The sequence below is a fragment of the Neodiprion pinetum genome, chromosome 1 (assembly GCF_021155775.2).
Source record: "Neodiprion pinetum isolate iyNeoPine1 chromosome 1, iyNeoPine1.2, whole genome shotgun sequence".
Taxonomy (NCBI): Eukaryota; Metazoa; Arthropoda; class Insecta; order Hymenoptera; family Diprionidae; genus Neodiprion; species Neodiprion pinetum.
In genome coordinates this window covers 22501536-22789893 of record NC_060232.1, presented here as the reverse complement: position 1 = coordinate 22789893, position 288358 = coordinate 22501536, and the positions used below count along the sequence as shown (strand labels likewise).

At 38.6% G+C, this 288358-nt stretch overlaps 5 protein-coding genes and 4 long non-coding RNA genes across 14 annotated transcripts in view; 5 read left to right on the top strand and 4 right to left on the bottom strand.

The window, feature by feature from the left end:
- Positions 1-1340, top strand: part of Osi20 (DUF1676 domain-containing protein Osi20) — a 2033-nt gene extending 693 nt beyond the window's left edge. The window contains exons 1-2 of the mRNA XM_046631354.1: positions 1-19; positions 300-1340. The exon at positions 1-19 is cut by the window's left edge and continues 693 nt beyond it. Coding sequence (XP_046487310.1) covers positions 1-19; positions 300-550 — 270 coding nt within the window. The 3' untranslated portion in view covers positions 551-1340. The remainder of the gene's footprint in view (positions 20-299) is intronic.
- Positions 1341-122538: 121198 nt separating this feature from the next.
- Positions 122539-123033, bottom strand: LOC138191412 (putative uncharacterized protein DDB_G0290521). Its single transcript, XM_069138166.1, has one exon. The coding sequence runs from the start codon at positions 123031-123033 to the stop codon at positions 122539-122541; it is 495 nt and encodes a 164-aa protein (XP_068994267.1).
- A 21-nt stretch (positions 123034-123054) lies between these two features.
- LOC124224797 (furin-like protease 2) lies at positions 123055-127049 on the top strand. Its single transcript, XM_069138165.1, has 8 exons — positions 123055-123073; positions 123305-123438; positions 124382-124580; positions 124713-125184; positions 125308-125507; positions 125604-125885; positions 125983-126170; positions 126389-127049. The coding sequence occupies exons 1-8, from the start codon at positions 123055-123057 to the stop codon at positions 126473-126475; spliced, it is 1581 nt and encodes a 526-aa protein (XP_068994266.1). The 3' UTR covers positions 126476-127049.
- A 5175-nt stretch (positions 127050-132224) lies between these two features.
- On the bottom strand, positions 132225-134978 carry LOC138190409 (uncharacterized). Its single transcript, XR_011176308.1, has 5 exons — positions 134909-134978; positions 134024-134131; positions 133660-133783; positions 132998-133121; positions 132225-132310 (listed from the first exon to the last, which is right to left on the bottom strand). It is a non-coding gene; the product is annotated as an uncharacterized lncRNA (long non-coding RNA).
- A 4160-nt stretch (positions 134979-139138) lies between these two features.
- On the bottom strand, positions 139139-186927 carry Dip-B (Dipeptidase B). 3 transcript variants are annotated; one of them, XM_046625388.2, is made up of 9 exons: positions 186682-186927; positions 186395-186503; positions 165981-166262; positions 161350-161458; positions 147677-147824; positions 142557-142909; positions 141254-141532; positions 140510-140749; positions 139139-140416 (listed from the first exon to the last, which is right to left on the bottom strand). In XM_046625388.2, the coding sequence occupies exons 2-9, from the start codon at positions 186409-186411 to the stop codon at positions 140237-140239; spliced, it is 1608 nt and encodes a 535-aa protein (XP_046481344.1). In that variant the 5' UTR covers positions 186412-186503; positions 186682-186927; the 3' UTR covers positions 139139-140236. The 3 variants fall into 3 exon arrangements, with proteins under 3 accessions (XP_046481344.1, XP_046481259.1, XP_068989378.1); XM_046625303.2 differs by having other exon boundaries at positions 186395-186927; XM_069133277.1 differs by lacking the exons at positions 186395-186503; positions 186682-186927 and adding an exon at positions 183221-183297.
- On the top strand, positions 186829-188876 carry LOC124218783 (uncharacterized). The gene is made up of 3 exons (XR_006883185.2): positions 186829-187535; positions 188246-188357; positions 188733-188876. It is a non-coding gene; the product is annotated as an uncharacterized lncRNA (long non-coding RNA).
- A 3852-nt stretch (positions 188877-192728) lies between these two features.
- LOC124218484 (sodium-coupled monocarboxylate transporter 1) lies at positions 192729-270628 on the bottom strand. 4 transcript variants are annotated; one of them, XM_046625023.2, is made up of 6 exons: positions 270106-270628; positions 199023-199394; positions 197584-197758; positions 195859-196013; positions 194970-195110; positions 192729-194779 (listed from the first exon to the last, which is right to left on the bottom strand). In XM_046625023.2, the coding sequence occupies exons 2-6, from the start codon at positions 199376-199378 to the stop codon at positions 193651-193653; spliced, it is 1956 nt and encodes a 651-aa protein (XP_046480979.1). In that variant the 5' UTR covers positions 199379-199394; positions 270106-270628; the 3' UTR covers positions 192729-193650. The 4 variants fall into 4 exon arrangements, with proteins under 4 accessions (XP_046480979.1, XP_046481144.1, XP_068989359.1 ...); XM_046625188.2 differs by lacking the exon at positions 270106-270628 and adding an exon at positions 266044-266146; XM_069133258.1 differs by lacking the exon at positions 270106-270628 and adding an exon at positions 252680-252698.
- On the top strand, positions 202714-203455 carry LOC138190410 (uncharacterized). Its single transcript, XR_011176309.1, has 2 exons — positions 202714-202851; positions 203227-203455. It is a non-coding gene; the product is annotated as an uncharacterized lncRNA (long non-coding RNA).
- A 16145-nt stretch (positions 270629-286773) lies between the features above and the next one.
- LOC124215495 (uncharacterized) overlaps positions 286774-288358 on the top strand; it is a 9627-nt gene continuing 8042 nt past the window's right edge. The window contains exon 1 of the long non-coding RNA XR_006882366.2: positions 286774-286869. This is a non-coding gene — a long non-coding RNA (uncharacterized lncRNA). The remainder of the gene's footprint in view (positions 286870-288358) is intronic.

Genomic DNA, 288358 nt, shown 5'->3' with positions numbered 1-288358 from the left:
GGCATGGCTATGCCGATGGGTAAGTAACGAGAAATGAGTCTCGATTTACTAGCTTAGAACACACAAAGTCTTTATTTGAACCCGTGAAATCTAGAGTAGAATTATTATACCTGTAATTTGCAAACCCATACACGTAATACACAGTTCGATGACAACGATAAAACTCCAACATCAAAAAATTAATCGTGATTAACAGAAAGATATCCACAACGTATGAAACAATCGATTACTCAATGCATGTTGAAACCTGACGCATCAATGAGTTAGTTGTGCGAAAAACTCATTATTGACTTTTGCAGGTATGTCAATGGATCCAGCTTCGGTCTTGTACGGAGCTCCCGCCACCCCATCAACGACCTCAAGTTACGACCCCGCGAACACGTGGGACGGAAACGGGCCCTATTCCCGAGTGTGGACCCCAACCAGTGGAGTAGAAGCACAGAACCTGGCGTACAACTACTACTCCGGAAGTGGTTCATCAGGTGCACAATCGTCCTACGGATCGCCGTCAAGCTCCTCTAGCTCGTCGTCGAGCTCGACTAACTATTAAGGAACTGTTAGCAAATCGGCGCTTGTTTGGAACCGGTGAACGGTGTGTTTAAAATTGATTATTATCAACGAACGATGCCTTCGATTATACAATTATTGCTCAAACAATATGATAGCCGCTGAGAAATGCGGATATCGCCAAAGATACCGGTAACACATTGCAGAGGGTTCAGGTCCATTGGTTTTGTAACAAAAAAAAAAATACCAAAAATATTTACTATTAGAGACACGCTAGACGCGATCCCGATTTTCTATCGAACCAAAGAATATCAAGTCAAAACTATCCGATGTGTTGGATTTTTCGTATTACATATTTCTATCAACTACGATAAGTATAGATGCCGATCCCTTATCGACCAAGGCGCTGAGAGGCCTATTCGTGTTGCAGATAGATCGGTATCAGATCGCTCACTGTTATACCGACGGCTGCCGGTAACCTGTAGAAAGGCGCAAAGCGAGATACTTGACCATCGATAAGAAAGAACACACCTTTCAGAGTTATAATATCCGATGAGTTAGGGTACCGACGGAGATCCGTGGGACACAATCGGCATCTGTATCCTGCGGTCAATGAAATAACTGGTTCATAATGAAGAGTCGTATAAAAAAAAAAATTTAAAAAAAGGGATATGAGTATAGAAAAGCAGGAAAGTGAAAAAAAAAGTAGGAAAACTTTCAGCAAATTGTACGTATTTAGCGATCTATCACTGTTCTTCCTCTGATCTTGTGTGTAAGTTATACATGTATATTTATTATTCTTTAAAAAAATATATATTTATTTGATTGTTTAATGGATCGTTGATCGAAACAAACGAAGTATTCTTTCCCAAGATTGTTGTGTGTAGATCTGACCGTTCTTTCGGCTGCTTGCGCTAGGTTTGACTAGAGTATCTGGGCCTTATGCGACGAGCCTGTACGTCGATGGGTATAATAGCTCTGTGTGATCCTTAATTACATATATCCACCTTACAGACTGTTAAGCAAATAGAAGTTATCCAAGGTACTCTCGTGGCCGAGGGTAACGACCCACGCGTTTTAAAAAAGGGACCAATCAGAGTACGAGTTCGAGAAGTTTTATTCCATTTTTATACTTCACTATGAAATTCCTAGGCTAACCACTCCTGGCTTAGTATAGGGCGCTCACGACGCTTCGCTGGGCCCCAAAGTAAAAGCGCTGTCATCATGCGATAAGTACACTTACCTACGCTACTATCACAACGTCACGATGAGGCGCTATCGGCCGATATGCCGATAAGACTGTGTTCCAAATTGACGGTATCAGAGATCAACGTTCGTGGATCGAAGCGGTGATAGCGATTCGCGTTGAAAAATCGTCAATGCTCACGAGGATATCCTGCAGCTCGATTCCACGCTCGATTTAGGCAAAAGGTGAACCTCGTTTACCGATAAAAAGTTGCAGATGCGAGACATTCATCGCGCAAAAAACGTGATTGGAGCAGGCGGAGATAAGGCGGCGATAAAACTTTAATCAGGTCTTATTCACCGGCAGCTTGTATTCAGCCTCAATCCGCGGTTCGGGCAGCTCCACCTGCAGCGGATGTAATTGCATCGGGATCGCAAGCTTACGCGTCACTCGAGAGTTTATAACAAAATAAATCGTGTTATTTACGTCGGTGACCGACGCTTATAAAGTGAGTACGCTTTATGGTATTTTCTGAAATAAACGACCTTAACTCGGTCCCCGCAACTCTGCAGCCTTGGCGAGGTGCGAGTCCGTTTTTTGGTCAGTGAACCAACGCGGTATGCGCATTTTCCAGTCGAAAGTAAACCCTGCCTCACCACCATACAAAATCCAGTATCCCCAACCGAGCCCAAAGTATTATATGGCCTCGACCCAGCTATATTCGAGAAAACTGTAACCCTTTCTATCCATTGCTTGCAATTCCACCTTTCTTCGGTTGAAAGGCGGCAAAAAACCGCAGCGTAGAAAGCCGTTGGTGAAATTTTACGACTCGTAGACAATTGGGAAATTGTGCATAATATTCGGATGTATACTCTGCGTTATACTGCCGCACGGGAAGATCGCGCGGAAAGGGTTAAGCTGTCGGTTGACCTATGCCCTATGGTCAACGCCACGTAAGACCCGGCGACCTGACGTAAGCCGCTTAGGATAAAGTCTATTGCTTTGTCGTCGAGTCTCTGCACCTTTCGCAGATATTTGTTTTACGCCCCTCGAGCAAATTTCCAATGCCGTTTATGGCAGCTCGCGCGGTGTTGATTGCCGACTAGATCATCTGCTGTCTATTATTTTGATGTTTTGTCGGATTTGTAATAAATTCGAAGATAAATAAAAGACTGCAGGCGGGGAATTTCCCACGGAACGGGATGTTCGACGAGTCAAGGAAAATCGGTAAAAAAAATAAATTACGAATTTTTCGGACAGCTTGCATCAATGCCGGAGCGAACGTGCGACGCGCATGATGTTTTGTCAAAATATTGCGTGAGGACGTGTGTCGATTATTGTTGTGTCGCCTTGATATTGAGAGGGAATAAGGAAGAAAAGATAAAGAGAGAGAGAGGAGATGAAAGTGAGAGAAAAGCCGAGGTCATCGACGAATGCAGAAATACAGCTAAGCTTATAATTCATCCGAGGAATGCGCTTACGGTCTTTTAGGTTCGTACCGATCGTACAGGGACTAGAAAATTTCCGGCAATCTGCGACGAAGGCGACGAGGAATAGTTTGACAGTTCCGCTTCAGTGAATTCCGAAATTATTGGTGATCACCTTGGTATTAATATGGTAATTACTGGCGCCACGCTAAGTCGACCCACCTAATTACTGCTGTAACGTACGTACCTTTATAACTGTAATTAACGAGGGAAACAAAAATACTTCGCTTTGTTCACATTGCGGGAATGCAGAGAAGTTGTTTACCTTAAATTTCGAAGGGTTTAAAGCAAAAGATCGTACGAGTTTTCCAACTTTCACACCCCCAGGTATACGAGTAATCGATGTATTTTTAATTATTTTTCCGTAACGATTCATTCATGTCAGTTGAATCTCGAGTTTTGGTGAACAGTTATTCAAATTTTATCGTTCGATTGGTAACTATGAAGAGAAAATTAGTATATTATACTTCGGTAGAATATATTTAGTCAACCTTTGAATTTATAAATCTTGGATACCTAATTTTCAGTGGGAATTTGGCCATTTCAAAATGTTGTAAATTTACGTGTTTTAAGATTTTGATTCTCCAATTCTGGGGTTTCAAATATTGATATCGCGCAAAAAGTTTAAAGCGTTGTCAAATATTTTTTTCCAGAATATCGTAATATTTGTAATCATATAAAATAAGTACCTGGATACGTTCGTGATTTAATACCCACAGTTTCTAAGCTATAAATAAATATAAGTGGCCACTGGTGAGTGAATAAATACAATATGTGGGAATTTGAAGAAAAAAACGATCCGCAATTAATGAAAATTACCATGCGTATTCGAATAAAAAATTGCCAGTAATTGAAGTCAGTAAAAATACAATGTATTCTTATACAAAATGACGTCGCGATTGCAGCTGAGCTTTGGTTTCACCTAAAGTTTAAAAACTTGTCCAAATTTCGAAAACACATTTTACTATTTTCTCAAAATATTGATGATTTAAAAATTTAAAGACTCGGTTGAAATAATTCAATCAAAAGCAGGTTAGGTCAACTTCCCTCATTATTCTATACACTCATTTAATCAGAACGGCAAGTTTGAAGAATTAATTAATTCGCTTGACAACTTTAATGATCTACCAAATTATGTTAAGATATAATCTCATTCGTCGAAGTATCATTCTATAACGAATTTCCAGAATCGATTTTTTTTCAAGGTGAGAACAAACTGCACCTTATAATATACCGTCAATAAATTATTCCTCAAATTTGCATACAACCTTGAAGGATCATTCATTACACATACACCTAAGCTTATTTTTCTCAGAAACGCATCAATTTTTCAAGAGTCCTCGATAGTACTATTTTTATCGGCAACAGTGAAACAATTTTTGTTAAGCATATAATTTGAACCATACGCAAGTAAAATTTGAGTGCCTGAGTCGCATGCATAAATAAAAAGTTGCGAACATGATGCGTACTTACAAAAAACACGGGTCCCCAACTCGGTAACGCGGATACGAGAATGTCTTTCTTCTTCCTCTGCGATCCCTTCCCCGCAACAAGTAAAAATCCACGATCCACAACTCACCGTGTGGCCGTGGCTGAAAAATAAGGATCGAGACTCGTCCGTCTAGCTTGGAAAGATCGTGTCTGATTTGGAGCCAAGCGAGGAGGAAGCGGAAGGGGAGGTGACGTCATGGCAGATTCGTGCGAGGGAAATGCTATTGCCTAATATCTTGTCGGGATCTTCTATAACTACGTTACCTGCGGTCCCGAATATATTCCGCAACCCTTCCAGCTCCGACACCCATCATCCCCCGGGAACCGCTTATTCCTGATCCTCTCCCACCGCAGCCTCTCCTCCCCTATTCTCACATAATCACTACGTTCTCACGGCGCGGACTTCGATCCTGCCGATCTTACGTGAAAAATCAGACACAAAAAATCACCTTATTACGATCCCGACGAGTTTCGTCCAAGAAGAACAAATTAGTCGCCCACCTTTCACGAGTATCCGTCATTAACTTACACCACATAACAGTTCGCACGCATGCATTCAACTCTGGCTGTCAGATCGGGAACGTGAAATCGAATTTCGAAAATATTATTGCATTTTATGGATTTATTAGGCGTACAGTCGGGTTGAAAAAATGTTGAAACAATAACGTGACCAAACAAAGCTTCAAATAGCCTCACTCAAGCTAATCTAGTTGCATTCGACTATGAAATTTCACGCGATGGAGGCGAAAATGTTGAGATACTGAGATCTGACTGTGAACACCTCGTTATCTAAACTGCATCATAGGAATCTCATCATTCCACTGTTCACGAAAAAATTCATATTGTTTATTGATTCGCGTGAACTATAGCTGATTTTATTCGTAACTGAATTCTCCACAGATCGTTTAATTGTAATTAAAAATCAAACTTTCTTCAAATGCTTCTAGTTTGTGAAAAATTTAATAGATAAAACGACGTTTTCAGAGAAGGTCCATAATCACTTAAGCTTTGCGTGTGGCAATAAATGTAGAAATTGCTTTGTTTATTTATACAACAAATATGCGATTCTTTGAAACAAATAGTATCTACGAAAAGTGGACCGCTCTAAGACCGTTTTTTCAATGATTAAAATGTTCTTCATAGTCCATGGAATATCTCATAACAATTTCAGAGTGGACCGTCTAATAGTTTTTTAGGATACGATTAAATACAACATACGCGGCGTTCCCGAGCGCAAAAAAACCCGCCGTTCATTCCAAGTGCGCGACTCCGTTTCTATGAGTTTTCTCCGATATTTCATTGAAGAATTAAATTTTCAAAATTTGTGAGTGATGTTATGGTTGTTTAGAGAGAATGTCGATTATCAAATTAGTGGTGTCACAATTGAAGCTCAACATACGAACATAAGATGTGGCTTGAAAGGAAAAGAAAACAATGAGATAAAATCTTCAAAACACCAATTTTGTTTCATTGTTTTCCTCTGCCGAAAAATTTTCCTTAATTTTCTTCGTTGTGGCAGATCCAGCCATATAAAAATCAGTTAAATCTGCAAAAATACGTTTCATCCACAGGGAATATAGTACAAAAGTGTCTCGAAAGTTTTCAACACTGCTCTAACAAAGTAAATTTCTTAAATCGTATACGCGTAATTGAGGAACTATTTTTTTTAGTCTGTAAGTACCAGATACTGTGGGGTGACCAATTTGACCAATGAATAATTGAATATTCCCTAAATAAACTTTGAATATTGTCTGTGGTCTGAGTTGCAATATACTAATCTGTTTCATCAAGACACGAAAAGCAATAATTTAATAACCATTGGCTTTCATGACATCCGTCATATTTTTCATATATGCCCACGCTAAAAATTCAGACATTGATTAATAATGAAAACTGTTGAAAACGAATAAAAGTCTTCCATGCTGCTCAAACACATGTCCATAGTCTTACGTAATATTTATTTTTCTTAGTTTTTCTCATTACTTTGTTAGCGCAATCGCCCTATTTAGTACATTTGAATTTTCGTCTTGCCATAAATTCTATAACATAAATCAGCCCCAATCCAGACTTCATTACCAAAGGTGAATAATTCTTTTCATATTTATTTATAGCCGTACGTACATTGTCGAAACGAGGCTGCAAATTTACAAAATTCGGTGTAGCGACGTAAATCACTATGTATTTGTATTGAATTTACAATGAAAATGTTTGATTTAAATAAAATTGATGGAAAAAACATGAAAAAAGTAATTTAAATTTACTAAATTGCGTAGGAAGTTTATTGTACTTGTAAATTGAATAATCGGTAAATGTGTGGTGAATTCACTCTTCCGTGTCCGAATAAACCTTCCAATACAGCGTAGAAAGTTCCATACGGAAATTTTTAACAGTGTACGAACGCTTTACTCAGATGTTCGTGGAACTAAATGCAGCAGTATCAACAGCATGCCGCACGCACAACTCCCCATCATCTGCAATTGGCCTTCGTCTATTTATATTGCACAAAAACAATCCTGATATTTGTTTAGCCACAAGCTGAGTATCTCTACGTATTTTATTTTCTTCCTTTTCCTTTTCCCTTTTTTTTTTTTTCTTTCCATTTCCCCGATCCTTATTTTACCGACCGCACAAAGCTATTAAACGCGTTTTACGGAAAAGCAGAAGTCCCGTTAATAATAAGTCAAAAAAGAAGGATACGGTGCTGGGAAAAAATGGTGGAAAAAAATTATAACCGGTGCAAAAAAAAAAAAAAAAAAAAGAGGGAAACACGGAAGCGCGCGCTCGAGCTGCCCCGTCACATGTCCGGAAGCGATTCTGCTATGGGGAGAATTCCTTCCCCTTCCTTCTTTCTCTTTCTCATCTTTCCACCGCGCACGTTGGCCCCCCTCGTCGCACGGATGCTTTCGATATCAAAGAATAGACTGCCGCACTCGGTGCACCAGGATCCTATTTCTATTACATATTTATGCTGTTTTTTGGCTTACGTGTATTTTTTTTTTTTTTTTTTGTTTTTTTATTTGTTTTTTCTCCTTCGCAGTTCCGCGCAGCATCCTCGAAGATATGTCGAAGAGGGTGGATGGCACTCACATAAGGCCAGATTCACCGCCTCCCTCTCGTCTTTTCATCCCTTCCGTGTATGGTGCGCGGATCTTTGCTCGCTTAAAAAAAAAAAAAAGACGAGAGAAGTATAACACCGCGGGGAAGAGGACTGTAGAAGAAAAAAAAAAAAAAAAAAAAAACGACAATAAAAGCAGAATAAAAGGGAAAAAAAACCACAGCATCAGTTTTTCAGCCACGTATCCCCTGCGTTTTGTCCGCCGTTTGATGTCTGATCAATCACCGTTTGCGTGATAAATCAAAAAATTTAACTTAAAAATTTCTACTCCCAAGACCCAAGGCTCGTCCTCAGCATTTTTGACAGATCTTCGCTACGCTGATCGGATATGAAGATTTGGTCGAAGAGCGGCGATTCAAGTCTCACATGTATAACTCGGCTTGAATACATGAAAACCAGGGTGACGAGATGGAAGGCGGTGGAGAGATCCGGGAGAAATTCGGACGGCGAATAGCGCCGCAGATGGTCCCAAGTAAATATTTTTTCAGCGCTCTTCTATCTCCTTCTCTCCTCTCCTTGCACCCCAAGCTCTAAGCTCTGCTCGACTGAATGCAATTTAATTCTAACATATGATCCGGTTCCGTGCGTGAAAAAATGCATATAGCAAAGAAGCGTTGAAATGGTGCTGCGGCAGAGTGCAAGGATAGGGAAAGAGGACGAGGAGGTGGAGGAGAAGGAGGAGGAGGAGAAGGAGGTGGATTGAAAGCTGCATGGAACTAGGAGGATATTATATATTATACGTGTACGAGGAAAAGAAAAGTCCCATAGTGAAAAAAAACTTATATACGTATAAAAACGCTCGTGTATACACACAGAAAATCCAGGAAGAATCGGAGCAGTCCGCGGTTCACATTGTCTCGATCTTTTATATAATCGCCTGGTGCAGTGTCCCGCATAGAAGAAAGCTTCGCAGGTAAGAATTTCGGATCCGTAAAAACTAGCATGACCCAGACCGTGTAGAATTTTATACGCGCAACAATCCAGCCGAAGGATATCATGTAAATAAATAAAACGTACTACGTTAGTAATGATTTTTTTTTTTTTTTTTAACATTTTTATTTTCATCGTCCACAGTCCTTGATTAAGTTTTACCTGCACGACGTTGCTCTTTGCTCTTTCAGCAAATGTCACAGTGACGAAAATTCTGACAGATAAAAAGTAGCTGGCATTCTAAAGACTGAACAGCGGTATGTGACAAACGGTTGAGATTAGGAACGCATAAAATCCAAAAAAAGCATTATCGGTATAAGTCGGTATATCTGTGATCACGGCATTTATCTGCTGTACAGCAATCATACACGGACCATTGAACTTTATGTATTTTTAATCCTAATTTCTGGTCGCATACCACTGTCCAGGACCTGCCACCTTTTCTTTATATGTTCGCCGTATAATATCCCGAGTCTGAGGATAAATCGTGCGTAAGGAATTTGGTGCGCCACGACTTAAGGCTCGGTGTTTTGGGGTGAGGCAAACGAGTCATACAAAGTGGGAAATAGAACAACGGATGACTTATATGTAAAAGAGCATGCGATCCGAATTTTATAAAGAACAACATCGTGACAACTTGATGACGAATTTGGAAGTGTTTATAGACGGGAATGTTTGTGGATATTAAAAAAATGGTATATCCAGAAGACACGTTTCCGTATAAAGTGGATGGTAAATAAAATTCCTTCACACCAATGGGTAGAGCATCAGTGGCACACTGAATGAGGAAAAACTGGGAAAGGTCCGAAGAAAGCTGCGCGTGGCCCTTCGTCGAAGGGTTCCTCATAAAGCACCACGTTTCGCGTTACGAAAAATCAAGACCGACAATAAACTAGCGCAAGCGGAAAGGAATTATTGAGATGTCCAGGCAGCCGCGCCGCCCGAAGCAAGGATGAAAGAGAAATGGAGACCATTTCTCTGAATGTTATCACGTCGTGTATCTACAGCATCTCCGAAGGAATTTGTTGTACCATTTAACAAGTAGCGTATTGTTCTGAGACCCCCTCGACCTTTCTCTCGCGATTATAATCGCCGACTCTGTCGCCCGACTTCCCAGCCACTGCTCCGCAGGCCATTCGATTTATCGGCGAACCTGAAGCCCCGTGCGAAACGCACCTTCGCCTGCTTGAGCGACTCCATCCGTCTGTTATCATGAAAACTGAGTGAAAAATACAGCCACGGAAACGGCGCGTTGAAAAAGTTAGGAACCGCAATTGAAACGGGACAATTCCAGTTCCAGCGACTTTTCCAGGCTACGTTACTGCGGTCGACCAGCGGCGCGCATCCTTGCAGTTTTTTAAATGATCCTTATTTCGAAAGCTGCAAACGCTTCCTAGCAATGGAAGTGTCGATCTGCGGGGGTGAATGATGAATGAATTCAACAAGGTCATCCAGTTTATCCATTGGAGACGTCTAGACACAGCACTTTGTGCCGTACGCACGATTAGCAGGAACGTTAATAATTAATGGGTTGCGTATTAGTGAAATGGAGCTCTCGGACCACCAATAGAGCGGGATATCCGTCGATCGGTCAGGATGTGTTAGCGCTGGCTGTGACAGGTTCAACCGCTCAAATGACATAGATTGATGGTTTGGGAGAAGCACTTTGCCTCGCAAGGTTTCAGTCCCGCATCTCTTCCCTTTCCCACCTCCCGGTCATTTCTGACCCTTGTTTTCCTTTGTCGCGTGTAAGCCGTGGATACATTGTTTCAAGAACCGATCGTCGCATGGTCAAACGAGCTGCTTTCAACAGTTTTCCTGAGTAACCAGAGTCATCAACGGACCGTGACGCTATGGGACAATTTCTATGCAGATAAAGGAGGAAAAATAAAGCTATAAACATGGTCCATGGATTCCGTGAATAGATAAACGCGACGTATCGTACATAATAATGGACACAGAATCTCTAATTGTATTATTATCTGCTATGATTACAGGTAACTGTTTTCACAGGTACACCAACATCGTTATTGTTACTGAGGAATTGTTGCATTAGTGACTAAAATGCTTTGAGAAACTCGAATGTTCCGGGTACAACAAGTCCGTGTGCAAACGGAATATTTGATTGACTGTAACAGTTTTTGTGACTAGTTGTAGATATGGCAAAGATTTTACCAAACCGATGTTCTGTATCAACTACGATATTATTATCATTCGATAATATTAGATCACGTAAAAATTCTTCGCGCAAAGTTGCATCCGGGTTATGAAAACCGAAAATGACGTCCTGCAGAAAGATTCGTAGGTCGTAACGCTTTCAGGAATTATCCAAACGGTACAACGGCACGGTGCAACCTTCCGGTATTCAAAAGACATTACAAACCGGTGTAGACGCGGGTTTTCCAAACATGAATCCACCGCCCCGATAACCAGCCTGGAACTCGCTCTTATCTCGTCTCCGCTCTCCGTTCGTATGGAGGAAATTTTTAACATTTTTCGAGGATCGACGTGCGGGACGAAGGCGTGTGACGTGGCGAGAACCGTGAGGGCGCGCGGGTTCAGAGGGGGACACAGGAAACGAGTAGTCGGGTGGGAAGGCGAATTCTGATTTTCAGTCTCCCGGGAAGGCCTGGGAACCTCGATCCTCGGGTCCAAGGATCTCTAGCGGGAGTGGCAACAGACGGGTTGAATTAGAGGTGGCCTTTCTCCAAATGGCCATCGCTGGCATGCGGAAGGGTTGAAGGTATTCTTGGCGCTTTTCTTTTTTCGGTATAGTTTTTTTCATCCCATTTTTTATACCCGTCTGATGCAGGGGCGCTGGTGGTGGTGATTTCTAGGATCCCGTTAGGACCGGCTCTGCGCGCATCGGCAAGCTGCTTTTCTTTTGTCTTTTTCTTCTTCGTCCTCCTTTTTTCCGTCGTTTTTTTTTTTTTCTCGTATACACGAATTTTTCAGCCCCCTTTCTAACTGTGGGCCCCGTATAGCCGAGCCAACAACTTCCGCATTCGAGATCGGCCCGATCTAAGATACTCAATTTGTATTTTCATTAGCCTCACCTCGTAACCCGAAAGGGAAAACCCATTAGCGAGGTTCCCTGGGCAACGTGCTGTTTTCAATTATACTCGGTTGCCGGCGATCAAGTCCGAGAAGGAAAGGGGAAAACTGGATGGCAATGCATGCGGATGTCATTTTGCCGCAAAGGTGTTATTCGATCATTGAATACTCAAATGATTGTACGTTTTTAATCCATTCGCTTTTTTCTACACTATAATGTACAGTCTTGATTTTCGTTTTTTACGATTTTCTTGAGATATACTGCATATTAAATAATTGTCGACTTTATGAAATGGGGGTGAAATTTTCTAACGAATCAATTTCCGTTATTAATTTTGTAGAACTGTCCTGACATTGCGAGAAGTACGCAATGTTGAAAAAAAAATCAATTTCGGAAACACGTCCACAACATTTCAAAATCGTCCAAAAAGTGTTTCTTTACTAAAATAAAGGCATTCTGAGTCAATATTTTAAGTCAAAGTGAACGGGTTGGGTTCCATTCTTCAAAAAAATCAATCCGCCTGTCTTCTACTGTTAATTAAAGACCTCAGTTTCTTTTATTACCTCTCATCTTAATCTTATTATTTTTCTGTAGGTCACTTGTCAAAGAGGTGAAATTCTCAGCAATAGTTGAATTCAGGTTGTTTGAAACGTTTGTTTTTTTCTTGGTACTTCATTTGACAAATTCGTGGAAAGTTAAATTAATTACATTTCAGCTATTACTAACGGCACTAAATTTGTACAAATGAGTTTTAACAGGTACATATTTTTCAAATACTCCGGTATGATTTATCTATTTTGTCCGAAATTCTAAATATTTGGTCATTACTAAACTTTCGGTTCATGATCATTCAATTTTAACTTTTTTTTTTTACACCTAGAACAACCGATTTCAAAAAAAGCCCAATAACATCCCGTTTAAAATTAAACATGTAATGTAAATGAATGAAGTTGTGCTAATTGAATTTCATGGTATGTGGAATTTTTTTAAAGCTTACGTTTCAAATAAATCATAATTTTTCGTCTTACAGTTATATTCTATTTTTGTATATGCAAAATTGTTGGTCATATAATTATGATTGGAAAGATCGTGAATTATTTTCCAGTGCCAAAAGCTTCTGTTGAACAGTCGACAGGTGTGGTTCCAAAATCGAGTGACCTACTTGGCATCGACCCAACAAGTCATCTGCAATCAAGGGTAGACCAAAAGCGTGAATTTACGATGAAGTTCAGCCGAGAGGTGGAAAAGGAAACATTTAAATTCGAAGAATCGGAGTACGGTTCAAGAAATTGAAAAAATGTACATCGTAAACCCGAATTTTGTTTTATTGAGGTTTTACGCCTCGATTGCCCGTCAATAATAAGAAACGTGGGCGACTCATCCTCGTCCATATTAACCTGATCGAATTAGGTTTTTTCCGTGTGACTATTTAGAGTCCTTTTCGTGCGCAAATATTGGAAGCAATTAGTGGGTTATATTCGCAGCAAGGGACTCCGTCGGACCCTCGAACCTCGACCCTATGTATGCCTGTCGTAAAGTAATTATACCGCGGACGTTTTCGCTCATTGTTAACTTTATTACCTGCGTACAGCCGGGGACCGAGTGATCGTAAAAATGTGGCAAATTTTACCTTATCGTTTAAAATTGTCACCTGGGATTTGCAGACTTTACCTAATAAAAACATTTCTGGGAGAAGTTTGTCGCAGGCGCTACTTCCGAATTTATAATCGACAGTCTGAGCTCTTTGGTAGACACGAAGAACGCATTTCTGTTACTAATGTATTTCCACCAAATGGTGATTGTGAAATATTTACCTTCTACCACACCCAATAACTTGTACAGTAAGAATCAGGACAAAACATTGCAGCCGAGTGTGAATATCAGCAAATTTTCCAGCGAAATTGCCGCTGATCTTCGTCCGAATTTAAGTTGCCAAACACAGATTATGTATAAGACGATACTGTGATCGGAAAAAAATTAATACATTTCGATTGCAAATTACTAGGTAAGATTATCATTTTTCAGGTAGTCGAAATAGCTCGTAGAAATCGTACTGATATACTTCAAGTACTATTCGGAATTATATAAATTGTATACATTGAGAGAAATTTTGAGTTCCGGTTACCGCTCAGTCCTTAACTATTTTCATTTTTACCACAATCAAAAAATATAGTTCTAGGTACAAAATGAAAATTAGTTTTCTAACTGTTACCAGAAAGTCTAGTATCCGTTACTATTATTTCTCATTACGTTCGCTATTACTATATTTTCTTGTAACTGTTGCGAAAATTTAATGCTTGTGCAACAATAAATTGACGTTAAAGTCTTATTTAACTAAAAAAGTAGAGTAAACCTCACAAACTAATTTTGCGTTGCAATTACCAAAAAAGAATCGACAATAGCGTAAAATGGTTACGCGTACCTCGTTTCCCGTAATTCCAACAATATTCAAACAGTTTTTTTAACGATACCTGTTTTACTGAATTTTTCTAGTTACCATAAGAAGTGAAATTTTTCTCAGTGTATTAAGTTGAAATTTAAACCAAAGCCTATCTGAGAGACAGATCGAAAAATCAGGACATATTGTGAAGTATAGTTTGCTTGGGTCTTCGTATAGTTATCACCATTCTAAAGTGGGATATTTCACACATAACAGTTGCTTAAACTGACCAGTATTATGCGTTTAGTGACCGTTGCCAATGATTTTATCCGAATTACGGATACTTTTTGAACACTCGTGCTGATATATTCACGGATTAACGATTAACGCTATGTACCTAGACGTATGGATACAGAATGCTGAACAACTTTAATTTCACGGCATGTGTGCAGACCGGGAGAAATTTTTAATTGTTCATAATACCCAGTTCATAATGATTTGGATTTTCTACCATAACCAAATAATATAGTTCCAGAGTGGAAAATGAAAATTAGTTCTGTAACTGTAACCAGAAAATTTATTATACAAGTATGAGTTCTTATTATTTTTGATTATGGTCACTGGTGGTATATTTTCTTGTAAATGTTGGAAGAATTTGATATTGATGCAACAATGAATTCATGCCAAAGCCTTACTCGACTGAAAAAAAATTTGTAAACGGAACAAACAGATTTCACGTTACATTAACCAAAAATTTTGGTATCGACAACTATAATCACACTCAATAATTACTTGTATCACATTTCCTTGTGTTGTACAATAGTATTTTACAGTTCTTATGCCGATATATTAGTACATGTAAAGTGTAGTCACGCTGACATTTAAATTGCACAATTGACATGCCTCCAACTTTCGACCTCCTGGTAGAGCTAATTGAATTACCTTCTTGATACGCAATCTATTATTTTTCAATTAATTGATTCCAATTCTCGGGTTGTATTATTAAATGGTTGTTACTAATTGTAAGTTTGTTAACTGCAGATATATTCGACACAAACCGAGACGTATAGCTTAGTTATAAATTTCGACCCTCATCGAAAACTATTCCAAGCGCAAAAGTTAGAACGTTTCGTAGAACCTTTTAATTAAACTACACCAACGATAAGTTTCATCTTTCGCAATTACTCTGATAAGTGAATCTCAGTACAACATCTGAAGTACATCGAAGCGATTGCGTACATACTCAGACAATTTCCGGTTTACGTATATTGCTATGACTACTACTTAGGAAATGCAACACACGGCATCGATGATTTCCAATTTTTAATCCTTGGCAGGCAGTGATACAAGGAAATACTGGTTCTTTACGCATGAATAATACATATTCAGCAATTTTATATTATTTGATTTAACGCTGTGGAATTAGCATAGTTCATTAAATCATCCGCAACTCTCAGTGTCATTTGCCTCCTATAATCACCGCGCACCGTTCGATGGGTGATGCTGTAAGTTTTACTCTGATGCATCGCAATGTCGGACTTTCTCATAGTTCTGTGATTGCTCAAATTATAACCATCGTAACAGGCAGCAAAATGTCAAATGAATCAGTTCTCCGCCTGCAATCGTTTGGATTACTTACCGCTTGTCCACTTTCATGAACGATGAAGACAAATTTCTACAATCCAAGCTCTACCGTTCTTACGAATGTGTCTGCACTTGGGGTTAGAAAAATTTAATATCTTACTTTTACCCGCGTATATTTTTTTTTCACAGTGACCACTTGTTGTGTAAATACCAGTACATTCCCATTAACTCACTGTCAAATTCCGCAGGCTACATGCTTGCAGCTATTGAAGCATTACATAAATTCCTCTACCGGAAGTACTTAGCCTTTTCAAACGTTTCGTACTCTGTTGCATAATCATCTCAATATGCACAGGCAACATCGAAATATCGATCCAATTGCAGGTACATGTTTTTTGAAATTTTTGAACTTTCGCTCAGTAATTCCATTGACTTGGAAAACTGCACGATCTATTCACATGGCTAGATGGTATCGGTGCGATCCTTCTTAGTTCTTTCTCTCTATCTCCGTACGTTGAACAAAGCAGATGCGACAGGAATGAGCCGTAAGTAAAATGAGGGGAACAGAGAGACGGTCACGACGAGTTACCTCGAGAAGCTAGAGGTGGCATCAGCAGGGAGCCACAAGGTTCCGGGAAAAGCAGATCCAATTTATTCACAGCACTTGCTGATACACTTGGTCCCAAAAAATATTCGCCAAGGTCTTGAACCGTAATAACAGTTTGCCAATTTTTAAAGACCTTTTTTCGCAGAGCGTAGGTTATATTTATGAGTTTATAGGGGTCCACATTCCGTTCCGAAAAAATTTTCGAGGTCAGCGAATTGTTACGAATCTTCATCCCTAACGGTACATCACCGTAGATTCCCTCGCGTTACCTGCTCCAAACCTGCATCAGAGGATCCGTTGAAACGGAAGGCATTTGCATTCCCGCGTTTCTGCACGCGCAACGGCTTCTTTATTCTTCCGGTCTTTCAATCACGTAACTCTTTTCGCGAGGTTTACGTTTGAAGAGTGAACGACTGGTTGTAGTAGCCAACGATACGGTCACGATTGGCTCTCATAACAACGGTCAAATACTTGTAAAGTCGCACAAGTATTGACCTGCGAATATACCGATACGATTCGTCGTACGCCGATGATTTCTTCGCACAAAGATCAATCAGCGTCTTTTCAATTACCGCTACGCAGTGTGGCGACTGCGATTATGCTGTGCTGAATCGCATGTTGGGTAACCGAATAGCTTTGCATTTGAATTCGAACTGATTCTACGAGGTCCGGTACTGGATAATTATCTTTTGAAATCAGAATCAATAAAGTAACGTCCGGGGATGCTATGATAAAAATCACCCATACCAGATACAGGTGAGGATCGATAGGTGGGGATCCTTTACCTTCACGTTACTTCATCATCGTACCTTGCGCTCGTTGTTTCGATGAACTGATAACTCGCCTTTATATTTACAATTCGACTGATCGTTTCTCTTTTTCACTAATAGTGAGCCTTTGGCACTGCCACTACAGTGATCCTTCCACTTTTGTGTTCAAATTTTTATTCTTTCCAAAGTGAAGCCGAGGGCACTTATAGCATAGTGATTTCCCAAAATGTACAACTGCCGAAGGTCTGGTTTGCCTCAAACCAATACTTTAACAACGCCACTAGACGTCGACTGTATTTTTTTTTTTTTTAAATATAATCAAATGAAATCACCGGATTGATGAGACATCGCTACTCATGAATAACATAGATGCAGTCAAGGTAAGAGCAGCTATCTGTTGTAAATGCATGTACCACATGTTCGTTGAGAGCCCTTGAAATTCTGTGGCTGATATTGATGAGTGACCATTTTCCGACCAAGTTTACGAATAAATCATATCATATTAGAATGAAAAAATTTTCTCACTCTTAAACAATATTCACATTAGAGATAAAAAAACGTCCACCAATCAAATGTACTATGGATTTGTATGCTAAAAAACTAACCTGTCTGAATTTTTGGCGCTCATATACGAATGGCATAACTGTGATAAAAATATTTCCACCAAATCTGTGAGATCTTCGACAAACGATGTGGTCTGTATTCTGTTACAACCACTTTGACCTGGAGTGAAGCCGCTGCTGTGAGATGCGATGTCTCACTGATGATCCTGACGTTTGATCTGATTATACTTCAAAGGAATGGTAAACTACCGTAATGCGTTTAAGCAGTGAAAAAAATCATTCGGAACACACACAAGTCCTTGAATCCGTCTTACTTCAGGGTCTGAGGTCAGCTTGTAAATTGCAAAAAAGTAGGATTGGCTTGTATGTTTGTTTCAACGATGTTACAAGTTTTTATTTCACGTTATCCCAAGTAGGAATATTCGAACTTGTGAGGAAAATGAATGAATTCGGTCAAGATTCAAAAGAATGCAGTTTTAGTACGCTAAAAAATATAAGGCACGGAGACCACGTTTCATTTTAACGGTCATACCAACCCGCAAAGACAGCAGATGCAATGGTACACCTTCGTTAATGCTACTGCAGGAGGCGACTTGGCAGACGGTCGTTGGGTTTGAAACTAAACATTGTGACGATTTGTTTTTTCATTGTTACAATTTACAGCTACGTTGGATAAACTATCGACTTTTAAGTTCTCAATAGCAAATCGTCAATCTCAAGACACATCATGAACACGTTCAACTATGAGACACATTCGTTCTCGTACCGGATAAATAAATAAATTAGGGATGTATAATGGTAAAAAAAAAAAATGAGGTGTAAAAATAAATTATTAAAAAAAAAAAAAAACACTCATTCATCCATCCATTCACTCTCAAGATTAAAATAACGAATAAATAAATCAAAGGTGTATAAATAAAATGGTAAATAGAAATCATTAAAAAATTATTCATTCATCCATCCATTCATTCGGAAGGATTAAAATACACTCCCATTCCATTTTCATCCCATTCCATTGCTTGCTATTGCGAGTCTATTCCACTTCCTCGAGTCTCCGGCCACCTTTGCTTCTTTACGTTCATCCAACTTTTGTTCTGTCTGTCGTCGTCGAAGTTCGTCTGATAATGTTCATTTTCGTAGATGTATTTTTCACTTCATGTTATTTTACCGGGATAAGAGAAAGAGAAACAATGACTACCGGACACTCTGCTATTCGTACGGCGTCTTATCGTCGAATGCTTTCTGCGTTACCGCGAATCCCGTCCCCCACATCATCGTCGTCCCAAACGCCGCGTCTGGCTTATCACCGTACTATCTTCACTATCTGACTCTCACAATATCTCGGCGAGTAAGAATCGTAGTGTTAATTTTTGAAAATGTGATTTGAACAAGATACTTTTTAATTTTAAAAGTAGTGTTGGTAGTCATTCGCGTCATCATTTCAGAGGTTTTACTGAATTTTTCTAGTTACTATAACAAATGAAATTCTTCTCAGTGCGGGCGTATATAAACCTACGTCCACCACTACTTTATTTAGTTACAGAACTTTGAAAAAACAAAAAAAAAAAGAAACCAATTTTCCACATGAACTAATGACCTGATAATTTCGCCATGTAGTTTAGTGCATATACCATGCGAATATATATTAAATACATTTCAGACAGGTGTGCTTAATCATTGACTTGATACACGCAAGTATCAATCGGTTCAAATAATAGGAACCAGATCTTAACACGTACGGAGTAAATGTCGTACAACATTATTCATCTGAATACGTGTAAAGAAATCCAAAAGAAAAGATTTTCTTGATTGCATCTCATACTTGCAATTAAACTTTCCACTTCGCACACAGTGGCAAAATTATTTAGCCAACGCAATACTAACACTGTAGTTTTTTTTATTCTTTCGCCCGTCTGGCGAATCTCTTTTTGGGTTTACCCCCTGAAGAAATCGGTCCATCGACCTCCTGTACATACTTTTTTCTCTCTTCCCTTCCTCTTCTTTCTTCATTCTTTTGGCGCGATGTCATGGTTCCATCTACCAGCGCACAGCCACACGTTCGCATCGCCGTGTCGTGTAATGTGTTCCGCCGTCTCCGAGTCCACTTCGATCGGCTTGGATTGCCGTGACGAAATGGACCGACCCGATGTACCGTGATGCTGCTGAAGAACACAGAAACGGGAACGAACATCCTAGAGAAACGTGGCGAGGGTATAAGATTTACGTAGGCGCCCCACGCCTACCGCAAAATGCGTTGAGATTGACCGACGAGACGGTGCGAAGAAACCGAGAAGCAAAGGTTCATTATTGCCGACCGTCTTGGTAATGGATCGTCTCGAGCAACCGACGAATCTCATAAATTTCAGTCCTTTTTTACACATCGTACATTGAAACAGAAAGTTGGAACGTTTATTGTAGACCTCATAGTCGACAGTTTTCTTTTGAAAAATTTTTTTCTCGTTAAGTACAAGGTACATCATACCTGTAGACTGTTGGCACTGCTCGTTCCTTTCATTTTGTACTGAAGTTGCGCTGGCTTGAAACTGCGTGTGAATATACATCCAAACACTAAGATTTTACCGCCGCTAATTACTTTGGCAGAGTTTTTACTCGATACTGACTGCCGGATACTTTGCAAAAGGTATTTCGAGCAGCGATGAGGTCTATAATGTCCATCGTGGGATCTTATTTTAGTAGAACATCGGTTCCGTTCACACGCATTGAAATTCTACATAATTTCTAACGAAACGTTAGTCGCGACTTTTTTCCACCCTGATCTATTAGTTCTAATGCACCTTAAATTTTGTCAAACTAGATATAATTAATGAGTTTGAAATATTTTCTGATTCATGCGACAGATCAAAGAATAAATTATTCGTCACCGAGCAAAATCGGGAGTATTGCTAAAAAAAATTTAGTAAAAATATCACATACTCTCAATTACTCAAGGACAAAAACGCGAAAAATGTTCGTATAGTTATTTTTTTCGTCCTTTTCTTGTAGACTATTTCCATTCACGTATCAAAATGTTTTTGCCGCGCTTACTCGCATGCTTTATGTACTTGTACAAGTAGACAAAAAGCCGGTGGTAAAAATAAGAGTCAGTCTTTTTACATGCTAGAAAAACAATTAAAGGATGACAATCAGAAATGTGTTGCAAAATGAACGACGTGACGACGAGTAATAACATTATTGTAATAACATTCGTTGCTATTTCTATACACCTTAGAGTTCGATTTATAATCTACAATCAGTTATTGATAATGTCAAGGCGATCTACGAGAAGGAAACTTCAGATTCTGACGAGGTGAACTTTCAGCTCTACAGCATTGCAAGTATGATTTATTGCTAAAATGCGTTAGAGAATATAGAATTTAATTTAATATAAATATATAAATTTAATAAAAATTTTTTTACAATGATTTTCAGTAGCATTTAGAGAGTACGGTTGCACTACACGTATAATTGCATGAACTGATAAGATTGATTCGCTTCGTTAATCAGTTTACTCAATGGTTTAAGTTTTTATCGTTATGACTAATTTTTTCACTGACTCTATGGCTTATACATTCTTATAGACTGATACGATATTTCAGAAGATATAGAATTATAGATCGAATTATGCATTTCATTATTATTGACACAATATTTTCACAGATGTATAGGATAGTTCAGAAAACTGATTGATTGAATTTTATCGATTGAATGATTATATTTGATTACAAAACTATCTGCGTATGATTTACTCAACTGTGTGTTGTTCTCGTGGAAATCAATTGATTCAAGATCCAAAAAAACGAAACTACACTGATTAAATTTTACTTCCAAGCACACAACTTCTATAGTAAGTTCATATTCGACTATGTTCTTTCTCAGGGTACAACTTTTGTGTTACAGGGACTTTGAGCACAGCCGTTGTCTTCTTTCAAATTTCTTAAAACAAGGTGATGATTTACTCAAAGAAGATACTCGTACTCGAATTTATGGATATGTGGTTCCGTCAATATTGTAACCTGGCCCAAACGAAGCTTAAAAAAACAATTGACATCCCCGATCCCGCCGTCTGACGAGAAGTTAAGCAGAAAGAAAATCAGCCCAAATTATGGAATATAATACAATACATGAAGAAAGAAAGAGAGCGACAGAGAAAGACCCGGAAATCATGTAGCCATCCAGAGTCTCTGAAAAGCGTACCCCTGACCTACCAGCCACCAGCGAATATGTAACCGTCGATAAGGATCAGGATATGCAATAAGATAGACTGAAACCTTGGAAGTGTCAAAAAAAAAAAAAAAAACGTACCGGGAAAAAAGAAGCTTTGTAAAATGATAAAAAAAAACGCGAGACGAACGAAGAAATAAAGAAAAGAAGGAAACTAAACACGATCAATAAATAAAGAGTGCCCAGCAGCCTATATGGTATGTAGCTGCAATGATCGAAAAAAAAATCTGAAGGACGAATTTGTCATCGGTAGATAGATATAACACACATTTAGACGCTACATGCATTATCGCGCCGTCACGATGTTGCAATCGAGTTGAACAATATTTAGAGATTAGTTGCTCGAAAATCCATAAAATTTATCAATTTCTGTGCTACGTAGGTACGCGGACGTTGAGTATTTATTAAATTATCATATTGGCCAGCTACGAAAATGTCGGTAAAAATGTAAAAATGGAGAATAAGGACATTATAAATAGAAGCTTGGATAACCATGACTTATTTCAAATTGCTTTGAAATATTTAAAATCTTAGTAGATTCGTTCGACTTTACGATGGCATATTTCATTCAGCAGACCGTATTTTCTACGTCTTAACTGAAACACTTTTTTTTTATCACATTGATATCGTTGAATATTTGGTTCTACAACATTGCACCAGCATTGATCATGATCAAGAAATGAAAGTATGGAATTGCTAATTACTGCTAAAAAACAGAAACCTGTTTTAGTGGTTTCATAGAAAATGGTTATCTGTTTGTGAATAAAATAAGCCATCGTGATCTGAAATGGAAAAAAATTACCAAACTTCTACTCATTTTGAAACGATTTTGAACGAAGTATCGGTATCCGGTCTTCTGTTTAAAATTCCGGTATTAATTCATATTATCACATTTTTCAATTTGTGTACATCTCAGTACCAGCTCAATATAATAATTTGATAAAAACTCGATCCATGACTATCTCGTAGTGAAATTCATTAAAGCATCGATTTCTATTCAACAAACCTCATGATTAACACGTTATCAGGCCGTAGATTAACCAGTGAAATAGTATATCGCGTTACAAGTATGGACTGGGCAATTTCCGACGAATGAGAAACTTGTAGCTTGAACCGAAGTCAAGTATTACGTTAGCACGAATACGAGTGCCGCAATCGCACAAGTATTAGTATCAACGCAGCATGGAGCGAAGGTGAGCGTTGCAGTCCTGGCTTTAATCCCGACGAGTGCGTAAAACTGAGCTATGCGAAAACGCGCATGCGCCAAATTAGGCCCCGGTGTGTAAACCCGAGCACTCCAACCGCGCGCATGCGCCAACGTCGTTCTTCCGGGCCGTTCGGAAACGTAGCGTGTTTCACGCACGCTTAGCAGACTTTGCGATCAGGTGTTGGTGAAATGAAAAAAAAAAATCCTAACAGTACGCACAGCTCGCAAATTAGACAGCACGGAATACATTCAGTGAGGAGAAATTTGTATCTTTCACCCGGAGGAACTTGTCCCAAGGGAACGAACTCTGTTTTACACTTATACTCTAATCTCTCTTAGCTTTCGCTGGCGTTGCAGCGTGCTTCACAGTTGTTAGAAGCGTGTAGTCGTAGAACGCGTGTCCTCTTCGGGGCGGCGGGCGGCGTCGTAGGCCTATGTGTAAAGGTAGGTCCCAACACCTGCAGGTAAGTCGAGTGTCGGCGGACGAGGGGGTGGGGCGAAGGAGTGGGAGTCGGGGCCCAGTAACCCAGTCTCTGGACATAACAGGCGCTCGGGGATCTGCAAAAACAAAAGAGCCGCGCGTGCCACGTGCCGATCGTCGATTGTTCTTATTTGTTTTTCGCACGAATTACGACGCCGCCGGTTTCCGAGGGTCCTGCAGCGGCGCCGACGAGACGGAGGAAACGTGCTACCTACGTAACTTAACTAAGGTTAGGAGCCACCAGCGTACCTACACGTATGGCGACCCCTCATTCTGCAGGGCCATTAAAGTCTGGAGAAGAACTGATACGATTCGGAATCTTGAGAAGGCGTCGCACTCCGTTGGGAACGATGTTAAAAAAGCTTCAAAGACACGCGGAGTCGGTATTTAACTTATTTTGTTTATTTTATAGTGATGATGATCTTATTGTTTAAAAAAAAACACACACACACACTTATTTCGTACATTCATTTATATTTATGTATGCATACCCTAGACTTCGAGAATAATTTATTTCTGCAATTCGAGAGTAAAAAGTAGGATTAATAATAATAGTAATAGTAATTATATTAATAATATTGATAATTATAGTAATAGTATGATAGTAAAAATAATAATTATAAAACAAACAAATAATATATGAGAATCTCTTTGTTTTAGTCGGGGTGACATTCAGACTTCTGCACATTTGTGTATATGTGTGTGTTTTGTGTTCGCGAGCTTGTTTGTGTGTGTGAGTGTGTGTGTGTGTGTGTGCTTTTTTGCTCAAGAATTTGAAAAAAAAGTGAAAATAAATAAATATTTCTTCCAGAAATTTTCCGAACGTGACCTCAAGTAACGTCAAAATGATTCGCCAGATCGTATGTAACGAATATAATGTATCGATGAGAATTGCGTTTCCAAAATATTATATCAGTAGTATAGAAGTCAGTTCTGCTAATGAGTTGACGATCGTCTCTTTTAACCTTTCGTTCGCTATTTATATTTTTTTCTTTTCATTCGTTGTAAGGAAACCTGCTTTCTGCATTCCAAGCGATTCACTTTGACTTCAAATGTAAGTAAAAAAATATATATCTCTTTATACATAGTCCAATGTCGAGATCAGAGCGAATCGTGAAAATCCGATCATATGCTTTCGAAAATGCAGCTTCTAGGTATGATGGCAATGAAAATAACGATTCTAATATGTAACGAAGTTCATTACTCTAATATTATCAATTAATAACTTATACAACAAGTGAACGGTGTACCTGTACATATATAGGGTAATAATTCAACGCTGGTAACTCGTCTATACACATAAACGTACATTGTACATAAAATAAAGGTATAGGTACTTGTTTGCGGAAACGTGTAGAGGATCACTATATAAGCGGTGGGTGTGTAACTTGATCGGAATTTCAAATCGGAAATATTGGGATCCAACGCGGCCGGGGAATATGGAGAATTTGATACGAATATCAAGGCACGGAATAGTATTCTTAAAAACTGCATTGCAGCCTTAATTTTTTTTTGAATTTTAAATCATACAAATTCGACAATTTGATAGCTCTCTCTTGGCGTTTTTTAATACATGCTGTCGGATCCCAATATACAAGTATATATATATATATATATATACATATGAGCGATGGTTGGGGCAAATCAGTTATTCGAACTATTGCCTTAAGAACTAGGTACTTGGAGATATGTAACAGATAACATGAAAATATCCGAATGACCAATATGATGCTGCCGTAAAGGTAGCCGAGATTAAGATGATAATAAGAATAATAATGTTATTGATTATAATAATAATAATGATGATAATTTAAAAAAAAAAAAAAATTTCAAAAATAAAATAATAATAATAATAATAATATTATCAATAATAATAGTAGTAGTAGTAATGAGAAATAATACGATAGCAACAGTAAAGAGACAAGTTTGATGATGGAATAATAGTTGTCGTAGGTTCGTGTGTCTGTGTGTGTATAGTAGTAATAATTAATAGTAACATTTTGGCTTCCGGGACGGAGCCAAATCAGCATTGAGTGAACCCATATCGGTGGCAGTTTGTTAATTATCAGTTCCTCGCAGACTTCGAGTAGTTCGTCATCCGAGAGTCGTCCCCGGCCTTTTTAAGTACAGGCTAGGTTTCGGCAGTGAATTTTTAGTCTTTATCCTCGGAGGTGACGAAGACTGACAACGTCGCCCGTTCCGTCCGCAGCTTCGAATAGGCGATTGGGTTCTGGAAAAATAAGAATAAAATGGAAACGTTAGACTATTTCATGCTGCTGAACGACTCATTTCTTTGATATTCCATCTCCGGATCAGGCGCACATGATCGAGATATACAGTTTAGATGTATGAAACAAATTTCATGGTAATCCGAGGTTGTCCAGACAAAATTTATGACCTTCGCACATCAATTCCGAATTGACAAAAAGTCACATTCATGAGGTATGCAAAGAAAAAGAATGTAATTTGTTTTGTCTCGCAAGATGGAATAACTTTCAGTCAAGTTAGACGTCACTGTGTTCTGAATTTTGATGAGTCGAGGCTGAAGTTTCCAGAAATTCTAAAATGCACGTCTACTTCCCAACTTTTTCGGATCCCACATTATTTTACAACAATTCAACGCTTCCGACATCATCTGTTGAAACTGGATAATCTGAGATGTTAAATGGTAATTAGTGTTGGGCAAACTCACTTTTGAAAAATTCTATTCTAGCGAAGTGATTTGTATTTATAATTTTACAACCGTCGTAAATATACGCTTTAGCGCACATGTATCTCTCAGAAACTGAAAATGTGTGTGCTTCAAATAATCACAATGTGCAGTATGGATATTCCAGAATTCGAAGGTGTCTCGGTGGCCTATAAATGTGTCTTAATTTAGATCGATAAGTTTACACTTTCTTCAAATGAAAAAAAAAATAAATAAAGATTAACCGTATGAGAAAATGCAGCCCTTACAAAACAACCACCTATTTGTAAATTATTATATCATTCGCGGACATAATGATATTTGCACTTGCAGCGGAACATCTCTTATCGACGGTGTTTCAACCGTGCCGCAATTTATCCGGATCTTTTAAGTATATCTAGGAAGTAGGTAGAAATGACGCGAATTTGAAGCCGATTGAATTACAGACGCGATGAAGTATATCCGAGAGTGAGACAATAACCCGAGTATCCATAATTTATCCAGGGACGATATTGCGTGTGATATTTTTTCACGAATTTGGAACGATCGGTGAGACTATCAGCCGCGCAGGGTATCCTGATCTCGGTGAAGGTCGCCAAGGTGCATTCTAGGCGCGCAAAAAACCGCACTAGGAAGCCACGCCCTGCCTGCTCAACGCAATTGCCGACGTTGTTGCTGCTACTGCTGTTGTTAGGTACTGCTGATACTGCTTCAGGGACACAACCTCGCCACTTGGCGATACCAGGGATCGTTGCTGCTCGACGCCGACTTGTACCTCGTTTATGGTACCTTGCGGTGCCATTTCCTCGAATCGCTCGATTACGCCCGATTCAACAAACGTTCAAAATCCGGAACATGACGGTTCAATTTTTCTGAGGATTGTGTCGTCCGGAAAAAGACCGTTCTTATCTGTCTTTGGTTATCGTTTCGATAATCGGCCAATTTCGCATAATCGGCAAACTGGTAACGCATGCGCATTTTTAACAACGCTTCAATTGTCGCTGCAATGGCGGTGTACGGAATAGTTGACCAGAATGAATTCGAATTCTTAAGTCGGTCTGTGCTGCGTTAGGTCAGGAATCGTTAACATGATCTCTGTGCCGTGTTACATAACGTTACAAAGTCCAAAGCATGCGGTTCACCCGGGAATCACTGGTGTGATATGAAAAATGAAAGTTAATGTGAAATGTGACACTCGGGGCATTATGTCAAAGGGATTGTCGCCCGGGATATATACGTATAAATTCACTCAAAATTCCGATACTGGCACACAAGTAATTGCCACTAAATTCATTCAGCACCCAACAAAGCCTCATCGCTGTTTTACATCAATACGATCAGCGTTGAATTATTCACCGTGAATAAGGAAGTAAAACGTAGTAATCACGATTCAACAGCCCTTATCATACCGACTCCGATTATCAAAGAATTCCATTTCAATATCCCGTTGTCTTGAAAATCCACCAACGTGCTTAAACAAAGAAAATACGCTCCAATATTTCAAACGAACACTTGACTCACAACATCAGTGAATAGCAGAACTGTTCTACGACCTTGGTGCAATTTCGTCAAGAGTGGGACGACGCAACAAATTGATTTATATATTCTCATTACCTGCTCAAGCCGATTGTGCTTAGTTCCGGCGACGCAACGTAAGTAAGTAACACGCAAGGGATATCGCAAGAGAGGGAAGGACGGAGAGGAGAAGGAGGGGAATGAGGGGGTGGGGCGGTGTCGGGGGGGAAGGGCAGAGGGGGAGGAGGGGGGGAGGGCAACGGCTCCGTCAGCGATCGATCGACCGATCGTTACCGACCGCGAAAGTGTTACCCAGGGGCAACCAGCCTAGCGCGATCGAGAGAGGCACTTGTACTTTCTTTCCCCGTTTTTCTCGCGGGCTTCTGGGCCAAGTTCAACCGAAAACGGTACACGCAAGAACTTTCTTCCGGTCGAAAGCAGACGGCGGCGAGTCCGCGCCTAGGCCAAGATCCGAGATCGCCCACGGTTAGTGCGTCTGCGTGCGAGTCGGTGAACGAGGAGGGCCCCCGGTGTGGTATAATAAAAATAGACAGCCTGAGACCGTTAGGCCAGTCGTGCCTCTGAACTTGAAGTCTTGACTCTCCGAGTCTTGTTGCCCCGTTGCCGTTGACCTACTTGGCGAGCAGGCGGCCTCGAGGAAGCGCGCCGGAGCTTTTCAACCGGACCAGTTGAATTTTTCTTTATCAAACAAGAGGAGGAGGAGGAGGAGGAGGAGGAATCCTTCCGGCTTAGTCACGCGTCCGTTAGTCGCGTGAGAAGAGGAGCATATTGAAAATTCCTTCGGAAATACCTCGGGCAGTTTAGATGGTTCTAGATTATACTTATCCTCCGCTTCGAGACCACGAGCCCGAGGATCCATGGCCGAGCATTTGCGATAATGCACAATGGAGCGCAGAGTCGATCCGATCGACGTTACGGAGACGAGGAACGCGCACGGTTCTCGGGACACCGGCTAGATAATTATTAGTTTGTATAACGAGTCATTTGCCGCGACCACGTGATCCTGGATCCAAGGCAAGCCAGTCACTCGTGATAGAACGCATATATATCCATGGTGCACCTCGGATGGAGTGTCCTAGGCATGTGGGTATGAAAGTCTCTCCGTCAAAGGATAACAAGCTTCGAAACTTTGCCGCGGATTTCGAATTCCTCCGTTTTCTCGCTATTATTCCCGCATGACTGATCACTCGAAACCGATGCTTTTTTTCCGTAATTTTTATCCGCTAAATTACATATTTTCTAAAATGTGTCTGGTGAAACATTCGGATGGAAAAGAATCGTTTTACCGTACGTCTATTTATCCTGACGATGAGTGCACGGCTTGTACTGGGAATCGATACTAGAAGCAACTATTTCTACGAGTCGTAGTCACTTTCGGTTTTGACGAAAATTTCACCAGACTACTTCGGAATACCATCGGATTTTAATACGGAAATTATAAACGTATGCGAGAATTGATCAAGTCACCTGCCAAGTGTTTTTTTTTTTTTTTTTTTCTTTCGGGTGATTAAAAACTTGAGACTAAAATCCTCTACATTGTAATTTTAAATACGATGATCAAGTATTGGAAATTCCGCGACGCAGATTTGATTCTTTATATGCTGTCGAAATATTTTCAGTCGCAGGTGAAGACAATTCTTTCATCGAGTGTTTTGGCTATTCGTACTTCTCAGCTGCAACATTCGTGTATTTATATTCCAAATTGAAACCGGTTATCGAACTGACACATCTACCGACAAAAACACATTTCAAAGGCAAATCAATTAGACAACATCGCATCGTGGTAACTTTTATTTATTCATTTCTTCCATCCAAAACATGTCCGTAGATTCAGGAATATCTCGTTGAAATTGGAGATTCGAATTAGCAAATAAATGAGAAATGAATTAATCACAGAAATCCGTTTTAGACAAAAGCTTGTCGATATATTTGAAATGGTTTTCATTAAAGCAGCCGCCGTTTGCCAAAAACGTGTAAATTTCATGACTGATGTAAAACACGAAATATGCAAAAATGGACACTTTGTCTTTAAACCGTTTTTAATTATCTCCTCTCACCAGCCGCTGCCCAGATTAAGAACCAACGGAGCATAGATCGAATATCAAATCGTCAATGGAGGCATTGTGGTAAAACTGATCTAGGAAGATGCTGAGCTAATTTCCATTATATTCCGAGGAAAAGGCAAATGGCTTGTCCCGCGGTAAATGCCACTTGTTGGCATTACCGAGGCTGGAGACCTTCGGTGGCACGCCGAGCGCATCTCAGTTGTTAATCGCCGACGGCGTGTCTCGCAACAACGGCGATCAACCTAATGGCGACATAGAGGGAATCCTCTCGCGGTGATATAGCGAGTTAGTTGTTTGCCGCTTATTATTTTCACCATTCCTGTCATCAATTAATTATTGTTTCTTGACTTCGAGGGTTTTATACATGGGAAATTCTTGTTTAATAAAGATAGTTATCAATAGATAAACTTGGTTCTACGGCGCAGTGCTGATATCGCTAAAACCGATACGATCGATAATTTTTGATCGATTAGGCACGAACATGTTTTGATTTATACTCAATTTAAGTTATTGAAAAAAAAAACGAGTCTCTGTTTCTGATTGTAGGAACAATAACTTCCGAATATCACGTGATCACGTGATCGAAGTAATGACAGCTGTTACTGGGAACGGCCTCAGATCTGCTGGTTCACGCAAAACAAGTCGAGTACAAAAGAGACATAGGTGAAAATTCCCCGACATGCCTGACTGCGAAATCCGGTTTTCCCTGACCAGACTCAACAAACGAAGGTGGTCAGAAACAACAATATTTCCGTCGCTGGCAAGATTTGACGTCGTGATACGAAACATACGAAAAGCATATCTTTGCTAACCAATGATTATTATTTCCTGAAATTTTGGGCTTTCCCCAAGCCGATGAGGATCGTGAAACAAGTCGCCGTGATGCACGTGCCCGGCGATCTGAGCGTATACAAAAATTGTCCGACGAATTCTGGCGGGTGCGAGCGTTACGTAATCGTGGAAAAAGACGGAGCGCAGTGTCCGTGTTCCAAGATATTGGTGGTGTACGTACAAATAGCGAGGATGCTGGGGAGCGCAGTCGCAGATGGACTAACCGGAGAGCCGGAGTCTCTCTGCATATACTTCGAGTCCACCTACATGCGAAGCACACAAGTGAATATTATGATTGATAGAACGTGAGAGCGATGGGCGAGTTTCTGCAGGTGGGCGAAGCCCGGACACACAAACTAGCCAGTGCTACACCTGATGAAATAAAAATTTCAGCGGTTCGACGCTTCCTTCTATCCCGCGCGTACAGAATTTTTAGAGACTCTCCTTTTACGATTCGGAGTGGGTATATACGAGACGCGAGTATGTGGCGCGTTTACTCGTGTTGAACGAGTGCGTGAGAGGTACGTAACGAAAATATTTATAGGCGCATCGAAGACGCAGATTACAGGAAACGCGGCTTTTTATGCGCGGGAATTCGCGGCCGGCGAGGATGAACGCAGAGCCGTGAGAAGTGGAGAAAAATGGGGGACCGAGTCATCGAGTCCACCGGTAAGAGATGTTGAAGATGGAAAAATGCCGATGAAAAATTTGAGGAATGTCAAATTAAATTCTGGTCTGTCCAGCCGGTGTGGTCCAGCTTGGTCCGCATCCAGCGCTCTCCAGGATAGGATAGCACCTCTCCCGATCCTAGGACCAGGCTAGGCTCTCGGAGGTTAACGAACCCCGAACCGCCTCCCAGTCGAGAAAAAAGACGAGCGCCGAAAAAAAGGATGGAGGAGGAGGAGGAGGAGGCGGCGAAGAGGAAGAGAAGTGACGGAGGAGGCAAGGAGGAGGCGAACGCGATGAGGAGAAGGAGGAGGCGGAGGTGGAGATCCACGTAGAACTCAGGTCCTCTAGACGCCCAATTGTTCCGAAGAGCGTCACCGCGGGCCTACGCCAACTACTTAGTCGAAAACTTGATACTTTTATTACAGGAATTCTCAGCTCGAAGAGACAGAGGAGGACTCGACGGCTCGTTCACGGGTTCGTCGCTCGATCCAGAACGTATAGTCCACCGGCGTGTGGGTGATTACACCTTTGGCTCCCACCCAATTCACCTTTGTTTTTTCGTTTTTATTTCTACTTTTTTCACCGCTTCATCTAGTTCTTCACTTTTTTGCCACTATTATTATACCCCGCCGATTTTTTTCTCCTTATCTTTAGTCGACCGCGAGATCCTTCAGGATTTTCAGCACGGGTAGAGCAAGAGCGATCGGAGGATAAAATATAAGATTCAAACTTATTTGGAAGATTTCACCTGGTTCCGACAGTCCTTTGACGATAGAAACGAATCTGATTACCGAAAAAGTATTCGAGTCGAACGCCTATTTGGTCATTGTGTAGTTTTAATGATCTCCGTAATATTCGATTTTAATTACGTTCCTCGTTTATTTTGGCATTTCCTGTGATTTAGTACCGTGAACTCGAAAATACCATAAACGTTTAATCTAGGAATTGACAACTAAGAAAGTAATTAGGTAAAAGGTGATTAGTAAAAGTGCTGAAAAAATTATAATTTGGAATACCCTGCACATCTTCGGTGTCTTGGATGCAAACAAAGGTGATAATTTAGTTACCAATACGTGAAAGAATCAGGAGTCGGAATAGATATGTATAATAATTCAAATGTAGCAAACTTTTGTTGTCAGCTGTTGACTATGGCAAGTGGGAATATTCTTTCCGTATTCTAACTCATTTCAAATGTACTGAATCTGATTAAAGAAATACTAAAGTTGGAATGAAACTTCGAAGTAGAATGCGCAAAAAACGAATATCTCGTGAGGCACATTCAACAAGCAATACGAAAGTCGGTATAATAACATCGGGGCAATGATAGAAGAAGGATTTAAAATCACGTTCGAAGGAGAGTTCGATCAATGATCGGCCGCAAGTATCGTCGGAAAATTTCTCGGCGCTTGCCGGGTGAAAGGAAAAGAGGGATTCTCGCGTCCCGATCGAGCGTTGCAGAAACACCGTCATTGCAGGTGCCAACACCATGCCTATGTATACGTACGTGCAATCCATCTATACCTGAGCGCGCCAAATAAAGCCCGATTTAGTTTTTCGTGCCTCGACCATCGGTCCCCGTACAAAGCCATAACCGTAGCCAAGACTTGGCGGTGTGTTATATAGCCGGGGCGAATCGCTGAGCGCGGAATCACGTCCAAAATTTAAATCTGATTCAAAATTATTGGTATGCAATACGGGCCGACAGCGCGACGAGCAGCCTGAAGCAGCCTGAAGCAGCAGAAGCAACAGCAGCAGCAGCAAGCAACTCGTCGCGGCCACGTCGCGTCGGTGTCGTCGCGATGGGGCCAAAACTTCACTGTCCCATTGCTGTTTAAAACTTGACATTTACAGCGGCGGGTTTCCGCCGTACATACGCTTTATATATTATATTATACATAAAGAGGAATGCATGCGTGTGTGTTATATATATGAGGTATTCCATGCCAACTGAGAGGACATTTTCCCTGATCCCCGCCAATTTGCTTCATTATTTTTTATATGATTCTAACACCTAAAAAAAGCACTCACAATTTTTTTCAAATTTTTCGTCCCAACCATTCCTTTTTTAAAAATATTACAAACCCTTTTATGGTCCTAAAAAAAACGCCATTTTTTACTTTTTTACAAAAATTAACATAATTTCTATGTCCCAAAACAAACATTCTGAGCCATACTTCAGAGTGGAGAATTGATTTTTGGTATTTTTTACATATTTTTTTAATGGAATAATTTTTCTCATTTTGTATGTACATATACGAAACATATGTTATGTTTATAACATTTTTTAAAAAAGAATGGTTGGGACGAAAAATCTGAAAAAAATGGTGAGTGCTTTTTTTCAGGTTCTAGAATCGTATAAAAAAATAATGAAGCAAATTGGCGGGGGTCAGGGAGAAATGTCCTCTCAGTTGGCATGGAATACCTCATATATATTTATATATCTATTATACATAAGTGCATAAACATGTATATTACATGTGTAACTACACAGCTCGTTGTTGTGCAGCGGCGTAGCTGGACTTGACTCAAAGCTCGTGAACGATCGTATAATACTCGAAGTAGCACTAAGCGTATCTGGTAATTATATTATGACTCGGTGCCGTAGATCGGTATGCGACTAGCGTGTGTATGCTCGGTTGTCCTAGGTCACGCGTGTATGTCTTTATCTCCACATCGGCGTCGTCGCGAGGATAGTTGATTTCCCCTCTCCACTCTGCCCCCACCCCTCCCGCCGCTCAGAGGAGCGTTGCGCGGATTGCTTCCGCCCCCCCCCCCCCCCTCCTTCGCCCCGCACGGTTTCGACTCTGCGCCGCTTTGCCTTTTAGCCAAATTTTCATCACCTTCGTAACCAAGAAATCGTCATTAATTAAAAAGTCAACTTACTTTTCGCGGTCCAGACAGTGATTTTGTTTGAAAATAAATTTAAAAAAAAAAAAAAAAAGAAAAAATTGGACAACTCGCAAGCAGCATTTACACGTTCGCGAGGAGTAAGCAGGTATGTGTAACGAATATATGTATAGTCATAGACCATGGTCGAAGTCTTACAGAGGCGAAAAACGACGACGAAGGAAAAGAGGGAAAAAAAGAAGAAGAACGTAAATAAAAAGAAAAACTTGAGTCGGAGGAAGAGAGGAGAGAAAAAAAGAAGAGTTTCGTGGGTATTATACCTTTTATACACACGCGTGGTCGCTTCGTTTAACTAAATTATTATACCGATTCGTGCGAGGCGCGGCGAGGCAAAGGGGAACGGGGCATATCGTACCTCGGTCGCTATATCGGTGTACCCGGTTTACTTCGTTATCGACGTTCCTGCAGTTGTGTCGCCGAGTCGTTGCTCGGCGTTGATACGGCAACGCGACAGACACACACGCTCGTATATTGTTGGCCGTAGTCGTAGCCGTAGTGACTGAAAGAACGAATCGACGTAGATGTTGTATCTCTCCCGAGACGGGACTCCGATAGGAGACGATATTTTTCTTGCCCTGTTTTTTTTTCTCAATTATTTTTTAATTTTTTTTTTTTTTTATTATTTTTTTTTTTCGGAATCTTACTCCTTATCTTGTTTCATCTTCGACTTACATGCATACACGCGTATTCGTTTTCGTTCTCTTTTTTCTACAAGTTTTGAAGATCTTCGGTGAGGTTAAAGCGAGAGCCCCACCGGGCGCACCGTGCGCGCGGGCTTATTCGGCGCCTGAGCGCATGCGGTGGTATATACCAACCAATTGGTAGTGGGAGTGGGACGAGGACGAAGACAGCCGTGCCAACCGCGGGCGCGAGAGGGACGGTAAGAGTGCCCAAAACTCAGGTAGTGTCAATGAACTCGGCCATGTGAGTCGATCCTCTGCCGCGGCACCTTCGGGGTCTTGTCTTTCCCATGAAACCGAGACCAATTTTCTTCCTTTATGACCCACGGTGGAAGGTGAAAAAGAAAAGTATATTGCACGAGAAATGGAAAAGGTCCGCGAACTGCGGTAATGGAAATGGCCAAGGGAATCCAACCCTTCGAATCGACGAACCGATTCGGCGCAGCTCCCGCTTTATTTTATCCACAACATAAATATACTCCCGACGCAAGTGTCCTCATCCCCACTCGTCGGACAGCGAATTCGTAACGCGGAACCACGTGGTTTCCAAGCAAAATAAACCGTCGCGTGCAGCTACGAGCGCGAAGAGCAGGAATCGAAAGACCTGTAGCGGAACAGAGGTTGACAATGAGAGGAGATTAAGGACGACGGTGGGGGGGGCTGAGGGAACGAAAATAACGAACAGCGACCGCGTGCCGCTGTGACGTAACTTTGAGAAATCGGATTCCCTTTTCAAATTACTCGGGCGTCGCGCGCACGCGCGCTCGTGACCTACGGGCACAGTGAGTAGTAGTGGATATCTGGTAGCCCTTGGTCGGGCGAACATAACGCGAAGCGCGACGAAGAAGGTACAAAAATACAAAGGCGAACGAAAGATGAAGGCGGTGAAAGGACAAATCGGCAGGAAAAACCCTCCGTAAAAACGCGAAACGAAAGTAAGATACGCGGAAGTGTCCGTGAGAAGAGATCAAAAAACGGAAGAAAGTTTGCCGCCTTTCAGGCGAATCGGCATCGAACTGTGTCCGAGGAAAGTGCGACGCTTTGGTGCGTGTCACGGTCGCGAAGACGGGAGGAGAGGAGAGAGAAAGAGAGAGAGAGAAACAGCCGTGACCGGCAGGGAAAGTGATTCGTCGGTGAGGTCGTCGTCAATGGACTCGGCGCCGTTTCTCACGTCGACGCGGAGACGCTTGACGCTTCCGAGCGCGTCACGCCCGCTGCCCGCCTCCGGAACCACGACGACGTCTTCGTTAGCACGCTCAATTATATCGGTATAAAATAGCGTGCGGAATTGGGACCTCTCTGTTTCTCTCTTTCTCTCTCTCTCTCTCTCTCTCTGACCGAGGGAAGCATGTTCAAAAGGCATTAAAAGTAACCAACACTCGGGACTTACCTCCTAATTAAGTGGCAGTGCAGTGAGCAGGATTCAGGGCTCGTTAGTGGTCAGGCTGAGGGTGTCTTCCCTTGCGAATATGGACCGTCCACCCCCTGCATCTTCTCAGGTTGGTGGAAGACGTCTCCTCGCGACCTCTGACGTGTCTCATCCACCCGACGCGGGTCTGCTTCTCCTCCGTCGAAGTCGCGGGCATTTTTGACAGCCGACTGTCGCCCGCCCCACCAAACGGTCCATCTACGGGGATTCCCCTCAATACTGTCCGGTCGGGTCTAGCCCAGCCATCGCTGCCAGTCGGGTACTTGCTTTGGTTACGGCTGCCTACCGCTCCAGCTTTCTCGGTTGGCTCGGTTGAGACCGATCTGTCGAACTCCCCTCGGTTAGTACTGCCCGGTAGGATCTAGTCCAGCCATTTCGATAGTAGTTATCTAAGCCTCTTAATTCACACTCCGGATTGCTAGGTCTGCTTCTCCTCCCTTTGCCTCTTCTTCTCAATTGTACAGCTTCGTTCAGGTCTATCGATTCCTGCACAAAAGTACCTTTTCACCGCCTCTAGTACAAGCCGGTCGGGTCGAGTCCACGAGCCATATCGTGAGCTAAGGTTTGTGTGCGGGGGAAAGGTAGAATCTCACTATGAGATAAAAACAAACACTGGTCAATCGCAGGGGCGGATCTCTTTCGCGAGTATGAAGAAGTATCGTGACTTGCTGGAGAACTCGGATATCGGTAAAACAACACTGGCGGCGTTCAAGGGGCGATATAGCTTCTTCAGTAGAGTCCTGTCGGGTCCAATTGACGAGCCATTTCAAGCAGTCTCCTACTCTTATGCAGTCCTTGTCACGGTCGACACGGAGGATTACAGTTGTCGGACGGAAATTTGGCAAAGTGTTGAACGTCAAGTGGATTTCAGCGGCTCGAAGAGACGGACAATCTACATGCGTGTCTGTCGGGTGTTGAGCGCGGCAGCTACTCGCAAACTGTTCGGATAGCCGAAGCTCGTCTACGTTCGCGATGTTGGACGCGTTGAACAAGTTTGTGAACCGATAGTCGGTTACCGCTGGCTACCACACGACGCTACCGGAAACTAGCTGCTGTGTGTGACCGTGCCCCACAGAGCTCTGACAGCTCCTGGCGAGAGGCCGCGCTTAAGTGTTGCTCGGCCCCCACCACGACCGCTGAGCAGGCCATCCATTGGCGCGAGCCGAGCTACAACAGAATTGGCAGGGGAGGATTTCAGGTGTCCAGCCATTGGGGAACTCCGTGGCACCAGGGGTGCCGACAACGAGAATCCTCCCCCCGACACCCGGACAAGCGGGAATTTTTACCCACCTTACATCGGCCACTCCGATCGCCGACTCGGCGTCCGATGCCCCCGCATAGATTGCACGACGTCTTAAATTCTGTCATGCCTAATGTATGATCTACGAACACGCCTTTTGTTCCACCGGCCGCGTATTACGCACAAAACGAAAGAGACGCTTCGCGGGATAGACACTCAAAGTTTGGCGATCGAAAATCATCCTCATTCGGCGGACGTGATTCTCAAATTACATGTTTGTAGTTACATTTGTACTACACGGTGCACGTATCGTTTATTACTCGTTAAACTCGATCATTTTCTTGAAATTGCTCATCAGAAGCGAATAATCGCGGCCATCATCGTTTGTTTTGAACAATAATTCGAATGCGTAGAAATGATTCGAGCTTCTATTCCTGTTTTGAACAACTCTGAGTATACCGAGATTTAAATCACTTAATCTTACCTAATTCACCTCAAAGCGCTCCCAAGATTGAATTAATTTTTAAATTCCATATCTCAAGTTTTGGCAAACTTTAATCATGCGATATGGTATACGTTTTTAGGTCGTTTATTTGCAGATTTATTTTTTTTTGATAGAATTGCTGACCTTTTTTGCTACCAAATGCTCTGGTATATCATTATATGGTATTTTATTTCATCATGTTTGACCTACAAACACATATCGAATCAAAGTTCAACTGTCGACGCCAAGCAATTATCATTATAAAAACAGTTTCGAAAACCGTAACAAATTAATTGTGGAAAATCATTTCCCCTCGCTGACATTGAAATTTTTGGAATTTCTGGCTCAAAAATTTCACCTCTGACCCATGACAATTACAATAAAGGAATGGTCCAAATATGGATTTGCCAATAGATAATAACGAATAAGTAAATGAAGTAAAATGTGCAACGAAAAACATGGTGACCTCATATTTGCATAACAGGCGCCCGTGTTCTAACGCCCAGAAAGTTTACTGACAAATATAGGGTAGTATTAGACATTTAATTGCATCACGCTAATGCATGCAGATAAATAAGTGTCGATCAAGTGAGAATTTCGGTTATACAAGCACAACTCGATACCTGCTCTAAATACTTTCACTCCTACATTCTTTCAATCCAAAGTAAAAAGCTAAGAGAAATGACTTGTTTCGGGAAGATTAGGTAACAAAACAAGTAGGTGACTGGAAATCTTAAAGAGGTGAAGAGGAAAAAAGTTTTAATCAAATCGAATCCGTATCCCAAATTTCTTCAACCAATTTCTCTCTCTCCGTCACCTGATGCATGTACAGGACGGATTCACAACGTGACTTTGACGTAATCGCAAAAATAAGAACACAAATTCATTCGTATCATTTTTGCCATTCTCCGAGTCACCAACGAGGCCGAATAAAAATCGTCCTTTGTTTTGGAGACCAAATTGTAACTGATCACGCAGAGACAAATTTGCGACAGCATCGGCCATGGGTCGAAAAATAAAAATTCTACACAAAATTTCATACGAACGAAGAATTTGCGTAAAGTGACTTCTTGAGAATCAGAACGCGATGAGAATAGTAACTATCCGATAACGGAAAATCCTTCCTTATCGTTTACAATAGCATATTTCGATCGGCAAAATTCTATATGCTCGGAAATTTTGTTCATAGATTGCTGAGCCACTTTGTACAGCAGACCGCTCTAAACAAGACTCTGGAGATACTAATTGAATGAAACGTAGGGTAACGAAATTATGACGGTGTGACAGCGAACGCGTGAGGTCTCTGACCCCTCGTCACATTTACCATTTTTGGGACCGATGGTCATCGAATTAGTTTACCAGTCGTTAAATGACGATGCTGAGAAAAAGATGCCCGACTATTTAAACAATGTGGTCCTGTTTTTATGATGATCGTTACACTGGCGAAGCATTGAAGTTCCGACCTGGTAACAGCTCGATCACCTTCTGCCAAAAATTCATCCAAACCTACCCGACCGGGTTAAATTGAGGCCAATAAAAGGCCATAAATTTTATGACAGTTTTCACGGTATCTAGGGTAGTAAAATTGGCATATGAAACTTTTTAGGAAACATCGAGTGCATCTCAGATTTTCCTTTTACAGATTCGATTTCCACCTCCAGTTCGAAATTGTTTCTTCCGATGAAACCACGCTTATTCGACAACACGTTCATTTCCAAAAATTGATCGCGCGCACCACTCACGTCTAATTGTGGCAGCAATGGGCGTATTGCAGGCTGCTTCACGACCATGCTTGGAAGGAAGGCACGTGAGGTTACTCACGTATATGCTGCAGATCTCGAACGGCACAAGCCTTGCTGCTCACGCAGTAGGTGTAAGGAGAGAATCGAATCGCTGTTTCAGGTGGGATCGGTAAAGACTTTTCGGTGACTTTTGGAATAAAGAAGCGAAGTGATTGGAAACCGAGCATCTAGAGAAAAGGGTGGCTTTTTACCGCGGTTTTCAGAAACGATTACCGATCCTATCGGCATTACCATGCGACTGTCTGGAGAATTTGTAATACCCTGAATTATCGATCTTCGGAACTGCTACTTATATGGACATTACAGTGTGACAGGCTTATAGGTTTTCCGGGAAGTCATTACTTCTCAATATGATTTGATGGCTCCTGATTAAACATATCGATAATTATCAAAGTAAATGTATCATTCCACTTCTAACACTTTCGTAAATAATTACTTTCTCAGTTTACGGATTGTTAGTAACTATTGAAGTACTTTTGATAGATGACGTTGCGTTGGCGTAAGATCAAATTTTCTTGAAATTTTTACAAGCACTGCGTGCATAGCTGCCTTAAACATGCAAACCTGTGATAGAAACCGAACCTAGAATTGAATATAAAGTTTGAATGATTTGGATATTTACATAGGCTTACAATTTTATATGATTGTGAATTCCGGAGCCGAACGGGTTATCTTGGCACAATTACTGTAATTTATAGCCCGGTCAAAGGGCTGACGTCCATTTATTGGCCAGAGCCGTAAACGCTGCTCGATCCCGTAGGTTATACGGTTGTTTGCGGCTGCGGAGTTACCGTTTATTCACGCAGCTGTAAGGCGTAAAATGCGTGTACAGCAAGGTGGCCCAGTTTTGTGAAACTGCTACCGAAGCCCCAAAACTTGCCCTGAAACCGCAACACCAAGAGGATAAAATTTATGAAATCTTTCGAAGCTTTCCATCGACGTCGACAGAAAGACAATGAGGGTCTGAGCGCCAATGATGCAAATCGACGGTACCTCCGTAAATTAGTACTGCGAAAATGTTGAGCTCGGTAAATCGGTTATCCATTAACCCTAGACAATATAGATCATTTCCGGCGATGTTATACTCAGACAAGAAATGCCATTATCATTAGGAACTATCTCGTGGCGTCATCTGCAATTATGTCAGGCTTCAAAAATGTTTGGGCAAACAAAATTGTTAGCAAAACCTAAGAATAGAACTTCGAGTAACGTACGTGTACATGTTGATATACCTGTAGGCATATCTCGATCTTGAACCACGGGTAATGCATTTCTAAAATTTCTCAAGACCTAATTCTGTGACACGTAAGGCCCCCTCTTTGCCGGATCCACGCCCGGAATTCATCCACCTGAAAATCCGGGGACGTGTCTTCACGTACTGCGACAGGTAGGCGTCACAGATATGCTCTACAAATCACTTCGCAAACGTGGGTTCTCATATAATTGTACAAGATTAAAGTTTTGATGGGATCAAAAATGCACAGCAATAAAGGTGTGCGCAATTTTTAAAACCGACTTGCCGATGATGTAATCAGACTAGGAAGTACGAAACTATTATTTTACAAGACAGAAAATAGGTTTTTATCAATTGTTCATCTATTTCACAAAATTTACAAATAAAGCTCGAGCGGAGTACGTTTTAGAAAATGGATTTTCATTCGAAAATTACTGCTTGAAGAAGTCCGCAATATACAATCAAATTCATCACAGATGAAGTTGAAACTGCAATTGTCAAGCTTTCGATTTGACAGTATGAATTGAAGAAATTCAAAACCAAACATTTTTTTTCGGTGGAGTTACAATATTTCTGAATTATGATTTCCGCGATTTCGTATGTGATTATATTTTTTAATTCGCGTTCGCTTTCAAATTTTCCGTTCGTAAGTGAAAGCTCTCTTTCGGCGACGTTTCATTATTCGATTCCAAACTAACTTATAAAATCATATATAATAATTTATATAATAATTGTAATAATATATATATATATATATATATATATATATGTATATATATATATATATATATATATATATATTAATATATTAATATATTATTATATATATTAACATATTATATATATATATATATATAATATGTATGGGTCGTTCCACGATAAAACAACGGGTCATGGACCTCACCTCCTTGAATTTTGATGTCCCATAGATTTTTGATTTGTGTCGGTCAAAAATCTCTAATTTTACAAAATTTTTCAGCCATTTTGGAAAAGTTTGGAAACTCGGAATATGCTTTTTGTCCGACCTTTTTGGAAGCTCGTCATTTTATGCATGTCAAACAGGCGCAAAATAGCGCCTTTCAGACACATTCGGAAAGCGAGCGGACAAGGAAAATCCGCCCGGCGCTGTATGACTTACTTATTGTGATTGTGAAGAAATGATTAGTTTGGATTCGGTTCATGAAACGTCGTCAAAAGAGAGCTTTTACTAACGGACGGAAGATTTGAAAATGAAGGTGAATGAAAAAATATAATCACATAAGAAGTCGCAGAAATAAAAATTCAGAAATATTGTGACTGCGAAAAAATTTTCAGGTTTTGAATTTTTTCAATTCATACTATCAAACCGAAAACTTGAAAACTGCAAACGGAACTGCAGTTTCAGCTTTCTTTGCAATGAATTTATTTGTATGTAATGGACTTCTTCAAACAGTCATTTTCGAATGATGATCGATTTTTTAAAATGCACTCCACTCGAGATTTTTTGGAGATTGAATGAAATATACGAGCATATAATAAACACCTTTTTTCTGTCATGTAAAATAATACTTCCATACCTCCTACTCTGATTACACCATTAGCTAATTAATATATATGTCATATATACATGTAATTCGGAAATGGGATGAGGAAGTTTACTTTTGACGAATCGAGAAAAATAACTCTTAAACCTGATTGTGATTGACTTCGAACCTTCTTCGAAATATATGTTAGCTACACTGTCAGTAGTGAAAGAAGCACTTTGTCCGTAAGTTTTGAATGGTTGTGATGAACAATATTTTTCTTCTCTTCAATCACATTATGCTTATAGGTTGATTATCACCTGCATCATAATTGACATTCAGACAGGTTTCTCGAGACAAGTTGCAATTTCCCTGAGAGTAGCATGTACTTCAAATTGCAAGATGATAGACTCTTCATAGAGGTGCATAGCGGGCATGTAAGTTATCATTCCGAGCCTTAGAATCGATAGATACCTACAGAAATTTTTCCAACAAAATCCGGAGCTCGTATTTGGACGAAAAAGATATTACGAAATCAACTGTTTTCATCAATACGAAAAACGTAAGCATGGAAAAGTTGTGATATTTTGATGTGCACCAGTGCAATGCAGTTATTTCGAGTAAAGTGATTAACTATTGTGTCAATGTTAATTAGCGCTCAATCAATCAAGACTCGTTAGCTTCGCCACAATATTGGCTTATCTGTATGCATACAACACTATAATGCATACCGGCATCAATCAGACCGTATGTTTACGCGCTAGTCCATTCTATTTATAACACGCATTAGTTAAAAGGTAGTAATAACTGTAAATTAAATGGTGATTATGAATCCACGACACACTGAAATATGTGTCAAGTCGCCTAATTTTCAAGCGACGTAGAGCGATATCAAGAATATCAGAAAGACGATTTTGATCAAATCATATACTACTACAAACGTATGTGTAGCACATATTTGTAAAGCTAAATTTGTTACTTACATTCCCTGAATTTTTCACGTGGGTACGTCAGAGATGTTTTGATTTTGGATTTGGTAATTCCGGCCTATTTACGATGTACTTAGTTTAATAATTTCCATTTGTATTTTCTCAAAATACCATCTGACATTGATTTGTGGGAGGTGTCTGCAAGATTACGGGTCAGTTATGTGTAATCGGCGTTACAGTTTGTCTGTTGGGTTTAGTCGCAGCGTTCGCAAGGGTTGTTGGATAGCTTGAAATTTTTAATAACCTGCTGAAAGCATTGATCTTGACTCTGGATAGACCCAAATAAGTCGCTAATCAATTGTTTTCGAGTAAGAATTCTCTTTCGATATGATATTACTTTCTATGACGCAGGTTATGACTAATTCGAGTCGAAAAACTGTACGTTTTTAGAGTAAACGTTTATGAATCACTACAAAACGCACATTTGAACAGATTAAATTTCATCCTTCTATATCCTTTTCAAGTTTGTTCAAATTTGAATTCTTATTTATTGAATTTTGGACGTTGCCGCGTTGAAAAGATTTCCAGTAATGAAACCACGTGCACCATAGTAGGCGTGTCCGTAATAATTCTCGCAGAATTTTCACCGTTAGATATTAACAACGTGTCACCCAGAATCATTGACAGAATTATGACATCTGTGTCTTTCGGTGAAATTTGTATAATCCGGGAAGGTGTGTCTGTCACACGAATGGTAATAAATTACCGAAGTACCGATTTGACGTTCTTGGGCTGAAGGGATTAATGTTTAGACTGACTGGGGATTTCCGTGCTAATTTTCGTGGCTTGTTTACCGACTTGCGAAATTTACAACGGATCAACGTTTACAGTTTCTACTGTGAATCTTCCCTGAACCACGGAAAGGGTTGGGCCTTAGGGACGGAATTAAGGGATCAGCCCAGGTGGCTTTGTGGCCGGTGGTGCGGCCCCACCGCAGTTATTGCGGGGATCCTACCGGAGACAATACGAGGAAAATAACCGATGTGACAATAACCTTGCCTGCTAAGTCGAGCTTGGGTGCCCTAAGCCTTTCATAGTCGTGAAAACTTATTCGAACTTATTTTACAAGATTGGGAATTACGAGACAACTGGCCTCAAGATAATTGCAAGGGTGAAAGATTTGAGCGAAGAAAGTAAACACTCGGTGTGAATACAGTTGTCGATACCTACCAGATATCCTGGCTGTTGGAAGATTTAACATCTGTGTATTCACGATCAGATTATATTAAATTTGTAGTTAAATTATGTCACATGTTATGTTCACATCAATTTATTGCTGTATCGCAAAATTTACCAGAAAACATAACCCCAGTAACCATGCAGATAAAGAATATTATTACATTCCAGATTTTCTGATTATATAGCTACAGAATTCATTGTCATTTCATGCCCTGAACTACTTTTACGATCATGGTAAGAAATGAAAATAGTTCAAGACTGTAATTGTAAGTAGAAATTTCTCTCAATACACGACGAACTCTATGGAAAACAATTCGTAGGTTTTATAAGTCGAGAAGAAAAATGAAAAATCGATGATCGAATCCCATCTTGCAGTTTGAAACACTTTCTACGAAAAACATTTGGGCTCGGCGGGTATGTAATCGAGTACTTGAGAACCCCTGAGTCTTATCAGGACCTGGTGAAGTCCGGGGCCCAGGGCGATGGAGGTGACTCGGCTGGACGCAACCGCGAAGCGATGGAGGGAGGTGGGAAAACATACTTTAAGTACGGATAAGGAAGCTTCTTCAAGTCCTGAGGCGTGTAGTTGCCGACCGTTGCCGTGGTGCGAGTGCGGGACGCGGTGTTACTGGGATAAAAGGTGAACGGCTTACCGAGGGTGGGGATTTGTCGCGATCCTGAGCTTTCGGCGACCGGTGAACGGTACTTCTTCCTCTTATTTTCCTGCCGCTTCTTATCACTCTCCTTATTTTTATTCATTTACTTCCACATCAAGGGACTTCGCAATCCGGATCCTTACGGCACTGGAACCGTAGCATCGGATTCGCGAATGCGTGAAGGCGTCGCAAAAACGCGAGGAGAGATGAGAAGGTGCAAGAAAGCCGAGCTCTCTCTCTCTCTCTCTCTCTGTCTCTCCCCCTCTCTCTCTCCCTCTCTCTCTTCCTCAGGTGAGAAGAGTGATCCGGTAGCTGACAACCGTGGGTTTTAGCTGGTCTGTTTACCTTCCCTGCACGTCCACACGCAGCTCGGCGTCGAACGACGAGCAGCACCGGATAACGAACGAAAAAACATCCCATGTCGCGTGATCGATCCATACACATTTGTATTTGCTCACAGCTCGTCACTGCCGCAGATATCGGAGAAATCATTCGTATTAGTGGCTGTCCAATCGGCGGGGATAAGTTAATGATAAGGTGCAGCCTCTCTTCCCGGAACTCGTGTCAACGGACGAATCCAATCCGGAGGGTATAAGCTCATCTTTGAAACGAGGTGAAGTTTCACGTCGTATATTTATGATCTCTTAGTCGTTATACTTGCGGCTTCGATGGTATCTGAAAAAAGTTCCCACGACAATGCTCGCCGTCTCAAGAATTAAAAGTCCTTGAGTATCGTGAAATGGTGGTTTCAAAGCGATGCCAATGCGTACAAAGTTTAGTCGAAACAAGAAAAATCTTTATATTTTTCAAAAGAACACCCGGCGACGTAGATTCCTATTAAAAATACAGAATTTCCACCTGATCGTGGGAATTGTTACTTGAATTTTCACGAAATTTATAACAGTGCAGTGCTGTGAGTAATGTGTATATTTTATGAAATCTATTTTTATAAATCTCATCGCCATTATACACTGATATTATCTACGACGTTGAACAAACAAGAGAACAATTAACCGGACCACTTAACGAAATTACCTTTTCTATAATAGCAGGTACCAGGATGTAATGAAAAGACAATTTTTTGTAATCATTAAAATTATTTTGGAAACAATTTTTATCACGACGGTTGGATGTTTCGTTTATTTTCATCAAAATTTCATACAAATAATTTTGAAGATCAATTCTAAAAAGTAGAGGAAACGGTACTTTCATGAGATAATTCGCTGCAGAAATTCTACGAGATCTTTAATTTTTTCAATATGTAGCAAGAATTACAAATTTCCAATTATCAGCTTGGACTTGACTCTTGTTCTTCACATGTTCAGCACTCTGTTTTCACTTTGATTCCATAAAATAAAATGATCAAAATTTTAAGAAATCGAGAATATAAATCTTTATTTGTTGAAATAATCGAGGCTTTTTCTCCAGAACATTTGAGTTGCAAATATGTTTCAGTACAGCTCGAGCATCACTGCTCATTTTTTGATACAAGTACTTACCATGCAATGACTCTAGACACTTCGTGACAATATGGCTTGCGGGCAAATGTGGCAGCTTCAAAGGATCTAGTTTGCCTTTTGATTGAAAAGTTGGAGCCAAAAACGCCTGGGGAATGTGGACAAAAAAAGACGAAAAAACAAAAAAACAGTGTTGAAACGACCGCAGATCAAGTGGCGCTTGTTTTCTATACAGTGTTTATTCGTGAAGAACGTGGGTATCATGTGTAATTGGTTTGACAAACAAAGCAAATAAAAGTATCTGTTATTCATCTTATTGTTGTAGGTTAAGGATCACTGGGTCTTAGTATCGTAGGTCAGAATTAAAGACATGAATTGAGAACCAAAGACACCACCACTTATCTAAGTTCGTATATAATTTCAATAGTCGTCTCTGCATTCCGTTTCATTCCTTATTGACGTCATATAAATAACAAAATCAAAATTCGATCTGTACAATATTCGCTCAGATATTCGTATACAGAGTGATTATCCTGACAAACTGCTGTTAAATTTTAGCGCATGCGCAATACATTGTAGTAGAGAACGGACCATTCGGCGTTAGACGATCACTCTGTATAATATGACTGAAGTGATCAGATGATTGATTACCAGTTCTGACGCCATATCAGCTTGTAGCCGCGTTTTGACCCTGCATACTTAGGGTCTAAATCGAAAAAATTACCCTCCAAATTTTGGTCGAAACACTGATTGTGAGAATCATCAAAAACTGAACCTCTATAATAACCGATTTGCGTATGTCTATTTGTCCTACGTCACTGATTAAGATAGTGTTTCCCTGAAAAACTCAACTTTTGGGAATATCAAAACAATGGGATCTGCATTTTACCAATTTATAGAGACTGATTTATGCCGGTCCGTTTAAGGTCGTGGAGACCAATTTCGGGATAGTGATGGTTCGGGACGATTGAGCAAGCCTTTCAGTCCCACGTGCGAATGCTGTATACTTTGTCGAACCTTTGGTAGTGCGGCAACCATGCCACTGCGTGGTCACAACCGGACGCACGCGTGTATGTGGCGTGCAGGTACCAATGTCCAAGAGTTGCAACATCACGTTGTAATTGTGAACGAATACACGTCCGCTACTAGTCGAATGGTAGGTACACCGGCTATTGTGGAGCGACGATGTGGGCAGGATCTATCACGGGAAATCACAATCAACTCGAAGTTCGACATCGGAATAATAAAAACAGGTTGATTAGGTACTGCCAAGGTGCTGGTACACATCACCGGCCGGTTTCGATTTCTCGTTCATGAATCACACAGCCGCCATTCCATTTAACTAATTGTAGTGAGCTCGGTGATTTATCGCATACGGATCTTCTTTCTCCAACCACATTTTTGTCGTTGACGCGAGATCGCGAGGAAAGTTCCAAGTTTGACTTCCAGATACCGAGATGAGCGTTATTCACACTCAACAAACTGCATCTCTAGAGAGTGCGACTCTTTTCGCTTTAGAATTACCTTTGAGGTCCAAAGAATTTTCAAGATATTTTTTTCCATATACTGATTTGGATACTATCAATGTTGGATCTCACATTTGATTAGCATAAAATGCGTCTCCGACTCGTCTCGACGCCGCCGCAGATCATGCAGAGATTTAAGAATTCTCGAGGCAGACGAGGTGATTTTAAAAATCGTTCAACGATATCTTAACTTCCGACAACTTTGTCTTTCCATTTAATAAAATTGGAGAAAAAAAAAAATGGCTTCTGCTCCGAGACAATTGTGGTTTTAATATCATTTAAAAATTGTCGATGAAATTAGCTCTCCCTTTTCCCGATTTACTTCTCAACCTCCATTTGTGATTCACCTCTAAGCGCCCGCTTCAATATATCATCTCCATATGGGGCTTTCCGTGTAAACTCGATCGATGTTTAACCCCGAATATCTGAAATCTGATACATATTTATTTGTGGTCTTGCTTAGCCTCTCTGGGTGCATTCGAATTTTTTCAGATTCTGTTTCTTCAATCGTTATCCATTCATAAATTCCCAAGACTGCTTTGCGCTTTGATTTCAAACGCAACTTTTCGAAACGATGTGTTTAATATATTTGTTAGAATTCTCGATAGTTTTCGAAATTGAATATTCACATTTCCTGCTCACTTATTTCGGCATTTGAGAGGGAATTTTTTTGGCAAGCTTATATGAAACAAGACACCGATCAATCTTATACCGTTGACAGTTTGAATATTCAATCTAAATTATTATTCTCTTTTCTAACAGTTTCATCTTATAAGAATATTTTTAAACTAGCAACAAGTTAATTGCATGTTGAAAATTGCTACCTAGCCACATTTTGAAAGCAGCAACGCAAGACGAGGCTTACAGAGTTATATCTGAAGAAGAAGGAGCGTTTATGACGCAGGAAGATATGATTAACTGTGTGGAATGTTTTTCAATTTTACACTTGCATAAAATCGATTTCCTTAGTGGTTCTAAAAGCGGTAAAAATAATGCTTTAAGACCGGTTATTCTAATCGACTCGAAATTACGAAAAATAATGTTTACTAACGATCCCCCTTTCACCCTGTACAAGCTAATCAATTACAAAGACGGCCTTGTTCAGATATGACGAGACTCGTAGTAACCATTGTTATTGTTATTATTTTCGTATAATTTTCCAACGGAAAATAAAATATTTGTTACTGAAATTTGATTAAAAGAAAAAAAAGACACCTCTAGATTCACGATTCAAACTTGTGAGCTTATTAAAAATTTCGAACTGATTAAATTTTTCCAAAGTCTCGACTGGAAGATTCAGCTTCCGCACATTTTTAAAAATCCTCCGCGTTTTGATGCATGTTTTATTCTTCAATGAAAGCATACTTTTGTGTTTTATTTCAGTAAGTCGGCTTCGGTGTGTCACTTTGAACAGAAGTACACCAAAAAGTTCTACAATTTCCTAACAACTTGCTTTCGGTTTCTCCAACGTAAAAACAGCTGTTCTTGTTTTAAAGTATAATCTAATTACCTGCACGAAGAGAAAATAAGTATGCTTCTCATCGTATCATTACGGAACGAAATGAAATACTTTGAATAACCTGTCGGACTTGAACTAAAAATTTTCAACTTGGCGACAAATTTTCGTAGGGTATACGCCAGTGTTTAAGCCTTGTTCCGCGAATCGAGAAAAAAAAGAAAAAAAAAACTTGACCCTAATTTGAAACGGTCCAGCTCACACGCAGATGTGGTAACAAGAAACCGCGACTCTTGGAACTCGAATTGAAATTAAATTTCGATTATACTAATCGAATGATCTTCAAGCGTGAAAATTGTGATCCCCAATAACCATAACTGAAATAAATACATTCTCCGAATAAAACATATTTTGCACCCTACGTATTGAAAAGTAAGGTAATTGCAATGCTAATTTGCTGTACAAACGAAGTTCGTAAGCGAGTAACAAGTTCGAGAAAAAAATCTTGGAAAAAAAAGAAGACACGGTCAGGGTAAGACAAGAACCGTGACGTGAGTCGGCGGGGAACGCCTCATATATCTTGTCACCTTTCGGTAAGAGTTTAGAAATTATGTATACGAGGTGCGGTAAATCTCGGCGACTCGTCCCGTCAGGTCGACGGACAATCGACGCAGTGGAGGAGGAATGGCAGGCGGGAGGCGCCCGGGCCGCGGTGCCACGGTGGCAATGTTCGGCGTCGATCTTTCCCTGACCTGACCACACCGCGGCGAACGCGGGGCCGTAGGCCCCAGCCTCTAGGTCGGGCGTTCACCCCTTCGGAGAGGAGCCTCGTCGCGGAGCGCGATAGAACGCGATCGAATTTCGACCCGGCCACGGCCGAAAAGCTCAACCTCCGCGTTTCCTCGACGTGCATTCGCGTGACTCACGCGCCGTGCTCACGGCGTCGAGTGTGCCATTTTTGATGCCGGTTGATCCATGGAGAAGGCTGATTTAATTCAGAAGGGTTTCATCTTGTGGTGAAAGTATTAACCCTTTCGTGCATACGTTCTTCCTTACGTGTGATTTGCTTGAAATTTTGCATGCGTGGGCTTTTGGGGTCGCTGATTACGAATCTGAACTCGAAATACAACAATTCAAAATGGCAAATTCGATATGGTGGACGTTAATTCAAAAATTCAAAATGGCGAATCCAATATGGCTGACGTAAATTCAAACAGTTATTTCATTTTGACAAACTTAGTACGGGATGATTTCTAAGGTCATTGATTACGAATCTGAGTTTAAAATTCGAAAATTCAAAATGGCGAATCCAATATGGCTGACGTAAATTCAAACAGTTATTTCATTTTGACAAACTTAGTACGGGATGATTTCTAAGGTCATTGATTACGAATCTGAGTTTGAAATTCGAAAATTCAAAATGGCGAATCGAATATGGCCGACGTAAATTCAAACAGTTATTCGATTTTGACTAAACTTAGTACGGGATGGTTACTAAGGTCGCCGATTACGAGACTGAGTTAAGAATTTGTAAATTCTACATGGCGGATTCAATATGGGGGGCCAAAGAGTAATTGTGTTTTTAAAATTACACAAATTTTTTTTTAGATTCGAATGCAAACAACTCTGGATATGAAAGTTATCAGTGAGTACAATTGTCAGTTTCGATTTAGTACATAAATTGTAGTATTTTTATTTTTTTAACAAAAACAATAAGAATAAAATTGTAAAAATTCTGTATAACTTTTTGGTATGTATTAAGTTTGTATATAATTGGCATTCAGATTTTTATGGTAGATAAGCAGAAAATGATTTTTTTCGTAGAAAAGTACGATTTTCGATTTTACATGTTTACATGCGTTCTTTTTGCAATAAATGAACGAACAAATTTTATATTTTCTTCGGAGTTGGAAATATTTCAGGGACCACGTGGAATGAAACAACTCGGCAGTTGTTACTAAAAAAAAGTAGTACCCCTTCATGAATTAAAGGGTTAAACATCGGCATCGTGAGCTTGAAAACTCTTGAAGATAACTTTTCTCTATCTGTTAGAGTTTAGTCAAGGTTCGCAAAAGTGCGTGATCCTCTTCCAATTTGGCTTACAAATATCGTTATATCTCCAAAACTACTGTTCTGGTTAAAACGAATTTTTTTTACTACCCACCAAATTCATCTGAATCGATGTATTTATGATTCGATTTGATAAAATATTTTACAGAATGAGTGCTAAACCGAAAAGAAACTGTGAAACTTGGCTGGTGTAGTGGTCGACTGCTCATGCGTGAAATAATCGAACTCCATTGGGCGGTGAGTTCGAGGTGCGCAGTATTTTTGTGCGCAATACAGGTAAGCAAACATACTTGAAACGGAGTGTGAAATGTCAAAATCGCCTTCGACGAGTACGAATTGAGATTATTGTTCGATGCGCCTCACCTCTTATTATCCACAAGTCATTGGTCAGCTGACAATAAAAGTTTGGCAAACTTTTTTGCATTACTGTATTACTGATTCGAAATCTGCTGGACTTAAAGAAAATTTGAATTGCCTATATAACCTCCATAAGACATGATGGGTTCGAATGAATTCCTCAAGTTCGAGTAAACTTTACTTGAACCAATATACAACTCTATTTCAAACCGTAAGATATAATTTAGTTACATAAATCGAGTAATACGGCATTACTACTTCTTACGCCTTGTTATTTAGTTTCGGTGGGCAAACCACAGATTGATAGAGCTTCATATAAAATGAGGCCCAATTACTGTTTTGTTTTTAGAATTTTAATGAAGATTCTCTTGAAATCTGTTTGTAACATCGTAGGTATTTCCTTATGTCGTACATTTTGTACATTAAATTTTGGAAGACGATCTTGCGAGTTGCGAAGTTGCTTGACAGCTCCCAAAGTGAAAGAAGGCAGTTCATAATCTTTCTCGTGTTTTTCACTTCGTTATTTTCTCTTATTTAGGTCGGACGTATGCCAGAGTATACTACATAGAAAGAGTCTACCTGTTCTTCAAGATTCTTTGGCATGCTTATATCGGATTTATTGCTTTGTTTACTGATAATCGTATAGCATCCATGATTTTTTTCTGTATGTTTCTTTTTCTTTCAGCCAGATACTGTCTCAGCGACTATGTATTTCAGTACTCAAGGTATTTAATTTTGATTCTCATTTCCTTTTAGCCAAAGTACGCGTTAATAGTGTGTTATGTATCGATCCATTTACTGACTTGATTAGAAAGCAAGAATTCCGCAGAATCCGGGACGGAGTCATTCTAGAACTCGACGGCATTCGCCGTTTGGTTAGTCATTTCAACAACTGCATCAGATTTTTAGCCTCTGCGTAGCTGAACTGAAAAAAGTGATCTTCATCACAATGAGATATGTTTTTTTTTTAAATGTATTTTTTTTAAATGTATATATATATATATTTCTGTAAAGAAAAATTTGATCGAGTATATCATATATAGATACACAGATGTCAAAAATGGTATAAGCTATGAATTTTGGCAGACTTTACGTTGTATTTTTAATATTGGAACAAATTTAAATGAGGAGCAAAATGAAAGAATTAAAAGAGCCTCGTTAGTATAAAGAAAAATAATGTGTAATCAGAAAACCTTGATCGAAAGTGATAATTTTCTTACCTTTTACAATTTTTAAGCGTCCATCAGTCGCAATCGGAACTAAAAAAGAAGAAGGAAGATATCACGATTCAAAAGTACACGCAATCTTCTTCAACCGAGAAACACGTTACAACGAATTTGATCCTTTTTTCTTAACCCAACAATGACGAGATATCGATCTGCTAAAAGTGAGCAGACTCACCATTATACAGTCCAACTCTAAGAACGGTACGTTCTCGAGGTCTAAGACCTGCGAGACCTTTTGATCCCAGTACACATTGAACGGTTTAAAATCAGACAATTTGACATTTTCCCCCGGGGTCATTTACACTGGAGAATTAATACTTGAGAAAAGAAGTCTGCGTTATGGGCAGATGAAAAAAGTTGAGAGAAAAATATGTTCGCAAAAATATTTCAATTGTAAAATGGAATCGAGGCATCGCTTCTGAAGTTGGAGTCTCGTAGTCAGAGATCCGAATTAATGAAATTACACTACATAATTAAGTCGGAGTCTTGCAACAATTGCGAGTCGTTCTCGTAAAAAATGGCCATTCGATTAATCGTATGCAATGGGAATTATGAGTTAGAGGAATTTTGTAAAATGTCAAGTACCGATCGTGACTGAAAGTTGAAATTTTAGATCCGCTATAAAATTTCATATCGGTATGAAAGTACTTGTCGGAAAACAGAACTCTATTTTAAACAAATTATTTTATTCACCCTCATCTAAGATGTGATTTAATTTGCTATTTCAGAAATAACTGTATTTTCCGAAGTCTGAAAAACTGTAGAAAATGTAATTTCCATTAAAACAAAATGAATTTTTTCATTATAACAAATTATTTACAATATGTTCGTTACTTTGTAATTCTCTTCGTGCTTTTGTTCAACCCGCATTATTCGAAACTTTTTTCATCCCTTTACGAACCTCTCAAATTTTTATTATTTTTCAAAATCATATATCTTTCTTTCCATTTTCACCAAGGGCTGAAATATTTTGTCACACTTTATTAAGCTTGTATAAAGTTTCTAAATTCCAATAAACGGGAGCTTCGGAAATGGAAAATTAAATCATATCTTAGATTGGGTTGGGTCGATGAAAAAATGTCTTCTTCCAAAACGGGTTCACGTTTGCGATCAGTACTGTCAACGCAACTCAACTTCCGATCTTAATCGATGCCCTAAGCGTACTTGATTATCCTGAAAAAAAAAAAATTATCAAAACTTGACCGAATCTGCCCACTCACTGCATTAAGAAAAAGTTAGCATACGATACATCTTTTAATCAGGAGGTAAAAGCTTGATAACTTTGGAAATAGTTTACCATAGTTCCTCGTTCCAAGCGTTCGTTTTTTCGGCCGCTCATCGTGACAGTTGAAAGAAATGCAAATCGAGGGACTCTGCAGCGCGGAATTCCTATCAGTACAAGAGAGTCCTGCTAGGTGGATGTACAATGAAGGTAGGAGAAAAAAAAGATTGAAAAAAAACGTTGTTGAATACTCGTGTATCCGAGACGTGCAAATCCAATCGCGATCTTCTAGGCCTTAGGCTGGACTCAAGTCAGCAAGAACAACCCAAGCCATGGGTATTCGACCCATTGTAGGTATGTCCGTTCGTGTGGTGCCGTCGAGCCAGATTCTCTGGTAGTAAGAGCGGTCCACGGTGATAGACAGGCACGTATGTGTGGTTGTTCGAGACCCTGCGATGTTTGGCGTGCGCGAATAGACGATGTAAAGGCGAGGTGGGCACCGATTTCGGCGAAGCTAATATGTAAGACACGGTGCCAAGTGGCGAAGCATAGGCAAGTCCGCAGGTTAGGAGCGTTGACCGGAGGCCACCGCCGGCAAACCTTAAACCCGCATCGCGTCCAAATCGGAGAGTAACAGCCGGTTTTAGATTGTAGGGAGCACTATTGGTGTCTGTATCGACAGGATCGGTGGGCAGCATCGCCGAGTCTTCGATGCGACGCGCCTCTTCTTTTTAGGCTATTGTCTTCTCACAACGGTCACCGTAAAGGCGCAGAAACATGATACGAACGGGCCAATTAAGCCGGCACGGCGGGGTTGAGGTTCCGAGTTTGAAAAGCTTCGAAAGCGCCTAATTCAGAATTATTTCGCGGAGAAACTTGAAGTAAAGAAATCTAACTTTGAAGAAACAACAAAGTTTCGAATCGTCGGAACCACCCGATGGCTCAAAGTTCCGAAATTCAAGTTACGATAGAGCGAAATTCAGAAATATAAAGCTTCGGTAGGGTAAAATTCCGAAAATTGAAATATACTCGCACAACGTGGTTCACTCAAAGGCTGGGTGTAAAAAATCAGAAAAAACGAAAATCAGAATGACCAGAATTCCAAACGTAAAAATATCGAAAATTCAAAAAAAAAAACACCAAAGTTGTAATTTTGCCAAGCCAGAAATTCATGGAACTGAACATTTTCTATCATTCGGAATTTCGATGTTCAGATACTAAAATTTTCTCATTTTCGCACTTTCTGCATTTTATCCTTTCGGAACTTTGAGCGTGGGGTTTCGGACCATTCGAAACTCTGATGCTTTGTCGAAGTTCGATTTCTATGTTCTATGATGATTTCTAAGTTTCGCTGTCAAAGAATTCGGAATTTGACGTTTGCGGAACTTTTCAAGTTCGGAATTTCAACCCCGCCCCGCCGGCACGTCACCTTCGAAACGCAACTTCAATTATCTTCATTCACCAGTGCAATCGCGCTGTAACTTTTATGTAAGGTTACACTCAAGCAATACATACATTCGGCATGCCCTCTGAGACGTCGGCATTCGCGGAAGAGAACCTTAGCATCCATCAACTTGAGAACAAATTTCTGTCGAACTTATTTATCAATCTTTCCGGTATCTAGTCAGGGTATTTTTTTTTTCAAATCGACGCAAATTTTTCGAAATAATTTTCGCAACTCTTCTATCCTCACTTCACACGAGCATCTTGTGACTGAGTGTTATTTGTTACTGCTTCGGTACTAATTTAACAAAAACAGACATCGACATCGGCCTCAGAAAAAAAATTAAATACCGCCATCAGACAATTGAATGAGAAAGGGAAAACTGGCGTAAAACCTTGCTCTCAAAATGATCGTTTGAAAGTCACGGCTTGCTGAAAATTCATTTATGGAGACGCAAAAATCTTGAAGGTCGTATATAATTGTGTCAGTTTATCGACACACCGGCGAAATCCTCAGACATCAACCTTTTGTTAGTACGCAACTTTTGCGATGCTTTGGCAATGTTGTCAATAGACAAAACTTCAGTGTCTCTTCTAGACTGGAGACAAATTCACACCGTATCAATTTCATGGTAACGAATACATATCTGTGGTCAACCAATATATCTTTCGCGACATAATATGGTGTAAGAGTATTTTAGCATTCGCAAGGCTTGATACTTTGCACTTAAAATCGTCGGTATCGTTTATTTTATTTTATTTTTTATTTTTACTTAACGATTGTCTTGTTTCAATGGTAACTAGTCTGTTAATTGTTTGATGGGCATTCAACATCCACGCTAACTGCAGCATCGTAATTCACTCGACGATGCAATTGGACTATCGCATATACAAACCCATTCACGCAGTTGTGGCGGTAACAGATTTCAACACGAGTGACCAGAATTGATATCGTATCAAGCAAGCTACACACAAAATGAACAGATGTGCTAACACCTACAAGAAAGATGTGGGATGAATTTAGTAACGCGCGAAATATAAAGGTTTTTTTGTTAATTTGTATCTTGTAGTTAATTTGACAATGTTCCAAACACGATTGATTTGCAACGTTGAGCTGTTACATGTCTATAATCAAATTGTGTCGGTGGTTTAGAAAAGTAAACAAAACGCCATTGGATTAAATATTAAGGGATATAATTCTGTCTCGAACTGGTGTCTATTTCTAGCGCACACAAATGCTCCTTCGTGTTAAGTGTTCATCCAATATCTGGTAACCTGAGTTCCGGGCAAACGCCCATGGCAGTTTAGATGCAATTTAACTTTTCCAACTCCTACTGTTTCCGGTTTCGTAATGGTGCCCACCTTAAATCTTGAAAAGTTAATACACCGTATAACGATTGCTGCGCGTTCACATGCATCGTATACCAACTACGTGCAAGTTTTTCGTAACGGTGTAGGCTATACTCTTCTAATTTTTGACCTGTCAAAATTCGTATACAAAAGCCAAACATTCAAATGTCGAAATACATTTACAGTAAATACTCGTCTGCAAAGAGCTAGCTACCGATGTCCTGGAACAGATCCACTAACAATAAAATCTACTCCAACAAAAAGAAATATGCGCGTAAACTTCACGATGTTAGATGGAACAAGAGGCGAAGTTTTGTTTTCTCCTAACTAGTCGGTAGTCAAATTAAGCTATTTACGGAGATGAATGGAACTTATAAACCGCGTTACTAACCTGATTGATACAGAATTGCAGAAACGAATCCTTGAGGTTAACGGAAAGAATTTATGGAAAATTCCAAGAGGTTACATACATTCAAAAATGTATTTTTTTCAAGGAATGAAAATTTGCTCGATAAAAAGTTTCTGATTTAGCTTCTGGCATTGCTCGTAAACTTCATACGTAACCCACTCGTTGGGACGTTATATCACGGGAACCATGAATAATTATCGATAACATCGTTGGCGTTCTAAGCTGAAAGTATACCTGAACTATGCCTGGTCAGGAATTCTTTAAACTGGTCAATCCCCACCTCGAACACTGACCGAAAGTCAAAACAAAAATATGTCAGCAAACATACCACGGGCAGGCTGAGACTTTACTCAGCACTCGAGTCCCATAACCGTTCAAGTCAGCGATGGGCTGCAGATCGTCAGACAAATTAGATTCTTCAGTGAGGTGATCCTGCCGCGTACGTTTTTGCAATTGAGTTTTCACCACAATGTAGGAAGTCAATAGGCCATTTACGCACGTTTCGGTTAAGGTCGTTTTCTTGAAAAAATTGCATTCGTCGTTACTTTTTAAACTACCAAGCTTCCATTTTTCAGGCTCAATTGAAAAATGCTGTATCCGCTTTTCGCGTGACCGGCTTATTTTCATACTTCATATACATATTTTCCAAGATTTGAAAAGTAAGAGAATCTAACAGCAAATGTTGAAACGTGTCGCGAGAGTGTCAATTTAGTCCAATATCTTCGTGGGGAGAGAAGTCTGTCTCGATATAAATAAGATTCAAAGACACGATTCTGTAACATTCGCATAAAAACTTAACAGACTTGAATTCGCCTAATTATTGCAGAAGTTACAATCTTACCTCGTCTTACGTAAGCAGTTCTTTCACTCGAGTATTCGATTCTTATTGTATTTATTTACCATCGTTACAATGAAAAAGGCAAGAGATAACCTAAACTCGCCCCTGGCGATAAGTTCCACTTCGCGTCGATCCGCGCTGATCAGTGACAGCCACGAGTTCGTCATCGGTCGGCGTGGGTGGAAAGTTTGAGAAACGGCGAGGGGAAAAAAGGAGGGAAAAAATCCAGGAAAAAACGAAGAACGTAAAATGATTGAGTATAACTGAAAATACAGACAAAAATCGAGCTGACCGTCAGTGCCGATGTGGGGCGCAGTGTCAAGTGTCCCGGGTGCATGTCAAGCAAGAAATGCTTCCCAGCAATAAGACGCAGGTTCGTGCTTCGTGAAACAACGCGGACAACTTTCACAAACTTTCTTTTGCACGGTCGGCTCTCACTTCGCAACAGTCGGCGGGGATGAGTCCTGTCGGCTTGGTTCTGCCCACGACCCACATCCGGGGTGAAAGGCAAAACGACAGGCGTGACTTTGATCGCTGCGCTAGCCGGTTGGAGCTAATTTTCTATCAAGCCCAATTATACCGAGTATTCAACGACACATGCGAATCGTTTTGCTCAGGATTCGTCGCTCCTCAGATGCCGTCTCGTGATTATCACTGCGGATGGTAGCGCGGATCCTGTACGCCTGACTTGATGGCTCATATTAGATACCTCGTACAGATGATTGGCAGCACGATTGTACCGCGTGCGTATGATTGCAGGGCGATGATGATATAGATGTTGCACAAGTATTTATATTTTACATAGTATACCTATTCCGTGTCATGTGTGTACAAGCTGAACGATTTGATGAAACAGATTTTTTTCTTTTCCTCCACATTCCTACTTCTTATAGATTTGCAGTTATAGATATTATTACACGCCTTAAAAGATCGGTTCGGTTTAGAATTTGAGAATCGTACTGAAGTTTGTAACGTTCTCTTAACGATTCTTGCCGAGGAAATACCGTTATGTCCCGATTTTGGAATTGTCTGGAATTCGGTAAACAGTAATAAAACAAAACACACTCGTACTTCGAAATCTTAGTTCCTTAAGAATCATTGTAAAGTTAAGAAAATAGTGATTTTTTCCACAATTTTTCGTTACGATACCATCACCAACTTCAACCTCGTACTTGAGAAGAAAGGATTGGTACAATTTGATTCGATAGTTGTTTTTTTTTTTTTTTTTTTACTTCACGTTATTGCAAAATAAGATTCATTTTTTTGAATGTACTTTGGATTGCAGGATTCTTTTGCCTTTACACAAACAAGAATTATGTATTCTAATAAATGAACCTGTGAGAACATTTTTAAATTTAATTTAAATGTTCAAGTTGAGTTTTTGCTATCAATGGTAGAAAAACCTTGAACCTCTCTTCGTGTAAATTGAAGAAACATTTACTCACACGGAGCAAATATTATTGATTACTGCAAAGATTTCTTATTTAGGATGGAAAAAATGCATCAACTGTTAAGAAATTTTTATCAACGAGTTCATATTCAAATCAATCATTCGTAATAAATCTAAAAGGCTCACTGTGTGTCTTTTCAAATTTTACCATGCAAAATCTGTCGGATGTTGAACCAAGTATTTTATTCAGTCAGCAATTTTGTCTCCTCCTCAAATCGTACTTTCAGCCCAGAATGTGCGGTTGGTACATGGGTTGAATTTGGGGGGCAGAAAAATGGGTAAATATTTATCGACAAGGTCGTGATCTTTGTGGCCGTACATACTTGGATTATATCCAATGTAGCTCGTTCAATGCCGAGGGGCAATTTGGTTTTTCCCAAGAGGTTGACGGATAGGCGGAAGTTTGTCATTTCGTGTTATTTTAACGTTGGCCTACATTCCGTAACAAGAGATTGGTGACTTTTTTCACATACTTATTTCTCTATCACTTTCAGTTTGGTTCCAATCATTGATTCGCAATATCCGTGAAATTTGACGTCACGGTTAAGTAATTCGGGTTAAAAATTTCTTTCCCAGAAACAAAATGACTCGTGAGAGAAATTAGAATTCAGATATTACAAATCGATAACCCGGAACAATACACTTTGTGTACTGGATAATCGACAGAACGATCGAGAATTACGTAAATTAGTCGTGAACTACATAACGTGACTTTTCAGTGTGTCAAATTTCTCGTTCAATCTTTGAGCCGCAATTTATTCACGTTCGATGTCGTGACACACAGCACAAACAAGCAAAATCATACTAGCCAACGGTTTTTTTTCCGCAATTAATTTTACTTTTCGTCAATAGTATTCGTGGAAGTTGAAGTTTGAACAAGGCAAGAACAATAATGGAATTCATTTTCTACCAGGGAATTGAACAACATTATGAGATATTAGAACCTCTGTCAAGATCATTGCAGAATTGATTGATGCGTGTAAGCTCAATTATACATAATCCAGTTTAAGATTAAACATAGATACATCATCATGCAACCGTGAGGTGCAGATTAATCCTCATTTTCATTTGAAAATATCAAGCCTGAATTCAATCTCAAAAAAGCTATTTCCGATCAAAGTCGAAACCTTGAAATCTTTCGAAATCTCGCAGCATTGTTGACATTTTATTCGCGCGCCGACAGGACGAGCGGAATGTTTGCTATTTTGTACAAGGGAACGAAGTAATTAATATCATCGTCAATCAAGATACTTACGTTGAGATGGGTAGAATAAAAACGCAATTCGTATCCGATAATAATGACATTGAGGTAAAATATTTGAATGACAACTTTGAGAAAAAACGCTTGCTTATGGAAAAGATAAGAGAATATCAACGAAACAGTCGCGATGGAAGAATAGATAAATTAAGTGGGTTGCAGTCTATCATAAATGGTTCTTTTCACCAAGGGACACGAGATTTTCACAACGTAGTAGAGGGAAGCAATGCACGGCTAACCAATAATTAAGAGATCATTTATTTATGAATGATACAGTATTTTTTGTTGCAGCAAAAAAATATGAAAAAAGAACTCCGGTTCCAGCGCGCGATGATGTGACACTAGGCGACTAAATGGCTTACTCATATGCCTACACTGTACATGTAGAAACGTCACCTTTCATGACAAAATGAATCCTCGTGTGAATCACTGTTTCGACTAAAGGAATTCTAAAAATGTGTAATTTTCAAGATGCAAATAATTTTTCTAGTATCGGTCCACTGTTTTCTAATTAACTTCGAAGTCGTTCTCGTTCTCATCCGCAGAACAGAACACCCTCTTTAACCAAAAAATACCGGCGTTCGGTTTTCAATCAACGGACTTCTTGAGAAACGCTTAATTTCGGACGTAATTAATGCGTTCTTACTGGCAGACTTAAGTTCGATGAAAATAAATTCAAGCACCGTAGATCAAGCGTCGACTGCGGCAAAAAGATTGTCCGGAGTGCGGTCAGGCTTACCTACGCAAAAGTAAGTACCCTTCGGACAAGCAGTTCGACGATTGAGACGTCTTTGCTACGTTAGAGAGAAAGTGGACTGAAAGTGGCGGCGACAGAATCCCTCGTATCTTGTCGCTTGGTTACCGGCGATTCCTGCGAGTCCTTCTAATCCTTGCAAGTTTGGCAGGATTAAAGTCCACCGTACAGACCCGAAGAACTTTTCTTGCACCCTGTCAGTTGTTTGTGGTTAAGCTTTGCTACGTTAGAGAGAAAGTGGGCTGAAAGTGGCGGCGACAGAATCCCTCGTATCTTGTCGCTTGGTTACCGGCGATTCCTGCGAGTCCTTCTAATCCTTGCAAGTTTGGCAGGATTAAAGTCCACCGTACAGACCCGAAGAACTTTTCTTGCACCCTGTCAGTTGTTTGTGGTTAAGCTTTGCTACGTTAGAGAGAAAGTGGGCTGAAAGTGGCGGCGACAGAATCCCTCGTATCTTGTCGCTTGGTTACCGGCGATTCCTGCGAATCCTTCTAATCCTTGCAAGTTTGGCAGGATTAAAGTCCACCGTACAGACCCGAAGAACTTTTCTTGCACCCGGTCAGTTGTTTGTGGTTAAGCTTTTTTCCACCCAGCCTTCCGTCAACTCTCGTTGCAAAAAAAAAGAAAAAAGAAGGGGTGCTTGTACTTGGACGACTGTGAAAAATAAGAATTTAGCGACACATTTCCCCGTTTTTATTTTCCTCTCCTGAATTAGTGCGTGAGAAAGCGTTCGCACAGCAAGCTTACAGTCACGATTCCATATATATTGGAAATGCTGGCAGCCCATTTCCAACTCCCCCTTAAGCCCTTGTGCGTCGCGTTATTTATGGACTGCCCATGACGAGGAGAAATTGTGATCTAGATTTATAAAGAGATTCTGTAATTGATTCTAGTTATACACGTGGAATCGACTATTTTTCATAAGAATTAGTTTATTCCGCTCATTAGCCTTTCAATAACTTTTCCAGGAAAAGATTGTGACTATGATAAGAATCAAAGACATCCTATTTTGTTGAAAACAACTCCAAACAAATATTCCACAAAAATTCCTTCATTTCAAATGGTTGTATAACGTGAGGAAAAAAATAGCCACAGGTTTTCTATAATTTTTTTTTTTTTATTATTTTTTGCTATGAATCATAAATTCAGGTAGGTTCCCGGAACTCCAGGAATGACGTTGGACAGTTGGTCATCTAGAGTCAGCGCGAACTCTTACCATCGCCCATCTAGTAGTCAATTATATACGATAGGTGGCTCCTCGAAGAAATCGATTCCGAGGGTTGTAGTTGGCGACTGAAAGCGTCGAAACTCCTATGCTTCCAACACGCGTCAGATTGTACAGATTAGAAGTCCGAAAAATCGACGCTAGCGCCGCAATATCCAAAGTGAAACTAACGAGTCAGGTGGGTGATAGCCAATCAGAGACGGATCCAGTCACACGGTACGACGTCGGAAAGTTTGAACGGAAATGAAACGTACAGCGAAGCACGCGATTCCTTAGTTCCATTGAGGCTATCGAAGCGCTGGTGTCGATTTTTCCAGCGTCTAATTGACTGGGGCCGAGAAGGCTGGTCAGCCATCCGGTTGGCACAGAGATCAGTGGTCGAAACGCATCGGGGCGACGAGACGCCCAGGGGTCAGCGTTTAGCGTCGGTGACTTTGGTCTTTGGTTGGGTCGAGAGTTGTAGGTGCAGCGGATGACGATGAAGACGGCGCGCGAAGCAGCGGCAAGCACTCTTGTAACCTGGTCTCGATCCGAAATGATATTCAGCCGACTGTTTCGACAGGCGCGTGTCGTTAACCTCCCGCGGATCGCGGTCGTACATCTATTGTCCAACCTAGAGATAGGGCCGTCATACCTTCGGCCCGTTTCCTTAGGGACTATTTTACAGCGTTGAGCGCTTCTGTAGGTTGCGAATTGGGCGTTGGCCTTCGTGCAGCGGGACACGTGGAGGGCCAACTGGGATCTATGCCACTTTTCCTCCCCCCCGCCTCCGACTCTCAGCGCGGCGGCGTTTAACTAACTGCGATGGGTCACTGTATACACCACTATACCCAAATTTTGGGACCACGTGGATGGCCCGGGACTCTGCCACTCATCTATAATGTAGTCTCGCGACTCGGGTGTTGCAATCTCAGTGGCACGGCGAACCAGCTCTTTCTTCTTTTTTTCCTCGTTTTCTTTCTTTCCTCCTTTCCGTCTTTCCTTCTTTCTTTATTCTCCCTTTTTTTTTTTTTTTTTCTTATATTTTATTTCTCTTTTATAGGACAGACTGCGGTGCATTCTTATACGCTGTGCGTGTATCCGTACTCTGTACCTTTGACCGCGTGCAGGGAGCTCACTGGAATATGAATTGAAATGCAGAAGGCTTCGAATGCTAACACATTGTTCGCCCGTTTCAGCCAAGCTAAGAAAATGTATATCGTTCTCATAAATAGTCAAACTCAATCCTGCGGATGAAAACCGTCGTAACGGCATTGGTGGGGCATTGAGCTTTTTATTTTACAGTATGCGGGAGGCTTGACCTACATGTTTGAAGAATAATAGAAATAAATTAAAATCAGTTTGGTATACCGTACGGCGTCCGTAGGAGTTCGAAGTCACAGTTTTGCATCTTTTCGCTCTGGCCGCGATGTGTCAAGAATCATTCCATTGGCCATGATGAAATTTTTAGGGTATCTTACTGTCAGTCGGTCCGAATCGACCTACAGGCTCCAAACCCTGGTATTTGCAACGTGAATCGTGTATTATTTTTAGTTTTTTTTTTCTCTCTCTCTCTTCTACTTGTAGCACTAGCGTATACAGATGTAATCAATCATTCTTCTTTCCCGATCATTTTATTTAATTGTTTCAGTTATTATGTTCATCATACTATAGGCTCATGGAAATAGCCGCAATCAAGTTGAACTCTGGTACTTGCAACAGATTTTACGGGTTACAATGAGATTTTCATCGTCTTAAAAATCTGTCTTTTTCTTTGAACTGGCAAACCTAATCTAGGAACTATCATACAAGGTTGTGTGAAAATTCTTCAGCTTCTTCTTTATGAACAGACAAGACACTTAAGGCAAGATGGCACTTATACAATCCGAAATTTACAAAAATTAAATTACAAAAATACAAGCATCATCGAATTATAAAGTTCAAATATCGTGAAGTTGATTAGAACAAACTCGTTATGACTAATCGGTTTCGAAATGACTCATAAAACGGTCTAACATAAGCAGCAATAAAATACGGAGAGCTTAAAAGTGTTGATTGGAGATTTTTTTGTCAATCGATCAATTCTGATGACATATGTATTTTAGTTTATAAAACTCATTTATTGGATTAAAAACTCTGGGAATGACTCGTGAACATCCTTTAATAACATATATCTTATGAATATAATCAGATGGGAAATTTAATTAGGTCAATTTCAATTTGATTGGTCGTTATGCGTTGAATACTGAAGCTCTTCAAAATTCAACTTGACTGAGGCAAATCTATCCGAACCAGGTAGTGAAAACTGGAAACACGTTAGTACGCTATGATTAATGATTAATACAGTTTTTTCTAGGTAATAGAGTCAATTTCACAAGATGTAAAAATAAATAAAATCCAAATTTCGTATGCCAGTGACTGTTTTATCATTTTGATTGATTCCTATTTCACGGTACATCACCGCAGTTCAATTAACAAATTTAACGAGAAATCGTAAAGTTTCGATTCAAATTCCTACCCAGCCTATGCCGTTGAACTGATCGTAACGTAAATACGGCGTAAATCTTTGACTCAATTCCATTCTTGTCAATTTAAGTTATCAAACACAAAGGAATTTTCATTCATAGAGGAATCAAATGCATTAACAATTATTTATATAATAAAGAAAAAAAATTAAAACTGATATTAATTGTATCGTAATGAAGAACCTCTCCTCCACCGCTTCTTTGTAGCTTATGAGTATAATAATCTGATGAATAGTCAATGTACGATCATTTCGGAATAACATAACGTACAAAGCATCGATGCTTGGACAATTAATTAACCTCCTTAAGGGGGTGCCCTAGTCGATTTTAGCGTTGTCGTATATATCTTGAAATATCGTAATCCACGTATCTCAAACGCAAAAAAGGGCATAACAGCCCCATTCTACATGCACTTCGGAACAAAAAAAAACTCCAACACATTGTCAATTAACGCAAAAATAAAGAAATGGCATGGTTTCTACGAAATTGCTATAGTAAATTCATAGAAACTATGCCATTTCTTTATCTTTACATTAAATGAAAATGTATATGTATTGGAGTGGTTTTGTTCACAATTGCACGTGTAATGGGGCTGTATGCCCTTTTTTGCATTCATATTACGTGGACTTGAATAATTTCGAGGTATATACGACAGCATCGAAATCGACTACGCCCCCCCGCCCCTTAAACTTCCACTGGCGCCTGCAGATGTCAACAATTTTTCCAATACGCATATCCATAGAGAAGTCCCATATGTTCAAGGAAGACATTCATATTCATCAATGTTGCAGTCACGCCCGATCCGACGCAACGGAAGAAGGTATGAGTTTGTTTATGTTCGATCAGGAACCTGTATCGGCATATAGATGCAGTAAATGTTACGCAACGAAAATACCCGATCCATGATCTTATTTTCATTGTCGGTAGCATAAATTTGCGGATGCACAACAAATAATCCGGTTGTTTGCTCCGCGCACACTGTTTCTGGTCCGTCCGTGTGAACTTGCGTAACCACACGTGAGTTTGGATCAGTCAGCGTTCGATGACTGCGTTTTTTTTCAATCCTTTTTTCTTCCAATCAATTTCTATTAGACTTGAGAGCACGAGTGGCGAAGGGTTGAGATCATGAAACCTGGCATGGGAAAGGAGACTGCGAGAATAGTTACACTTGCAAAAGAGTGACGAGTTCGCCTCTCAATACGTTAGGGTTATGTGCGTATAGTGAAACTAGTAACTATGCAATGTCAGTGACTCCGAGCGACGACTATATACACGATCTGGACTCCACCCACGTTGTGCTTCAGACAGCTTGTTATTTCGTATACCGACCGACGACTCGATTTGCATTTTTATTGCTAGTATATATATTATTATATGTTTCGATGCTGGGTTTAGCTTCGCGTAATCATGGGATGCAGTTTTTTTTTTTTTCTTACATGTTATACAAATTCCCACATTCGCAGACAAAATATGTTTTTCTGAATCACAGGTGGGCAACTCGTTCATGTTTATCGAAGCGGTCACATCTAGGTAAACTCGATGCCGGAACAAGTCAACAAATCCAGGTTTTCACATCATCGTGTAAATGCATAATATATAGATATGGAACTCACCTCGAGCGCAGAATTTGTTAGATCTTGAACAATGTTTTGTTGTCGAGAATTTGAGAGACATTGTCTCACGAATTTGTTACAGATTACGTGAAATGACGTACTTGTTGCGATTTACGACTATCTAATATACTGATAAAGAGGTGGTGTTATGGACCAACTTTGACGTTTTGTGCTCGGCATGTTAGAATGAATAGTAGATTCTATTTTTCATTCAAGCTCTCGATTGTACGCCTACAGAATTGTAAGTAACAGAAGCATGATTTATATATGTATTACTGAAACGTCGAAGAGAGGTGATACAATCAGGTACGACCAATGTTGAAAAACTTTGTGGAATATTTTGGACATGTAAACTATTTTCGTACTATGGTACATTAGACCTATCTTTAAGAAGGGTAAAATCGAATTTTAATGGTCTTACCCCCCAAATTGCTTCGAAATAATTTTAAAAAAATGTCCGAGTTTTTAAAAAATTTTCCCTCCATATTTACCCATGCCTAGGAAGCTTTACTTTTTCCCATAAGAAAAGTATTGGTTTTTCGGGATTCTTAATCGTTTTTTTACCGCTGCCGTAATTATCAGCTAAAAAATCGCAAATTCTCAGAAAATGTTGACAGTTATGTTACCTTTTTGTCAAATTTTTTGGAATTCGACACAAGCATTTTTGGGCAAGATCGATCGACTGTTTTGCGCGTTTTTAGAGAATAAAGATGTGATCGATTTAATAGGAAATTTCAATTAAGAAAAATAACAATTCCTTTCAATTTATCGTTTTGTTACGAATCGTGATCTTTGGATCAAATATGAATTTCAAGAAAACAATAATAATTAAAGTACTGCACCATGCCTTTTTCGCAAAATCGAAAAAACATTTTAAAAAAAGTGCAAAATCAAATGAAGACAATCTTTGACTTAACGAGAACGCCCAACTTTTCCCAGAATCTTTCTTTGGAACTAAACAAACTTTTTCGGGGTTACCGTTTTGTAAATCTGCAAATCATTTTTTTCTCACACACCTCAATGTATATTTGTGGATAACTCGCGCAATGGGGCGAAATCTTTGCATTTTTACTGAACTCGAAAATAAAAAAAAAAAATAAAAATGAAGAGTAAATTGAGATTCATGCGGGGTGTTTAAGTAGGCGTTAACAGGTCGGCCGTCTTCTCACACAGTGTCGTCTCGCACATTCCTTACAGCTAACTCTTTCTACGTTTTCGCCTCAATACTTGACTTTTGATATACATATGCACGTATCTCACAAGTATCACTCTGCGATCGATGAAGTTCATTACGAACTTTCAGACTAGCCAGTGACACACAAAAATTTTTGAAAATGTCCAAAATCAGTTTGCATTTTTTTTTTTTTTTCTTTCTATCTACCGCTGATTCTCATCACACTATTCATTTCTTCCGCCAGTCACAACATCCTCCAATATTTGGGACACAAACGGAGCATCGAATATCCTGTAGTCGAGAATATAAGCCCCGTGCAATTCTGCGAAACGGTACACCGGCTCTAGTGGCTCGTCAGACTGTAAGAAAAAAATCTGGTCTGGGAATTTGGACTTCGAAGTCCCCGGATGCTGTTTTAAGTTGCGGACTGCATTGTACCGAACGCCTGCAGAATGGTGAAACGTGTTCGCTAGTATGCGTCTGTGTGTGAATGTGCAACCACGGTCAACGGAGTTTCTGATTGGTGATTTTTTCGAGGTACACGACGAAGTTAACTGTATTTTGACTTTGTGGCCTCAATTGCCGTAACACAGTAACTGGCTGTGTGACACCCCGAGTAACGGGGCCCTCCGGCACGAAGGCCGGTGCTAGAAGGCAGTCGATGGGTTTGTACTGTTACCCACCAGAGCTGATTCTGGGTCGGGAGGCTCTCCCCGCAGTGCCAATATGAATGTCTTTCGCGAGACCCAAGAGCGAGTGAGCCGACTCGAGAGATTGTCGGTACTTGTAGGCCCATCCCTTTGGCTGTTTGGATCGTCCCGAACCTCTCGAACACGTTCGAACCGAAGATATTGCGAAACTCTGCTTCCTGGTAAAAGGCAACGATGTCATCCGATCCGGCGAAGGTGGCACAGTTCTTCTTTCCTTACGGCAAACCGAGGATAATTACCCTTTCTGAAACAGCTAGTTCCTTTTCGTGTCATTCGATGCCCCCTCTTTTCCCAACAGCATAATTTTCAATATAAATAGAAACCGCAAATTAGTCTTCAATTTTTCAGTCGTCGTATGAACGGTTCAGTTATCCCAATACAGTTTTCATGCTGTCATTAGGTTTTTACAATTCGTCTCTTTCACATGTATTTAATAAGTCACGTTATTCTGGATTACCGCGAACCTGTTGGAAATGATACACAGATATACTTCACCTCTTTGTTTCCATCACACCGTGCAGTCTTACCTTCGAACACAATTTCAATAGTACTCGAAGCTACAATGGCCCTGCGACTAAGTAAGTCGACGCGGAGTTGACAAGAAATTTCAAGATCAGAAATGCGTGAAAAAGGTTTCACAGATAAGTGTGCCACTCCGTTAAAGCCATTTAACACTCGACTGATCGTGAGCCCGTTAATTCTTCCTACGTAAGTCGACTTGCGACGATCATTTTAGCCTTATGAATAACAAGTATCATTATTGGGACAATTTTTGCATGAATATTAAATAAGACCAAGTTTCACAACGTTAACGATAGCTGATCACAAAAATTAATTATTGCGTTAAATAACGACTGCACCTTATCTGCTCCGTTAAATGGTATTTGTTTCGAATAATTGCAATCCTTCGTTGAGACACAGTGTTACCTTTTACACGATTGACAGACACCGATGGTCAAGTTCGCGGTTGAATATTTATGGATCGATAGAGTAGATTCCACACCGACAAACTCTGTATTTCTGTATATGTGACTCATTTAACGAGCGTGAAACATTGTTTCCCCCTAAAAGAAAATTCCAGATCGCAATCGTAAGAGAATTTTCCATAGCGATTCAACGCGATGAACAAATTTGTAACCACTTAACGTCAATCAAGTCATCCGATGACACGTGCCTCTCGGTTTTCGAGAATTCATAATATATCCATAGGCAATCTCGCTGCTTTCAAGACCGCTATTTCAGAAATTCGAGGGTAAATATTTTCATCGTTCAATGCAGGCCGGGTAGAAAACGACTCGACCGAAGGTAATCAGGTCAGTAGTAAAACGTTTGAGTTACTCCGTCGCATATATCGTACGTTTTAAAATTCGCACAAACTTTACGATGCAGTTTGCGTCGGCGTGGGAAGCCGCAGAGGCAGCCCGCTGGTCTACGGGTGCTGCTGTAAACGTGTTCTAGCATCCAAGAAGGGCGACTGGAACGCCGGCACATAGATCGGAATGCCACGCGTGGTTCGTGCGTGTCTGGTTCATGAACCAGGCGCATGAACATGGCACATATCGACGGCTGAGCAGAACAACGTCGTGTCTTAGAATTTGATTCAATCGCATCGTATAACCTCGAGTTAAGATTTCGCTTGAAAAAAATTCTGCAGCTGCGCCACTGCGGTGTTCACGATTTTTGGAAAGATATTTTTAACGGTAAAGAGAACTTAATAGCCGCATTCTGCGGGCAATTTTCAACAAGAATGCTCCAACAAATTTTCATTTGAGGTAGAAATAAAGAAATGGCACGGATTCTACGAATTTACCATTCCGATTTCGTAGAATCCTTGCCATTCCTTTATTACTGCATCTAAGGAAACTGTATTGGAGTGCTTTTGTTCACAATTGGGCCGTTAAGCATTTTTTGCCTTTGAGATACGTGGACTTCGATATTTGGAGATATATGGGTCAATGTCGAAATCGATCAGGGTACTCCTTCAATGCGATTACGATTTTGTATTTTTTCCCGTCTTAATTCTGGGTCGTAATTTCAAAGATTGTTACCCAACATATTCGTTCACTGTAACGAGTTACTGCCGGTCAACTGTGATCGACAAATCATTACTTTCAAGAGGAAGTAACGAATATTGATCCTAAGAAAGTATTGGAATATGCTCTGAATGCATAACATTTTTCAGCATTTTTTCGAGTCTCTATTACGTGTGGTAAGTCGACCAGTACCGATATTTTGACAAAGAAGTCATGTAACCACCAGTAGCACCGCTGTGGGAAATCTTCTTGGTATCACCATTTTATCACCAGATAACCCAAGTTTTCAACATTAATGGAGGCAAATCGTAATTATTCGTGATTCATATTACTCGTGTCACATAAATTAATTAAACATAATCATTAATATACCCGTTCTACAATCCACATGCAAAACAAACACTGTCAACGGTCAGCTGTCAGTTTGATTGCATTAGTTCCATTTTTTTTTCACCATATGACGGATCGCAGACCGACAATCCCAATTGCTGACGATTCCCTGATCAGAGTCGGCAATGGATTCCGAAGTACAACGTCGCGGTGCTTGAGGTTCGACCGTATTTACATATATTGCCAATACTTGAGCTATCGACGGAGAGCCTAGGCTCGTAGGAAATATATATATATATATATATATATATATATATATATATATATATATACATGTAATGCAGACACCGCGGGCCGTAGGTCACGAGAGTGATCCAGGGTCGACGGCTCTGTCATTCCGGGCTGTAAATCACTGCTCGTATACTCGCCGATGGCAAGCAAAAGATCAAAGAGTGAAATGTCTCATACCGCTCCCTGCAGCGTGTTTGCCGTCTCAGAGGCAACAGTCGGATACCTCGCGTATTCCCGCAGTTCGCAAACCAGCAAATCTGGAGCTGAGATTTCAGGCTCTACTCTGAGTTTCCTTTCACCTGAATTAGCAGCTTACAAATTACGATTAAGAAACTTTAGGAACCTCTTAAGTTGCACTTGAAAAAGCTCCTCGAACATGAAAATACATTTGAAAGGTTTCATTACTGAGAAACTTCTTCCTTCACATTTCTCTGGCAGATCGATAATATTGACCGCATTCTGCCGTCATAATTGTTTTTCTAATTACCTGACTTTTTATCTGATGCTTGTCGGTTATTTGGTACTTATGATGGGAATGACTTTCAGTTAACCAGTCCATCGGAGATCCAATTCTGATCTAAGTGAATATTTAATCGAAACTTTAGTAACATTTGACAAGAATTTGACACAGAGTCGTAAAAAATTTTCCAGTCGTTTTAATGATATTGGAAACAGTACGTCAGTTTAAAAATATTTTCAACTAAGTGTCCTATTTATTAACATACGAATGTTTCATTCCAACTACGGCCTGTATTATTTTCTCTGCAAATTGAAGTAGAGTCGACGATATACAGCGGTAACTAATTAGCTTTGTTCGTACCTCTGTAATTTGGAGAATTTTCAAATACCCGCCAGGTTTTTCCAGTAACACGGCTTAGAAGAAAGTCACAAACTACGAGAGTCCTACGTTTACCTCCAGAGGCAGAAAAAATATACCATTAAACTGTTTTAACTTGTCTTGAAGTACATATTTATCAGGACTTCACGATCGTCGTGCATACAATTGATCGTAGAAAAATTCTAGAGCGAACCTGTTCGAATCGATGTTACAGAATTTGACATCCGTACACATGTTCACCTATCATAGGACATATAAAAACTGAATGTACCAATCGGTTTAAAAGTATTTATTCCATGGTGGAAACTTTCATGCGCCGGCGTGTTCACATGCGTATAATTATACTCATATCACATTCTATACGGCGGTGCAGTGCGTTTGAGGTGGGTAAAAAGCGTCGGACAATTGATGCCTGTCAGCGTTCAACTGGTATTAGGTAAGCAGCATATACGTACATCCTCGCATCACCCGTCCTCACATCCGAAGTCTTCCCAGTGAGGCGACACTCGTCCTTGCTAAACTCACGAGACCCTCTCGTCAGCCGGCACGCGACACGTGACTCCGTGGCACGAGCTGAGTGCCGAGCGTGAATGAAAAAGGGCGAAGGAGAAAGAGAGAGAAAGAGAGGAGGAGGAGGGAAGGGCGAAAAAATGAATCGGATCGAACCGCAGGAAGGGTTCGAGGGCCCGTTCCTCTGAAAGAGTCCTTTCCTTTGCTGGATCGAGATGGACGCGGCCGCCCGCAGCGCGCATCCCGACATATTGTGTCCCTTTCACCCCTTTACTCTTTTTGAAAATCGGTAGCCACAGCTGGCACTTTACTCCCGCCTGAAAGCGTTTTCCGCATCGCGAAAGGACAGTCGTAAGGAGGTCCGCCTTTCTCCTTCCTGGATGTTGTAACTCGGATTGCATCATCAAAGGTTTCCGTAGAAAAAAAAAAGGATGAATGAAACGCAGAAGGGAATGAGAAAAGAATGAGAGAAAAAAATTGAAAAAAGCGAAATGTATATCTACACGAAAAAATGGATGAGCGTTGAAAAAAAAACGTGTAGACATCTTGCGCGGAGATCTTATGTGGCACGGCCCATATGGCTTGTCTCGTCTTTTTGGCATATCCTGAGCATGCGTATAATATGCCTCAGCCGTTCGTCGCTAGGCTTCGTGTATTGTCCCAGCTATGAGACCGGAGGCATTTGATCTATCCGGAACACGCCCCAATAAATCAGGATCGATCGAGACGCGTCAAGATTCTTTCTTTGATCGTCAGATCGGTAAGTATATTATTATATGTACGTACACTGTACGGGTATCCTTTTAATGAGTTGGAATTTATTTATAATCTTTCGTCAACTTTTGTCTTCTCTATTTATACGGCTGCAAAAAAGTGTTACATAAATCCTCAACCGCTGGTCTGTTCGTCCAACCTGCTACGTCCAGTTGAAAACTTTTTACAGGGTGTTAAAATGATTTATAGTTTTATTAGAAATATTACTATGAATTCTTTTACGGTCGCCTTCTTCTTCTTCTTCTCCGCCTCTTTTGTCATTTGTGCATATACGTACCTACTGAAAATTATTAACAAAGTCGTATAATTTTTTGTTCTTGAATTATAATCGAAGAAATGCTCGGATATTCGGGACTAATCGACTTTATCGATTGAACCTTATTCCGACTCAATCCGGAAGGTTTCATTCAAATGGAATTGTTTCATGTAAATCTTTAACTAATTGTGAGTAGGATACAGTACAGAGCACTATTGGCAATTTAATGTTCAGCTGCTGAAATTCTTTGTTGGTATTTTTTTTTTTAATGTTTATTAGTTCTGATAAGCTGTCAAAGTCATAGATATTTTGTGTGTTTCAATAAAGAAATACAAAGGGTACAGCCGGGTTAATATGGGAAATCTACCCCCGCGGCTTTTTTGACTCGCACTTAGAGGATTGATTTGGTGTCGAATAAAAACAATTCACCTAAATTTTCAGCTCTTTAACCCAAACGGTTTTCCAGATTTTCAAAAAAACTTGTTTTTCAGATTTTATTTGTATTTTTATAGTAAAATTCAAAATTAATCAATGATGAATTTTTTCCTAATTCTTAGGAGTGTAAGACATGAAAATCTCGAAAACCGTTTGGGTTAAAGAGTTAAAAATTTAGGTGAATTATTTTTATTCGACACCAAATCGATCCTCAAAGTGCGAGTCAAAAAAGCCGCTGGGGTAAATTTCCCATATTAACCCGGCTATACCCTTTATCAAAGAAGCAATCATTAGTCTTGCTTACACCGAGTGGGCCAAGTGAATGAAGTGGGCGAGCAAGATGGGTATAATTGAAACAGTCGAACAATTCTCACAAAAGTTCTCACATAAGTACGATTCTCAACCACAATAGAGAGAACAAGCCTTATAAGTTTGCCCGCGATGGATCTAATCGTCAATTCACAGTCCTCGTATATGGCTCTTTAGTCGTTATAACGTAAAGCGAAGGCGATCTTTTCCCTTTTCATTTCCTATATTAAATTGCGTCAGATAAAGGTAAATGCACAATCCCAACGAGAGAGAAAGGGCTCGCTTGAATTAATAAACATGTAATGCACTGTAAAAATGCAAATATCCGTCTCACCCAACTCATCGATTGTCACTCAGTGTTTTTTTTATTTTTACCAAAAAGGTAGTACCTATTTACTCCTTTCTTTCGGTACGTAAGACCTCAGTAATAAAGCAACCACAGTGAAGAACCCAAAACTTGATGATTCGGAACAACCTCGTGTACTGAATACCAGTAGGGTTTTGAACGGTATTATATCGAGCTCGACCCAGTGGCAAGGCTTGCCCGGGAGCCAGAGTCTGAAAGCCGGCGTTCAAGCAGCTCAAAATGTAAAAGAGTGTCGAATGAAAGACTCGTTGACTGACCAAAGTGGTCAAGCCCGCAAGGCGTGAGAGAGGGTTCAACAAAAAGACGTCAAGCCCGGCGGCCCCCCGTGTAGGGTACAGATGTCGAGAGGCGGTAGTCGTCCGTTTGTCGAAGAAAAATGGGCATTGAATTGGCACGACATTGAAAAGGCGCGAGGAGGCGTCGGAGGACCGATCACCCGGAGAAAAATGTGTTTTTAATTGGCAATTAGATGGGCCGTGTATCTCAGCTGGTCCCAAGCTTTTCCGCATCTCGGTCCCGACTGACCGCCACAGGCCGCTAAAAAGGCCCGGGCATTCTCCGCGCTTAATCCCTGCTCGGACGCGTGTACAACCACACGCGGACTCTCCACGTCGCCCTTTCATAAGCCTCTGTGTGCCGCAGGGTGAAAAGTGCACCGTCCATACAGCCTGCTGGCTGGGACTGATCGGTCGGCGGCGCAGATTTTCGCGGTTAATTTGACGCGGGACGAGTGAATTTGGGACAGTTTTGTTCCGCGAGTAACCACCGGCCGGGCACCCCGAGGTCCCGGTGGGCCTCACGAGACTCTCGACGCGGCCGGCCGATTCAAGAGGAGACAATGGTTCGTCGGACGAGAATCGTTCGTCAACAAGTTGCACTCGGCCTGGCGCATGGCGGCCGATGGGCCCGACGCGACGACCGATGGGCCTCAGGCCTCGCGACGCGCGAAGAAGCCAGCTGACCGAGTACGCGACGCTCGGGGATCAGCAGCAGCGCTCCGATTGTGAGTCAGGCGGAAAGCCGAGCGTCGCGTTGCGTTCTGGATGTGTTCGCCGCTTGTCATGCGGCGTGCAGAACTTGGACAACTACCCGGAAAAGCTCTGCTGTGAGCCCGTCAGAATTTTACTACATAGTATACCGGCGCGGTTACGTATGAGTACTCGGTTTACTTATTCATTCATTCGCTGCTGCGGTGTTGTGCATTTCGAGAACTTCGAGAACAGTTATTGTATATGGGAGTCTGGGTCACGAGGCGGAGCCTCAAGGGATGGGACGCGGAGTTGTTGACGGGGGGAAAAGACACTAAGAGTCATTAAGGAACCAGCTGGCGAACCGTCCGACGTAAAGTCCCATAGATCCGCGACGCTATTGGTCCCCCTCCCTTCTGCCCTGCATCAACAGCTCTCGCGAACTCGCCCGATGAGCTGTTGCGCAGTCGGGTTTACTGGTAGACCTGTGCCTGTGTGAGGAATCAAGTAAAAGTAGGCATACTGCTAATAGTCAACGTCCGCCTTCGCTTCAACTTGACCCCCTCACGACTGAATAATATTATACGTATAGTATGGTGTATTTCCATGTGCTATAGTCGTTAACTGTCTCCGATCGTTACATAGGAGGCAACCTTCACCGATGATAATGATCTAGACTTCTTTCTCGTAGTTCGAAATTGGTCAAATATCTGCTAAAGTTCGCTACCGATGAAGTTCAAGGCTACTGTCGTATCGAATCTGACGTTTTAAAAACAGAAACAATCGATAATCGAGTAAGATTAGTGATTTTGTAGGAAGTAAAAAGCGAAACAGAACTGCATTTCTTATCGCTGATCGAAACCATGACACACTTAATTAAAATAAGTGTTCAGTCTAATTGTAAGTAATGAAGTTCCATAGCAGAAAAAAACTATTGCGATACGGCACAAGATTGAATAGTATACACGACTAAAGTTGATCGAAATGCATTCAATAAGCATCTGCAATATTATCGTCGAAACGTATCTTGCGACAAATTACTTAAGTGCAATAATTGACTTGCCTCGTAAAGTAATAATACAAAAAGGTGAGTGTTATCGACATTTGAACCAATAAATTGCATCAAAGTTCAGTCCACCTCCCCCAGAAAAAAATTAGGCTTATGCAAATTGGTCAGGTGATATGCTATGAACATCTTTCAAAAGTTTTGAAAAAAATACTTTGAGACTGTTTTAGTTTGGATTTGCTATTGTGCGATTTTCTCCTTTTTTGTGTAAAATGGATTGAAACATTCCACGTGATACCGATCAAGAACAGAGGTTGAGATTTTAGATTTGCTCCAAAATCTTTTAATTCAAAGCCTATGTCTTGAATGGAGTTTTCACTGCAGCATATTGATAAATGGCAAGAATTTGATGTTCCAATATGTGAGTTACTGCGTAATTCCCTAAATGTGCGGTTTTCGATTTACAATATAAGGAACTGTTCTCTTCGTTCTGACATCAAAAATTCAGATTGATTTTTTGTTTATTTTTAATTTCTATGATTTCTTTCCAACTGTATACCTTTTACTGTAATGAAAACTCAATTTTTGAATAGCTCCGAAAATTTGATGTCTTTGGCGAAATTTTTGTGAATTTTTTGAAATTCCAGAAAATAGCCGCTTTGAAAATAGCAAAGTAAATTATTTTTCAGATGGGTGTGGGCGCAACCTTTTTTCAAATGCAGATCCGTTTACTAGCGAATATTTTCGAGTAAAAAATTCCGAAAGATGTATGAAACTTCCAAGCTACTTAGCTAATTTTAATCGGCCAAACCTAAGAATGCAGAAAATCAACAAGCAAACGAATTTTTCACCTTCTGGTTTCGAACTTCTAACTAAAATACCACATCAATAGACATTTGTCACTTAAAATTAAAGAAATTTTTGAAAATATGCGGTAAATGACTTTGAAAAGTTAACCCAAACAAGTATCACGATTTGACGGACGTTAATATTTCTTCTTAGCTTAGCTGATTATTATTGATTGATCAACTTTTTGGGAACCTTGGACAACTGGATGACAATAATTCTGTAAAGTCAACGTAATAAAACTTATTCCAGTAGCAAGTTCGAATATGAAAGGTGAAAAATTTATATGCTTGTTGATTTTGTACATTACTAGGTTTAGTCGGTTAAGATTAGCTGATTAGCTAATTTTGGCCGGTCAATTGTTTCAATCAATCAATTTTCAGCTGATTATCCCAGTTAACTGTCTTGACCGGCTGAGCCGGCCAAATCGTGCAGCGCTACTATAAACTATTACGTATCGGATACACTGTGTCCGTTTTTGGAGAAAGGCGATCATAGATGCAGTTGCACATCGTATAATAATTTCTTGAAATGTATAAGTAATGCGACCCGCTGCAGCTTGACTCGGTCATGTTTGTTTCGAAGACAATTTGACTAGGAGATGTTATCGGTCGCATCGCTGTCGCTGAAGTGGGCTCCACGTGCCTCTGCAGGAAATGTCGAAGTTTATCCGAAGCTAATCTATTGTCATGGATTCCCTCCGCGCGTATCTCGTTCGGCACCAATGCCCACATAAGTCAATCGGAGTAAATGTTTTTTTTTTCAAACTCGCACGTTTGGAATCTCACGATCGTCGATTCGTATGGAAGATCCATGATCCCGATAATCCTTCTTAGCCAACCAGAAACCGATCGTTTCTCAATAACGCATCGAGATTTTTCGGGATTTCAACCAACGTTACGCCATGCGTGACGGACACTGTAATAAACATGGTGGTGCGATCATCAGCGAAACACTTTATAACCGAGTCCGGAAGAGTTTTCACTGTTTGCATAATGACGAACTCACTATAGCAACTACTGTTCGTGCGTGCGGATTCACGTATTCTCAAACACCTGTCCAATTCTTTTTGCCTCGAACACTGCAGATGGTTACGGCCGCAGCGTTGGAGAAATGTAACGAATTCAACAAACCCGAAATAAGGTCCCCGATACTGTTTATATTGTTACAAAGGGTGAAATCACCCGTTTTGCCCCCTCTTTAATGATCTAGTAGTCAGCATAGATAAAAGACGTTTATAAACCTCTTATGTCTTCAAAAAGAATAAGGTTGCTGCGCCAACCGATATTATTGTAAAAACAGTCTTGTTTCAGACTTTAAACAAGAAACACGTATATTGCATTAAAAGCATTTATCACGATATTTTTGTTCATGCCTTTGATTTGATAATAAGTAAACTCGCGGATCCATATTTTATTAACGTAACGCCTAAATCGTTACAATATCTTAACTATTTCATACGAACGGTTTGAAAGTCCAAAACAATCATTCCAAACTATCCGCGAACTTACGTTACTTACTTTTCGCACAAGAGTTTTCACAATGTGATTCCATTCCTCCTATTAAAGTCGCTGAACTTGATTCAGGTTAATTTTTTTTTTTTTTTTTTTATATAAAAGGTGACTATCGACATTCGTTGCCTCTTTCTTGTTACTACTTACTTGTTATTTTTCTGATCATTTACCATAAAGAAACTTCAAATTAGCTGTTAAACAGCGTTAAGAAACACAGAAATAAAACTTCAGAGTTCATTGTTCGCTGTTAAGAAATGTTGTGATGAAAAGTGTGTTCAACGTGTGTTCACAACATTTCATTTTCTGTTTTTTTAATGGCTCTACAAGACGTGAAATGTATTCCGCTGCATTGAATTTGCGATTTTATAAACATACGCGTCTCTTTTTATGAATTATTATAGGGTCTCGAATTGTTTTTCAAATTTGATAGGTTGTTTGTCGAATTTGAATATCGTGCTTATTATTTTAAAACGAATTTTGCAGTATTATTTCTAAAACGTATTTATCCAAAAGTAGTATTTGGAGTGCCTATACAGAAACAGATATTACGTTTTTAATAATAACAGTTTACTTATTGCACCTTTGGGCACCATAAGTTACTCGTTGCTGATCTTGTCATCTGCACTAAAATTGGCGGCTCCTATTGATTGTTTGCTAGTGACGGCCACTAAGCTAAAAATAATCGATGCATCGATTAATCGAGTCCAAAAAATAATGGAACACAAATCTAATGAATCGATTTATCGATTGCGTCGTATTTTTTCTGAAACCAAAATTTCGTAAATTGCAGTAGGTAGTCTCAATAGCGGAAAAATTTCTTTACAATTTACAGTTTCAATCAGAATATTTTTCAATTTCAGGTTGATCTATCTTTTACTTAATGTATTAAATAGATACTAAGTAAGTTAGACAATGATAGTAATTGGTATTTTAATCACATCAATTCATACTGTATCGCATCGTTCATGGAAGTAAAAGAAACAAAAACCGATTGCGAGGAAAAATAATCGAGTCGTTCGATTAATCGAATTCGAAAAATAATCGATTATACTCGATTAAACGTAAAAAAAAAAACAATTTTATCGAAAATCGATTATTTTAGGTCATTCTTATTGTCAGTTTGCTACCGCTCGACGCAACAAATTCTGTTGGCGGTCCTATGAAACTTATACGGGGGAAGGAAATCCTTATAAGTGGACGCGATGTTACCGAACAATTTCAAACGATAGAATGTTAATCCCTCTTGCTTGACATGATAAATATTCAGGCTTGTATGTTGGGTGCATGACCTTTAATTATGTGTAAACTTACTCCATGCAGATGACAATGAATCACCGTCATGACTTTGAAAAGTGGTGACTGCAAAATTCTGTGACCCACTTTCGTTGTTAATTTGACGATTTAACAGCAATGATGTTAAATTGATACGTCAAACAATATTGGAATGACACTAAACAAATGTCAATTTACAACGAAATGCGTAGGTAACAAAATTGTGAGATTTATTTTTTTTACGGTATCGAACGTCGATACAGTTTTAAACATATTCACAGTGATTTCAGTCAGGTAAAATCAGTGTTGAAATGTGTTACGGAAAAATGGTGGAATTGAATGAAAATATTAACCGTCAAAATAACTCATAAGTTTGGTGTATTTTATAAGCTATTATGAAAATTGATGAGTGCTTTATGAATTACAGAAATTATACAGTATGTCTCATTTTAATATAACTAATGTGGTCAAGAATCTCGAAGAGAATTTTTTTTATAGAAAATCGTTCTAAAGTGAATCTATTCGATGGCTATTCTGAGCCAGGAAGTAAGTTCATCATTATTATTGCATTTCAAGCTTAGGCTTTATATCATTTCAAATCTTAAATCTTCCCGCTAAAATAAACTTCGCGCAGCCTCTTTTTCTCTGATTTGACAAGAAGAGCCAAACAGTATTTTTTCGATGAATCGAAATACTTCAAACTTGGAACACACGAAATTTGATCCTGATCTTTGATTTTTATAGATTCCACAGTAGAGGCATTCAAGTCACGAAACTGAATATTTGACATTATCGGTAGTATAGGTATAAATAAATGTCCCCTAAATTCCTTTTTTTCCACCAGTAAACCAGCTTTAAAACCTGTTGAAACTCAAAAACGCAATAATTTTGGCGTATCTAAATTAGATGCAAAAACGTTTTTTTTTTTCTTTTTGAATTTATCTCGCTGCCAAATATAATTTGATCCAAAACGCACCGAATAAGAGTAGGATTGACGGTGATAATTCCTTGAACAATACAAGTACGCGACTTATTAGCCATCCAATTACGAATAAGAAATAAGCTTATTGAATATCACTAATTGAACTAATGATAATTAATTAAAAGAAACTACATACCTACGTTAATGTTTCTTTCTGATATAACATGCTAATTGTCACTCAAGCTACAAATGCAGTTTTAATAGCGGTAATTGACAAAGCGAAAATTGAAACTGCACTGGCACAGTAATTAACCATTCACCCGCAATATGAATGTGAAATGTCAAATTCACGGTGCTTGCTTTGTGGCTTGGTGTCTGTTTATAGCTTTCGAAAATTCGAGAATACGTACGTATATACAGCTACGCCGTACCTATACGTATTTTTCCATAAGCTCATCAATTCGCTGAACCTCGAGTTTCTGGGTCACGCAAATGAGGAAGAATAAAAAAACAAAAAAATCATCAAATACGAATAACTACGTAAGCGGATAAAAATAATACAAAGAAAAAAATAAATAAACAAATAAACAAATAAAAAAGAAATGGACGTAAATTTTTTTCCTCCGTTTCGTCCAAGTCCATACGCGGTTCTTTGAAAGTATATAAATAAACATTTTCAGCGATTAAGCTCCTCAGACCGTGAGCGAGGCAAGGAGGCCGAGAAATTTAGCATGAATAAGATGGGAAGCTTGGTATATTCGGGGATAAATAATGTATCGAGAGGCTCGGGCACTTAGCTGGCGGATCCTGATTCGCAATAAAGAATTCAGCGAAATCCCATTGCCCCAGTAACAGGCTGACACTTATGGAAAGCAAATTTACAATTCAAATAATTACGTCTTACACGAAACGTGTCTGTCCACCTCGTGAGAAATGTTGAGGAGCTAAATTAGCTAATCGCTTAGTTGACCCAGAGTCGCTACAGTCGTATGTCCGGCTCCCGAAGAGGCCACGGTTCTTAGCACGCGCCATTTACGTATAAATTTACGGTTATACACACAGCGGTGACTTTTTGGCCTAAATTTTGTAACGAGCCTATATGACTATCGCGCACGCAGTCCTTGCCCGCGGTCGTTCTATTATGCTATTACAACACGACCAAAATCTTGTGGGGCATGCTTCCGCGGTCAAAGCGTCGCGTACATTTTAACTGCTCGTAAAACAGTCCCATCGCCTATTCACCCAGACTGCGTAGTTCAATTCACTGCCATCGGTTATTTTTCAACCCGGCGTGTCATTCGCCTAATTTTGCAGTATACACGCATACCGGCCAGTCAATGCGAATTCGAATCACGGAGGTGTGACGTCATTTCTGGGTATTTTCTCATCTGCCCGCAAGCGAAGGTGATGCGGCCAAAAACTAGGTTGGAACTTTCCTTTGCGTATGTCGTTCGGTCTTATAATTTGCAATATTGCTGATATTTATTCATCTGTACGTCGCTCCTGTATCGTGAAAAAAAATTCATCCCGTATGCTAATGCAGAAGAGTTTAGAAATATTTTCGTCTGAGGATAAGGTAAAACAATCCCGAGATTCGATATACTCGCGTATCAGAGTATCCGGATAAAATTTTGTACGATGAAAAAAATTGAAACTAATTATGATTCAAACACGAGTTTCATCTAACGCACTAAGATGAAAAGGGTAGAGCGCGCCAGTTTTTTATTTTTTTTTTCTTTTTTCTACTCAGCTTCTACAATAAAATATTTTTCTCGCATTTATACATAAATTTTCAGAATTTCTTTGTGGCACGGAAGATTTAAGTACTCGAATATTTATGTTAATTTATCACACGCGCACGTGTTGAGCGTGGGCGAATGAAGTGTGTTGAGAAATTAGAAAAAATAAAATAAAGTCAGACGTGTTTTTTTAGGTTTAAAGCTGTGCAAGGAGTTTTGACATTCCGGTAATTTATGCGAAGGAAAAAAAAAACTTTACGTTTGATTGAATGAAACCAATTTTTAAAATGGCTGTTATAACACTCTGTAAAGTGCATGAATTAATCAACGATCGGTCATAACGTAATGAGCTTGAAAATCAAACTAATACTTTTATTCGTAAAATGTATTACGTTATACTAATCTAGCAACGGAAACATGACTACGCGCTGAGTAAATGCCAAACACTTTCTGTTGTTTCAATCAAAACCGATTGGCGCAACCTGACTTGCCGATTATCACTTTTAAACTTTCCAACTTCTTCTCTTACGGGAGCGTTGAGCGCCAGTGACACCTGGCGGTTGCTTGTTGGACTGGCGAAAGTTCAGCTTTTGTTTGTCTCAATGTCTAGATGAGAATCTGCACGCACTTTAATTCATTATTTTTTAATCAGAAATTGAGAATTTTCGTTGTATACGTCGCTCGAGGCAAACAAAAATACGAGCTGCGTGCAATCCAAGTTTGAGGATGTGTTAAATTCAGACAAGAAAAAAGAAAAATAACCGCATGAATCGTACATCCAAAGTTGTTTACCTACCACGGGCTGCGTTTCAGTCGTTCCACATCTTATTTTTTTCCGTGCTTCTACTGCGTCTCGGGATATTCAAAAAAGGGGCCAATTCGGTGTAACGGCGTACTAGCGAGTCTCGTGTATATTCGTCGCATCGCAGAAAGAAAGGATACATAGATGTGCCGAAGGAGAGATGGATAAATAGGTAAATTTAGTCCCGCGATGCTTCTTCCCTCCTTTTCCCTAGCTCAAAGTGAAACTGGAATCGTACAGTCGAGACGACAGAGAGGGGATGAGAGGGAGGATGAAAGAGAAGATGGCCAGAGGCGGGCTTAAAGCACGCGTAGACACGTGATAAAAATAAAGAGGATGGCGTATAGTACCGGAGGTGAAAAAATACTGAATCGCGAGGGAACGTAAAAGAGGCGCATTAAAGGTGAAAGAGAAGAGAAAGAAGAACGGTGCAAGTGGGTATGAGAAAAAGAAAACGGCAGACGGACGGATGCATCGAGACGAGGGTCCGGCAGGATGGCGTGGTTTTTTGCCGCCGTATATTTCTTTTTTCTTTTCCTTTTTTTTTTTTCGAAAATATATAACGGTATCGTTCTGGAGCAAGAGGGTGCCGTAACGCACGGACGTGAACGGCATTTCGATGATGGTGTCCGGCGGCCTATCGCTCTATGGGTGTTTTCCTGGTTCCTCGAAAGAAGAAGAAGATATGTAATTTCTTTCGAGATCTCATCTTTCGGCCAGATATGACCGTTTGCCTCGGCTTAAGGAGAGCGGACGAACGTGAGGGGCACGCCTAAATATTTTCTGCATCTTAATGCGCTCCTCCCCCCGCCCACCCCCCTCACCGTTTCCTTCTCGTCCCACCTTGCAGCCTCTGCAGCTTGTCCCCATGAAATTTAGAATTTCCGCCTGGAAAATGTAACTCCAGGATATACTTCCGCCTGACGAAACGTCACGGAATCCAAAACCTCAGATGTACCGCAGTGGCTGCTCCGGCTTGCGTGCAGCTTTTTTCATTATCGTATAATGATTTTGAGGATGTGTACGGGAGGTACAGTCAGTTAAAGAATTGCCTGAAACAAGAACGTCGTAAAACAAAGGCTCAGAGTCTCGTTTGATCCAATCTAGTTAGACGTAACTAAAAAAGTTCCCGTGACGCAGGAAATATTACCGAAGCATTGTTTCACTTTGTTATTAACTTCGGAGAAATAATATTTTTACGTTGTTTTTTATCGAAAAATCCATATGGAATTTGTCCAATTCTGATTAACATGGCATTAACTAGTTTTATTCATGAGTCAATTCTTCATAGATCGTCTGACAATGAGTTAGATTTACAGTAACAGTAATGTATTTATTTTGAATCACAAGTTTGTCGTCTACTATCGATTCTCTTTAACGAACCAACGAGTTCAAGAAGAAATCTGTCTAATTGTAAGACGAATTGAGCCGTTATTTCGAATAATAATTTTAATCGACTCAAGTTTTTGGTAGTCAATAACGAAATGAATGTTTGACGAATGATTCATGAACTTTTCAAACACACGTGAAAAGCTAATTTTATTTTTTACATTGCTCAATTACGAGAATACCATGCACACGTTCACTAAAGGAATTTAAACAACTGAGCAAGACGTTGCAATAATTAGTAATTAGAAATAAGCCTCGGGTCGTTTTATCTATTCGAGTGATTTACTTACGCTTCACTGAAATACAGCTTTGATGTACTTTATTGGCATTCTTATAAGAATATTATAAGTTTCCGTATCGTTTGAGTTTTTTCTCGATCTTGCCAGCTTAACGTCAAGACAAAAAATCGTATGAATGATGTATTTCGCGAAAACGGTGATGGTTTTATATTGAATTAACATGACTAGCGACACTTGCGCCCACTTCGAATACAAGTTTCTATAATGTCTGGAATGAAGGAAAACCTGGTAAATGCACGCTGCAGATAATAGTTGATGCCTTTAGAAAAATCACGCATGTCGACTCAAGTTATTAGTCAAGATAACGGCTTAATTGTAGTGTATCGATTTATGAATGGAACATGTTGTTTTTCATTAAAATATAACTACCTGTATTGATTATTCACTAAAGGAGTATTAGAATAATGTAATTTATTTGACGATGTTATTAATAAAATGTTGATACCGTCGTAATTAAATTATTACATTTTTTCTGGATCGCGGAAACCTTTTCAAAGATATTTAGAGAACTTGGTTGACTTCAGTTTTACTTTTTAAATCTTTATTGTTTCATTTTTATTTCTACACGTTTTTAAGCTGACTGTACATCCTGTACATTTTTAAATGCTTCTCAAAACTTGCTAATGATCGCTTGTAGCATTTATCTTAAATGGCCGGTATTTTCTTAAAACGTTGAGAACAATTTTTCTAGAATTTTTTGGCCAGTCACAAGGTGGATGGCCGTTTATATCTGACGTCAGTTGGGTTAGGTCAGGTACTCTTTCTTCATACCTACATTTACAGACGAATTGTACGAGTGACATGTCTGCGGTCGAGTCGAGCTTGGATAAAAAAAATTTTAATCGTATGCAAGGAGATAAAGAAGAACCAAAATGCGGTTTCTTCTCACAGAACCGGTTATAATTTTTTTCACCGCTGCGATTCAAGGCACTAACTATCAGGTGCATCAGCATTTCGTGTTCCGAAAGAAATTGACTTATAAGCTCTATTACGTAGGTCTCGAGTGAATGTATTCGAGTAGACGGACTGTGATAAAATTTTAACGAGAAACGAAAAAAAACAACGTTTTGTGGATTCGGTATCGCCGTTTCGATAAAATCGGAGCTAAGGTTTGACTTTGGTGAGAATAAAAAATTTCTCTTCAAATTAGTATTATTATCTCGTCGACAGCTTGCGTGAGCCGACATAAAATTTATACAACTGGTGCTCCTTAGGGTGCTTCAATGCTCTCTTTGTCTGAACAAGATAACTGTATACCTTTTACGTGTCAAAAGATTATCGCGAGCGTAGGAGCAGCTTAAAATTTCACTCCGGTACATCTCACTGTTAGTATCCGTTGAAAAGTCGTCTGCAGAGTTGAAATGCAAGGTCTTGAGAAGTTGATTCGAAATTATGTTCGTAACTGGCATCGATTATATCAACCCTAGGCCGCCACACTTCTGTTCGAAACACAGAACTTTAAATCAACGATGCTAACGGACTGTTTGTCATAGAACACTGAGAAAAGTTTCATTTGTTACAGTAACTAAAAGAATTCAGCAAAACACGTATCGTTAAAAAAACTGTTTGAATATTGTTGGAATTACGATAAACGAGGTACGCGTAACCATTTTGCGCTATTGTCGAACCTTTTTTGGTAATTGCAACGAAAAATCAGTTTGTGATGTTTACTCTTCTTTTTTATCTAAACAAGGCTTTAACGTCAATTTATTGTTGTACAAGCATTAAATTTTCGCAACAGTTACAAGAAAATATAGTAACAGTGATCGTAATGAGAAAGAATAGTAACGGATACTAGACTTTCTAGTAACAACTACAAAACTAATTTTCATTTTGTACCTAGAACTATGTTTTTCAATTGTGGTAAAAAATGAAAATAGTTAAGGACTGAGCGGGTACCGGAACTAAAAATTTCTCTCAGTATAGTATCGACTGGCGTGACTCCAATGTCTGGTCGCGCTGTTGTTCCGTTTCGGTAGTGTGAAGTCATAATGGGCCCAGGTCAACACCTGACGTGATATCAGTTTCATCCGTGCCGTGGCGAACTTGGATTTAAATTATTATGCATACCGAACTGCGCTCCGTCCGATTTGGATTCTACGGTCAAAACCGGCGACCAATCTCAACTTCGATGCATTCCAACCGCTCTATTATATACTTCTAATTCATACCAAAGAAGAAGAATTAGTTGATCGTGGCCTAAGGTAAATGATCAATATCATTTATTTACCAGATGCACTTGCGTCATCGTTATTTTTTTTAAACATGCCTTCACCAAAGTGTTTGATCAATTAATATTACAAGTCGTATATAATTTATTGTTTGTCTAATGTTAGTCGTCTATGACACCAGTTATCTAAAATACCAATTAATGGATTGATAAGAGTGGAGAAATTGATCGGTTCAAAAGTTCACGTAATATCGACATACCGATTTGATCAGTTTTCGATCATTAATATCTGCACCTCCGAATCTAGCTTAGTCGTAGAAAATCAATAAATTCTTATGCCGCTAATAAATTGTTCCGGTATTAGGTTAATTGACTGTGATCATTCATAAGTGTGAAATTGTTATTTTAAATAATTTTGGGTTTGTCTTTTACCTTTGGCCAAAGATCTGATAAACTATTGTAGCTTCTTTTACTCGCGGATCATTGAAGGATGAGAAATACAATATTTCCAAAAATGCTTGTACATTGTGCTATTTTTTTCTCTTCCGAATTAAAAATATTGCATGTCATCCGTGTAGTTCCGAATTAATATCGTGTTAATTTCAATATTTTTCAAGTGCACGAGAAAGCAACTATATTCGAAGAAAACTAATCTTTCGCTTAAACATATGAAACTAAACAGGCGTTAATTTAGTTATCAACATCCTGCATCTTGAACCGTGAAAATAATCAGTATGTCAATTTATACGAGGTTGAAATATGAAATTAGCTTCCAGCTGAAATAATACTCATGTTTATCACGCAGATCTTAAGGCTTGATACTTCTAGTAATCTAGCATCAAAAATCTAAAGAAGTGCTTCACATCATTCTGGATGGAATCCGGAAGGATTTCGGGAATTCAAGCGAGACCAAAGTAATTTTTTTGTCGCAGTACGAAGGTCGCAATAAGATTCGTGTTTCGATGTAACATAATGTTAATAATAAATAATTAGTTACTAAAATGTGATCGCAAAATTTCAACAAAAATTATATCAAGTACAACTAGAATATATTCTCATGTCACGAAACTTTTTGTCGCATTCAGTTTTATGAGAAAGGAGCTTGTTCGATTGCAACACAACAAGTTTTCTTAAATTTCTGAAGCTATATCAACCAGTCGGTAGACGTTTATTTTCCAAATTTCTCCGCATCGTCTTAGTAGAAGTGCCTTAATTTTCTTAATCGTATGAATTTCAAAATCAAGATTCAACTATTTGCAATATTTCAACATGTACATACGTGAAAATCCATGAAAATATCACTGAACACTTTGGGATGAAAAAATGTTGTATTCGCATAAAGCAGAGAAACCAAAAATAGTTACATGTACATTATTTCTCTTTTCGATTACGGGAAAATTTTAGTAAGAAAACACAGCAGGTTCAAAACTACAATAATTATATTATGACATACCTATACATGTTGCAAAATCAATGAAAATCAATTGCCAGTAATATTCGCAACTATGACATTTGTGAACAAAATTAAATACACTGATTCATTTCTTTGCATTCATCTGCGCTTCGTATGTACAGAAAAATCAGATTCTTGTCTTTTATCCAAGAACCCGAGTCGAAATTTGAAACCTACTTTAAATTCTACGAAGGATTTAAAGATAGTAAAGTAGGTTCTATTTCAATTCAATATCAGACCCATCTTGACGCTAAAAGTATTCGAAATTTACCGATTTACAAAACTTAGACTCAACGTAGAGTCTATTTAGAACCTCCTTCAATCCGTCGAAGGTAGGGTTAAACTAAAATCTGCCCGCTTAAAACCCTCCTTGAAGGCTGAAAATCCTACCTCGCTAATAAATGTTCATCGATTCTGATTGATTGTGATTGAATTACAAAAAATACGATTAAAAAGTGTGAAATTAAATTAAAATCCCCATAAATAGGAATTGCTTTGCACGTTATTTATTCCTATTATCTATATATACAATCAGTTAGAAGGGATCTTCTATTCGTAAGAACTTTAAATAATTACAGTTGAGATGGAATACTTAATTTTCAAATATTCTCATTACTGAATATACACCAATACTCACTGAAACTTATCAAAATTGTATCGGAATAACATTTGGATTATTTATTGCACATACTTGAATGTTGCTGTAATAATATATCTATAGAGGAGAAGTTACAAATCCAATATATGGAGCTGTGGATTGAACCCTCGCGGAAAAAACCCCAAATTGGGTGTAAATTCGTAGCCCTAACTTTTTTCTTACAGGAAATTAACATTACCTATGAGTTGGGGGTACGAATTTACACTCAAGTGGGGGTTTTTTCCGTTAGGGAATAGCGACAAAATAGGTTCACTGAGAGTGTCGAGATAGGATTTGGTACTTTGATTTTTACACTGCGAAAAATTTCATTTGTTATAATAACTAGAAAAATTCAGTAAAACAGGTATCGTTAAAAAAAACTGTTAGAAAATCGTTGGAATGACGAAAAACGATGTACACGTAATCATTTTGCGCGATTGTCGATCCTTTTTTGGTAATTGCAACGAAAAATCAGTTTCCTCGGTTTACTCCACTTTTTTAGTTAAACGAGGCTTTAACCTCAATTTATTATTGCACAAGCATTAAATTTTCGCAACAGTTACAAGAAAATATAGTAACAGTGATCGTAATGAGAAAGAACAGTAACGGCTACTAAACTTTCTGCTAATAGCTAGAAAACTAATTTTCATTTTGTATCCAGAACTATATATTTCGATTGTGGTAAAAAATGAAAATAGTTAGGAATGAGCGGTAACCGGTACTAAAAATTTCTCTTCGTGTAGGAGTCGGAGGTTCGATGTAGGATTTCTATGATCAGTTTCCTTCAAAGAAGTTCGTACGAGCCTTGGTAGAGTCAAATGTAGGCGTTGAATTTCGACTCGGGAAGTCCTCGTGATTACCCGCGAAACGCTGCGAGCGTCCCTGGCCGTGACCGTCGTCGGCGCTCCGCACGATCCTCCAAATCCCTTCCTAACGCTCACTTCCAAATCTTACGAATCAACGCGTTCGCCTTTCTCGGCTGGTCAGCTGAGCAGCCGGCTGAGTCAGCTGATGGCTCCCGACACCGAGTCGGCACCTCTCGACCGAGGTCAACCACGTGGCCGTGGCTACGCGATTGCGCCGCTACTTATTGTCGCTGTCTGTGTTGCACCTGCGCCGATGGCTCGCCGATTGCAGTAATCACCATTGTCTTATTATCATTACATATACCCCCAAAAAGTACCTGGAAGGTGCAAAAACCACTCGCCAAGTGCACTAAAAATATCGTTATTGCCTGCAAATTACCTTCTCCGATCAAAAGTGTGTGCACGTAATCACCCGATGCAAAAAAAGATTCAAACCACATGCTAGTGCCAAGGACATGTTGGGTAATTCACAATAAAGGCATGACTGAAACTTAACCCTTAGCCTCCACATCTCTATGGAATGATACCGCTACCACAGTGAGGTCAGACTGAACCTAAACTTGTCCAACTACAAATGAATAAAAAACAAAAAATTCATACATTGATGACAATCCAGAAAAAAAAATTTTAATCACTAGGTGAAACTTGGCGGACCTCTTTCAAGGCATAGTGAGAATTTGATTTATTCCTCGAGGTATTTTTCTAAAAACGCCCGCCAAGTAGTACTTCCTTATTTAATCTTTTTTTCTAGATTTTCATCAATACATGCGTGATTTCGTTTTGTATTCGTGCTTGACTATTATTTCTAGTTGGACAAGTTTAGGGTCAGTCTGACCCCGGTGTGGCAGCAGTGTCATCGCAGAGTGATGTGAAAGCTAAGGGTCAAGTTTTAATTATGCTTTTATTGTAAATTAACAGACATGTACTTAGCAATAGTATGTGATTTAAATCTTTGTTTGTATGTTTATGTACGTACATTTTTGATCAGAGAAGGTATTTTTGTGGGTAATGACCATATTTTTAATGCACTTGACGAAAGGCTTTCGCCCCAGAGGCGCTTTTTGCGGGGATATCGCACAAATTTATTTGTTACTTGTTCTTTAGTCTTACGTATAAAATATTTTTGATGGACATTGATAACTTCGAAATGCAGAGAATTGTTATGGACCTAAATTATGGTAATTTTAAGACGGTTCCATCGGACTATCTAGTTGGTTCAAAGTTGCTATAAGTTGTTAAATTAACTTTACCCGATTATATGAGCATAAATATAGCCTTCGCAAGATTACTAGCTCTGCATTTAGTTTTATCGAGACCTCCGCTGTTCATCAAACCAATTTGAAGCAGTCTAATAATTATAACTAAATTTTATACTCTTACATAATTCTAAACCGATGAATATGAAACACACGAACAGCACTTTCTTTTATTATATTATACAAATTAAATCAGTATCCTAAAATGACATTAGCACTGTGACCAATTATATTGTTTATATTGTATCGAAACAGTTTTATTCTTGAAATTTATAAATTTCTGCTGAGTTTCATATTGCTGACTTCACTTGTTCGAAGCTCCGTGTGTCTTGTGTCACGGGAAATCAATTACGATTGGCAAGATATACTTTGTTAGTTCGCCTTTATCAACCTGATTATGTTCAATACATAAATTGAAGATGTTTAGCGTAATACTGATTTCCAAGTGATGTTCAATACTAAACTATATGTTGAATTCCAGTGATTTCCAGTGATTTTTAAACAATTCCTTGGTCCCTCGATGCTGGTATTTGATCTTGCGTTCGGTCATTCATCTTTGAAAATAAGCTATCCATGCGCATCTTATACCAATTCTGCTTCAGTGGAAGCTTTTAATGTATAAAATACGGAAAGAATGTTTTATTGTTCAGGATAGACAGAAAGTAGATTATCTCAAACAGAGCACTATACATTTCATTCGTGGTTTCACTCAAAGTTATGTCTCGAAGAATATATCAAACATTGAACAGTGTTCAAATAATTATCTGTCAACCTTATTGCTTGGCGTTGTGTAGCAGAAAAATTTCCAACCCCTATGATGATAAATGAATGAACATAAACCGAACAAGAACTGGCAACTCATAAGTTACACCGAATAGTGAACATCGTTTGCATCATGCCTTATGTAGCTAATGAATTGTTTACAAGATGCGTTGATTAATGAAAGCCCAGTTTTCCTTATATTCCAACCCTTTTCCTTCGCTTTTTGCCAGTATCAGCTGATTTTTGTAAGTGCCAGATCTACGCTTCTGCGATGAAGCCACATGAGAGAGCTAATAGTATGCTTGCCATTAATATTAATGAATAAATAATTTCTGTACACTCTCCTGGGTATGAAGAAATATATCGAAAACACAATTAATGAAACACACTGGGATTGATGTTCATTGTGAGGTTATTATGCAGTTTCGAGAACTTGAAGTGAAATATTGAAAATTTCAATGAATCGGCCAAATGTATGAAATAGAATCCACAATTTCTTGACCGAATCTCATAAATTTAGACGAAGTTGATGCATAAACTTTACCAACCTGATATTACTTACCTGCCGGCTTCAGTCCACGTCTTTCAGCTCCGGCGGAATCTTCGTTTTTTTCAACTTTGCCATTATACTCACATCAAGTTTTGGTACATTGCTGGAGGTTGCCATTTGGAAACCAATGTTGGCCATAATTTTGCAAAAACGCTACTTATACGAAGATGCGAAGAAAAATTACAAAACAATTGGGATCGCGTGTAAACAGCATGGTCTATACCGCCAATATGCCTCCGGGACGAGCTATGGGGGGAAAAAACTCGAAATACTGTTGATTAGCTTCAAATTCTATCCTTAACAAGCCTCTTCAGAAAATTTTTCAACACAAGCTCCAATATTTGTTCCTTCCGTTCGGTTGCATCATACGTCACGCAGCTGACGAATTGTTTACGAAATTTAATCGCGTACCACACTACCACGTTACTTTATTATCGACAGAGCAAGCGATCGACACGCGCTCTTTAGTGTTATCTACGTAAGCTTCTCGGAGCCATGCTCAAAGCTATTTTTAGCTTAATATGACATATACAATTCAAGCGTACGCCACATATCTAGTCTTAAAATCAGGTCTGAAAATCTACGAAAATTCTTGATCGATCTGACGATGTCGTCGATGTTGGGAATATTAAAAATGGTGTATTTATATTACCTCTGGAAGGTGACGCCGAGGAGGCATCAAGGATGGAAGAAGTGGACTAAAGTAAATGTATACTCAGATTGTTACCTAACTCCAAAGACTTTCTTGTGTTGCAAGAAGAATATAAGACTGTTACATTTCTTTGTTGGACAGTTATGTACGACTGATTACGAGAAAGAAACTGGGACACCCGGTTATGTGTAGGGTTTTTCTTTCTCTCTTATTATCTCTATCTGAAGTTTGCGTTTAGAAGATGTTGTGTGGTATGTGCCATTATGCGAGGGTCCTCTCTTCTTCCCTTTAAATTGTATTATTTTTGTACCGTTATACTCCGTTTGTCATTAATTCTCCATTTTCCCCATGCATCTATCGTATTGATATGGGGTTCTACTGAAAGCTGTTAAAATCTAAAAACGTACTAAATTTGCCGAACATAGAAATTCACCGTGAGAAAGGAGAAATGTGTGATGATATTTTTGCCGGGTAGGCCGAAGGATTTTGGTCGCGGTAAAAGATAGTGCGTGACCGATCTTGACCACCGAATCCTCGTGTTCAGGAAGGGACATGGCTGTAAGAATCATCTTTGCAATGATTGATCAGAATTTGCAAATACGTACAGATTCACGCTACTGTATTTGAATAATTTTTGAGTAATTTTCTATTTTCAACAAATAATTCGTCGAGTCGTGTGATCTTTGAGAATGATTATTACCGGTTTATCGACGAAATTGTGCGGCGTTTTAGCGAACTACCTATATTACTATTGGCAGATTGTTATCAACATCGTGTAAAGATTTCATGGTATTTGAGACGTCGTTTAAGACTCAGTCAAAGTGAGGTCGTAGTAAAAACTGCCGTATAATCGAGCCTCGCTATATTATGTGTTGGAAATGCTCAATATTTACAACTTTTGACTTCGTCCAAATTACTTGAATCACATCATTTGCAATACATCTTGCATTCTTTAACACGACTAACAGGCTCGAAGATTCGTTTGGGACATGAAACTAAAAGTAGCAAGTCGAGTCAACTATCTGCTTCACTGCTATCTACAATATCTTTCGATCAATGTGCAAAAGTCGCGATAGTAATAAAATTTTTTTCGATAAGTTTAAGTCACTCGATAAAATTCTAGGAATTGCTTATTTATGTAGTCATGTATTTATGGTATTCCCGTTTTATCTCCTCGTTTGCCGAGAACTTCTGTGGGAATATCAATGGCAGAATATGAATCAACTTAAACTATCTTCTTGTGCAACGATAACAATTTCCGATTCATCGCGCCATAAGATGTTGAGTAATGTCAAGAGAAAAGATTGTGTGAATCGAAATTGCTTGGCATGATTCTTGAAGCGTAATATGCATCTAGAAGTGCCAAAATACGAGACGTTTTAAATCGATCATGCAAAAGGTGGTCCTCTTACGGTCAAAGGTACCACAAAGAGCAGAATAATTGAATCGAACCGACTGCTTTTGCACCTTCTCACAAATCCTCCGTGCAGTTTGCAGCCGAACGATCAATCTCTCTGGTGCATATCATTTACCCTGCATCCGTTATGGAGTCGGTCGATTATTCCGCAGCATAACTGCAAGAACTGCACTTCAGCTCAGGACGCACGGTATGCCGAAGCCACGAACGTGCTTTGACCCATAACAAGAACCTGATGAAATTTTTACGAATCTTGAATACACGTGCTCGCGGCGCGTAGGAACCGCGAAGTGCGTAACGAGTGTAGGTGTTACGTGAGTAGACGGGACGCGGATCCTCACCATCGATCTTAAGTTGTATGATCCATCTATCGCGAATCAACGTTAACCTTTAATACGTTAGTTAGCCTCGAGGCGCAGGACGGATGGATGATGGATCAGTGGGAACTTGAGCCAAGGTGACTTTGGGGCAGGAGTTTCGTGGCTGGATTGAATCACGGGTATACGGTCGCATCATCGCCGGTCAATCCGTCCGATTAAATTGAAAGGGTTGTGGTGGTCTGTCGGTGAGCAGAAACGCGAAGTTGAGAGGAAGAGAGTCTGTCAACGAAGCTAGAAACAGTGAGAGAGAGAGAGAGAGAGAGAGAGAGAGAGAGAGAGAGAGAGAGGGAGAGAGAGAGAGAGAGAGAGAGAGAGAGAGAGTTCGACTGACGGTTCGGTAGGACCAGCTGGCGTTGCATACTTCGCGGCAATAGTATCATCATCAGCTCCGCGCCAATGTGTATAGCGAAGTGAACGAAACCAAGTTGGTGCGTCAGTGTGGAGTCGCGAGGACGCGAAGAAGAGGAACGAGGAGGGGGAGGAGGGGGGGGGGGGTGGTGGTGGTGGTGGTGGTGGGACTGACGGGGCATGAGCGGTGGCAGAGGCATAACGTGAGAAGGAGGAGGGGGAGAGGGCAGTTGGTATCGCGGATGGCGATGGCAGAGTCAATGTCCTGGCGCTCGCACTGGGTCACGGTAAGCTCCGGCCATCGACCCAACAACTCCTCTTTACTTCGCGCGGAACAACTCGCGTTCTATCTATACATATATCGTCCCCGCGGTGTTCGTACGTATACCAGCGAACCCCTCTTCCCGCACTTCGCGCCGCTCGCTCGCCATTCGCGCGCACACATGCGGGCCCGTAAGGCCCCAAAGATGCATTGGAGACCGATGACGTGTGCGCTAAGATTGCTTTGAATATGATTTTGTAACAAATGCCAAACGAAACTTATCATGGGACAAATGTCAGGGGAGCGATAATTCACCGAATATCTGACCTATCCAAATCGAAGTGAGACCTTGTCTGGGACATTGTTCGTTAACTTGTTGAAATGATGTAATGAACACAAAAAAAAAACGGGATTGGAGTACCACATACGCCTGATGAGTGATTTATCGAAGGACGAAATAGGGACAACTTTTTGCTTTGCACCCGCTTATATCATATGTATTGTATACTCAGGGGAAAACGAGAAAGAAAAGGGTAAAAAATTATTGATGAAAAAAATTTTTATTCCTTCAAATCCCTTTCATTAACCCGAAAACAGAATATGCTCACAGCAAACAAAGCTTTATTCATATTCGTAAAATGCGAAAAAACGCAGCTCTGCTCGTTCAAAGGATGTTAAATGTATTTTGTTCGACATAAAAAACATTTCTAGTTTCAGAATGGATCGCCTTTCGAAACGAATACCTTGCTGGATAAGTATGGCTAATGTATCTTTTTGCGGAAACAAAAAACCAGTTCATTTATGTCGAATGAAGAAGGGTCAACGGGATCTTATTTCAAGTAGAATAAGAATTTGTTCCACTGTCAAACGATGCAAAAATTTGTTTCAATTCCTGATACTCTTCTCCGAGTGTATGGATATTGCGCAACGTGTTGCGACTGACGCGAATAGATCAATGCTGATTCGTTGTTCCTGACGCGGAAGGAATCGCATCGTATGGAGATCGATGTTCGCGGTGACTAAATCCGATCGCTAGACGAGGTACCAGGCCGCGTACCGCTTGACGCGTGGTGTAAATTTTTTCGCCTATCTAATCTGCGGTATACATTTACGGATGAACTTTCGCACTTAATCGCGAGTAACTCAGTATCCCGGTATCTGTAGCACGGAAACGCGGATTAGTAAAGTGAGGCCTTGCAGCAGGCGGTGCAGGGACTGTCGCCATTAGGTAATGCCACATCCGGTTCGAGGAGGGCGCGTCTGGGACCCGGGAACTGCGCGAAGGCAGTGAACGCGGTTGCGGAAATCGCGGATTCGGTCATCTTTATCCGCAAGATACGTCTTCCGCGAATCCGAAATAGCTGTCGTGGTATATGAGCGAATCTAACGGAGTCAACGGTCCTCGTCGGAGTATTTGGGCCAAAAAATAAAACGGTACGGTACCAGAAAAAGGAGGCAACCAGGAACGAGGATCGCACGAAGAGGTCGCGAACGATGTGATCTGTGTGCGTGGGCCAGGCACGATTATATACGTGTCCATTGTATCAGCCAGGAAGACGTTTGGGCCCGAAAATTACACAGCCGGGTTTTCGGACCGTTATATCCTTGCCGCGGTGCGCCAGGCAGCGGCCCATTTTTTAAGGCCCCATGCCTCCATTTCTCATCCTCACATTCGCCACGTATCCTGCGATCAAGCCTATTACCGCATCTCTCCAGTCGGAAACGTAACGGGCCACCGTGATCTCGGTAGACCCACTTTGCTAGAGGTTTTTTTTTTTTATTTTCTCTTCCTTTTCCCTCTTTTTTACTCTTGCGCGCTCCCACCGCTCCCGACCTCCTCCACACCAGCGTCACCTGATCACTAAAGGGCCTTTGGTCCCCACACATTTGTACTGAATTAGCTCACTTCGGTCGTGGCACACTTTAAAGAAGCTGGATGGTGAGGCGAGGATTGATTTAAAAGGTTTCGATGCACGATGAAAATCGATTCGAGCGAAATTAGAGTTTGTTGAGACGTGGTAACAGAGTTCAGTCAGGTCACCTGACACCCTCACCACGAAATAACAAACACAACTATGCACCGAAATTTGCAGCTCGATACGGACTAGGGAACTGGTTGTCTCTTCGAAGCTTAAAAGACAGGAAACTTTAACAAAAAATGCACGCAGGTAGAATGACTCAATACTACATAATAAATAATTTATCAGCTGAACGGTTCCGGGCAACAAGCGGCTAACTATGGCTGTGAGGCTTTCTCGACGTGAAAAACAAGTCTTCGCTGGATAACTTTCAAGCAAGCAAGTAGTGGTCCATATTTCTACCTTTGACAATGAATTTTTCAAATCAGATATATCAAATTTAAATTCAGTGTAAAGTACAATTTCAACTGTTCATTCGCGAGCACAAATTGTTCCCAATATTCAAATTGTTACAAGAATTAAACAGCATTGCTAACCTTCTGGTTTTTTTCTGTACATCAAATAATTTCACAGATTACTAACCGTACAGATATGGTATAATTATAAATATCAATGACCATTTACCAGTCTGTAATAATTACCTTAATTACCGTCTAATGAATCTCGCCGCCGTCACAATCATCGCAGGAAAAATCTCAATATCAGAAATAATCACCGCAACGTTGCCGTACAGAACTAGTGATTTTAACGCGTTATAATTTCGCATTTTATACCTACACCGCACGGTAGACAGCTCTAGGTTTTATCACGTAATATAAATTTATTCGACTCGTTGGTAATGATTGCAATTTTAAACACACAAGTCCCGTGTATAGAGAACATAATTAGTCAATTAGTGAAAGGAGAATAATACTCGCAATATGATTCTGCGCCCATCATATTATAACTGATTTCATGTCACAGATGCAACTGATTGGGAATATTATTTCATATTTCAGATTCATAATCATGTACGGAGAATAATTGGTGGATGAATATGATATAATATAACCGGAAAAATTGGTTGCATCAATATATTTGCTGTTCGTTTTTGAAGTTATACTTCTTTAGGCGCGTTATGAAAAACTGATGAGAGTGAAATTTCAGGATGCGCGCGCATCACTGTAACACAAAATTGTAACACAAAATTAACAGGATGAAGTTGCCCACTCAACCGAATTCATTAAGTCTCGAAACAAGATGCGCGCGCATCACTGTAACACAAAATTAACAGGATGAAGTTGCCCACTCAACCGAATTCATTAAGTCTCGAAAAATTTGTGAATATTAGTGAAAAAATTGTGCTAAAATACTTTTTCAAGTGCTCCAATATAATTGAGGTTAGTTATCCGTATGTATTATTTATTGATATAAAGTAAAATATCATTATTTAATATAATTAATACTAAATATTATTAAATTATCAATGTTGAGTATTTATTATTGGTTTTTTAACATTTACAAAATAAAGAAATAAATTTAATAGAACATTTAATAAAAAGTTCGTGACAAAAATTCAATAGATTATTTAAATATAATGTAAGACATCCGTTATTTGTTTTATTGTTTTTTAATGATGCCAAAGAAGTATAACTTCTCACGCGCGTACATAAGTACACGCACCCATTTTTTTTTTTGTAACGAGAAACTGAAGAGCAGTTTTTTTTAGTAGCTTCGAAATTCTGAGATTAAAAGTATACAACCTGTGCAAAATTTCGCCAGCGTGTCCGGCGGCCGAAGGAGAGGCTTCTTCGTTCGACCCGTTCTATCCAACATAGCCACGAGAAAATTCCGTTAATGCAAAAATGACGAGGTTCTTTCTTGCCTTGTTCTTTAATAACGTTGAGTCCAATGAGCTACTACGTGACTGAATTCGGTCTAGTCGTCGAAATCGTTTTGAAAGAGCGCGGCGCTTGATCGTTTCTTGCCCCTACATAAACGGGGAACGGTGGTGGTAGCTGCAGCATTAATACGTGTTACACATACCTACACTCGCCATCTTCGAGTATAATACAATTCGGAATGACGTGTACACGTGTGCGAGAGATGTCCGGCGGTGAAAGAGGCCCGGAATTAATTTCGATCCTCAGTAACCCGCCACACTGGACAAAGCCACTAGTCTTATACACGCCCCGCACCTACACAAGCAATTTACTCATGTCTTATACACGCTTACGCCTCTCTGTGTATCCGACTGTCCGTTTTATGCACACCTACACGGCCATCGTTGTGCAAGTATAATATGTTATGTACGGGGAGACATGCTCCGTGCAATATCCCAGTGAATATCGGGTTGCATATATACGTGTGTCGGATGTAACTGTAAATCGGGGTGAGAGAGTTATGGTCACAAAGGACCATCGAGTGCATTTGTCGATAATAGAGGAGATGCAAATGCTCCTGGTTTTATCACGCGTACTTTATGCGTGTGTACGCCACACGATTTTCATCGCTTTCTTTTCACCCCTTCTGTAGGCAGCCAATTCGTACTCACTCTTCGGATGGATCTGTTATTCTTTACTTTTCTTCTTTTCGCATTCTGCTCCATACTGTATCGAAATAACCGTGAGTGGATTTTCATCTAGGATTAAGTCGAATGGGGTGAATAATTTTAACAGTCGTTCTATAATTTTAAACCGAAAAAAGACAATTGATCAATGGTGATATTTTTTTTTTACAATATCTCACGGAACTCAATATGCTGTCGTATACTATACGCTGAATAGGTTGTGGACGAAGTTACCGCTGACGACTTGTACTGCAGTTGACAACTCGTTTTGACGTGAGAATGCCGAGAACCATGGTGATATCTGACGACAATAAACCGCTCCATGCCGGCAGTGGCTCACACTATGCGTTGTTTAAAGGAAATTAGGAATTTGACAAGCTTGTAACTGCGTTGAAATTTGTGTATTACCGTTAAATCTACCATTTCACACATTTCAACAGAGTGCAGACATGAATATACAAACTGTAAAACGAACTCTGGAAACGTGATATTCTTAAGGCAAAAAATGCAATATTTCCGCAACAGTTTTAACAACTGACTGCTCGCGTCCCAGGCTATTCGACACCCATCAGGGCCTCTCCTTCCGCACCGATGATCCCGAAGCATCTCCGCGTCAGAGACAAACGAAAAGAAACTGTAAAATTTGGAAGACCCATGTAATTGAGGTGAAATCTGCGGTGAGACTTCGCACTGATGCATCAAGTCGCGGTTTGATTTCAATCTAATTCTTCATCGAATCTTGTAAATTTTAAATATCCGAGTGGAAACGGGATACTGAAGATGAGAAAAAACAGGAGGAGATGAAGATGTTGAAATATTGGAAAGTAGGGAGTTACGATGTCGAGTTTTGAAAATCGCAAAAATCTGCATTATGTAATTTCAAAATGTAGATAGTAAAAGTACAGAAAAAGGCGCTACTTATCATGAGAAAAAGAGTAGGGGATGAAGATGTCGAAATATTAGCAAAAATCTGCATTTCGTCATTTCAAAACGGAGATATTCAAAGTACAGAAAAGTCACAATGTAAAAACTCACAGCACGAAAAATCAAAGGACAAAATTTATATCGTCAGCCGTATAACGAGGGAAAGGGGTTAGAAGCAAGAGAAATAGAAGAAGAGCCGCAACTCCTCTCGTCGGAAGATAATCCCAATAAGCATAGTTTTTCCGCGGTGAACGCACCTGCGCCATTTTTCACAGCGCCTGATTTCCGCAACGTGTAGCCGATCTCGAAGCGCATGTCTCGGGTGACCTTAGAGCGGCGTGGAGAGCGCGCGCGCGCGCGCGTCGAAGGAAAGCCTCGGCAGCTTCCTGGACCGCCTACTCTGGCGTGGTGGACATAAACCGAGCGCGAGGTTCTCGAGGCCCGCTCTTGGCGCAGCGGTTCGCGTCCGCATAGATTGATTCCAGGCCAAGAGTAGCCGGTTTTCGCGAGGCAAGTGTGCGTCCATCGTCGAGCCGCGAACCCTAGGCCCCGAGATCGCGCGAGTGTGGGAAAGACGAATGAATGAAACTAAAGAGAGCCGTAAAAAGGCCGAAGCACGGCCCCTTTTCGCGAGGCTCGAGCGTATCACACGATGTAACGGGGCCCTCGGTTGAACTCTTCGTCGTCGCCGTCGCGCTTCTTCCCCGCGAATCGCGCCCGCGCAGCCGCGTCTCGACGGAGCGTGACGACTGCTATGCGCGGACTGTTCCTCCCGGCGATCGGCGTCGTCCTACGCTGGCCGGCTGCCCGCGTAGGCAAGGCCCCTCGGCTCCGGAAGGCGCGCATCGCGACGGCTAGGCGACGGCGAACGTGGGGTGCGCAGGGTGACCTCTGCGAGCGGGCCCCGAGTCGGGACTCGTCGGTGGGAGGGGAGGGGGGGGCCGAAGGGTCTGAGGACAGCGGCTTCGCCGCGCGTTTGCAAAGAAGGCGGAAGACGGAACCGGTCCTGGTCACTGGGCCACCCGCCGGCCGTCGAACTCTCCACCCCGGCGTCCATGCGCCCCCGGCCCCTCGCCTCCGCTTCCACGTCCACGACGAGCCTCTATCGTTCTCCTCTCTTTCTCTCTCTCTCTCTCTCTCTCTCTCTCTCTCTCTCTCTCTCTCTCTCTCTCTCTCTCTCTCTCTCTCTCTCTCTCTCTCTCTCTCTCTCTCTCTCTCTCTCTCCTTCTCTCCCTCTTCGCGTGGCGTCTTCTGCACCCATTCCACAGGACGTGGATGCCCGGCGTCCTCCGAGGAAAAGACGTCGCAACCTTGGGGAGGGTTTTTGTTTCTCTTATTTTTCGTTTTTTGAATATGTTCGGCATGCAGATCCGCGGAGGTGCGCGAGGGATGCGCAACAGGTACACCTTGTGTATCTTATACTCGCGCAAGTTACACCTCCCTGCGATTAGCATTATAGCGAGACGCGGAAAATTCATAGCCCTGCGGCGGGGTTTCTGCAGAAATCCGTACTTACGTAGGCGCGATTTCAAATGGCGAGGAGAAGTGAACGATCGCTGTTGACACCGGAACGACGGGTGCAGTATTTGCGCTGACTAATGCATCGGCGAAAAAGTACGCAAAACTAGAGGCGGGACTAGCCGAGCCAGTGATGCAACTAGCCACCCACTCGCGAAATTCCTTTGTTGCGGTTGCAGAGCGCCTCGGATCGAGTTCCTGTCGGCCCTAGGCGTTTGCTGCACTGTCATCTGCCGTCAGTCGAAAGAGATTTACAACACTAATACGCGTCTCGGGGCCTCGAGACTCTGCCAACTTCCAACAAAGTCACAAATCTCATTCGAACAATATTTCTATCGTAATAATTAGATACGATCAACCCTTTGATTCACGCCGGTACGCTCAGGGTTCCACTTTTTTTTTTTTGCAGCTTTTTTATTTATTAAGTTACCTTTTTGGTAACAACCGCCGAGTATTTTGGTTCCACATCGTGCCTGAAATATTTCTAAGTCTACAAAAAATGTAAAATTTATTTATTCGCTTATTGCAAAAATAGCACACGTAAACAAATGGTCGAAATTCGTACTTTTCCAAAATTATCATTTTCCGCTAATCTACCATGAAAATCCAAATGCCAATTTTTACACTAACTTAATACACATCAGAAAATACAGAATTTTTTCAAAATTTTTGGATCTCTTGGTTCACATTCGTAATCACTGATCCGAAAAACCGTGTGAAATAAAGTTTTATCAAAATCAAATAACTTTTTAAATATACGTCCGCCATATTGAATTTTCGCATTTCCAGTTCCGATTCATAATCAGTGACCTGAAGAGCCTATGGATGCAAAATTTCGAGCGAATCGCATGTAAGGAACCATGTACCTATACGTGAGTTACACTTACATCGCTAGCTTAGGTACACAGATTTAAATATCATTCCGGATGGCTGCTGAAATCATGCGCTCGTCGGAGTTCCTTCCGAATTTGCTCTACGTCACGCTTCGAATCTCATACGAAAAGTGCTTTATGTCAGGGTATTATTTCCTTCATAACGCGAATACCAACGTTGTTGCCCGCGAAATCTCCGCTTACGTACAATCGTGGATCAGTTTCAATTTTATCAAAAGGAAATTTGCGCATCTCATAAAGGTGTTACTTGCCGATGATCGCGGATGTTATACTAATCACAGGCTGACGTCATTCTTCACCCCGTGTAATTGACCCGCATACCATTAATTCGGTCGCGCCTTAAACACCTGGCAGGTAGGTACGAGGTTCAATATTCCGTATCCTTTCGCGCTGCCTTTAGTTTTTTAATAATTCCTGGGTGGATGTGAACTCGTTTTATTTGGCGACTATCCGATCGGCTCCTAATCCGTAAGTAGAATTCTGATATTTGATCTCACATTTTTCAGCATGTTCTGCGTAAGATGCATTTACACGGTAAAAATAACTTGAAAGAGCCATTTTTTCGCTATGCAGAAATTGTGCAATATTAAAAATCGTAACTGTAACATCAATTCTGATAGCGAAACTTTTCCTCAGTCAGTTGCATTCGCTGTAAGTATTGATAATTCGATGATTTACAGTATTGCAATTGCCGGACAGATTGTATTTCAGTGACTATTGTATGTTATATGTATCAGGATGATTTACTGCTGCTTCTCAGTTGTTCAACTGAGGTGACTAAAAGCATGAATAAAATATTTTAAGACGTTTGGAGAGGAGCTGTGACGCAAAAGAGATCTCCAAATCAAGCTGCAGGTTACAGGTAAGATTAGAAAAGACAGGAAAAAAAACACTTTCATCATTATAAAACTGATGAATTTGGAAAAGATGCTATTCAATCACTTGTTAAACACAATCTAGATGTTTGAACATTACATCGTATTTAATTCAAGAGGCAAAAGTATTTCGTAATAATGACCATTATAATACATATGGCTTTGATTGCTCGGTGAACTACAGTATTTGCTAGTATTTACATATTATATAATATTTGTGGCAATAACTCAGTTATTGATAGAATTTTAATCAATTAACACGAGAATAAACTTTACTGTGATTAGTTGATGCAGTGCAATAATTATTGCTAATTGGTTATTCCTTTTATTGAAAAAATTGCATCACATTTATCCAAGATTTTTGCAAAGTTGTAGTAAAAAGACCAATCACTGCATCAAACTAAAGAGAACGGCCAGATGTGCAAACTTCACGCTGGCAAAGATTGTCCGCAGGGTACGCCATTTTCAGCGAAAGGAATTTATATTTAGCCGAGTGTCGTGAGTTACCGGTTACAAAATTTGACTATTCGATCCATGCTCTTCGATTGCCATTAAAGAGTCTTTCTGTTCTTTTTGTCTCTCTCTCTCTCTTTTTCTCCCTCTTGGGCATTAAGCGTTCGTCAGGTCCATTCGGCGGTCGCCCAATGCTTCTCTCTCTCTCTCTCTCTCTCTCTCTCTCTCTCTCTCTCTCTCTCTCTCTCTCTCTCTATCTCGCGGCGATCGCTACTTTTATGCCCAATTTTGGTGCTCGTGTGGAACACCGAGTAGCGAGACATCTCGCGTGCGGCTCGGCGCAAGTCTACTATGCTATTACAACGAGGCGGGGAGTCAAGGTTATAGTAAAAAGCGGTGACAGAGGATTCACTTCACTTTCAGCCAGCCGAAGGTCCATCGCAACGGCCAGCCGTCTTCCGCCGCGTCGTCTTCACCGGCTGTCAAGCACACCGCCCAACTCCTGCGGCGCTGCAGGGCAGCCAAGGTACTCGGTTGGCACTCAGAGTGTCCCCGCATGTCCCAGTTGATCCGTGTCCAACTACCGAAGCCTCCGGTTCCGATGGTGTCGGGCTGCAGGGGGCCAGGCGGCTGCATACCCGGACAGCGGCGTAGAAGTAGAACCGAAGAAGCCCCAGGCTCGATGTTGAGGCCGTCCGCGTCCACTTGACACGAGGTGGTATCAGACGTGTACCTGCACACCCGCGTCCAGACTCTACTTTCTTCTTTCTTTCACTTTCGTACAACTCTCATGCCTCATACCCATTCATGACTCAATTCCTCAAACCTCCATTCAAGGAAGCGTAAATCATGTCCCACGTAGAGTAAATAAACGACAAACCCGGTGCTTATAACACTCGCGCACACACACCCGAGCACCAGACGTCTCTGCAGGGTCTAATGCCACTTATGTCACCGTGTGAAGGAGCTCTGTGTTTGAGGATGCCGGTCGGTAGATGCGGTCCGGATCTGTGTGTCTGTGTGTGTGTGCCGACAACATACCCGGAAGGCCGCAGCCGAGTAATTCTGGTGTAATGGGTTTTGAAAATAGTGCCGATCTGTGGAATGTGCCTCGCGGAGTCTGGAAAGCAAACTTCATGCCGTCCCTTCGCTGCGTGTCAATCTCTGCCGTAATTAACCCAATCATATCCCTCGATTCGTCTGTATAAACGAAGCCGAGTTATAAGTATTCAATATGTCGATCTCTGACATCATAATGAATAGATTTTTTGTTGGATGTATTTTATACACTGGATCCTAGCCTTCCGAAGGATCGGGCGGAACTCGTTTGGCTCAACTGCCCTATAATTTTTCTTTGAAAATTGCAAGTTTGGCTCGCGAAATGAGTTCATTGGTCGTTCTGACGAGATCAGGATCTAGTGTAGAAACAGTTTTATAATTAATACATCAGCGCGTGAAGCGTTTACAAACGAATTATGATTTAGCCTGGCATCATGACGGTTGCGTCATGGCCTTAAGAGTATATTCGTACATGCTGCTGATTTTTTTACATAAATTTATACTTACATATTTACATGCGCCCTGCGGTCTGTAGGTTCAAGAGGAAGAAGCGGACGTGTTGTACCCACGCGCATTACCCGCACCGCATGTGCAAACGTCCCCTGCATTCCCAACCGAGACTATTCGACTAAGCAGCCTGTTGACGCGACACTGACCTTCACAGCCTGTTTTAACGACGCGGTCACGTGAACTCCGGGAGTCTATTACTATACATATATCTTATCCTAGCTGGCCGTAGATTCAAATTTCTTACTCTCTCTTTGTTTCTCTACGGCTCATCGCCGCTCCGGTAAAATCTTGGTACTGTTCTTCCAGGCGTCACCCAACGATCACGTTCCGAAGTAATTATCGTGCAGAACTTGCTTCTGTCGGTACCTTTTCATTCGAGTAGAAAAAGAACTCTGCTTTGCCTACACCGCCGATAAGTAATACCATACTTCTGTTACTTGTTGCTGCGGGTGTGTTTCGGATGCAGATAGCGGATGGTAATCGACGCGTCGGTCGGTAAGGAGAGCCTAAGTGCATCGTTGTTTAGATTATGTCTTCTTTCATAACGATTATGGTAAAATAGTGAAATATCATTCGTATATTATGTAAGTATCATAATTTGAATTAGGTCTTGAATCAGCTGTAGGAAATTCTAGTTCGTCATTTGAAGTAGCCATGACCTCTAGCGTTCGAAAGTGATTCAAGTTTGAGCTTGATTCGGTGAATGTGTGAAAAATTCGGTGAAAACATTTTCGCAGAAGTGTTTTAACGTGACAAACGTGAACCCTGTTGATTGCTACGATCTCATTTTTTTGTGTATTTATAATGTTCTCTGATCGAACTTTACTGTTTGAAATATTTCATATGGTCTTTTGCAATATTAAAAAGTTCTAGATTCCTAAGTAGCCCAAAATGCAACTCGCGCTCGACATATTTCTGCCAAAATATACGTTGCCTAATATTTTGTAGTTCAATTGACAGTTTCAAGTTCAGTCGTGGATACGTGGATATAAGTAACCTTTGAGCTCAATGTCAGAAATCTTACAGTATCATAATGAAGTTTAATGTCACCCCAATATGGATATAAATTTTTATATTAATAAATTGAAATGTCTCTTCATAAAAAATCCTTGAAAAATCGCTTCTTTCGGCCACCTGAATGCGAATAACCCATTAGGGATGTTCATCAGTAACTCGAATTTCTATTGATTGACTTGAAATTTGGACCACACGCTATTTATAGTATCTCTAATGCGCTCACAAATTTTAACAACCGTGCTGGTACCAAAGTGGAGATATTCACAGTTAAAGTTTCGAGTTTGATCAAGTAAGGTATAGCCGAGTCATGAGTTAAAGGGACATTTCAATTTATAGCAGTAATAATTTTCTATTGATTTTATTCTAACTGATTGCGAGGCAAGCGCGTGTCGAACTTTTGTATCCGATTGTTACTAGAAAACGGCCTTAAGGTATGTCTAGAAACATTAACACTTCTTGCAAGGGTTGGGACAATCGCAAAAGTCCTACATCAGTCCAGCTGTGTCAAGGAAGCAACATCTACTTTTACTTTTTTTCACTTTAATGATAAGTACATATATGTTTCTGGAAAAAAATTGCTATTGTAAATTTTAGCAGATTTTTACGTTTCGTGACCTTTAGAAACTAGTATACACGGGTTTTAGCACACTGTCGGTTTATCATACTCGTCTACCAGAGGGTTTCATTACCTGAAAGTGTAATCAGGAGTAGGATCAAATTTAATTCAAGATAGGATATTTCTGTCTTGAATGATCATCCGACACACCCTAAGAATTTCAGATCTCTACCTTCAGGCGTTAAAATCGAATATTGTTCTTGAATTCATAATCAAGAATTACTTATTCTACTACGTTTTACGAATTTTTCAGTGATTATTTTGAGAATTGATCAGTTACAGATGAGCACTTTTTCCTCCATGAAGACCGTCCATGATGGAACCTCATGACAGATTCTTGGGAATAAAAAAATATATACATATTTTTTTATATGTCCTTCGGATTTTCGCCCAGACTTTATATCGACTTAATTAATAATGAAATAATATTTGGAGCGGTAACGCGTGTTCTGTCTGGGTTTCCTCAGCCTTATCGGACTTTCAGTTTACAGCTGCTTTGCGGAACAAACTGTAAAACAATTATTCCATAGATCCTCCTCTGCCATAAGACACTTCGGTTCCAAAATTTATCCATGACTATGGCTAACGTGACTGTATACATTTGTTGCGTTACTTGGGTTCAATTTTGATGAGTCACACAGTGAGGCGCTCAAATTTACGAATGACAGTACATTGAGGCTACGATTTGTTGTCGCAATAATGAAGTTATCAACATTCACTGTCACAAGTACCATTATTCTTGTTATTTTATGTTCGCATGTTTGAAATATCGATGTATCGGCCATTCGCAATATTGATTCTTCCAAGTTTTTACCCCCACCCAATTACTATACGTCATCGTGATCGTTGGCAATATACATATAGCTATAAATATATCCTCATGCGGCTGTTCAAAGAGACATTGAGAACTTGATCTTATGGAACATGATTAATAGCTCATAGATTTACGCCTCTTTACGAGTAGTACGCGACCAGACTAATATTATTTCTCTAGTTGTGGCCCTTACAATTAGTATGCTAGACGAAAATCAATTAACGTTACTTTCTGGTATTTATACAGGAGTGGCTATATCGTACCAAAAATATTGATACTGTATATTCAGCTTCGTGACATGTCCGTGAATATGTTTACAATTTCATTTTATTTCTCTGACACGGATAGTTTTGTTAGTCACGTTTGGCCGATACAATCGTAGCGGACACTAACGGGTTTGTAATGACTGTTTAACAGATGCCGCCATTATGATTTGTCGCTACGTAGAATTGGTAATAAGTTCATTGAATATTTATGGTACATAATACACTAGAAGCTGTTTTCTTGAATGAAAAACGATACATATGTACGGACGCAGCGTCGTAATTAAATTGGGGCAATTTTTTATGCAACCATTTTAATATTTTCCATAATTTGACAAATTGTGATAGTAGTTCAGAACATTTCACGAATGCTTGTATCAAATTTTTAAACTTTACCATTGTCTGTAGGACACTGATAAGTCAATTTATGTACCTACACAAAAGTTTCATTATAGAAAAAATTGTGACATTTCGAATGCAATTCCGATTTATATTCTACCAATCATATTCAAATTTATCTCAGCCAAAAATGGCGAGAGAATATTTCTGTTTATCTGCTGCAACAATTGTCATTTTTCCATAGATTTCACCAAGTTTTACTGAGTTTTGGCGAAAAGGCGCTCAACTCACGAAGATTTTTTAAACTTCTGTTTTATACAACTATCATAAATTTGCAATTTAAAAGAAGAAAGGAATCATCGGTACATTTCGAAAATTTCGACGATCATGCTAGAAGTACCAGATTGAAATAAAGTAATTAGTAAACAGCATGAATACGAGTGTGAAAGTTACAATAGAACATCTTTTGGCTATATTATAATTATACAACAGGCGAGATTGAGAATCGTTGAATTATCCAGTTCGCGTTCCAACAGAAGGGACTGACCCAGAGGTCGAGTTTCAGGTCAATGTCGCATCTCATTGGCTAATTAAGAACCGCACGCATTAATACAACAAAGTTGCAACCGCGAGCTCTTAGACCCTCAGGCCCAAGGAGCTGTATCTTTCGCATGTTAAGTCGCTAAGAGCGAGGACTTCAACCCAAATTTGCTCTTCCGAGCAGAGTAGTCTTGGAGAATCTTAATTGTGAACGGCCCAAGTCTCGTGCAAACTCGTTAGCATCCACCATTTCAATCGAAACCGTTAATTGAAAAGAAACTCGCTATCGCTTAATTTTTAAATTTACTCTTCTGTATTGTGGCACTCCGGCCACGTGCACTTTGTGAAAGAAATATGGATGTTCGGCGCCAATTGCTTTCTGCAATAATAATTAAGAACGAAGCGGAAATATCTAACGATAAATGTAAAGTGACAAGTTCCTTCTCAAGACGTTTGGACTGTACCATGGGCTCTGAAAAGATCTTGGATCAAATAAATGAGCATAAGCAATAAACTGACGAGACAAAACGGACAATTTATATGTGATAAGAAAAAATTAAGGCATTTATTCAAACAAATAACGTGGTAAGAGGGATACATATGAGTTGGAGTAAAAATTTTGGACGTGTAAAAGTTAGCACAATTTTAAGTGTGTTTGGAATGGGTGAGTACGTGGGATGATTCCATTTCCGCTAACGGAGAGCTGAAAATGTAAGGATAATACTGAACCTCCAACTTTAGAAAATTATTCATAGGATTAGCGTGGTTATTGATAATAAAACCTGCACTGTCGGATGATTAGAGAATAAATAATAATTCCGCTTTCGGTTTGTACCTGTTAATCTTTATGAGGACTTACTGACGAATAATAATTTTCTAATTGAAATTACGAAGTTAAAAAGATGTGTTTAACTCTTGATTAAATTTAACGCGACAAAACGTCGTTTCGAAAGTTATATATGGGGCATTCCATACCAAAACGATCAAGATTCTACGGCGAGGACTCAGATTTTTTAAATATTTTTTTGTATGAAAGTACATGACAAAAAACTCTTCCGCTAATGTTTTCAGAATTTTTCGACCCAGCGTATCTGAGTTATGATTTGAAAACTCGAGAAAATGATTGAACAAACATATATCATTATTATTGGACTGCATTTTTGACCAAAGAATAAATATAAAATCTCATTATAATATCTCTGAATAGAAATATTTCGGCCTGTATTATAATGAGGTTTTATGTTCATTCTTTTGTAAAAAATGCAATTCAATAATAATAATAATTTTTTATTTTTTGTTTTTCAATTTAGCGTTTTAAGTTATAAAATCTCCATCTTCTAATGAACGACAAAAATTTTTTCATATTTTATAAGATTTTGTAGAATTTTTTCAGATCTTAGAGAAGAGTTTACTACTTCAAATTCAAACGTTTACCGGCAATTTCAAACAATATTGACAGGCAGAAAGACCGAAGTACAATCTGCGATGCGTCGCCATCGAGAAAAGCTTATAAATGAATTTAAAAGCAAGGATCCTACGTTAACTCGTAGTAACAAGCCCAGGACAGGCAGGAGGACCGAAGTAAAAAATCGCGATGCGTCAACTTGACGCCTTGAGTACCAGAAGCAAGACGTTAATAAAAATATTGAGTTCTTACCGGCAGAGTTCGTGGAGCACTGTTTTGCGCCGCGCAATCATTTGTTTGCCGATAGTCGGAATAAATTAATGACATTGTGTGAATGTAGCGGGTGAGTTTCAATAAATGATAAGTGAAATAATAGTAGACGGATTCTGACACGAACATTACTAATTCTCATCGTTCCGTGAAAAAACACTGTCTGATTTTTACAATTTTTGCAACTAAATCTAAGTCCTAACCCGATTCAACAGAATCGGGCAGTGTTAGATCTTTGTACCTAATTACCTTACTGTTTGTTAATAATAATAAGTCACAATAATTAACGCTATTTTATACAATCAACTATCGGGAAAGCTAAATAACTACTGTTGAGTGGATTTTAACGAACTTTTAAACAATAACTTACGGCAATACAACACTAACTCGAAATTCCACAAGGCTAAGTGACCGGTATCGTCGTTGCCAAATTCATTAACCTATTCGATACCGAGGTGAGGCTCTTTATATCAACCACGGACCAATTATGCACATTTTAAACATAACGTGACAAGCTTCTCTTGTTACCAGTAAAAATAAAAAATGTTATCCTCTGAGCACTTTGAGGTAGAATTGGTGCCTAGCTGCAAATAATATTCTTTTGTGTATTTCGAGAGTCTCTTGTTTTCAGCTGAGCCTGTAATATCATTTTCATTATTTCAATTAATTGTTGGTTCCAGTGCAAAGTAGGTATACGTTTACATTCAATCTAAACGGAGAGATTTATAATCAACCGACCAACCGTAGAACTAGTAATCGTTCAGGATAAATTATGTTTCTTGGTACTCACTACACACGTACCTAATTTGGCTCGTAGATTACATTTGTTCAAAAGCTTAAACGGTTGAATTAAACCCTTCCTGCAGGTATCCTCTATTTGAATATTAATTCGCCCGTCGACGATACTTTCATTTACTTTGTCCTATTTTACCCATTAGAATTTTTCATCTGCTTTAAATTCAACAATTTGCTATCGTACATTTTACTCACAATTAGAATCGTTTGATGAATATACGTCATCTTTTACCAGATTCATCTATTTTTGATCATTTGTTTCAGAACGATCAGCCATCCGTTACAATTATTATTTCTCCTGAACGATTTGAACAATTTTCACAGCCCGGTACGAGACTATAGTAACACGAATCAACATACCGGCTTATCGAAAGGTAGGTCTTAGTTTTTAATTTTTATTCATTCTGGTTACGTGGGAGCAGCCTTTATCATTTATAATCATTTACAACCACCGTTCTTTCACATCTCATATCACCTCCATATCACACAAGAATTGGTGTAAAAGTGAGGTTTGTTTAAACTAATAATAAAATCAAAAAAAAAAAAATTTTTAATTTTTGAAAAATTTGAAAATTGGTAAAATACATGAAAAACAAACGAATTTTTCTTTTTAGATAATATTTATATATTTTACGAAATTTGATTGCATGAAACCTGTTACTTATAATTTGTGCATTTGTATATTTATATAATTGAACTTTTGCCAAAATTGATCTTTATAATTGCGTGTAAAGTTTTATCTGAATCTGAACATGACAGTCGACCGTGCAAATTAGAGCGGACTCCGCTCCAATGCATCTGCCTTGGATGCCAATAACGCGATGATAACATCGATGGCAGAATATTTCGCTTTACAGTTCAGCAAGTTGAATATTCCATTCTTTATCGGTAAAAATGTTTCATTAAAACACTTTTTGCGATATATGCATAATGGTTCCCTGTATGTATCACCATACTCAGAGGGTGCTTACGTAATAGAAGTGTTAGAAAAATTAGATACAGGGATCAACGCGTGAAAGTTCGTAAGGGAAAACCTTCACTACAATAAACGAATTAACAAAGCATTTGAAAACCTGTTTCGCAGCGAGAAAGACTTGTGAATACTAGAACCATGATATCACGGCAACATGAATGAAGAGAGACGATACCGTAAGTGATTTTTATGATCGACTAAACATTTTAATCAGCGGAGCGCGCGACTGTCTAGAAGATAAGTATTCAAAAATGGAAGTCGATGCAATGATGATACTATTATGCAATACCTACAACCGGCCGAGCTCTCTATCATGTAGTTAGCTATCCGATTATCTTTCCGAGTATCGTTCAAACTCGTCTGATTCAAAAATCAGAACGCGATCACCTTTCCCGCACAGAACGCCTAAAATTGCTGAATCTTTGAAGGGGCATTTACAGGAATTTCAGAAAATTCCCGGGTATTTCAGTTGGTTTTTTGTTCACACAGGAAATGTTTAAAGAATTTTAGAGATATTAGGTATGCATTACATCCTTTATAATAAATTAGCCTCACTAGATACTCATTCAAATGTATCAGGGTGATGCACAGAGAATAATTTTAATAAAGTGTAAAAAGGTAAAAATTCATTGTGAGCAAGGTTTTTCACTTGATATTTGTTGCATAGCATACAGATTTTTCTAGCGTTATTTACTTGCAAATGCCGATATCTAAACCGGAACATCGATTTTTGAAGATACGCGCGGAAACCAAAGAAAAAATCGTAATTGATGTTATCAACCGCGGCTCGAAAGGAGCATATTTGCCACGCATAAAGACTATCGATGGTGCATACATTGGAGAAGCAGACGTTTTCGGACAAGATGGCGCGTGCCACGTACTCGCCATTAATACATTGGACAGGGACATCGAGATAGAGATTGCCTTGCAAGAAGTATCCCATTTTGTCTACCACAATTTTCCGGAAGACTATGAATACCATGATTCAAGTATCTGAATATTTCAATTCAGATCCTGTAGTGATAGACCGATTCACAGAAATTCAAATAAAATTATATATAGACCATTTGAATAAAGAGGAACGCGAACACGTATTAGACCTTATCGAGAAATTTCCAGAATTATTCTATTTACCTGGAGATGAATAAAAATTTACACCCGGTATCAAGCAGCGTATTTGAACCGAGGATGACATACCGATTAATACGCGACAATACCATTTTTCTCCGGTTCACACAATTGAAGTTGAGAACCAGATTGAAATCAAAAGCAATAACTGAATCATAGCTCCATTAAATTCACCGTACACTTGACCGGTATGGACTGTACCGAAGAAACCAGATTCTTCAGGTATACCGAGATGGCGCATCGTAGTTGATTTATAAAAATTAAACGCAAAAGCAATTCGGGACGCATATCCATTACCCAACACAACGGATATTCTATTTTTATTATATTTATTATTTTTCTACTTTCGATCTTGCTATCGGTTTCCAACAAATCGAAATCGATCTACGTGAGAGATCAAAAACTGCTTTTCCAACACCTAACGGTCATTACGAATATCTTATAACGCCTCAAGGGTTTAAAAGTGCGCCCACAACACTTCAAGGATTAATGGATAGTATTTTTCGTTACATTTCCTGTTGGGATTTTTACTCAGGATAATAAAGGTGCACTTTTATTTTTAATTGAATAAACAGAAATAATAGTATTTTTTTGAATTGTGAAATAATTTGAATAGTGGTTACAGGAGAGGTTTTGTTTATGATCTTGTCCGTTACACGGCATAGAGAGTACTACCTCTCAAGAGCCTACAAATGAAAAAGAAAAAATAAAGAAAAGGAAAGATCATAACAGTGGATTATATCTCATGCCACTGGTGGCACCACTTCCTTAACTATAATTATCTTTTGCTTTCTAACGGGAACTTCTTAATACTCAATATTCCAACATTTCCAAAAAGTTGCATCGCTACGAGGCAATGTTAGCACCTTATCAAAATTTAAAATAAATTCACAAGATCTTTGTTCTTCATTCCAGTTAATTTACAACGAATTTCATGATGGATTTATTTTCAATATTCATTTTGATATTTATTCAAGCACTTGCATAGTTTTTCTCAATTAAAATACAACTACCACTTCCACATTTTTAGAAAAACTTAGAAAATAGGTTGAGCCTTCTACATATCTTCAACGTGCTTTTACTAAAGAAAGAAGTGTCTCTAAATTTTCTGGATATTTTCCACACTTGAGACATGGAATTTTTCGAAACCATAGTTTTAAAAGTGGTCGACAAATGAATAAAAAATTCTTCATAGGAACATTCTTGAAACGATTGGAACTAAAATGAAGTAATTGAAAATTATTACAAAATATTCGCAGCTCAAAGTTGACTTTGTAAAAAACATTGAGAAAATAATTGAACCATCTTAGAGATACTACTGTCGCCTATAAAAGATTTGAAGTATTCAGGTAAATATAAACGATACACGTTCATGTATTTAATTGAAATTTCTTTTTGCGTTGTACAATTTCGGCTAACATATTTCTTGTGTGAGATTTTCTCAACATTTCAATTTCACAGTGACAACGGTATGCGATTTGCACGTTTTTCAGTCACTTGGTCGATAATACGTGAAACTGCTAATACCCCGAAACCCGCCCAGACCCGTCAAAGGATTGCTGATGAAAGGTAGCATCCATGTGAAGTTGGCCTGCGACCTTCGAATTTATTAAGAACTTATAAGCCAAAAAATTGCTCCCAATTTGCTCTTAATTGCTCCGTAATTTTTATTATATGCTCCCTCATGGTTTTCGAGAAAATCCAAAAAACGTTGCAGGTACCGTGAGTTAGTAACGTTTCCAGTAAAATAGCGCCACACTCGAACCAATGTTGGTGAGAATACGTTCGTTATTGCACCGGAGCAGGATAAGCTCTCAATTGCTCCTAAATTAATCCTTGTTACTCTATTATTTTAATAAATTGCTTCTGCATTGTTTGCGAGTATATCAGAAACAAATGAAAAAACGGTTTTCTAAAGGCGAAGTATGGTCAAATTCGTTTCGATATATCTCTTTGATGAATTGAGACGTAAATGTATGAATATATTTGTATGAGAATAATTGGTCTCAATTGCTCATGCATCGCTGGTAATTCCTTGGAAAATCTCGTAATTTTCCCCCTCATATTTTTCTTTGAAACGGGAAAAACAACGCTGCATCTGATTTGTAGGTTATGTCGACGGGCGATGAATTCAAAATTCTATCCGAGACAAAAAGATGGCGATGCGGTCCGAGTGACGATCGTTCTCAATTGTTCCTCGATTGTTTATGAGGATTCTGAAAGTTAAAACATTTGCTCCTGCCTGATTATCGAAAAAACTAAAAAAAACCACAGCGTATGCCCCGTAGGTCTTGCCGTTGAATAAAGAATATAAAGTCAGTTGCCCTCTGGGCTTTGGTGTGGCAACCGAAAATCGTCGTGCGCTTGTGCCCCCTGAGATGTTCCGACGGTAGAGTTGAGAACTTATTGCAGAACATCAGAGAGTTACTGATTTCGACAGGATGCTGGCTGCGTTCACCTTCCGAGTGACACAGTCTCCGTAATGGTAAGCCCACGCCAGTACTTAGCCTGTGTGCACTTACCGACTTGCAGCGTTACAAGAAATTGATAATAAGAATAAATTTATTCCAAAATTCGTAGCAAAACAGTGATTTCATTAAAGTATAGGTAACCGAGAGAAGAATGTATACATAGATCATGAATAATAATAGATCAGATGTGATAATGATGCAGAGGCCAAGAAGTATCTACGGCGATTCTTTCTTTTAATAGGGAGAAAAAGGACAAAGCTTCTTGAAACGTAGACTGTATTTTAACACACATTTGAAAGGAACAAGCAACAATTTGTATCATCCAACTGTCGCAGAACGGCACAGTTATTAGGTGACCCGTTAAGTGAAGAATCCATCTCAAGTGAACGGCTGGCCAACGAAGGGCCTAGCTGCTTGAGTCTGGAATCGGCAGGAAAGATGAAGTGCGTATTTCTTGTTTAAAATGTGGAAACTAAAATCATAATACATCATATCATATCATCATACATCATACACAATATCTTACTTAGTATTAAAGTTCGAAACCAAAGTTGCGATGTTTGGATTTTCGGATATTCAGAAAGTGACGTCACCCAAAATTTTTTTCTCTTGACGTCATCGACCTAAAATCAGTTAGCCGGATTCCTCAGTCTGAAAACAACTGCGCAGTAGAGCGGACGTATCAGAACCGCGCTCCGCAGATTTCGAGTACCGGGTTCTCTACCTTCTGGATCCTGTGCTCCAGGTCCGCTACCAGGTGGAACTCGACTTCCAGAACAAGCGCTCCGTAGTTCTGGCTGTCCAGGTCCTTGACCTTGAGGATCTTGGCATCCAAGAAAAGCGCTCCGTAGTTCCTGCGCTTCAGGTCCGCTACCTGGTGAAACTCGACTCCAGGATAAGCGCTCCAGGTCCGCTATGTGGTGAAACTCGACTCCAGGACAAGAGCTCCGTAGTATCTGCGCTCCTGGAACGCTACCTGGTGAAACTCTACTTCCGGGACAAGCGCTCCGTGGTTCATGCGCTCCGGGTATGCTACTTGGTGAAACTCTACTTCCAGGACAAGCGCTCTGTGGTTTCTGCGCTCCAGGTACGCTACCCGGTAAAACTCTACTTCCAGGACAAGAGATCCGTAGGTTCTGTGCTCAAGGTCTACTACCTGGTAAAACTCCACTTCCGGGACAAGCGCTCCGTGGTTCCTGGGCTATGGGTACGCTACCTGGTGAAACTCTACTTACAAGACAAGCGTTCCATGGTTCCTGCGATCCAGGTACGTTACCCGGTAAAACTCTACTTACAGGACAAGCGCTCCGTGGTTCCTGCGCTCCAGGTATGCTACCTGGTGTAACTCTATTTCCAGGCCAAGCGCTTCGTGGTTCCTCCGCTCCAGGTCCACTACCTGGTGAAACTCTACTTGCAGGACAAGCGCTCCGTAGTTTTTGCGCTCCAGATCGGCTACACGGTGAAACTTGAATTCCAGGACAAGCGCTCCGTGGTTCCTACGCTCCAGGTACACTACCTAGTAGAACTTGACTCTCAGGACAAAAGCTCCGTGGTTCGTGCGCTCCAGGTACGCTACCTGGTGAAACTCCACTTACAGGACAAGCATTCTGTGGTTCCTGCGCTCCAGGTACGCTACCTGGTGAAACTCTACTTACAGGTCAAGCGCTCCGTGGTTCCTGCCCGCCAGGTCCGCTACCTGGTAAGACTCTACTTCCAGGACAAGCGCTCCGTGGCTCCTACGCTCCAGGTACACTACCTGGTACATTTACTTCCACGACAAGAGCTCCGTAGGTTCTGCGCTCAAGGTCTACTACCTGGTGAAAATCTACTTCCGGGACAAGCGCTCCGCGGTTCCTGGAATATAGGTACGCTACCTGGTAAAACTTTATTTACAGGACAAGCGTTCCGTGGTTCCTGCACTCCAGGAACGCTACCTGATGAAACTCTACTTGCAGGACAAGCGCTCCGTAGTTTCCGCGCTCAAGGTCCACTACGGGGTGGAACTTGAATTCCAGGACAAGCACTCCGTGGTTCCTGCGCTCAAGGTCTACTACCTGGTGAAAATATACTTCCGGGACAAGCGCTCCGCGGTTTCTGGAATATAGGTACGCTACCTGGTAAAACTTTATTCACAGGACAAGCGCTCCGTGGTTCCTGCTCTCCGGGTACGCTACCTGGTAAAACTCTACTGTCAGGACAAGCGCTCTGTGGTTCCTGCGCTCCAGGTCCACTACCTTGTGGAGCTCGACTTTTAGGACAAACGCTTCGTGGTTCCGGTTTCAGTTTACAATACATTATTCCAATTCATTTTTCGTGCAAGCCCAAATTCAGTAAGTGTCACTGCGCTAATGAAATTTCTATTATGATTTATAATTCTCTTATAATCTTCTTGGTAAAATGTGTTGATAGAAAAATTATAATAATCCATACACGATATTTTTGATGTGTTCTATTACTGAAAATATTTATGACTGTTCGAGGTACGAACCGAGGTCGTTGGCGGTAGTCGTTGGAGGTGGTTGGCGGTGGTTGGAGGTGGTCGAAGGTGGATAGGGCTGATTGCGGGTGATCGAGGTGGATGAGGAGGAGGACGAGGAAGACAAGGAGGACGAGGATTTGTGCCCGACGAGTATAAAATTTTTATGATATTTAACGACAATTTTATTTGTGTTTTATCTAAAATTTTTCGTACTTCTCATGTTTACAATAAATTATGTCAATTCATTTCTTGCGCAAGCCCAAATTCAACAGCTCTCAATACGCCAATAAAATTACTCTGATTTTTTATAATTTTCTCATAATATTCTTGGTAAAATAAGTTGCAAAAAAAAATTATGGTAATCCTTACGCAATACTTTTGATGTGGTCTGATACCGCAAATATTTATTAGTTATACCTCATGATTCGAGGTGGTTGGCGGTGGTCGTTGGAGGTGATTGGCGGTGGTTGCGGGTGATCAAGTTGGACTTGACGGAGGACGAGGAGGAAGAGCACGTGGATGAAGAGGATTTGTGCACTGTGGGGAAAACATATTCATAATATTCAATGGCAATTGTTATTATATTTAATCTTTATTTTTCAAACTCGTCACGTTTACAATAAATTATTTCCAATCATTTTTCGTGCAAGCACAAACTTAGTAGCTATCAATGCGTTAATGAAATTCCAATAATTTTTTATAATTTTCTCATAAATTTCTTGGCACAATGTGACAATGAAAAAATTATATTTATCCTTACACAATATTTTTCATGAGTTCTAATACTTGAAATATTTATCAGTATTCGAGGTATAATCGAAGGTCGTCGGCAGTGGTCGTTGGAGGTGGTTATCGGTAGTTGCGGGTGATCGAGGTGAACGAGGCGTAGGAGGAGAAGAAGGGGGACGTGGATGACAAGGTTTTGTGCACTGTGCGTATAACATTTTTATAATATTTAATATAGTGGGAGTAGGATCAGTAGTAGGAGTGGAAGTAGGATAAGAATCAAGAACAGGAGTAGGAGGAGGACCAGGAGTAGGAGTTGGAGTAGGATCAGACGTAGGAGTAGAAGAAGGAGTAGGAGTAGTCTCAGGAGTGCGATCAAGAGTCAGATCAGGAGTGGGATCAGCAGTAGAAGTAGAATCAGGAGTACAAGTGGAAGTAGGATCAGGAGTATAAGTAGGAGTAGGATTAGGAGTTGGATCAGGAGTACAATTTGGAGTAGGATCGGGAGTAGGATCATGGGTAGGACCAGGAGTAGGATCAAGATGGGACCAGGATTCGAATCAGGAGTAGGATCTGAAGTGGCATCAGGAGGAAGACCAGGAGTAGGATCAGAAGTGGAGGTAGGATCAGGAGAAAAAGTAGGATCAGGAGTAAAAATAGGAGTAAGATCAGAAGCAGAAGTAGGAGTAGGAGTAGCAGTAGGAATAGGAATGGAAAAAGTGAGAGTAGAAGTAGGAATAAAAGAAGTAGGGGTAGGAGTGGGAGTAGAAGTAGTAGGAGTTGGAGTGGGATGAGCAGTAGGAGTAGGAGTACTGGTAGTAGTAGTAGGAGTTACAGTAAGATTAGGAGTAGGTGTAGGATCAGGAGTAGGAGTAGCAATAGGAGTTGAAGTAAGAAAATAGAAGAAGGAGTAGGAGTAGGAGTGGGAGTAGGAGTAGGAGTAGAAGTAGGAGAAGGAGAAGGAGTAGGATCAGAAGTGGTAGTGGAAGTAGGATCAGGAGTAGGAGTAGTTTCAGGAGTAGGACCAGGTGTAGGATCAGGAGAGGGATCAGAATTGGGATCAGGAGTAGACTCAGGACTAGGATCAGGAGTAGCAGTAGGAGTCAAATCAAGAGTAGGATCTGAAGTAGAATCAGGAGTGGGACCAGGAGTAGGATCAGGAGTAGGATGAGAAGTTTGAGTGGGATCAGGAGAAGTAGGATCAGGAGTAGAAGTAGGATCAGGAGTAGAAGTAGGATCAGGAGTAGTAGTCTCAGGATCACGAGTAGGATCTGCAGTAGGATCAGGAATGGGACCAGGAGTAGGAGTGGGATCAACTGTTTTCATGTAAACCAGTAACAAAAAACTATGTTTCTATTTCTGCACGGTGAGTATAACATTTTTCTAATATTTAATGGCAATTGTAATTATATTTGATCTGAAATTTTTTAAACTTTTCACTTTTACAATGAATTATTTCAATTCATTTTTCGCGTAAGCACATATTCACTAGCTTCAAATGAGTTTATAAAATTCATTACATATTAATTAATTTTATTAATGCTTACATAATATTTTTAATGTGTTTTTATACTGAAAATATTAATTACTATTCCAGGTATAACCCAAGGTGGTTATCAGTGGTTGTTGGAGGTGGTTGGCGGTGGTTGGTGGCGGTCGGAGGTGGACGAGGAGAAGGGCGAGGAAGACGAGGAGAACAAGGTGGAAGAGGAGGACGAGGATTTTTGCACGGTGAGTTTAACATTCTTATAATATTTGATGAAGTAGGATCAAGATCAGGAGTAGAATCAAGAGTAGGTGTAGGATTAGGAGGAGAAGTAGTATCAGGTGTAAGAGTAGGTGTGGGACCAGGAGTAGGAGTGGAAGCGGTAGGAGTAGGGGTAGAAAAAAAGTAAGAATACAAGTAGGAATAGGATCAGAAGTAGTAGAAGTAGGAATAGAAGAACTAGGAATAGGAGTAGAAGTAGTAGAAGTTGAAGGAGGCGGAGAAGTAGGAGTAGAAGTAGGCGGGGCGGGAGAGAAGGTGCGAGGAGGGGGGGAAGGACAAGTGGTGAGGGGCGGGAAGGGGAGGGGCAGGAAGGGGTAGGTGGGATGGGGATAGGAGGGGCGGGACGGGGAGGGGGCAGGAGAGGGGCGGGGAGGGGAAGTGGGAGGGGGTCGGGTGGGGTAGGGTAGGGTAGAAGGTAGGGTAAAAGGTTGGGTAGGGTGGGGTAGGGTAGGAGATGGGGTAGGGTAGGGTAGGGTTGGGTTAGGTTAGGTTAGGTTACGCAGTAGTAGGACCCACCCTACAACCTACCCTTGGACTCTTGTCTTTCCTGTGATCCGGCTCATCTTCTGGTCACGGATATTGCTGTCTGCCCGCAACAGTGCCCCGAGAGATATTAAGAGAGTGGGTTTGAAAGGGATCAAAATCGGTCAACTCGTGGAAAGTGTTTTTTCGAGTTTTTCATATACTTTGGGTTAAATCTTTCATAAATTCTCGAACCGGCAAACCTCGTTAGCACGCTCAACTTTAACCTTGCACTTACACTTTCCATAGCGTTAAAATTTTTAATTAAAAATTCATACTATAATGGAATGCCGCGAGATCAGCATAATTGTCATTAACCACACAATAGCGAACCTCAGATTTAGAAAACGGAACGTGCATACCATGCGAGACAACTTGTGCTAGCTGCCCAAATCGTTGGGATCATTGCACTGCGTGCAAACACCACTTAGTCTTGCACGAAAACACGTGCTACGCTGTCCTAAAAACACGTACGAAACGATGGATTATAACTTCGAAGCCTGTCATGTATCCTGTGAAACTTGCAATGGCACCGGTGAAACTCAGTACATCGGTTGTCGGCCTGGACTTTATTTTTCCGAAGGTAAACTTTCATATATTCATTTCGTTTCTGTAGTCAAATTATTCACCTCACTTTTACTTCAATAACTTGTTAGGGTCCCAGTTAGTAGTTGCAGCATCTTTCTAACTATAAGATCAATTTTCACACCGATAGGTACGTGCCTGGCTTCTTGTCCAACGGGATTTAGCCCTGATAAGAAAAGGCGAGAGTGTGTTCAGTGTCCCACGGGATGTTTGACGTGCACATCCTCCGGTTGCACCATCTGCATCCGTGACTGGAACTTGAACGCCAACAGTTTCTGCGCCACAGCGAGTCGTACGCGGTGCGACAGTACTGCATATTACGAAAACGGACGGTGCAAGAGATGCCACTCGACATGCGAGACTTGCGCCGGGCCCACCCGTGACTCCTGCGTCTCCTGCCAAGAGACACTGCTTCTGCAGGGTCAAAAATGTGTCGCTCAATGCGAGGACGGTTACTATTCCGTCGCCCAGCCAGCTGGGAAACCTCTTTATCTACCCTGCCTTCATACATGCAGGACCTGCACCTCCACATTGAACTGTACTACTTGCAATGATGGACTTCAGCTGCAGAGTGGCGAGTGTAGATCTTTCTGTGCTGACGGGTGAGTCGCGGAATGAATTAACCTCACGCACCATATCACGCGGACACTAATTGGATAAGGCCTTGAGACAATCTACAATTTTGCTTTTATGAGTGAGGAATTCGTATAATATTGCTTTTACAGATATTACAGCGATCGTGGACAATGCGCAAAGTGTCACATGTCCTGCAGGACTTGTTCTGGACCCAGGAGAGATCAGTGTGTAACCTGCCCGAGAGGCTGGCAATTGGCTGCAGGGGAATGTCATCCGGAATGTCCCGAAGGATTCTTTAGGACCAGTTTTGGATGTCAGAAGTGTCATAATTACTGCAAAACATGTAGAGGTGGTAAAATATGAGATCATTATCTAGTCTATTACTTACGGGGAACCTATATTCGTTTGGACTTTTAACGTCATTCTAATGTCAGATTGGTTTCAGCCGAAGGGCCGCTAGGGTGCACCTTGTGTCCTGCTCACTCAATGCTGGATGGGGGCCTTTGCATAGAATGTCTCAGTAGCCAATATTACGACTCGGTGACGCAACTCTGCAAAAGCTGTGACTCAAGCTGTCCGAGATGTACCGGACCGGGAAAGTTTAGTTGCTTGTCATGCGCTGCTCCGTTGCACATCGAAAAACTGAACAATCAATGCGTCCCTTGCTGTCCAGCTGGTATCAATAATGCCAAGGATCAAGACTGTTGTATATGTAATCCAGCAACGGGTGGGTTGAACTTCTGCTTGATTCTGATAGTGAGATGTTTGATGAACCTGAATATTATTTTGTATCTCACTTACCATGTCAACATTTCATGATCCAGGTGGTTGCCGGAATAGCTCTCCAGCTGGAAAGCGGACAGTTTCCCGAGACGGATGTCGGGGGGTTTCAGATATCCTTGGCAGAACCGAGGATTCTGCATCATTGGCTGTAACAGCAGCCACTGCGTTTGCAGTTGCTATTTGCGTTGCATCAATCGCTTTGTTTGCCGCGATATTTGTCGCTCTTCAGGTTAGTCATGATTTTCATCGAATTTAGGCTTCTTGAACTGATCGTAAAATCAGAGAAGCTGTGTATGTAAAATTCATTCCATGATTATGTAACGTGAAAATCAAGCACATTTGTAATCACGAGAAAACCTAATCAGCCCTGCCTATGACACTTAAGATGCAATATTAATTACCTATTATGCATAATATTGGACTTATACTTGTCTGTTGCATGTACAGGCCATATCTAGGAGAAGAGAGTCGACTCTCGGCTACACAAAATTGGCCGTGCAGGTGGAACCTATGGATAAAAAATATTATCTCTGATAGTGAATGTAGCTAATACAGCCTTAACCGTATATTGATTATGTTAATGATCTATTGTGACAAGATCGGAATTAGATAAGCTCTCTAAACACTCTTTTCTAGTCTATTGATTTATATCATGTATACGTAAATGTATATTTCTTCAGTTTATACAATCACTGCGCTAGGATTACCCTTGCCACGTTTTATGGTGCGCTTGTGTAATTTGTATATTATTAACCTTACGTTTTACTCTATTTGCGACAAGTTGTGAGTGTTTCTAATTTCTTAATAACCATTTATCTACATGTATGTGTATATATGTATATGTATACTTATGCATGTGTATATACATATATACACATGTTTAAAACTAGATTTTTACAATAAACACAGAGGTTTTAGTATTTTCACATACGGATTTCTGTGTATAGGTATACTTGAACCAAAATATCCTTATCTCTACTACGGAGTTCTTCGTAATTCGCATTTGTTCTTGTAACCCAATGTCCTACATACGATGACAAAAATCGAGATCCAACTTGACTGAGTCTCAAAGCCCTGTTGACATAAGAGCAGCGATTTGATAGAAATTATAGTTTATAGTTTACACAGCCCTTTGCATGATATTTCATTATAAATACATATGTTTCAATGTATTTAGGAATAAGTTATCGAATATACAGAGGTCATGTGCAAATAATAAATGAATTCGACCGCAGTTTGATGTATTCATTAGAGCTTTAACAATAAATTTGAGCTTTGTTACTTCTTTTATTTTATTATGGATAATCAAAAAAATTTCCGACTATTCGTGCCGTGGAAGCATGGGGATTAAACCAAATGTAGCAAAAGATTAGAAAGAGTGTATGTAGAGTACGGGTATTTTTCTAATAATGCAAACACGTGCCGCTAGCTTAGTTTCGACATATCTAGAATATCACGCCTTGCGAATTAGCTTTCCAGACAAAGATAAATGACGAATTTTGAGGACTGCATTATCGTTGTTGGATACTCTATGCCTCGTCGAAAACGAAAATCTGTAACGATAAAATTGATGCACCGGATCATCGTCGACTTTAACTTTTGAAATGTCCTACCATTTTCGAACACCTCCTACCTCCCCCTGCCACCTCCGACCATCAATGGCCACTTTCGACCACCCCCTATCACCTTCTACCAGCGCCGACCACCTCCTACCATTTCCGAACACCTCCAACCATCCTATTTACCTATATTACTAGATTAGCTATGATTTGAAAAGAGAAGAATTATTCATTTCGAAATGGGATTCTATTCGACACGCGCTCGATGTATCCCATAACACTAATATTCAAAATTATACCAACAACTTTTCATTTGCTCTCTTGACCTTGAATTTTCATAGGCATAGAACCGAAACGCTGTTTTAGCTGGTCGCAAGTGAAGTATCTGCGTTGGGTGGAAAAGCAGAATTGTTTTTCGTAAAGTATTCGGATGGAAAAAAATTCAGAGTAACTGTAATACATCACGGATGCGCTAATTTTGAACGAGACGAAATGATTGCTTCGTATATGAGACAGTATTTAACGCTGCTTAGTGATTTAAAGACCTAAAAAGGTAATAGGGAGAGAAAGAACGAAGCTTCTTAACACTTCGAGTGTATTTTAACACACATTTGAAAGATACGAGCAAAATTTTTCATCATCCAACTGTCGCAGAACGGCAGCGTCATCAGCCGACCCGTTCACTGAAGAATATATCTTCAGTCAACGGCTGACCATCAAAGGGCCTGGCCGCTTGAGTCTGGAATCGGCAGGAGAGATAAAGTGCGTATTTCTTGTATGAAATGTGAAAACTAAAATCATTATACATCATATCATATCATCGTACATCATACATCATACATCATACATCATATCATATCATCACACATCATACATCATACATCATACATCTTATCATATCATCACACATCATACATCATACATCATACATCATCATACATAGTATCAAAGTTCGAAACCAAAGTTTGGATGTCGGATGTTCAGAAAGTGACGTCACCAATTTAAAATCAGCTAGCCGAATTCCTCAGTCTGGAAACAACCGCGCAGTAGAGCGGACGGATCAGAGTCGCGCTCCGCAAATTTCGAGTACCGGGTTCTCAACCTCCCGGATCCCGCGCTTCGGGTCCGCTACGTATTTCGAGTACCGGGTTCTCAACCTCCCCGATCCCGCGCTTCGGGTCCGCTACGCGGTGAAACTCGACTTCCAGGATAAGCGCTCCGTGGTTACTGGTTCATGTTTATAACAAATTATTTCAATTCGTTTTTCGCGCAAGCCCATATTCAGTAGCTGTCAGTCCGCTAATAAAATTTCTCGACTTCCAGGATAAACGCTCCGTGGTTCCTGGTTCACGTTTACAATAAATTATTTCAATTCGTTTTTCGCGCAACCCCAAATTCGGTAGCTGTCAGTCCGCTAACAAAATTTCTCGACTTCCAGGATAAGCGCTCCGTGGTTCCTGGTTCACGTTTAGAATAAATTATTTCAATTCGTTTTTCGCGCAACCCCAAATTCGGTAGCTGTCAGTCCGCTAACAAAATTTCTCGACTTCCAGGATAAGCGCTCCGTGGTTCCTGGTTCATGTTTGTAATAAATTATTTCAATTCGTTTGTCGCGCAACCCCAAATTCGGTAGCTGTCAGTCCGCTAATAAAATTTCTCGAGTTCTAGGATAAGCGCTCCGTGGATCCTGGTTCATGTTCACAACAAATTATTTCAATTCGTTATTCGCGCAAGCCCATATTCAGTAGCTGTCAGTCCGCTGATAAAATTTCTCGACTTCCAGGATAAGCGCTCCGTGGATCCTGGTTCATGTTCACAACAAATTATTTCAATTCGTTATTCGCGCAAGCCCATATTCAGTAGCTGTCAGTCCGCTGATAAAATTTCTCGACTTCCAGGATAAGCGCTCCGTGGTTCCTGGTTCATGTTCACAACAAATTATTTCAATTCGTTATTCGCGCAACCCCAAATTCGGTAGCTGTCAGTCCGCTAACAAAATTTCTCGACTTCCAGGATAAGCGCTCCGTGGTTCCTGGTTCATGTTTAGAATAAATTATTTCAATTCGTTTTTCGCGCAACCCCAAATTCGGTAGCTGTCAGTCCGCTAATAAAATTTCTCGAGTTCTAGGATAAGCGCTCCGTGGATCCTGGTTCATGTTCACAACAAATTATTTCAATTCGTTATTCGCGCAAGCCCATATTCAGTAGCTGTCAGTCCGCTGATAAAATTTCTCGACTTCCAGGATAAGCGCTCCGTGGATCCTGGTTCATGTTCACAACAAATTATTTCAATTCGTTATTCGCGCAAGCCCATATTCAGTAGCTGTCAGTCCGCTGATAAAATTTCTCGACTTCCAGGATAAGCGCTCCGTGGTTCCTGGTTCATGTTTAGAATAAATTATTTCAATTCGTTTTTCGCGCAACCCCAAATTCGGTAGCTGTCAGTCCGCTAACAAAATTTCTCGACTTCCAGGATAAGCGCTCCGTGGTTCCTGGTTCATGTTTAGAATAAATTATTTCAATTCGTTTTTCGCGCAACCCCAAATTCGGTAGCTGTCAGTCCGCTAACAAAATTTCTCGACTTCCAGGATAAGCGCTCCGTGGTTCCTGGTTCATGTTTACAATAAATTATTTCAATTCGTTTGTCGCGCAACCCCAAATTCGGTAGCTGTCAGTCCGCTAATAAAATTTCTCGAGTTCTAGGATAAGCGCTCCGTGGATCCTGGTTCATGTTCACAATAAATTATTTCAATTCGTTTGTCGCGCAACCCCAAATTCGGTAGCTGTCAGTCCGCTAATAAAATTTCTTGAGTTCTAGGATAAGCGCTCCGTGGTTCCTGGTTCATGTTTACAATAAATTATTTCAATTCATTTTTCGCGCAACCCCAAATTCGGTAGCTGTCAGTCCGCTAACAAAATTTCTCGACTTCCAGGATAAGCGCTCCGTGGTTCCTGGTTCATGTTTACAATAAATTATTTCAATTCGTTTTTCGCGCAAACCCAAATTCGGTAGCTGTCAGTCCGCTAACAAAATTTCTCGACTTCTAGGATCAGCGCTCCGTGGTTCCTGGTTCATGTTTACAATAAATTATTTCAATTCGTTTTTCGCGCACGCCCAAATTCAGTAGCTGTCGGTGCGCTAATAAAATTTTTATAACTTTACAATCTTCTCATAATCTTTTTGGTAAAATATGTCGATAAAAAAATTATATCAAACCTTACACATTATTTTTGATTAGTTCTCACGCTGAAAATATTTATTAGTATTCGAGGTATAACTCGAGGTGGTTGGCGGTTTTCGTTGGAGGTAGTTAGGGGTGGTTGCGGGTTATCTCGGTGATTCAGGAGGAGGGGGACGAGGATTTGTGCTCGGTGAGTAACACACTTTTATAATATTTGATAGCAATTGTAATTATATTTCATCTGAAATATTACAAACTTTCACGTTCACAATAAATTATTTCAATTCATTTTTCGTGCAAGCACATATTCAGTAGCTATGAATAATCTTGTACAATTTATTATATTAATAATTAATTAATTAGTATTCTTATAATATTTAATGGCAATTGTAATTATATTTCATCTGAAATATTAAAAACTTGTCACGTTTACAATAAGTTATTTCAATTCATTTTTCGTGCAAGTACATACTTAGTAGCTATGAATAATCTTATACAATTTATTATATTATTAATTAATTATTTAATCAATTACTCAATTATATTAATCCTCACACAATATTTTCGATGTGTTCTTATACTGAAAATATTTATTACTATTCAAGGTATAACCTGAGGTGGTTGAAGGTGGTCGGAGGTGGACGAGGAGGAGGACGAGGAGGACGAGGATTTGTGCTGGGTGAGTAAAACACTTTTATAATATTTGATGGCAATTGTAATTATATTTCATCTGAAATATTACAAACTTGTCACGTTTGCAATAAATTATTTCAATTTATTTTTTGTGCAAGCACATATTCAGTAGCTATGAATAATCTTGTACAATTTATTATATTATTAATTAATTGATTAATTACATTAATTCTTACACAAAATTTTTGATGTGTTCCTATACTAAAAATATTAATTACTATTCCAGGTATTACCCGAGGTGGTCGGAGGTGGACGAGGAGGAGGACGAGCTGGACGAGGAGGAGGACCAGGTGGACGAGGAGGAGGACGAGGTGGACGAGGAGGAGGCGGGGTGGGTCGTGGGAGAGGACCTCTCCTCTCCTCAGAGGAGGGGAGGGGGAGGGGCATGGAAGGGGGAGAGGTGGGCGGGGAGGGGGAAGGGACGGGAAGGGACGGGAAGGGAAGGGAAGGGGAGGGGAGGGGCGGGGCGGGGGAGGGAAAGGGGGAGGGAGAGGGAGGGGGGAGGGAGGGTGGGAGGTCGGGCGGGTGGGAGGGAGGGAGGGAAGGAGGGAGGGAGGGAGTGGAGGACGGATGTCGATGCAAGCCCGTTAGAGTTAATAGAGCAGTATCCCCCCCCCCCTCGCGCCCGCCCGCCCGCCCGCCCGCCCGCCCGACCGCCCACCCTCCCTCCCTCCCGCCCTCCCGCCCCTTCCATCCCCCCGCCCCCTTCCCTCCCCCTCCCCTTTGCCCTTCCCCGCCCCTTCCCTTCCCCTCCCTGCCCACCTCTCCCCCTTCCTCGCCCACCTCTGCCCCTTCCCTCCCCCGCCCCTCCTCTCCCACGACCCACCCCGCCTCCTCCTCGTCCACCTCGTCCACCTCGTCCTCCTCCTGGTCTTCGTCCTCCACCTGGTCCACCTTGTCCACCTCCGACCACCTCCAACCACCTCGGGTTATACCTGGAATAGTAATAAATATTTTCAGTATAAGAACACATCAAAAATATCGTGTAAGGATTAATATAACTAATTAATTATTTAATAATATAATAAATTGTATAAGCTTATTCATAGCTACTGAATATGTGCTTGCGCGAAAAATGAATTGAAATAATTCAATGTAAATATTTTCAATATAGGAACACATCAAAAATATTGTATGAGGATTAATATGATTAATTGATTATTTAATAATATAATAAATTGTATCAGCTTATTCATAGCTACTGAATATGTGCTTACGCGAAAAATGAATTGAAATAATTCAATGTAAATATTTTCAGTATAGGAACACATCAAAAATATTGTATAAGGATTAATATAATTAATTAATTATTTAATAATATAATAAATTGCATAAGCTCATTCATAGCTACTGAATATGTGCTTGCGCGAAAAATGAATAGAAATAATTTAATGTAAATATTTTCAGTATAGGAACACATCAAAAATATTGTATAAGGATTAATATAATTAATTAATTATTCAATAATATAATAAATTGTATAAGCTTATTCATAGCTACTGAATATGTGCTTGCGCGAAAAATGAATTGAAATAATTTAATGTAAACATGACTAGTTTGAAATATTTCAGATAAAATATAATTACAATTGCCATCAAATATTATAAAAGTGTTTTACTCACCGAGCACAAATCCTCGTCCACCTTCACCTCCTTGTCTTCCTCGTCCTCCTTCTCGTCCAACTCCAAACACCTTCAACCACCGCCAATCACCTCCAACAACCACCGATAACCACCACGGGTATACCTGCCATAATAATAAAGATTTTCAGTATAAGAACACATCAAGAATATTGTGTAAGAATTAATATAATCAATTAATTAATTGATAGTAGAATGAATTTCACTAGCGCATTTATAGCTACTGAATTTGTGCTTGCGCGAAAAATGAATTGAAATAATTCAATGTAAATATTTTCAGTATAGGAACACATCAAAAATATTGTATAAGGATTAATATAATTAATTAATTATTTAATAATATAATAAATTGCATAAGCTCATTCATAGCTACTGAATATGTGCTTGCGCGAAAAATGAATAGAAATAATTTAATGTAAATATTTTCAGTATAGGAACACATCAAAAATATTGTATAAGGATTAATATAATTAATTAATTATTCAATAATATAATAAATTGTATAAGCTTATTCATAGCTACTGAATATGTGCTTGCGCGAAAAATGAATTGAAATAATTCAATGTAAACATCACTAGTTTGAAATATTTCAGATAAAATATAATTACAATTGCCATCAAATATTATAAAAGTGTTTTACTCACCGAGCACAAATCCTCGTCCACCTTCACCTCCTTGTCTTCCTCGTCCTCCTTCTCGTCCAACTCCAAACACCTTCAACCACCGCCAATCACCTCCAACAACCACCGATAACCACCACGGGTATACCTGCCATAATAATAAAGATTTTCAGTATAAGAACACATCAAAAATATTGTGTAAGAATTAATATAATCAATTAATTAATTGATAGTAGAATGAATTTCACTAGCGCATTTATAGCTACTGAATTTGTGCTTGCGCGAAGAATGAATTGAAATAATTCATTGTAAAGATGACAAGTTTGAAAAAGATTAGATGAAATATAATTACAATTGCCATCGAATATTATAAAAACGTTAAACTCACCGAGCACAAATCCTCGTTCCCCTTCTCCGGAATCACCTTGATTACCCGCAACCACCCCTAACCACCCCCAACGACCACCGCCAACCACCTCGAGTTATACCTCGAATACTAATAAATATTTTCAGCATGAGAATAAATCAAAGATAATGTGTAAGGTTTAATATAATTTTTTTATCGACATATTTTACCAAAAAGATTATGAGAAGATTATAAAGTTATAGAAATTTTATTAGCGGACTGACAGCTACCGAATTTGGGGTTGCGCGAAAAACGAATTGAAATAATTTATTGTAAACGTGAACCAGGAACCACGGAGCGTTTATCCTGGAAGTCGAGAAATTTTATTAGCGGACTGACAGCTACTGAATATGGGCTTGCGCGAAAAACGAATTGAAATAATTTGTTATAAACATGAACCAGTAACCACGGAGCGCTTATCCTGGAAGTCGAGTTTCACCGCGTAGCGGACCCGAAGCGCGGGATCGGGGAGGTTGAGAACCCGGTACTCGAAATACGTAGCGGACCCGAAGCGCGGGATCCGGGAGGTTGAGAACCCGGTACTCGAAATTTGCGGAGCGCGACTCTGATCCGTCCGCTCTACTGCGCGGTTGTTTCCAGACTGAGGAATTCGGCTAGCTGATTTTAAATTGGTGACGTCACTTTCTGAACATCCGACATCCAAACTTTGGTTTCGAACTTTGATACTATGTATGATGATGTATGATGTATGATGTATGATGTGTGATGATATGATAAGATGTATGATGTATAATGTATGATGTGTGATGATATGATATGATGTATGATGTATGATGTATGATGTACAATGATATGATATGATGTATAATGATTTTAGTTTTCACATTTCATACAAGAAATACGCACTTTATCTCTCCTGCCGATTCCAGACTCAAGCGGCCAGGCCCTTCGATGGTCAGCCGTTGACTGAAGATATATTCTTCAGTGAACGGGTCGGCTGATAACGCTGCCGTTCTGCGACAGTTGGATGATGAAAAATTTTGCTCGTATCTTTCAAATGTGTGTTAAAATACACTCGAAGTGTTAAGAAGCCTCGTTCCTTCTCTTCCTATCACCTTCTTAGGTCTTTAAATCACTACGCTGCGTTAAATACTGTCTCATGTACGGAGAATCCATTTCATCTTAATCAAAATTAGCGCATCTGTGACGTATTACAGTTGATCTGAATTTTTTTCCATCCGAACACTTTTCGAAAAACTATTCAGCTTCTCTACCCAACGTAGATACTTCACTTGCGACTAGCTAAAACAGCGTTTCGATTCTATGCCTACGAAAATCCAAGATCGAGAGAGCAAATGAAAAGTTGTTGGAATAATTGTGAATATCAATGTTTGGAATACATGGAGGAGCAGGGGACAAAGAGGTCGAAGGTGGTTGGCGGTGCTCGGCGGTTGTTGCGGTGGTTGGCGGTGGACACGGTGGTCGTCGGAGGCGGTTGGCGGTGGACGGGATTAGGCGTTTTTTCACGGTGATGATCGAGCTGATCGACATTTCTAAGTCGCAGTCGACAAGTAATCTTACGTGCTCACTTTGTACCAACTCTATCTCAAGCTTCCATACCGACACTACTTTGGCTGCTACGAATGTCGGTGCGAGCTCGTCTGGTAGAGTCGATAGAGCAGAACCCTCCTCCGCTGCCAGACCCACCTGAGTCCACTTGCCCGCCGAAAATTGGTCACAAAAATTTATCTAGGGGTATCCGAGTTTGTATCACTAGAAATCCGCACAAATCGCGGACTGTCTTACCAATAACCGATCACTAGCTGGCCGCTCTACTTACCTGCGGAGCTGAATACCCTTCGAATACAATTAAACACGTGCACCAACTGAAAAATTGCTTTCGAATAAATGTTCATCCTTTATTCTGATTTATTAGAATTTTTATAATTCCATTTCGTTTTCTTAAACCCCAAGAGACAGCTATACGAAGTTCCTCTAAGTGCAAGAGTTAAGACCATTTCGCTTGACGTTCGGCTTGTACGTAGGTTCCATAACGCAATTCTGTTCGGCAGTTGGACACTGGTCTCCTGAACCTGGAGGCTGGGGTGGAAGTACCTGACAGCAGGGATCACAGGGTTGACAGGGTGCCGGACAGCCGGAATCATAGGGATGCTGTGGAGATCGATCCCCGTCCTCGGGTTGGGAGCATTGAGCGGGAGGCGGATTGGGGGCGCAGCAAGGATCACAGGGTACGGCGTACGGCTGGCAAGGGGGGATGCAGACTGGTTTGCAGTCGGCTTCGCACACGTACTGCATCTCGAAGGGTAGATCGTTTCTGATAGTCAGGCATTTGCCTTGGATAAGGTAGCAGTAGGCAAGTGCCAGGACCGGATTGCCGCTGTAGGGAAGGTCGTGTGGCCTCGGGATGTGGGGAGCAACGTCGATGTGGGTATACTTCAGGGGGGAGCAGCTGCAGGCACCATGCTAGAAATATTTTCACTTATTAATTTGTGCACGCGTCAGAATTGTAACAGGGAAAGTTGTGTTATCGGTTTGATCGCTTATTACCGGCTGAAAGGGATTTTCGGTTATATACCCTCCAAATGTTCTCGCCATGGAAGTCATTTTCTGACTACTTTCCACAACGTCAACTCATGCAGGAACTGTATTTTGAGACTTTATCGACTTTCCCGTTTTAACTCTTACTTGCTACGTACGAACGTAAGACCACCTAAAGCTTTTTTCCCCTAAATTTTAGGTACCCAAACGGCTTATCGTCGGCTAAAATATAAGCCCTTAATATTCAAAAATAAAAAAAAATGTATTTTTTTTTTTGTAGAAAAAGACATTTAGCTAATTTTTTTTCGATTGCATTTTGTATTTAGTGTACTTATATTTAATGTTTGACGGTATTAACTACATCATACTTTGAAGTGAGCTTTCGTTATGTTCGGAAGAAAATTTCAATTAAAAATTGTTACCAAATCATTTTTATAGTAGTTTCTTCGCTGGTGTGTGAGGCACCCTAGTCTGAGAGGTACGTAATTCTACAGAAGTGTGGCAAGTAAAGGGTTAACTCCGAACAAAGTTCATCGACTCTTGTTAAAGTTGGAGGTTACTTTCGTGATAGTTTATATATTACGACTTACATACCTATAAAGGATTTCGAATGGTTTGTGGGTATCATTATTAAGACTCTATACTTTCAAATAGCTGGTGGTCCTTTGATGTTTTTGTTCAGCTGATTTAGAAGATACGTGGTAAAACTTTTGATTGAAAAAACGACGAGATGAGAGTCAGACGATGAATGTGATTTCGTCTGCAATCAAATACTATGCACGATTTGCTTTTGCATCGGCTTCCTTATATTTTAAAATTTACATAAAAAAATTAAAAACTAACGGTTTTCAGAAGCCCTTGGAAGTGTTCATGTCATGGAAGTATGTAATTTTCAACCAGATTTTGTGTCTAAAATAGGTTAAAATAATTGCATCTAATTCAAGGGCAGCGAGGGTATCGAGAAATTTCGAATTTTGTCTTTTTTTTTTTGTTTTCTGTTACTACAATCTTTTCTAAACATTTTGGCGCAAGAAGAACTAAAAAATTCGCAAAAGTGAACTCAGGGAGATTAGTAAGGCTTTGACTGTTGAAAATGAGCTAAACAATCAATTCGCGTTTAGGAATAATTGAAAGAACATCAGGCAATTTTTGTTATTTCTAAGTTGCTTGTAACATTTTTACCAATGAAAATCAGTAGTACACGTAAACGGAATTTTAATAATGAAGCAAGATATTGAGCATTGAAGACAACCGTGCGTTCGGGTGTAATAAACGCGTCTTTCTCTAAATAACGTTTGTCATTAGTTTTGCCACGATGGTTAAGAAACGATTTAAAACAACGCCATGATTTTTTTTTGTTAAATGAATGTACACCAAATGTTTCGAACAAATGTTATTCATTTTTCGATGTTTTTCAAATTCTAGCCACCATTTTTTAAATTAATTTTTTTTTTTTTAATTCTAGGTTCAGTCAGTAAAGAAACATCCCCCCTGAGGAGAACGGCGCCTAAAAATTGCCGAAAACTCTAAGCGTTTACTCAAAATCATGGCAATAAGGGAGCAGCGCATGAGACGCTCAGTCTTCTTTATCCGCCCATGTCCTCCGTAAATACTTACATTTCTTAAGCTTTATTCACTGAATTTTATAGCCAAGACTCCAATAAAAACGTTGTAAAAAAGAAAATGTGTGTATGTCGTTTCAGTTCTTCGTAAATGCTGTTTGAATTGTATCCCATTTTTGGCCTATTTTCGCTGCCTACTCTCCTTAAATTCATGAATTTCGCAACCCATAATTGATTTTCTTTTCACATAATAAATGATACGTTGATGATGTTATCAGTTCTTACTTCCAACCCCAGTCGCAGTATTTTTTTTTTTTATTTGCTTGCTTAAGGCTTGTAATTGTATCTACTTCGGTATTATTTAAAACTAGGCGATGAATAACCGATTGTGTTGATTCATAACAAATTTAACAATTTCGAATATATAGCTGCGAGTTTTCAAACTCGACAGAAAAGTTGGTTTTACTAGCTTTTGCGGAGATCGTCTGATGAAAATTGTTGAAAGAGAAACGACGCTGTATATATAACAGTGAACACTTCAGCAAGTAGAATATATTTGTTCAGCTGTAATTAAACTCTAGACACAAATGCGCATGTTCCGGCAGAAGGCAAAAATTAATGTAATTGCGAGCACAAATACATTCACAATACTCAGAGTACTCTTAATGAATACTTAATGAATCTGACTCAACGATAATATAAAAACGCCAAAGTGAAAGTCGATTACTTTGGTCACCTTCAAAAGAAAAAAAAAAGAATTCGTGCAATGAATTAACTGAGTGAAATTTGACGCGTCGCATGAAATTTAAAATTCCGCTCCTCATCCGCGAAAATCGCGAATGCGCGGTAAACTTATGAACTTTCAGAATTTTAATTTAGTCAACCACTTAAAGTTTTTACTTCTACTCTCGATTCTTATATTTTCATTCGTGCAAAAATTTTCAATTCGGTAATACCCATTCACCACCCTGCAGTAACGGAAAAAGGACGTGGATAAAAAAAAATCTACGCTGCATCGTGATATCCCGTTTATAAAAATTTAATCTCAATATCTAAATCAATTATGGTAATAAGTAAAGTCACCTCAAAAAAATAAAAAATTATTTTAAAGAACAATAAATTCTCTGGTAAATGTTCTAAACAAACTATTAACAGTGCAAGAAATTAAGTCACTATGTTCTTAAATTTAATGAACAATCAGATTTTGATAAATCCATGTTATTGACACAACGAATTTCCTCACTAACAAGATGTAGCAGAGTCCAGTAGAATTAGCCCCTTTGATGTATTTTAGGGTAATACAAGTATTTACCTGAAGGAAAAATTATACAGTACATATACCGCAAGGCGTTCCAACAATCATGAACATGCAATCAGCTTCATACACTTAGTTAGCCAGAGTTACACAAAGATGCGAAGTAAAATCGCTCTGGAAAAGTACATCGAACTGTCAAGCTGAAAGAAATATATTTTCTTCCGTCTGAACCTGAGCTGATAATTGGTGAAACGCCTGATAAATAAATCTGACATAAAATGTATCTCCAAATTGGACAACAGATAGTAAAACCCACATAAATCTTGATCCCAGGAAAGCACACACTGTATGGGTCACGTGCTCGTCGGATTGGAAATCTGGTAATTGCGATTGCCATGAAATATACATTTCCTGCGAACGACTACGCGAGATTTTGTAAAATGCATGAGCTTCTATGGGCACGTGAACACACTGATCACGTGACCGGAGAATGAAAGGAAATGGAAGGGGAGCATTAGTAGGGTGGATGTAGACTGTGGTGGGTCTGGAATCAGGATGGTTTAGGGAGTTCGTTACGTACGGCATATCTTTTCCGAGAATGGATGATGCAAACGATCCAGCTGAAATGAATAACGTAAATAAGATAGATGATATAGAGGCCGGTGTGAAATAATTAACGGCACTAAGGCAGGGGCGAAGATTTGAAGAATCAAACTAGGGATTTGGAAAGATACGGAAGGACATGAGTAAGGTACTCGATTTCCATCAATAAAAATGTACACCAGGCTATCAGCTCTTCGAACTTTTGATGGAATCTCTGCAAAAGAACAAAAAAAAAAGCAGTCTAGTTTGATCGTATTATTTCTCAGGACTCTTTAGGTCAACTCCGTTGTCTGACTCATCTTCCGGAGAATTGAACAAGAATTTTTTAGCCAGTGCCAATATCGGAGCACCAGTCGGATGGCTGGGGAGGTCACCTGCACTCGCAGCAACATCTAGGTGAGTATACTTCAGCGGTTTTTCCGACGCAGTTCCATGCTAAAAGCCAACGCGAAATTGCATTCCATTTAAGAACGATGACTTCGTGATTAACAATACTAGTAAAATGAAATCAATTACGCATGGTCTCACCTTGTCCAACCCGGAGGTCATAATCAAGAAGGCACCTGGGCCCTGGTGGCCTCTTTCGAGTTTTACGCTTGGTTTATTTTCGGCCTGGAGAACATCGTCACCCTCCGCTCGTCCCTCGTGAAACTGGAAGTCTTCTCTTCGAAACCGTGATATCTCGAACGGATCCCCCATTGTATCACCTGATGCCTGTAACTTTTCAGCATTGCTGACCAGCCTTGCAACGGCGTTATCCATGGCGATCTGTACGGTATCGAAAAAACAGACTGAAATAAATCAACTGACGACGTAGTATTCTGAATTAAAAAATTTCATAGAAAAGAGACAATTCATGCGTTATTTCAAACTCCCATTCATCAATGATTACAATAAATTTATGTTCGACTCGCACCACAGGTACACTGAGAATGAGTTGTATATTGAAGTGGTAAATTTTATCGAACCGTGTATACTTCTATCAATACTGCATGCCTCAGAAAATTTGATCCCAAAGTAGTGATCACTTTCTCATGAATAATGCTTCGTGTAAATCGTCTAACTCAGTCAGCTATATTAGAAATAGAGACCCTTGTATTGATTCTGCCACATTCGAGATCACCGGTTTCGTGCTCTGCCACTTGTTTAAAATGGGAAACAGACGTCATCGGTAGCCTTGAATTGCTCAGAATCAATCTGAGGCTCCGCAGAAAGAAGGATGAAAGAGAAAAGATAGAAACGGAAGAAAAAAGTAAACTATGTATGATGTACCGAGTATCCTTTCCCTGCCGATAGAACTGCGTGTCCGGTGAGGGTAGCAACGGTGAGAATGTGCGGATTGACGGAACACAGAGCCATTTCTTTAATGTGGCAGAGTGCGTCAGCCATTGCCATGCGTCCTTCAGCATCTGTGTTTCCTACGCGAACTCTTACTCCGGATTTTGCGGTGACGACCTCATCAGCTACGTAGGAATTTTCACCGACACTATTCCTGACGACGCAAAGTGCAGCGACGACCTTCACCGTCGGTGGTTGGAGCAGATTTACAACCTACATATAATAAAGGAAGAATTGATTCTCTGGTTAGTTTTTTGTCTTGACGATCCAAGCCGTGGTGTGTGCCACACTTACGATGAGCATCTGACAGAATTATTTTATGATTAGTAATTTGCTAATAAATTACTGAGTTAGTTCATAGTCACTAAAAGCCAGTAAGACGCAAAATTTCTTCACTAGCTGAGTATTTCTCTAGACTAAATTAAACGACTTGTTTTCGGTTAATTACTTTCTTTTAACTGAGATTGAATCTCATCTAGCGCTTTGACGAGCACAAGGACTTGAGAGTAATTCAACAAGATTGAACACTGCTTATTTGTCGGTATCATGCATACGGTGACGATCCTTTTTCGTTACACTTCCAGCTCAGTTGAGTAATCAATATTCAATCGACGGTTTATGAGCGTACTAGTTATACTTGTAACTTGCTTTACATTAATCAAAGTTGAGTAGAAATGCCAATTTTATCACGATTGTTGAATCAACCGTCAAATCAGGATGCGAGAGAAAGGTTTTATACTCGTATTTTTCTACTGTAAATATCCAGTTTTTGTACTTTACTTGTACATCCGTGTAATGTGTTACAGTTCAGAGGTCCATGAGAATTGATTTATAATGGTGGAAACAACAGAAATCTGATTCTATTGCACTATCTCATGTTGCAGAACGATCTCGCTGCAGCAGGAGGCAAGTGTTTGGATCACGATCCCCATGACAAAGATACTTTTCATTTCAAGAGCAAGGTGACTAAGAACTGGATTTATCGCATGCAGATATGCATATAGAAGTACCTAATTCTAACCGAGATTGCACGTGTGTGAGTTACAGTATATTACAGCGATGAGAATGCAAATGTCGCACTATCAGATTGTCGAAGCTAGCAGTCATATCAAAGTAGGGTTCCACGTACCAACTTCTACGACCAGACCACACATAACAAGGGGTGCAGCACCAAGGCTATCAATATTGTGCTGCCTGTAAACAATACGTATAATGTAACGAAAACAAAGCGACGAACCTGCATAAAACCGGCACATGCAGCTGCTCCGCATTTATCTCTTGACATGCCAGACATGGAACCGCCGAATTTGATGTCCGTTCCTCCGGTGTCGTAGGTGACCCCCTTGCCGACGAGCAGAAGCGTCTCCAAGACACAGGCGGGATTCGGTGGCTCATAGGTCAGGAATACGATTCTGCCAGCGTGTCTGGGGATCACCGAAGCTGCTCTGTTCACACATGCAAACAGAGGATATTCCCGAAGCAGGGTATCCTGGTCGCATATTACTTGGACTGATACGTTGGACCCGCAGAAGAGCTCGGCTATGTATTCCTCCACCCTCGGCGGTGACATGCGCTCCGGATCTGCGCCACCTGCAGGATTCAGAATATGTAAATTGTTCTCAAATATTCCATTCAGATGCAGACAACACATACTGCGAGAATAACCAACAGCCGCAAGGAAATTTATTGAGAAGAATACGTCACTTTTGATCTTACTATATCGTATTTATAATACATTTCCAAGGAATCTGGTGTAAGATATAATAACAGATTTGCAATAGATAATTGTTGATTGTTCTATGGAACGCTTAGTGCTGCCTTTTGTAAACAGATTTTGGAAAAAGATTCGCTGTAGTAGCTTTATCACGTGTTCATTCTTTACTGCGTTAGTTGTGGGTTTCAATTTCGAATGAATTTTACACTGTACTGTCATTCTCGTATCATCATGCAAAGACATGGAAATTGTATGAAGGACAGGTATCGGAACAAATCATCTTGTCCGATTAAAAGAATTTGAATCGTCGAGTTCAATTTATTTCTCTCTACGAATTAATCTTATATCGTAAACCATCTTAAAGCTGGACAAGCAAGGGTTGTTGACCAAGCATTGACGGGTGGCTGTGACCGTGAACCTGTGGATTATTGATTTTACCTTTGAGTGAAAAATCGCTGTGCCTATTGTGTAGTGAAACGTTAGTTTCTTTTCCACAACATTGCTTATGGGAAAACGTGTGCCATTAAAATTTCCATTTCAAAGTTGGCATATCCGCTAAAGGGCTTGTACGATGTGACTCCCAGTCATTTCGTGTTTTGGTTTGGTACTGACAACCTGATCCAGCCATTCCGAAAAATTTAGCTGGATTTTGTGAGTTGTGCAGTTCTAAACTACGTTTTGTAAACAACTTTTGCTTTATCGTTACCAAAATACGAGTAAAATATTCGTGATTTAACAATGAGATTTACCCGTCCACATAATATTATATACAATATATTTCTCCGTAGAACGGTCGAGAATCCTTCAGATTTTTGTGAAAAATTCTTTGGAGTAACTTGCGGAGTGTATTTTTAAACGTACATTAAAAATAATGGAACCGACGAAACAAGAGTAAACCCGGGTAGATTTCAGGAAGTATAATTACAGACGGCTTACAGAGTTTTCAATTGGGGTGCAGCAGACTGCACCAGTACCCATTGAAACAAATCCATGTAGCTACTCTGCGATTTCATCTCTGAAAATGGAATAAAGAAACACTGGGTGTAATGTAGTGTAGCAAATCCATGACGCTCTATGAGTAGAATGGAAACCAGGGTTGATTTTTATAACGACTTCTCGGACGAAAGAAACATTTTTAATGGTACCAATCCCTGCTTTGGCTGCTTATAGTTTAAACCAGTTACCGTGACGGCGTGTCGATAGAAATTGCCAATATTTACGTAAATCAACCAACATTCATTGATACGATAGAAATACCAATGAAAGAAACTGTTTGAGGACTCAAATACAAACTTCCATTAAAAGGAAACACATGGTTTCTGTTCTGAATACGCGAAGAAACGCTTTTACAATTTTATTGTATTTTAGACGATAAGAAAGTTTAGTCGCCGCGATATTGGTACAAAGTTTGCTATGTTAAATTTCAATGCCCGCATTACCTATACTCAACGAAATACGCCATCAAAGTGATAACATTAGGATCAGAATGAAACATTCAGAGTGCTAGTTTCAACCGAATTAAAATTGGCGAGGTTGACCTCGTTAAGATGGCATGGGAGACCCTATATATTCTAATTAGTTCCATACGGATGTGTGAGTCAAACGCCACATTTTTTTCCCGTTTGTTGGTATTTGAAACCCGTTTTTTAGGGAGAGAAATCATTAAATTTACCTGTGATAGTGACATTACCCTAACTTTAAACGATATCAATTTATATGTAGTCAAAATTTTGGTGGACTCAGAGAAGAGTTTATTTACTGTTAACAAACTTATATTTGAATATGACGAAACAAATGCTTCATTGATATTATAAAATTTTATTGAAACCAAATACGATCTGCTAAGTATTAACAAAATTTCTATCGATCATTTTTTGGTTCAACTGAAATTTGATAGTAATAACAAAACATTTATTTCATCATATCCAAATATACGTTTGTTAACAGTAAATCACCTCTTTCCTCCTTATGGAACAGCATGTTGCTTCGAAAGTTCGATGTGATATCGAGGCATTGATTACACAGGTCTGCGATGAAAAAGTTTACTGAATACTTGTGCACGCATGATGCATACAGACTTTGGTTTGCTGATTCAGAATAATAACTCCGTTATTACGTATCACATTACGATTTTTTTATATTCATGTAAATATGGAGAGATACTTTACTCAGAATAAATGTGTTAAAATAAATATTTTTATCAGTTTCACAGGAGTAATCTAGTAAACTCATGTTTAATTCGCTGGTATGAAGATGCAAACTTTGAAAATGTCACGACAAGGTCAGAAAAAAATGCCTGAAATCCCTTCAAGACTATTATTTCTAAATTTTCAAGCAATGTCAACGATGTTAACCTTTAAAATTTTGTGCAAGAAATGTGAAGCAGCTATAAAAACTTAAGGTGTAATACGAGACTGAAAATTCACTTTATATTAAACTGGCGCTAGTTTTTGTGTTATTGTAGTCTTGTGGGGGGAAGGGGGGGGGGGGGGGGGGGCTCAGCGTAGAATTATTCTAATTTTTTTAAGAAGAGATGTTAGTCCTCTAGTTCACACTGTTATGATTTATATCGATATTCACTTTGCTTTACATATCTGTTTCTTCTGTTGTATGCTCTCCCTTTCAATTGTTATGATGTTGCTAAAAATGAATTTGTGTCCTTTGGTTGAGAAATGTTTATACACGGCGAACTTGTTGACATCCTAACATCGAATACTGTATTTTTTTGTACACGGTACTGTGAAAATGGACCAGAATAAGATTTTTGACATTCTGTGCCCGGAATCTTTTGAATAGCAGCAACTTGTTCACTTTGCGGAACTGGTATTTTTAACGCTGTGAGATGGTGTTTATTATTTCAACGGCGGTGCCACAATTTTATTGATGCGTTTGAAAAGTTCTTTCACTATTTTTAGAAATTGACGTGAGATTAAACTTTTCATTTGGTTCATTATTCGGCTCTGTCTGTTCGTAAATATTTAAGAAAACATATCACTTGGCGAACCTTTTTTCATTATTGTGTTTACTAAACTCTTTAGATAAGAATTGTTGTTAAAAGTGTCAGTGAAGGAGCAATTTGGAATAAAGATTACGTTGAAAGAAAACTTCTTTCCAGTTAAAACAGTAACAGTAATTCTGAAAACTTGAAGTAAAATACTTCCAAGCTAATGCTTGACGGCACCCTACGACACAGTGGATCTCAACCATTTACCTCACACAGTACGACTATTAGTTCTCGTAAGTAAACTCAGTTCCCTAAAGTCTGATCACAAAGTGTTGTTTTTCGACAAGGTTGGCTGGTCTCAATACGGTTGAGAGGCTCATGCAGGGGATTCGACGAAAGAAATTTAGGAACGTCACGATAAAATAAACAACACTCTAGAGGCACTCGGGAGGGGAGAAACAATTATGTTTCGGGGTAGATTGATGACCGGGCTTGTGGCTTTCCGGGCGAGTGACTCGAGGCCCCTGCAGAGTCAGAGGACCTTGCAGGGCGAAAGAAGAAGAAGAAGAGCTGCGAAGTGCGGACTAGCGCCATTGTTCGCCACACTCAATTAAGGAGTAAGGGAAAACTAGCTTTTTGCTCGGTTGTATCACCCGGTGAAGACAGGAGGCCGAAGGGATGGATAACGGGGCTGGAGGGTCGAAGGACAGATAACGCCCTCTTTTGTGCCGAGGATGCTTCTGGTGGCGCGGAATCGTGCCACGTTACAAACTCCCCGTGGTTCGTTCATCCGGTGGATGGTCGTCAGCCGAGGAATGCCACCCCAGTCACGTAGTGTTTTAGTGACCAGTAAACTAGAATCGCGTTGTCGAGGGCTGAGAGGAAGGAGGACGAAGAGGAGGAGGAGGAGGCCGTTCGAACTTCCCAACAGTCTAGATAATTCGACGCCATGTTTGATTGGAATGGCGGTTATTTCAAATGGAAAAAGCTGACACGTTATGATCAATTTATTCAATTGTGGAAATTAAACAAGTCTGTCGCATAAATCACAGACCCAAACTATAGCTCAATATGTTTTTTATGAGAAAATACATGTACTTTTACCTTAGAGTAATGAGGACAGTAATTTGAGTCTCGTTACATTCTTGAAACAACCTCTTAATTGGTAAGTAAATCGGTTTTTACAAATATTGTATTCTAGGTCGATCGTTGTTGTGTATATTCTAATTCAACTCTTTATTGTGATAAATTAAATGCGACTGTTACAAGTAAACAAGTGAAATCATGGTGTGAACCGTACGTCGTGGGTTAAAGGTCAGAACTTCCCTAGCGAACACCTCACTCCAAGCACACATTACTACCTTAAAAGTTTCCATTCGCGGATTAATAGCTGATAAATTGGCGAATGAAATCATAAATAATCATTCGATACGTACTGTAAAGTCAAGAAAGCAGGCGAAGGAACGGTTAAAAGTGACTTCAGATGGTACGAGTGATTCAAATTACGCGCCGATTTGATAAAAAATTGCACAGTGAATCAGGAAGATGACATGCGGTGGCCGGACCCTCTTCGTAAAGGTACCCGCTCGGTTTGAGGAAAACTTCCCTGGGAAATAGGAGGACACGGGAAGAAGGGTCAGAAGGAGGAAGGTCGATGATGCGCGATGCATGCACCCAGCTACAGCGTGTCGGCACTTACCGATATCTCTTGCAACGTATCTTCCGCTCTCCAATGCAGACGCCAACTTGACGATACCCTGGAGCTTTTTACTGCATATTGGACTCCAAACGGCCAACTGACACGCCTTGTAGCACCTATCAGGGCATATTTCTCGTACTTCCAACGGCTGTGGTATAAAAATTTCAAAACATTTATTAGACAAGATAATTAAATTACTGGGATCTTGTAGTATTGTTATTGTACCGAAACAGTGGGGGAAAAACACTATTTTCCTAATTTTACAATGATATTTAAAGAACTAGGATTTTGAAACATGAGCGCGTTTTGTTTGATTACAGTTTACTGAATTTCAGACAATTCCAAAAACACGAAATAATAGTTTTTTCTCAGGATGAATCGTTACGGTAACGTTACTAACTTCATTATAATGAAAATCTTCCAAGATCAATTGCAAGATTTCGGGATTAGAATAGTTACCTGATGCTATGAAGACAAATGAATTTAACGGGACCACGAGCAGAAAAATTACAGATAATGAATAAGCAATATTAAAGATTTGGTTTGAAGTGGTAGGTTATACTTGCTCTGACGCATCCGTAAAAATTTGATTGATAATTAGTCATCTTTAAGAATTGTGTCGAGAATAAGTTGAAATTTTTTTCTTTATTTTTTTTATCCCAATCTTTTTCATTTGTATTACAGATAAATTTCAATTTGACTTAAGGGGGGAGACCCAGTTAGAATTTTGAAAAAATCGATTTTTTTTTCCATTTTCTAAAACTACAATATTTCAAGAGTATTTTCCGTCCAATTACTGGCAAATCGGACCCTTATTCACCAAGATATATAACTTTGAAGGGCGCCGTATCTGACAAAGCTAACCGGCGCTCCCTCGAAAATACTCGAGAGGCAAGGGTAGCTCGTCGTCAACGAAAAATTGCTGCAGGTGCAGTATATGCTCCAGGAATAGACGATTCAATGTAAGTTACAAAATAAATTTTTTATCTGCATGCAGATCGTACACAAAACTTTAAACGCGTTTTTCTTGAAACCATGTTTTCAAAGTCAGTGATCATTGTAACTCGAAAACGGCTTTACCGATTGGTTTGAAATTTGTCTTATTCTATACATAGTTGTCCTCCGGATGAACGAAGGATTCTTTTTTAGACAGTTTTTTTTTTTTCTACAGCCAAAAATGTGAGTGAAATTTTGGTCAAAAGAACACTTTTGACTTTCAACGTCCGCCATTTTGTGAAAAATTAAAATTTTTCAAAACCCTTCATTCATCCACAGCATTATATCGTTAACTAAAGATCCCCCCCCCCCTTCTTTGCTGGATTCAGATGATCTATTGTAGCGCGAGAGTGATTACTGCAACACCCTTTTTTTTTGCAGACGTCTCGCCCATTGCCTCCGACCGGCTCATTTTGAAATATTTTTCTTTCAAAAAATTGTAATGTGTACTTTAAATATATATATTTCATATGGGAAAACTTTTGTTATAAATCATTTTGTCGTTTAGCAAAAAAAAAAAAATCGGAAAAAAGCCTTTTCTTGGACGTTCCAACTGGGTCTCCTCCATTAAGGGGAGCCTCCGGTGAAATTGCGAAGTCATGCATGTTTCAGTAGAACTCAATGCTCATAAAAATACTTGTCTTCGAGCCTTGAAACCCACGAAAAACCGAAATATTACATTGTGTATCAAGGGCGGGAAAGAGGCGATTAATTGAATCCACACGATACTTTTTGTCCGACCGAATTGGCTTGATACGCGTTACTTTGCACCTGTTTTACATGCATGAAATGACGAGTTTTCAAAGGGGTCGGTCAAAAAAAATATTCTTCGCAACGCTTGTTTTGGTCTTTGATAGGTTCCAGACTACCCGCTCTCATTTCTTTTGAGGAAGACGGCGGGCTGTTAGATCGATTTGTTTTTAGAATTTTTAACCTGCATACGATAATGACTAGGATTGCTGTTATTTTCATATGGTCCCGAATCTAAAGGAAAAAATTCAAACCTATATTGTGCCCTTTCTCACGCGATGCTTGTGTTATTCCCGCCAAACCAAGGATTTGTAACTTTTTCCGATTATTTGGCGGCTTCTCATGATCTTTCCCAAAAATACTCGGCATTGATAAATTGTGTTCCGATTCCTATTTCTCGAACAAACATCGCAAGAGAAACGGCAAAATATGGGATTTAAGTTTTTTTTCCGGATTTGGAGCCATGAAAGAATAAAAGCAATCCTGGGCATTCGTCGTATGGATACTAGGAATCTTAAAAATAATTTACGTGACAGCCCGACACTTTGCTCAAAAGAAATATTAGTGGGAAGTCTGGAATCTATCAAAAACCGAAACACGTATTAGCAAAAACATTTTTTCTGTTTTTAGATGGTTTTTTATGGTATTGAAGGCCAAAGAACGAGTAGCTGGAAGCATATCTATTTTTATTCAAAAAATGCCGGACTTCGCAGTTTCACTGGAATCTCCCCTTAACCATGCGACAAGACTCTAATCAAGCCTTCCACTTCAATATACATCATGTGTTACTTATTTTCATTAATTGGAGTCTTCTTTCATAATAGAGGGAACGACTTTGTGAATTGAAGCTAATTACAGTACGAGAATTCAAGATCAAGGAAATTAATCGACAATAGATTGACATTACAGAAAAGGAAAACATATTTGACTCGATTTCTTTTTCTGTTCAGAGAGACGCTCAAATCTACAAAATTCTATTTTACAAAAAACGGATTGATAAAAAATCCTTCAAAAATCATGTATGTATAAATAATGAAAATTCAGAATATAACATTTGAGAGTAAAAATTAATAAGATAAATCCATGTGAACCTGATTATTAATGAATGGCGATTTCAGAGCTACGAATGTGAATATCAAGTCAATGTTTACGGGAATAGATAGAATATTTTATCTCGATCATCTTACGCCAGTACTTGAAGAATATCAACATAAAAAGCATCGGTGCATTGTCATTCCTGTTGTTCTTAAGAAACGTCAGATGACAGTGTTAGACGGAAAGGTTATTTAGGTTCGTGAAATGGCGTCACGACACGGCGCTTCGTGCAGGTTAATTAGGTTTCAAAATTGACAAAAGGAGAGAGATAACCGGGTAGAAAGAGGAAAACAAATTGAATTTCGCCTCAGGCTAAGTTAGGATAATTATTTTCGCGCTTCCTCGACACTAGGCTGGGATGGGATGAAAAAAGACATCCGTCAGTCTCCACGATTTCCGTCGGTATACGGAGATAAGGTAAATATTCGAAACGCTTGGAATTTACCAGGGAGAGGCACTTTTATCACCGAGGACAAGTTCAGCCTTGGTATTTATATATTTCGTACGACTCGAAATCCCTCCCGTCCGGATTAGGATATTTGCCAACTAATTCCAGGCACCCAGGTCTATTTCACTCTGTCCTCGTATTTCGCTCGAGGCTACAGCACAGCAGCCCTTCGCATGACCGGGGCAGTATCTCCGGCAAATATTACCCCAGTCGTCTGCATTACGGGGGTAAATTCCGCCTTGTGTTTCTCACAGTTAGGGGAAAGCGGAACGTTGCAACATGGGAGGAGCTGATAATTGAGAACAGGTTCACCAGCTTTCGATCGGGATCACGACGAAGCTTTAAGGGGGTGCCCGGCTCGATTTTGACGTTGACGTATCGTGAAGATAATATGGAATTTCAAAAGTGCGCGCTAAACTTTACGTCACACGATCACCTAGATTCGGGTGTTAGGCGGGAGAAAAGGCCGAGAATATGAAACACTCTACGAGAAGACGCCTTCCTCGTAGTAGTGCACGATTTAATACGTCATTTCTATAATTTAAAACTAATTTCATGGGTTTTGCCCGCTCTCGTCTTTGTCACAAATAATGACACTCGTGTGACCTCCAGTCCCTCCCACCTCTCTTATTGCGACGTCACTCATTTAACAATTTTTAATTTATAACTTAGAAATAAAGTAACAATTTCTACGGCCTGAGACAATAGACAGGTAGGTACTCAAAATCGATAGAAATTTATATTCTTACATTGTCTTTGACGGGAAAAAAATTAATCATTCTGTGTCTATAGACTTTCAAACCATGCTTTTATGTTTGGATGACGACGGGCAAATGGGAAGTGTCAAGATCGTCTTCGTCAAACCATATTCGTCATGATTGTTTATCAAGCAAGAGTCTTGTATAATTTGTGTATTTTTAATGAAAAATAAATAACAGAACTTAAACAAACTGACCATCAAGGAGAGAAAGTTAGTATCGGATGAAGGCGTTATCAGGCTTTCGGTGTATGAATATTAAAAAGTGGAAATGCAAACAAATAAAATTTAATAAATAACGTATTTATACATATAACAATCATTTCACCCGTGGCCGTATTCAGTTTTATTGTTAGTTTACGTTACATGCGACGTCACGGAGCCTCCCCCCCTAATCTAGTAAAATTAGCACAATCAAATCAGTCACGGTCAAATACCGTCGAATAAGTTTCCCATTATCAGTGGCATATGATCCCTTTGCCATTGTTATTTATGGCTGCATTTTATTCATGTAGGATTAATTGCGTTATAACGATAATTTTATTAATTACAAAACTAACCGACCGGTTTGTAATCCTCACAAAATGGTATTGCTGTGAAAGTCTGATTTTTCAGAATCTTTCCGATTGAGGTTTACAACGTTTTTCCTACAGGGACTAAAATATATTTGTTTTGTGTGTTAAATTGTTCGACTCAATTTTTTGGCTGCTCCGATTCAAGGGTTTGGCAGATTGCATATTGATCCTAAGATTCACTCAAGTAACGCATACTTTGACCGTAAAAACTGAAATTTTTTTTGAGAGCAACGATGCCATTCGCAAATTCGACTGTTTGAAAATTTAATTTGATTAATGGAAAAGATTAGCCTGAGTTGCGTGAAATTTATTTACAGCAGGATTGAAAGAGACAGAAAATATGATAATCCATAAATAATACAACGGATCATCGCGGAACCAAGCCAAAACTCACAAAGGCTTTATCGATAGCTTAAACTAAGTTATAACCAAGCTTGTCTACGGATCATCGCCCTTCGAGCCCTAAGTCACGCTTTGTAGGTTTAACAAAGCATCACTTCTCGTCACTGGGGTGAAGGACTCAGTTTACAGAACTGCGCGTAACAATATTGACCAAAAGAGGAATGGACATCGTTCTCAAAGTGTGTACTTTTCAAAATCTAGTCAAGAATAATTCGATTTTTTCCGCAAGCTCTGATACTGCTGATGTAATTATAATTTTAGTTCGTCAAAAATTATTGTAAAGATACTTGAATAAATTTATTATCAGCTGATAAAGACACGTGCATAAAACTCACAAGCTTCAGGTTGTTGATTACTGTTCACTATGTGTCATAATAAATTTATCCTTAGCTTTAAGGAACGTTGGTGAAATCTAGATTCAGATATATTTTTTCATACAATCGCCGTTTGAATGACTTCACTGTACCAAAGCGTGGTGGAACACTAGGGAACAGGTTTATCTTGGCACCAGCAATTTGGGTGAAATCCCAGTGGGAGGAAAAGGAATGGGAAAGAACTTGCAATTGGGCCTTTGAGAATAGTCCACTTCAAATGGATTTCTATTCTTATATTCCGTATTCAGCTGACGGTTAGAGGAATGAGAATTATACAAACAAACACAGCTATGGTGTGGTATTGGCAAGTATGTTGGTTGGTTAAAAATCTACAGGATTCAATTATTTTATAACAAGATTGTCATATTCTCAAGATAGAATGATCTTCCCAAAAGTACATGAATATCAGATACTGGCATTATGAATAGAAATATTTCAAATCGCTTTAAAACAATTAAAAACCTGGTACATTCCATTTTATTCTATGATAGCTAATTTCATCTAGAAGAATATTTCTTACGAGGATACCTAAATGAATTTTCCTTTTTTCAAGTAGTTGATTTAACATTGACATTTACAATCATAACACTCATCTACAGTGGTTTTGCTGCCCTTAATATATGATTAGTCTTCAAAATTTGATGTCAACGACCTTAGAAATAAGCTTAGTTTTTCGAAATTGGTTGTAGTTATTTATTTCATCGACATTTTTATACATGACTCGAGAACTTTTTTTTTCAACTGCGCGTCAAAATTTCGGTAGAGCATTTCAAATAGAACATTTAAACCAAACATAAGCTCCTAATATTGATATTTAGTGGTGCCTGTTTTATTTGACCATTTTCCATTTAAATAACACGTGAAAGAAATCTGAAAATTTTCGAATTTTTTTCTCGTAAATGGCTTGACTTATCAATTCCCCATAAATTCCCGTAGCTTATGCCAGAGACACGATGGCCGTATGACCCATGCTGTTGACGCGCGATACAAAACGTTCTATAATTTTTCTTCGTATCTTCGTATAAGTAATGTTTTTGAAAAATTATGACCGACAGTGGTTTCCAAAATGCAACCTCGAACAATATGCCACAAATTCACGTGGGTATGGTGATAAAGTTTTAAAGATTTCGCCAGAGCTGAAAGACGTGGAGTAAAGCAGGCAGGTGAGTCATGTCATGCTGGTTGCGTCATTATATCACGTTGGTTTAAATGAATGAGGCTTGGTCGACAAATTGTGGATTCTCTTTCATACACATGTGTAATTCATTAAAATTTTCAATATTTTACGTCAAGTTCTCGAAAGTGCATTAGAACTCATAATGAACGTCTACCTCAGTGTGTTTCATTAATTGTGTTTTCTTTGTACTGCTTTATACCCAGGCGAGTGTACAAATAATATTTATTTGCGAATATAAATGAGGATATACATTTTCCACATACATAACCTTTCAGGTGTTGTTACCTTCTATATAATCAGGTTTGCACGAGAAAGTACGTCACTGAAATCAGTCCAGAGCACAAAGAGCGTAGCAAATCGTACGTCTTAACATCGATGGCGGACAAAGGCCAAGAGTCAATAAAATCAGCAGAATGTCGCGAGGGTGCGGTGGCAGCTGGTATATGTATACAAGGCAAAAGGTTTTAGTATAAAATATATGTCAAGTATCATCAATTTAGTATCTTGTGTGACAGGTGGATGCAAGCATGCTATTGCTTCTCTCATGTGGGTTCACCAAAGAAGCGTAGATACGGCACCTATAGAAGTCAGCTGATACTGGCAAAAAGCGAAGAACAAGGGTTGGAATATACAGAAGACTGGGTTCTCATTGAAAAACGCATTTTGTAAACAATCCGTCAACTGCATGACACATGATTCAAACGATGTTAGCCATTCTGTATGACAAATGAGTTGCCGCACAAGTATTTGCTGTTCTTGGTGTCTCCTTTTTCGGCCTTGTTACCCCGAAAAATTGATTGTATTGTATTCCGTGCGAGCTGGTCCTAAGTCTGTTCGGTTCGGCTTCTGTTCATTCCTTTTTCATCATAGGGGTTGGAAATTTTCGTGCTACACAATGCAAGCTATAAGGGTTACTTGAACGCTATTCACTGTGTGATGTATTTTTCGGATCATAACGTAGAGTGAAAACATGTATGAATTATATAGTGCTCTGTTTTACGTGTTACGTCCTCCAGACTTCATATTCCTTTCCCACACTCTCAGTTACCTTACGCTCTGTAGTCTACTCTTATCGTTCGCGAGTCAGCAGATTCTTCTGTAACTCGCGGCTAGCTTGCCTCCTACATCCCGCAAAACCCAGCAGATCCATCCTAGCGCTCAAGCAAGACACCTACCCCTCTAAACCAAGACCATACCTTTTTCCCTTGACCGACTCCGTTGCATTGACCACTAATAAACAATCATGTACTTTAAATCGTTTACCTTCCCTTAATACCGATCTCTTTCTATTCCATTCACTTCCTGCATTGGGAGTAGTAGCACGCGAGTGCATAGTCGACGTGAACGGACCCTACAATAGCCAAATAACACCTTGGCTGGGCGTGGAGTAAGCTCCGATTACCGCTCATCGGAGCCTACGCAATCTACCCCGTAACATACGTAATCTATTTTTCTGTTGATCTCGAACATTAGAACATTCTTTCTAAAGTTAAAACACTAAAAGCTTCAACTGAATCGGAATTGGCGTGCGTTGCGCAAGGACAGCTAGTTTAGCAAACTTGAACGACCGAATGCAGGATCAAAACACCAGCATCGATGGTCCATTGACTCGAGGAATTAGTTGAAAATAACTGAACATCGAGATGTACTTTGATACTGAAAATGACTTGGAAATCAGCAACGTGCCGAACATCTTCATGCGGACCTGGAGCGCGGAAACTGCGGTGCGCTCGTCCCGGAAGTCGTGTTTCACCAGGTAGCTGACCTGGAGCGCAAGATCCAGGAGGTAGAGAACCTGGTATTCGAAATCTGCGGAACGCGATTCTCGTACGTTCTCTCTACTGCGCGGTTGTTTCCGGACTGAGGAATTCGGCCATCTGATTTTCGTCGTCGACAATTACTATAGATCGATGACGTCAAGAGAGAAAAAATTTTGGGTGACGTCACTTTCTGAACATCCGAACATCTGAATATCCAAAATATGGTTTCGAACTTTAATACTATGTATGATGATTATGAGACTGGTTTAAATTGGTTCAATGAAGAGTGGAGCTTTCGATAAGACTAGACGTAGAGCTAGTAGTCTTGCGAAGCTCAAGTTTACGGTTTGACAATTCATAGTACCTTCGAATCAATTAGATGCTGCTATGAAACCGTCTTAAAATAGCCATGATTTTGTTCCAAAACAATTCTCTACAGTTCGAAGTTATTAATGTCTACCAAAATTACTTTATACATGAGAACGAGTGACCAATAAATTTATACAAAAAGGATTGATATCTCCCCAAAAAGCACTTGCGGTGCAAAAATCTTTCGTCGGGTACATTAAAAATGTGTTCGTTACCCTCAAAAATACGTTCTGTGAGCAAAAATGTATACATATTATCATCTCGTCCAAAAAAAGATTCCTCAGTCAAAGTCATTTCTCAGAAAGTTTGGAGGTCTCGAAAAATGATCAATCCATTAAAATGGGAAAACAGCTCATGCGTGGGGTATATAGTTATGTTCCATCAACTTAAATTGAAGGCGATGACGAATTTTGCGAGTAAAAATAGATGATTATTGGGTATTATATTTTCTGCTCTCCAATTAAAAGGCTAATTCTCAATTATGCTCAATACGCTTATAATGATTCGAGATTTCAAATTGCGATACCAACATCGTATGCACCTGCATAGTACAGATTTCTGCGACGTCGGTTACGTTTGCAAAAATGCTGCCAGGACTTATTAAGCTGTCAGAGCACAGGTTTCTCCATGGTAAAGTCAAAGTGCTGCTATTGAATGAATTTTTGTGCTATTTTTTTTTTTTTTTTCCATCTATATCTGCTCCACTTTTTACGCCGTACATCCAGGAGATGTACAGTCAGATATACGGGTGAGTTATATCGTTGACGAAATCAAATTACCAGTGCAACAGACATCGCGAATCCCGTATTATATACGTATATACATATATATGGTATATGTATGTATTCTTACGTACGTATGTACGTACATATACGTTTGACGCAAAGCTCGGCGTTTCCCATTTCCCGCGAGCAAATATCCAGGACTTAAGTCGAAGCGCGTCTATTATCATATAAAATCGATACGAAAACGCGCGCTGTCGGATCTGCACGTCAGGCGCAAAGTGGACCACCGCAATAGTCGACGCAAACCACCGTCGCCTTCCCTCATTCACCGCGATGCACTTCGGAGGGTATTTTATCTCACTCAACTTTGACGCGAAAAGGGACGGAAAATTGTTTAAGAAAATTTTAAGACATTGTGACAAGGATTATCACATGATTTGATTGAATCAGAAGCTCACGGTATACGGTAGCAGTGATCGCTCAACGCGATTATTATTAAATTAATTCAAAACAGTTAGGATTGAATAAATTGATTTCGTATCATGGAATCCAATCTCGCGCTCGTTATATTTCTTGTTCGATACAAGGTTGAGCGGATTTCAGAAGATTGATGCTTGTCAACTTATCGTGACAGGTTATAATTTTGAAGAAATGTCAACGTTTTGGGAAAAATACGTGATCAAATAGAACAAATCAAGTAAGCTACCGCTGAAATGATTAAAGATATAGGTCGATTATCTCAAAGAAAAAAATAAAATAAACCGTATTTCGAATTTATTACAAAAAATAACGACGTTGAAGTTCGTAACTTTGATATAACAAATACATGTACAACATTTTGTGAAATAAAAATCATTTTCGTGTAAAATGAAATCATTTGTAGTCATTTTTTATTCACAAAACGGTGTCTTTTTTGTTCGATGATTTGTAGTGCTATCATGACCAACTTTTATCTTGCCGTTGAATTTGATTATCATATCTTAATATTTGTTGCGATTCAATCATTGCAGAACAATAGTCAAGTTCGTGTAGTTACTTTTCTTTTGTTTTCCAACAATCGAATGTTATAGAAGTTATTGACATAAGATAGACTTATTTACAACATCCGAATACGATAATAATATGAGGAAACATGGTAAGTAACAAATTTTTATGAAATTTAACCCCTGTTCTGAGAGACTAATTTTATCATTTTTCGAATTAGAGGGATTCACTGATTTTCAAACAATTCATAATTTAGTCATGAAGATATCGAATGGGGTGTATAATTTTATTCAACGTGATGCAAATAGCATTATGGTGCACTCAGCATACATTACTAATTCAAGTATTTAAATCATCTGAAAAAATAATTTGACCCCTGGTAGAGTGAATTCGAATGAATTTAATAGTATTCCAAGAGCTGATAACGAATTTGGGGAAGGTATTTCAGGCAATTTGAAATTATACGAAACATTACCATATCATTCTTATTGAATCTGAAATCGAGAGTAAGAAAAGGTGTTTGCGGTTACTTATCTACTGTGCATCTTACGACATTAGAAAAAAAGAATAACAAAAAATCTGATTTAGGCTTTCTGGAATTTTTTTAATTTCATAATCTAGCCTTTAAGGAATCCAGAATCGAAAATCCCAGACTATTTGGACGGTTTTCAAGTATGACCGAACTGCCCCGAATATGTTTTATTAATATAGCCAAAAAATGTACTTTAGGCACTCTGAAATTCTTACAGCAGATTTATTAATTAATATTGTGTAATAATAATATAATATTATTAATATAAAGATTTTAAATGAGTGTGACAAAAAAGTTATATGCTGCGCATAACCGCAAACGCCCTTCCCGACCCTCAATTCCAGATTCACTGACATTGATATAGTACCTTTTTTTTAATTTTAAAGTATCTAAAATACCTCACTCAAATTCGTCATCAGCTCTCCGACTATAGGTTTTTACCAATTTGGAAGCGATTTGAAATGAAGCATATACGATATCTAACGATAAGTCTTTGTGTATAATTTCAGTATTGCCAATGTTTGCATTTTTTAAAGCTCACGATTGGAATAATTCTACAAAATACTCGATGTACGAAAATCTGAAAGTGAAACGAACAATAACGATCGCTTTTCGGCTAACCTTGGTAAAATACAAAATCATAAACAGTCTCGCTGTTTAACCTCAATAGATCAGCTCGAATTAAAGTCACGTACGTCCAAATAGACCCGAATGCCTAAAGCTGCCCCAATAGGTATGTATATCGTATACAAAGTACACGGGAAATCCCCTAGCTTATTAATGTCGAAGGTTTGCAAGCGTTTGCCGCTCAAGTTCGAGCTTAAGCTAATCCCGCGAACTCGGTTCTATATATAATTACGATTTATAGCGCAAATACGAGCCGGAGAAATCGCCGCCGCACACCGTTGACGGTTTACTCGCGAAGCAAGCACCGCCACGGGTGGTACAAATTGCGAAGTTTATTTTCATTTCTGCAAAAGGCAATAGCACGCCAAACCTTTGACGTAGAACCTATTATATTATACAAACGTTTCCAGCTTTCGTTATACGAGTCAAACGCGATTGTTATTTTTACTACGGAATAACGGATTCACAATTTATAGACTGACTAAACAGGTGGTGTTTGATTCCAATAATACTACGCTGAGAAAAATTTCATTTTTTATAAAATTCAGTGAAACAGGTATCGTTAAAAAAACTGTTTGAATATTGTTGGTATTACGAAAAACGAGTACACGTAACCGTTTTGCGCTATTGTCGATCCTTTTTTCGTAATTGCAACGCAAAATCAGTTTGTTAGGTTTACTGTACTTTTTTAGTAACATAAGGCTTGAACGTCAATTGATTGCTGTATAAGTATTAAAACAGTGATCGTAATGAGAAAGAATAGTGACGGATACTAGACTTTCCGGTAACAGCTAGAAAACTAATTTTCATTTTCTACCTAGAACTATATTTTTCGATTGTGGTAAAAAAATGAAAATAGTTAAGGACGGAGCGGTAACTGGAACTAAAAATTTCTCTCAGTGTATAAATCGTGATTTTTCACTTTCCTAAATCCGACTCGTTTAATGATTTTTAGTTTTGGTAACCTGTGTTTGCTGTTAAGACCTGACAGGTTGCCAAGTTTCAAATAACTAGAACAGTCCATTCTTTGCCTAATCGTAAGCTACAATGGATGTTCTCCTTTTTAGCAGATTGCAAAGCTATATGTTGGAACTATCACATGACCGCACATTTGTAAAGAAAAGAACGATCGGCCTGCATGTAGTGTTAAGCAGGTAAAAGTCTCTCGTTTTCTCAACAAATGCGTCCAATTTTTTTTCGTGGCACACTAACGAGGAACTCTTCGAACTCGTCGCAGCTCATGTAAGTTGTAGAATATTGAAAACTAGAAGTCGCGTATTTTTTTTTTCGGCGAAAACATGGTTCAAAGGGGAAAAACGACTTCCAAAAATGAGCGTCCAACGGGTTGCTTTCTTGATACGTTTGATGTATTTGAATAAAATCAATGCTGAAGTGTTTCATTAATCAATAGAAACATTTCCAAAAGTAAGAAACCACCGCATTGGATACATATCTTTGAGAGCCATTTTCATCCCTTTAAAACGTTTTTCCGCCGATGAAGAAGATAAAAAGTGTGTCATTTGATTTTCAATGTTCTACAACATAAATGAGCTGCAACGCAAGCGGAATAGGACACCAAACTGATGTTTCTTGTCAGAGACATGAATGACAAAATGCAATATTGTAGAGTTAAAAAAGCTGTCTTTCCCTTCAACAATTTTCGTACAATGTGCCAAACCCTGTTGCGGAGACATTTTTTTCCATCACGTTATCTTGGGCATTTGACTGTATTAGACATCATACATAATATATATTCGAAATTATCGCGTCTTTATTAGTATACAGGGAATAAGAACCTGTGAATTATTCATAACCCGCGTCCCCGTTTGTATCCATACATAAATACCTAATAATGTTCGATTTGTGAAGATTTCCTGAAATTTCTCTGCAAATTTAAAATACGTGGATGCTGACATAGTTGTTGTAAAGAAATGAAGAATGGGAATTTTCACGATCCGGAAATGGTAAAGTCCGGCATGATGACCGAATTTAAGTATCGAAGATGTGAAATCTTGACGGCAATCTGGCAGATATTTTCTCAGAATTTGATAAATACACGCAAAATACAAAGAGAATCGGAAATAAAAAAGTTTATCGCTTACCACGTAGAGGCCTTCCAAGGCTCCGAGAAGTGTGACAAGTTCCACGTTGTCGAATCGGATATCCGGGAGCAATACAAGAAGGGGACATCGGACGCCAGCTTTCAGCGCTCTGTGGAAAGAATACAGTTGAAAAAAGTAAAGAAAAAAAGATCTATGAAGTGCGGAAATCGGGTAGTGGTCAAAAAGTAGAATCACCAAACAACAAAAGGGTTCAAATTCTTCAAACAGTCGAAAATCTATCACAGTATGTCAAAATAGAGAAATGCAACGTATTGTATGAATGTCGATGCGTAGAATGATCGAAGTATAAAAAGCGAAGAATGAGAATTTATTGACCCAAAACATAGCGTCATCAGAATTTTCATTTTCTGTACTATAACTTTATATATTCTGACTTTGCTATACTTCGACTTTACATGTTTAGAAATTCTATGAAATCATTTCCACGTCTTGGAATGTTCCAATATATTCAGACCCTTTTATTACACAGCCATTCTACTTTTTGACCCCATACTCGCCAAAAATTTAAAAAAAGGACTGGCGTGTTGCAGCCGATGGGTAAAAGCTGCGCGATAAAAATCGTTCGTAATTAGTGAATCAAGAGGAAGGATTCGCCGCTGAGGCTGTTCGTCCAGTCAAAATAGGTCTGAATTAAAAATATTGGAATATGGCTGCATTTTGGTGTATAAAGGTTTTCGACCCTCAGAAACACAAACCTGAAGTCATTTTTGAGCTGCACAGACGGCCTTGCGAGAATACAGTAAAAGTTGACGTTTTTTGCATTTTCCTCAGAAATTGTTACCGGTAAATGAAAAATGACTTGACTGTCGTGCAGAGCGGAAAATTTTACGTCAAATTATGTCCTCACATTGTCGGAAATGGAGTCGGATTAATAAATTAAGAAAAAAGAAATTCTACTTATCGACGGCATCTGGGGAATTTTTATGAAATAACTTTTTTTTTTTTAATCTGTCAATTCGACTCCGCTTCTGACATATAAGGACATAATTCGATGCAAAATTGTCAGCTCTATACAATGGTCAAGTCATTTTTCATCTATAGATTGCAGTTTTTGAGGAAAACGCAAAGAACTTGAAATTTTGTGGTTTTCTCGGAACGCCGACCGTGCAGTTAAAAAGTGACTTGAGATTTGAGTACTGGAGGCTTGAGAAAAACGCAAAAATGCAGCCACTTCGCGAATATTTTTAATTAAGACCCATTTTGACTGGACTGCGAGAGCCGGCGTACGATTACAGGGGAGTGAGACGGGAGTCCGTGTAATAAAATCCAAAGAATACGACGATATCTTCGTTGGTATGAAGTATACATATACTGTATATGTATAATACATAATATGCCATGCCAGGAGCAGCGGCTGTCGGGCGCTTGGCTCCCGCAAGGATTCAGGTTTGATAATTTATGGAACTGGAGAAGATCTTCAAGTTTAAGCTTCGTGTCGTTCCGAGTCACCCCCACTCGACCAAGGTAGGTACACGATTCCACGTCTAGATACAGGTGAGCTGGCACATGCACATGCCGAAGAAGATACGACTCCACTCGCTATCTCTTGTCTTCCGCTTTCCGTCTTTCCTGCAGCTCGGCTTCCTCGTGAAGATGGACCAGGGAGCGCGGGGGATGGAAAGTACATACACATATAGATGTACATATATGCCTATATACCGGGAATGATAAGGAGGTAGTTAGAACGAAACTATATGGGGGAGTCGACTTGAACGGCGAAGCGTTCCTGGCATATTTATTAGCCCGCTGCAGTCCGAGCTGGGAAACGTCGTTAAAATATAAATACGACTAGATCCTATCCTGAGAAATATCCGCTATTAGGTGAGACAGACTAAGGTGGTGTATGAAGCAAGATTATCTACCCCACTTTGTTTGTCTGATGACTTTCGGAATGGCCACACACCTGGAAAACCTGGAAATGTCAGGGGATTTCTAATTTGGTCATGGAAAACTGAAAATATCAGTTTCTTATCATGGGAATTAGAAACGATTTTTTGAGGTAACAAGTTTACTTTTTTTCGTCGAGAAAACGAATTGGCTTAAACTAACTCTTTTGTAGATTATATTTTTCTTAGATTCGAATTGAATTTGAACCGAATATAGAGCTAATAAGCTGAATGATTAAGATTTCAGTAACTTACTAGAACTGGGAAAATGTCAGGAAAAACTGGGTTTTAGATCCTGGAAAACTTAGAGATGTCATGTAATTTTTTTCCCAAAAATTGGTGGCCATCCTGGACATTATACCTAAAGTCCCGAGTTCTTTACGCTAAGTTGTTGGTTTTGCGAAATTTTAATGGTCTTACACGCTTACCCGTGACATAGAATTACTTGCGATGGAAAATTGTAATGTAGAACAAACATCCAATTTGAATAATCTTCAAATCTGTTATATACGTCGATACTTATACTTTTTTTGAAAACTGTACCTAATATTTGAAGCATGAAATAAAAAAGTTTGACCAATAAGGACGCATATCTTATCTGCAATTATGATCGTTATACATCTGAGAACCAACATGCGAGATTTCCGATTTATTCACTATCAAAAAGTTTAATATCGTGAAAAAATAGAAGTCAAACAGAGTGGAGAGAAGACTTTAAATCGATCCCAACTGTTGCCGCAACCCTTCATTTTTGAGGTGCGCTGCCTCATGTTAAACGAAAAGAAGAAATTGCGTTCAAGTTGGAGTTTAATCTTGGAATTCCAGAAATCTGCGATTTTTGATAGTATATTTTCAAATTTTTCGACCAGACTCAAAGTAAGCACGATCCTTGACAATTAAAACATAATTGACTTGAAAGCCAGAGTAGTTTGTCTGAAAAATTGTAATTTCACGATGACTACATCGATCAATTGAAATTTGTGCTCGAAATTCTAACCGTTTTCGAATTCATGTCACTCATTTTTCGTTATCAGTCCGACGTACTGATTCAGTCGCCAATTATTACGACGTGACTGAATCTGTTTTTACCCCGCACACCGAAGCTAACTATACTCGTCCACTTGAAACACGTAACCAAAATACGCTTATGAAACTTCAGAGAAAATAGTTTTGTGTCAACAAAAATCAATGTGCATTATATTAGAAAGAAAATGTAGGATGAAGGAAATTTGTGTACTCAATTTTCAAATAAGTAGTTGAAAGAGATTCGAGATTGATGTTGATCCTAAGTTTCGTCTTCCGACTGTTTTAGTGTTGTGGCTCAGTTTAATTAAAATTAGTCAAACCAACAGAATTCTTGATCGTTTCGCGGGATGTTTATCAACTGGTATAAGAGTGAATAGCTAAAGAGTGAAGTTAACCCCTTAGTCAATTTGTCAAGCGATAAATTGACAACAACTCCCAATTGTATTTTCACGCTGAAAATATATAAAGGAAGTGAGAGAAGCTTTAGTATGAGTATAAATCAAACCTTGAAAAAATTTGAAAAAGAGATGACGTACCGGCAAAAATCAACTGTCAAAGGTGATAAATAATATTCAGCGCAAAATAATCAATCAATTCATGAGCTCAACTTCGTGAAGTCAATATAATAATGGGTAGTTATCAGATCGTGAATTTGCAACATTAGGACTATCTGAAATTCGGTGAACCGTAATTTAAATAATGTCTTATTATAACTTCAACCTCGCATATAATTTTGACCAACTACTCCTGCATGACTGCATTGGCAATGATTTGTGATACGACTCGACACTGGTTTCACGAAACTGGATGTACCTGTCTTCTGACATCTTTGATCCATATTGTTGTAGCTGTAGCAAGAATATCGTGCTATGCATCTGTAATTTGTGTAACAGTACGACGTACTCTTTGCGTAACTTTGAGAATCCATCAATTCTTGCGGAAGATAAAATGAAACATTGCTTATACCTTCAGTTCACTCCGCACCTTCCTTTATATACACAATACAGACGAACAAGGGAGGATATTTGCTGTGTGGATACGGTGGGCATGGAGCGTCTAAAGTGGTCAGCATAGTTCGCCAGTAATCAATCACCTCTCGCGAAACTTCGTGAAGGATGTTGAGAGTTGAGGAGAGTTAACATGCCTACATTTATACAACTAACTACCTATCCACCTTCCCAGTTTGCGTATATTCACAATGTACCAAGTGAAGTGGCGCCAATAGTTTGACTACTTGTACAGCGGCTTTCATTATTTACCGGTGCTAAAATCGTAATCTTATGGTCAGCTAGGTCAATTCTTCCGCCCAAGCCCTAAAAATCTTTTCATCACTTCTGCACAATTTTTCGCAAACGTATATAGGGTCAGTTTTTTTTAAATCAAAATTGAAGGTATTGTATTCTGTGAAAAAACAAATCTTTAGCCGATTTTCGTTGGAAAACAGCATGATTATAGAGATAAGACAAACCCGAAATTAGATTCATAAGTTCACAGAAAGCTGTACTATTGTATTGTGTGCATTATTCTCAATGGTTTTCTTACCAAAACGGTTGAGTTCAAAAGTCCAGAAGAAATCACGAAAGGTTATCTCGACTTTGCAGTTTGCATAAGATGTTGTTAGTCGAAAAAGTGACTGAGTTGGCAAAGACAGTCTCACATATGAGCGACGTGATTAAGAGTTCCAGACTTTTCACAAACCTTTTGACCCCCTCGGTAGCAGCCTCGGCGAAACTTCGTACGTCATGGTAGTCCATATTGAGTGGACCCGTCGGACTGTAGATCAGCCTTTTCGCTGGAAGGTTGATTGGCAGTACGGCACCGATAATCCCCAGGGCTGAGTCGATCTGGGCAGCACAGTAGAGAACAGTCTTGAAGGGCTCCGGCTCGTCGAAGCCCGGGGCGCTTCCTGAGACTAGGATGATGCCGTCGTAGTCGCAGCTGCAGAGATTTACCTCGATCTTTAGCTGACAGGGCATCCATCTGAAACAGTCGACGGAAACGGCGTAAGTTTAATTTTATATTAAATTAAGAAGAAACTTTGCCCAGGCTGAACCGGCTCGAAAATTGGAAGTTTGTATATACGTGTGTGTCTATATATATATATATATATATATATATATATATATATATATATATATATATATATATATATATACTATACTGTATATGTATGTATATACATACAGCGTAAAGTAACCTACCATCGAAAATGAGGTTCTCGAAACTTTATAACACCTTTAAAACAGAAGCCATTAGCTTTTCTTCGTTTCTTTATACCTATAGGTACTTGGATATTTTTTCGAGTTTCCAACGCGTTGGTTCGCGTAAGTTATGATCGATTCTGAGCGAAGTGGAAAGACTGCGGGATTTAACCCCCCTCCCCCTCTCTCTCTCTCACTCTCTCCCACTGCACCCCTTTTTCCTTCATCCCATCAACGTTTGGCTGGCTACAAACGTCCGTATTTCTCTCGGGACATTATCCGTACCCATAATGCACCCGTAATTCACCAATTTTTCTTTCTCTCTGAGCATTGTCCAGTCTGACAACCTGCAGGAGTAGAACTAGAGAGCCACAACTATCAATCATTTTGATGAGACAGCAGATTTCGTTAACATTACTTCTGGCAACCACGTTGGAAAATCTTTTTTTTTTCGACACTTCGGACACAAGTTCTACTTCAACGACGTCCAACGTATAAGAATTTCGAAAATTCAGTTTTCAATGTTATGATTCACATTTCAACGAGCTTCGCAGATACGGACGAAATTTCTTTCGTGAAACTGAAGAGATACGTCATCGTTTTCCACAATTGTTCTCCTTTTACAATTGACTGACAATAAACGAGTCCGAAGCTACCAGCCAGACGTCTCTAATTTTCGTTCGAATAAGGTAGTGAAGTTGGGAATCAAAATTTTGTGAAACACTTTCAATCTCCAATACTTCTGTAAAATTATGAGGATAAAACTAAATTGCATCTTTCTAATTCCAAAAAGCTTAAAAAGTTTGGCTGCTAACTTTGGCCGCTAGCTCAGCTTCATGACAATAAAATTTATTTGGGATTGACAGTGAAAGGGAATGATGGAAACGAATAAAATGAAAATGGCACTCTTTTCATACTGTCATTCATAGAATAAATGACACTGTAGCATAGTGGACAAAATGTAGCCTAGAGGTGATTACGGGTAAATCCCGAATACGCAGGAGCATTTGTTTCAGTATCTAGTTATTCGAGGAATCTGTCACTCAAGTATCGATACAAGGGTCTTTTGGTACGATGTCAACATGGGAATGGAAAGCGTGATCCATTCTGCCAACCATTCTGAAATCATCCACGGAAATATGAAACCCCCTATAACTCGACACAGACTTCTGAACTTGCACAAGACCAAATCTCACAAATAGACGGCTGAATATACCGTCGATGTTGTTCATCGATGTATCCAGTGGCGGGCAAACTGATTGCGATTATCTACACTGTAACAATGACCTGGACTTGGGTACAGAGGTTGAAAAGTTTAGGGGTATCAGACACGTACTGTTTGTGGCCTTTCATCCAACATCAAATATCAGTTAAAGTTAGGAGAAAAAAATAAACGATGAAAGCTGTCTCGCAATTACTGCCTGATTGAACCAGTTGCTCGTCAACTGTTTTCATTTTTAATATCTTTCAAGGTTCAAACGTCAAAACCATCAATTTTATTCAGCATAACATAAATGCAGTTTACGCAGTCGAAACGTATAATTTGAAACGGAGTTTACGCGATCTATCATGTCATTGCGTAAATGTGTATAAATTTTTGAGCAGCTGTTAATAGATGAAGAACTACAGGGGACTGCAATTTTTTATCAATCAATTTTCAGCAACACAAATCACCATTCAAAATACGACAATGGGAGGATTTCCTCGAAAACTGATCGTGAAATCGACTGACACGCAAACCGACCATATCAATACCGATTGCTGAATATTTGGCGGTCACTAGAAACAGGAAAAAAGCTAAAAGCATGAAGAACAAGGGTGACATTAATGATCAATGTCCATTACCACTTGAAACAATAATTTTACTCAAACCTACTTTCTATCCGACGATAATCATTGTCGACTATGGCGGTATCATCATGAATTTTGAATAACTCAGCATGTTCATGCAAAAAATGATTCCAATCATTAGATACAGAATCACAGTTTTGACGTTGGAAACGAAAATAAAACAGGCGAGTGAGCGTTTACTTGGGAATCACTTGGAAATTATCGGCGATCTGCACTTGATTACAGATGTTAAAGGAAAGCCCGAAATCCATTAATTTTCAACCGATTTCTCGTGTGAATATCTCTGCTAAAAAACTGGTCAGTTGACTTCGCTGTCTCTGTGGCGAGGCATAATCCTGACGATATGTCACAGAGACGAATCACGTGTCGCGTGATTACGACGATGTTCGTATGCTTTTCCACTCTTCCGCGCTCTACCTCAATTTGAAAGAATCTCATTAATTTTCTTCGATAATATCTTTTAGATAGGGAATTGGGGATTGAAAGAGGACGGAGGGGCGAGGCGTAAGCCATTAGGACGACTGAGAAGCAATCAGAAAGTTTTCTGTGTGACGGGCGACTGGTGGCGGTGTATAAGGGATGACGGGAAGAGGGAAGAGGGAAGAGGGAAGTGCGAGAGGACGAACGGTCGACGTCGGGACGCCAGGACGAGGTTGAAACTTATGGAGCCGAGCTGAGTCGGTCCTCAGTTCCGACAGCCGCGGACAGGTTGGGTTAAGAAGGGATCAATTATGCTCTATCCAAAGAATCTCCCAAGCATCAACGGAAGGACCTCTTCCTTCGTACTCTGGAGCTTCCACTCCAGTCTTTTCATTTCTGACGAATACGACATCCTGGGAGCGGACGTCGTTATGAAACCCAGACGTAGAAAGAATTCGGCTTCCGGCGATAAATAAATGGAATTATATGAAAAACGGCGTGTCATGATGAATGTTTTGGTAGCATCAAAATTTTACACATTTCCGGATGGTTGATTCATTCGTAAATCATGAGTCGTCTTAGCGGTAATTTTGTTTTACGGAACTTAAGAATTTATTTACCGTTGACAAAAGGATATTTGGATATGGCGAAATAAATGTTTTTTTTTTTTATTATTATCAAATTTAAGTCAAACCAAATAACGATCGATAGAAATTTGTTAATATTTCATATTTGGCTCAACTCAAATTTGACAATAACAACGAATCATTTATTTCGCAATATCCAAATATACGTTTGTTGACAGTAAATAAACTTTTTTTTCTCACTTTTTTGTCTGTTGTCAGTGTATTATCTCCGGGCGGTTGTTCAGGGTTATTGATTGATATTGAGCAAGTACTGAAATAAAGTTGGACAATTAACCGGCTGACTGGTAGGTACGAGTTATTCCAGTTTTCGTGCCAAAACTGATAGCCGCACACAACCGACCAAATTACGCTAAAATTAGTACCCAGGGTTTTCTTGGGTCCCTAATTTCATTTCAGAACAGTTTTTTTTTTTAGTTTGCCACCCCCTCAAGACGAAAATAGGGGTGCGTTGGGGTCAATTTTCAGTTTTATTATGAAATTTGTTGTTATATTCAAATTAGAAATTTGGTATACTTGTTGGAGTTTTCGGAGTCGCCGATTCCATTGCAAAAGTCATTTTTTTTGAACCTCCGCCCCCCTGAGGGTGAAAAATGATTCCCAACATGTCAAGAGACTAGTCATGGATTTACTTTACTCCTTAGTTCACCGTATATTTGCATCAGGCCGGCATTAATGAGAAAACTGGTTAGTTGGCTAGTTTTAGCTTAAATTATAGATTTAGGTATCCAGTTTTATGTAGACTATAGCTGAGTTTTCATTACTTTATGATTATTTTGTTCTTTTATATTTCAATTTTGTATTCGTAGTCAGCGACCCAAAAAACATCCGAGTGATGATTTTTAGACTAGCCGCCTAATTTTCCAAAAGTTTTAAGTATCGTCGTCGGCATTTCGAGTCCTCCATTTTGCAATTCTTCAATCTTCATAACCGATGATTCATCATCACCGATCCCAAAACCCCCGAGTAACCAGTTTCAAAAGACTTATTCCACTCTTGACTTTTTGGTATAAGGGTGCTGAAGCCTAGTCGTAATTACCGGTATTTGAAGCCGCCATTTTTGATCCCTGATATTGAGTTTTTAATTCTGCATTCAAATATGAATTTAGCGACCCCCAGAACGGTAGTGTACCAATTTTCTTCTAAATTTATTGAGGAATATCAGCCTTATTAAAAATGTACATATATGATGCATTAATTACTAGTTGTGCATTTTTTTCTGTACACATACGTTCCATTACCAGTCAAACGGTTAAGGGGAAGATCCACGCCGGCAAATCAAAAGAAACGTATTCTATTTTTTTCGGTTGTAATTAAAAAAAAAGTATTCAAAATCCCAATCAAGACATCGTACGAAATGCTTTTCTGGTCATGCTTCTTCAGAAATAATTAGATGAATAAGTGTAAGAAAAGTGGAATCTTTTTGATACTTGTTTCATTTTGGAAAAATGCATTATATCCTAAAATTTCAAAGATTGGAATCTAAATATTTTTTAACATTATCTTAGAAGCATTTTCAATTTTTAGCAATTGACGGTTTGAAATTGTCTATACAATTTTTTTTGCTTTCACGCAAGTTGAAATGAAGCATGTAACCCGCTTTCAGTATTTAAAAACTGCACCTGAGGTAGATCGAATGTAATTTTAATGAAATATTATTCTGTTGTTGCATAAAAAAAATTCGGAAGTCATCGAATCGATTTACTAGAACCAGGTTGTTGTGAAAAAAATCACAATACTTAGTCTTATATTTAATGTTCATAACTTGTTCAAGATACTCAGTAGCGTCTCGCGCCAAGTACATTGAAAGAAAAAAAAAAAGAAGAAAAAACAGAATTGAAGGAAAAAAAGTCAGAGATAATTTTGAAAAGTTTGTGAATGTAAGAAATAATGATCAACAAATAAGTAGCATCTAAACCGATTCGTATCTACAATGCACAAAATAATGTGATGCACAAATCGTAACTAGTCGCTTTGTTTTCTCAAACAACGAAGCCTCCACTCTTAAGGTATTAAAGCTAAGTTTTTGGAATAATCATAATAATCAATAAAAAAATGCGATCTGAAACGTGCATGTGAAAAATTAATCAGTTCCTTCTTACATGAAAGAAGACTTGCTCATCAGGCAGGCATGAAAAAATTTATTTGTCTAATAAAATAAATCTATACTTCTAGATTGGCATAAGAAAATGTGTGTATTAAAGAACAGCATGCTTCGTGATATGTATTTTTATTTTCTGTCACTAATTATATATTATGCGATGAGACGATGACAGAACTTAAGAAAAACAGTTATGTTAAGCTTTAGAGTGTCGGCATTTTTCCCTTGAAATTCAATATTTTTGAGATGTATGATTTATGTGTATAAATAGTAAACACGTCTAGGAGTTTTATTGATATTGAATTGACAAAAATATGCCAATTTGCAAACTTGAGACCTGTGCTAACTGATTGAAAACTAAAAAGTTGTACGTCCAGCAAAGTTATTCCTCCAATTTCTGTTCGTTAGTTTATCATGAGGGTTACAAATTTTTATTTGAATCAATATTTTAACAACAATCGTGGTCTGGATATATTCGTCGAGCTGTAACCGTGAGTGAAAATATGTGTGAAATATATAATCCCGCGTCTTATGTTATTCTATTTTCACATCAAAAGCATGGTTAAAGGTGAACGTCTCGAGAAGCAAGATGTACATGAAGTTCTAACCAAGATATTGAGATTCCCGGATAAATATTTGAAGAATTATTGGAACATGGCTAGCTTGAAACTTTGCAATTAAGCTCGATCGAACAAAACTTCAGGTACATGAGGCGAGACACGCAGCACTGAGTGCTCAATGTATGGAACATAGCGACGAGGAAAATGACGAAATCACTAGGTACGTCGTACTAAGTATAATTGATTTTCCCATAACGCTTTGAACAAGTGGAAAATTACCAGAAAAGAACTATTACTGTCTAGTTACAACACTACGGAAAATTCTTGGATACTGGAAAACCTTACAAATCAGTCATTATCATTATAGACTACACTAATTTGGTTTGATAAGGCTAGACGCATAGCTAATGGTTCCGAAGCCTAAGATTATTCGTGGGGCAGCGAGCAGAAAATTTGCAAAAATTGCAAATCAAGTGAACTTTCTGAGAGGCCCCGAGGGTGGCGTACTGTCAGATTTGCTCGCTCCAAGGACGCGTTCATTTATCTTGGGCACTGCGAGGATCATTCTTCATTTACTATAAAGACCCGTCAAATACTACTGGCTCTGAATTTTTCATTTCGTCCCTAATTGTTTATTGTTCCTGTTGATTATCTGATTTCACGGATATCTAAGTTACGTACTTGGCAATAAGGATTGATTTTTATATTTTTTGCACGTAAAGGTAATTTTGCTGGTATTCATTTACATATTTGGGAAAACGAATTTTTCGGGATTGTTATTTTGGTGGTTTCTAATCTACGCAGTGAATTTTTGCTGGTAGATTCCACCCTAAAGTACCTGGTGCAAGCTTTGTGTGGGGATAAATGAATTATTTATAGCTATATAGTGAGGTCCTCTTAAACTTCATCATTTCCTTGTATTTGCATGTTTGACGTTACAGATTTCGTGTAATTGGATAACGTGTAATTGGAAACCGAGTAAAATTTCGTAAAAAACTCTGCTTTCCAATTTGTGGCGTTCACGTTAAGATTCAACGTGTTCATGCAAGCTGATCACGTATTATTTGTCTTTTTTTCACACAGCTAAACGATTAGTGCCGAGAGAATTTCAGATTTATTGCTCACATTGTTTTAATGGTTCGTTTTACTTTTCAGCGAACTGTGGTAGCCGTCATCGAAATAACTTATACTTAAGAATGAAACATAGAAACTCGTTGAACAGAAATAGCAACCGTGCTTCCCTGTACAACCTGGGCACTCTGAACAGCTAAATGATCGCGTGTTGTTCCTTCCTATTCAATTTAAACTTATACCCTGAGTAAAATATCGCGCACGTTTCTCGAATGTATCATTGAATCTGCGCATTTCCATCAGTTCGAACGAATCTCGTATGATACGATGAAAAAAAGCTTACGTACGTCAATGACGTAGGTGTATAGACACGCGCGAATGCCGCAGTACATGCAATCGAGAAGAAATCATTTGAAAGCAGGTTGGCACAGCTGTTCCCTGTAGCGAGGAGTGGATAAGACATGTTTACGTTCACGATATTACCGTGAATTGGTCGTTGAACAAGAACGAGTGGGAGGTGTATAACTTATACCCACCGGGATGATGTATGTATACCTCGAGCGGCTCGATGTTCTCTCACAGCTTTCAATCATGCCATACTTGCCGGTGATAAAGTGTGCGTACCGTTGTTTGAAACATCAAATTTATAGATGGATTGAGATACATGGCACGCGATATGTACCCACCATTCCCAAAGACCCGCTTCACTGTCCGTCGCATGCATTTTGAAGTAAGAGTATCGTTCAATCTTCCGTTTCGGTTAATCTGGCTTCCTCTAAATCACCGTAACTATTTGTGAGTGGCATAGGCTCAGACGGCTCCGGGGGAATTCGCGAGGCTGTAGACGAGCTCGCAGCTTTGAGGAGAATTCATTAAACACAAGAGACGCAGCGTGGTGCTCGCGCGAGTCTGAACGTCAACATAGATTTAAACCCTTATGGTAATCCTCCGGCGGCCCTCACCTTTTCTCTTCCCTCGCAGCGGCGCTCCTCACCTCTCTCGTCTCCTATCGCCACTTTTCGCCTGGGCTGCCATTTCTCTCTCCGATTACCGTAATGGCTCCCCACGGACAGTTGTGGAACTGACGAATGGCCAGCTAGCTCAGTTTGCCTTTGAGTTTAGTTCAATAAAATTCGACCGACGTTCTCTCTCCCGGGCTCCGCTGTTGCCTACTTCGCTTACAATCCCTCTGCGCCCCTTACCCACCCTCGTGCTCCGACCCCATGGCACTCCTTCGATTCCATCCAACCAACCACCCACCCACCATTTGTCTCTTCCAACTTCCATCCAAGATCGACTTGACGAGATGGTTTCCGCGGAGTGGCAAAGCCGCTGCATCGCTCCGTCACTTGACTAAGAGGAATCCTGAGACCCCAACGCGGAAACGGAGAGGCGGCACATCAACCGGATTCAATCCGCGAATACACCGCCTGCACCCTGATCGGAAATGCACTGCGCTGTGCTTTACCCCAGCTTTTATAGAACAGGCAAACTTCATTGCTATATTTAGTATGTTCTGTGATCGGTTGTGCAAATTAACATCGATAATACACCGGGCAAATGTTTGTAGGTAATTATATTTGTATTGAAATATGCCCACTCCATGTCCGTTGCAACTTCGTACAACAATTATGGCCACATGTTTTAAAATGAGGTCTTGCATTGCACCCATAATAACCAGATTCGTTTACCAGTCACAAATAGTGGCTTCCAGTACCTAGCTGATCACTTCGGTATATTCTTATATCCGTATAATGAATAATTATGCTGGATCGCATTGTAGTTCTGATTGAAAACGATTATTGGTGTTTTGCAAAATAAGCTAAAGCGTAACATTATCGATTAAATGCAGTAAAAAAAAAATTTCACGGCATTAACGTTCTTTTAACCGATCCATGCTTTTTATCCATGCAACGTAATACCTGCTGGCAAACAAAGCTGATTTGATATCAGGTAATTAAAGGGAGAGGTGGCCTCTCCTTATTTGGGTTACAAGCTCGGAGCTTGTAACGCTCGATGCGTTAAACAGAAAGCGATGGCGAGTGAGGTGAGAGGGGGAGAGTGAACGCACGAAGAGAGTGCAAAACCATGGTTTACCAAACAACGTACATGCGTGGGTTTTGTATACCGCACGGATTCTGTGCGTTTCTTGAGTACGAGATACGTACGGAGGTCGATTTAATCCGATGAATTGCAAAGAACCGAACAAGCGAGAATACCGGCAAATTTCAACTTAGTGACTGAAATGATGTAGACGGGACGAAACCAAACTGAATGGAACCCCCTCGGTGAAAATGAATTATTCATTCGTGTAGGTACATCGCTTGGACGAAGTTGCTATATACGTACCATGCCATCGAGATAACGACCTTATCGCGTCCCGAAGCTCAGATCTGAAGGACTCCTCCTGAGCACGAGTGCGTTTGTAGCGGATGATTCGTTGATGTCGGAGTTTTACCATGGCCGACAATATACCCAGTTTCACACAGCTTGGATCGCATTTCCAAGGACGTAAAAAAGAGGAGCGAAAAAGATTTCACTCCATCAGAAGAGTTATGAGGTACGGGGACCGTCTTTAGGGAGAAAGAAAGGGAGTGAGCGTCAAAGGGAAATACAAAACCAGAAAAAAGATATCTGCAGAAGGGCTGATAGGCAGATGGAAGGAGTACTTGAAAAGACGAGGAACGTCTTATCTGACGTGTTGTTCAACGAGCGAAAACCGAGACGGAGGGTATCAATGATCTCGAACAACGACTATCTAGTGGCACATATAGCTCTCTCCCCTCGAACCACTGAAAAAAATCGGTGCCAAGGCGGGATAGAGATCAGGAGGAAGAGATGTACCAAAAGTGAATCCCATTTCCGCAGCCCAACTTTCCACATGCCCACCAAGTTCTACATCTATACATTAAAATCTATTATTAGTCCTGCGTCACAGACCCGTTGCGATTGTTCATTGACGCAAATTCGCAAATACATATCGGTTAGACCTGTGATGCACAGACTTGCTTGAAGATCGTCAGTTTCGAGTGATCGTTGACAAGAGTGGATGCATGAGTCAGTTCATTTAATAATGAATAACAATAATGATAATAATAATAATCTGCCACAGCACTAATCCAATACACTTGCAAAAACGGAAAACGTTTCGACCAGTTGGAACTGATTATGCCATACACGTCACTTTTATACAACTAATGCACGAACAATAAATTAGGTAACTTATACCATTCAAAGGCATTTTATGTACTGTCTACGAGCTCCATTTCCTCTAATCAGTGCTATTACATTCCAATCATGATTGCCTACTATTTTGTCCGACCATGTTTCGTTCTACGAATCCACTTTGTCTAACAATCAAATGATTATAATTTTGTCGAGAGTAAAGTTGTTCATTAGATAAATGAAGATAAGAGGATCTTATTGTTAGCTGAGACCCATGATCAGCAAATGGCATTGAGGACCAAACTGATACGCACATGGTTCAATGATAATTGTTGAAAAGTTTTCTAGCTTTGTTTTGGAAGAGCTTGAGATTCTTCCCAATTTCCGAGAGTTCCTGCAAGTCTCATAATAAAAGATTAAGGAACAGTAATCTTCTAATGTAACAAGGCAAAAGCTACAACTTCCAACACGAGGTAATATAGTTGCTAGTTCCTGTCATCTCTTGAATTCTATCTTCTGTACACGCAATGTGAAACCGAAGTGACAAACACGCTTGCGGTCGTTCCGAGTGTAATTCAAATCGCTAGGTCTTACAATCTGTGCACACCTTTCGTGCTTTTCGATGGAAACTGAAGGGATTTTATGTACTCCACTCGACTTATCTTGTCGTTCAAGACACGCTTTTGCGATGGTGAAGCATATAGACAGAGAGACACTTGACAAGTCAGGCAGCAATTGCGTCTTACGATCAGCTGCAAGCGCAGCTTTTACATGTACGCTAGATACTTGCAAATACCTTTGCCGCATGCGGATTGGTTGTTTTCTATTTGTGGAATACTTTCGGTATCTTCATAAAAAGCCAATTTGTGAAATAAGGACATTCCCTGGATTCTGCTACCGTTATTGGTTAATTCTTCACACATTCCCTACGATAGACTAAGTTCTCAACAAAAGGTGAGCTGGTGAATGTTTTTTATGCTCACGACGCATGCCAATTGAAATAAATTATGCCTTTATAAAAGTGCTCTATTTGTGACCAGCGAGAAAAATTCTTTTCACATGGTGCGATGGATAAAGTGGTTTGGAAATCTACCCGAGATACTCTCATCTATGCAGCTCGTTATAAAGAAGGGAAAAAATCAAGTGATGTTAACAACGAAATATACTTTGGAATGATTTTTCTGGACGGTGCATAAAAGAAATGAGCGTGTCTTTGGCCAATAACAACAGACTTAAAAAGTGAAAAGTAGCAAAAGAAATGAGGATTGCGAGTCGTGACAAATATGTAGAATGAAAACAATACCGAAATTGGTAATAACCTAGTTTCGGTATGATAAAACTGTTTAACATTCGAAATTCGATAACGTTGACTGCAGTCATGAATGAAACTATAATGTATGTTGAAAAAAATGGTATGGGTTATGAGTCTAATCCTCGCGTTAATGATGCCAAAAAATCCCTAGGACCGATTAACACATTGTCATTTTGCCGTAATGGAAGTGAAACTAAATCTGATATTCAAATGAATATCGTCATTAAGACGCCTCAAATAATTGAAAAACTTATAGCTGGGAACATTTTGTTTTATTTTTTGAAAAGGGTCATCAATATCTTCCACTGACACAACGTGGTCATTCTTGAAAAATTTTTTTTTTCACAAATTACAGTATTTATCCTTCAATGAAACACTTCATTCCTCCCTCTCGCAAATCATGTATCTACTGAAACAAGCTTGAATTCGCCGATTTCTTAAAACTGTAAACTATGAAGTCAGAAATATTTGCCCGTAAGGAAATTCTTACCTCATTTCTGTTCCGATTCGGACATACTGTTTTATTTTTCAACCTTGCCCCGTATTCTTTGTACAGAATAAAACAACGCGACCGGTTTTCGGCACTATTAATTGGGCGCGTGGTTCGCCTCGTAACTTTCTTGTCTGTTTCATAGTATCCTTCATGCATTCATTGATTATCAAAGCCGTGAAGAACATTATCGATTTGAAAGCTCCGATGTTAGTTTTCCCTAAGCTGCATCGTAAGGGATCCCATTTCAGGCGCGTAACCCTGATAGCATCATCCTGAGCCGAGGATGTCCTTAAATATTCATAGTATGCGAAGGTTTCGATGGGCTCGAGGATTGCAGAAGCAGAGCGAAAGCAGGCATGGAATTAGTAACAACGTGCAGGATCAATGGTGAGTGGGATCAAGCTCGGGCAATAATTATTGTTGACGTCCTTGTGTAAGAGATGAGATCTGTCAGCATAAGAGCGTTCTGTAACAATTACTACACAGGTGCTCATGCTGCTGGTCGGGCTTATCAGAGATTACAGTATACAACCTGGCATTGCTCGATTCTTCGATTATGAACCCAAGGCTGAGACCCCGCGCTGTTTGGCCGTTCAATTATGTCGCGTAAGCTAATTCCAGCATCAGAAATATTCATTTTGATTCTGCTTCCTGAACCTGTCACATATATTATGCTTCCATCTCAAAACTAATCAACGCATGTAGGTGTCAATTTCTAAAAATTTCAGCAGACAATGCAGTCGTGCCTACAGCATCATAGATGGCCCAACTCAATCGATAGGGACATCGTGATGGACGGACGTGGATACCAAAAGTCTATCAATAAGGTCGACTGCCTTAGGGGTCATCCGTTAAGGGGACTAGAGCGTAGAAACAGCCGAAAATGCAATTTTTTCGAGAACCTGTTAGGAACAAATGGATGCCAGTAAATAAATTTCCTTTTTGCACAGTATTCATTAATGGTTTGAATAGCATAAAACAAATTTTTTTAATCATATAAAATTAATAATATTGACAGGATGTGGGGTCAAAGGTTGGGCAATTTTTTTCACATATGTTTCGTTTTGTAGCGATACCCTGAATTCTACAGGACCGATTTCATTGTCAGTCAAGTCTTACTGGAATGCTTCTAGGACTAGTATTATTCGGGCCATGCTCAGAGAGAAAAAAATAAATAAAGCTCCACCATTTTCGTAAAAACATCGATTTTTCTGACTAGAAATCGAATTAATAATTAAGAAAGTGAAGTTTTTGCGGCTACTTTCGTGCACAGCCTGAAAATGACGCTCATAACGAAGATGTTGTTTTCAAGAAATCGTCTCGATTAAAAGATCCCTGCGCTATAACACGAAGTTTCTAGTGTAGCATTCTCCACCATCCTCTATTGTGCTATGATTTTTTATCTAATTCAGTCTTCTTCTGGTTGTTTTAGCTTATCAATGCACCTGGTGCGGCATCCGGATTCCACAGAAGTCGAGTTCGGCTGCCAAATTCGTAATTTTTCGAATTCTTTAAAAATTGAACGGCCAAAATACACAGAAGAGACGCCGCTCTCGGAAAAAAATGATTTTTTGACGCTCCAATCTCGGATAGGGGGGGAGGTTCAAAGTCTGACAAGACGTGACGAGGGGATAAGGTGGGGGCCTCAAGTTTCATGACGTCACATCTAATATAAAATATTGATACAACTGAGTATGGTCACGGGCTAAATAATCGCTATATAAGTATGTTATATTGAAGTTTAACATTATTTATATTATTTCCGCCCGGATTATTCATGCATCGAATGACCGTAACGCCTTCACTCGAAGCTTATTTTCGCACCTTGACAGTCATTTTGTTTTTTAGTTCTGTTATGTATTTGTCATTGAAAATAAACAAAGTGTACAAGACCTTGCTTGATAAACAATGTCGACGATTCTCCATGGTTGGACGAAAAATTGTGAGACTTCTAATTTTCTCATTGCCATTCAAAAACATAACGAAGTGGTTACTGTGTTAGTAATGTATAACGTAAAGGAACGGTTTCAAAGTCTATGAACACAAGATGATCCATTTTTTTTTTTCAGCCAAGAACAGTATAAGCATAGACAATTTTTTTCTACTGATTTGGAATACCTATGTATTGTCTGAGATCGTACAAATTGTGACTTTATTTGAAAATAATAAAAAATAACGATAATATTAGGAGTGCTGATTCAATCAAGTTCTAAATTGCAAATTACCGAATGAGTCACGTCACAACAAGGGAGGAGGTGAGTAGGGGGGGGGGGGGGGGCACAAATCATGAAATGACCCTTATGGTCAGCCAACACATTTTGGCCCGTCAGTCAAAGGCTTGTCACACGGATACTAATATTTGTAGATGAGGTAACAGAAAGTGTCAACTGCAAATCACACATGCGGACTTGAATCACGACTCCTAGAGATTTTGGTTGGTGGGTGTGTTACGGATGAAATATCAATGCGTGCTTAATTACATTCGCTGTCTTATGCCAGACAACTACTACATGGATAGAACTTAAATCACGAACACAGGTGTGACGCAAACAAAGTATCGGGAACACTTGTTACTTCATCACAGTATAATACATTCGTATGGTTTTTCCCTCACAGACAGTCATGAAATGATGCTCAAGCTATCAGATACTGATACCAAACAACCGAATCATCAAAAGTTCTCGGACGTAACGATTTCGTTCTAGCACCTACTCGAATAAATGAATTAAAATTTTGCGCTTTTGGCATTTAAACATTGACTAGAACACAATTTACTACTTTCAGATACGATTGAATTTTTCCTCAGCAGAATTCTGCGTCTTCAGCTATTCTTTCCCATTGGCGGCTAGTTCTGGCATCGTAGCCATGGATGTGCTTCAAGTCTTGGATTGATTTACATAAAACATCATTATTATTATGAATCAAGGTACAATGTTTCAAGTGATGCAGTTATCTACGTGGATATTATAAACATCTTTAAATTTTTTTCCTCCTGCATCCTGAAGCATCGGGCATGCTTGAGGAATAATACTGACATGCCTTTAATACATTTGATTGGGCACTTCATTCATTTAATATGAATCAAAATTCAACTGACATGATATTATTTCAATTTAATCATATTATTGACATCGTGAATTTGTTAAATCGTACTACTTTTGTTTGCATGCTATAAGAGGCGGAGAGCCGACAAGTTTTCAATACTTGCACCCGATCACACACTGCAGATTTGGAACCATTTTTAAAATTTTGCCATCAGAGTTTTCATGTTTGGTTGCAATCAGATTGTTTATTGCAAATGAACCATAACACGTACATCGTGCTTTATTGAGGAACTAGCTGCCAAATTCAAATTTAATATGATAAAATGAAAATTCTATTCAGAGAAAAAAATCTTACTCACAGTTAAGAATATTTGAATAAAGACTAATAATATCTGACATCACATAGAACCAAACCGAAGCTTACCTCTATCTATAAGAATTTGGTAAGTGGTCGCTCAAGTCTGCGATCCCGTTCTTACTTGGCTTACAAACATCGTTACATCTCCAAAACTGTCGATCTGGTTGTCACGAAATATAGCCTAAGACCTGGTCAGACGTTGTAACTATTCACATAAAAAAAAAAATAATCACAACCGGTTCCGTTGTTCTGTAAACTACATGAAATACGTTCATTCGTTGAAACGAATCGCGCGCCACCTACAGTGAAATCGTTATACCAATTCATATACCTTCGTAATGGCAAAGGAACGCATACAGGACAAACAAAGAAACATTCATTTCTAACCGGACAAGCACAAAAAAATTAAGTTTTATAACTCAGAGACCTTCGTGGGCTTGCGCACAACAACTCACCAAAGTCTCATCGCAATCGAATGAAGGTTATAGGAACGCATATGGGACAAACAGACAGATGTTCGTTTTCATATATATATAGATATGTGGAAATTGCTTGCAATCATTCGTTTGTCAAAACAAAATTTTCACCTTCAGTGTCCACATCTTTATGACAGAGAGGATTTCGTCATGTCAGGTATAAAGCAAGTAATGCTGAGCTATGAAATTTAATTAAACTTTCTGCCACGGGGTATAATTTGTTAAGACTCTACTAATAGTTTCCGAGTTTCGAAGTAATTAATACCCACTATAGATCCTATACGTATCCTGAACAGATTGACGAGCATTTCCAATCGTTTTAGAAGCCAGTACCTATACTATTGCTTGAAATAATGTGTTGTTCCTAAAGCACTTACAAGTTGGCAATTTAAACACTTTATACGAAGCGTTTTTGTTAACAAGATTGCTACGGTAATTAAATTGGTATTGGTATCATCACACATTTTTGTATAACGACCTTGAAGAGTTAGACACAGCAGTTGACTAAGTATTTCTGAAAGATCTGAACTATAGGGTCACGACTTTAATCCAGAATGATATTTTTCCAACACCTGCTTGGAAAGTTTGATTTTCGAAGCCTGTGGAGCGTCTTTAAAGTGCCCCATTATCGAAAAGTGCGGTAAAACAATGTTGGCGCACGCGTATGATTAAAATGCTGTACCTACCTTACACATTAGGGGTTTCTTTAACACATGCTCACTTTCAAAAAACTCACTTTTACGCGTTGTACTTTTGAACGTAAATATCCAACCCTAATTTTACGCGATATTAGTGGCAACATCCTTGCTTCTCAAATCAAACTTTCTCTGATAAATGTTGCAAGAAATATCGTTTCAGAAATCACACAATTTCCGCACTTTTGACACGATACAGTACTCCTGAATGTGTTATTACATATACCAGTGTTTGGTAACTGTACTTCAACACTCGTCAGTGGGTTCTCAATGCTAGATTGTGGTACAAGGCTTGAGGCACATCGTCGTATCCGGGTATATACGGGAAACCGGCTTTACTCCCCTTGTTAATCAATAGGTATATTGGGTGGCCGCAACTACGATACACTTATGCTCGTAACTTTGTCAGCGCTATTCCGTGACTGAGAACGCTTTTCATCGGCTGTTCAACAGTTCGCTCGAATTGTTCACTAGCTTGAAAAGAATCGTATCGATTCTTGCACAGCGTTTCAACATTCCTTCGCGCTACCGCATTCTATACGCCTACCATGCGGGTACACAGGCCATATCTCTCCTCGCTATAGTTTGCCGACGAGATGAAAGCCAGTTTGAGCAATTTGCGATGGTCTCACTCGAAAGCCCGTTGTGTGTACACGGTTTCAGACTCGAAGTGGTACGGTCAAGTACGTCAGGAGAAATAAGTTTCACAGAAAAATGTTTCAGATCAAACTTATAGGGTTCCGAGTGGGACGTGAGATGGCGTTACCAACACACTCCTTGGTGATCGTACTTGGGAGGGATCAAGGTCACCTTTAATTTTTTGATAACAAGCTCATTGTTTTTATTGATAGATGAAAAACAGATAAATCCGATTGTAAACATATTTCGTAATCAGCTTCAATGTCTCAGAACTTGCAGCAGTTTTGGATTCGAAGAGGATGCACACCAGACTTGATCTAATCTCGAGCAAAGAAATGAAGTCATAATTTTCAATTTATTTCACGCTCATAATTCATGACTCAAAATTTTGTAGAACTTGGATAATTTCAAACCATGAATTATCGACATTTTTTTTAATAAGGTTTGGTGACCTTTCATTTCCACCAATTTTGCAAGACGAGCCATATGCACGAACAGTACTTTCTTCATGAACCAAAACATTTTACATGTGAAATATACGAAACTTGATTCTGATCACTAATCATTGTGGATTATAGTGCAATAGAGGAATTCAAATCGCCAAATTTATTATTTCGCATCACCTATTATGAAAATAAATGTCTCCCCTCTGCTTCCCTCTATCACTAAACCACGTTTAAAACCACTTTGGACTCAAAAGTACTATCACTGGGGAGTCTGAAGCTAATTGCGAAATTTCGTCTTTTTGGACTCATTTGACAGTCAACTCGAATCTTATCTCATAAAGCCAACAAGTTTGGCATAGAGAAATTTGAGGCAATCTCAACTGCTTCTTACTGGATTCGCAGCAAGAAAGTTATTGATAGCATTATTTGATCTTCTCCTATAAGCCCTAACACCTTGTCACAAATATTCCACTATGAAACCAATATTCCCTCAGATATCCGACCAGTCCAGTTGAAATAAGATGTATCCAGCGTACGTATACTGCGTACATGCTTCGACCTGAGGGAGTGTCGTGTCATCGAATATTTCTATTCGTGCATCTTATGTTTCTGAAGAAACCATGTGATATTTATTAAGGAAGGCGGTTTGCTTCATTCGTAGAATTAATCAATTTAGGGAAAAGTTTTTGGTATTGAGACGAATAAAAAGAGATTTCACGACGATTCTACAGACTTTAACGAGAAATATTACAATTGCTCCTGCTATACGGTTACTGCGTCAGTGATTCGGTGGCAACCAATAACTATACGAATTACAAAAAAAAAGTATGCCTATGCATATTTATGTTACATGGCCGTTCATCCAGTGGACGCTTTTCTTCAGGCATTGATTCACCGGTGAATTTACCACAGCTTGATATTTATGTACATACATATGTAATATATGTATATTATGTACCAATTATTTAATCTAAGTTGAACCCAGTTATTTGATTTAACGAAATACCGAATAAAACATATTTAACAGTTGCTATTACTTTACTATTGCAAAGCTTTACAACGTCAGATCGGAAGTAAACAGTGAACAAGGGTTTGAATGGAGCACAATCCACGTATTCATTTTCCAGCCAGAACAAACCAATTTCAAAATTGTGAAATATCTGTTATTTGTGATTGTTTCGTTGTATTAGCACTAAAAAGTTCAACTTCATCATTATCGAGAATGGGAACGTGATTGTACAAAACATTTGCTGCAATTTGATGAAATTGGTATCGCGTTCAATTGGTCCTATGTTTGGGATTTCGAGAGGAATTTGGAATCGAACTCGGGTTCGAATTTCAAAGAGTCCCAGATTCGGTATAAAATTTTGTGCTACATGGAGATTCTATCAATTATTATAAAATTTCCTCATCGTTTCATATCCACAGAAAACACAAGGTTGATATCTGTAACGTTAATATAACAAAACATCTGAAAAAAATCCTACTATTTTGTAACTTTGAAGTGACTTTGGAATAGTTGATTATGCACAATCTGAGTATAATCATTTTCTTCAAAGTGCATCGTTACAACAACGTTACAGAGGTCAAACTTATCAAGACATTATCTTGAATCTTACTGCTGCGAAACCGCAATTATCAGGTGAATATGTATTAATTCAGGCCTGGGTTATCCATTGGTCAGCCCTTGTCGGTCACCGTTTGATGAATTTATCTATAGTCGGCAGATAAGCAACGATTCTCAATAATTTTGGTTCGTTAATTCTCTGTAAATAGCAATTCAAATTACTGTATACGTGCGTGAGCTTGAATTTTCTGATGGTACACCACATAATCATGAATGGCAAAGGAAACTCAAAATGAGAGAGATAACTGTTGAAGGAAATTTAGACCATCTAACATCGCGGTTACTTTTATGTAATTCAGATATCGATATGCACACTCTGTAATAAATGTTGTTCAAATCATCTGTAAGCGTGACTTGATTTAGTTTTTACGAAATTATTTTCTTTTATTCGACCTAAAAAACAATTTTAGATTCAATGAAACTGCTGATTATTCACGTAAAGTACCGAACAATATCGTCAGATTGAACAAAGTTTCACTGATTTTATGAAATCATCTACTACCGCGTAGCAATAATGAGCAGATTCTGTGCGTCGAATAAAGTTTTTCAGGTCTGAGCTAAACTATTTTGAAGGATCAAAGAATTACTGATAATAAATTTTCACTTTCTCTCTCTATAATAAAACGTCTCTGGTAATAAGTGAATGAATATCATTCAACTAAGAATAAATTACATTGCATTTCGTAATGTCAGTATTCTTGAAAAATCTTGCCAATTTAGTATCGTAATATTGATATCTAATAATATTATTTACAAGATTTTGTAGAAAGAGAGAGAGAGAGAGAGATTTCTAGTAATCTCAGCACTTTTATAAGCAAGGAGGAACGTCGATAAATTGGAGAAAAATCGTGAAAAGCGCACAAGGTGATATGTCCCATTTTATCAGTCGTACGAGTCGAATCCGTACCGTTAAGGAGCCGTTCAATACGCCACGGTAAAAAGACACATCAATCCGCGATAAACAGTGTACAGTATCTGCAACCAGCTAGAGAATAGCGAAGACACTCACCTTGATTCGACTGCCATGACGATGGGGTTCCGTTGTCCGAGTTGCCGGCACAGAGAAAATTGCTGACAGGTGATTCGGAGCCGCCGTGGCTTACGGCGGGTGTAAAAAACTAGTATAAAAATACAAGTAAAGAGTAAAAAAAATATGAGACAGCACACGTGGCTTTCGCTAGACCATTTCGGTATTGTGACAAATTTATTCTCGCGTTAATTCAACGGAACAAAGACGAAGAAGTCCGGCTCGCGAGGCTGCGGTCTAAAAACAATGATTTTGTTGGTTCCCGGTACCTTAGCAACGGTGGAAACTGCCGACCTAAACGGCCGTTTGTGGCGCTACGGAACCTGCGTCAGGGAACGCAAAGCGATGACGCGATGCAGGCGACGCGACGCGGCGCTCACGGCGCAAACTCGGCAACTCGGCGTCGCGGCGTTCTCGAACCAAGGGCACAAGAGCCGATTCCACTCGTCGCGTCGTCGAGAGAAAACACAAGAGCTGCTTTCGGACGCGTTCAGGAATGTTTGGTAATACGAACGGAGAGGCTGATCGTGAGCCGAATGCTTGGAACTTTGTCGGGTCGAACGGTGCGAAGCGTTAACCGCACTGCTGCCCGGATACGATAACGCAACGTAACGGGGAACGCGTGTTGCCCTGCCATGCCGACGATAACACGACCTCCGTCACGGCGTTGGGTCCGCCTGTAATTACGCTTCGTATTAATCTATCATCCTGATATTGCGCGTGGGGAAAATTTTCCAGATATCCTGCAGAAACGCGGGCCATATAGGGTTCCGCGAAAGCCCGATAGAATTACCTTAATTAATTACATCGATGGCATGTGTGTGTGTGTGTGTCCGTTTCGCGAACTGCTTTTCAGCCGGCGTGGTGGCTACGTCAACTTCCCAAAAATGCTCATCAATTTTTATCGAAATTCTAAAGGGAAACGGTAAATGAGCCAATTTCATAGCGAGCCGGGGAAAGATATGGATTCTAATGAAAATTGAAAACCTGAACAAGGATCAATTCAAAATTTGATGGAAGATGAGTAATGATGCGAAAAAAAATTTCATTCCGTCTGATAGATCGGCATAACTTCAATGATCGATGGCTGGTGATTAATGAACTAAAATCATCGTGAGTTGTAGTAAGTTCAATCTTTTATACATACCTACGTAAATATTTGAGATTTTTGGAAATAATTAGAAACTAACCGAAGCTGCGTAACGTGCGGTGTTCTTGTTGAATAAAACGCTACCTCAGGTTCGAATCTTAAGCTCAATAATCTGTAGACAAAATTCCTTAGACATGAGTCATGGGTAAGAGATACGAGAACCGCAAGCATTTCTTGGACTTTTATCATGGAAAAGATAGACAGAAAAAAAAAGGAAACAACAAAATTAAACGTGGTAATACGGTTGATATTCATTGAGAAACTATGTCAATTTGTAAGAGAGTGCAGCCACAAGTTGCAAAATTTTCCATACTTTGCAGGTTGTAGTTAATAAAAAAAAAATGGTTTTTGACTCGGTCTGTCAAATCCATTGAGAAATTACGGGCAAGTACAATCATTTTCTAAGACTTGGTGAGCTTCCAAGGCGTGAGAATTTTTAATAATGCCTCCTTTTAAGCAATATCGTATAATGACTTCGGACGATATTTGTACACGATGACCAGATTGGTTAAGGGGGGAACCCAGTTTAGATCGATCGAAAAATCGTCTTTTCTTTATTGCATGAATCGTTAGTATAACTATTCAAGAATATGTGGTCAAAATTTCAAAGCAAAATTCCCATTAGTTCGAATGCAATGAGCACTTAAGTGACCGCCCGTAATTATAACGGAGCGGTCGCCCAGGCCCTTCTTTTCCAGCTACCTGCCTCAATACCGCTGTGCTATTGAATAATAGAATGACGCATATAAGCAAGAAGAGGGATTGCTATATGGTGCTGGAATAGCTGATTAACCGGTGAGCATTTTTTATAATTAATTGCTGCCTTGAATTTCTCGTTTTCGCTACATTTTATTTCAAACGCGTTTTTCTCGAAACGACTTTTTTTCGACTTGCGTACATTCTAGCTCAAAAAGTTATCGATCAATCGTTCTGAAATTTGGTGTAGATATTCTTTATTCAATTCCACGTGATACGAACCTAATTTGGGGATTATATTGTTATTAAAAATATATGTTTTTATGCAAGAAAGATGAAAAAATATAGTATAAAAACATGACATTGTGTTCAAACACCTCAAAAACATGCAATTTTCAATTTGTTTGATCAAAATTAGGTTCATATTATTAGAAAATATGTTTTTAATGAAAAAAAAAATCCTAATAATTACAGATAAAAATTGCGACGTCAGGGATGTACGCAAGCCAAATGCTCGGATGGCAATCGCCCATGGACTGCACGCGGTAACTCCACTATTTCCGGCGGAAATCATTTGAAAAAATTTCAAAGTGTACTTGAAAACATAAGTAAAATATCCTCCAAGTTTAAACATTTTGTGATTATTCCTTCCTGGTTAAAAAAATCATGAAAAACAGCAAAATTTCGACCTCATAAACCGGTTTCCCCCCTTAAGAGAAAGACGCAACTATAATATAACGTAATACGAACCTTTTTGTTATAAATACTTCTATCATTTTTGGTATATTCCATCACTTAGAACGGGTTCACAGACTTTCATCGTAATCTCCGATAGTATTGCATACGGCAAAAAGTTTGAAACTATATTTTGCCATCGGATGTAAAATTATTTATTCATAAATCGAAGTGGAATCTCATTTATTTGAAGTTTTTCAAGGATTGTATTTTATAGGTTGGGCGTTTCACCCACGAGGGTTCTCTGTTGATTATTTTCACCCTATCTAATCAAAAGTCTGATCGGTATGGGTTTCATAATCAAAGACTACAGAGTGAAGACACTCCGAAATGATGCATGTTAACTTACAGGATCTCTCTTTATTTCTTATAGCAATTCGCTCCAGAGGTTCTGGTCAAAAAGCTACTCCTGTAGTTTCTTCTACATTTACCTTACAGTTCTAACTATCGTCTTGTTGTACCTGTTTGACTTTCATGTATTCAAAATTTACCGCGTGCTTTCGGCCTCCGATCCTCATGCTTCTGACTATCTCTGCTCTCTACTTAGACTATTAAGTAGTGTTTTTTTTCTGCCCTTATTGTTGGTTTTTGTTTTGATTCTTGGTCCTTTGGTCCTTGGTTCTTTGTCCTCTAGACAGTTTAGTTGATTCCACATTCTCGAACCATTTTTCCACCAATATTTATCTTTATGGAGCAGTTTTACGTTTTTCCGACCTGTGGCATCACTACATTTCATCCACAAGGCTCCCCCTTCCCCTTCCTTTCCCTTTGCCTTTTTGAGTATCCTCTTTTAAGTTTATCTCATTCCATTCGGACCGTCACTTCTCGATATCGTTACTTACATTGCCTAATAAGTACCAACCGTCTTTTTCTTCTTTAGCTGAAGCCTTTAGTCATTAAATTTGGGATCTGTTTTTTTTTGGTTCTTAACACAATCCCTTGTTTCTGACGTATTATTTTTTTGTAACATTTTTTGTCATTCCATAGCTATGTCGTTGTCATCCATCTCAGTGAACAGTTTGGTAGGTTTCACTGTCACTCAATTCTATCCTCTTACTGTTACATTTAGACTGTAACAACATCCAATTATATCTATTGATTGGAAAATTTTGTGACATATTGAGAGAATAAAAGAGCAGATTCTACTTAAAGCTGCAGAAAAAGATGGATACATCAGGTTTTTCGGTCAAATTTACTTTGTAAAATGCAGAATTTACTCCAAAAACGGTGAAAATCACTCTACGGTGACTAAAATCTGCTACATTTATAGTAAAAAATGTAGTTGAAATGGGTATTTTTGACCAAAAACCTTGATGTGTTTCCTCTTTTCCTGCGGTTCTGAGTAAAATCTGGTCTTTCTTTCTCGCCGCGTAGGCGCATGCAGTATCAAAATGCAAATCTCGACTGAAAGATCAGGTGCGTTTAGTATAAACGAGAAAAACGAGCCCGTGTTCACTGTACTTCGAAGACACGAAACTGAATTCAGAACATGCAATCGACGCGAATATCATATATTTTTCTTTGGGCACGCAGATATCCGGTGAGATTCCTGTTAACATTTTATCAAGTCAGCCAACATTCGAAGTTATGAAATTTTGGCAATCCAACCAGCATAATAAGGATTTGAAAGCGTTCTTATTTACGGAGAATTATTGAGTAATTTCTCCGGAGTTTCCCAAGTGTTACAAATTCAAGTCGAAGTGATTATGGCAACGTCTACTCCAAGCTGCTTGAGAATAAGATTATGATATTATGGATATTGAGACGAATAAAGACAAGGTAAATTGTTGAAAATAAATTGGAATTCTTATATTATCGATGAAATTTGAAATTTCAAGATACCTATTTGAATATTGAAACCGTATCGTCGATCGATCCTTGGAAGAAGGGCTTACGATCTGAGTGGGTGATCTTGAATCTTCTTCCGTATTCTAAGAGGGCGGGAGTTCCGTACTAGCTGGGTTTGTATGGCATTTTTGCACCTCCCTTCTTTGCAAGTCCTCGCTATTCAAATCAGATATTATCCATCGCGTCACGTCGATGCCGTCACAACCGACTACTGTTGGCAAAACTTCTTTAGCTCTATTTTTCGGATCGACAGCTTCTATCCCGAGTACGCGTAGGCATAACGGTATTATGGCTTTTTATCTGACCGTAAATGGAGAGAAAATCTTTTCGCGAACCCTTCGCACGGTCTTATACGCGTGGTTGTATATCAGCGAAAAAATTCCTCCTTCACTACCTTTCTCGCTCTTTTGTACGCTCTCGCTTCACACCTTTCGGGCAGTATCTGTCTATCCCCAGAATCTTCGGCGAACTGAAAATCCTATCCCTTGCCTAGCTCTCTTATTCCCCGCGCCACCTCGTCGAAACCAGACGTTCCCATCATCTTCGTTCGCGGGTGGTTTTGCTCTGATTTGGAAGTATCACGATGTACGTGTACGTCTTTCGTTTTTATTCACAATACATTTCTTCGCCATCGAGTAAAGCATCGTGTACTTTTCTCGCTGATTCGTTTTTTCGTGTATTTGCTCAAACACACACCCAGAGTCTGTATATAAGCTAGCAATAAATCACGTTATGAAGAACCCGATGAAATTGAGTTGTCGTTGAAAAAAGATTGAAAAAATAACAACAATAAAATTGTAACAAACGACCTGCGAGGCACCGCGGGAGGACGGATAATGCGCTTGGGAATAAATCATGCACGCCGTTGCGCATTTGCATCGAAGAGAATGAATAATATATGTATAAACCTATGTATAAATCCATGAACTAGTCAGTAACAACTCCGAATCGCTCGTAAATGTCGTCGGAAAACGTCACACGGTAAAGCTCGAGTCCGGTACGCGGGCATTTAACTCATGACGGGTGTTAACTTTTCCCCTCGCAATCAGAGGCTGGAGCATTTGAATTGTTCTGATTTGAGGGTTGCTGAAGCGATTCGTCACGGGTGTTAAGATAATACCAGAGAGGCTCGTAACACGAGTACTAAAAAACTCCGGCTCATGCCTACGTGCGTCTGTGTATAACGAGTAACGTAGTCCGCGTCAGGTACGCGAACTTGGAATCGGGGGAAAAAACGTATGAAATAACGTCACGGAAAAGATATATTACGCTGACATGTTTGAAAAATAAATTTCCTCTTTCACCTCCGCGAAGTGTGGGCGTTAACGAACCTCCGATACTGACGTGTCTCTCTCGAAGAAGAGAGAAGAGAGAAATACAACTCGCTTACACGTTGAGCGATGTAGGAAGACGCAGAGGTGACAACGAATTACTCCGGGTACGTCAAAGCGTTGCTACGACAGGCATTAAAGCGAAAGGGATCCCAAGCGTCAAAATCCGGTGAAAGATGAAAATATGTAGCGAAATTTTCCAAGTTACCCGCAGGGCTTGTGGAAATCGTTGTGTTTTTTCTTTCGGTACGTGGCGCGTGCGTAACTCATCAGCCGATGAGCCATGTGTATAAGTTGTCATTGGACGTCGTGAAAACAAAAGGCAATGAGCAGCAGTGACTCGTAGCTCAAGAGAACAACGGTCAGTGACGATCGAACCCGGTCGTGATTAGAGGCAACGCCTCTCACCGTGATAACGCGTGAAAAGTGATATGGCGATAATGTAACGCCATTACTGTGAAAGTCATACGAAGACTTTATGAAAGTATGTAATTTAATAACAATGTGATGATGTAGTCGCGTGTATGTCGTGCGAGAGAACTTGAGGCGATAATAATTAACCGTTTAGTTTTGATTAAATGAAAGATAGAAATTTATTTACAGAATATTACCCATTTGTACATGATTGATGGCGTTTAAAAGTCAAACACAGCAACTTAAACCATGATACCAACAATGTAGCCGGTGGAACAACAGCATGATTTTCATCGCCATTATATTGATTTGGGCTTAGAGGTAAACTCATTTTTTTTCATTGCTGGATTGAAATTGTTGGTGTTTGTGTGCCTAACTATAAAAAAAAGCACTGACCATATTGCACTCTTGCGAATGTGTGAAATTGAACATACTAGCCGCACATCATTAATACTACTAACATAATTCTAGTCTAGTTTTCCAAATTATTTACAAGTGTTCGCAGGCCAGATACTCAATCATGCGTTGATCGCTCACTATGGTCAGTCGCAACCGTACATAACTTTTCACAATTTCTCGTCTTTTGATCGATCGACATGCCTTTTGCATTGTTCATTGTTTTTACACATCGTTTAAGGCCTTGAGCACTTTCACACAATTGTCCGTCACAATCTTTTGCGAAACCTATCGACATGTAATACTAATTTGTTACGAAACAATACACAGTGCGCTCGTACACAGTGGTTACTTAAGTCGTTAAAGTCAGTTTGCGAACGAAAATCATTCGTGTCCATTCACTCATTTGATTCTTCGTTTGCCTCACGTTCGAAATTCACTTTTAGGGAAATCATAATCGTTATTCTTTACTCTATTGTCAAGTCACCTCTCCGTAGGCAGTTGAAATCGTGTATCTTTTTGATAACGATTCTCCAACGCAGGTATGAAGGATATGAGTTTTCAGTAATTGCCGGTTTATTTTTTGATACAAAGACCTGTTTGTCTCACGTCCATTCAAAGCGGGTCGAAGAAGCGTAAAGCACCTCTGTACTGTCAGACTCTCAACTCTACAGCTTTGTGCTCTTTGATACTTCGTTTGTCACGTCTAAGGATAAACTCTTGAGGGCATTCAATTTTTTAACGTAACTACCGTCCAGTTCGGGCCTTCCGTTGGCATCGAGCGACTCGTTGGGTCCCAGTTTTCCCCTTGGTTCCTGCACCGCTTCGTTGGACGTCGCCTGACTGCAGCCTCCAAGCCTCGAGGTGCTGGCATAAAGCCTCTTTCGGCCAGGAAGCATTCTCGAGAATTTTACCGCCAGGGGATGAAGCAAGTGCTCCTCGTACCTGTCGGCTTCGTCGTCGGCGGTAAGAAGGCTCACGACTGTTCCAACAAACACCGTAATGAAGCTACCGATGAAGGCGTAGTACATGTAGGTTATGCTGTACAAGTAAGTTAACCCATCCAACGGTTCTGATGCGAATTCACTGATCGTTGCGACGGTAGTCGTGGCGGACGTAGTGCTGATTTCTTGTGGAATAAGATCCAAAATGGCACCAGGCCTCATGATGTGATCGGAGAAGCTGTTGTTGTGGCATCCCGCGTCAGAAAGCGGAAGCGTCTCGACCGTCTTGCTGACTGTCAGACTACCGAAAGTTATCCAGAGCGTGATCACGTGGCTGGAGATCATTCCGGCTGCGGCACCCTTCCAGTTAGCACAAGGGACCAACATAGCGAGGATGAAAACTCCTAGCAATGGCCCGGAGGTCGCCGATGTCATCAGCATCGACGATTCGATTACGCCTGAAAGCATTCCCACAAGGAAACTGACTCCCATGATCACGAAGCCGTAGAGTATGCTCAAGAATTTAATGATGTTCAACTGCTGGGTGTCTTTGAGGTTGCTCAATGCGGGTATCTGGCTGAAGAAATCTTCCCAGGTGACCGTTGCCAGAGAATTGAGGTTCGATACCGCCAGGCTAAGGGCACTATTGAACAATGTCGCCATGACGAGTCCTAGGAGACCCGGAAGGTATACGAACTTGTCTTCGACATAAAAAGGCAAGATTTCGTCGAATTTTGATATGTAGCCGCGTGTCAGCGGGTCGCAGTCCGCGTAGCTCGCAAAGATAACCATTCCAACTACCCAGGACAAGGAAAAGAGTACCGTTATCACCGGAATGTTCGCCATCATTGTTCTAAAACAAAATTACGAATAAATTAGCTTCTCAAATGGCAAGTTAAAATTCAATCCAGACGAACTGCATCGACCACTACAAGTAGTTGGCTCAATATTTGGACCAGAAGTTTTTACGACCTAGTGTAAATTACCACGAAAGGGTTTGTAATTTCCGGAAATTGGCACTAGTGAGAGGCGAATGCACTTACTTGGTCACTTTTCTCTTGCTACTCATGCTGCAATATCTCTGGACGAAGTTCTGCTGGCATCCGAAAATCGATAGACTCATGAATAGCTGTCCTACCACAGCTGAAACCGTAGCCACACGTACAGTAGGGTCTAGATTGAAGCTGGAATGGACGAAGAAAAAAACATTAGAATCTTACCGTGGGGTGCACAATATTAAATACTATACAGTCTCAATGCGTCGAAAAACCCCATGCAGTATCTACAAGTCCAAGTCGTACGGCTTGAGGTGCATGACAATTTTCTGTATAACTACTCTTACGAAATTTATAATTATCGAGAACATAAGGAATTTCCATTGTTTGGCATGAATCCAAAACACAGTGGACGATTCAATTCAGTAATAAGATATTCCAAGAAAACTGTTCACGAAATTAATAGTTCAAAATAACTGGCTATTTACTAGAGGACGAACAGCAAACTCAACGGTGCATGCGAAGGGCCCAACAATTCAGCCAAACGGAATGCTTCGCTATTTCACACCATGCGATATATAAGAACTTCATTTGTCGCTTTATCGTCACAGGACTGTGATCAAGTCAAGAGTAAATATAAGCTGGAAGCCTTTATTCGATAGTGAAACATTCCACATGAAGGGCGGAAAGTTTGATGGCTGATTCTGAGACTAAGAAATGTGTGGTGTTGAATTTACTTTGTTTGTACTGGAGGTATATTCAAAATGTTTAAGTGAACTGTATAGAAATTATCTATACAGCTGGCTAGTTTCATTTATTGTTGGAATTAGGTATTTGTCAATATTGAAATGAGGCCCCATGTTGCATATCCGAATGAATCTTGTAATGTATCAAATTTTATTCTGATGTATGCAAGGGTGAGAGACAGAAAACTTACTCGAAGAAATCAAGACGTCCTCTTTCGGCGGTAATATTCAGTACAGCGCCAACTCCACCCACTTCGAAGACACCTTGCATTATCATAGCAAGGCAGATGCCAATCATCGTTAGCCCCTGAATGACGTCACTCAAAATGGCAGCCTTTAGCCCACCCTGAAATGCAAAAGAGTTGGTTATTCGGGCTTCGACTGACTGGCGTCCTAATGTTTATATTGAAGAACATTTTCCATGGTCTATTTTCTTCAATCTTAACAATGTTTATTTCCTACCATCGGCAAAATATACTCGCAGCGTTACACTTTGAATATCACGTTGACTCTCGAACAGTTTTTGACACTATATTACCATATCACGCATCAGGGGTGTTGTTAAGTCCAGACTGTATCGCGTAATTCGAATAATATTTACATGGGTAAGAACGTAATGTTGTAATTGTGTTCCTGTGGAACTAAATTGTACAATGCCAGTTTAATAGTTTTTCGTAATTTCCGTATGATTTCCTGGTAAATAAACCGGTTTTGAGCCTGAAGATATCAAAGAAAAAAAATAAAAAAAAAAATAAAAATATCGTTAGAATTATCATTCGCGTGCAAATCAACGAGGTTTGAATTTAATTGGTTCTTCCAGACGAATGAATATTACACGTGTAATCCAGATTCGACAAACGGGCGAAAACTCATACCCACTGGATCGAAATGTTCTTCGAACCGTGCAACTGGTTAGATAGTTTTTACACGTTAGCGTATATATAGTTGGGAACTGCAGCTCGATTCGTCATAAAATGAAGTCTCTTCGAACAGTCTTGCCGCTAGTACCTACGTACCTATCTACGCTACCGTCTACCCTCGACTATTCCCTGCCTTTTCGCATTCTTCGTTTTCCTTTTAACTTTCATTAAAGATCTCACTCCGTATCTACCGGTGCTTGAGTCACCCGTTCTGCATTTAACGATCAGAACATACATTTGTGTCGCGTACGTGACTTGAAATTTTCACCTTTATCTACTACATACTCCCTTGAATGAATCGTCTTCACATCGTTTCCTTCGTGACAGTGGAATCCATGCCCTTTTCTCAGAGACAATGTTGAGTTTATCGTGCATATAATAAGAGATAAGATAGCTACCGATGGTACTCGAGTAATTATCACCCTCCATCTTACAAGAAATGTATGCAACGAATCCGGAGTTAAGGCTTGTACACTCAAAAGGTAATCGTTACAAGTGTTAGGCACTGATTCTTGAGTAATTAAAACATGAACCTTGTCGTGTTTTCGCACGGATCAATTTGATTAGCGGTGTTTGCCTAGTACTTAGAATCGCTACATGTGTGAATAATCACGGTAGGCATTACAGGCTGAAACGCGTGGAACCAATTACTCATGATATGAATATTAATTTCTATGAATTTTCAGCACCGTTTACCTACGTCTATTTCAACGACGTGACGATGAACAACAAAGTCCCTAATTAGTTTTAGCCCTGAAGCTGCAGAATCCATCCTGTGACTCAGGATTCGTATATTTGAATTCTGACAGTGAGATATTCTGCACGAAAACCGCGAGTGAAGAATATTATTCTACGGTGTTGACACGAAGTGCAGGCATCTTACGTGCGTTATTACAAAGTGGGTAACACTTCAACCCTGGCACGATGTTATGTAAAAATCTGTTATATATGCAACCGAATCGGTACTGTAGAATGCAATCGATATTTCAACATTACCATGACAGTGAACACAACAGCGATCATCGTGATGGCAATTATGCTGGCCCAATAAGGAAGTCCGATGACCGTCTTCAGGGCTACACACGGAGTGAACACAGTCACTGCCAAGTTCAGTAGACTACGAATGACGTAGGAGAAGCTGGCGAGACAGCGCACTGTTTTAGAATTGAACCTGTAAGGGTAAGCATCAGTTAAAATAACTGCATCATGTACGTGAAATGATGAAGGCAGCATGATCGGTGATGAATTTGGTTGGTCGGTAAATGTTGTTGGCTTATTTCGGTTAAAACAATCGTATAGACAAGGTTATATGGATATTTGTATTTCAAATTACGCACATAGTTCCTCATCATTTAATTAATGTCGATTCAGTTAACTCATTCATAAAGTATGTGAACATCTGTCAGGTGATTGCGTAGGTGACGATACACCAGACAAAATGGGTGAGCTATTATATTCAGAATAACACTGTCTGTCAGCTGCAGAAATACATCTGTTCTAATATTACGTCTTTCAACTAGAATACTTCTTACTTGCCTAGGCTTCAAAATTCAAATACTTTGTTTACTATTCGGCTTTAATATTTACACTGACGAAAATTTCTTTACATATCGCTACTGGAAAATTCTGGATAAATGGGTATTATGACTGTAATGGTTTGAATATTGTTGAATTCACAAGAAAATATGGTACATGTAACAAATTAGTGTAATTGTAGCTACCGATTTCACATTTTCTGCTTATTGCAACGTTAAATTTGTTTGCTCACAATTAATTCAATAGATTTTTTCAGCTGGTCAAGGCATTAATATTAATCTGTTTTTACACCAACATGAAATACACCAAAATCAAATAGTAACGAGAAAATATAGTACTAGTAACCGTTATCAAAAATAAGTAGAGCACAACAAATTTTCTAGTCACAGCACAAAACTAATTGTCAGTTTATACCCAAAACTATAATTTTTTTAGCCATCGTAAAAAATGAAAACATTTAATGACTATTCGGTAATGTGAACTATAAATTTCTCATGCAATCAGTGTGGCTTTGCTGGATTTATTTCGATGTCTGGTGAAAACCGAATTTCAAATACCTGTTCCTTTATGTCTATAAAGTATTGCCTATAGTCACATCTTTAGTGCTAAATTTCAATGCGTTGAAATTGTAAATAGACATAATGCAATCTAAGTTGTGTTGGAGATTTGAGCTAGCTTTGAACGCATCAATTTGGCGAGAATTAATGGATCCCATTTTTTTCGTCACAGTCCAGACTGGATATGATACGTTGTAAAGACCCTACACATGCACTAATTGTGTAATCATGTAACTTGACAATGCTGCCAGCTGATGATGATCAGCAGCCGTCAGTGCTCAGTGTTGATAAAATGTTATTGTTGTTCGTCGCATCGCAATGGAGGAAGTGACTGCGGTTTACCTCATATCCAAGTACTGGTACACCGAAGTGATGCCAAGATTGTAGTAAACTGGTACAAAAATGAAACAGACAATGGGATATGCCAGCACCATTCCGTAAAGAGTCTCCCACATCGCGCTGCCTCGGTAGTAGAGCTCGGAAGGATATCCGAGAAAGGAGCGGACTCCGAGTGTTCCTCTTGCTATGGACAACATCATGGCTGCCATGGAGACAGTTCCAGTCGCAAACACGTAGTCAGCCTTCGTTTCCTTCTTTTTTGCACGGAATCTTCCCCACAAGGGTATGAGGAAGGAGGCAATAATACAGACGGCGAAGACCAGGTAGTCCACTACCATTGCTGATGCTTCCATCGCCATCTCTGGGATCTCTTTTCTGAAAACAGAACAAATGGGGATAATGATACGTTCTTATCAAACATTCTTTCAGGGTGTCTTCCAATTTTTTCAACAGATTTTAACAGACTACAGAATGCAGAAACGGCAAAGTTGGTGGTACACGATATTCCGTGCGGACAACAATGGCAAGAAATAATATCTGGAGTTGAGAGGTTGTTGGCTCTATTAATGTAATGGAGCCACGGAAAGCAGATATTCTTTGAACCAAGATGCAAATCGTTTCGTATATTATCACGAATGATTTCTTGGTAAAATTTAGTACCAGCTTGAAGTTTGTAATCACTTACGAAGCTTTCTTGGGCTGATCGCACGAAAGATCCCAGAAGGTACTTTTGTAACTTTTGAATAGCAATTTTCTTTACAATCTAATTCACGATGAAAGGCACGTGCTTCTGTGGTCATGTAACAGCGGTGCCCACTAATCACTTGCTTGTTGAATCGAATAAATTTTTGCCAAGTTCAAACACCAAGGGAGCTCAACGGAAATCAAATGCTAACGATGAAACTTTAAGGACATTTCAGTTCCAAGAAAATAAAAAAAAGAAGTTGGATCATTGCAATACTGATGATTTATTTCAGCTTCAAGCGATAATTTAAAGCACAAACATTTTTTTTTTTCGTGATTTTAAATTTTTTCGTGGATTTGTTCATCTCTAAAAATCACGAGAGTATATGGAAGAACAGTGTGTAAAAATTTTCATTAAACAATCACAGACTTGGGTGTTACTGATGGTATCAAATCAGTGCAATTACTTCAAATACTGCAATATTTATGGAAAACCATATTAAATTTTGAAATATATACCAGAAAAAAAAAATACGTGACAATCTATTTTTCACGAATGCTTACGGGATACATATGTAGAGACAAAGGATTCTTTGAACAGAAAATCGAGGCAGTAAAAAAATTTGAGTTGTACTCAGATTTCGTATGTGGAAATATCTAAATTCCCACAGTTATTAAAAATTGTACGTGGGAGCAAAAGGCAAGAAAACATGAAAAAATATCCACACTAGGTATATGTCGAATGAGATTCTGTCCAAATCACAATGATATATGATCACTGACCTGTTGGGTTATCAGCGACAAATAATTTTCTACGAAAATGTGGTGATTATTGGGTCTGGCGATCTGAAGTGAGACTGGGTGAAACTTGGATATAGTGGGCTGGTGATTCAATGTTTGTATATTGTATGACGTGATCAACCAAGAAATTGTAATGCCACTCGATCGAAGAGCCGTCACGAACTGGCTCCACACATGTTCGTTGCTCTTTTTATATCATTATGCTGCTCTCGCGACTCCTTATCTTAATTGTTCGTCATCTCCACTGTACAAGCGATGTGGTATAATCCTTGGGCCCTTCGATCGAGTGGAAGGGGAACGGAAAAGAATTCATGCTCCTAATTATTTACAATTTTTTCTTACGATAAAGCATCCACGTTTTTCGACATTTTTAACATTTTTAGCAAATTTATGAAGCGCCAGTCCCAAACATTCAACGCTGTTTTTCTTCTCATTAAACATTCCAAAGGAAAATTCCACTATAGTTGCGAGTGTACAACTGTACGACTCAAGAAGATCGATGCGCGTCTTATTTCGACTCTGCTTGAGTAGTTTTTTGCAACAAACGATCCACCAAGCCAATCCTCACCATTATCAAGTTAGGGATAAGTTTTACACTGTTGAAAATGTCATATCAGCAATTGCCTCTAAAAGTTCACGCGTTTCGAAGCAGAAGATTCCAATTTCTTATGGATTTGGGAACTTCTCTCCGCAACCGCAGACATGGTTTCAAGAAGACATTGATTCGCTGGTAGATCCATGTGCCATGACAATTTTGTGATGGCTTGCGTGCGCATGGCTCAGATTTTCATTGGATGAGTGTGCAAATGTTAGTTGACCAATGGACCCATCACAATGAATATTGAAGGTAAAGCTCATCACATGGGGTTTGACTCGTTTTATTAAAGTACCCAATCATGCCCAGTGTTCCCTTCCTTCCAATGCCAACGTATTTTGAAGTGGTGGCAATAGGAATTGGGCAATCTTGCGCTCAACCTGGATTAAGATTAGCCGTCGAACGCCATCGATTACGCAATGCTTATGGGGATGCTAAAGTTCGGTAACCCATAGGTTCAGAAATGTGGAATAGCTTCTGATCAAATCAAGTCCTCCAAGGCCAGACCGATTTTCGTTTCCGGGAAGTTGAAACGCGCAAGAACTGACCAATCGAACTAAAGATGAATTGGTTCAGATATTTCATGTGAAAATTACTGATACTTTCCAATGGTGATAGTATTCAGTAGACTGAGCAGAGGACACTGTTCAACTTAGCCAAGGTGATAACTGAAAAATTTATCTCGACCAAGAGGTCTGTTTCTCAAGTCACGTGCTCAGCGAGAAAAGCTGGAACTCTTTACGGGGACTTGGTGCTCTTTGACACGAAGAGCTTCCATTCTCCTGGAAGTATCTTCTGAGAAGATTTCCACGCATGCTGCATACGAATTCTGATGTGAAGGGTAGAATCTCAAAGGGGTGCCCCCTCTCTCCGCGTCGTATCTTCAAACGCTGTCATCCTCCGCCACCTTTCACCCCAATATATGCTCGAAGTTCCCCTGGGGCATCTTCGGCTAAGTTAGCTTGCTACTTAGCGAGCGCAGATCCTACACACGTGCATGCAGGATGTATCGTGTCTTCGCATCTTGAGCACCAAGAGTAGTTTTCATTCCCGCTTATATTGCCAGCGGCAACAATCATAATCGACCAAATAGTGAGCAGCTGTTCACTGAAATTGTGGGTTGATTGAATCGAGTGCGTTTGTGGTCCAATGAATTAATGGCAGCACAATATACAAGGATAAGATTACAATTTGTACATGTAATGAGTCTGTGTTACTTTTTACTCTCTGCTTTATCCCCGAGGTAAAAAATTAATTGACCTCTGCAAGATGATATGCACGTGAGTTTGTTTCTTCGATCGTACAGGTCCGGCCATCGCATACGAAAAACACTTTACGCGAGTGTTGAATTAACCGTTGATATTACTTTCAGAGTTTACTGAATTGAGGATATTGGTGGTTTACAGTTCGTTATGGGGAACCGTTACTGACGCTGAGTCTAGACAATATTATGAATTGATTATGTTTAAGGAGGGAACCCATTTTAGACCGATCGAAAAATCATCTTTTTTTTATTGCATGAATCGTTAGTATAACTATTCAAGAATATGTGGTCAAAATTTCAAAGCAAAATTCCCATTAGTTCGAATGCAATGAGCACTTAAGTGACCGCCCGTAATTATAACGGAGCGGTCGCCCAGGCCCTTCTTTTCCAGCTACCTGCCTCAATACCGCTGTGCTATTGAATAATAGAATGACGCATATGGGCAAGAAGAGGGATTGCTATATGGTGCTGGAATAGCTGATTAACCGGTGAGCATTTTTTATAATTAATTGCTGCCTTGAATTTCTCGTTTTCGCTACATTTTATTTCAAACGCGTTTTTCTCGAAACGACTTTTTTTCGACTTGCGTACATTCTAGCTCAAAAAGTTATCGATCAATCGTTCTGAAATTTGGTGTAGATATTCTTTATTCAATTCCACGTGATACGAACCTAATTCGGGGATTATATTGTTATTAAAAATATATGTTTTTATGCAAGAAAGATGAAAAAATATAGTATAAAAACATGACATTGTGTTCAAACACCTCAAAAACATGCAATTTTCAATTTGTTTGATCAAAATTAGGTTCATATTATTAGAAAATATGTTTTTAATGAAAAAAAAAATCCTGATGATTACAGATAAAAATTGCGACGTCAGGGATGTACGCAAGCCAAATGCTCGGATGGCAATCGCCCATGGACTGCACGCGGTAACTCCACTATTTCCGGCGGAAATCATTTGAAAAAATTTCAAAGTGTACTTGAAAACATAAGTAAAATATCCTCCAAGTTTAAACATTTTGTGATTATTCCTTCCTGGTTAAAAAAAATCATGAAAAACAGCAAAATTTCGACCTCATAAACCGGTTTCCCCCCTTAATGTACCACTGTAAAAATGTTGTACAAATGCATAGCATACACTAAGTCGAAGCATACTTCCAATGTTACGGATTTTTTTAAAAACACTGAACAAAATTTTTAATTTCCCTTCAGAGTGTACAGAAATCTACAGTCCTGTTTTATTTGTAAACTGATTTTGTTCCTTCGAAAAGAGCTTTTAAAAAAATAGATGTGTTTGAAATATTATTATAATAATTCCACTAGTTTCACATATTGTAACTATTTAGGCTCAAAGCAAATAAGACTGATTTTCGACGGAAACTAAAAAAAAAAACTACCGTTTATTTTTAATTTATTCTCAAAAAAATTTTAACTGAGGTATGTGTCCCCTTAATCTGCACAGGGCTACCAAACTTCATCTTTTGCACTTTTGCTGTGTGAAATGAATTCAACGTTGTTCGTACGTCACTTACTTGAGAAAATAGCGAGACTTGCCGAGGGAAAACTATTTTCTGTGACGTCACTGCGATGTTATAAATGCACGGTTCGATACACACACGAGTCAAGAAATCCCTGTACGTATACATGCCATAAATCCGTCAAAAGCCCTAATATTGTTTAGTTTTTATAAGCACAAAGTAGTCGAGTTTATGACGAAGGTAGCGCAGGTAATATATTGTTGGATTAGGCAATTTCTCTGAGTTTGGTATATCGACAGTAAATTCTGAATTTCATCAGTGATTACGTAAAATGCATCTATCGCTGATTTGTCAAATACATGTCAGTGAATCGTGAATTAAACAATCTCACCATTGCATCGTATGCAACCGTTAAAAATGCCCCTGTTTCTTGCTCGAATGTTGTGTACACAAGCAACCATTTTTTTAATATTCGTTAACACAAATTACGATTACAAGGAGAGTATCAGACTTCCGAATCAAGGATTTTTCTGAAATTCCAAGGGTTCTTTTTTGGCCAAAATGTGGAACTTCTGATGCTCAGTTCCACCCATTGGGCTTTTTTTTTGCTCAATTCACAATGAATCAGGTTGTCGAAAATTTGCATTTTAAACTTCAATATGCTTCTGAAATGATAATATATTCGTTCACAATTGAATATATGAGAGCCTGTAATCGAAACTAAAATAGAGGGCAACGAAAGTTAATATTCAAGACGAAAATACACGATAGGTTTCGTTTATTACATATAACGGCATTTGGCTCATCGAATTGCTAATTTAATAAATTTTCACTGTAATGAAGAGAGGTGGAATGGATAGAACTACAGACCAGAAGCTCTATATTTTGGGCCAAAGAAGCACGCTTAAAAGTTTCAACAGAATCCTTGATTCGAAACTCTCACACTTTCCGTGTAAGAAATTTTTTAAAATTATGAGTAAATAGTAAAACGATTGAAACAAATCCGGAGTTTCATAAAAACAAATAAAATAAAATCGATAGTAACGAAGTTCATGGTACAAAATAATCATGGTGCTCCTGATGGTTTTTATTCCTTTACACATTTGTCTTCTTTTCAACTATATACCCTGGCAGTGCAGCCAATAAACTTAGCTTAAGAACACTGCGTAATAAGAAAAAAGAAAACATTTTTGTTGATCTTGTTGTAACACGGATGAACATTTTTTAGATTATGTTCCATCCTTAGGGCGTTGCGATCTCGCAGCGAGAACTCGGTATCCTTTTGAGAAGCTTCGGGATCATAAAGCAATGCCACACGCTTGTCGTGTACAGATACCGTTTTCATACCTTTGTACACATGCCAAGAATAAGCATAAAATACTAAAAAATAACATCGATAGATCACCTCAATCCTTTAAAGATTCGCGATGAGCAAGATGAACATTTTTGCCACAAAATTCCGATCGTAGGCTAATCCAAGAGATAAAGAGAGCCGCATGTATGAAGGCAAAGCGAGTGTTTTCGAAGAGCACGTGACAGCCAAGCAGTCGCATGTTTGTCATTTGGTGTTGCAAGATAAGTGAATTAATTACACTTCATTTAGCAGAGTATTCCAGCGATAGCCTCGTAAAAAGAGGTTATCTAAACACGTCTCGGTACGATTAAATCGTTCGATTTTACAAGAAAATTTTACCATACCTTCCATCGTTAAGATTAACTCTCTGCACATAAATTTGATAGATAAAATCCGAATGCCGATCTACTTAAAGATTATCGATGATGATTGAAAGTAGATCGATTTGATGGCTGAAAATCGGCACTGCTGTTACTGAAACACTTCTGTATTCGTAGCCGTTAAAATAAATCTAAAATATTTGGCCCCCGTTCAAAAATCTCTTTTCACACATCGGCGGGAACTCTCATGCGGAATGGAATCAATCGAAAGGAATAATTCAATGCAGTTTAAAATCCGATTCGATAAACGAATTTCGAGGTTGCGCACACACAAAACTGCAGCGGCGTTTACTCAACGCCAACGATTTCACCGTCTCATATATGTATATGTATATCTATACGATGTATCACATACCTTTATACATATACGTATACATATCACCTATATTCATAATACATGTATAGTGTTTTTCAACAATCCTGAACCGTTGCCGTTCGGATCCGTGTCCCGATATCCGTGAGCGAATTGTTCGTTCGGTAATGCCAACGACGACCATAAATTTTACAGCCAAAATCTAGGTACCCGACAATGGCAACGCCGGCTCTCTCTCTCTCTCTCTCTCTCTCTCTCTCTCTCTCTCTCTCTCTCTCTCTCTCTCTCTCTCTCTCTCTCTCTCTCTCTCTCTCTCTCTCTCTCTCTTCAGCTCGCCTCGTTGTCTGCCGGTACTGGTTTACGTGCAGGTAATCAAAGTCCAATCAATGAAATCTGAAACGACAGAACTGTCCACTGCACAACTGTATATGGTTACACGTGAAATCCGAAGCAGAACACGGCAGCATCTGCATCGATTGTCCAGCAATCGATGTTCCAACCCATTTCGCGCAAGGTGATTCGGTTATACGAATTGATATTATATCGGGTAAGGTTAAATTGAATGAGGCTTGGCTCGGAGGAGAAAAATTCCGTCGTCCGTTTCACAGAGAATCCGATCGAATGTACTTCTTGATTTAACGTAACGCAAATTATAAGCCGATTACAGTCTCAACAATTCTCATCTTTCAGTTAAGCCGATCGTCAATCCATACATACGCGTATACAACGTTAGCGCTATTGCTAGAGCAAGATCTTGACTTATTTCTTAGCAAAAGATTAATCACGTTTCTCTCTTAGATACCGTGCGAGAAAATCACCACTGATCGAGTAAATTACAAAGGTATCTAACGATGCCTTTGATCATAGTCTGGCCGCATGATTACACCCTTTATGAATAACGAGTGGTAATTATCCGGTGGTGATTCCTCTCTTGCGGCTATTGTCAGCTATTTGAAAGACGGGCTTACCCAGAAACTTAGTTGTTTGCACAGGGTATAATCTCCTAACGAAACACTATTCTTGTAGTCATTCCTTAATCGACTTTTCAAGCACAACTATACGTACATGTATGCAAGATCGCAAGACATAGGATTATGTCATTTCAGTATACCTACCTATTGAATTTTACATCATTAGAGCTAAAATAGTTTCAACACAACAAGTCATATCGATTGCTACTCAAATTTTCGGTGTTAGATTATGAAATTGATCAATAAACATGCTTCGCATACGTTAATGTATAAAAAAAAAACATACGACTTGTAGACAGTGCAATTTTCAGTACATAAGAACTTTATGCGCTGGACTAGGCTTCGAGTTACTTCATGCATTCGGAAGACTAATAAACCAATACTTCAATTGACGAGACGAGCTTTATGTACGATTCCAAATGAATGCGCATGACTTCTTTTATCTTCAATTGGCTGCTTGGATGCACGTGAGTAGATTCAAATGGTTTCACATGACATCGAGTATGGTTGACCCCTTGTTCAAGAATAAAAAGACACTAACACCCAAGTCGTAATTAATTTCATCGTATAGTGGGAGTATCAGCGACAATCAGGCTATTTTCAATTAGGATCTGTTTAAAAAATAGCCCAATGCCCATCTCGGGAAGTGCTGCTAAGGTCGGTGAGGAAGAATTTTATAGCTAGGTTTTGCAAAATCTACAGGGCTACAAATCATACTGTTAAAATTGCCAAGTATGAGAGATCAAATATGAATGACACTGCCGCGCTACGGAAATTAGGAGAGTTCCAAGGATTAATTGGCGAACATTGACATCGACGAAAAAACTAGAATGTAAGTTCCTGCGAATGTTTAATTTTCAGTCATCTGCAGATTTTTTTTCCCATAAGAATCTGGTGCGCAAACTACCAAATCACATTGGTCATGTGCTTTGATCTGTCGGACTTTTGATTTCATTCAAATTAGCTGAACTGTGCGACGAATACATTATAAAGCTTGGAAAAATTATTCATGACGTTTACGCCATTGTCGCCAAATTTCTCTCCGTCTTTTTGCGACAAGGCGATTTGTAATTTCTTCTACACCCGTCTTTCTCCTATTCCAAGATTAAGACTTTGGGAATTGGTCCGCAGATATTGCGGCTGCAAAATAACTTATTGAGCCAAAGTACACTATTCGTGGTTAAGACGGTGAGTGAAAAAAGACCGAGAAAGTTCTGCAACTCGGAGAGACAAATTTCGCAGAGCACAACACCACTGGATTCACCATAAGGCAGTCGTAAGCTCAGTATAAACCAATTCCAGGGGATTCTCGTGATTAGAGGGGAGGAGCCCGCGGCTATATGATCCGATCTTCTCGCGGATCTTGGACAGAAGGGTTTATGAGGAAAGAAAGATGGAAAACATTTGGCAAAAGATTCTCAAGAAAATGGTACATTTCTGATGATTGTTAAATCAAGTTTATTGGATCGGCTGTAATTATAAGCTATTTCTTTCTTCAATTACGAATATCTATTAGATATACTGACGTTAAATTTTCTTAATTTCCCCAGGAATTGCTACACTGGACTACAGTTATTTTGTCTTACATTGAAAAATGTAAATGAAAAAATATTTTTCATGTTCAAGAACTTCCTCGAGTAGCTTGAACAATCGAAACGCTTATTCGACATTTATTAGTCAAAATTTCCCAATTCAAAGTACACTTTATGTAAGAATGTAAATTTTGTTTCTATTCACTAATAATTTATAATTTTTAAGCGTAAAAAATAGAAAAATGTTGCGACTATTAAGTATATTGCAAGCCGAAAATTTCATGTTCGTGTATTTTTTTCCTTACAATCAGCTGGCATTGCGCAAGAAAAAAACATAAAATCGCTAATACATTAGCAAATGTACAACATACTTAAAGGTATGTATACGTTGCGCTTATTTCATTGCCACAAATGAACTGCAATTTGTACAACTGCGACATTATATTTTTTCAACGTCTTTGCGATTTCTTATATTTCCATACAGTCGAACGTATTGAAACAATACAAGCTGGCCGAGTTTGTGTATTCACAACTAGATTTTGTCCTGACGTAAGTCTCGTTTGTAAAAATGTTTTGTAACAGTATCTGTAAAATTCTGTCTCGTCGCCCGCAGATGCACGGGAAACATGCATAATAACTCGGTAATGATAAGGCGATGCTAATTCGTTGTTTACATTGGTTTTACGGTGAACGATCTTACCGCAGGATCAATGCTAATGTTTGTTTCTCACTTAACGTCGGGAAACTGTTTTAACGCATGACGCACATTAGCGATAATCAAATACACGCACACATGTGTTTCGCGTAATCTTATCGGCCTACAGCTGCACCACGTGCTTCGTATGAAAAATCTTCGACGGCGAGCACGTGCTTATTGCACCGTGGCGATAAACGCCTTCGCGCTTCGCAATTCCCGTCACTGTCATATCAGGGTTGTCTCGAAATTCTGTTTGCTCAGGACACGACACATCAGCTGTATAGAAGCAGGGAATACTGTTCTACCTTGACCACAGCGAACGCTGAAACAAGTCCCTTGTTCAGAGGTGTAGTAACCATGCACGGAGAGAAATTTTTACTTCCGATTACCGCTCAGTCCTTAACTATTTTCATTTTTTACCACGATCGAAAAACATAGTTCTAGGTACAAAATGAAAATTAGTTTTCTAGCTGTTACCAGAAAGACTAGTATCCGTTACTATTCTTACTCATTACGATCACTGTTACTATATTTTCTTGTAACTGTTGCGAAATTTTAATTCTTGTGCAATAATAAATTGACGTTAAAGCCTTGTTTAACTGTTTAATTAAAAAAGTACAGTGAACCGAACAAACTGATTTTGCGTTTCAATTGCCAAAAAAGTATCGACAACAGCGCAAAATGGTTACGTGTACCTCGTTTTTCGTAATTCCAACAATATTCAAATAGTTTGTTTTTTTTTGACGATACCTGTTTTACTGAATTTTTCTAGTTACTATAACAAATGAAGTTTTTCTCAGTGTGGAGAGCCGAAATATACCATAGTTGTAATATTTCCAAGACCGTTAAAATCGGCAGTTCACTAAAAATTTCCTACAACTTTCGGATCATGGTACATATGGTGTACGCTTTATGTATACATATAGTATATATAGATAAAGAATGAGTGATACATACGGTTGTCCATATCGCTGTACTTGACCGATGGTATAAGCGATTTGTACAAGTATTAAAATGACATAAAAAATCGCTCGGCCCATACGAAGTTTATGTGAACGTGAGCACTCTATGGTGGCGAAAATCTGAATAGCCCTGTTGTGAATAAAATACCAAGCTGATTGTTATGGTGATTATTATGGACATTGGTTTCCAAATGGCAACCTTAAATAATATGTAAAAAATTGATGTGGGTATGGTAACAAAGTTTTTCAATAAAAACGAAAATTCTGCCGTAGCCGAAACTCACGAAGTGACAACCGACAGGTAATGTTGTATATGATTTGTATACTTTAGAATATGCTGCCAATGAAAATTCTTGAGACTTGGTCAATTAATCGTGGCTTCTCTCTCATATACATGGTGTCTCATTTTAATGAATCCAATCAAATAACTCTAAAACCAAAAGTGTAAGTGAAAAATGTTGCAGACAAAAGTTGCGAGGTTCAAAAGGGGAAAGAAAATGAGAGTGTCGGATTTTCCGTAAATGGACCTGCCGAGGTCAGATAAAGGTCAACTTGGTTTTTTTAAACGGAAGAGTATATTTTTTCATCAGCATCTGAAGGGGCATCAAATTCTCCATCGAAAAGTAAAGGAAGATGCTTGTTATCTTGTAAATTTTTGACCCATGTTCTAAGCTGATACATGTAATATCGCGTAGTATCCACGACCCTTTTTAGGTAAAATTTAACTATCTACAAAACGAAATCAAAAACAGCTTCCTAACTTGTATAGTTTGCGAGATATTTCGTTTAGCATTTAAAAAATTCAAACCTGATAAAGCACCTCTTAGAATTTTACAACCGAGTTACGGTTTCACGAGACTTCGTTCTGAGACTAAAAACTAAATTTTAGAAGAGTACGTAAGTAGAAAAAACAAAGTAAAAAACCGATCAAATACATATAATACATATTCCCGTATAAATGTACACAATACCCATGCAAAAAATACTTCCCTGAAAGAGAGTCAAATTCACGAAGTATTGGTGAGATTGATTTAAAAATTATGTAATAAAAGATTTGTTCAAAAAAAAAAAAAAAAAAATTATTTAATATTAGAAACATATAATGTATTATACATAAATGTTATTCCTGTCAATAGTACTTAAGATATTCTTTTTTAAATGTGTTTGGAAGAAAAGTCGACGACCGTTTCTTTCAACTTCACAGCATTATTGGGGTCCATGATGTTATTTAATTTTCGTCGGTTCCAGAAGTTCAGAAATTCGCGATGGATTGATTCCCCAGCTTGTTCAGACGAAATGTCAAAAACTCTAGAGATTGCTCAAGATGATTTATGCATACGTGAATCTTCAATATTTCAGTTACGTCTGTGGCAATGAAAGATTTTTTCAATTCAGTCAATTTTTCAACGCATATCCCTCAAATATTTTTGAAATAATTCAAAACCAATTGCCTAATTTTCCAGATTTTTAAACCAACTCTAACCCGTGCTAACAACCGGGTCTTTGTTACAATACACGTGTTTCGGACGAATTTTCAGTATGTATTTTGTTTTAAGAGTAAATCTCCCCGAACAGCAACTCTGATTCAAAAACCTTTCTCCAAGTACATACGAAATATGTTTTTATCCTTCACCAAAAAAGATTCAAATCACAAACTACTGCCAAGTACATGTCTGTTAATTCGCAATAAAAGCACGATTGAAACTTAACCCTTAGCTTCCACATGTCTCTGTAATCACACTGCTGCCACACTGGGGTAATACTGACCCTAAACTTATCCAACTACAAATGGTAATCAAGTATGCATAAAAAACAAAATAATTTACACATTAACATATCTTCAAACTACAGATAAAATAGGGCGGTATCAATCGGACCCCGGTATAGTAGTCAAAAGTTAATAAAACTTTCCGACCAAGATATAATCAGTGAATATTATCTGTGCTCTTGACGTCAAACTATAAGTGTGCTATTCAACATTCCTGTCTTTGCGTAATTACAGGCAAAGGATTGGCAAGTGCTACATAATGGTATTGAAAATCCAGGAACAAAATTTAATTATCACGTGAAACTTGGCATGCCTCTTTCAAGGTATGATGCATGCATGGAATGACAATGATAGAATTTGATTCATTCCTGAAGGCATTTTTCTAAAAAGGCCCAACGTTTATATTAGGATTTAGCTTTTGATCTTTCACTGGTTAATGAACAACTTTTTCGACCATTTATTCATAGCATGAGTCACATGTAAGTATGAGGCAAAATTTTTGTGAAATATAAATGTAACCTATAAATATGCACACCTTGCGTTTACTAAATTGCACCCTCTAGTAACTTTTGACTCATGACGAGCATTTTATACCTTCGGACACTGTTCTCATGCATAAAAGGGAATTGTTTTTTATATAGATTATTAATTCGTATTGCAGAAAAGGTGAGTGCGTCTGCTTTGATTCAGTAGATATCCGGTACATTGATTTTCGATATAATTCAGCGCGGTATTAATGAATAATCTTTATAATATTTTTGAAGACTCAACGGCTTGCAGCACAGGACTGATATTGAATCCTATTTCAACGTGTGCGTTTCAAGGTAAACGAGGCTGTTGCGGCTTGGTGCAATTTCTAGACAAAGTTTTGAAATTCCGTTATAAAAATATCACGTCTGAACAAATGAATGTCATCATGATTTGCTGTACAAAGGCTGCTCTTTGACTTAATACAACTTTCATTTGAAAGTGTTAGGAATTGGAAACCTTTCATTTCGTAGTAAAATATCGACAAGTGTCCCACCCAAGATATCAAAGTCTCCTCTACCACTACACAGCCATGGCGAATTCAATAATTCTACCAAGCGTTTGCGAGGTTTAGGAAACTGAAGACGGGGCGGAATTGAGCTAGGTAGATTAGGTGGGAGATTGAATGAGGAGAGCTCGTGGAGAGCCGGGTGGCCGAGGTACGCAGGATCCATAGATAAAGGAGCGGAGATCGGTTTCGTCCCTGACCCTGAGATGCCGTTAATTGATACACCGTGAACTTGGTATTAGAACCCACCTACAGCATCGGATACGAATAACTATCTTTGCAGGATGTCTGTGTGTGCGTCTATTGCTTAGGGTTGCGTAGTTAAGGGAAATTTTGACAACAGCCGTCGCAACTGTAGTTTGAATAGTAAGTTCTTCCGGGTCAATAAGTTGGGGAAAAGCCATTCTTCATACAAGATCATCATTACGGTGAATTCTGCAGGTGCTGTTGATTATCGATAGCTTCACCCCCGCAACGAAGGTACTCCAGGACAATCTCTCTGATTTAAATTTTTTTGTAATACGTTATGGTTGAACAAAAACTAAGCGACATATATTTTTTTTTATCTGCCATTAAACACTTTAAAGGGGTGAAACCATTCTCCGAAGTAAGGCAGGTCGAAGAGTGATTTGGCGGTCTTACCCACAAGAACATAATATTTTTTAACCAATTCAATTGGATAAGTTTTTTCATAACGAGAAATTAAACATGTAATTTTCTCAATGGAAAACAAAAAACTGCCAAATCGCTACTTGACATGCCTTGCTTTGGAGGGTGGTTTAACACCCTTAAAGTGTTTGATGGCAAATGTAAAAAATATGTGTCACCTAGTTTTTAGTCTACTATAATATGTTGCAAAAGAAATCAAATCGGAGAGATCGACCTGCGATATCTTGCTTGTCAGTATGACGTATAATATTCAATTTCTAGGTCTACTTCAAATTCTCTGTTTTACGTCATCGAATTTTTTTTAAACAAGTAAGATTTTAGGTATCGTCAAAATTACACGTCTTTCTGAATTTTCATTGGTCTTGATAATTTTGAAGATATAAGATCACATTCGGTTCTGCAGTTAAAGATCCCTGTAGTTTTTGAAAAACAAATTTTCAACAAAATCGCATAGCGTTATAATTTTTTTTATGCTTCTGCGCCACGCCTGATGGGTTATGTAATTTTAAATTCATTAAATTTTTATAGTGTAATTTATAATCAATGATCTAAATCAAGTACGTAAACCTTTCAGTAGAAATTATTTTTCCACAGCGACTATCTGATCTGTTGATAAAGTTCATATGTAATTGTAAGTATACTTTAACATCTTTACTTTCAAACTTCGATATCAATGAAGTACTTCTTCATTTTATGCCAAGTTGAGGGACATCGCTTCCGTTTAAATTCACAAATAAAATCCATATCATCACTCATGTAGTCATTATATCCAACAACTTGTACGTTCAGGATGAGGATACGATAGTTCAGAAAACTGTAGGTAATTGTTCAGTAATTGATGCTGTAATCTCCATTCTTGTTATTAGAGTAGTTACAGCAGCAAATTTTTCCATAACAACCAATAATTGTACATTTTATTCCAAGAAACAGTACGAAGCTGTATTCATTGCCTTGGAATAAAAAACTTCCATTAACCATTTTAAACCATTTACAAAATGCTTCGTAATACTTGTATAATGATAGATCAATCACAGAAATATTTCGATTGTGTGTGAAAATTATGAAATGCATCCGAAGGCTATGTTTTCGAAACCCTGAATAAATTTGTTTTCATTTCTCTTTTTCACCTTTCTTCTAATTAAGAGTTCAAACGAATCAGTTGTCTTTTGTGATAAAAATAATCGCCTGGAATTGACAATTCGTCGAATCAAACCAGGCCGAAGTTTGTAACGTTAACGTCGCGAAACATCAAGGAAAAATCATTATTGTGCAATTTGAGAATGACTGTCAAGGACTAGGCTTTTTAAAATATGTCTATATTTTGTTTATCATGATTTACAATTCTAAAAGTGCAAAGCAACGATTTTTCCTAAACATGCGTTGTTACAGTAACGCTACTAATTTCAACCTAATAGTAGTTTCAGAGAGAACGATTGTGGAAGACATAATTACCGCATTCAACGTCACAGGGAACACACATTGTTGCACGAATTCATGTTTACCCACGATTGTTTAAAAAAGAAAAACAAATAGGAATCGTAAAATCCAAGCAACTTAAAAGTAATCGGCAAATGAAATGAGAAAATTACTGTTACGTATTTCGAATGATTCAGAGATGACGCCGACGATCCATCAATTAATTACAGTAACACAGAGAACGGTTCTCGTTTATTCAGAAAGCATCTGGCGCTCTGGCTGCGAGTATAGCAAGCATAAAAATCCACTAATAAGCATCCTCACACGCGTGTATTGTTATCTCAAGAAGCTGTCTAGCACTTTGAATATGTCTCACATGAGTTACAGCTGATATCGCGTGTTTATGAATAGTAAATAATAACAACGACATTAATCGGTTGATAAAATACATCCCAATATATGGACATCGCATGCTTTATGCCTGCTCGCTTGGCCAACGATGTTATTACGAATGGTTATATTATTGCTGATTTCTACTCGGTATTTTTTGGTAAAAACAACGTCACGATCGGAGAAAAAATTGTTTGTTTCAACTTGTCAGAACCTTTTATCACGTGCTCTCGTATGTAGCTCGAGCATTCTATGTGGAATCGTACCATTTCACCCCCACTATCTCAGATTTGAGCCGTCATTTTTTTTTTTTTTTTTTACTGGCCTTGCGCTTCTGAGAAGAACTTTCGACTATTAAAAGGATTCGTTGCAAAATCATTTTTGTACTGTAGCGTATGTTTGACCTTTTTCCTGTTAGTAACCGCGGATGAGTTTTGGATAATTTAATTCTTGTATTCTGAATCACTGACGAACAATTTTCAAATGACATTTCAAATATTCGAAGTATTACTTGTCAATTAAGTATTATATCGTCAGTTAATGTTACAATCGATCTTTACCAGAATTTGAGTAACACTTAATTGAAGATCATTATTACTTACAGAGTCTCTAATGATTGTCAGATCGAAAATGTTTAGCAAGAGCATAAAAAGATTCTTCCGAGTAAGAATTGGGATTCAAAAGACGTCGAGCTGATTTTAATCCTAATATGTGACTCCTCTGAACCAGAATACCGATTCTTGATAAAACATGTGTTATGGACAAAAGCGAGTCAACAAACAGAACAGGTGGTCGTGACCGACGAAAACTCAGGTTTCTTGTTCGGCCTGACCTTGTTGAATGCAAACAAACGGCAAAGCATTCGAATCCAGCTGGTTTTCTCATAATGTAAACTGTAATATGCTTTGCACGTAAGGTAGTTCCCACTGAATAAATAGTATCTTATGTTAGAAATACAAGTATTATTATTTTAATTACTCTGTTTTGCCACATTGCCAGCAGCATGGTGTACTTTTTTGGTGGGGGCAGCTGAGCTTGAAAGGTACACTGTGCCAACCGTGATGTCATGTAAATATGTGTTCCACTGACGTCGATTAAAGTTTATGTTTTATTGTATACATGGTCCCTTACTACTTAAGGAAAAGTACAGTTTTTCAAATCGCTCGGTCATCGATATTCAAAAGTATTAAGATAACACAGACTGTTGTAGATCAGAGTTTGGATTTGGCCTATAAAAAAATTCTGCAATACATTCTACAAAATTGTTTTCGTTTGAAGAAAATCAGCGAGAACAATCAAAATTCGATAAAAAACAAAAAAAAAAAAAAAAAAAAACACTTCACATTGACAAATAGACGGCTTGAGCACAAAACTGACATTAAATAGTAATTCCAAAGATAATATCGTTGACATGCAGTCGGAACCTTAATTGAATTACATTTATTGTTAGAGCTTCGATTGAATTCCGTAGCACGTTTCATTTCCAAATTGTCGCCGTAAAAAAAAGAAGTACAAGAAAAGAAGAAATAGATGATTGTTTGAAAAAGTACGAAACTTATAATTTAATACAAGTGTAATTCTTTTAAGGATAATTTTTATCGTTAGTCCGCACAACAACAAGTATTTTTTACAGTCAATCCAAAGTAACGATTGAATGTGCTGCAATTATAAAGCCCGTAAGAACGTCGGTATCTTTGTACTAAGAAATCCCCGAAGTCGTCTACCTCTCGTGATAAATAATAAATTTCCAGTTCAAATGTTTAATCCTCAACGGAAATTAGGACAGTGTTCCAAAAGTCAAGGCTTTTGGTTTATCAGAGCCGGACAGACGATTCCGGATGGAAAAATTAATATCTAAAATGGTTAGTCTTTGTATACATAAGCAACAAGAGTAAATAAGAAATTATGCGAGTCTCACACCCGGAGGCATAATCCTCATCTGGAATGAGGGTCACGGTGGTGAAATGTCAAGGTGCCTTAGGTCACCGACTATGGCTAGATAAGTTCAAAGCGCCCAAGTTTGATGGGCGAAAAGTTTACGGAAGTTGAGTTAGGCTAAGTCGGACTGAAATCTGGTTTAGAACTCGGCTTTTACATTACGCATCAAAAGTCGAGGGAAAAATTTTTATTGTAAAATGAATTCATACGGAGCTTCCTCTGACCTACGCACGTCGCTACGTGCATGCAAAATCAAATTATGGTAGATGCGAACATCTTAAAATGACACTTGAAGAGTTTCATCGAATAGAAATTTAACTTATTCGCATGGTTATAGCAGCATTGTTCAAATTTCTCGTTCCACATTCACTCTCAAGTTAGTTCTTTGTACGACTGGCGTAAAATTGTATATAATCAGGTTCAAAGTGTGTTTAATTTTTTAATAGGTCATACTAAACTTTGCTAAAAGGCTCGATGGTTTGAAGAAAATGAAAAAACATCCGTTATCAAATCTTGGTATTGACGCTTCTTTACCCTAATTATTGTTCAAGTTTGAACCACAGCGACGTTTGATAAAGTGCACACGGCTAAGTTATCGTGCCGCGTGACTTCTAATCTCACATTGAATATATTGCGTGCAAAACATGATGCGGTTGTTATCATAATTATCGAAAAATAACGATACTCCAGTCTAAACACCATGTGAGAATGACTTGCGTCATGGCCTGATTATTCACAGTCGCGAAGGCGGCATGTTTGCATTTAGAACTACGAAAATTCATCCAAGCTTAGCAAATTTCTCTATCCAATTATTGAAATTCAATCGATTTCTGAGAAGAGTTCGATTTGAGTGGAAAATTTACAGACGTAAATTGATAGAGAAGGCTAAACTGACTAACACTCGTCGTTAGTTCAAATAAAGGAAAAAATCTATTGACTCCACCAAACATGGCAAGTGAAATGTGTGTTCAGTTTGAGCACATAAATATTTTTTTTCCATCTGTTTTTTATCATTTCCCATCAGTGGTTTCACCCGTTTGGTTTAATTAACACGTAAGAAGACCATCCGGTTGTTCAAGGATGAATTAATTCGTAACCATTCTTCAGCCATGTTCCTTCTTTAAAAACCGACATTCATTTGTACCATTATCTTTGTCACGTACAATCACACATCTACATTGTTTATCAAGTTTCATATTAGTCTCAAAATCTGAGAGTCGACTCTTTTCGGCCTCGCTTGCTTTTTCTTATAAATATCGTGATATAAGGAACCTCTCATATATCGATTCCAAAAGCATTACTTAGGATTATACTATTTTTACTGAATATGACGAACGATTCCTTGGAAGGTCGGGTAAATTATTTATAGTCGAAACAAAACTCCGGTTAAGGGGGTGCCCCGGTCGATTTCGATTTTGTCGTATGTATACCCAAATATCGAACTCCACGTATCTCGAACGTGAAAAAGGGCTTTACAATCTCATTCTATACACAATTCTGAACAAAAACACTCCGATACATTTTAATTTAACGGCGAAATAAAGAAATGGCATGGATTATAAGAAATCGCAATAACAAATTCCGTAGAATTCATACCACATGTTTTGTTGAGAATTGTGTATAGAATGGGGTTGTTGAGCCCTTTTTCACGTTTGAAATACGTAGAGTTTGATATTTGAAGATATATACGTCAACGTCGAAATGGACCAAGACATCCCCTTAACGTGAACCAATCTAGAAACAATTTTCCAGCTAAGCATTATTGGTTTCTGAAAATGACCTGCATGGCAAACAATAAAATAATGATTCAAAATATTAGGTTTATATCATCAACATTGTACAGTTCACATTATAGTTGGCATAGTAGTCGTGTACCAAATGTGGACCGCAAGTCATTTGACTTTTTCTTTACTATTTTTGCTACACGCTGAAGAATTATCCAAGTCGCATCGTTATTCGATTTCGTATTTTGTTAAGGCTGAGCTGAAAACGGCTTACCATTCGTGGTTAACGTCATTGGGAAATCGAAATAAAATGAAGTGTTTTTCCAGTCCTAGAATAACGTTCACAAACGAATTGTAGATGTATGTGCGGTACATATCGCAGACGATCATTTTGATGGAGAGTTGATTGAAAGCATTGAAAAAGTTGAGGATAAATTGAACCAAGAGTAGGGAGTAACATTAACCTTGGAGTTGAAGTGACGCTGATGTGATAATGGCGATTGTACGAGGAAGGGGAATAAATTTAACTTTTAATTAAAGTTGAGAACCGGCGTGAACATAGTAGAGCGATGATCTTAGGGAGAGGGTAGATCCAAAGCAGGGAAAGAGCAGCTCAGGGTACTGCGAATATTTTTGATGATTGGCGTCTTTCGTTACGCCCTCACGTTCGATGGCTTTTCCCGCCAATTCGCGTTCTCTGCCGTAAGATCACTGCAGGCGAATGGATCACTGGCAGTGTCATTTTTCACAGACGAGAACAAAATAGTGAAAGCATAAAACAGTAAAGGAGTACTGTTACAGGGCACAGTCTTGTTTGAACTAACAAAAGAACAACGCGCCCGAAATCCGAGTTACATTACCTGTAGACAAAAAAAAAACAATAGAACCGTAAACTCAACGTTGAGGTAGAAATAACTCATCGCGTTTTTGATACCAACATCTTTATATTCAATTTAAAAGAATTCGAGCAAACTTATTGGACATGAAAAGAAGCTGGACATCAAAGTACCTGTAACGGTCATTTTTATCTCAATTAATAATGCCTTCCTACAACTATATTAAATACCTCGAGCCTGAAACCACACTGCGGGCCTAGATGACTCAGGTAAGATTTTGGATTGAAATCTTTGAATTTAAAATAAGAGATTGCGATTTGTGTCACCATCTGTTCAGTGATACAGAGTCATATTTTTTTCAGTTTTTCAACTCTGTTTATTTCAAATTTTTGTGAATACACGTACTTTACTACCTTATTTTATTTTTAAGGATTGAAACAATGTCCCTAATTTTCATTTCGCCTGAAAACTTCGATAGTTCCGTTGTGGTAACTGTTCAAAGCCATGAGGCGAACTTGAAGGATCAGCTGAGCACTATCATCGATCTTAAGTGTTCAAAATTGAAACCTTTCACGAGCACTTGAGCTGAGGAGCTGATCCGGTATCCAAGGGCTACATTTTCATTGTAATTTATCGACTATTCAAGCTCCGCCCAACTCCAGACCTTCGTCCTTTCTGATATGGCTTCGAGAATGTTTGTGCTGGCTCGTTGAAATTTCTTGTACTTCGGAATTCGGTAAGTTATGTGTAACTGATTTTTGGTCGAGTATATAGCCAACAGATTTCGTAAAACGTTATCTTTATTTGAGAAGCTGATCAACACGCCATCGTGAAACAATCGTTTTACCCTAACTATATCAATAGTAACGACATTTATATTCCATAAGTCGAAATTCATATGACAAATACAGCCATCGAAGTAACCATCGCGTAGCTCGTGAGCTCTTAGGGTCAATGAAGTTGATAAATGCACCCTCTGGATAAACGAGTAAATTTTACGACGTAGAAACGAAGTTGATGAGTAAATACTGTGACTTTTAGCCCTCTAAGGCAAGCGCAACAACAATTCTGTTGATTTATTGATTGACATACGTTACACCAATCTTGAAAACGATCGGTTCTTCTCTGCGGTTATTAAAACCGGTTAAACCTCATAAAAAGCAGAAAAGAAGCGAGGGGAGAGTTACGTGACCGATAGAACACCGTAGACTGTTCCTAATTATTCGGAATTAAAGTTGAAAACAGATTACGTCTGAGCACGTATGAGTTAGGGACAAATTTATTCGGGTTGATTGGACAAAGCCTGGGGAGCCTTCCACCGGTTAACCAGACACACAGAAAAAGGCAAACGCGCGCTATTCTACACGCCAAAAGCCAGTCTCAAACACGTTGGGGATTTTTCGTTCGTTCGCGATAAGAAACCGGACTCAGGCCTCCTACTTTTTATTCAGAAGCTAACAAGGGCTCAACGCGTACAAACTGACCTAGAGAGAAGGCTTATCCAATTGTTTGAAGCTAACCATACTTCTGTCTCATGTTCAACCGAAGCGCAACAAACTTATGTGTAACTTCCAGTTTGGAACAGACACATTCCATTTACGGTATATCGCTTCAGGGGACGTCGTCGCCTCGGGTGTCTTCGCTCTATGACAGCTATCGTCCTAACGATCAGCTGCAAATGTTTCGGAACATTTTGACAGTTGATCAGTAACCAGCAAGTCCTGAGAATGTGCATTCTCAAGTTGTTCTCTTGCGAACAGTACGCAGCCGTTGTTCGCAGAGGGTAAACTGTTCAAACTTTCCACCCATCGGTAATAAATGATAGGATTGCAATACTCTTATTTGACGTTTTCTCGATGAATTGATTCGCTCGTACGATATCTAGATGCGTAAAAATGCATTTAAAATTAATTGAAGCATATCCACCATTATTGGAAAAATTTGTAACCGTCATATTGTATTTTTTAGTGAAATAGAAAGATAAAAAAAACAAATATAAATTTGAATGACACAAAAATTACAGTTGATATTAGTAACTATTTCTAAATGAATACAAAATGCAATTAGTGCTGCCCAACACTCATATCGGCACATAATTCTTTTGTAGCTCGTTACTAACGAATCGAGTAATGGGCGTGCATGGGTCTAACTTTACATCAAGGCTTTCACTTCTCAGAAAATCACTTCGCTTCAAAGTGCGCGGTCTCATTCGTGTGATAAAACAATCACGCTGTTTCTAGACCTCGTCATCGAAGGCCCCGAGGTGAATACCAAATCCACATGTCTAACTACATTCTGGGTTTTTTTACACTGAGAGAAAGAATTCGTTGAATCGACAAGACATACGTGATCGTTGATGTACATTTTTAATCATTGTATTGATTTGTTTCTTGGAAAAATTGCTGTTAAATTAAAATATCGCGTTTCTTCGACTGAGGAAAAAAATTATTCCGTTTCGTCACAGGAATTATTGAGAATTTAAAGATGATTTTGTAATTTTTTTTGTGAATGATCATTGAAACTTTATTATTATCGTTACAATATCCAGGTGTTTATGACGCGTAACGATCAGATGTAACAATATTTAATCACGTGATAAGTAATTCAAAAACTCACGCGTGAGATAAATATTTTTTACGCACAGATACAAACTTGTATTGCATTTAACCGATTAGAAGTTCTGTGTAGTTCGTGAATGTTGTATATAGGTTATTGATAGCCATATCTACTATGTAGTTGATAAAATATTTTCAAAGTTAGTATAATGACGAATTAAGAGTGGTGAGCAAATCTTCCCAATTTTCCTCGTTATTGGTTCCCAAGAAATAGACTCATTCAAAATCGATTTCGTTATCATTGTACAATTCTCAGCGAGCTTCAAACAGCTTGAATAATTCGTTGAATAACAATCACGAGTAATGCTAAGTTTCTCAATTGGCATACGTAAAATTACGGAAACTGAAGTGAAAACTGCAAATTTTTGTGGCAAAGCTTATCCGATTCGGAATCGACAGAGGTCCAGGCCGTTCGGTAGATATTTTTCATAACCAATCAGCGCACCTAAATCACCTTCACCTTTCGCATTTTAAAAAAACTCTATAACCCTCCTTAAATCAACTGCCGGAAGGTCTGCAGTCTCAATAAATTTTTCGAATCAACAAAAACTATCCAACTTCCTGATTAGACATTTTTTACCGTATAACCACCAAAACTATTTAACAAACTCAACTACGTGAAAAGCGAAAAAAAATTTGGCTTCCACAACAATGTCGAGAAACATAAACTACTTATCCCGAGGATTTCAACCTGCTTCAAAACAAAGTAAAACTCAAAGATAGCCATCAAAACGCAAAACGAAGAGTTATGTACGATTTCATTGGCGCTGATAAAACGATATGAGAAACAACTAGTGTAGTTGTAAATGTCGAGGAATAAAACATGTGAATTTTGGATAGAGTGCCACGTGAATAATCGTTTGAGTTTACGCAAATATTATCAACTCATTCGACCTCATCCGACAGGAATTAACTTGTTACGTAAAATAGAGACGATGGAAATCACTATGGTGATGAAAACAGGATCCGATTAGTCATGTATGAATACATTAAGTTCGTTCAGTTCTCTACGCATACAATCAGGTTTAGTGATTACGTTGTGTAACTTCCTATCCGAAGATCGCTTTCTAAAAATTAATAACTAACGGGTCGTCATCCGTACAAGTCAAGGCTCAAAATGTGACAGCGGCTGCTTTGATTAATTACACTTATAGAAATCATAAATACCTTACTACAGCTATACACACATCTATAATTATACTTGTATAACGAATACGTTGTTGATTAACTTTTCTTTCTTTAAATTCAATTTTTTTTTTTTTTTTTCTTTCTGTTACGAATTCGCTTAGTATGTACTCTGTTTGCCGGACATGGATCTCGCTTGAAAATATGCTTACGCAGGGCTCATTTCAGCGCCTGTATATCATTACGAAATATTAATATACACAGGTACGTTCCATTTAGTATTTCGTATGGAGTTACGGAGAGGAAAAAATTTTCCACGCAGCTGATGTTTAGTCAACTGACAACGAATCGAATATGTTAAATGAATACGGTGAAACACCTGTTCGAAATTCGAAACAACTTTACCTGATTGGCAATGTAAATTGACACGATTGTTCAATAAAACTGAGAAGTAGCTAAAGCAAATTATTTTTCTGACACGTGATTGCGTTTTTCGTTTTTTTGTCAGGCGCAATTATTTTATTTTATTTATTTTTTTTTTCAACCACGAAACGTCAATCAACTATTATATTTACCTGAAATAGTGATATTTTAAAAAAATAATGTGCATTGGTCTGTCTTCAAAGGAAGAAACGTGTCACATATTTTCTGCGTAAAAATAGATCAAATATGAATTGTGTCGGATTGCTTGTTGTGCATGTTATTATTTCAAATAGTTGTTTCAGAACTCGCGAAAGAATTGGGTGGTTAACCCAATATAGACACGTCGCGTCGTCTGGATTTCCTGTAAGGGTTATTCCGGATTCAGTGAGAAGACTCCCTCCGGCGTTTGGCTGCACGCAACCGGTGGTCGTCAATCGAAACGTGAAATTTATTGCCGCGAGAGTAATTAATTTAACCGGGGATTCCCTGGTAGCGATCGCAATTATCTTCGCCCTGCAGCGTGCGTGAGATGAATTCTGTATAACAGCCTAGAACATGAAGGTACAGCCATTTTGACATGATTTTAGCGCGGTTATAATTTTTGTAAACAGTTCGTTAATTTTTTTACGCTTTCAATAACTGAAGAGAAGCCAATTAGTTGCTTGAAAACAAATTGGCATCACTGTAGTTTTTATTATTATTAGGTGAATAATTACAATATCTAGCTCGGAAAATTGTTCAATACATTTTATGGCTAACGTTTCATGCTGCGTAACCGGCAATCAGTCTCTGTAGTGAAGTTTATACAATAATACAGGTACACATTATAATACATCATAAACGCGCTAATATTATTGTTGAAATAATTGTTTCCTGAAACAATGATATCCTAAGCCACCAGCGTAGAAACAATGCTGCAAATTGACAGCATAAATTAACTCCGCATTCAATGTTGTGGTTCAAAAGCATTGGACGCATGCACATTTCTTATTTTTTTTCTATTTTCGATAAAACCGGGATCATAAAAAAACATTGCAATGATATTTCATGAATGTTATTTTGTGAAAATGGGCTTTTTGCGAAGGGTTTGAAAAATCAACCAACAGCTTCAATCCACACGCAGATTTTTCTTCTCTTATTTTCTAGTATCCCGACTATTTTTTATCGTCAATTTGTGTGGCACGAAAAAAAATCAGATTAGACTGCTATTGTAAGTAAATATACGAAAAAATTATACTTGTGCAGGTTTTACCCCGTAAATGTATAATCGGAGTTTCGAATCGATTTTAACTCTAAATCGTGACTTTTGCTATCAATTATATTCAGTCATGGATCATTGTCTGGATCTAGGTTGAATAAATTGGTTTCCAGTATTGGCTGGGACTGTTTTTACGTAGGCTATAAAATCTCGACTTTTTTAAAATTTCTTTTTTTTTATTTGATGTTATTTTTTTTATTTTCAACCTTCATTTTATAATCTAGTATTATATCGACATTGCCGGTGCGCACAGCGATCGTAAAATTAATCTCCTCTACCTACTCGAATCATTGAACTGCGAAGCAGGCTGAACTACAAGCCGTGGCTTTTTTTCCCCGAGAAGCGCAAATACAAACCGGGTGGTTGGTATAAAATATAACACACTGCGCAAACTTTTGAACCATGTGTTGATTTCCCGGTTGGTTATTCAATTATTCATCGAAATTTTGAATTAACAAGGGTTTTCCTGCGTATACTATAATAAACAGGAGGCCCTTTAGACACGCTCCGGAAGCGAAGGTTTCACACGTCCGTTAGCATTGCACGCCTCGTTCACCGGGAGTTGTAACAATCCGAGGGTACCTACATCCTTGTTTTATTTACATTAAATAACAAATACTCGCAAATGCAACGAAGATTTATTTACTTGACGTTTTAACGCGGCGTTTCAACGATTCGGCACGTACGAACCACCCCGACGACGGGGCAGGATCAGGAAAAGGATTGAATTGAATCGAGAAACGACAGACGTGCGCCGGCAATCTGACAGTGGATCGTTCGATTTAATAATAATCGACTCATATCTCTTTGGAACACGCGCCTCGTTCATCTCTTTTGCGAAAATTATACTGCGCGTGTGTACAGGCACTTCCATTGGAGGTCGTACCAGGCTGTGTCGACTCGCTGCTGCGAGGAGAAGTAGGTACAGCTGACAAGGGATTGGGGAAAAAAGAAAGAAGAGATTCTAACAATAAGACGCACTTGGATAATCAAAGAAACGCCGTTTGGAATGGCATATTGTGTATCAAGGAGGAAAACTCGAGACAAATACGCAAGGCGAAAAGACCGTTGCCACCTAATTACACACGATTCTTCGTACAACAAGAGTATGTTTGGCGTGTTTTAACGGACTACGAAATTGAGGTTAAGGTTACGGAGTATCAGACTTCTTCGCGACAGCGCATGCGCGCGGTACAAATAAAACCACTTGCAACTCCTAGGACTGAAAAGTGCGTTTTCAGTACTCCGCGCATGCGCATTCGCAGACTCACGTGACTGTCGTTAGAAACGGGTACTTTGTGTACGGAAAATATGCATGGAAAACCTTTTGAAACATCCTCGCGTTCTATAAAGTACTTTTCTTCGAGGTATGGCAAGATATGCAACCTTCCGGTCTGATTTGTGGAAGGCTTGTTTACTTTTGCGTACGATATTTGAGGAATTTAAAGTGGAATATGTACGTAGTCAAATTTGATGGTATTTAAAACCAACGATTGTATTTTTTCACTTGCAAAATTTTAGATCAAGTCACTGATGAAATGTGGCAAAAGAAACTATACTAAAATTCTGATTGTGAAATACAATAAACAATGTAACAAAGACGCGCTAATTGCTGAGATCATTTGAAGTTATGCGAAAACAGTTAAGATCAGTCGCAACCTTTTACGAAACCATAGAGATTCGTGACATCACGTGAATTTACTTACAGTGACAGAATATCGATCCAGTGCAACCTCTCAATGGAGCCTTTCACGGGCATTTCTCAGAACCTCGATTTCCCAATTCTGACTACAAACGCTCGTTCTCGAGAATTAGTCCTCGAACCTATTAATAGTACCGCACAAAAAAGTGCAACTCTCGTACCTTTGTGTTCCATTTACGTATACTTGGGGACAATAAATCTGAGACGGCTAATTTTTTACACTAGACAGTTATGTTGGCAACACAGATAAACCTACAGCGCCACAGTCGGCCGAGCGCGAAACAAACTCAATCTCAATAAACAATATATATATGTATGTATATTGGGTATAGAATTTTCATTACAGAATTTGTTCAAAGGAATAATACTGGATTGCAAAAAAAGATTCTATTCACCTATTTATTATTATGTGCAACTATAATAGATTTGACGCTCTTGAATCGAAATATAGTGATGAAAAGGATGTACCACGTATACTTTTCATGAATGTTTTTTTATTAATAAAACGCTATTTTTGCTAAAAAATTATAACCAAACGCTAAAGATACCAAAAATCTTTGTAAAAAAGTTATACAGTCAAAAAGCTTGAACATCTAAATTGTCATAAAATCTATTATTATATCTACTAGTATAATTCTAGTTATTTTGTAGTTTTCTTTTTTTTCGTACTGCGTCATATGAAGTCGCAACAAAAACTGTGCAGGGGCGTTGATTGGTGTAAAAAGAACGTTAGGCGATATCTGTCTTTCCTTTTTTATCAGTTCAAACTGGTTTTGTCTGTACAGATACTATTGGAATAGATTAAAGTAGTGTAAACACAAAAACAAAACACAACAAACTCTGAATTTTGAACAATAAAAGAAAAAATCGTATCATGATATACGTGACAAAAAAAAAAAATGGAAATCAGATATAGATTCGGCGCATTAAAATCTTCATATCTATACTATTTTACTTGAAGGAGGATTTCGTTGCAGATCTGTATAATTAGACATATTCGCAGATGAAGTCACTCTAGGTACAATTCGTTATTCTTTTATTTCAAGATACATGACACCTATTATAAAATCTGTCAAACAAGTGAAACCTTAGAAAAAATATGTTTTTCATAACAAGATAATGAATTGAAGAGACATCGGCTTCAACGATGTATAGCAATATTTTTCTTCAAGTTCAGCTGCTCGGGCTTAATGATTAATTGAGTTACGAGCTTTCCAACGACGGAACAGATTGTTTCGTACTTCGTCTCGCACTACGGTATTGGTTAGTGTCTAAGGGACTTAGACTTAGTGCGCGGAACGTTCAGCCATTGAAATCGAACAATTATTGCATGGTTTGATGGCCCAGTAAAAAGTGAACGATGTCGTAAGTATTTTATATCCTTGCAATACTGCGATGGCGTCGTTAAATGTCATGGATTCGTCTTGACGGATGCTCGAGTCGTCACTTGGTCTAATGGATTTAATGGGTTAGATTCCGAAAGGTGCGACGAGGTTTTGCGTCAGGCTACTTGGGCTGCATTACGATGCTGCACACTTTTCATTTTCTGTGTAATATTGCACCGCATTAATGTGCCTCGCTGATTGTGGCGAGAAACGATTTATACCCTATTATTATCATCATCGTCTCGTTATTTTCTTTCCGCCGTATTTCACGATATACGCACGTGTGCATGTGCAGCAAAAAATTCTGCGCATTCGGTTGCATCTTCTACTTAGCATGTACGATTGCATGGCGATTGGAACAAATCGTGAATTTCAATAATAATGAATCTGAATAATACTCAACATTCGAGTGACGCAATAATTTTTTGTTTCGGTTCAATTAAATTGAATTAATGCCTTTAATAAGAATTAATTTTTCCAATGCGTTCAGTTCAAATTATTTTTCGCAGTGATTAATTCATATTTAAGTTCACATTCGATTATTTCAATTCAATTTTCACATTCCTTGTTATTTCAAATTAATCCATCCAATTTAAATTAATTTTTTTTTCAATTCACTGTCAGCTCGTTTTTTCAATTCATACAATTTAAATTAATTTTTACACCAATTCAATACAATTTAAGTTCATATTCGATTATTTTAATTCAATTTTCGTATGCGCTGTTTTTTCGAATTCATTTATTCAATTCAAATTAATTTTTTTCAATTCAACTCAACTTATCCAATTCAAATAATTTGTACCCACTAATTATCACAGTAATTTATTAAAATTCAAGTTCATATTCAATCGTTTCAACTCAATTATAATATTTCCTGTTGTTCAAATTAATTCATCCAATGCAAATTGATTTTGTCTCACGATAATCTCATCACATCAGTTATTTCTTCGTTATTTCTCATCAATGCAGTTATTTTCCGCTCAATGTAAATTATTTTAGTTATTACTCGGTTGCTTTTCATTAATTCATTCAATTCTTAATAACTCAGGTGAATTAGAATGAATTCCCGAGTTATTGACACGTCAATTCAACGGCTTATTTTCCTCTCCCTCACATGTCTGCTCTGAAAAAATTATATTAAAGAACAAAAAAACAAAGAAACAAAAAGTATCATCACCTCGTCATACAACGAACCGGGCAATAACAATATTGACAAAAAATCTTACTAGAGTTGTGGTTGATGTTGTAAAGATACGTGGTATATTAAAAAAAGACGCTTAAAAATCGACTGTAATCATTTCTTAAATTTTCATCCATTCGAGCCTCTTTATGACTATGACTGCGTAAAAATTCAATTTGCAAATCAACCGGCAGTAGTAAATCTGACATGTAAATTTGTATTTACAAGTCGTTCTTCATCGCGTGTATTTATATTACTTGTGAAATACCTATACTACGTTGATATTTGCTAAGCCATTCGCATTTTGCATGAAAAATATTAATTCTTAAATTCTTGTAGTTTTTTGTCTCTCTCTTAGACGGACGTTAAGACTTACACCTTTTTATGTACATGTACAAAAAGATGATATTTGAACACCAAGTTATGTGACTTGCAAATCTGTCTTACGCCAGGTCTTAAATTCAGATTCAGTTTTACGCAAGTTTGACAAATAGTCTTTTCTCTGCTTGATAATAGTTGAAAATATATTACCGAAGTCTTTATTCCGTGAAAAGAAGTGGGAGAGAAAAGATTCATGCAAAAGAAAATGGAATCGTAAGTCTTACGCAGCTGGTTGTAGGTTTTGGAAATTTCCAGAGGGAGGCTCATGAATTACTTCTGCGAGACATGAGCCGTGGATGTAATTTCTATTCCTTGTTTGCACGAAATACGCGGTGAAGTGGATAGATAAAGCAATTGAGTGACAATCGTGTTGTTTGCAAATAAATATTTGCCGCACTTAATCCGGCTCTTGGTTAATCTTTAAACAACTATTTCCCTAGTTTATGCGTTCCTTGGTGCAATATACTGTATAATAAATTGCAGCAGGAGCGGCACATCAGCCATGGACTCTATATTTGCTACGGGATATCCTTGTACTAGGCTAGATTAGCCTAGGTCACGTCAGAAGAAGAGACGAAGATTTTCCACGAGTAACGATTGCGAACGGCAAATGCGACACGTTCAGGTCGTCGACCGGCTTCGAACGACGTCGCGACGCCTTCGCGTTTGAAAGATGAGACGCTCGTCGCGATTACTTGCAGCTCTTCCTCGATCGATGATGTAAAATTTTTGCCAATTAATTTTCATCACTTTGCAAGTAAAGTTGACTCGAAAACGAAAGGAGATATTGAAAAATAGGGAAGGGATGTTTTTTTCTTCATCTTGAATCATAGAATTAAGAAAACTGTTAAAAAATTCGATACATACAAAATGTTTATGTCGACTATTTCTTCAGATATGCAATTTTTTTTTTTTTTTTGCCACACGTTTTACACATTGGTATTTTTTAAATGAAACACGACTCAAATTCTACGAATCGTTGTCTCTCGTACTCGTAGTTGAGATCAGGATGATTTTGAGAATTGTCAGTTCGGTTTATCGCCAGGAAGTGGTGCTCCATCGGGTTTGAGAGTTACTTATTTACTCAAAAAATAAATAAAAATACAGTGTTAACCAAGTTCAGGAGCAAATACAGGCGAAGCTTCATGAGATACAATTAACAATTTTCATTTTCATTTTCAGTTTTAATATTCAAAGATCAAAAATTGATTGACAAAGGTTGATTGAATTCAATTTTTCATTTGTAAATCAAATGATCGAATTCAGTTAATTGTTTTTGCATAGGTTAAAACATTTCTGTGGTGAGATAAAAAATTTATAGTATCATTACTTTTAATAAATACGAATAACTACATTTTCTTTCATTGTTACTAGACGTTCGTCTCATCGTTACTGAATTCAATACTGGATCCATGTACGTATAATAAATCGATTTCTGAAACTTGATCGTTTCGCCATATCATTCTCTAAATCATGCTTAGTCTTGTAATCAAGCCGGATCTTTTTTTGTCTCGCAATATCGAAATATCCCGACAACTTGCGATTCAAGACTTTTCAAATCATTGATAACAATTGCGTCAAAACGATGCTATTACTTAATGTATTGAGTGACATTGTAATGTGATTTGGTATAAGGAGCGTACTTTTTAAGATCCCAGAGTTAAATATTATTTTTCAAATTAAATGTGACTGGCAGAGGTAAAATTAAAACAAAACAAAAAAGAATCTTCTGAGAAAAAAATGCGTATTGATAAACATGTTCTTGCTGTACGCATAAAGGTAAAGTATCGCAATCCTGCGATTTGGATTGGAACATCGCATTTCTTTTTGTATAATTCATGTCGGTATAAACTTATATACATATGTGTTGCAAATTTATGACGAGGCGTTACTTTTTAATTTTTCACTTCAAAATTCATATCATGGCTGAATAACGGTGAATATTTAGCATCAAATATCCTGAGGCAATTTTTTTGCGACATGAATTTCAAAACGAACAAGGACGTATGTTTTCCGAAATAACACATACCATACGACCTGAAGGTTTTTTTTGAGGGCTGTACAATTATTTATGTTACTTTACGGCAACACTGATGTTATGGAATACAGATAAACGAGAAGGAAATTCACGCGACTTGCGCAGCGACGCGCCCCATAAAACTCTCGAGAATATTTGTAAATACCAAAAATTACACAAAATTCGAACACCATTGAATAAACATGACCGCAGCACTTTTCTCTGGAATGAAATCGAAGTGCTGATTTATTTAAGATGTGCATTACTTTCAAATTTTCTTAGCAATTTCACAATTATTCTCACAACAAATTTCGATTTTATTTTCGAATCTTTCGATTATTTCAAATTTTGCGATCAGCTGTGTGAAGAATTTATGGATTTGTCTTCGTTCATATGTATTTTGGAAAAGTTTGCGTGACTGATATGTGATAGATTGAAAAATCGTATAATACAGGCACATCAACATTGAATACTTGATTGATGAGCTGAATTTAACTTTTCCGTAATCGTATATTGAGGTTGGAGAAAAGTGTTTCTATTCAACGCGATACGTATATCCAGGAACAAGAATGTATGTAATGACTTTCAGTTTCGTAACGATGGTTATAATAAACGATTTTCTAATCAGGCGCGGTATGAATATAATCTAGCACAGATGACTGACAGCGACTAAAACATGAAGCAATTCTCGTCTTAGTCAAGTCATCGCGTCGCTACGGCAGTAAATTTTACATTATTATACACCGAGAGAAATTTTGACTTCAAACTTCCCCTCGACTATATTTGTTTATCACCATAACCGTAAAATAAAGGTCCAAGTAGAAAATGAAAATGAGTTTGGCAGCTAGAGCGTAACGAACAAATAAAACAAATGAAATTTCCACCCTGCAGATTTTCGATTCAACTTCACATTCGCAGGCAATTCCAGTCGCCACGTTTCTGTACATAGTTTTCAACCACGAAACGTTTCGCGTTCATATACCGGGAGCGGAAAATGATCAAGGGATATTGAATTACCGCGAATAGCACGTGGTCTGAAGAGCCTGGGAAATGAGAGGGATGGGCGTGCATGCAGGTTAACCGAGAAAAGGTTAGATCCGATGAAATTGGCGTTGATTTTAGCGATATGGCAATTAACGGGGTGTCAAATGCGCCGCCGAGGCAAGACGCGAAACGTCAATGACGAACAAATCAATCCCTCGGAGGCAAACGTGCCGAACTGTGTTACGCCCGTAATTCCATTCAGACCAATTAAAGTCTCGTCGCGTGTGACGGAAGGGAGGATGAGAGAGAGAGAGACAGAGAGAAAGAGTGTGAAAAAGAGAAAGAGAGAGAGAGAGAGAGAGAGAGAGAATAACAGGATGGGAATTTTTGCTGGTGATAACTGCACTCTATTTTCCGATATTTCGCCTCTCTTTCATAATTTTTAAAAGTATATCATCAGTGAGGAATAATGTCAAACTGTTCGTCAAAGCGAAATTTACAAATTAATTAATAAACGTATTTTTTATTTTACAATATCCGTGAATGTAGAGTCTCGGTGTTTTACGTTGAAATGAAAAATTGTCACTTAGTTGACGTTTCGGACCTTTCAGATGGCTCTCGTCAGAAGCTAACAATATAATTGATACGAGAAAAAATCATACATAATCAGGAGAAGCAAAAAAAGAAAAAGCAAGTTTTTTTGCAAACCGTGATACTTACATCACATACGTGAATTGTCTCGAAAAATCGTGTAAATTTCTGTAATTGTAAATACATCAGGAAAGTTGAAAAACCGTTACGAACAGTCAAGCCACAAGAATAACAGAAGGCCGTTAATCTGTAACGGATACGAGGTTGTGAGCTGACTGAATCCATCTCAAACCATGCAGGCCAGCAGAGGTCATACTCCATAATTGCTCGTAACTGAAGTATGTTTATCCTTGCCCAAAATAAGCGGACACGTATATTTTATTATTAGCCAAATAAATTTTTCACGGCCGATAACGATTTTTTTAAGATTTTAAGATAAATGTGGACATTTCCGGAAAATAATCGCCAATCTTGCAATATCTGAGCTTTTTTAAAAATCCTCGTTTCGGAATGCGTCTCACGATCCGTCGAATCAAGTATCAAAATCGGAAAACTTTACAAAATTGCAAAAAGTATAGTGATTTGAATGAAAAAAATAAATTTCGTTTTTCTGAAAAAGCAGAAATTCGATTTTTCTAAAAATTTAGTATATGTTGGTAGGGAGTATACACTATATACCCTATGAACGGCAATATCGATTTATTATTATTTTTCGAGATACAGATTTCTTTAATTATTTTCATTTGGAAGCCGTGCTTAGATGGTTAGGTACGCTTTTGAATAGTATAAGGAACGAGAAGACCTCTCGCATGGAATGTAACTCGCTTCTGCATTTCCTTGCAGATGCGAATTCCCGCGAAAATAATATAATATCAGTTTTTGAATTTCGCAAAGGAATATTTTTGAGCAAACACGAGAAGCCTAATCTGATCGATAACATTATTTTATTTTATTATTCTTTCCGATTATGCAAAATGAAACATTGGTTGTTATTCTTTTCTCTGTAATTTGATAATCAATGTAAGCTTCTCGTGTTTGCTCAAAAACATTTCTTTACGAAATCCAAAAACTGATATTATATTATTTTTGCAGTAATTCTCATCTACAGGGAAATGAAGAATTGAGTTGTATTCAATGGAGGAGACCTTCTTATTTCTTACACTATTCAGGAGCGTATATAACCATGCAAGTATGGCTGCCAAATGAAAATAATTAAAGAAATCTATATCTCGAAAAAAATTAAAAAGTCGATATCGCCGTTCATAGGGTATATAGTGTATACTCTTTACCAAAATATACCGAATCTTCGGCGACCACGAAACTGGACTGTGTCAGAAAAAAAATACATTTTTTTTTCTCATCTTCAAATTGTTATATTTTTTGCGATTTTGTAAATTTTTTGGATTTTTATATCTGATTCGACGAAATATGAGATTCTACTTGTGCGAAACAAAAATTTTCAGAAAAACTCCAGCATTGCGAAATTGGCGGTTATTTTGCGGAAATTATACGTTGAATATCAGAAAGCCCCACATTCACCTTCAAATCTTAAAAAATCGTTATCGGGCGAGAGAAATTTATCCGGGTAATAATAAAATATACGTGTCCGCTTATTTTGGGCAAGAAAGAAGATACTCAAGTTACGAGCAATTATGGAATATGACCTCCATTAGCCTGCATGATTTGAGATGGATTCAGCCAGCTGTCACTGTCAAAAGAAATCAACACCGCAAAGGAGGAAGAAATCCGACAACCGCTTGCGAAAAAACCATAAAGGCATATTTATGCTCTGTCTGGCTTCTTGAGTGACGTAACGACGTCTCTTACGAAAAGTAGCATGTTTCAGATCTCTTACGAAAGCCAGCACGCTTCGGCTTTTTACAAGAACTATCATGTTCGGCTTTCACCACGAGAACTAGCACGTTTAAATTATTGCCGCAAAAACTATCGCGAAATTTTGCGGTGAAAACCCTAACATACTAGTTTTCCGGAAGAAATCTGAATCGTGATACTTTTCGTAAGAGGCGTTTTTTATTTATTTATTAACTAAAATACTAATTGTCTCTAATACTTGGAATCGTAACAAAGCAGGACCGAAGGTGTCGTGCGGAAGGCGGGAACGAGTGATCAACATAAAAAATGAGAAACAAGAGAGTGACGGCTCAAAACGCATGAAAGCATGACGTCAATTATTATCAGTACCCAACAAGTCTAACAAGTTATAATATTTACAAATTTATATTCGGATATGCGCTGTGGTCGTTATCAGGTACGTGATTAATATTAAATGAAACGATTGGTAAGTGAGATCATTTTGCGATAAATTACAGAATTTTATAGGCAAAAAATTTAAGTTCCATTTGCATAGCTGCGATCAGTAAAAATGTGTACTTTATGCGGTAGGAAGTAGCGACGATTACTCGATCATATTTCACAGCAACTTCAAGGAATCTCGAACACACGAAATCTCATTTCATCTGATTTTTATTACAAGAAATATGTTGACATCGTTTCCGTTTTTTTTTTTTTTGTTTTTTTGTTTTTCCTTATACATATTTTAGCCATTCCGGTAAGAATAATTTGGTTATGTGTTTAATTCTTTTCCCGTTGGCAATAAAATTCAAGCATACGAGATATGCTGAAATATATAATAAGTAATAAATATAGCAAAGTTATATTGCATATAATTATCGGAATTACCGTTTTCATTGAAAATGAAAATATACAATTAATTACTTCATCATACTTTTACGCTTTATGAACATACGAAGAGCAGAAATTTATTTCCTATTAAACTTTCCTGTTATCATCCTCCAGTATACGTAGATACACGAATTAAAATTGGACAAAAAATATTCGGAGAACGATAATATTCAGGATAAATATATTTTTCATCAAAAGATAATAACAATGCTAGATTTGTTGCTTATATTGACGATGAAAAAAGTAGTACAACCTTGAAATCCTGTTTGTCCAGGTTCGGCCAGTTTTTTCAAAAGACGAATTGAAATTTCTGAGCTACAAATATATCGAAGTAACCTGATCAAGCATCGACTTTCTGATGCTGCTGCAGGCTGGCCAGAAGTTGTAATACAAATCCATGGTGTTGTTCAGGGTGGATAACAAAAAGAGTGGCTGTATAACATGGAATAATCGACCGTTGTTAAATCCCTCGATAGTACCAGTTGATCGATCGGTATACTTGTGATTTGTGAATCAGCATCACACCTTCTGAATCGAATTGTAAGTGCTGACGTTGAATATCAAGGCGGATTAGAACAATCATCGGTCCTGATTGGCAGTCGATTGATATTGAACGTAACTTCGCTGATCAGTTACTTGTATAAGCATTCTCAGAGTAGGTTGGCATAACCAATCTATCGAATGAGGGTTGGTCATTACATTATCCGCAATCGAGTAACGATTCTGTATAAGTACGTTCCGATATTTATAGATAAAGAATATAAAGAGCGTCCCTGTGCGACCGATGATTGATGCATAATTCTTGTACGGAAAGTCGATATGATATCAGAAATTAAATCGGTAAATCGTTGAGTCGCTTACAATTAGCATCAACAGTTCGAAATGAATTTTGATATGCAGCTGGAGTTGAAAAATTGTTAATTTGAGTCAAAAATAAACTTAATTGTCAATAACTTTATACATATATTATGTTATTCATCCCAAAAAGTTTTGGCGTTCTTCTGATTCCAGTGATTTAAAGTTTATTTTGTTGTTTGGTTAGTTTTTAATGAATCACGAATTTACCACTTGTAAGGATTCTATGTTATCATATAAAATCTATGCGAGGCGATTCATCGAGAATTCGTTTCAGGACTAAAATGAGTTACAATTCGTCAAATTTGAATAAACGGTATGCTTTTAGATTATTGAAAAAAAACCTAGTATAATATAATCTGTCGAATATTGTTCAAAGTAGGGTTTTCGGCATTGAATTTCGGTTACCAAATTTTTGTGACAATAAGATAGGAGACTGGTTTAATCACGTTTTGCTTGAAAAGTTTCAATTCTACTTTTTCAAGCTCTTGACAGCCCGACAAGAAAATAAATTCAACTTTTGCTGAGTCCAACTATATGAAGTTTTTAAAATCATCTGCAAAATTGAATTAAACTCAAGCTTTCTGAGACTTGTTTCAATTAAATTAAATAGTCGTTGGTTACCGGTCTTATTACAGTCATACTAAAATAATCTGTAGTTGAGATGTCAATTCGATCCTCGGCTCGATTACAATTATTTGATTTTCTCAATCTTCACGAAAAAAAGTCTATATATCATTTGAACAAAAAAGATCGACAGCTTGAATAACACTGTCACACAATTTTGCATATTACTTTACAAAATCATCCGTCCGTCTGTTTTCTCATAAATGTGAATACGGTATTTATTCGCAATATGTACGGCCTTGATTGTGGTGTTTCAAAGTCATTTCGACGCCTCTCACATCTTGAGCATAAAAAGTGTAGGTAACCTGCTCGAACAAAGCGTAACTCACACGTGTGTCTGCTACGTTAAAAATGAATTTGTTAGACTGTTGCCTGAGTTTTACATTACACAAACGATGTATTTGGACGTGCTCGCTGATGAGAGATTGAGAAAAACAAAATCAAATGAAGGTAAAAATCATTCAATTTGACGCAAAGATACGTAAGAGCACAGAGACGTGTAATTCCGAACGACCATTCCGTGGGATGTGACGAACGATGGAAAAAATGACGTAATTTGAGTTCAAGTTCAATGTTGAGAAATCAGCCAATGTAGCTCTGAAGTATGTGGTGAAATTTTTCAAACGTCAATCATGTTAAATATTACATAAATCAAAATGTTTAACATAGTACAATTTAACTGATTGTGAACCGAAACTAGGTATTTATTTGAAACTAGCGTTCGTGATTTGCGCAAAATCTGGACAGGAAAAATTTACCTTTACGAATCTGAAATTATTGTTATTTGTAAACTGACGATGAGTCATGTACCAAATTGAATTGAAGATGCAGTTTACGCAGCGCAGTTCCCACATTAATCCCATCTACCCGGACTTTATCATCGGCGTTTATGACTATCCGAATGGACATTGAATTAGGTCTGGTTTCACCATCCATCATCCTTCTGTCGAAGTTTGAAGTACCGTTAACAGAGGTCGGGAGGCGATTGAGGAGGACTGATTTATTGTTGCGACCCTCGCCCAAAGGTTGTAAATGGCTGTTTGCAACGGAGCCATTGAAATTGGGCTGCGTAAGCCCAGATTTCAAAAAGTTTAATGAAAGCCTTGAAATTAGGTATAATAAAGTAGGTACTTTGAAACTGCATATGAATGAGAGGATTTAGGTATAAATTACAGGCGGACTTCCGAGGTTACATTCGAAATAAATCAGTTATATGTTACCGGTTGGTTTCAGTTTCGCATAACCGCAGAGTCGAATGGCGGTTAACAGATGGGCGTGAGAATCAATAACAACATACCGGATCTCATATTCGATGGAAACTTGAAACGAGTTTGCAAATCTAGAAACCAATCAAATCTTATCAAAGTTCTTGAAATGTATCGCATGCTGGAAACATTCGTCACTTACGAATTGACGGATGACAAATACTAACAACACCGGAACTGGTTACGAAGAATAAGCTTCAATACCGAAGACCGTTATTTGTGCTCGAAAGGAAAAATCTTATTATTCTTAGTCAGAAAATTTTCATTGCAAAAGTGGCGGTGGTTAAAGTTCTAGATTTGAAAATATGAAAATTTAACATTGCAAAGTCCAGTAAGAGCGATCTTTGAAGTTAATAACTTACTACTTGGAGGAGTGATGATGCATCTTCTTATATTTTGAGTTATTCGATCAAACGAAGGATTTGTTGACTTCACCAAAGTTGATGAGAATTAATGTGATTTGATTCAACGAAAGTGTTGAAGACAATATTTGAGGTTATTCAGTGAAACCACATTTATTTGAATCAACGAAACATTTCGGTCGCTATATTTGGTAGTTTCACTAATTTTTTTTTTTTTTTGTTTTTCAAGAAGTAACAGAATCACGAAATATTTGTCCAAGATTGAAATTTCTATTCAACTAATAAATCAAAATATATTTCAGACAATTTGGAGAGAATGACATTTTTTTTCAACAAAATTCAAGCTCCGACAGACTGAACAACTCGAAATTCGTGCGAAATATTTCTGTAAAGAGCAGCAACTCGTTATAATATAGCCCCGCATTAAATTGCCGTTCACAGACAAGACGAGAGAACAATTGCAGCAATGAATTTAAATGGTTGGTAGAGAAACGGAGAACGATGATATGACGTACAATTTCCTTAAGGCTTTCCTGCTCCTCGGCGTTTACACGGCATTTGTATCTGCCGGTGAAGCCTTTCCTGAATAATTGTACAGTAGAATCGGAAGTGTCGAGCATCTCAAAGTGCTCACGATCATAATTAAAGTCAAGCCCTTGGTGAAGAGCAGTTTTCGTTTATCCCACCGTTCGTTATTCGCTGATAAGTAATTTTCTACACTGGGCTGAAACGACCGACACCATAACGTAGTAAAGCCTATCGGTGGTATATTGATTGAAAATACGCACTCTGCATGGTATTGCAACTTGAGCAATACAGTTAAATGAATTTAATTTAACTTAACCACCGTGCACTCTTTTGATGTACCAGTTCGGTGATCAAAGACAATTGCAGACTGTCGAGAACAGGTAGCAGTGATTCAAATAGCTTCGTATTAATTTCTCGTTACTGCAATGTAACGTTACAAGCAATTTCACGCTGGAATAAATTTTTTTTTTTTTTTGTTTTTTTCACCCTGGTCCAATCGTCCTTTAGATTGGTTATTTTATACATGAAAATACAATACGAAGGAACAATTTTATTTTTGCAATTCACAAAGTGGAGGAAAAAATAGAATCCAGTTGAAGAATGATGAAAATTATCTCACAACTGAAGTATATCATAGTTGTAGGAATTAACTACTCATCTACTTCTAAGGAAGGTATAATAGTACGTTACGTAGCAAGGAAATAATCGACTTTTATTCCTACGTTACGTACAGAACTTTATTTCCAACTCAACTCTGGTCATAATGTCACATTATTGACTTAGAAGTGTTTTCCTTTTATTTGTAATTGTGATCTATCAGTCAGACAACTATAATGTAATTGAAAGTTTATAATAATACAGACAGGTGTGCGTCAAAATGGAAAAGAAAGGGTGGAAACCAAAAAAACTGGAAACGTATTTTGCGTGAAATGTAAGGTCATATTTTCCGCAAATGCGGAAGAAAAGTGCTATTTTTTTCCCACGGATGAGGGAAAAGAGAGGTGGCGTACAAAAGTGCAATATATCAAAAAGTCGATCGAACGAAATTCCGAAAGTAAAGTTACCGACGGTTAAAAATGTAGGAAGAGCGTAAATACGAAAAATTTTCTTGTAGAAAAATAAAAATTGAGAACGCAAAAATATTGAATATATGGGGAAGGAGATGTGCTGTTCAAATGTTATTAAAAATATGTCGCCTATTCCTTTTTTTCTTTTTGTTCTCCGATGGCATAGACGATTGTCTAATACAATGAGATAATCTGTAGACGAGTTTCACAAATTCCGAATTCCCGTCCGTTCGGGATTCTGTTCCTTCTGCATTTTGCAAATCGAGATTCTATTTCTTCTGAACTTTGACTTTCGACAGATAATTTTTTTATGTCGACTGTTCTGAAAGTACTTTTACGGATAAAAGATCGTTCGATTATATCAACTATCGGGAAAATATTTATTCTACTGGGTGATTTATCGGAAATTTCAATTTCGGTACACTGATTCTTTATATTTTAAAATTGGTATCTCGAAAATTTCGGATTTTGACCCCCACCCGGTGAAAGGTGAAGAGGGAATAAGATTCCATTTTCGTACCGATTTTCAAGTCAAAAAAGTGAACATTATAGTTGAGTTGGGAACAAAAATAGTTATCAAATTATTAAAATGTTTTTTCAGTAATCCCTCCCTCTCGTTTGGAAAAAATATAATTTGAATAGGTCACGCTCTGAACTTGTGGTTTTTCAAATTAAATAGTACGAATAAGATGGAATTTTTTTTAACTTGTTAACACCCAGCCGGATTTAATTATACGAAATTAATCCTGGAAGCATTTTGTAGAGAATTTAATTTTCTGTGAACGTGTTCAATGACCAAAAGCCGTGGTCCAAACGGTTCGGAAGTTATAAGACTCGACTCGAAAGTTTTTTGTACAGTAAAAATTCATTTTAAGCCGTTTTTAATGGCTCAATTATTGACGGTACAGCAAAAATTCACATGGCATTTCAGTAGAAAATCAAATTTTCTAGAAACCGTTTTCGAGATCAAGTCTGTATCATTAAATGCGGCGGCCAAGTCGTAACAAGTAAAATAATAAAAAAAAAAAGAAATGACATTTTGCTCATTATATTCAAATGGGAAGACTGAGTTCCAAGAGCGACCTTTCAAAATTGAATTTAAGGGATACCCTTCCAGCTGGATACTTTTTGTTTTTCTTTCTATTTACAAGAAGTTTTCAAGTCTGAAAGAAAAGGAAAGTGTTGCTGCCAAACAAAACACTACCAACTCTAATAATAATTCTTGTCTCTAGTTTGCCTACGTACATAATTTGAGAATGTCGCTGACAAATTTGACCCATCAGTCCTGCCTCTGATGTACTTTGGGAGTAGAATCGCCTTACACGTATGTATATCTATAGGACGGAAACGCTATTACGTACATTATACGCAAAACGACGGAAGTTACGTAAGGCACACATAGAAGCAACTGTTTACTTGTATTTACATTTTATACCATTAGTTGCACTGCGGCTTATGCCATTCAACGGCCAACCGTGAAAGAAGCACCACCTGTTTCCTTCAGCTGGTAATGGTGCAGGCAATTTTCCTTGACGCGTAGGGATAATGTATGCAATTATTTACTCTGCGGCGAAGAAAAAGAAATTTCCTTATTTCGAGGTGACAAAGTAACCAGATGTATGCATTTTTTTCTCCCTATAAATACGAGTACATTTTTGGTAAGCTGTTCTCTTTGTGTTGAAATCGTTCCTTTTCATCACGGAGAGTAGCCCCTGCTAACCCCGGCCATTTTCATTTTTTCCCCTCCCTATCTTCCTCCACGGCACAACCTCCGTAACACCCTCAGAATCTGCGTTTTGCAAATTACAGGAAAAGATGCGACGATATGTGAAACGGTTGGTAAAAAGTGCCGGAATCACACTGAAACGGACAGGCAACGTCATGAGATCAAAGATCAAGAGTTGAACAAGCAAAACGCGTCAACTCCGAAAAGTGTTTCACCGGAGTAAGAATTGACCCAATGATTAACTGTTTTGTGATTACTCGGATTTTATAGAGTGATTACGAGGGATTACTTAATAAATCGCGTCATGTTCATTGAAAAAAACATGAACGCGAGTGGAGCCGACACACTATCTTTCACCGCGATGAAAAGCTTTTGGCCTACCCGACAAAAATATTATCAGACATCGCTTCCCTCTCACGATGAAATTCGACACTTGACAAGTGTCATACGCTTACAGATCTTTAGAGCTTCAAGTTGGGCTCTAAATCGATACGATCGATGCACGGTGAACCGAAATATACCACTTATAAGATTTCCAACATTGCTAAAATTGTCGGGTCGTTTTTATCGACTTTCAATTCTCAAGACTACATATATGACACACACTTTTTGGTGTCCAAAGATATGCAATTAGTGACAAATACGGTTGTCAACCTTAGAAGATCCCGCTTTTTGATCCGTGGTATAAGGATTCTCTAGGATTTCTATGATGTAGAAGGTCTTGAACTCTATTTCGTGGCGAAAATCTCGATAGTCCTGCGGAGAAGCCGATCGGTCGCGTTTCGAATTTTTTATAAATTCTCCCAGCTCGTCCCAGAGGTACGATGGTAGTTTGGCCCGTGGTGTTTACACGCGATCCCAATCTATCTGTAATTCTTGTTTCTATCTTCGCATAAGTAGTGTTTTTGCGAAATTATGACCGGCATTGGTTTCCAATAGGCGACCTCAAACAACGTGCCAAAAATTGATGCGTACATGGTGGCAAAGTTTTTTAATACAAACGAAGATTCCGCCGTAGCTGAAAGACGTGGAGCAAAGCCGTCAGGTGAGTCATATCAAGTTGATCTAAATTTATGATATTTGGTCGATAAATTGTGGATTCTCTTTCATACAAATGTGTGATTCGTTGAAATTTTCAATACCTTACGTAAAGTTCTCGAAAGTGCATTGTAACCTCACAATGAACGTCAATCGCGGTCTGCTTCATTAATTGTATTTTGTATATGCATCTTTACACCCAAGAGACTTTACAGAAATTATTTATTTATTAATATCAATGAGCATCTACATTTTTCACATACATGACCTAACATATATGCGTTCTGCACGCGAAAGTGCGTCGCTGAGCTCAGAATGCACTGTGAAACAAGAATCAGTCCAGAGCACAGAGAGCGTAGCAAATCGTACGTCGTAACATCGATGCCGGACAAAGGCCGAGATTCGGTAAAATCTATAGAATGTCGTGAATGTGCGACGGCAGCTGGTATGCACAAAGCAATACGTTTTGGCATAAAATATGTGTGAAGTATCATCAATTTAGTATCTTGTTTGACAGGTGGATGCAAGTTGCTACCGCCTCTCTCATGAGTCTTCACCGACGAATCGTAGATTCCGCACCTACAGAAGTCCGCTGATACTATCAAAAAGCGACGAACAAGGATTGGAATGTGCAAAAGACTGCATTTCAAAAACAATCCGTCAAATGAGTTGCCGCACAAGTATTTGCTGGACTTGGTGTCTCCAAAGTTGATTGTATTATATTTTGTGCAAGCTAGTCTCAGGTCTGTTCTTGTACGGTTTCTGTTCATTCATTTATCATCGTAGGGGTTGGAAATTTTTTTGCTACACAATGTAAGATATAAGATCGGCAGATTATTACTTAAACACTATTCATGGTTTGATATATTCTTCGAGTCATAACTACGAGTGAAAGCGCGTAAAAAATGTATAGTATTCTGTCTTACGGATTCTCTTTTTTCTGTCTGATCTGAACATTAAAACATTGTTTCCATATTTTAGACACTGAAAGCTTCGACTCGAGTAGCATTGCCGTGATGTGCGCAGCGATAGCTAGTTTTTTACATGTGAATGACCGAATGAATTGAAAATCACTGAAAATCGATTGTGAATCTTGAATCTTGTGAACATCTTGAAACGTTTAGGTACCACTCGAAGACTGGTGGAATTCAAACTATTTTTTAGTATTGGAAATCACCGGGATATCACTTGTGAATATCGTTGATGATTTGAAAGCGAGTGGCCTCTTCAATCATCATCGTAGAATTTCTCCACAGATTTCTTCCTTCAACTTTATGGTGCATAAAAAGTAGTTTTATAATATCGCTTTTTAGGAAGACTCAAAACTTTTACCTATTCAGAATTTGAAGACGCGTCTTTCGGCAAAATTATAGTGATACCAATTTAATAGCAAAGTTTCATGTCTGCTGATTTCCATGTAATTAAATGTTGGTCGCTTCGAAGTGAAAGTTCATCAGATTGATATGTTATTTCATAGTGCATGATTCACAAACAAGATTCACCTGGAGTTTCGATCGATAAACTTCAATAAAAAATTTAATTCGATGTTGATGAAATAAAATTACGTTCATGTGTTTCATAGTCATAAGTTCCGAAGTAAGTAAAAATATGCAAATTAAGAATAATTATTAGACTACTTCAAATTTATTTCATGAACAGTGAAGCTCTGGATAAGGCTAGACGCAGAGCTAGTAGTCTTGCGAAGCTTAAGTTTATGCCCATGCAATCGGGTAAACTTGGTTTGACGATTTATAGCACCTTTGAACCAACTAGATGCTGCGATGAAACTATCTTAAAATAGCCATGATTTTGTTCCAAAATAATTCTCTGCATTTTGAAGTTATAAATTTCTACCAAAGGTAGTTTATACATAAGAACGAGCAAGAAATAAATTTGTACAAGAAAGAGTGATATTCCCCCAAAAAGAACCTCTGGTGCCAAAACCTTTCGTCGAATACATTAAAAATATGGCCATTACTCTCAAAAATGTATGTCTACAATAATCTCGTAAAAAAACAAAATATTCAAATAGCATACTATTGCAAAGTACATGTCTGATAATTCACAATAAAAGCATGATGGAGACTTGACCCTCGGCGTCCACATCTCTCTGGAATCATACTGCTACCACACTGGGGTCAGATTGACTTTAAACTTATCCAACTTCGAATGAGAATTAAGTTTGAATAAAACACAAAAAAGACATGTACTTTTCAGTAGTATGTGATTTGCTTCTTATTTGTATAGGGTGATTATATGCATACATTTCTGATCAGAGAAAATATTTTTTAAGGTAATAAACACACTTCTAATGTACTTGTTGAAAGGTTTTCGGACCGGAAGTGCTTTTTGGGGAGATATGGAAGTAGAACAGAATTATCTGCAAACCGGATAAAGCGCATCGGACAGGCAGATTGCTACATAGATTCTAGGTATATAAATTGAATTTGTAAAAATTACACGACGTCAGAAAACGATACTGGTAGAAAAAAGAAGAGTCGAACCGTGTTGGCGGAATGCTACAAAATACCGCAGGCTTTATCCATGCCGATCGATTACAAGGCGAATTTACGTGACCGTTCGACCACACGTAGTTTTCCTCCCCTCTCTTCCATCTTGAAATAGTTGATTTCGTGCTCCTTGCAATTTTGTTTCTTTTATTTTTTTCAAGTTTTTTTAGTCACACGGAACGTTTAACGACAAGAATAGCATACGCAAAATGCAACGCAAATATTATCCCTCGTTCTAAAGGTCAAGGAAGTTTATTTACGATTAACACAGCACTTAGTCAACTATTGCGCTAAATATTCCATATGTACTTGGACTGATGACGAAAAGGAACAAATATGTATCTAATATGTACACGTGTATCGTTAATGAATATCGGATCATACCCGTCAGTTGGCTAACAAAGACAGGCGTTGTGTCAAAAAATGCAAATAATTAACCGATTCGATTTTCGTACACCATAATGCACAATCTTGATTTTCGTTTTCTACGATATTCTCAAGATATACTGAATATTAAATAATTGTCAAGTATATTATATAGCGGTAAAATTTACTGGCAAATTGATTGCCGCTAATCATTTTGTAGAATCATTTTCAGTTGCGAGAAAAACGAAAATTTTGAAAGAAAAGTCAATCTTTGAAACGTGTCCAAAATATGTCGAAATCGTCCAAAGACTGTTTCTTTACTCAAATAAAGGCATTTTGAGTCAATATTTTCATTTTCAGGTGGACGAGTTAAGTGAGTTATTGACAGAACACATGCAACGTGATAGTTTCGAATCTCCTTGAATGTCTAATATATCCTATCGTATGAATGTATTTGCAAAAGACAAGCGTTCAACCTTTCGATCCTCGTTCTCGCAGCAGCTCCAATATTCGAACGTATCGCTACATTTATAGTTTCATCTTAAGTCCGATGCGTATCAAGCCTGAAAACTGTTGAACAACTTTAATGACGTCATTCGAATTAATTCCTACCCTGGGTACGATAGAACATTCTTAAAAATAGTTTCTCACACCGTGAGTTCGCAGATTATTTTGCTTGGGGGAAGAGTAAAGAATGCGGTCTAAGCTTGATGAACTATTCTCAACATAGAGTTGAAAACGCTTCTCCGCGCTTTTTTCTGAGCCAACGAATGCTTTTTTTCTGGACATAATATAATATGCGAGGTGGATGTCAGACGCTTGCATCAAACTGTGAATATATATTCCACGTAAAACCCTACCGTGGTTTCACCGATATTTCTTTCATCCAGACGATCAATTCTGGTTATTTGATATCGTGTATAAGGTTATCAAATAAGGCTCATGAATCACGATACTTTTCCGACCCTTTAAAATAGATTACCGACACATTTCACCTCGATAATATTAAACATGAAATATTTCAAAATTTGAAAGACGTCTTTTCTCTACCTTATATTGTGTGCAATATTTTTTGACGCGGAACGTATTAATTTTCGGATACATCTTTCCTCGTTCTGACGTAATAAAACCACGTGTAGGGATACGTGGGTAGAATTTTTAATATAATTTCGTGCACGGTTTGAAATACTTCAACTTGTTTTTTTTTTTTTTTTTACTCTAAGACAACTTTTTTCCAGACATACTACTTCTTGCAACTCGACGCAAATTGTTTGTTTGTGAATTAAAATTTTTCAAACTGAAGAATCTTGCAGGCAGGCATCTATGTATAATAATTGTGAGTCATTTTAATGTTCGGTAAAATCACCAAGAAATTCAGAGATCCCCCGAAAAACTGAAGTAATGTGTTGACGAGGATAATATTAAAAGACTCCTGACGAAATATGATATTCAATGTATGAATTTCATAATATATGAGAGGCTTGCAGAGAATTGAAAAAAAAAAACATCTAAATTTAGAAAAAATTGAGAAGTTGTTGACTCTTGGACATATTTTTGAAAGATAAATGTTTCAAAATGGAAATACCGATTTAGATCAATTTTTGCAACTTTTCCTTGCGATTCCCCTGAACAATCATCAAAACCAATATTATTCAATTACATTTCGACTCTTTAGTATCTGTTGAAATTTCTTGTAGAATTTCAACTCGACATCAATTCACAATATCCCCTCAACAAAGTAAAAATTTCGAACCAAGCGAATACAAAACTTGTGTTAAAATGAGCCAATAACACCGGTCAACACGAATTTTGAGTCTGGATTCTAAATGTGGAATTTTGATTTCTTCCACAAATTAATAAAAGAAAGAAGAATTTTATCTGATAAAATTTTTTGTTAATTCGAAGGTGTTGCTACCTGCTGCTTATACTATCAACCAAAAACTTCAAGACTTATTTGTCATTTTTTTTTTTTTTGGTAAACTTTGTAATCAGTGGGCTATCCTTGAAAGTAGTATAGGTTCAATATAAAATTTATAATAAAAAAGGGTCATTGTAAAGCCATGCCACATCTATAAACACCAAAACCGAAATTATTTCTTGACCCTGTACAAAAGTAGGTTCTTCGAATTTTTGAGGACACTTACAAAATTCGAGTCAGTATAAACCTTATTGGCACTTTTGGTCGCACTTTTGTCGTGGGATTTGTAAGTCCAAATAGAGTAGTTATATTATTATGGAATCCAAAGGAGAGAATCGAGCCGTTGTCAGTGTCTGAGGTGACTATGATTCGGAGTGACTCTGAACAGATGGCGTGTTCGTCAATTTCGTTTCACGATGAATACACGATCATAAATCCTCTCTAAATAAACCATGTATCTTCGCATACTTTTGAGTGTTCAAACGAAAGGTACTTGATATTTCTCAAATAGCTAGAGGCAATGAGGCGTGTACCATATGTACCCAAACAAATCTGTTTATTAATATTCACATTAATGTTTCGGTAAAATTAGCGACCGGTGTACCGGGTTATGGCACAGTCGGAATGTTTCATACACGTCGTGTTGAAAAATTTACATTAATTATACTGTCCCCTTGGGGCTTGTCCAAGTTGAGTCGATACGCGTCGTCTGTTTGCTGATACACACGCAAATGGAAATTAAAATATAAGTAAAAATGTATTGTATTATACACATAACGTGCTCTAAAATGGAGAGGTCAACTGTTTCATTCGAAACTTCCTGATATACATCAGTCAAAAGAATATTTGTAATTATTTAACATTTTGTCAATTCTTCCGAAATGGTCTGGAATATTATGAAATTTTTTGAAATCTCATGATATATTCGAAATTCAATGAGACCGTTAAGAATTGTGACATGAAATTTCTTTGAAATTTGACGTTTTTGAAAACGTTTGGCTCAAGTTTTCCAATCTCAAAATATATAATGCTTGACATATACGCATGTTATTGAAGACGCGTTAAATCTTCTCACGTCCGGTCGAATCTTCGTAACGTACATGAAAAATTTGAAATTCTTTGAAATCACCCGATATTTGTGAAATACTATCTGTTGTGTGAGAAGATTTATAAATAATGGCAACGTCACACCTAATTTGAAAAGAAGAAACTTTCGGATGAAAAAAGAAAAACAATAATGACATCTTTCACTGAACAGAGAAGAAATATATTGCAGCCATCGCTACAAGTTCTAAATGAAATCCACGTATGATAAACGAGATACTTTATATTGAACTGATGAGCATTCACCTTTCGTTATTTCGAAACATGGAACGCACCTTCGTGTTCTTGACCTGAATTCGTGCGCGAAAGGTAGTTTCAACGTGAGCCGACGTTTACTGAGACGTCGGCCATTGAACTCAGACAAAACTATCATAGTTGTGAAATATCTATTTTCCAACAACTGCTAGGGAAGTTCGATTTTCACAGTCTGTGATGCGTGCCTAAAGTGCTTCATTGCAGAACAATGCGGGAAAACAACGTTGGCGCATGCGCTCAATTGGAATGCTATATTTTACACTACAGGGCCTTCTTTGGGACATGCGCGTTATCGAATAACTCAATTTTACGCACTGTGTCATTGAACCTAAATTACTCAACCTTAATTTTATGCGCTGTCAGTGAGACCTTCGATGCTTCTCAAATCGAACTTTCCTTTATGGGTATTGTAAAAAATAGTGTGTGTCACACATTTGAATGGACGATATCTGACTTGTGTTATTACAGCGCTCACCTGCCGCTTTCATGCTGCAAACTTTACACTCATCGGAAATCGCCTACTTTCCGCACTTGTACAGACACGATGTATTATATCATTACTGACGGATGTTGATTATGGTGGTCTAAAAATATCGATCATTTTTTTTTCAAATTCACACATTTAATACTTATAGGAAGAGGAAATAAAACGCCTGTTATAATTTTAGCCCTTAATGTTAATATTTAGTGGTTTTTGAACGTAATTTTTCATTTTCTATTTAATCAACACGCGACAATAATTTTAGTTGTTTCTGAATTTTGTAAGGCGGTAACCGGGCAATGTATGTACATACATAAATGTCCGATACATATTTTTGTAGGAACTCAATGCTCTACTCAAAAAGTCTGTTACAATTTTTTGATTTCTCAACTTTTCGAAAGTTCTTTAAAGTCAAAGTTGAAATTATGTAAAAATGTACTTTTTGCAAAATTAACAGCGAATATACCAGAATTATTACGAAATGTTTTGAAATTTTTTCTGGAAAGCATCTCAGTCGCTATAAAGTCATGTCATTTGATTAATTTTCAACTAACGATAAAACAAATTCATCTTTAGCTAAAAAAATAGATGCTTTTAAAGTGGAACTACATATCTTACGTATTATTACTTGTAAGAGTTACAAAATAAATTTGCTTAGGTTGAAAATTGGTGGAATGACTTTATATAGCGATTGAAATCCTTTACAGAAAAAAACCCACAATATCTTGTTATAAGTCTGGTATTTCGACTCCTGATCTTGAAAAGAGCAAATTTTTACATGATTTCAACTTTAACGTTGAATAACTTGAAAAAAAGTTGAGTTATCAAAAAATTATAAGCAGCATTTTTTGTAGAATATTGAATTCCCTACAAAAACGTTATTCGGAGATTTATGTACATTGCTTTGTTACTGAGCTACAAAATTCAGAAGTAATTAAAATTATTGTCACGTGTTAATTAAATGGAAAATAGAAAATTGCGTTCAGGAACCACTAAATATTAACATTGAGGGCTCAAATTATAACGGCCGTCTTATTCCCTCTTCCTACAACTATTAAACGTGTAAATTCGAAAAAAAGTCGATTTCTTTGTAACCACCCAAATTTTGATAAAAATTTTGAATTCTTGTGCTTTTCTTCGCATTACAAACGATACAGCTCCACCAAATACGTACCAGTCTGAATGAGGAGTTACGTATAAGTTTCTGAAAGTGCCCGAGTGACGACGTAGTTCAAAATCAATGTCCTTCGAAATTCAAAGAATAATTAGAATTGGAAAAATTGAATGATCAACCTAAATTTGATAAAATAAAAAAACATCTTCAGTTCATGAGTGAAAGAGCAATAACTGGTAAGATAACAAAAATAGATGAAGAAAATCAAATTATAATTGTATGAGATGAAATTTGAAGAATTTTTGGAATTTCATTACTATACGTGGTATGAGAAGTATCAACATCCTTTTCAACCATTGATTGAATTGCACGTTCAGTTTGAAAGTGGAGAGGTATTTTTACAGAATAAATTATGTTGATCTACAATCGCCCGAATTTTGTCGATGAGTACACAAGCAATCTTAATTCATTAATTCAAAGTCGTTCCTTTGAAGGTGGAAAATTTGATTGATAATGAAATGGAAAATGATCGATTACTTATGAATAAATATTGAACTTATTCAATCAAGTCGAACAATTGTATCAGTGTTGTAAAAGTTGTTTACCAACGTAATTCATATCTACTTGAATAGAATGTTCTTAATTTAAATTAATTAAAAATAAATACACGAAATTCTAATAATTATCGACGTACTCCAAGTTGAATTTTTTCCGCATCACCTTCTAACACAATAGACGTTTTTTTCTGGCAAAGTTTCGAACTAACTTTAAAGAAGAAGCGTCCGTACAAAAAAAAAAAAAAAAAAATTTCGTATATGCGGTTTTTAATCAGATTCTAATGTTTTAGGGTCCCATAAAAAATATAAAATGTATGTTACAAAAAATCTGGAATTACAGCATAGTTATAACGTACAAACGCAATTGTTGGCGAACACCTGTCCCACCGCACATACTTAAATATACATTCATCCACTTGATAAAAACTTCCTTGTAAAATTTTTTTTTCCCAATTTGTCGAGGTCTCTATGGTGAACAAAATGAACCCAAAAAAATTAGAATCGGATGACAAACAGGAGAGTTAAATCATGTCGAACGTCCTGATCGTGAAACGTTGTCTCGGATTCTTGTTATCTGCATTCGACCGAAATCATCCACACGTTCACCTTTATTCGTACAAGCAACAGTGTTCGAGATTTTTAAACAGTTTTCGCCCATTCGTCTTTAAACATCAATAAAAACACGTGCCCGAACCGATCTGTCTACTCACAATGCTGCAGGCATGATGACGAAAAGGGCGGGCAAACGGACAGTTCGTGGATTAACGTGACGAGACTCGATCGAGTCGAGACGACGACTCTGGATGTACTAACGATAAATCGGGAAAACTATCGGCAATTGATATCGTACGGAATATGATTCGGAGCAATTTATGATAACGCATATCTTTATTCGATAAGCCAATCGTCGCTGACTCGGCTTAATTGATAGATCCTGGGTAGAACTGAGGGTGATAAAGCTAAGGTTGGCCACTTCGGTTCAATACGCGTTACGAGGGCCCAATTATTGAATCCAATATTAGTGGAGTTAATCGAAAAGTCAGAAGCCAGGAGCGACAGATTCGTACGATCTTTTTTCCGAAGATAACTATAATTGCTGAATGCTTCGTACTTAGCACGAGTTTTTTCAATGACATAAGTGAATTGAAAAAACAAACGATCGAATCCAATATTACATATTTGAAATTCGTCGCGAATCCAATATCAGTCAAGTTGATCAAAAGGTTAGAAACCAGAAGAGACCGATTCGTATGTTCTTTTTTCCAAAGACAACTACAATTCCTAGATGCTTCGTACTTATACGAGTTTTTTCAATGACGCAACTGAATTGAAAATAAAACCAGAAAACATTTTAATAAAAAAATTACCTGAAATGCTGATAAACATCGACGTAATTACTTGTTTTTGCGCTTAATAGACAAGTTGATTGAAATACAAGAAAAACCAGTCTGTAGAGGCGTTGCAAGAACGCTGCATGTGGTTCGTGTTCTTGCAGAAGGCTCTCGTTAATACTTTGTTGTACCTTGTATAACGTGTATCACATTTTTATTGCCAGTTGAGAGTACAGTCCGATATCTCGATAAGTCCGCAAAAGCACAAGTTTTTTCGGGAAATCGAGCACCACCTCCCCCCCCCCCCCCCCCCTCTCTCTTCCTTTTCTTGTAGGCTGGGCGTTGTTATTGAGAGATCGGACTGCATGTAGATGTGCTCCATACCGTGACAGCCTGAGAAAACTGAACACAGAAATACAGATGCGTCAAGTGTTTCGTTTTTTTATCTAAGTTTTTTCAGACTGCAGGTCCAGAAGCCAAAATTAGACTTTGCGCTTAACCTGACGTTCGGATTAAATATCATAATGAATAGCTGTAGTATATTACGTACTAGTGGAATGCCTAAGAAAACAAAAGAGAATATCGGCTTACTTATAATAAGAAGAGGTCGATCGAGTCTATGATAAAAAATTTATACTGTAATTTATACTAAGGTGATTAATTTTATAAGCACATGTGGAAATGAGGAGACCTGAACGCCCGAAAAACTTATTTGTTACATCGATATTCATCAGTATTGCGAAATAGTTTTTATACCTCCGCTTTTTTGTTTCCATTGAAAACGTGGAATTGTTATAATCACTCGGAAAATAAGAAGTCAAGTATCGACTGGGTTTTCACGTTTCGAGATGTCGAGATTCTCCTGAAACAATTTTCAGATGAACTTGTATGTATAAATTTTATACATTTTTGCATAGAATGAATAATGTTAGAACTCTTGAATTTTCTCATTCAAATTATAAACAATTCTTAATTGGTATATTACGATTGAATTTTTTCCCCTAAAATCTCTTAAATGTTTATTAAGGCACCAAGTAATATTTGCCAAGTCTTAGACTTTTTTATGCTTCACATTGATACATAAAAATAAAGAAAAAATGATTTTAAAGTGTTCAAAATTAATAATATGAAGAAGTTTGAAGGCTTTGGGGCAAAATTTGAGAATTGAGATGAGATCGTGGAGGTTCGAAAATTCTGAAAAACGTAATAAAGTAGATGAATTCTATTTCGAAACATTACAGTTACTGCAATTTAATAATTCATCATATTTGTGTACCGGTTTTCTATTTGTACAATTGTAAAAATGACAGGTACATTATATATCGCTTAGCGAATTGATGTGCATCGTATAGCTCATAATTTCCAAAGCTGATTATTTCTAACAGATTATCATCCGTTGAAATTCGAAATGGCTTACAAATTATCGTAATGTTGGGAATGAGTCCAGATTTTCGAAAATGAATCCTTCGTTGATTTGATAAAAAATGCATCCAAATCAGTTTAAAAACAACCGACTTTAGGTTCGCCCTGAGCCAGCCCTTGAACTCGCAGTTTTCACACTGCAGGTTCCAAGTTCACGGAAAAAAAATATTATCATCCAATTCGAATTTCGTATAAATTCAGATTCATGATCAATGATTTAAAAGCCCTCAGATAACATATCACATGAAAATATAACAATTTTTTTGACTTTGTATCACTATATCGGATTCACCATTGCAAATTTTCGAAGTCTGACCTTGTATTCGTTATCAAATACCCAAAAAACCCAACGTTGCAATTTTCAATCAAATCCATTCATCCATTCTCAAGATATCATCATTTTCATTTTATTTTTCGGACTTTTGTCATTTAAATAATTCAAAAATTGTTGAACCGATCGAAAGCCACGTCGATTGAGAACAAATTTATTGAAATCTGGTAATTCGTTCTCGAGATAGCGTCGCACACAAAAATTGCTCGTACACACACACGCGCACACAGACATCCATCCTAAAATAGTTGGAAATGATTCTGTAGATCTTGAAACGCCGAGATCTCGCGAAAACTTGACTTTCTGTTTTCGGGGTGATTACAATAACTTCATTTTTTCTCTGAAAACAGAGTACCGGGAAGTTTTTAATCCCAGATAATCAACAACGAATGAATCGCAGGTTGGAATGATAAGTGATTTTTCAAAAATGTCTAGTTGTAGTTATTATACACCTATTTTTATGCGCTAAACTATTGTTATATAACGCGAGCATGTTTTACCCGTTTTTTCATGCGTATTTTCCGTACACAAAAGTATCCGTTTCTATGACGGTTGAGTGAGTCTGCGAATACGCATGCGCGGACTAATGAAAATACCACTTTTTTAAGCCCCAGGAGTTAAAAGTGGTGTTTTCCGCACTACGCGCATGCGCTGCCGCGAAAAAATCCGACATTACGCGACCAAAGCCTCAATTTCGTGCTTCGTGAAAAAACGCCTTGTATAGTTTTGCTGGGCAAAGAATCGCGTTCATCAAGGAGGCAACGATCTTTTCGCCTCGCGTATTTGCAATATTCGTCTTCGGCTCACCTACGACTCGTATTGCAAACTTACGCTCAGCCTGACAAGACCGAGTTTGCCATCTGCTCAAAAAATACACCATTAGATCTAACCATATCCGAAAAATACAGTTTCAGGTATAAAATGAAAGTGTGCTTTACAGCTGTAATTAAAAAATCTAATATTCTTTTTGAATATGGTTTCCGGCACTATATTTTCTAGTAGTTATTGTTATAATCTGATGCTGGTGCAACAATACATTCTATGTCAAAGCCTCAAACTTCATCAACCACCGTCATATTTGTTCGTGAAAAGAAACGTTTCGAAAAGTGTAACCTGTTCCGGTTTCACGTTACTTATTGTAAGCGTATTTAAACTAGTGCCGCCGTGTGGCGGATCACGTCGCATTGCATCGTGAGTGTCTTTTCGTCGAATATTGGCGAACGTGGTCTGGATGCATTGCAAGGTGAGACGCAGGTTCCCCGGTGAACTTCAGATGTGCAAATAAACAGTAATATTTCATTCAGTGAGTCAGCTAACTACATAAGAATGATATTACAACGACTGTTTCTCGAAACACCGTGAAACCCAGTTTCCCATATTTTCTAATTAAAATATTTACTCGTCCTCGCAGAGATGCCTTGTATCTTGAGAACGACGTCCATTGATCGGCGGTAAATTAAATTTCTACTTAAATATCAAGTGGAAACAATCGATTAGACCCAAGCAGAATGGACCGAAATTCCTTTCCCTCCATCCAAGCTTGCGTCAGACGAAACGCCCTGCGACTCGACACATCATCGTTATATGCGTATCGCAAAGTGGACGGCCAGATGCATCTCTCTTCCTTTCTCCCCGCGCCGTCTGAATTGAGTCATTATTTTATTCTCTGAACGCGTTGCAGTCTGGCAAAATAACACGTGTTCCAATATTGTCAGCCCAAGTTCTTGGCGTCCGAGACCGATTTGACGTCTTGTTACGCATGTCGAATTGGGAATGATTCCTGAATTATACACACGGACCAACCTTTCGTCTGGTAGACATCCGTCCGAGAAGTATTCTACTTATGTTAAACTGACCTGTTTCGTAACTGATCATCGGTTTTTGCAAGGTTATCGTGATGCGGAAGATTTAGAAAAATGTTACTCGATTTGTATTTTCGGGACTATTTTTTTCAGTCGCTAAGAGAATTGAAGAAAAATTTTGCAAACAAAGGTTGACGTGACCAGTGAAAAGGGAATGCAGTACAGTAAAACTTCCCAATAGCGGACATCTTCGGGACTAAAGATATTGTCCGCTGTTCAGAAAAATATTAATGTGTAAATTGTGCTTCTCGAGATTTTCAGACTGTTCGTTGTAAAGAAGAACTGTACCGTGATATTTTACCAAAAGTTATGAAAAAATCGAGCTAGAAATTGAGGGGGTAGTCTCCAATCTCAATGACTTTTTTCGATAATTTTTTTACAATAGTAAAACTTATTCAATAATTTCAAATTTTTTACACATAGAAGAGGAAATTAAAAAGTGACGGAGAATATTTTTTTGTTAGTTTTTGATGGTGAAAAAAAATCCCTATTTAAATCTGGCTAGAACGATATCTTAATTTTCAAGTATTTGAAAAAAACAGAGATTATTAAAAAATACACTTGTTGCTATCGGCTGAAGCAGAATTATGTAAATTCTTTTAAAAAAAATTTTTAAATGATGGACTTTTAAAATTTACTATTTGTTTTTGTCAACTTAAATTGGTGAAATGATGGATTAAATATTAATAAATGATTTCGATGGTACTTCAGGCTAAAACTATATGTATATATGCAGAATAAGTCATAAATATTTCAGCTTGATAGGTGCAACAGTTTTTTTTTTGTAAAATGGCAGCCAAATTCAAATAGGGGTAACTTTTGGTGGCCATACCAGCAAGATGTACCATCAAAAACGAAAAAAAAGTATCCCGTATTACTTTACAATCTTCTCTTTCACGTGTGAAAAACTTGAAATTATTAAATAATTATTACTATGAAAAAAAATCATCTAAAAACATCATTGGGATAGAAGACTACCCCCTTGATTATACATGTAGTCACGTCACATTTGTATAGTATTTTCGAAAGTTAATCATTGTTATTGGTGACTTCAAAGCATATCAAAATTAATTGCGATTTATTATTTGTGCATGTCGAAATTCTACTGTCGAAAGTAATTACCCGAACAATTATAAACCTTTTGGCAATAACTTATTTTTCAAAATCTGTTCCGCAGAAGACAGAATATGGCATGTTTTGAACTAAACAGATTTTCAATAGGCATAGAAATAAAGAAGGAAAAGTTTGATAAGAAAAAGCCTATAGTTGTCACACCGAAAAAACACTATTTTCACAATTGTTTATAACAACATTTACAGTGGGAGATGATTCTGAACAGTTACGAATATTGTTATTGATACATTATTCATAAAGATTCGGATATTCTGTGAATAAAAATAGCTTCGCTGTTGTAAAAATAGTTGTTCATCATGGTTGATTCTTGTTGCACAGTTTCACAATACCTTGTAAAGACAAGCAAAATAAGAGAAGAAGAAAATGGTAAGAAAAAAAGTTCGAGAAGTGAAGAAAGAAAAAGAAAGAAAATGTTCGTATTTTTCTTGCAATTCTTACAAATAAATCGACAACCGTTTTTCAAGACAAACCATGCCATTCCTTTCCGCTCGTGATACATGTATGTCATCTACATATGGTGCATTCATTGCCAAATCGTCCGATTTTGATCCTCGCCATTTTTATTTTTCTTAAAACTTTTCAAAGCGTCTCTGACACCCGTTATTTATTGAAAAAAAATTATTTTCCCGTAAATACTCTTGAGTTAAACATACATTCAGTCCTTCTCAGAGTTCCACCATTTTTTAAATTTTCGAAAAACTCTTACGAAGGTAAGTTTTTATTTCCATCATTTGAGGATGAGTTCCATAATGAAATGTATTTTTCTTTTTTATTTTTATGAAATTTTTTAGGGATTGATGAAAACCAAAGTATAACGATTCAATGATTTCTGAAAAAAATTCACAACCATTTTGCACTCCACGAAAGGCACATTGAAATTGTGCACAAGGTGGAATTATTCTCTTTATCATTTCTTATTACATTTCCAAAGAATTTTAATCACTCAAAAGTAACGTCAACATGTTACAAAGATTTTGATTGAATTCACAAAAATCTCATTCGCTATCTCGTGGATATTTGCTGGAAGCCTTGTGATATATTTGATTACTTATTAAGTTAATTTTTCAGGCACTTTCACGATTTTCATCGATCATAATATGATACACTTTAACTTGTACGTCTTCAAGATTTGCAAGCATTAAAAAAAAAAAAAAAGATTTCAACCGCCTCGTTATGAAGTTGAAAATATATAAAAATGCCATCTAATATTTAAAAACGTTGAACGTTAATTTTTGATAATCCATTATTTTCAAACCAGAGAAAAAATATAAAAAATATCATTGCGTCGTGGAACTGATGCTAGACGATTCTAATAAAGAACAAAATGTCAGCAAATTTTTTTTAGAATATGAAAAAGGTTCGCATATAAAAAGGTTTGAACGTTCGTGACTCAAAGATATTTTCACGCAAACAAAAGAAAGAAATAACAGCGTTTGAGAATTCCTACATTATCAATTGAAAACGTTCCAGCGAAACAAGAAATAAGTAGGGTCGCAATTTGTCGAATTAGCAGGAAATACCCCATTTACACGTTGTGGTTATATCTACGTACACTTTAAAAAGGGTTAAAAGCAGCTCAAGAGGTTCCGAGTTTGTTTTTATTCCCCCCCTTCCTGCCCACGTCTTTGTTATTTAATGCGGCGTTTATCCTGCGACATTTTTCACCGCAAAAAATCTTCTCCGCATCATTCTGACCCAAAACTTTCTTTTTTCTCGTCCCACAAGTTGCAACCGCCTTGCGGAGAGGCTCAAGGCTGATAGACGCGAGCGGATGAGCGCATATCCTTGCCTTGCGATACGCATCAGTATTCTTATTGAGAGAAATCCTTGTACATCCCGAATCGTTGAAAAATAGGCTTTTTCACCATTTATTTTTACCGTCCCTAGGTATATGCTGTTGTATAAGACTGAAAATCTGACATTTTATTTGCTCCTATAAGCGTTAACTGCGTTTCAAGCATCTATATCATTTTGGCCTGAAGTGAAAGAAATAAGAGAAAGAAAAAAGGAAGAGTAAAAATATGAAACGATCAAACTAATTTGTGAATACCGCGATTAAGGTTGTTTCAATTGGATTCAAACAAGACGATTTATCTCTCTGAGAGAAAGGAAATTTCAAAATCACGAATTTCAACATCATCTTACGGAGCAATTACATAGCGTCAGATACACGATCGACTTGTGCATATAAACTTCTACTCAATTTGAATCTGAAATTTTCGGACTACGAAATTAATCGATTCGTCAGCTCAATGAACTCTCAATTATCACAAAAGCAAGCCTTGACTTTTCTGTACCACCTGAGCCAAGGAATAAAAATGCAAATCTTCGTGACGCGATGATTGGTTAAAGAACGATGTCTCCTGGTTATCATTATTGCGGTATAATTATCAACGTAACCTTTTGATTTTTGGCAATTATAGGTAGAACCACCACTTAATGTCCGAACGCACGTTGAAATTATCAGTCGGCTGCGATTGTGAATTATCTTTAAAAATTCACCACGTTCTATTTACGCGGGTCAAATTATGGTTTCGAAATCTGCAGGACAACTTTTAGCATGATCTGATTACTCGTTAGCTTGGTTTCTAGTTATTACTAAAATTGCACGATATGCAATTCTAGCGCATGGTCCACTTTCTACGAGTCTCAAACTGTATCACAAATGGCTTTTATCGGCCTGCAACTTGCTCATCTATATCATCGTCACTTTGTGTTTCAGGCAACTGGATTCGGTTTGCGTAAAGTAAAAAACTGCGGTATCGATTGTTACTCAAGTTTGGCAAAAGCGAAGTGTTGAAAACGTCGTCAGACCGGAAATCGAGGATGCAGACAAATTCTACAGGACGTTGTGCAGCGTCTGAGAAAAAGGGTTATGGGTATCGTGGAAAATCTTGCATTAAGAAAGGTAACAAAAGGAGAACCGAGGAGCTTTGTTGCGATTATTATAAAATGCATTGTGGCATTCTTATAGATAACGGTGCTTTTCCCTAATCTAGAGCACGCGATCTTGCCTCAAAAAATTCATTCATTTCCCTTCCATTCAGACAGCACGGTTATGGCCAGTGAATTACATGATACTTAGTTATTAACATCTTTGCTCTCTGTAATTTGTATTCTAATTTCAAGTTCACGACTGGTTTCAAATCTGAGTAATCTGGGCGTAATATCACGGCTGGTTTGTGTTCAATGGCTTTATTTTATTTTATTTTTTATTTAATCATTCATAAAATAGTGTGAGAATATTTCAAGATTGTTCGCGCAAAATTACGCAGAGTTGAGGAACTAAAGACAACTTCCCAAGGATGACGTTCAAGTAGAGATATTCTAAGTTAGTAGGTTAAGTATTCTCGTCCTGTTCATCTCGATAAGTAGATATGTAAGGGGGGTTCTGGCTTGATCTGCTTTACCGACCGAGTATATTCGAGTACTCGGTCGGTAAAGCAGATTGAGCCAGAACCCCCCTTACATATCTACTTCGATGCTAGAAAAAATTACAAATATCGTGAAAATGACTACTCATCAGCTGTTACGGAGGAAAAGAAAATTCTTTCGGACGAATGATTTGACATATGTTCAATAAAAATTTGTATAATGTAACTTTTCTCAGCCATCTGTTCTCGAGAAAAAGATTTCAGGGACAGAACAACACCCGACTATAGAGAATAAATATTGCCATCATATGTGAGGTGAAAATCTGTAGTTGAAAACTACTTTCCAGTAGTTTAGTATTTATTATCCTAAAGTTTTTTAATATTTCTATAGGAAATATTTTGCGAGGATATCCATTACTTACGAAAAACTTTTAGCATGAATTTAGCGACTTCTTGAGACGTGACCAGTTTGATATTATCTTCGTATACAAGAACGATCTTTTCCAGAAATCTATTCCACGCGGTTCTACAATTGTAGCCAATTAATGCGCTGAACTTTATCAGAAAATCTCGAAAATTTTGTACTGCAATTATTTTCCTCAGAGAATTCGAGACCGTAAGAATAAGAAAACGCGAATCACTAGCCTCGCAGATTCAAGTTATACCTACGAGATCACATTTCACGGGTAATATACAAAATCTGTAACGATATTACTATAGTTCGATTCACGCAATTGCAAATATCGCCTCTGCGAAATATTAGAGTCAAGGAATTAGTGCTGTGCGATTAATCGTTTAAACCATTAATCGAGTTTTTCGAATAATCGTTTTTCGAATTGATCGATTAATCAAGGATTTCGGTGAATAGTTTTTTCGCGCAATCAATCAATGGACGGTTTCGATCAATCGATTTATGGAAGTTGCCTCACAATAATTCTTCACGTCAATCGGCATGTGAATAAAAACCGTCGAGTAATCGACTAATCGAAGCTGCTGACTAATCGATTAATCTCACAGCACTGCAAGGAATATAGCGAGCAGCAGAATAACTGAGCATTTGAAATTGAAATCGAGATTCGCTCGTTCATTTTCTTTCCCCCCCATTTTCATCTCTCTTTGGTTCCGTTTCCGGTATTATTCTCTCTCGAATACAATCCAGCGACGATGAATATGAATCAATTGATTGTACTTTGATATTCTCTCGGCGACTTGGCTCGGTTCCTGCCTCCTCGGTACCAAAACAGCGCCCAGAATGATTTCGTGCAGAGTGGGACGCGTTGGCAGTGTATGAACATCTTGTGTCCAACGACATAAATAACCCGCGTTCGGCAACGGCAAAGATTAACTCCTTCTAGGACGGGCGGACACGCGGTGGTTCTTTTGTGCGCGCGAAACGGAAACGGAAACGCGAACGAGCCCATTAGGCGGGAAATTTGAATCACATTTGAATACCAGTCCGCTATTTATGAAACTAGCCGTGTGTGTGTGTGTGTGTACAATTCGTATGTGACTGCGCCTGTTCCGACCTTCGCTATTTGGTGTGAATAGCAAATGCTAATAATTACAGTATAAAGGACAAAACGAAAATCTTTGCTGACTTGCAGAGACGCGAACAACGAAATTGGCGAAAATGAAGTAGGAGAGTGGAGAGATATGGAAACGATGGAGATAGCCAGAATTATAGAAGTTAGGAAAAAGGAAAGGAAATTGATACAGTTCCGCGAATTCTAGTTCTTGATTTGATTCAAATTATTGTACACTGAGAAAAATTTCATTTGTTATAGTAACTAGAAAAATTGAGTAAAACGGGTATCGTTGAAAAAACTGTTTCAATATTGTTGGAATTACGAAAAACGAGGTACGCGTAACCATTTTGCGATATTGTCGATCCTTTTTTGGTTATTGCAAAGAAAAATCAGTTTCTTCGGTTTACTCTACTTTTTTAATTAAATAAGAATTTAACATCAATTTATTGTTGCACAAGCATTAAATTTTCGCAACAGTTACAAGAAAATGTAGTAACAGATCATAACGAGAAAGAATAGTAACGAATACTAGACTTTTTGGTAACAGGTACAAAACTAATTTTTATTTTGTACATAGAACTATATTTTTCGATTGTGGTAAAAAATGAAAATAGTTGACCATTAGTTAGCGGTAACCTCAACTAAATTTTTTTCTCACTGTACAGTCAATTACGGCTGATATAACCTGCGGTATAATTTCACGTGTGTTACAACAAATTCAACACTCAGAGAAAAATGTGATTGACTTTACTATAACAAATAGCGTGCTCAGGGGACAATACGAATTTATAGTTAATGGAACTTATTGCATTATGTTGTCCCGAACTATGAACTTGTCGTTACACATGACAAAAGTTGTATGGTTAACGGTACAATAACGAAGACGTGACCATATTTAAACACTAGTGCGATAAACGCGATAAACTTATCGTTACTCGGTTTATAATTTGGAAATTCAATACAGAAATTTTAGATTGCAGTTTGTTAACTTTACTATGCGAGTTGTGTAGCTTCATCGTAAATGTATAGTAAAACTGTGGAATGAAAAATAATAGACCAAGAACTCGTAGATAATTCATGTCAATGATTTTTCGTAAGCGCAGATACCAATTTCACAACTTATCAGTAGCTACAACCGTTGAAAACGCATTTTGGATCGATTAAAACCTAGCGCATTATTTTTTCCTAACCGGGGCTTGAACCCCTTTTCTCACTCGCAATGTTCGGATTATAAGACGGGCAACCTACCTACTACGCTAAACTACTTCAGGGGAATCTAAGACTTTGATTCATAATACAATGTACGGTCCATTCGGGCATGCCTGGTACAGTCACTGAAAACTGATTAATAAGATTATTCCATTTATCAAGTGAATTCAGCAGAATGTTTAGTAAATTCCAAGTACCGTAAATGAAATTTACAAATATACCTAATGCATTTACTGCACAATGAAGTAAATTCAAACACCCTTTTGCGTATTTCCAACTAAGTTAAGCAAAATGACAAAATTTGAATGCACATTTATTGAGAATTCTTAGTAATTCACTTTATATCACGAAATTTGTAATTCAACTACACTTTTGTGCTGTAAATGTGTCGTAGATTTTCAAATATTTTCAACAGTGTATGTATAGTTGTTGAAACTATATTCGTATGATCTTGTCTGAATAATTACTGTATTAGCGTTAGCCGTATTTAAGTCGAGTCAAACTATGTATGGTGCATTCAACTCTGCCAAAAGTTGTATGAATCATCTCGGGTGGTTCAAATTCTTATCCGTAAATAGTTTATTATAAGTTAGTTGATTGCGCTATATTCTGTACTGTCGAAGACTATAGAACGAAGCTCACGGCACGATACCAAAATAATTCTGATCAACGTCCATACATGGTGAACATTAAGAACAAAAATATAGTTCATTGTAGTATTATTATAGTACCTTTGACGTCCTTGCATCAACTATAAGTTTATGGTAAAATTGATATTGTGTTTATAGTGCGCCAAACGATAATTTGAGTATATTTCACCGTGATAATTATCGGCACGACTATAATATTTCAACTATACAGATTTTCAACTATATGTGCAAATTTTTCTCTCAGTGAATGCTGTAATAGCTGTCGCATGTATTTGATATTTTCCATAACTGCAGTTCGTTGTATTCCTGAATGACGAGAAAGTTATTTTCCTGTAAAGTAATCCCAGATAAGATGGCACAAAAATATGGAATTTTCATGTGATCGTGATACTCGTTAAGTTAAACGTAAGTTGTTTTCATTCCAAAGATATGTTTCTCGTCGTTTCAGAACGACTATCACATTTGATATCATTTCCCGGAATTTCGGTAATTCGTATTTGATTTCCGAATGAAACAGGATCTGATTAGACCTTCACGATTCACATGTAAGTGCTTTGTTTTCCGACGGAAGACTTTGATGACCAGTTTTGAGGAAACATAAAATCTTTCGAATTAAATTTTTACTACTTACTTCCTGAATTCGGTTATTACGAATCCGGTGATGTAAACTTACAGCACGTGTAATTCGTAATAACTACATCAGCTACGCGAATACATTAAATTAGAGAAACACTTATTATGTATATTCGTACGTCACGAATAAAGCACACACACACACGCAGAGTTGCGTCACAAGTTCAAGAGTACATGAGAAATTCGCAGAACTAGTAAGAAAATATGTTCAACGAACCCAGACTGAAAGGAAGGATGAAAAACTGATGGATACAGAGGATGCATGCGTTCGTTTAGTTCCGTTGGTGTTTATTGATTATTAATTAGTTTACGCCACGACGCTGAAACCGGCAGTCAGAATTAGCAGCCAAACGTTTCAACGTTCGTTCGAATACGGTAGTGAAGTCTTAAAATTAAAATCTTGTGAAATATCTCGAACCCTCGATACTTTCGTAAAATTATGAGGATGAAACTCAACTGTATTTTTCTACATCCAAAAAATTTAACACGTTCGGCCGCTAATCTGACCGCTAGCTTCAGTTTCGTATTCACACCGCCTCTGGGTAATTGCACAGTCATGGATAAATTACAATTGCTATCGTTAATTTCTCAAATAAACTTACTCAACGCATTCCAGACGATATTCTTCGAGATGAAAGATGTCTATCTCAAACGAATTTTACTAACTAGACCTTAAACTTGAGCGGGGGACAGTTTTAGCAAGCTTGCGAAATGCGTACAGGTTGTGCGGTGCAGTTTTTGTGCTCGAGGTCGAGAGCTTTATACCGCGAAAGAAATGAGCGATGTGCCAACTGGACGGGGACCAATAGTTTCCTAGCAGGTATCAAGCATTCGAGTGCATAACGGACAAATACCGAGTCGTCGTTGAAATTAACCTGATCTTAAAGCAGTAGAACGGATCTAGAACGGTACAAACCGCGAGTGAAAAGCCACGTACACTTGTCGACGAAAGCGAGGATATCATTTTTCCCGACGGAAATGGTGTACACGCCTAACAAGTGTGAGGCTACAACTGACCTGGGTGAACAGTAGTTGCTGGCCGGGACTAAAATAGCCTAGATAACGGCGTAGCTCACCGAAGAGCAAGAGCGAAGCCAAACATTCCACGAGTTTAGGGGCCGTAGTCGCCGAGTGTCGGTAATCATCGGGTATTTATTTCTTGTCCGTAGTTGTTTTTTTTTTTTTTTTTTTTTATTAGTCATCCGTCGAGGAGACCGAAGCCTCGCTGGTACAAGTATCGAAGCACGCAACGAATGCGTGCAAGTGAGTAAAACGGGTCTCTGTGACTCTCAGAGCTCATCTAATTGATGTCCGACTTATCGGTGCTCTCGTCGGACCGCCGATCTACCAACTTCAGTTATAATACTGATCTACATTCTAATAATACGCTACAGTGCCGTCACACTGACGCGGAAAGTTCGCCGATAGAATTAATTTGCCAGTATAATGAGCTTCTTGCCCGTGCGTGGTCAAACGACTCGATTGCAGCGGTTCGCGCCTAACGCCTTCCACTTCACACCATGCTGCAGCCTGTGCAACTTCGTGCCTCTGCTCTACTTTGCCTTGCAAACTACCTGGCTCCTAGTGCCGGGTTATACGGACTTCGACGAAGTCGACGAAGCTCGATTACCGATGCATCCATCGGTCACGCGGTCCTTTGTAACTTGTAAATTGCAACTGCAGTTGACCGGGTCGAATTTCACTGGAACGACATCCTTTCGAAGAATCCACATCGTCGACTGGGTACTTGATATGTTTCGATAAATTTCAAGCTCGCGTTACTTCCGTCGTTGAATTTTGTAAAAGTTCAACCTGATAGACAGATATTCGATTCTAATCTGTTACCCGTTTCATCGGCTTTCGTCTGAACCCTTTTTGGCTGACTGTAGAATCGATGCGTCCTCAGCAGTAGTAACGTTTTTCGAGAAATATTACCCTTTTAGTTTCATCCGTTTATCTTTTCTTGGACAACAAAGTACGGCGTCGCGATACCGTTTCCTGGTCTCAAGCTATGCAACGAAACGTTTTTGGCAAAGCTTTGCGAGTCTCGGCTCAAACTTTGAGCATTGACGCAATTTCATTGTCTATATAAAACTAGGTGACGGAGACGAAAGACCTTCTCATACCTTTTTCTGTGGTCGGAAGCGAATCGGTGCTATTAGGTTTTTCGTTTTGTAAATAGTATTGCTTCGTTATTGCATACATGAGTCATAATTTATGCCGTCTGAATAAACCGAATGAATTTTTTACACACCGTACACGATTTACGTCTGAGGAATTCCCCGTCTATACCAGATTCGAGAAATTAAGTCTTTGTATAACAGGTTTCACAATATTTTCAGCCTTCAACGTTTTTCGTTTCCAATCCAGGTAGAAAATGACAATGTGAAGAATATCGAATTTATTGGCTTTCAAATGACCAGCACTCGAAATATTGGAACTACACTCCTGATTCTCGATCTGAACCTACGAACCCGGCTGAAATAACGTTAGCTTCTGGATTAGTCAAGATATCGATCGAATGGTTTGGATTTCCATGAATTAAAACCTCTGATCACTCATCGCGAATACGTGTCCCCGGGGCAACTATAATTCGTCACATAAAGTCAACTCGCACAGTTCTGTGAATTGAACGGCACTGAAACAAACGTAAGGTGAAAGGTATAATAATATTAAATTTCTTTCAAGCCTTCAGCCAACTTCAAATCCTTGGTTTACAACAGCATGCCCTGCGGTCATGGCTGACGTCGAACACGTGAGTATAACGGGACTCCTAGTGCCACGCACACAATATACGTCATGCGGAAAGGAAAAATAGGCGTTGGACAATTTTCGTCAACTTGATCGTCGCATCTTTTCACCAGACTCCAAGAAACGGTCGTTTGTGGAAGCGAGAAGGGTTCGTTGCACTGCGTGACCTTGAGAAAGAGGTCGACTTGTGCAAGAAACACCGTCACACGACACCGCAACGTTTCTCGATCGTTCGCACACAGCTTGCAGTTCTGGAAAGGGCATCGCTCTACAGATTTCCGGGATTGAGATAGGCGCTGTACTCGGAATTTCTTATCTACCACTCAGCCGACTCACCTTCGTCCTGATGGGTTGCTAATCTACAAAAGTTTCCATACGCTCCTCTCCTTTTTTTTTTCTCGCTTCAGATTTATCCGATGTTTACCTGATACTCTAATTGTAAGCTTATCGGGAAGCCGTGACTGTTTGAAGATTTATGCACAAGGTGAGACACACCTACGTACAATAAATGGACTGTCTGTGAAATTATCTCATTAGGTATTTCTCGACTCCACGCATTGCTGCTGCTGCTGCTGCTGCAGTTGCTCGAGCTTAAGAATTTTCAAGGTGTTGCGGAACGGCTTTTTTTTTTACAATAATGCACTATGAGTCGTCGTTGCTCCGTCAGATGCAATAATTTCCTTATACGCTGTGCAAATTGTCTTCGACTTACAAAGTCGGCCAAAGTTAAAACTTGGAAAAAATGTTGCGTTGGATGGTATAATTGTTTTGACGCAGACGTTGCGGTCAACAGTTGTATCGATGGTTAACTAATTGTAACATTGCTTATGCGTGTGATTTTTGTTAGATATGTCACCCAGGTGTATTCATACAGGATTCTGCACAAATATTCGTAGACATTGAGTACAAATGAGTGTATATAATGAACTAGTGTGATCGTACCGAGAAATTTCGTGTATCAATTTCATTAATTATCCCCGGTAGAAAACGCAGAACCGATTATGTCGATATTCGATGAGACAGTCTCGGTATTACGATAATACCATATTCCTATGAACGGAGGTTTTCAAGGTGATCCGAAATTCTTGTTAAAAAGTGACGCTTTTTTTGTACAGAATACTCCGAGAAGAAACTAACCAAAAGTTGTTACTTCATTTTCAAAGTATGCTTGCAGGTTCAAGGCAAATCGTTCAGACATTTTCTTCAGTTCCGATACTATGTATGTCTTTTTTTTTGTTATTCAATCCGGTTTTCTCAAGATGTTCGACCGGGAACGACCTTGAATGAAAGGTCATTGCATTCGTTGCAACGTGCAGCACCGTAATTCTGTGAAATCAGAAAATCACGTTTGAAGAAACGTCGATAATTTTGAGAGTATATAGTTTAAATTTTCTGTCGTAGTCTGTTCTTTAAATATCTTTGAAACATTCGTGGGATAATTGGGTACCCGTACCGTCTGACATTGGGGTCTATGGAGTATAAACACGGATTGGCATTTGACAATTATCTTGGTCCAGAATGATAGCGTGCTATTGACAAATTCCATACCAGAAAGAAAGAAATTTAAACTCGGGAATATCTTCCGTTGGTTATTACGACGGGATCCACTGATTGAATCGGTCAATTTCTGTCAGTTTCCATCGCCTTTCGTGCACAAATATTTCATAAAAATATTTAAAGTTTGAAGTTCCGAACGAAGATCGTTCGTCGTTACGGCGAGCTTGAACGCGATAATCCACCACTAAATTCTATACTCACCAATTAAACCAATCGTGTCCAATTTAATTCTAATCAGTTTCGATAGTCTTTACTTCACCGTAAGACCGGTATGCGGGCACGTGATTCGTACGCGCACCAAGTTTGCTTGACAAAACCATTTATTAAGTGATTAGAGAACAAGCTTCGAGACTCACCAAGAAGCGTACGACGTTGAGTTGGCCCGAGTGATCACTGATTCTGAAAACGTGAGCGGCGTAATCGGCAGCGTGGAAACGCAGGCAGTCAAAAGTCGGTGTTGAAGTTTGGTAAGTAGATAAGAACGCTTGTGGTCGACGGACGGTTGGTGCAGGAAAGTACAAAGTTGGTATGCCGTCTACAGATAGCGTCTCTAAGTTGAGTTTGAATTTACGTTTGTTCGAGCAATGATTAAACGTCAACACGAGAGTGAGACTGAGGGGGTCAAAGATCGCGGTGCGTCAAAGTTTTATAATTAGATTTGAATGTTGATCAACGGGCCGCGGACAATCGCAGACGGTCTTAGCTTCACTCGTCGTTGCACTCGCGAAGCACGTTTGAAAAAACCTCGAATCCCGAGCAACGGATTCTTGACGTTTCTCTTCGCGCGGGACCTCAACACTGATATAAACCAATCCACGACGTCGACTCGGAGTCGAGCACGAGAGTCACGCGTTCCTCGTCTCTACCGGACGATCTTGAATCAGACACTGGACGTTGCGCGGTGACGCCGATTCGTTTAAAAACCGACGCCGCACGCGAAACTTACACGTGACCATCGGGCATCCTTCTTCCACATTTACACGCGGTCACATGCGCGGCTTCCCCGCTCTAATCACAATCGCTATTGTGTACAAACACGATTCTATACTTGACCGGGTCTTCGCACATGCAGAATTCTACGCGGAACCAAACCAAAGTCTCACCCTCGCCATTTTTCATTTTCTTTGAAAATATATCCGCAATAATTGGCCCAACTTTGAAACGGTATCCTCAATTTTTTCAGATTTCTTATTCGACTATTCAATTATTTATAAGTATTGAGAATGATTTTAAAAAGAACCTTTTGTCAAAATTCTCGGAAATTTTATTTCTTTTCCAAATACTTCAAGATCGGACCCACGATGAACTGATTTTTTACTGTTTTTATTCAACACTTCTAATTTTTTTTTTTTTTTATTATTAACTAAAAGATTGTTTATATGGCCTGAAAATGCCCAAAAAATTCTCAAAACTTCTATTTTCCACTTCGAATATTTCTAGATTGGCACCATTATGCAAAGATTTTTGTCTTTTTTTGGCACATTTTGTGCCCTTCTCTGTGTACATTTTTTTACGACAATCGAGAAATATAGTTCTCAGTACAACATAAAAATTAGCTGTGTAGCTAATAATCTAGATAATCTAGTAAGCTAGATAATCTAGTATCTGGGTTACTGTTCGTTTTAATAATCGTTGTTACTTCCCGAATAGAACGCACCCGGAGAAACGAGTCTTCTCATAGCGAACAGGATTCATTTACTGTCAACAAATGGTATGTTTGAATATGGCGAAATAAATATTTGGTTACAGATAAGGAGCCGCACATTTGTATATGGGGATATCCACGCCAATCGGGACAGACTTTGACCCTTACGCCTCTCGTTTTTTGTCATATTTATTTGTGATATTCGATTCCCTGAAACAAATGCTTATGGTTGTTCTCAAAGTCTTATCTCAATTCATTATCGATTTGTATATTTTTGAAAATTTTCCACTCCTGACGAGCTTCAAATCTTCAAACACCTATATTTCTGGATCTGTCAGACGGATTAAAAATATGAATACATGAAATTAATCGGAAAGAAGTGTTCTTTTCAAAAAAAAAGTATGTCGGGATAATCGTGCCTCGTCTTTCGTAGCGAATTCTTCGTTTAAACATGTAGGCTCGATTCTTCTCAAACTATGACATGATTTGTAATTTTCAAAAAAATCTCAAAAATACTTCGAGAATAAACAAACATTTCGAATTTGAAGGATTTTGAAAGGCTGTGCTGGTTGGGGTGGAACTCTTCATATACTTCTTTGTGTGAAATGAAGATTTTTTAATAGTTAATAAGTCATCTATTTCTATAGAAACAGTATCCTGTTACACGAAACAATCGAAAACAATGTTCAACTACTTGAATATTGGTACCGAATGAATATTTATTGATCGTTAATCGATCGTCTACTTTACTGAAAATCCTATTCAGTGATGTCAAACTACGTACTTGTCGAAAAACGCGAGTCGTTTCGCGAATCGGCGAGACGAACGTCCGAATGTCCTCGTGTCAGTCGGAAATGAATCTTATATTGCACGGTTCTAATCTCAAACATAATTTCGCATATCCAGATCAGGAATTTATGTATAAAAACACGGAGCACTAACGTTTAAATGTTGGAAGAAGCTCCGATAAGCCCCGAGATTCTAAATTCTAATATCAGCTCCATAACATTACTGTTGCACCGTCGCACTGGCTTTTATTATAAATCAACCGCTCGGTCTACGAACTGCGTGCAAAATGTAAAGAACGTGTTGGAAACGTGCGATTGTTGGGTTTACCAACTGCGAATCCTGGAATAAGATTAGTTAACTGTAAATAAATCTTCATTTGGGATAACATGGTGTGAAATTTCTTTCAATTAGTGCCAATTTGTTGATAACAGAAAAAAAATTTTTAATCAATTCTCGCTTTATCTGCTGCAATTTTAAAGTATGCTTTCAGTGATGGACGTATTTTAGTGCGAGATTAATATTCTATTTGCTTCAAATAATACAAAATTTCGATTGTTGTTGAAACAGCATGCATATTTATTACACGTTAATAAGTTTTTTAACAGTTAAAAAATGGTTCCTCAAAATAGTCAACGAAATATATTTATTTATTGTAATAAGACTCTTTTCTCAATGTCAGTGCACGTACAGATAAAGTCTAAGTGACCGTCTAAAACACGTATAATATCCATAGACAGTCATTTCGACTTTGTCTATACTTGTGTTCTACCTGAGTTGCACTAAGTTTTCTTGTGACTATTGTGATAATTTGGTCATGGTACAAAAATGTATCGATGTTAAGGCCTTACTTAACTGAAAATACGTATTAAACTCAGCTTCGCAACTGTAATCACCTGAAATTATTACCTGTTCCATCTTTTACTTTAATTTTGACAGTACATCAACCGTTTTTGTTATAATACGCATTTTACTTGGATTTTCCACCAACTGTAACAGTTGAAATTCTCCTTAGTGTAATTTTAAAACCCATCGGAATTTATGAAGCCGTAAGAAGAAAAGTTTTCTCGAAAATTCATTTCAATGAATCGATTACCAAATTTGAAATAAATGTATCATTATGATCGCCGTCGAGGATTTGAGATGTTCGTAAACATTAAGAAATTATGAGTAGATATATTTCGGATGTAGCAATATAATTTCGGTAATAATTGTAGCGTCCACTTGACAAATTAACTTCAACTTCTGACGCTGTTATGTGATTTTTATAGTTATTGTCAAGAGAACCTTGATTTCAACAAAGGTTATGGCAATGATTGAATCTCTTTACACCTTCCTCGAATTACAAATACCGGACATGAGTTTAAAATACGACATGTTTCATGAATGAACCGAGATTTTCTGCCTTGAATGGACCGGTCGACCTCAAAACGGGATAAGAGTTACAAAATGGCAAGTAATAAAAGTCAAGGGTTCAAAGTGCGCTGTGGTGAATAAATAAAGTGCATGACTCGGCGCGTATGGAGTAAAAACAGCTTTGCAAAACGTGTTCACTCTCGGGGAAAGATGCGGAAGGGGGGATGGAAAGGCAGGTGACAAAGGATCCTTTTACCTTACTCCTTGAAATTCGAGGATTTCTTAATTCTTTGTGTGAAAACTTATTTACATTGATAAACATCTTGTCACTCTTGTTTTTTTCACGCCTCAGTCCACGATTTACAAATTAATGATGTACTCCGTTACACGTTGCGTCTTCTTCTGTAGATTCGATCGCATCACCAATACGAAATACAGCGTTGACGATATTTAACATACATTCTCATTAGTACTCGTACATTAATAATAATTTATAGTATTCGTTACGTGATGAGTCATCGGCGGACACTCGGTAATTCCACGAGTGAACCCGTTTTCAGAATAAATCGACACGGATAGATTGTTTGAATAAAATTTCTCACAAGTCCAAAGAGCATTACAATAAAACAAATTTATTTGTCAAGTAACACGTTTCGTAACTACTTAAAATTCAAAATATTAACAGGTCATCCCGGTGATATTCATGCAAACATGGATTTCCATTATCATTGTACAAGCAGGTCCGAATCTTTGGATTGTGATAATTATATTCGACGTACATTGTTAATTTTACTCATGATCAGTACCCTGTGATGACAGATTCACTTGCAAAATAGTTCTGAAATGAAAATATTTTGTTCGCGGCAACTTTTGTAAGAAATGTTGTTAGCGCTCCACGCCTCGCGTGTGTTAAATTATCATAACAATTCCTGATACAACGTTCTGAAAGCTTTGAAATATGTTAAAATTAACCTGTATTTACCAACAATATGATAACTGAAATTCTACTTTTACAGTATCAACCGGATATGACGGCAGACCTTTTGATAATTCGGGTAAATAGCTCATTTTGTTTGTTTTTTTCCACTTTACTCGTCTAAATGTTTGCTCAAGTATGAAACAATACAGTTCGGGATATACAGGATGAAACATGTTTTTTCGCATAATTCATGACACGTACGCGTTAGTCTAGGTCAATTTATTATACGGGGCATTCTAAGCCAAGTCACCTAGTTTTTTAATATCTTCGCATGTACATTTGGAACGCACAAGTTTCTTTAACCTGAAATTTGAGATCTTGGCTTCAGAACTTTGTACACGTACTCAGAAAAAACGGATCAAGACAAAAATCCAAAAACATGAAAATAATAACGATTGGTACGACGATGTTACGAAAGCTTAAAAAAATGGTCATTTCAATTCATTTTCAACTGGTGCAAACGTGCGATAAGTGTGTGTATTTAACTACGGATATTGTGCTTCAATGACAAACAAATTGGTATCAAAACATAGACACCACATTCATTGTGTGACAAACAACTAGAGATATTACGTAAAAATAACTACTCTTAATATTCAATACAGACGTTATGTCTGCGCATAAGGCGATAGATTTTCTGCCCGCACAAAAGTTTCGTCGTTAGCAAATGAAGATGGAAGGGCAAGGGAGAATTAATTACCTGCAGTTTAGTAGCACGCGCTGTCAAAGGATCGCAGTTGAGTGAATTAAATTTTCTTTCTGCTCTTGTGAGTTCGTCAGTATATTCATTACTCACCAGTATTGCAAAGAGCCCTCAAACACTGTTGATATAATTTTCGTAAATTAAAATTATACGCGAAAAGAGGGTATCGTCGTAAATGAATCTTCATTTATCGTCATGGAATCACCAGTAAAGTCACAAAGAGTTTGAAATGAAAACAACCCAACATGAAGATTTGACCCGGCTTCGTTGCGAATGAAAGAAAAATTCAACCTAAGCATAAAAAGTGGTTTCGCTTCAAAATTCGTTGAATTATATCATTACACGTGATTTTTCACCACCATTTTGTCTTTGTGAAACAAGAAATCGTTGGACGTATTATTTTTCGACAAGTTCTTAGGCTTGGGTACGAATCGCGGTGATCAACGAAATTGAATATTTTTGTTAATATCGTTAATTTGTGATGAATTTGTAAAATGATTCGTCTATTCATAACCAGCTTAACTATAATAATGAGCCTTATATTTTGAGAATAAAATAAGTTGACAAATTTCGAAGGTATTCAAAACAAGAAATGTTCATCTACGACCGCCTGTAAGCATCACAAAACGCTCAATCAAATCAAATCATCGATAATTTACGATCAAATGGTTCTAACGGATTTATCAATTAATACCCACCTATAATCTATTAGTGTGGATATCATTGTCTATCTAATAATCATCGAATTTTGGAATAATATATCGTTAATGAGTAAAGGGGTCGGGGTAAAAATGTGTAAAATCTAATATTAGCAGGGCCACAATATCGAATTTCCTACCCAACGGACGATGATAGAATGAAACGTAGGTCATTATCAGGTAAATTTCCACAGTGAAAACAGAAAAAAATGAAATAGTAATTTCCGAACGACTAATTTCCTAAAAAATCACCAATGATCATTAGGCAGTTGCCACCATTAATCATTTTCCTACTGAACTCAATGATATTTTCATCGACTTAGGTATGTGAGCAACGTTTTCAAGCAGCGAGTGCACGCCTGGAGTTGTTATCTGATTCTTTACAGTTTACATGACACAGGTTTCGTTCTAGTCTTAACTTGGCTGGTTATTAACGAATCAGCCTTCAATAAAATGTAAGTTTTTACTTTCTATAGCTGCAGCCGTTGGTAGTCAATTTGAAAATATAAAGAGACTTGATCTCCGTGACGCAAACCGTGCACGACGAGAACCAGGCAATAACACTAAAATAAGAAATGGTTAACTCGGCCGCATAGACTCATGCAGCATCACAGAGACCGGTTTGGTGATCCGTCAAATTATACAGTAAAATGAGGTACTTAACGAAGTAAAAAAAAGTTGAAAAACTGGTGCGTATCCAAACACATGCCCTACAGCGATGAGGAACATCAGCAAGGAACAAAACATCCATCACCATAATGTGTTATCTAATGATCATCGATCCGTCACGTGACAACGATCATCAATCGGTTAGCATCCAGGAATAAATTTGCTCAATTTACTCCCTTGACTTGAACGTAGATATAGAAATTTTTGGACTTTGTCATTTTCCTTACTAACACCTGCTATTTTAAGTTCCTTCACATGTCACCAGTTTGACCTAGGCGGTGATTATAACATTTTCTTAATCGATATCCTCTCAAAGTCTTAAGGATGCGGTGAAGTGATTAGAGAATTAAAAATCGGTACGTGTCCATTAATCTATTCTGGCAGATTCAACTTGAGCAACGACCTTTGAATGCAATGAAAGATATTTTTTCCAACACCTACTTGTAAATTTCGATTTTTAAAGCCTGTCGAGTATGCGTAGAGTTCCTCTTTTCCGAACAGTGCGGTAAAACGACGTTGGCGCATGCGCGAAACTGAGTGCTCGATTTCATACACTAGCGCTTTCTTTGACGCATGCGCACTTTTGAATAGCTCAATTTTACGCATTGCGTCATTGAACCTTAGTTACCGAGTTCTAATTTTACGCACTACCAGTGACACCTTCGGTGCCTCTCAAATCAGACTTTCGTCCACAGGTATTGTGAAAAATAGCACGTGTTACAGGGGAAATGAAATTCGTTCGTTCACTCAAAGACAATTGTCAGGAACTGTCAGATTTCACCCCTAGCGATGAATGTAATACTGTCGTAGAACTAGCTTCCACGAGTGATGACATCAACTCTACTCGAATATTAAATTTTACGATCTTCAATTATTCACACGCTGTTGGAAATGATTTATGTAAATACGAAATTTTGCATTCGTGTTTAAAATTTTGTGCCAAAAATAGCACGTTTTTGAATAGCAGCGTCAGCCTCTATATTCATATGAATTTGCCGAAACATGCGAAGTGGTAAATTCAACAAAAATTTGCAAATTTTAACATAGTTCAAGATCATAAGGTACTGTAGAAGAGATTTTTAATTTCAGCTTCGTCATGTTATTTTTGACTGATCGTGAACAATACAAAATAGAAGACACTCCTGGTTGAGATTGAGAGAAGATTCGAGTATCAAATTTTTCCCTGATAAAAAAATTATAGATAATTATAAATCGAGTAAAGAACAATGCCTTCAAAAACTGACAGTAATTCACGTCAAAGAAACCAATAAGTTACATCTCCTTCAACACCACGAATTTAGTGAGTGTCACAATTAGTATCAGAATTTGGATAGGAAACCGATGTTTAAATTATTCAATTTTCTATGCATACCTATAAATCGTGAATAAAGAAAAAGATTTTCCTACCTGTTGAACTGTACCTGCCATTCCAATGCTTCCGGAAGAAGAGTTCCCGGTCCAACTTGATTCCAGACACAGAGAAAAAGCTCCTTTCTTTACATCATTCTCCAGACTAGCCGTAGCCCGAGTACGTAGAAACTTCTGCAAGAGATGATCCCGAGCAAAGTGGTTTGTATCCTTTGGTAAAACTTCTCCATGCACGCCTGATATGTACGTACATGCTGCAGCACGCTGCCACGATTCTTGTCGTGCCATCCAGACAGGTTCACTTTATCAATCAAGTCATGGCCCCTGGCCAAAGGGTCGCAGCTAAACGAGCCACTGCCCAATGCGGTGATGTAAGGGAAGTCCGCGATGTCAAACGTCGAACGCATCATGAACCTTCTCAATTTTCGACCAAACAAACTAAGGGTACAGCGGAAGCTTTGAGACTTCGAAACAGGAGAATACAGGGTCGATCAATGTGGGACGATGAAGAGTCAAACGAATGAACTTATTGGGTTTTGAATAACACGAACTGTTCGAACTTGGCGTCTTGGGTTTGGGTGGTTGATGATTCCGTATCTGAAATTAGTAACGTTTAATTCTATGTCGCGCATTCTTCTCGTCTTGATGACCTGTCGTACGTTTCGATGCCGTAAACTGTCAGATCACGGATTGGACCAACGTGCAGGAATAATTGAATGGAGTGAGATAAGTTGAATACCTTGATTCTGAACCTGAAATGGAAAACGTTGAATCTAATATGATACCTATTGCAATATGACGCTGCTGGTGTGCGTTGCTCGGCTTCACAGTCTGCCATGCGTCTCGAGGTCGCAGCCTGAAGGCAGACACGTAAAGAGCTACCGAGGCTACGTGCAAACTGCAGACGTGAATTGCAAATGCAATTGCAGACCGAAGAAGTCACGGTTGCACGTTACGAACTATCTTTTAGCGACAATTACCTCACGAGGAGGATGCACTTTACTTTTCAATTTGCCTAGGGACTCCTTTGCCGCATACGAGTAAGGTGTCTCGTTTCGTGTTACGTTCCAATTGTATCAGACGCGAGTCTTCGCTTACAGGAAAGGATCGTAGACTGAGATGAAAAAGAAATTGTCAGGAACGTGTTGGTGACGAGAGAAGCGTTAAGATTTCAAATTAATTATTTATGCTTGAGTAACAATCGTCGACGTGCGGGGAAGGAACAAGAGGGAACATTGTTTACTAAAGAAGTGCGATATTAAGCTACAACTAACTTTTCACTTAGGTTAAAATTTTGTCCACGTGCTATTATTGGTTTAATTCAATTAGCTTCAAATGTGCAGCAACGAAGCGATAGTGAAGGAATTTTTTTATTCGAGTAGTGCGATATTTAGCCACCGGTAACTTTCTACTCAGGATAAAATTTCGTTTATACGACGCAACCATTATTCCCACGATACCAGCCTTTCCATTTTTAAACGGAGAGAGGTCATTAGAGGCTTCGCGTCGCTATGGATGATTAGACGGTATACGTGATAAACTAGAAGAACCTTCAATAGATCAAGTGAGAATTGATAACAGTTGAACAAAATTAATTCCAAGCAATTTTCAATGAATTATATAGATTTGTGCATTTCCTGTGGTCACAGATTTAAAACTAAATATCGTGATTAAAAAATTACTGATTGAATCAAGAATATCTGACCAGTTGGGATTCACGTTTCAATAGTTTTTCATGGAAATCAAAATGTTCCAATACTTGATAAAAAAAAAAAAAAGAGTAATATTAACTCCGTAGCCTGCAATTTAAATCTGGACATATTATGCCAATAAAATAATGAAAACTTCTTGCGCATAAAACATTCTTGATTTTTTTGATTAATCTGACAGTGTCGTGAACTTTGGTAGAAATATTTATATCGTTAATTCGAGGAATCTTCGAGAAATCCAATAAGAGAATAAATCGGGCGAGGCATGTAAAGACAATCGACAATCCGCTCACTTTCTCTCAACTGATAACAAATTTCTTCTAATTCATCGTCAGTCGCGTGCTTGTAGTTGTCGGGAACGTAGAGCGTAATTGCATAAATAGTTTGAGCTACGTTGAATATCAGTTCTTTTGCGTTATCAATGCAATTACAGACGCATTGATTGCAGTCTACAAAGACTAGATAAAATTTGTTATCATTACAAGAGATTTCCTGTTTTTAATATTGAAATTCGACTTGATACGACCACACAAAAATTACATCCCTACTGCGATTACAAAAAAATGTAATCATATGTAACTTTCTGTAATCAGTGATTCCGTTTTTGCCATCTGACGAACAACGAATAAGACTATCTTACTGGCACGATTTTCAAATTTCATATAATTAAGGTCAAAGTTTGAAAAAATTCACGATTATTGTAATGGCGATGGTTATGATCTGATTGCAAATGATTACAATAATAAAAAATGACTTCAATAAGGGATGACACAATGACTGTTCTAGCGACCGACGACTCGCAATCTGTTTTTTTTTTTTTTTTTTAATCTTTCTTTCACTTCGCTCTTCTTTTATACCTCCATGTCAGTATTTGGGCATCATAGCTGTGATGAACTATTGTAAAGGGTTTCTGTACTTCGTTGTCTCAAAACTTCGTGCAATCTAAGGGAATCTGAAATAATAATAACTCACTATCAGTTTCTTTCAAATCAAGATCGTACTTCAAGAAATTCCGTCACGAAAACCGATAAAAATTCAATTGAAAAGTCTCAGCTTTGTTCCAGGCATTTATAGAACGTAATTGTCATGATGTAAGGAAACAAGGTAAAACAATGCGCATACGCTTTAGTTGACCCATTCAGAAAACATATCCAAGGTGACTGTTTGATCCTGCTTACCCGAACGGTCTGTTTTATAGTTTTCTTGTAAGTTTAAAGTCATTGCCGAAGTAATGGCTAGGCTGACGAATGGAAATTTCCACACATCTGGAAGGGAGGAAAAGGCCCAAGCCAAATCACTCTGACCCTGTTTTCTTGGACAGGCAATCGCACCACATTTGGCAAGACAATAACCACACTTTCCAGCAATCATACAATTGTCGAAGGGTACGCCCTGAACGCTGGTGCGGCTTTTTTCCGCAATTACGACACGTAATTGGTCACCACATGTGAGGTGCAGCTTTTCCTGAACAGCACAGTCGAAGGGAACCGTAAGGGTCCTTTATTTTTGTATTTTATACTTCGGACATCCCTGGTCTTCCCTCCCATTCACGGTATACGCAGCCTAGTATGTTTCTTAATTATACGCAAGAATCACTTGCCAGAAAACCATCGCGGAGTGCACTTTTAATCCGGTTCTTTCGCTCCAGTTGCCTCAGACGCATTTCAGTCTGTTGTAAATTGTAGGAATAATCAGTTGAAATCAACTCTGATATTCGGTATTTTGACCGCAACCTATAAATGTAAATTGCATTTTTCAATAAATCATTCGTTTGTTTTCAAATGTGATTTGCTACGCACAACGAAAAAATAATACGCCTCTGGGACACTTGTCCTAGGAACACGTACATTGACGTCGTATAGGCTTGATATTTTGACCATTAGTGTTTATATTATTATTTTTGCAATTTTTGACTGCACAAACTGGCATTCTCAGCAAACGGAATATACTGAAATAAATAAGTAACCTCGAGTAATCTATTTATGTGATTTTTGTGACGTTATCTTGGATATGCGCAGACTGAGCAAAAATCGGTTTTCGGTACTGACATACCTTATTTTATTACGTCACGAGTATGGGGCGTTATCATTGAATTCAATGTATGGTGAATATTTACGTTGTAACTTTGCTGGATACAAAAAAAAAACAAGCACAACTACCCCTCCTTTATATTGAACTTTCTTGCATTAATCCGTATCCACTCTCAATGTTAACGGTGCAAATTCGTGCTTCTCTTTCGTCTTCACTTTGAAAAAATTTCTGTATAAACAATATTGATGTAGGTAAATAGGGAAGAAATTACCTGCAAGAACAATTTGACAATACTTCAAAATAATACGCGATATGAATCGAAACTAGAAATTGTCGGTGCTGTTTTAACTCTCAATTCGATTGTTGTACGATACGTACAGCTACAGCAGACGAGGCGTAAATAGAAACACCAAAAACTTCGTCCATACGTAGAGCTCGAGAACATTTCAGTCAATATAAATGCATGGATTTCTTACTGCGTGGGAACTGTCTCGTATCAACGTTACGGTACGGTTGCAGTAAAATATAAGGCGTCAGGAAAAGAGGCGACGTGAAAATTTGAAAATAAATGATAAGATATTGTATGATGTATGAAAAAATCAGTATCATTTTGTTTCATCTTTCTTGTGCGCCTAGCAAACGGTCTTGTAGGGAAAGCGTGTTGGAATTGGTTCGAAAGCCTTTGGATCCGGAGTTGGAGCAAAGTATTTGGTGCCAACAGAAAAATAGCCACTATTGACATGCTTGACCAGCGAGACCCTTTATAGTCCCTGATCCATCATTTAATGTTTCGAGGATCTGTGTTTATACTGAGGGCGGAAATGTGAAATTCATCGTTAAGTCCATTCTATACGTCCTTTGAGGTGAACACAAAGAAATTGGAAAACAAAATTGTACATTTTAGCATTTGATTCTTTTTTCCATACCGCGTGGAGTTTAACTTTTTTCGGTGGAAATATTTGAAGAATACGCATCTTTTATCTGAAAATTGCGACTGTTAAACGTGTTTGATAGTCGATTTTATAGGCCGTTTGGATGTATATAAGACTATTTTGAAGTAAGGGTTATACTTTTTCGTTAACTGTTACAAGGTATGAACATTGGTTTTTGCAGTTCAAAAAATCTTTCTTGAGTAAAAAAGTTTGAGCTCAAGTCTAAGAGGTGCCTCACAGTATGTGATATTTTTTCGTTTGAATGACATGTAAAAAAACCATATTTTTTCCAGTTTTTTCACGGAATTTTACAAATTTACCGTGAGTATGAATCTCATATGGATACCATATAACAGCAGAGATAATTGAATTATTCGAAAAATCTATGACGGCTTTTTTTACGTTGACAAAGCCAGAAACCAAATATTAGGAAAGTCGGGACTTTTTACATTTTTATTTAAATCAAAACAGCGAACTGAAGCCGACCTTACAAGATCCATGAGAATAAATTGATCATCATTCATATTAAAGTGGAACTCAGCTGGTAAACCGTACTATACACTGAGAGAAATTTTTAGTTTCAGTTACCGCTCAGTCCTTGACTATTCTCATTTTTTACCATAATCGAAAAACGTAGTTCTAGGTACAAAATGAAAATTAGTTTTCTAGCTGTTACGAGAAAGTCGAGTATCCGTTACAATTCTTTCTCATTACGATCGCTGTTACTATATTTTTTTGTAACTGTTGCGAAAATTTAATGCTTGTGCAAGAATAAATTGACGTTAAATTCTTATTCAACTAAAAACGTAGAGTAAACCTCACAAACTGATTTTGCGTTGCAATTACCAAAAAAGAATCGACAATAACAGAAAATGGTTACGCGTACCTATTTTTTCGTAATTCCAGCAATATTAAAGCAGTTTTTTCAACCATACCTGTTGATTTTCTAGTTACTATAACAAATAGAATTTTTCTCAGTGTACGACTATTTTTGAAAATTACCCGAGAACAGGGTACTAGGTATAATTTTTTCCGTGTGTTATTTGAATGGGAAAGAGTCATACGAACTGGCTTGAGCTAATCGTCCTGTACTTCAGAACGATTTTGAGTTCAGCATAAACTAACGGTTGGACTTTGTTCGGGTTAAAAAAAAATTATTGCCTTAATTTGAAACAGTTCAATGTATATACCTAGATATGAAAAAACAACATTTGTCAGAATGTAAGTGGGAAAACTAAAAGTTTCGATCGAGGCATCTGTGCTATTTTATACACGGGTTAACAGAATATTTTCCAACTCACAATTCGGAATTTCTATTTTCTCAAAAGGCAATTTAATATGTTTACGAAGATCCTGAAGTTTCCCCAAACGATGCATATTACACGAGTAATTCACGGTTTCGCACGATATCGCATATATCTCTCTCGCGTAACGCAGAGCTTTTTACTGAAACCCCCTGAAGGAACGAAGCATTCCTCTCAAGCGTATATCACGAGAAATTAGATGACGTTTTGAGGAACGATGTATTACCATACGCAAAGATAATAACCTTAGCCGGGGTGAAGCTTCCCAGAGAAGATTCATCTTCAAAGCTTGGAACGAATGGCCCTGGTTAGGTAAAGAGTGTTAACACCTGGCTGTTGTTCGCGAAGAGGAAATCACGAGGACCTGAAGAGGCGATGACAGGAGTCCAAAATTGGGCCAGAAGGCTCGAGGCGGGCCCGACTAGCTACAAAGCAGCCAGCTCATTTCAGGAAGCTCACTAATAAGGATTGATATAAATTGGAGTTAGAGTTAGTAGAAGCTTTGCCTCGGCTGCAACGCTTCTGCTGCTTGCAGAGTCTCGAAGAGCGAGGGAATCCTCGCACGTCATCCCCTGGCGCTTGTAATTCGATTACGAACCCGAGGCGGCGAAGCGCTGCGCATTTGCTTTTCAATTTTGCAAACAAACATCCCTCCCCTTTCCGCAGAACTTGCAGCAATCCCCAAGAATCAGTGTTCTCCATTTTCTCCCGTACAATTCGACCAACCTAAAGAACTTCGTCGCGGATTTCGTCTCGTCACAGGTTATGAGTGACGGGCTCAGGCTGTAATGGAAAATACGACATTCAGGTGCGTCTCACGGGTGGCGTCGAGCTTGCACTGCGAAGCGTCTGATCTTGCTCCCGGTAATCCGGTAGACTTTGCCCGTCAAATTAGGTACACCTATACGTAGTTTGCGTGTCCTTGGGCACCCCGGTATTGAATAGAAAAGACCGGTAGGTATCTCAGGACACCTTTCCGACGTTAGGTTTTGACGTGAAAAGATTTTTACATTTTTACATGAAATTATTACCATTTCAGAAGATAATCTTTCTATGACAAAACACGAGTTGTTAAACATCCTCGGGTCAACATTAAATGTCAAAGTAGAATTTACAGCCAAGCATTATTTGTACCTGTATTCAGTCATTCGTTACACTGTGTAAATTGCCGACGCTAACGACAGAATGGTTCGTCGTCTGCTATATTTTAATGCGCACGCGCTGCAATCCGAGAGTGGTATAGTTTGCCACGGCGATCAAACGTCATAAATTCAGATCACAGTTCGCCCTGATCTGTGTAACCTCGCAAATTTAGACAGCTGTCGGTGTTGAATACAGCTGCCGGTGAAAACTGTCAAAATTTTTGAGGTTACGTTCGTTACAGTCGGTTTCCCTGGCAAACAATTGCTTTCGGATTATAGCGCGTCAGCATTAAACTATAGCAAACGACGGACCATTCCGGGCGTGATGTTCTTTGTGCCGAAGGCGAATAATTACATCAGTTATCGAGACAGAAAAAAACATGTCATTTTCCATGAAAACATGTTTCTTCAAGTCACTTCACTTGATAAGTGAGCACATGTCTTTTCCTGTGTATTGGTAAGCTTTAGTCAATTTAAACCAAGGATTGAGTTTCATGACAAAGAGTTCGACAATTTTCGAACCTGTTATTACAGATGACAACCAAGGCATGAATACTGGATACGAATTTTTTTACCGATGGTTCCTTTTTCTTCTTCTTACTTGTAACTGAGCGATTTTCAAACGGTTTTTTTGCCTATTCATACAGGTTAGTAGAACAAAAATAGTGATATGAATTTGCCACCGATTTTTACCGTATTCTCTGGTTTCTTTCTATATGCTTCGGTTCATTAGAACCGATTCTTCTTCCCTTTTTAGTTGGTGCGATACTTTTCTTTCATGTACACTTTTAAGTATGAATAACTTCCAGTTCTGAGGAGCCCCCCTCCCCCCAAGGGCCGAAACGTCAACAGCGTTGACTGCTGCAATTAGTGATCTGTGACACCGAGATATATAATCACGTCCATTAGTAAAAAAAGTCGAGAAATTCATCCACGACGGACTATTCAGTCGTTAGTAATTCACACTGTATGTATAATGTTAGTAATAAAAAACAAACTTTCCTAGATTCGCAAAATGTATATTGTGTTTAAGCAATTCAATCATCGGGCATGTGAAGATTATTCATAACTATCTGGGCTGCGTTATCTTCAAAACCGATAAACTGGTTCACCATCTTTAAATCAACAGGAGCTTTCTTTCCTTTCATCTTGCTCCTTGTGATCTATAACGAGAAGGAAAAAATAAACGATAAAAAAATAAAAATCTTTCAAAATAGCTCTTTTGTGTATGGGAATACCGTTTCAAGGTACATACAACAAAGGTTCATACAATCCAAGGCGTAGTAAGGTGTAATAAATCCATCGAACTCGGAAAATAAATATGCCAGTATTGACTTTCCTTGTTTTCCTCACTATATGCAGGAACATTTGGCTGTATTAAGGAAATTCCCAAATTTAAAATCGTGTGCTAGAGCTGAAAATATAACCCAAAAATATTCTCCTTGGAATAACTTTATTTTTTTGTCAAGTCCAAAATTTCCCACACTAGTCCATGTCGAAGTTCGAAAAAACGTGTTTTTCGATACACCATAATATTTACAGGTTACATTTTGCAACGCGAGGGGAGAATTTTGAATATTTGATTCCACGTACCTCCATAAGAGAGTGACCGAGAGGGGAACGGCCTGTGAGATACCTTTGACCGGTTAACTCGGAAATCAGATCATAACATCCAGTGTTTAGAGGCGAGCCATTGTCAGGTGCGGGCGTATAATGTGAGAGTCTGAGTGTGTGAGTTCGAGTGATTACTAGCAACAAGAATAGCCTGTGATTTACTTGGATTGAACCACATCCAAAGGTGATGAAAGTGATATCGAGGTTCAAAATTTTTCGTTGGTAAAGGGTTTTTTTGTCGGTTCCCGCTCCTCCTTCCTTGAGTTTATCACAGACAACCACGCTTCGGTAGCCGTGCGGCAGTCCGCGAACACACAACACTCGAGCCGGAAGTCAGAGTCAAGGTCCACAAATAGACGAGTAGGCAATGGAAGGTTTTCACATGAGGAATTTTCCGTAGGAATAAAAATGGCGATTGCATTGTCAGACTGTAGTATAAGACCTACACTCTGTTCACAAATTGGAATAAAAATGGTGACCACGCGAAGACCTTCCCTTGTCTACTCGTCGATCTATGAACCTTGGTCCGAATTACCCGGTATATCCTAGTTTGGTTCGGGGCTAGGTAAGGAAAATTGCACACGACCTGGCGCTCGAATAAAAGTAACATTAATACTCGAATTTTGCCCCTAGACGCCTTTCAGTTTTTGCCACTGGATTGTGGACAGGGTGTTTTGCCACAATTTATATCTGAGACAAACTTTAAAGTATGTAATTACTAGTGTATATACCTATGTATTTGTTGCTACAATTAAATGACTAAAAGAACAGTTCGTTAGGCAGTAAAAAATTGAGAGTGAAATCATGAAACAGTTACTTTGTGATGCAGAAACTTGCTTTAATTCACAATAAACGATTATTACACAAAGTAAATAAACCAAATTTAGGTTGGCAGTTCATTCTACACGACTATAAATTTAAATTAAATTTAAATTAAATAAAAATTAGATTAAAAATTAAATTTAAATTGTAGATTAGGTGTTTATATCTGATTTTCGGAATTTTCTCACCTTCAACAGCCATTTACTGAAAATCGGTCCGGAAGTACGTAAGAAAACATGCTTTACATGCCGAGTTCAGACACTTTTTTTTTGTGGGCCTGTGTTGTCAAACCAAGTTTACCCGATTGCATGACCATAAACTTACGATTCGCAAGACTACTAACTCAGTATCTAGCCTTACCGAGAGCTCAGCTGTTCATGACACCAGTTTAATGTAGTATAATAATTTTGACTAATTTGTATATTTTTACTGACTTCTGAACCTATGACTATGAGACACGTGAACATCACATTTTTTCGTTATATTATAGGAATTGAATCAGTGTCACAAAAATGACACTTGCACTGCGACCAGTTATATTTTTTGTATTATATCAAAACAGTTCTTTCTGGAAAATTTATAAATTTGTGCTGAGATTCCTATTGCTGGCTTCGTTTGGTCGAAGTTTTATGTGCCTCGTATCCCGGAAGATCAATTACAATTGGCAAGATATACTTTGTTCGTTCGACTTTATCCACCTGACTATGTTCGATACAATGAGCTCAGTGCTATGTATTGTATATCGCTTTATATACTTGAAGTTTTGATCGATCGAGCTTATTTGCAGAGTTTGAAGCTACCCAAGTTTCCGTAACTATTCAAATATTTATCATAGAATCTGGATATCAATA

Bases quoted from the DNA above. Each gene is read 5' to 3' on its own strand.
- LOC138191412 (XM_069138166.1), bottom strand. From the start codon at position 123,033: ATGAAAACAGTTGATCCCACTCCTACTCCTGGTCCCATTCCTGATCCT.
- LOC124224797 (XM_069138165.1), top strand. The intron at 124,581-124,712 runs GTAAACTTTCAT...TCACACCGATAG, and splicing joins TGGACTTTATTTTTCCGAAG to GTACGTGCCTGGCTTCTTGT. The intron at 125,508-125,603 runs GTGGTAAAATAT...GATTGGTTTCAG, and splicing joins TTACTGCAAAACATGTAGAG to CCGAAGGGCCGCTAGGGTGC.
- Dip-B (XM_046625303.2), bottom strand. The intron at 147,825-161,349 runs GTAAGCGATAAA...TTTATACCACAG, and splicing joins CCTTGGAAGGCCTCTACGTG to CCGTTGGAAGTACGAGAAAT. The intron at 140,750-141,253 runs GTACATCATACA...GATACCGTACAG, and splicing joins CGGCAGGGAAAGGATACTCG to ATCGCCATGGATAACGCCGT.
- LOC124218484 (XM_069133258.1), bottom strand. The intron at 197,759-199,022 runs GTAAACCGCAGT...TTACCCTTACAG, and splicing joins TACCAGTACTTGGATATGAG to GTTCAATTCTAAAACAGTGC. The intron at 196,014-197,583 runs GTAATGTTGAAA...TTTGCATTTCAG, and splicing joins CTGTTGTGTTCACTGTCATG to GGTGGGCTAAAGGCTGCCAT.